This window comes from Callorhinus ursinus, unplaced genomic scaffold (assembly GCF_003265705.2).
Source record: "Callorhinus ursinus isolate GAN/ISIS: 27379988/994484 unplaced genomic scaffold, GSC_fseal_2.0 scaffold6, whole genome shotgun sequence".
Taxonomy (NCBI): Eukaryota; Metazoa; Chordata; class Mammalia; order Carnivora; family Otariidae; genus Callorhinus; species Callorhinus ursinus.
In genome coordinates, this window is record NW_027397068.1 from 25,123,328 (window position 1) to 25,411,685 (window position 288,358).

The following is a 288,358-nucleotide window of genomic DNA, read 5'->3' on the forward strand; positions in this document are numbered from 1 at the left end:
TCGCGCGCTCGGCGCGGGCAGCCAATGACGCGGCCGGGAGCGGCGGCGGGCAGGTGTGCGCGTGCCGCCGCCTGACGCAGGGCTCGAGCCGAGGAGCCTGCTGCCGCCGCCGCGCCCCGCGGCCCCCTTCCGCCCCCAACCCGGCCCCCTCCTCCCCGCGCCCAGCCACCCGCCGGGCTGCGGCGGCGGAGCGGCGGCGACAGCAGATTCCGCGCCCGGCAGCCGAGCGCCGCCCTCGCTCCCCGGCCCCTCCGCACCGCGTCCCCCCTCCGGCTCACAATGTGCTGACCCTCCCGGCCCCGCCGCGCGCATCCCGGGTCTCCGGCCGCCGCGCTCCCTCAGGAAGTGACAGGCCCCTTCCTCCGCCCCGTCCCCCCGGACTGAACGCCACACACGTACTCACACCCTCTCCCCCGCTCACACCCGGGCTAGCGACGCGACCATGAGGCCCCGGAGGTAAGCAGTCCGCCCCGCAGCCGGGCGAGTGCGAGTGGGGCGGGGTGCGCGCGCGGGTGCGGACGCCGCTCGCGGCCCCGGGTCTGGCACGTGAGCAACGTCGAGGGGAGCTCGGTGCCGAGGAGCAGGAAGAAAGGCGGAGGCGCGAGCTCCAGGCAGGGGAAAGGACACGGCAAGGTGGGAAAGTGACAGGTCTCGCAGCAAGTTGTTGTGCGGGAGCCGGAGCTGCGTCCTTCCTTCGCCGGCCCTGATTTATTGCCCCCGTGTTACCACTGAGATGCGGGCGGTCGATGTACTTCCGGGTTCACACCTTTCACTCCCCGCTCCGTGCCGCTGGGTCGGCGCTCGGTGCCGCCGCTGCGGCGCCAGCGCGGTCGCCCAGTGTCTCCGCCGCGGTCGCCGCCCGGCGGTCGGAGCCAGCTGGAAGCGGGAAGGCCGGGCAGGGAGGGGGCGCGGGCGACTCGGGTCGCAATGGTACGGCGCCGGCTGGGGTCCTGGCGGCCGGTTCCCGCAGCGGGTGCTGGCGCCTCGGACACGCGGGGCCGCACCAGCAGAGGGCGTCCGCACCTGCCCTTCGCGCACTCCGCCAGCGGTGCTGCTTTGTAGCAGGCAGGCGTCGGGGATCCTTTCTGCTTCGGTAGCGGTGGTGTAAATTAATGAATTAAAACTAAGGATTTGAGGAGAACGGAGAAAAACCCACTTGGAGTTAGGTTGCTTCTGAAAAGAAAAAAACCCGATGCATTTGCAGGAGCATTAACTGACTACTGACTGGAACATCGGAAGCGGGTGCATTACGAGGATTTGTACTCCAAAACTTTTTTTTTTTAATTGCACGTTGGTAAATATTGAGTGTTTTCGAGTAACATCTTACAGTATGTATTTAGTGTCCTCATTGCGGAAATTTCTTAAATGTAAGTAATAGTCCGCCATTTTGAATTGTTTCATGTAACACAGACTGAAATCTTAGGTTCCTGTGTTTCTTTGAGTTCCTTTCTGCTCTTTCTGTGGATTTGTTTTCATCGATAGGTTTTTAAGGTTACCAGGTATGATTACTGTTCATAGAACTAAATTCTCCAGTGAAGATTTTTATATCTACAATTGTTAATGCAAGGGAAAAATAAATTATAATTGTGTTTTATTGTTTTTATTTCTTAGTCACAAATATTGTGGAAGTTAAAATTATACATGACAACTAATGTTAGAATGAATTTAAAACATTTTATAATATCGTTGGATTTTTGTGATTTTTACTCCGATAAAAAAAAATTCTCATGTTTCCTTTTTTGTCCAGATTATTACCATAGTTGGCTAGGTGATAATGTAAAAATGCTTTCTGAAATGCATTTGTTGGTATAGCAAATTTTTAAGTCCAACAATAAGTTATGAAACATCACAATTTAATTTTATAAAAGATTTAAAATTTAAAATTAAATTCTTGGAAATTTATGACAGCTTATGTGATTTTTCAAAATATAAATTTGCAATAAAATTTATGCCATTTTTTTTCCTGCTACGGCTGTGCACACATCTGAGAGAGGAGTCATACTATAAATTAACAACAGAACATGTAATAATCAGTATTCCATTTAGATTAATAATTAGACACTTGTCCATTTGGGGGAGAATTCTTGCTTCCCAAATTCTTTATCTCTGAATGTATGAAATAGGACAATACAGCATGCCTAAATTTACTAAACAGCTTCAGGAATTAAACTCACACAGGCCTCTTTCTAGTACTTGGTAGGGAGGGGAAGATAATACAAATGAACAAAATGCTTTATTTGAGTTATCTATTTTACAAATAGGATCCACTAATCATTGCTTGATAATAAAATGTCAAGAATTTAAGTATCTGGATCAATTTGTAATGCATATTGGTTATAAGACCTGTTTATAGGTGCTTCTCTGCTAACAGATCTGGAACCAAATGACTCAAGGATCAGTTCTCATTAATTCTTGTCCAGTTGTAGTATCTTATTATCTGTCTGTGCCAAACTTCTCTCAGAAACAATGAAAAATTTGTTGTGAAATTAATGAGGATTTAAATTAAAAATCTGTGTTATGGGGAAATACACTATACTTTGTAAGTGAAGCAAATTGAGTATTAATGTGGTAGTGCTCAAAGTCAGTCTTCAGAATGATTTAAAATGTGTTGCACATGTAAATTCCAAAAAACACCAGGATTTTAGTAAATATAGTGGTTTTAAAGTTTTTTTTAACCCTATTCACTCTGAAGAAAAAGATTAAGCAGATCTTACCTCTCTGATAGTTTGCTACTATTTGCTATCTGATCATGTATAACTTTTTTTGGTATTTGTAACATGCTGCTATCATAATTTACAAACTGATTAAAGGAAAATAAGTTATTTAATAAAACATATATGCAAAATATATGCTCGGGTTTAGAACTGATGTCTCTTTAAAATAAAATGCTATTAAACAATATTGGGGACTATATTAGAAGGCTCCAGTCAGAAAATGACCTTTTAATGTTTATCTTAATCCATAGTTGAGTTGATTTTAAAGAAAGGAAAGTGGAGATTCATAGATGAAACAAGTTAGAAGTAATTAAAACTGTTGATTATGAAAGGGGCAAAATTTTGGTCAGCTAAAGAGTTTTCTTATTTGATAATTTTTAAATCTCAATTCCTTTTGAAATTCTGTAAGTCCACAAATGCCCAAAGTTTTAATGTTTAAATGCTTAGAACCTGTACCTAATCTTCTTGCCTTCTAAAGGAACTGTATTATCTTTTCAAATAAGTACTGTTTTTTTTGTAAGTACTGTTTTTGTTGAACCACAAGAAAAAAAGAATTTCTAGCTTGCTACTCAGAACAATGAAAATTCCTTACATTAAAAAATTAAGATTGATTCATATGAACATATCTAGGAATATATGAAATATAGATTCACATTGGTTTGCCCACTGTGTACATGTATACTGTGTTGTAGTTCTCGCACAGAATGACTCTATAAAGTCGCTGACCATAGTGCTGAACCAAGACAGCCATATTGGTCACTGCTAAATCTGACTGAAAACTGTACACAGAAATTGTATAGAGGTTCAATTGCATCATCACTGTAGGAAATATATACATTATATTTCATACATACTTTTTTATGTATTCTTTTTATCCAACTGTATTGAAATGAACCAGAAATTGTGATAGAGAAATTTTATTTCTTAAGTATATTAATTTACTGTATAAAATTGATTTTGAATAATGTCAGTAAAATCAATGGGATCAATGCTAGAGGTTTTTCCTTTCTTTGAAAGCTGCCACTTAGATGAAGACAAGATTTTTAAAACCAATTTAAGCAACCAGTGAATTCTCTCAAAAACTACACTTTCAGTTGATACCACTATAAGTTTGAGTAGGAACTTGATATTTGCATTTTTATTCAGGTTTATATTCTGGCACTATCAAAATCAACATGACAACATGTGATTATTGAAATTGATAAAGTTGGAAATCACTCAACTAAATTCTACTTAGAAACAATAATATAAGCAATTTCTAGAGAAAGAGAAAAATATAAATTTTGAAATTATAATGATCTTGATCTAGCACTTTGAGGAAATTTTCTATTGTCTGAAACAGGATAAACACCAGGCTGTCGTTGCCTACAATATTACTGAGTTCTACATTCTGTGAAATGAACACTGGTGTGAAACCTTTGTAGAAATTACCTGAAAAGGAATGTTGTAATACGTTTAATATTTCAGTAAAAAGTACTATTTTAGGCATAGAACTTTGACATTATTTTCCTAAAAATAGAATGGATTGATATGCAGGATCATCAAATTAAGGGTCAAAGGTGACAAACCAGGACAAAGGGCATGCAGCTCATTTTCAAGCAATCAGTTTCTAGTTTTTTCATGGCTGAACAAAAGCTTAATTATATAGAAAAAAGGACTTAGTGTTGAATGACCAGTTCTAGTGGTGGAAAAACATGTTTTAAATTTGCTACATATTTCAAATCACTATTTTTTATTTGGGGATGCAAGAACCAAAATGCTACTTTTATATTTTTCAAACATTCTTTTATGTAACATTTTTTTCAGACTCTACAAAAACATTTCAATGAAAATATTCTATGCTGTAAAGGCTAAAAGCAGATTTTACTTTTTTTGTAGTTTTAAATTTTTGAAAAAAATCTGTAAATTAGGTTTTATCTTTTTGCATTAGTCTTTTAGTATATAATTTCTGCTAGTTAAAATCCTATTATTTTTATTTAGTATTACATTTATTACACCATTAGATCATTGGCAGTGATGTAAGAGTGAGCAGCCTCTAAAACATTTCTTGATCTTTGTTAAATGTTTATTGAAAGTATTTTAAATGCACTGAAAGTTCTCATTTAGTTGTTAATCTCTTGTGATATAAATTTTTAACCACTAATGTTGTTTATTAAAACTTAAAATGTATTATCAAATAAAATTGTTTTGTTAATACTGTAACTAACTAGAAGTGTTTAGGTTTATTTAGAGTCATTTTTGCTTACTATATCAAGAAGCTTCTCTAAAGTTTTCATCTTACAGTTATGGTGGGCCTTCCAAGTATATGTGATTAGCTTCATTAAGACAGGAATTTTGCCATTATTTTGAGCTTTATTACATAAAACTATTGTTTCTTATGGTGAAAAATAGAGTTTTCATTAGCAGAACCAGCTGCTGTGCCTTAATTGTGTTACAACATTCACATTCAAGTTAAAGAATTGTTTACCAATTAACATTTAACATTTGTGCCATAGTGCCTTTAAACAGTATTGACAGTTTGCCAGTTGAATTAAATTATTATTTATTGAAGTTTTTTATTTTCCAGAATAAATTTTTTTTTACTATAGTGTTTGAAGAGAATGCTAGAGCTGCTTATATTTTATGTGAAACCAATAAAATTTGTTTGTAAAATGGTTGAGAAAGTTAAATTCATCTCTGTATTTCAGCTGTATTACAAATATTAGCCTCTAAGGTTAAATGTTTACATAATGTATTATAAATAATAAAAAGTAATGTATTATAATTTACTTCATAAATATAAAAATGCAATTTTAAAATGTTTTCTTAAAGTTATATAAATTCATTCTCTCAAGATAATGTTCTAAATATTTTAGTAAATGTGAATTTTCCTGTGTTAACATTCTAATACCAATGGTTTTTCAACTGTATAAAGAAGTCACATGTAAATATTTGTTTTACTTTAGTTCAAAGTAGGTTATTTTCTTTAATTTTTCTGTATCTATGTGTAGGTGAGAATATAGCATTTTCAATTTTATCTAAAATTGCAGTAGGATGTTCAGTTAAATTACAAAATGATTTATCCTGATTTTACTTAGGCAGCATTTGAATTTATCTATTGACTCAATTTGCAAAAAATAATTACAGTGAAGTGTTTTAATACATATTACCATTCTTTAGAGGACAGAGTAAGAAAACATTTTCATAAAGCACATACATTGACTTTAATATTGAATTTCTGCATCTAATATTTTATTTCAAATGTATATATGTTATATTTAAGTTACAACAAATATAATAATTATTGTGCTTTAGGCTTTACTCTGGTGTTTGTGTAGAATGTTTGCTATATGATCTAAAGTAGTCATTTTTTAAAAACCTTTTCTCCTAAATATTCTAAGAAGAAAAAATCACATTGTTGCCTATTTTGCTTTCCAAAGAATGTATTTAGTTCAATGATAATTGAGATATATTGTAAATAGATTAATTTCTGTTATAAGCCATAAAGTGAATATTTTATTTAGTAAACTATAATGTACTTTACACTTAGATTATTTTGAAAAATACTGATAATAGAAACAAAATTTGTTATTTTAGATATCCTTTTAAATGTTGAGAAATTGTAGTGATGAGAATAAGTAATGAAATAATTTTCCTTTTGTTATAGTGAATATTTTTTATTGCTAAATGTTTTTTGCCAACTTAAAGTAACTGTTTTTTTTAGAAGTAAAAACTAACATGATGTAAATTGAATTGAAATAAAGTTCTGAGTAATATGTAATAGCATTTTATTTTTATTTGTTACTACTCAATTCTTTGGGCTTAAGAACTTGGCAGTTTTTAAATAAGTTACTGTGTATAGTACAGTAGTAACCATTTTCTTTTACATTGAATAGTTGCAGTAGTGGATTAATAATATGTAAAATACTTGAGAAGAATATTGTTACATATTTTAATAGGAATTGTGAAATCTAAGAATGTAGTGAATAGTGTTAATAAGTTAAGCAATTTTATGATAGTGTATATTTAAAGTAAAATATTGAAATCACTTCACATGTATATATTTCACATTTGCAGTAGTCAAGTGATTAATTGCCGATTACATTCTCTTTTATTAAAAGGTGGTTTTAAGAAAATTTTGTATACAAGTCCATTTAATTCATAAAAGCCATCCTAGGAATAGTCAGCGGGGGTTCAGAAATTCATTAAGTCATTGATTCATTACAAAATATGTATCGAACACTAAAGAATGCTAGGATTACAATGATGAGCTAAATATACACAATTTCCTCCACCCCTCACCACCACAAAGCATAGCGTCAAGTTGGGACAGGGAACATTTTCATGGACTCTTACAGCCAATTACAGTACAGTATTACATGGTAGAGGCATTGTACTCAGTATGGAACAATAAGAAAAAGAGATCTAAGTGGAGATTTAAATGATTAAAAGATTATTCCAGTGAAGGAGCAGAGAAAGGTATTTTAGGATATTACAGTTTTAATTAGATTTTTGTTTTCTAAAATTTACCAAAAACTATAGTATCAAATGAAAATACCCATGTATGAAATTACAGAAAGCTGTTTTTGGAGTATTCATGCATTTAAAGGCTTATTTTTTATTCTTTATCATTACTTCATGTTAAAAAATAGTCACCTATAGTAAAGATAGGAACATTTAATATTTATCTCATTCCTAAAATAGTTTTTCAGTAAACACTGGGTGGATGGATTTTAATATCTATCTTTAAATTTAATTCTTTTTTTAACCTACTCTTGTTTTTGAAAAGTTTTAAACCATTACTTAACATCAATGAAATATATTAATGTCAAAATAATTCCATCTTACTTTTTCTTTTGAAAGGGATGATAATATTAAAACTGTCAATAACCAAAAAAATACCATATGTCAGGTTTGGATAGTGAAAAATCTGAATATCTTTATCACTCAAATCTGTAGTAGTATTTAGCTAACTTTCTTACACCATTTGATTTTCTCTTTATTAAACCTACCATTTATAATTAAATGAATTATTTGAAAAAATTTTTAGACAAATCCCTATTGACTGTTTTTACACAGTTTTCAAATATGTTGGTTTGAACTTTTCTGTAACTATAAGCACATAGAGAAGATTTAGCATAGGCTCTGTGCTATTGGAATAGGAAAACATGAGCTAGGGTTTTTGCTGAAATTTATGTACAATATTTAAATATACCCCCACTTAAACGAAATGTACAAAATAAAACTATAGGTTCAATATAAAGGAAAACTTTCGATAAGTTTTAATAATGAATTTTGTTAACTTTAGGGTCTGTCATTGTCTTCTGTCTTTTGGTTGTAAACACAGGATAACTGAAGGATTTAATGTGCAGAGGTTCACGTGCCTTTTGTTCACATTCTTCCTCTATTCTTTTCAAATCTTACTCATTGGGATTGTCATCCTTTGTAAGAAGAATCTTGGGTCAACATTCAGTAGAACTCTGCACTTGGAAAAGCTTCCATTTCGTTTTGAGAAGAAAATTAGATTGCAACTTAAAGAATTTACACATAATGGTTTATTTTTCGTGAGTTGATACAGTAGGTATAGTGTGTAAAACTTAGTTAAGGGAAGAAAGACAACCCTGGGTGGTAGTAGGTGAGTGGATGCATGTTCAAACCAAGCTATTTTCCAAACCTCAATAACTCTAAACCCAGGCAAAAAATAATTCAGTGGTCAGCAAGAGTTTCTCTTCCAATTGCTATACTTCATTACTGGATAACTTCTTTATTTCAAGTTTTACTGTGTCATGACATCTGCCAGTAGATATATTAGAAACATCAGTACTTACATTTTTGAAACGAGCTATTTTTGCTTTTTAAAATGTAGGTTCATATATCTTAGATACTTTTAATTAAATATACTTAATGATTAAGTGTATTACTATTAATTTTTTTCTCACAAAGTATGTGAATGTAATGGACCCAAACTGAATAGTACAGTACCACAATTATATTCTCATGATTTATCTTCTAAAATATATCTGAAGAGAATAGCCAAATAAGTTCATCAATAAAATGTTGTAAGTTAGGTTGATTTTTTAATGGAGGCTTAAAAAAATTGGATTTTTGAATTACAGTGTAAAACATTAAAAAAAATTAAAACTATTCTTCGTGAAAATGGGTCATGAACAATTAAGAGTAATCTTAATGATCTTGCTTAAGATGTTTTTTTAAACCAATGTCCTTTAATAGGAATGAAAGGCAAGTTTATGCCAATTGGTTATGTGATTTTGCTGGGTGAGTCTTAAATTGTTAAAAAAAAGTTTACAGGTCATGTCACAGAGTCAAACACCTAGGCATTTTATTGCTTTCTAATAAACCATTAAACTGAATAAGAGGCAATTAAATAGGCAATTAATGTAGTACTGACTTGAGCTCTCTGATTTTAGGTTCTTCAGAAGACGATGAGGTCATTCAACCAGGTTTCATCAGCCCCAGGTTAGTCTTTACTTTTTTTTTCCAATTAAATATTTAACTTGACTAAGGTTTTAAAAAGGTTATTCGAGGCATATAAGAAAACTTGACAGCCCTCAGGAATTCTCCACTTTGGCAAGATGGGTACCATATCCTACTGTACTCCAGATGATTTCATCTATAAACTGATACTCCCACCAGAATTGCATGGATGAAATATTCTAATTAACTCCTTTTTCTTCTGATTTTAGCAGTGTTGGATTTTGTGATTTCCTTTTCCATTTGTCATGCAAGATAAATAATAGATATTTAAATGCTTGTGGAGATTTGTGGCTTGTTGATTTTGTAACTCCCATATCAAAATAGGAACTGACAGATACCTGCTTGAATTAATTTAAAGATGACACTTGGTGCTATTTCCTGATAACTTACCATAACATAAATAGCACATTATATTAAACATTTTTCAGGAATTCAGGAAATTTTCTTAATCTAGGAAGCTCCATTTAGTTTGCTTTTCATTAGCATGTATGAAATTTGTTCCTCATTATACTGTAAAAATAAATCATTCGAACTTTTAACAATTTAAACCTAGACTTTTAAAAATATATATCCTTTTATTTATTTAGGTGTGCTATAAAACCTAGACTTTTGATACATAAATATTTACTTTTATTACTGAAATTAACTGAAAACTTATAACACTTTTCAATAACAATTCTATTTGATAATAGTGTAGTATTTTGGCTTCTGCTCTGCTGAATTTAGTGTCTTGGGTCTACTTTTGATTAATACTATTTTGAAAACACACTTAGCTGTAATATGACAAAGTTTATGAGCATTAATAAGTACAAATAAAAAGCTGTTATTTTATTATTAAGCTTATTAAATATAAGATTGTAGGTAGCAAGAGGAAGTAGTAGGGATCAAATCTTTAATGAAGAAGCCACTGATAGGCTCTGCCATTTGACAAACACTTGACTTTTCTCTAGAGTGAATCCTTTGACATGGAGATGATGCTTTTAATGAGTATCATGAAAAAGAAGATTCTGAAAAGTTGGTACAATATTTTCATTACCAACGAGTTGCCCCTTACTACTGATTATATTTTTTCTCTGGTGGCAGATTGGAGGCAGTCCAGAGGCCTTTTTCTTTTCTGTTGGGAAATAATGTTAACGCCAATGTGTTAAGTGACTGCAATAAAGTTTCATGTCTGTGTTTCCTTGTGATTAAAAAAGGGTTGGCCAGGGAGAGGTTCCACTTTGACCACAAGAAAGTTTATTTCCAGAGATTACATTTAAGCTGAAAGACTTGAACATTGACTGGTTCAGTCTCCTCACTTTGCAGATGAGGAAACTGAGGCTGAGAGTAGCTCAATGATTAGCCTAAGGTCATAAGGTTATTAAATGGGACCAGAGGGGCGCCTGGGTGGCTCAGTTGGTTAAGCGACTGCCTTCGGCTCAGGTCATGATCCCAGGGTCCTGGGATCGAGCCCCGCATCGGGCTCCCTGCTCGGCGGGGAGCCTGCTTCTCCCTCTGCCTCTGCCTGCCTGCCTGCCTACTTGTGCTCTTTCTCTCTCTCTGTCAAATAAATAAATAAAATCTTAAAAAAAAAATAAATAAATGGGACCAGAACTCTGGCCTCTAGTTTCTTTCTTTCTTTTCTTTTTTTTTTTTTAAATTTTATTTATTTTAAGTAATCTCTACACCCAACATGGGGCTCGAACTCACAACCCCCGAGATCACGGGTCCCATGCTCTACCAAACTGAGCCAGCCAGGCACCCCTGGTCTCCAGTATATAGTTAGATCTTTTTTCTCCACAGATTTGCTTCTTATATAGGTATCTTTAAAGCCTGAAGATTTCTTCTCACTTGCCTAATCTTTCACTCCTGCTTTCTTTCCATTTTCCCTCTACCTCTCCCTTTCCCCCAAATAAACTTAAAGTGAAGATATTAAAAGAAGTAACTTGGAAGCAGTCCACACTCTTATTTCAGCTTATTATTTCTTTTGATGAGATTAAGTTTTAAAGAATAAACTTTCATTCATTACTTTGGGAGACAGGGAAAGACTTGTATGTTTACATTATTTAGTGTAATTTCTACAGACTGAAAATATTCACTGCAAAAATATCTTTAAATTATGAAGAATACATGTTCAAGTAGTACAGGTGAAAAATATGACTCATCTTTCAAATAAATCATGAAGCTTCTTTTTGTGCTATTTTGGGCAAAGTAATGTAATGCTTATTACTAAATGATTTTTCAAATCTATTGCTGTTCCAATTAAAATCATTTAAGGAAGTATTGAGCACAATTCAGAAAATATTTGGGGGGAGCAATAATAAAATTATATTCCTCCTTTTCATTGGGGGAGAAGTATGTTAATAGGATTTTTTTCTATTCCATTTTTTTTGAAAGTTTCTACAAAATGGTGGTCTTAAAATAATGCCCCTTTTCTGAATTAATTGTGTTACTTTAGATACTTTGCTGAAACATAACTGACCAAAAGGAAAGAAGGTTATTTTTGAAATATGAAGGCAATTTGTGTGGAAAACTTAAACTTTATGCTAATCGGTTCCTGTTTTTCCATAATTTAATTATACCTGGGGAAATGTGTAAAGATATTTAAGGAAGAATTTTAAGAGATTTTTACAGCTGTGTAAAAATTCTCAAATTGGAACAACTGTGTTTAAGCCAGAGCATTTTGCTTCCAGATAAGGAAATTAAATGAGAACGGAATTTTGCTTTTTGGAAACAAAAACAAAATACCCCCCCAATTCTGAAGTGCCTCTACTATAAGACCAGCGCACCCAGGCGAGTACTCTTTCATTTGACTCCGTATTGTAAGAATTTCAAGAAAAGTTATTTGCCAGTAGTTTGCTGAAACACAGTGAGTGGGAGGGATCGGGAACAGTTTGCCCGACGTGTGGGTCTGCTGCTTTTGGGCGGGAAACCTCACCCGGGGCTCCAGAGCTGGTTCCCTAAAATCATCCCCAGCCGCCCCTCCACCCCCTTCCCCGCATAAGTCTTTTCCTGATCCTCCAAAGGCGCATTGCCACGTTTTCCTGGCTTCCCGAAAGGACGGCGCCAGGGTTCTGTCTGAAGACAGCTCCATTTTAGGTTTAGCCTGGTGGGGGAGTGGGGGTGGGGGTGGTGGTCAGTCTCTGGGGTTCTGATTCAGCGTCCCCCTTGACTTCTCTTAGAAAGCGGAGACTGACATCTCACAGATAAAGGGACCAAATTATAAGTGCTATACATCTGGAAATGCAGTAAAAGTAGTAGATTGTGCCAAGTGTTGCCTTCATAATAGTGAAGGCAAGGGTTTCTTTTGTTTGGTGTTCTTGGGTACAAAACGACAAATTTAAAAGCCCCTTATTAGTGAGAAATCACCAGCCTTCTTTGGAACGGTTTGACTTCTGGAGAGGCTGTGGTGATGTGATGAATAAAGGGAAAGGTGACTGGGGAGAGAAAGGGGAGAGGACGTTGCTGGGGCGGGAGGTGGAGGGAAAGGGCGGATCTGCTGGCCTGGGGGTCCTGGCGACCCTGGGGCGCAAGCTGCGCGGGAAGACTCGCGGCTGCGAAGGCAGCGCTGGGGCTGCAGACCCCGGCCTTATTTGCCGGGAGGGGAGAGCGCGGGTGGAGTCGCTCGCCACAGTGCCACGGCCCCTCCTCCTAGTTTTAAGAAGAACCGAAGCATTGTTTCTGCTGTAATAGAAGTCATTCATTGCTTATAGTTGACAACCACTTCGGTGGCTCTGGCACCTTTTTCGGTTCCTTGCATTGTACTCTTGGAGTTTTTGAAAAAAAGAAAGAAAGAGAGAGTAAAAGAAAGAAAGAAAGAGAGAAAGAAAGAAAACGACCAGTAAAATGTGTACTTCGTTTTTTTAAATGAAGAAATCTTAGATTGTGATGAGCAACAGGCATATGATAGGTTAATTCCTTAATTTTTCTCCCCAGTGTGTTGATGATTCTTTGTAACTACTTGAACTCATTTTTGAAACATTTTGAAAGAACTATGATAAATTAAGCTACTAAAACATTTGGCTTTCACAAAACATGCGTTTTGAGTCAAGCACAGGTCTTTCTGGCACTGAAAACAAGTAGGAAATGAGAAAAAAATTAAAACCAGAAGACTTCAGGAAGGTGACAAATTGGAAAGCATTCTAGGAGATTCATAGGACTATTTTATGTGAAAGAAGCACTCTAAGAGCTTAAAGAGATTATGGTCAGTTTTATAAAAGGCTCTAAGTCTCAAAAGATTGTGGGGGAGGTAGGCAGAAAAGACGAATCTATTTAAACGACAGCACCCTATCCCTGAAAGAGTGATATTTTCTGTCTCACTGTGTCTCCTTCCTTCACTGCTCTCCCTTCCCAATTTCCTCCCCTCCTCCTCTTTTTTCTTCCCTTCTCTCCCTCTGTCTTTCCCCCACCCCCAGGTATGTACACGGATTTGCCTTAAATTCTTTGTGAATGAATGTTAGAGGATTTCTCAGAGTTCCCAGTTGGAAAAAGCCTTCTACACAACTTGAAAGGCTGATGTCCCTCTCAGGAAATGAATGAGTCGATAACCTCTGACACCAGTGACCAGTCCAGTGAACCCTACCTTAATTCCACTAATACTGGAGGCCCCCAATCAGGCAAGGCTGTGACTCTCATAACCATACCATTCAATGTGATTCAGTTACGGTATTTCACACTTTTCATATATAGATTGATAGGTTTGAATCTCATCAAATTTAATAATCAGCAAGGGTTTCAGAATCCACCTACATATTGTTTCTGATTTTATGATCATTAAACTATTTTCTAATTAAAAATAAACTTACAGATAAAATATTGTTTACCATAAATGTGTGTTGGTGACAACACTAGACTATACTGGTCTGTGAATTTTATGATAATTACTTTCATATAAATAGTAGCACTTACCCTCAATTTCCATGAATACTTTTCAGATTATTTTTCTGTTACCAGATGTTGATTTTTTTCAGATGTTAATTTTTTTTATCAGAAGTTGATTTTTAAAAGTAATTCATTTAAGATATAAAAAACATATAACTTATTTTAAATTAGTTTTTTTCTATTTCATATTATGTGAAATGTTTCACCTGAAATGCCATCTTAAAGTTACTTCATTATAGGTCAGTGTAATCAGTTGATTTCTACTATTAAAACAATGCCTAAAACTGTTTTGTTAGCAAATAATTTTTTTGAGCGCTTTTGTTGTTACTCTTGCAAAATCCTTTGGATTTTTACACTTTTGCTTTCCTCCCTACCAGCTGGAATATGGTTATTCTCCCCAAAGTAAATAAAATGAGAAAGCTTTGCCTCCTTTCCTGAGAAACAACAAAAGAAATAAACATGAAAAATCTTTCCAAATTGATCAGTCTTGATTGATGCCTTTTACCACAAACAGCTGAAAAGAACATATTTACACACACCCATTTATTTCAGTTCTGAACCAATTAGTATGAATTTATATTTAGTTATTTAATATGGGGACGAGGTGTAAATAGGTGCATTCTGTGGGTTTTCGAAAGCTTTTAGATCCAGAATCCCCACCCTTTAGTTTGTGAGAAACAGTGTTAAGAGTTAGGAGTGTAGACATGTTTCAAGAGCCGGGGAGGGGGATTGCGGGTACGGTGGGGGAGGGTCAACTCGGTAGCTTTGCCGAAGGGAAGTGGTATCTGTACAGTTTCTCCGTAAACTGCTTGTTTAAGAAAATGGGGGGTGGGGTGGGGGAAGGAGTGGTGGGGCGTTCTAATGTTTCAAAGACGGGTTATATTTTATATTTTAAAGGAAGTAAAGCATTTCTAGTTGATCCACAATATTTATTGTAGTAGTCAATGAGGGCGGTAATATTGGCGTGAGCATCTAGTAATCAACAATCCTTTGAATCAATTTGAAAGGTAAAGGGTAAGCATTTTGAAACTGGGGCCAGGCCAGAGAAGGGACGGTAGGAGCCTAATCCGTTATTAAATTTTCGTTTATTTGACTCTTCTATCCATTGGTAGTGGACTTTTTAAATGTCAGGGTCCAATCAATGTGATATGAATTTACCTTTTTTCTCCCACTTGTCCTCTTTCTTTTCCCCTCCCCCCACCCCTCCCCCCTCCCGCGACCGCTTTTTTTTTTTCTTTTTTTTCTCCCCCACCTCTTTCTCTGGCTCTGCAGCCGCCTGTGCTGGCGGCTCCTCTTCACCTCCCCTGCCTGGCGCTCCCCTCCCCCTCCCTGCCCTACGTCGTCTTGCTCTTGGGGAACAATCGCCACTGATTGAGGTTCACTCTATGTTAGGCTGGAAAACTGGGCTGTTATTTAGGAAGTCATTAATCACATCTCCTCCCCCGGAAAGAGATGGCGGAGAAACCTGTGAAGTACAATTCCCCCTTCAAAATGTTCCGAAATGATAAACCTAAACATAATTTGAGTGCATGAAGGTGCTAGCGATTTTTCCGGTAGGATCTTATTTTAAATTTGAAAAAATTTCGGGGCACGATCAGGAAATTGTGTGCTTTCGTCTTATTGTAGGTGTATGCTACTATTATCTAAAGTTTCATGGAGATGTAATTAGGTTTAATTAGATCGTTTGTAAATTATATATTTTCCTCTAAGAACTGAATTAAATATGAAATTTTCACCCCAAGCAGATTTACTACTATGGAGCAGCTGACTTCCTGGGGGGGGGAGCGTAACATCGGTTGCTTTATTTAAATGGCTTTTTCCCCCTAAATGAGATTATTTAGACAGGCTTGTGTGTAAGGCACGCGTGGGCACATATATGACTACCGTTTTTCTAAATAGACGATTCACACTCCCTCCATTGTGTTTAAGTAAAAGCACGAAATCAGCATTCTGATTTATCCTAAAGAAGCGTCCCAAATTGTCTTTAAGATAACATGTTTGAGTTTTTCATGTTCATTCATAAATTATTTTGATGTCAGCATAGATGAAATGGCGATTGGTTATCTCTTCCTCTTGCCAGCCCCTTAAGGATCCGAGGTGAAATTAGTAGCAAGAAAGCATGTAATTGACAAAGTCACGTGGCTCAGGGGGCCAGAAACTGGAGAGAGAAGAGAAAAAAATCAAAAGAGGGAAAGCACATTAGACCATGCGAGCTAAATTTGTGATCGCACAAAATCAAGATGTTAGATTGATGCAGAAGATCACTCCGTTCCAAAGGGAAAGTTTTCATCTCACGAGTTTGGAGCAGAGGGCCCGTGGGGCAACATGGCCGAAGGTTAATTTTCTTTTCTATTGTTTTACTGTGATTTTCTCTCTTCCTTTCTCTCCCCCCTCCCCCTTTCCCAACCTTCTTTCCCGGTCCCCCCTTCCCCTTTTACCCCAATACGGGGCATTACCCCCACTCCCCATCGCGCAATGGGGCTTTCTGCAACCTATTGTTATAGATCTCCAAAAATGTTTTGTACCGCCCACACTGATTCACAACTTGAAAAGCTTTCAGTGGGCTATTGTTTGAATTGTTTGAGTGTGATTAAGCGCAGTTTCAGTTAGTGAGCCCAAGAAAACTTTTATACACCTGCCCCCTCCCCCATTCCACCCCAACTTTAATTGAAAGTTATTGGGGGGGAGGGGTATGCACATTGCAAATAACCCTGGATTCACTGCTGCCGCATGTGCATTAACTAGTTCTAACCATCTTCACGATTTCTCTTTCCTCCTCGTGCCCTCAGGAGAGAATAGTTCCGCTGAAAATTTCTCTTTGTAAATGGGATCAGTGTTAAATCAGCAATATGCAAGTAAAGTATCGCATGCTGTATTGTAATATGTGGCTGGAAAATGGAGTTAAATGGAAAAGTACACGTATGTACAGAAAAGTGGAAGTTGATGTGATCAATAGAACAGTGTGGCTCCCTCCTCCCCACGCTTCCCCCTTTTAACCCTTTCTTTTTAAATATTTTCCGTACAAGAAAAGAATCAACCATTTATTCGAGTTTCTTTCTATTTCCTACCCCCACGCCCCAATCAGTTTTTTTCTCTTTCAACGAACAGTTTGGGAATCCAGACTAACTTACTCTTTTTGTCCTATTCTACTCAGGCGGGGCAAGCAAAGGTGGTGGAGAAGAGCCCGGGAAGCTGCCGGAGCAGGCAGAGGAGGAATCCCAGGTTTTGCACGGAACTGGCCACTGTAAGTGGTTCAATGTGCGAATGGGATTTGGATTCATCTCCATGATAAACCGAGAGGGAAGCCCCTTGGATATTCCAGTCGATGTGTTTGTACACCAAGTAAGCCAAACTTCTATCCCCCCTCTTCTTTTTTTCCATGTGCAGGAGTTGGTCAGTAGGTTTGTCAATGGACGAACACTGAAAGAGAAAATCTTCCTTACCATCCTGAGTTAATCCGGTTTTTAGGGTATGTGTATGGGCCCCTTACTGGGTATCTTTTCCTAAACAGAAAATGAAGTCTTTGAAATTTCACTGCTTGGGTGCTGGTTGGTGACTTTATTAGCAAGTTCCCCTCTTCATTCGACAGCGAAATTGCTGTAGTGTAGCTTCCGGTGTTATGGGTTACAATATACTCTGTTGCCTTTGCTGAGTGAATGAGTGGGGAAATGAATGAAGAAACAGTGATCATTTTAAGTTTAAAAAAATTTGCTATTATAGGAAATCCTTACTTGAGATATCTTAAGTCACAGTAGCTTCCCCTATTATTTCGTTTCTGCCTCCCTGATAGTTATTTGGAGATTCAAATAAAAATAATTTGATTTTACAGTAAAATAAAATAGAACACTGTTGGCCAACTGTGGATTTGAAGAAATGCCAAGAGAAGATGTTTGGTAATCGAACGTTGTAGAAATGTGCTCCCTTGTAGGGCATAGGTCCAAGGATACTGTCTCTTTAAGAAACTGAACTCAAAAAACATGTGGCCAGCTGTGGCTCTAGTTTGTGTTTAAAATGTTCTAGTCGGCTATTTTGGGTAAATTTCCACCATTCCTTATATTGTGTTGTAATTTTTAAGGTGCTTAAATACCACACAGAATGTCATTGCTTACTATTTTCAAAATTTTAACCTGGAAACAAGTGAACTAATACTACTCTTCCATTTTCACTCCTCTATTGCTTAATCTATAGCAAAAAAAAAAAAAAAAATTACAGTTTGTGAGCTTGATTATTTCATTGAAAGAAGTTAATTATCTGTAAGGAATTCTTGGGAGTAAAGGGATTTAAGACCAAAGAGGTTTATTTTGGCCTGACATTTAAGTTTAAAAAATTGAATGAATGGCTCTCAATACTACAGATTGACACATACATGCAAGAAATACTTAGTATATTTGCAAGAAAAGTGTGTATTTTATTTGATACTGTGTTGCATGTTCCTGGTAATATTTACAACGCCCTTTACTCCCCAAGGAATATCATCTTCAAATTAAGTATATAAACAATAGAAACATATGAAACCATTCTGTTTTGATCTGTTGTCCTGTGGTGGTTGGTAGCTTCCTGACCTTGCTGTGTGGTGTGTGTTTTCCTTTCCTAAGGGCCTGGCCATCATTATTGGCTGTTTACATGTGGAAGGATCCGCATAATCTGTGAATTGAAACAGGGTTTAAATATATAAATAGAAGTCCATAGACAGGCTACTGGATTTTATGCCTCTTACTTTATATTGCAAAATGAACTTACATTTTCTGCCTTTTTCCTCCCTATACTGAATGACTGAAATCATTGACAAATCCATTTTCTCTCAGGCTCTGGCTTTCCCCACTTTGAACCTTCTTTAGGTTGTTAAATTGTTCTTTATGATCTCATAAATTTGTTTTATAGATGAATGAAAAAAAATAGCCCTTTTCTTCTTTGATCACACCTTGTTATAATTTGTTTTCCTGTGTTTACCTTTTAATACATTCAAATATTAGACATTTTATTAACCAGTATTAATATTTAGAACCACAAGACATCCAAATTTAAGCTATTTAATGGTTATATGTTGGTAAACTTAAGTATATCCACTGAATTATGAAATACTATATTGCTGGAAAAGTTTTATTTATAGGTAGTGAACAGTTTCTAGAGTACAAATGTTGATTATTACTATTAAGTTTGCTTTAATCTTCTGTTACAAATCATGTATTTACTAATAAAACAGTATTAAAATGATGTATGAGAAAAATTCTCATAAAATGTATATATTTGTGTTCTTACACTTTTAGGAAGAAGTATGTAAAAAAGTTGATAAAACTTAAGTATTAGCATTTTTGTGATGTAACAAACCAGGGCAGTGATATTCTTTAAATTAAAATTAGAAAGTGATACTTCAGGGAATTTTTTTGATGGCTACAGTATTCATTTTTTGAAATATATCTCACTTTTTTCGTAGGGAAAAATTACGTAGATTTCAGTTGTTTTTTTTTTCTTCTTGATTTTGATGCCTTGGTGGAGGAGTTTCTCTTATATTGGGACTCACATAAATTGCATATAAATCATATGAATAATTGTTTTGAACAAGGCAGGAATCCTACAGATTTTAGCCAAGCATTTGCAGGTAATAATAAATAGTCATAAATGATGTGTGCAGGTATCATGTCAGCATCACTTACACAATCAGGTTACAATTCAGGACCATTTAACAAAAGTTTTAAAAATACTTTTAAACTTATTATTTTACTGGCATTTTTACTGTATGAGAATTTTTGAAAGCATACTATGTTTAATATATGACTCAAATTAGATTTTTCCCACATTATCTATATACTATTATGTTATGAAAGAATAAGCATGGTAGGTAATTAGGAATTTTAAATGTTCAACTGGACTGATATCTACTCATTATTTTAAGTACATGGAATAGTTTTGGGTTTTTTTTTTTTTTTTTGAGTCTTCAGAAGTACATGTGTCACTAGATATTTTTTAAGTACTATGAAACATATTTAGTAGTATGTATTCGGGGAAATAAAAAAATCATTTTAGTTTAATGTAATGTTTAAAAATTCATGCTGTGGCTTCCAGGATTTTTTTTTCTTTAAAAAATATTGACTATGTATACTTCAACAAAAAATAAATAAATAAAATACATAAAATAAACAGGAATAGCAAAAAATAGCTCTACTGCAAAGAATTGCACATCAAGAACAATTTAGTTGTTATGAAATGAAGAGAATATATGCATGTGTAATTTTAAAATAGAGCTGTACATTAATAGTTAACATAATTCTATTTAAAATTTGTTGGCAAGAGTACAGTCACACTTTCTTCTGATCTCTGTAGTGTCACCAATTTCTCAAAAAATAAACATGCCTTAGGTGCTGTACCCTTCTTATCTTTAGACTTGTTGATAAATGCAGTGAGATTCTGCTATTTGAGGATGGTATGTGACCATTGGTGGTTTAAAAATGACAGTCTTCGTTTGACTTCCTAATATTAAATTGTGATTTAAATGATCATATGATTATGGATTGGTAATAAATATATGTATTCTGACACACGTTAATATGGAAACGATAGCATTTAATAATATTTTTAAAAACTTACAAGAATATATAAATACTGTATTTTTGAATTTTGTTACAGCTTATTGTTTTTGAGTTGTTCCTTAAAATATTTAATAATTAAAATTGGACAATTTTGATGATGATTTAGTTTGTAAATAGGATACATTTGTAGGAATTTCTTACTTGAGGATCCAGTGCAAAGCAGAGATTTGTCTCTCAATTGAAGTAAGAACATACATACATGGTTAATGCAGATTTGTAAGTCTAGGTTGCTTTTGCTTCTAAGGCGATTTCATCAGTTTGAGTATAATTATTTTGTTAAGTGCTAATAATTAATACTTCTTTTAGTTTATTGTTACTGATAAGTTAAAAAAATTGCATTCACAGTTAGATTGTGGGATAACATACTTAAATTACCTGGATAGGTCTCTTGCAACCTTTTGAAATATTATAAACTTTCACAGAACTTAAATATTTAATGATAGTTTAGATGAGTCACATGGTTTTAAAGTTAGATCTTTTTGGAGAAGGGCAATGTTCCCTAATAACTACTTATTGATGTTTATTATCATTTAAGTCTTTCTTTACATAAATTTTGGTATTTATTTCCAAAGTCATTTTCTCACCTAATGAGAAAAAATAAACTTTATTTTGTTGGGGCGGGGGTATAGAATCCATTCTCATTATTTTCCTCTCTTCAGCCCATTTGCATAATAATATTTTCTTTGCTTTTTGGGTTACATATCTAGAATTCTTTGCCATCAACTATGGTATAAAGAATTTTTAATATAAATGTATTTCATTTATTTCACTATTTATGTAAGAATTTTTTTTTCCAGAAAGAATAGTGTCAAAATGACTGTAATTTAGCTACCATTACTTAATAGGCTTAAATATTTATTAATAATTTGGTTTTGAATTCTTAATTTACTTTTCAAGTATTGATGTTTTCTTCTTATGCTCTTTATTTCTGGTTTATACTTTGATCTTAATGGAAAACACAAATGTCCATATTACAACGATTTAATATATTTTTTATGTTCCTTTTTTTAGTTTGCTCAGAAAACATCTCAAAGCAATGGAAACAGAAATAAGAACAATTCTGTAACTGAGATAAATTTAAGGCATTTTTATTAACAGTATATGATATGAAAACATTTGGAGATGAATAGTTTCTAAATACATGAAAATTTTATGTATTATACACAGTTCAGTTGATGTAGCAGAGAGTTCTTGTCTCAGTGATTATTAACTATGCAATTCATGAAAACAGATTTACTCCAGTATGTTCATGTTTGAAGATTTTTTTCATATTCCATCACCAATTGATTAGCCATCTTTATTTTTATCATAGTTTAGCATGAATACATTTTTCACAGAATGGTTGTGATTATTACCATTTTTGGGGCTGTTGAAAATATCAGTGTCAAAAATTATTTAGACATAGCAAAATCTTAGAAATTAAAAAAATATGATCATTAATAGTTATAGCTCATTTGTTAGTGAAATATACATTTTAATATTTTGAAAATTATTCCTAAAGCTACCAAGTTTTCAAGATGATTTGCCCAGTTGACCAATTTGGAAGAATCCTGAATGAAATGCTTTAAAGCTATTTAATCATAAAATCACATGTAAAGGCATTTACATCAAAATTTTATGACTTATTGTCTTGAAAGATATTAATTTTCCTTCTGATTTTCAAATGCTGGTCCATTTTCAAGACCTTTTTGTTTTTGTTTACTTCTAAAAAGATATTTTTATTCTAATTCAGTTTAAATTGAATGTGGCCAATATGTGAATTGGCCATATATTTAAGATAGTCTTCCTCATGTTAAATACTATTGATGCATATCGACTATACTTCAATAAAAATGAATAAAGATTATTGTTGTAAGTTTTAAATATTTTCCTCTTATTTATTTTGTATTTTTTTGAAGACTATTCACAAAAAATGAAGGCAATAAATCAAAGAATTGTTTTTTAAACAAATATGTGAGAAACCACTTACCAGTATTTAGCATAACAACTTTAACCTACCTTTAACTGAATCTTAGAGTTCTTGGGTTTCATAACAAGTTAAAAACTTCTTTTGTTACCTACATTCAACATGGTAGATAAAAAGTGAGATCATTGTAAATTTTGTTGCTTTGGGGCAGCAAGGAAGCCTTATTATTTAAACTTGCCAGAATTCTTTCTGTTCAGAAATTACATAGATAATTGCAGATAGTTTTGTATATCTTAACTGAGTAGTTCTTTTGGTATTGTGATTAACCTAAAAGTTACTAGTTAAAAATATGGTGTGCTGTGTTTTTATTTCTAATCCAAGTATAACCTAAACAAATAAAGTGAGTGATTAATTAAACTGGAAATGTATTACTTTAAATATGATATTCTTTTGACTTAATTTGGAACTACATATGAACTGTAGTTATTTTATTATTATCAATTCTTTATATCTTGAGATATTTCTCACTGAATTTTAAGTAACAAGAAATTCAGCTTATTCAACATATAGTTACCATAGGTTATGGCATTGTAATATACACAGTCCATAAGAAACTTAAATGGTTTATAGTCTTTCCTAAAATAATTTGATTACAACATCTTCTAATATTGAAAAGTTAACAGTAACATATTCAGGAAAATACATTGTAGTTCAGTGGGGTATATTTAGAAATTATCTTTTAATGAGTACTTCTATTGAATGAGTAACAAAAAAGTATTTGTTATATTGCATTTTGATATATCAGGATTGATTTTATTTTCCATCTAGCAACAAATTGGAAAATTATCTGAAAATTACAGCCCCCCACCCAGTGTCTAAATATTTGACAATTTGGAAATGCTGTCTAACCTAAGATTTATAGATAATTGATAGGCTTAGTCTTCCCTTTCTTTTTAAAACCAGCAGCAAATTGGAGTAATTAATACCTAACTTTTTGGGGTGTTATATAAATTGTGTAGCAAGTGTGTATTTAATAAATAAACTAAAATGTAACCTAGTCCTTATCACAATAAAATCACACGTAAGTTATTTTCAGTGGAATACATTCATAGTAGAAAATTAAATTGGTATCTTCTTTTATGTGTTCTCTTTAAAATTGGGCACAATGTGTTGTATAATGTTAATAGCTTAATTTCCATTACAGTGAACTACAAAGCATTTTATTATAATTTTATGGCATATAATACTGTTTGTTTAAAATATCAGGATATAAATGGGGTCTTGGAAATGAATTAGTTATACAGATTGTCTTAATAGTTTGTTTTATCATGAGTTTTACCTGAGTATTCAGTTGTACATAGCCAGTTTGTATATTCTTAAGTATAAGCTAAAGTATTATTTTAAATAGACCTGCTGTGATATATAATACCTTTTGCTCTGTAACTAATTATTTAATCTTTGTGAGGTAGTATACAGTGGAGTACCTTCTGGTCACATAGATCAGTATTCAAATCCGAGTTCATTGTTTGTAGAGGGAGTTACCTTGTCAGTGTCTCAGGGTCCCATAAAGGGAGGGGACAAAACAGTAACCACTTTTGTATAGGGTTATTATGAGGATTAAATGTTATTACACATGTAAAGCATTTAATACTGAGCCTGGGAGATAGTAAGGGCTCAGTAATGTTTGTTGTACCTAGTTAATATTACTAAGAAGTGGTAATGTGGTAGACTAAGGAATAAAAAAGGATCAGAAATGAAGGAAAATTTGGATTTGGCTCTGCCACTTGGTGGTTTTCTTAGTTTTGGCTAGTCACTTCCTTCAAGCTTCAGTGTTCCCATAGGTGAAATGTGTTCAATAATCTTTCCTCCCCATTTTTCAAGGTTAAGGTAAGCTCATTGAGGTAGTATATGTGAAAATAATTTAAGAATGTAACAGTACCAGATTTTAGTTTTAATTTTTATTTTGAGCACTGTATTTTTATTGATATTCTCACCGTGTAAATCATCAAAATTTTTAAAATTTAAATTTTTAAAATTTAATTTTTAAAATTTAAAAGATAGTAAACTCATGTCATTTATTTTTTGGCATTCTCTGCTTTTTTAAGGTATAATTTATATAGAGTAAAATTCACCAACTTAAAGTTACAATTAGATGAGTTTTGACAAATTATGTAACCACCACCACAGTCATGATATGGAACTTTCATCACCCCAAGATTTTCCTTGTATCCATTTGTAGTCAGTCACCCTTGAAGACAGGAGGTTTAGTTGTTCTATATGATTATTGATATGTCATTGTAACTGGTTAAATGACCTGGCTCTTTTTAACTTTGTCACCTTAGAGATAAGCTACAATTCAGTATCCTTTATCAAATACAGCCCACACTTACTTTAATGTTTTTTGTTTCTCTTTAGAGTTATTTCTACTTGCTTTTTCACTAGTAGTTTCTATGTTTATGAAAATAAGATTAATTAGTATGCATTTCACTGATCTTCTGTCTTAATTTCATTTATCCTATGGTACTTTTTCATGCAATGTAAATCATTGCCTACCTAAAGGACATAATTAGGCTTATTGATATTCATATTTCTTGTTAGAAATTTAATGAATTTCTTTTTTTTTAGAAATATAATGAATTTCTATCTCAACTGAGTAAACATTCTTAGAGGTATAAATTGGCAAGATGGTCTATTGTGTAAAAGTACTAACTTGTAAGAAAATGGTTACTCTAGAAGCATTTCTGGTTCAATATTTATTCATGTATTTTTTTATTGATCACATAGTAGGTGTAAATCACTCTTGGATGATAGACTTAAGAGTTATGCTCTACAGTTTGCTACATATTATTTTATTCTTTTTAGCAAAATTTTTAATAAGATTTTTCCAATTCTCATTCTTTTAATACAATGTGTAAAAGCAGTGGATCATTTTTTTCCCATAAACCATTCACTTTTTTATGAAACCTAGTTATGTAGCTTCTACCCATTTAAATTGGGGGAAACTATGATAAAATAATAAATGTTAGTTTTCAAATTTTGAGCTAAATACAGTGATTTCTTATCAGTCTTAAAATACATAGTTTTCAGATTTCTTTTTTTTTTAAGATTTACTTATTTATTCATAAGAGACAGTGAGAGAGAGGCGGGACTCGATCCCAGAACCCTGGGATCATGACCTGAGCTGAAGGCAGATGCTTAACCATCTGAGCCACCCAGGCACCCAGTTTTCAGATTTCTTGTGTAGAAACTATCTTTACCAATGTTTAGAATCATTTTACTGTGCTATTAATAACACACTTAACTTTTACTGGCTGTTTTAACCTTTTGTTATAACAGTCCACTTTTTAAAATCAAAACCCACTTTAATTTATTACTTTGTTGGGGAAGAATGAAGGGGGGGACATCGGAGGGGGAGCCGAACCATGAGAGACTATGGACTCTGAGAAAAAAACTGAGGGTTTGGGGGGGATGGGTATTAAAGAGGACACGTTCTGCATGGAGCACTGGGTGTTATAAGCAAACAATGAATCATGGAACACTACATCAAAAACTAATGATGTAATGTATGGTGATTAACATAATATAATAATAAAAAAATTTATTACTTTGTTAATCTTAAAGTTGACATTTATTTCAAAGTCTTTTAAGTTTGCTAATAACTTTAAGGTTTTTGTTCAATTTTATTGTGCTGTATTATCTAAAGACTCTATGTAAAATTCAAATTAACTTTACTCTGGCCATGATTTCTTCATGACCATTTATTCCCTTAGGCTTTGTAAGCAGTTGCCTAGGCCATTACTGATAGTAGCTAGAATGTGCCCAGATACTATAATGCCTAAATTCTTTTATCTTAACATTTTCTTCATTCAGATGAATTCTTTATCCTTAGTTCAGTTTGTAACAGAAGTCTGACAACACAGGTTCTATCTCTTGCTTTAAAAACTTCATGGATCCTCGATATATTGTGGAGCTTGGAATGAATTTTTTCAACTGTTTTTCCAAAGTATGACTTTAATAATACATCATTTTGCTTACAATATTGGAACACTGGTACTTGGAGACTAATTCCACTTTCAACAACTTCCTTAAATCAATTAAATGATATTAGAGACACATAACCTAACACAGTTCTGTGTAAGTCATACATTTAAGATAAATGAATAAATTTTTTTTCAATTTTAACAAGTAAAAAAAGCTTTTTTTTTTTAGGATTGGTTAAACTATGAATCTGAAATTTAATCACAGTAATGAGCTCATTTATTTAGCTCTCTAATTAAAATTTTTAGTTGAATACTAAATCTAAGGACAGTTGGATTTGCACGTTTGCCCCTTTCACTGTTTCCTCCCCCATGCCATTGAAGAATTTTGAATGGTGAGGAATTTGCGCCCTTTGGCTCAGGTTGCAGACCCACTTGATCAAACCAGAGAAGCTGGGGTCAGAACTATTCATTGCTTATCTTTTCCTTGGGCCACTTGTAAATCCTGCCTTTCTGCTCTGTAAAAAATCTCTTTCTGTTAGACTTAAAATAAAGCCTGGAGTATAAAAATGGGCATAATAGTTGATGCTTGATTGTGACTCTGCATGGGTTAATTTCACTAATTTAGAAGTTTTTCATTGCATTGCAATTTATTTGGTGTATATAATTTCATTTAAATACATGTTATTTCATAAGCTATTATAAAAGCACCCTGTTGGTAGTGAAAGTGTAATGATATTCTATCTTAGGTTGAGATTTTACAGCTTGGAAATGTCGTGATTACTTTAAAGTAAATTGAATTAGTTAATTTCAATCAGAACTATAAAAAGGCTCAAAGTATTTATTTTGTTTTGATATATTTAATTTCCAGTATTTATACTGACAGTTAAAATTTGCTTAAATCAATTATAGTACAAGTTTATGAACTGTTATCAATAATGGTGTGAAGACTTTAAATACAGAGCCAGGTTTAAAACAAACACAAAACACTTTGTTCTTATCTCAGCATCCCTTAAAAGTATACAGCTCTGGTTCAGGACCTCAGGACCACCCATCACCCTGGACATTGGATACTCCTATTTATTCAAGAAGCTTGTGAAGTATCTGTGTGCCAGTGGGGGATGGTGTGTGTATCTGCTAGGGAATCACAGTTAGGTGATTTTACCCCAACAAAAGCAGCAACATTGTTTAGAAACTGAATTAGGTTCCTATAGAATTTTCCAGTTACGAAAACTAACTTACATTAAATGCTTCTTATTTTCTGTAAGCTTTGGTTGCCGTTTTCACATTTTTGATGCTTTCAGAAGGTTTGAGTGGGCCCCCATTAAGATTTTAACCTCAATCCATTACAGCTTTTTGGCTTGCAGGCCCCACCCATTGGCCTTGGAGAGCTAATACCGAGCTTTTGTTTCTTCCTGTAGAAAGGAAAGAAAACTGTTCTTTCTCTTTCATTGTGTAAGTCATGTGACTTCCCTTTTGGTTAGCTACAGATAGAATGGAAGTGAATCTCAAAATGAGTAAGATATCAAAGTTTTATGTTTATATGAAATATTCATGAAAATATTTATTGAATTCATGTGTTTTATGCATTAAAATATTTGTTTTTCAACAACTATACCTCAGTTTACATACATGCTGTTGTTTTTCTTAGGAAGCCAAAAAAGGTCACTTAAATAGATTTTTCAAATACTACTCCTCTTGTTATCTACATTGTGGTACCTTCATAGTGTACTTATTTTTCTATTTTCTTTTAGCATCATTTGGGGTTTCTGAATTGTAGCTTATTTCTCAGAACTCACAGTGTAAAGAAAGTAGGAGTGGTGGTTGGGATGATTTAGCAAGGAAAAACTGCTGGTAGAAAAAAGAAAGAAATGTGTTACAGGACTGCATGTAAATATAAGAAGAAATTAATTGGTTACATTTTCTCCTGTTCCTCTTCCGTCTAACCTTTCAGTAATAATAAGCATTGTAGGTAGTTGTTTGAGAGAAAATGCTATGCAGCTCTTAGGCTATTAAGATCAATAGACAAATATTTTATTATGAAGTTAGATAATGTGAGGAAAATGTTGATATTTGGTTCTAATTTGGTGGTTTAGTCATTATGTTATGATTTAGTATGAATCATTAAATATTTAATCTTTAAGGTTGTTTGAACTTGCTCTTAAGCTATTTTTTCAAATGTTTAAATTCTATGTTAGTGAACAATATAGTTGTCACTAAATAATAAGTAAAATATTTGAAATAATGGTAATTTTAAAAGAATATCTTCTCAAAGATTTTTAAAATATAGTGTTCTTTGGCACATGATATTTCCAAACACGTAAATCCTTTTAAAAGACTTTTGAGAACAATACTCTTTTAAAATCTAGGATGCGTTTTTATTTAAAATATTATATTTCAATAAAATGTTCCAGACTTTTGTTCCATAGAAAAGCATTGTTTCATTTTTATAGTCTTATGGATCATAAAGAGCAATGATATTTAATGCTATGATTTTGTTATCAATCCCAGATACTTGGTTAATCAGATTTCAAAATATGAAAAATTTATTGATATATAGAAAGTTTCTTAAGTTTCTATTAATAAAAGTGGATGTATCAGCTTTTCAATAACTAGGATCTGGTATGAAGTCTGTAATTAATATGCTGGTCCATGCTTTATTGATATTAAAATTTATAGCAAGTGATTTATTTTACATGTGCTTTGCAGTTGGATATTTCCTTTTCTGTTTAATTAATCAATTAATGTAAATATTTGTTGACACTTTATTTAATGTTTAAATTGTCACTAAAATTTTGCTTTTGGGAAAGGCTTAGGGTACCAGATCTTTCATTTCTGTGATCTTACTTCATATACATTTGGGTAGCAAGCTATTCATAAAACACCAAGGCTGTTCTCAAGTATTTAAATCTAGTATTGATATTTATTGTTGAAATAATCTATTTAGTATCTTAGTCTCACTGTAAGTTTAAAATAAAAATATTAACAAACAAAAGCCTACTTTAAAAAAATTGCTACTGAGTTTTTTTTGTATGTGTACTATGTGCTTTTTTTCCCCGCCTCAAACAAAATTTAATATTAGAAGGTGAAAGTTGAATGTTTTCCTTTTATAACTCTGTGTTTTTTCCTGCAAAATTTTTTTTAACTTGCGCACAGAAAAGTAATTTTTACAATGAATTTATATGGCTTTAAGTGACTTCATATTTGTTCGAAAGTATAAGGCTCATTTGTGGGAGTAATACCATTTGGGGTATTGCTACTTGTTTTCATGTGGATTATTGTGACTATACAGTTCATGAATGATTTGATTTCTGGATTTTCTTTCTCCTAAAATAAACTTCATAATAAATGGGAAATAATTTTTAAGTAGTTGAAGTACATGAAAGACCAAGTAAATATGGACATTTGTTTCAGTACATATTCTTTATCTTAGGGTTGCGTGTTTATTTTTGTAAAGACATTCTGATTTTTAAAAATGTTAACAGATAATGTTTGGGAAACTGCCTTGTTAGATGTTGACCACTCTTCCATTCTTTCTGCTTTTACTTTTAAAAAATATCTGGTCACTATTAAACCATTAATATGTGTATAGGTAATCCAGAATTTCCTATGAGATTCAATGTTTGACATATATTCAGTTACCCAAATTTACAAAATCTGAATGATTTTTGGAAAATCTCACAAAACATAGGAAAATGTTTTCACAAACTGAGGGTTGTGGAAAGGATGGTGGGTGGGGGGGATAGGGTAACTGGGTGATGGGCATTAAGGAGGGCACGTGATGTGATGAGCACTGGGTGTTATATGCAACTAGTGAATCATTGAACATTACATCAAAAACTAAAAAAAAAATGTTTTCAGAGTAAGATTTTAATACAATAGAGTTAATTATTTTGACTTACATTTAAAAAAATTTTAGCTGTAAATTGAAAAAAGAAATTACTCAAATTATTAAAGCACTATGATGGTCCCAAAGTATTCCCTGCCAAAACATTATCATTTGATCTGCCACTAGGAATTATGAAGGCCCTAAGTGGACTCTGGTTAGTCTCCTTCTTCCCTTGTTTTCCCCCTCCCCCTCCTCTTGCCCCTTCGGAAGGAAGCCTGAGGCCCTAGCTCTAGAGATACCAGGAAAAAGCAATCACTCAGCACAAATTGTCTGTCTTTAGCATAGCAGAAGTATCATCCCTTAGAGAAGAGTATGGGTGAGAAAATGTTAATAATAGATAATAGGAGTTTTTCAAATATATTCTAAGTTAATATAAAATTTGTTTTTGGTGCACTGGATATTACTGTTGTTATGAAAAAGAAGTCTACTTTTTCTGTTCAGACATTAGCAAAGTCCAGCCTAGTCCTTTACCACTTTTCCTCTCTTTACTTAGCTTCAGTTAAATCTTTTATACCTTATTTAAAGGTTGCTGCCAGTGATTTTCCTAACATTGAGGAGGAGGACATAAACAAAAGCAGTGGATGGTTAGGTAATTTTAACATTTCTAAACACTAACTGATATTTGTAGCATTTACCTAAATTTCCAAAGAAAGTGTATATGAAATGTTTTACTCTGTGTCAGATGCTTAACTGACTGAGCCACGCAGGCGCCCCTAAGGATAATATTTTTGTGTGTAACATATTTTTGCCTAGAGGAGGACTTTTGAATCCACAAACTGAATCATAAAATAGGCCAACAGTGAAAATAAATTGATATTGATAGATCTAGAAATGTTGTAATTATTTACTTCCTTAGAGAGATTGTTCACAAAATCTCTTTTTTTCCCAAGATGAGTAAAAAATGCAGATCCAGTGGGGTAAACACTATAAACTATAGTATAAGATTGCTGAAGGGCCCAAATTTCTTCCATTGTATTAGAGATATTTCTGCTAGCATTTCCTCATCTTAAAGGGCAATCCCTTCCTTAGCTGCACATGCATTTTTTAAATCTCTTCTACTTGTTGACCCTGGTTTGAAAAACTTAAGCAGAATGGTCTGGAATCTCACAATTAGCTTAATGAGGATTTTAGAAGTCTCAGTTTATATCTGACAGATGATAAATGTAATAGTAAATGACAAATGTAAAAGTATTACATAATACTTAGGTTTTTAAGGAATGAACCAAAGATATTTTGAAAATTTTAAATATTATGTACTTAAAGGGCAAATACAAAAATACAATAGTGAGCATGTTTCAGGTAATATAAAAATGGTAAGTGTAAGCAATCTTTCAACAGAATAACTTTAACAATATAGGTAGAATGCAATCATATATTTCTATCTACTGGTCCAGGCCTCCTCCAGATAAACAAACATTTATGTTTGTTTTGTTTTGTTTTGTTTTGTTTTTGGCTGCTTGCTAATACTAAGTTCCCACTAATGCATGCCCCTGGATAGACTCCAGTTTGCTACCATTTGATCCTATGTGCCATTCATCCAAAGCCATTGGTGTAACTCCCCTCAACCAATGCTTCTGTTCTGCCAACACAAGAGAGCCCTTCAGCTATAGCCAAGCAGTATTGTAGCAACATTGGTAATCATGACATCAGTAACAATGACACAGAATGTTAACATTAGTTATCATGTAACTTTTATAGAGTGCTTGCATGTGCCAAGTACTACTAAGCATTCTACATCCATTAAATTTTTACAACTCTGAAAGAGTTACTATTATTGTCTCATTTTTACAGATGAAGAAATAATCTTAGAATGCCTACTTGCATAATTTCATGCAGTTGAGCCAGCAGTATGATTCCAGAGCTGTGTTCTTAAATCTCTGGGTTTCAGCAACATTTTTAGTTGTTTAAATTATATATTAATGTGCTTATCTTATGCTAAGTGCTGGAGATTGAATTGTGAGCAAAAAGACAGGGATTCTGATTTCGGGTTGCTTAACGAACAGTAGGGGAGACAGATCACTCAAATGAAAATAAAATAAAAACTGCTGTGAGTGCTATGAAGAAAATGTTCATGGTGCTATACGTCTATAACTCTGAGGAACCTGACCTAGTCCTTGGGTCAGGAAGCTTCTTTGGAGCAGTAAACTTGTGATGAGGGATAAAGAATGAGTAGACAAAGAACAAGGAAAAGAATATTCTAATAGAGGAAGGGGGTTATACACAGGCAGGAGGGAAAATGGAACTTTATTGAACATTATAGGATTATAAAGATCATTAATATCCAGTCTCTTTCACTTTTGGAAATCTTTGCCATCTTTCAGATTGCAGCCCCAGATTCAGGTCCTTCTTTCCTGAGGATTTATTCTAGCTAGAATTGCTTAGTTCCTTCTTACAAACTCCAAAACTCTTTATAAATAATGGGTCACTTGTCAGAGATTGTTTTCTGTTATATTTTGTTTTGTTTCTCCTACTAAATTGTAAACTTGGGACACCTGGGTGGCTCAGTCGGTTAAGTATCTGACTCTTTGTTTTGGCTCAGGTCATCCCACGGTGGTGAGACTGAGCCCCGCATTGGGCTCTGCACTGGGCATGGGACCTACTTAAAATTCTCTCTCTCCTTCTCCCTCCCATCCCCACCCCCCGCTTGCAACACACTCTCTCCCTCAAAAAAAAAAAAGATTGTAAACTCTAAGTGGAATTGTTTTACCAAAGTTTGTATTCTCTACAGTACATAGGTGCATGCTTTTCATATAATTCTTACTCAAAAACATTTCTGAAAGCACATTAAGAATATTTTTCCCTCTCTTCCATTAGATAAAAAGATATGGCTTATTTAAACAAAGATATATAGGGAACTAACAGAATTCATATTGACTGAGAGAGCATATGTGAACTCGTGTTGTTTAGAAAAGCTAGTGTTCAACTTACTTTCAATTCCCCTTTTTTTTTAAGATTTATTTATTTATTTATTTGACAGAGAGAGAACACAAGCAGAGGGGAGCAGCAGGCAGAGGGGGAGGGAGAAGCAGACTCCCCATGGAGCAGGGAGCCCGATGTGGGGCTCCATCCCAGGACCCCTGAGATCATGACCTGAGCCGATGCATCAGGCAGATGCTCAACCAACTGAGCCACCCAGGCACCCCTCAATTCCCTTTTTATGTCACTCTTACATGTTCATTATATGTCGAGTTATGTCTGGTAAACTCTGCACTTGTGGGCCCAGAACACTTTTGAGTTTCTGTACCCCAACCCTTAGCAGAAAAGACGGTGGCTTCTGTGCTATATTTATTACTATAGTTTATTGCTAAGTCTAAAGTGTCTACAGTTTATTGGAGGGGAAGGGCTTACCTGTCTAATTCTTTTCTTAAATCCAGAGAAAACACATGGATGTTCAATGAATGCTTCAAGTGGCAATATCATTAGGGAGATGAGATGATATTAAATGTGAATGGTGGACACCTTGTAGTGAGATAGACCTGGGTTTGAATCCCAGCTCCAGTGCTTACTAGCTATTTGAATTTTGTTACATTTCCTTACCTCAGATTTCCTGTCTATAGAAATCAGGTAGCAATACTAATTTTAGAGGGTTGCGAGGATTTGAGTTAATGTACTTTAAGTGTCTAGCCTCATGCCTGAAAGGGGAGTACCAAGTATCCTGACTGTCCTCCTCTTTTGGTTTCTTTGTTTTTTAACTTAAAAAAATGCAGATATGCTATAATTGATATAATGCAGAAAAGGATATCTGGTATAAGGGGGATGGCAGAGCCCAAACTTAGCAGATGAGTGAGACTACCCACACACTATAAAATGTAATGTAGAAAAATAGTTATCTACATCTTTGTTCGTAACAGAAGTAAAGAGCATAATGAATGCAAGTCCGTTCCTCAAGTATAGTAGAATGGGGCTGGTCTGTCTTGATATCTGCTTGTGTAAAAAAGATCTAAGGTTTTTGTTGTGGAAGCTTTTGGTTGCATACCCAGCATCCATTTCTTCCTTTCATCCTGATCAGAACCCCAGTTCTTTGGTTCATGTATTCACCTCTATCTTTCTGTGTCCCTGGGAAAGATGACTTCACCTCTAAGGTAAGGGGTAGCTCAATCTGTCTAAGTACATGGTATTTTCTTTTTTTTTTTCCAAAGATTTTATTTATTTATTTAATTGACACAGAAAGAGAGACAGCGTGAGAGGGAACACAAGCAGGGGGAGTGGGAAGGGGAGAAGCACGCTTCTGGCCGAGCAGGGAGCCCAATGCTGGGCTCAATCCCAGGACCCTGGGATCCTGACCTGAGCCAAAGGCAGTCGCCTAACCAACTGAGCCACCCAAGCGCCCCATACATGGCATTTTCTTATAAACTGTTTTAAATCCAGGAGCAGGGATAAGACTTAAGTTGGCTTATTCAGTCATGAGGGAGCAGTTATTTACATTTTACTATTGAAAGACTTACTGTTCTTTTACTTCTGTGACTCTTATGTTCTCTCTCCCTTTATTCTATTTTCTATTTCCTTGGGTAGAACTTGCACCAGTAACAATCCTTTGATATGTACTGAGTTCCAGTTTGGAGGGCACGCCTCTCACCCTCTCCAATCTCAGGTTTTCCTCCAAATTGGGTTACTTGGATATGAGAAAATTTAGTGTCAGGGCGCCTGGGTGGCTCAGTCGGTTAAGCATCTGCCTTTGGCTCAGGTCATGATCCCAGGGTCCTGACATCGAGCCCTGTATCGGGCTCCTTGCTCGGTGATGAGCCTGCTTCTCCCTCTGCCTCTGCTGCTCTCCCTGCTTGTGCTCTTTCTCTCTCTCTGTCGAATAAATAAAATCTTAAAAAAAAAGAAAAGAAAATTTAGTGTCATTTCTAACTCATGACTCTTCTTTATACCCCATGTCCAATCAGTAGTTTAAAAAATCTTAAAATGCCATACAACTTCCTGTCATCTATACTTGAGATTCTCATCAGAGCAGAGTCTTGATTAAGCTGATCTTGTGTTAGTACCTAGAAGAACATGCACCTGAAAGTTAGGCATGTCAGATAAAAAAGCTTTGGTATATGATATGACTTGATATTAGGGTCTTCCACTGGTGAGCTTCTGCAGGTAGATCACTCCTCAAAGGGAATCTAGTGGTAAGCAGTCTAATCAAGACTTAGCTTCCATCAGTTTATTCAACAAAAATTATTGAACACCTAATATGTGAGCTACAGCAATGAGCAAAACAAAATGAGTGAAAATACCTGCTCTCAGGCACCAACTCTCACTACCCCCATCTCTTTCTGTTTTCCATCTCCACTGTGAAAAATAGGAACATAGACTAACCATATCAAGTACAAAATACAGCATCTTTAATTTTTTAAAAATCTCACAATAATATTTGAACTCTGGAAATCAATTTCAGGAAAATTGGAACATAAGGAACAAAGTAAAAGAAGGTGTTTTATTTGGGGGGGAACAGAAAAAAATAATACTAATGAGATAACTCTAAGTCTGAATTCTAGAGCATTCTAAAAATTAAACTCTGAGGTACCTGTATTGTTAAGGAGTAGTATAGGTTAATGATCCACAGCAGAATTTCTCAACCTTGGCACTGGGTCAGGTTGGACCTTTTGGCCCAGATAATTCTTTGCTGTGAGGGGCTATCCTTTGCTTTATAGGATGTGTAGCAATATCACTGACCTCTACCCACTAGATGCCACCATTACACTTCCCCAGTTGTGACAACCAGAAATGTCTCCAACATTACTAAATGTCCCCTGGAGGGCAAAATTGCCACCATTTAAGAAGTTCTGATTTAATGACTTTGGTAAGTGCTTTACCAAATATATTATTGCTTCATAATTAATATCTTATCATCTTTTCTTTAGACAGAAATATAGTCTAAAATGACTTTAGAAGGCCTGGACATTTGGGATAAGAAATTACCATTAAGTTCATATTTAAGTAACATAATGGACTGAAAGCTACATATGGAATATTTTAACATTTTAAATTTTAGAATGTTATGTATTCTGACTACAGATGTAGTACATGTTGAGTATAGGAAATTTAGACAAAGAAGAATATAAAGATGCTATAAAATAAAAATCACTTCTTATCCCATCACCCAGAGAAAATTACTGCTTATTAACTTTTACTGTATTTTGTTTTACTGTTTTTCTTCTCTTTGTAACTTAAATTCTAGTTTTGAGTCATTTACTTTTTTTATGTGCTTTGTCTAAAAGTTTTTTTAAAAACAGGGAAAATAATTTTCAATTCCCTTTGTCATATTATTGCCAGTTATAAATTAGAGGAATTTAAAACTAATTAAATTATAATAGGAAAAAATAGCGTTTTACAAATTAATTTAGAAGCTGAGAAAAGGAAGGTATAGAGAAACACATATACTATGCATTTGAGTGATAGATTCTAAATAATATTTGTTGATGAAGTGTAAATTTTTTGAAATAAGAATAAACCTAACAACTTATATTATTTCTTCCTTTAATCCACTCATAATTTCACAACTCTGAATATGTGAGACATTTATTTTTAAAATTTAAATCCTTTAGGAAATTTTGTCATTTGGGAAAAAGAGTAACAGAATTATATTAATATGTTTTTATTTTCATATGCAAAGTATTGAAAAGGTTGTTTTTATTTTGTATAAAAATTTAAATTAAGTCATCATGAAATCTTCAGCTAGTTTTTCAGTTTTATAGACAAGTTAATATTTTTTCTCCTGATAATGGAATTCAGTTCTGCTAACTACATTTAGGGATGACCTTCATTTCTAAAATATATTACTTAAAATTTTGTAATATAGTTGTCGTAGGTTTAATAAAATGCCATGAAATAATTGTTACTATAATTTATAGATTTATGCAAGTTTTGATGAATCTGTATATATAACCAAAGCATATTAAATATCTTGTCCGTGTCATTTGCAGTTCTGAAAAGGTGAATTTTTATTTCTTTCAAAAAGGAAGATGTTTGGCTGCATAGCAGGAAGGGAAAGCATTCTGGGCATGGAAAATGATGCAGGTGTTAAATGGTAGAAGCAGTCCTTTGAGTTTGAAAATTTTCTATGACAGGGAGTTCCCAGGAGCTCTTCTTAACTTAAATTCCCAAATTGGTTTCAGAGATGCACAAATGTGTATATTCCTTTTTATGTACAGGTCATATGCTGACCTAAATTTAAGTGGCAAATACACTGCAGGTTCCATCTTACATAATAGAAATTAAAAACTTTTGTTAAAGGTAAAATTTTCATTTAATATGAAAGGAAGCAGCCTTTATACCCTCTTTAAATACACCTTTCTCAAGAATGATTGACTCATTTTCTAGTCATCCACATATTTATTAGTTGTCACCCATATATGTCCTCCATACACTGAGATTTCCCCTCTGTACTGAGACTGAATTAACCTTTTAATATCATGTCCACTTAAATTGTTGGCCATCCTACTCATCTTCTCAACACAACCACAAGGAACAGCCCATCCCTAATCTGTTATTAATTGTATTCCTGCCATATATTAAAAGGTAGGCCTATTGCTATCATTTTCTGTTATATATTCCATGCTATAAATTTTCTCTTGCCTCCTGAGTGCTTGGCCCATTCTTAAGATAATGCTAATTAGAATTGAGGTTGGACACCACAATAGGTTCTGAAACGTCTTATTTTAGCTAGCAAAAATAGAGTATCACAAAGGATGCAGGACATATCCTCCCACACTATAAATTCACCTTAGCTTTTGTGTCCTTTGTGCTATTAGTTCCCATCTTTTCTAAAACACCGCTATTTTAAAATCTTCCACTCATTTTGCTCCTCTCACCACTCTGTGTGTATGTGTTTTTCTCCTCTTTCTCAACTTCCACCCCCACTCCCTCTTCCTGGTGTAAAGAGCTTCTGTAGGAAATTGACAATTGGTGTCTTTCTGCTTCAAAGTCTTTAACAAGTGGAGCTGGCTGTTAAGAGAAATTGACCAGGTTCCTGTGATCTTTGTCAGTTTCTCTGATTAATCAATTTTTCTCTACTGGAGACGCTGCTTTTAACAAAAGAAAACTAGCTTGAAATTTCAATCATTTGCCCATTGCTGCCTCGCTCTTCTTTCTCTATCATTTTACGTTTTTATTATAAACTTTTAATTCTTGGTTTCTCATTACCTCGTTTGTAATGGAGAGTGAAGAGCCATTTTCCTGTAATTCATATATCCTCAATGGTTCTTACTAATTCTGATACTTGCATAATTTAATTTATAAAGCTGGCTCCTATTCAAAAGACAGTGCCTACAAAGCAAAATGAGTGCATTTCTTTCCTAGTTCTTGTTGACTTTCCTGCAAAAACGAAGGCCAAGCCATTCCAGAGCACTTAATAAAAGGAAATCATGCTATCATAGAAACTAATACAATGAAATCAAGAAAAACCAGGGAGAGTTACTATATTGCTCTTTATTAATAGGGATATTTCTTTAAACATGTCAAATACTGTTATATTTAGAAACAGAATTAAAAGAATATGTCTTTAGGTCATGGATAAGTTTGAACAGCCAAGTTAGCCTGAAAATTAGGTTATAAGATCTGAAGAAAAAATTGACAAAATAGGCAAAATGTATTTGGAATATCTCTTGGGCTTTACGTAAAGGTGTTTGCACAAAGTGATATTAGATAATAGAATTATCATAGGAAGGAGTTCATTTGAATGGCCTTAGGTTCAGTGATGAGACTGAATGATGACTAATACTCCAAAGCATATTTTACAAATAAGTTATTTCATAGTATATTATTAAGTGTTCCTTGAACAGAAAAAAAAGTCTATCTTCAGTAAGTTTGGGACATTCTTGGTTATACAAATTCAGCCTGTTTCTTCATTTAATATATGATTTCTTAATGCCGTATCATAAGATACTGTTCTATCAGTCTCATGGGACATGATTCCATGGAAGCAAGCACTGAGAAACTCTTGGCTGATGGCTGGCAATCTGCATTAATCAATATTAACATCTTTACTCTTCAGCTTATAATTTATCAGTAAGTTAGAAAAAATTAAGATCTTTTAAGTATTTGCTGAACATTTTTAGTGATATATTTTTATTTTACAAAATCAGAGACCTAAATAATATTTAAGATATCCAGAAAAGCTGGGGGCACATAGTGGTTCATAATATGAAAATAGCTTAACAGATGAGATAAAATCAGGTAAGTATTAGAAAACATCAACCATGCGTCTGGGCAACTTAAAAGGAGAGTGAGGATGGCTCAAGATTGGTAAATGGTGGTTGTGGTAGTATAGGGAAGCTGAAATTTGGCCAGGGTAGATTCCGTGTCAGATGGAAAATAAAACAAAAGCAAGTGATACACAGTCGTACACAGTCGCCTTTTAACTAGCAGCTTCTGGGAATAGCCTCTGGCCTATAGTACGGGGCTTTTTTTTTTTTTTTTTAAATTTCTGATCTGTTACAGATCAAATACTTGTGCACAAATGCTTTCCTCAGGTTACATACTTGTTGTGGTCCAGTAATGAACAGTTTACTGGCAGTACCGATCCTCCGACCACACCAACACTGTGACTGGATTATCACCACTTCTCCCATGCTCTCAGCTAGAAAATGTCTCACTGCTTACAACTGCCTACAATTTTTCCCACTGAGGACTAACAATTCTACAAGTAGAGAAAAAAATTATTTAAAAATATAAATGCTGTTTCTATATCAGTGATTGTAATTTTGGTAATTTATGGACCAGCAAACATTTCAAAAAATGTGGATGATTTGGTAAATTTTTACTAATTGGCTTTCCAAAAATCATCTTGTGTGTATTGTGCATTTTACTGACGTATAGAATATAGAACACAATTTACAAATAATAATACATATACAATATTCTTTATTATAAATTCCACGTAGCCAATTGTTTCTCACAGAATGCCTTTGTTGATTTTTTTTTTCTGGAACTCTTGTGTCTGTAGCTAAACTATGTTTGCAATTGATGAACAAGTGTAGTTTTATGTGAATGTTAAATGAGTAACAACACAAAAGTTAAATAACAAAGACAAAGATGTATGTCAGAGCTTTATTCAGCTTTGCTGAATTGGAAAACAGTTTTTCCAGTAAGAACAGTAGAATATTTCTTCTATTTTTATAATATTTACAGTGTAACAGCTATAGACATAATACACTGTTATATTTCATTTGCATTTATTAACAATTTTTCCATCACTTTCCTGAGTGTCTAGACAATCAATTTTTTAAAAAGCCCTGATTTGTAGCATTTGCCCGTTAGTTTCAAGCTATCAGTGTGATATCTGTAGAGTTGGGAAGAAAGGCACAGTGATACACCATTTTCTAGTAATTCCACTGTACAGATTGAATAAATGTAAATAACCTCAAGATGATAGTAAAATGTAGCAAAATAATTTGGAAGTAATGAGTTTTAAGTATTTTTTATTCTTTTGTTCATATAATTGTGTATTTTTACAGTTTAATTTTTAATAATGGCTTTTTTTTTAAGATTTATTTGAGAGACAGAGAAAGCATGAGAGGGGAGAATGTCAGAGGGAGAAGCAGACTCCCCGCTGAGCTGGGAGCCTGATGCGGGACTCGATCCTGGGACTCCAGGATCATGACCTGAGCTGAAGGCAGTCGCTTAACCAACTGAGCCACCCAGGCACCCTAATAATGGCTGTTTTTAACAACGATCTCGTGGAGTTCCTACAGATGTAACAGCCAGTTCCTTGAGCTGGCACAAGCCAGCTCTAGCCCACTCTTCCAGTGCCTATTTTGCCATGGAAGGACATTTATTTGTAATTACTGTCATTTCATGAGAGGGATATCATCTCTGAATAAAAGAAAAACCCTAAGGAAGACAACTGACAAGCATAACCATTGTTCTTATTTTTTACATTTCTTTAAAACAGTGTTAAAAATGTCACTTGAGTTCCTACATAGCTGTTTAGACACCCCTGTCCTCTGAGTAGTATACTAACATGCAAATGAAGCTATTTTTCATTTAGTCTAGTGAATAAGTACCAGTGATCACCCAGATACTTTTCTGTTTTGTAGTTAGTAGGTTACTGTTAGTCTTCAGGACTTTATAATCTGAAGGGGTGAGGAGAGTCACTCATAGGTAAGAATGTTAGAAAACAAGACTCGAAGACTTAAAATTTGGTGCAGGCCTTCTTTTAAATCTTCTACACTGCATCAATAGGCAGATGCTATGTAAGAGATACTACCCTGGGACTGTTATCTTTCAGCTGTTGGGTAGGCCTTGAGCACTACTTTGTGCACTACCCCCTGCAGTTTATGATGTATATACATTTTTTTAAACACTCCTCTTGCCCCTCTTTTCCTTCCACCCACTTTGATACCGAATTAAGTTTCCTATTACCACAAACTTAGTGGCTTAAAACAGCACATATTTATTAGCTCACAGTCTATAGATCAGGAGCCCAACACAGTGTGAATGGGATCTCTGCTCAGAATATCTCAAGGCTGAAGTCCAGGTGTTGGCCAGCTGTGTTCTCATCTCTCACTCAGAGTTCTCTTTCTGACTCATTCCTGGCGATGGTACAAATCAGTTCCTTGTGGCTATAGGACTGGTCTTCCATGTTTTTATCAGATGTTGGCCAGGTACCACTCCCAGCTCCCAGAGGCCAAACTCACATTCTTGCTTTGTGGACCCTCCCATCTGTCTTCTTGCCAGCAAGGGTGGGTCAAATCCTTCTTCAAGTCTCTGACGTTTCCTTCTCCCAACACCCAGAGAAAAATTTCTTCTTTTAAAGTATGACTACATAGAGTTCAAGAAACATACTTCATAATCTCCTCTTTGATTAACTTAAAGTCACCTGGTTAGTAACTTTAATTATATCTATGATCATGATCATAGGAATGATATCCGGTCATCTTGACAAAGGAGGGAGTTTTGAAAGGTTAGGGTAATTGGGAGTCCTAGAATTCTATCCACCACAAATACTAGATATATCATTTAATCATAATGATGGCTATGTGGAAAGTTTCAATTTAGTGATAAAACTTTAAAAATCATATCTGGAAATAAAGTCTGAAAAAATATAAAAATAGAACAAAAATAAAAATAAAAATTTATCTGGATCCAATAACTATTTCCTTCAGAATAGAAATTAATTTTTGGTAATGAAAATTTGATCTTTTGAATTAGCATGGATCTAATGGAGCAAAGGTGATAACATTTAGAAAATAATAAAATAGTGAAGACAAGATTGTATTTAATTCTTTTTTTTTTTTAAAGATTTTATTCATTTAAGAGAGAGGGCACAAGCCTGGGGTAGGGGTAGAGGGCTAGGGAAAAGCAGACTCCCCACTGAGCAGGGAGCCCAACTCGACTCCAGGTTCCATTCCAGAACCTGGAGATCATGACCTGAGCTGACGACAGATGCTTAACCATCTGAGCCACCCAGGCACCCCAAGATTATATTCTTAAGTCTAAGTAATTAGTAGAATAAATTAAAGACACAACTTATTTTGAACACTACCTAAATGTTGGTTAAGAAAATAAGTTCAAAGATATCTAAACATTACCTAAAAATGATATATCTAATACAAATGTATAAAATACAGAGCTTTGGGGCACTTGGGTGGCTCAGATGGTTGAGCATCTGCCTTCGGCTCGCGTCATGATCTCCAGGTCCTGGGATCGAGTCCCATGTCGGGCTTTCGGCTCAGCGGGGAGTCTCCTTCTCCCTCTCTGCCTCTGCCTCTCCTCCTGTTTGTGCTCTCTGTCTCTCTTTCTCTCTCTCTCAAATAAATAAATAGATCTTAAAAAAAAAAATACAGAGCCTTGTTCCACAAAAGCTCAACTAATATGTTTACTCAAGAAGAGGGAGTTTCACCAAGGTTGAGGGAAAAGGTTGAAACTCGTAGTAAATAAAAATTCTTTATTGAAAAACCTGGCTTATGGAAACAGTTAAGCAAAAATTTATGGCAAAATTTATTGCGTTCTTGATAATGCAAATATTGACATGAACAAAAATGTAGGAAAATCACCCTATGGTTGAATTACGGTATGTCCGTACAATGGAAAAACTTGGAACCATTCATCTAACAGTTATTGAACATCTCCTATGTGACAGACATTTTGAATAGAATGAATAGAATAATTTAATTAATGTGCTCATGTTAATAACCATTAATAACATGTGCTCATGTGCTCTGAATAGAATGTTAGCCATCAAAAAAAATCCTTTGAAGCATAACTAATAACTTAAGAATGTTCATTATGTAGTGTTAAGTGCTGTAAAAATTTATTAAATATGATCCTAGTTTTATTGATATGGATAGAAAAAATTGAAGGCCAGAAAAGCATTTTAAAAAGATAAATTTTGATTGGTTCTTTCTATTTTTTCTTAATCATAATTATAAAGAGGCTGAACACCTTCCTTTCTTAGCTACTCCCAATATTTACACTCTAGTGATCTAGAAAACATTGCTGAGTTCATTTTATAATGTGTTACATGTCTGTATGACTTTTTGACATATTACTTATAAGATATTTGACAAAATGTTTTTAAATATGTTAAACTGCTATATGTTATAATGGTATAAACTATAGCATTAAATATTTTTCTGATGCTCAGAGTACATAATATGTTTTTTCTAAGTTATTCAGAGGACAAATTTCTGAATAAAAACATGAAGAAAAGAGGAAAATGTCCTTTTACTCAGAAATTAGAGAAAAATAACATGGTGTGTTTGTTATGGAGAAAGCAAAGGCCTTTTATTTAGGTAGAAGGGGAAAGGGGTAGGAAAGGTACATCACATTTAGTAAGTATCTAATAAGGGTCAGACACTGTATAATGCAAGTTTATTATTTTATCTCACTTAATCTTTATGTTCATCTAGGTTAGATATTATTTCATTTAAAATGACAAAATTGAAGCTCAGAAGGTTAAACTTGAATGAAGTTAGAATTAGTAAGTGCCAGAGCTAGTATTCTCATCCGTGAGAACAGAGCCTCTTCTATTGTATTTTTAGTGGGTGAATGGAAATTTAATTGTACGCTTTTTAGTAGTTACATAGTTTCAATGGAGATTTTAGGTGTAAAAAGACCTAGAGTAATACTTAAAATGTCTCTTTTATAACCAAATCACCTATACATCCAACATCTGAAGTTTGATTTAATGGTGAGAGTAGAAAAGGAAAAGAACTTTATAAATGAACAGACTTTTATTAAAGAAAATCAACAACTTATTAAGGTGCTAAAACTAGATATTTTAGAGTGGGTATTGTATAACTATTCTTCTAGGTTATGTTTCTACAAAGAAATATTTAGTGCTATGTTGTCCATAACAACCACTCATAAAATATAGCTCTTTAAATTACTTAAAATTAAAAATGTTTCTCTACTACAGTAGCCACATTTCAAGTGCTCAGTAGCTACATGTGGTTAGTAGCTGTCTTACTGGACAGTATAGATATAGAACATTTCAGTCATCATGGAAATGATGTGCTGACTTTGTTTCTTTCTATAGGAAATAATTTCAGTTTGGTAGTTGTGAGCTTAATTTTTCACTTTAAGCAATTTTTACCTAGGGGTGCCTGGCTGACTCAGTTGGAAGAGCATACAGCTCTTGATCTCAGGATCGTGAGTTTGAGCTCTACTTTGGATGTAGGAATTACTAAAAAATAAACTTTAAAAGATGTAAAAAATTCTTATCTGTTTAATAAGGTAGTCACACTATAGTTTCCCCATTTAAATGGATTAAAAGTAAATTAGAAATTAAAACATTATTAGGATTTTTACTATTTCAAAATTGATTTTTGTACTTAATATTTTAAGATTATATTATTGAATATAGTTATAATTAGTCCATATTCATATATGGATATTCATATATCCATAATTAGTGTCATGTGGTATGCCATCATATGAATATGCTATATTCTATTGATTTTTAAATGTTTTTGCTATTGTAAACACTACTACACTGAACATTCTCTTATAAGACTCCAGGTACACATATGCAAAAATATTTCTATAGTATATAACCTAGAAATAGAATTTTTGGGTTGTAACATGTATTTTCAATTTGATTAAGAAATGCTAAATTATTTTCTACATTGGTTATATCAGTTTGTACTCTGAGATTGTAAAGTTGTCTTCCCTTGTTTTATTTTTAAAGCTTTAAAATAAGCTTTAAAATATTCTTTCACTTTTAAGTCCCTGATTTCACATATTTATATTAACATTATTAAGATTACTTTTACTATTGAATAGCCATTGTTTAGTTTGTTTAAACAAACTAAAAGGTAGGATTTAAAAGGTAGGATCTTAAATCTTCTTTCTTTTTTTCTTTTTTTTTTTTAAAGATTTTATTTATTTATTTGACAGAGAGAGACACAGCGAGAGAGGGAACACAAGCAGGGGGAGTGGGAGAGGGAGAAGCAGGCTTCCAGCGGAGCAGGGAGCCTGATGCAGGGCTCAATCCCAGGACCCTGGGATCATGACCTGAGCCGAAGGCAGTTGCTTAACCAACTGAGCCATCCAGGGCCCTAAAAAGAGACTTTTTAGATATGTTTTTTTGAATAAGATTAAAATAAATAAAAATGAAAACCATTATAAAAACTAATAGTATTGGGGCACCTGGGTGGTACAGTCATTTTAGCTTTTGACTCTTGGTTTTGGCTCAGGTTGTGATCTCAGGGTGGTGAGTTTGAGCCCTGCGTCAGGCTCCGTACTCAGCATGGACTGTGTTTAAGACTCTCCCTCCCTCTCCCTCTCCCCTCTGCTCTCTCTCTCTCTAAAAATAAATAAATCTTTTTTTTAAGAAGCTAATAGTATTATTGATAATGAACATATGTAAAAAAATGCCATCAGGAACACACCTTAAACAAAATTGGATTTATTAACTTGTGGCACTGAGGAACATGGCACATCATATGGAACTTGGAAGTATCTCAGTGAGAAGGTGTTCGGACTTCTAGGATTTGGGTTTATGATTTGGGGGAAAGCAAGGGTTTGATGCTGTCAAAAAGCAGAGGTAATTTTGTTATTGGGGATCCTAATAATTCTTTTTTTTTAAAGATTTCATATATTTGAGAGAGCACAAGAACAGGGTGAGGAGCAGAGGGAGAAGCAGACTCCCCACTAAACAGGGAGTCCAATGCAGGACTCGATCCTGGGGCTCTGGGATCATGATCTGAGCGGAAGGCAGCCACTTAACTGACTGAGCCACCCAGGAGCCCCAGGGATCCTAATAATTCTTACCTAGAAGGCAAGAAGAACATAGTGGTGCTAAAACTAGAATTGGTAAGGAAGCAGACATATTAGCATAAAAGGGGAGTGTTTGACCATTTCTTGGTTTGGACAGTGTTGTTTTTGTCTCTGTTCAGATAAAGTCAGAGTGCCTTGTCTAATTTGGGGTGTTCTCCGAAATTGTTTATGTTCAAATAAAATGTTATGAACACCTTGGCATAGCTCTAAGTGCCACACCAATTCTCAGCAACACAAGACCTGAGTGATAGTGACAGACCAAACCCTGGCTGTCTGGAGCTCCTTTTGTCTTTCTTAGTCTCTAACAGTGATAAGAAAATTCATCAAAGGCTTGGTGGCAAAGACAAATGTTAGGTGTTGTTAGAAGTGCTCTATGCTCTAGTAAGTTTGTAGTTGGGATACAGTAAGGATGATAAGAGAATTTTGGAAGGATGGAAAGGTAAGGAGAGGAGAGACCAACTGGTGAATGTTGTTGTTGTTTTTTTTTTTAAGATTTTGTTTATTTTAGAGAGAGAGGGAGGGGAGGGGCAGAGGGAGATTCAGGCAGACTCCCTGCAGAGTGTGGAGCCTGATGTGGGGCTCCATCCCACAGCCCATGAGATCATGACCTGAGCCTAAATGAAGAGTTGGATGCCCAACTGACTGAGCCACCCAGGTACCCCAGGTGAATGGTTTTTAAATGATCAACTTTGAATATAGTTTAGGTAGATTTCTGAACCAGATTATGGTATGATGAAATTAGTGTTTGTGGACAATACAATTGCCTTTTAAAACTGTTAAATATCGGGCACCTGGATAGCTCAGTTGGTTAAGCGACTGCCTTCGGCTCAGGTCATGATCCTGGAGTCCTGGGATCGAGTCCCACATCGGGCTCCCTGCTCAGCAGGGAGTCTGCTTCTCCCTCTGACCCTCTTCCCTCTCGTGCTCTCTATCTCTCATTCTCTCTCTCTCAAATAAATAAGTAAAATTTTTTTAAAAAGCTTCTTTAAAGAAATAAAAATAAAATAAAATCATTACATATCTAAAAATGATTTTAATGAACATTTTACCTTGTCTATATAACTCAAAATATTTTCTTTAAAAGTATTCATATACTTTTTTACATTGTTACAATTACTATTTTGTATTCTGAACTTTAAAAAATATTTGCTTAATGTACCATCATACACTTTATTCTGTGCTTTTATCTTGTTTGAAGAGGATCATTTCAGTAGTTGTCTCTGAGGCTGTTTTCTCAGAAAGGGAAAAGCAGTAATACGAAGGCTATAACAGACATTTGGGAGGAAGAATTAACAAGCATCTATTACTGATGAGATGGAGTAAGGGAAGAGAAGAATAAAAAATTTTGAATCCTTGAAACTGACAAAGTTGAACTTTTATCTATATACATAGTTTCTCAGTTGGATGATGTGTTATAATACAGTATCAACAAGAGTTTGTAACACCCACCAGCACTATTTCTTCAAGATATCTTGAAAGCTGCAAAATATACCTGATTGTTAAAATGATAAAGTATTTTTAGGTTGAAGTTTTGACATTTGGTGACAGTGGTAGAAAATAATGATAAGGGACACCTGGCTGGCTCAGTTGGTAGAGCATGCACCTCTTATTGTCGGGGTTGTAAGTTGAAGCTCACCACATTGGATGTAGAGATTACTTAAAAATAAAATTAAAAAAAGAAAAATGTTATTAGAAAATAATGATGAGGGTAGAGTTTAGAAATGGTAAGATGTTCATACTCATATTGAAATCAGAATTTGTAATCTGCGTGTGGCTGGGTTCACATCCTATAAAAATTAGTCTGAGAACATTAGTGAAGGCTGATACTTCCGGGTTAAAATGCATGGCATCCCCATTGGTATTGGTGGTGCTCATTGGAAGGAACACTAGCCTTTCATCCTTAATTTATTCCCTTGTGCCTATTTGATAAGGTTGTCTTCTTTAGATGACTTTGAAAAAAAAATGTCTTATTTATACACCATGACAAACTAAGGAGAAAAAGGTTCCATCATTGGAGAAGCCTGAATGGTTGAAAGATTATCTTAAACCTTTTTATACTGTAAAAGTTAAAAGGTATACTATACCTAATTTGTTTTAACCATATATAAAATAATTTTAGATTTGATGTGTAATACAGATCAAACCACAATATAACAGAATATTAAAATTAACATATCTAATTCATAGCCTGTAATTTTAAGAAGTGTGTCACATTGTAAAACTCTATAAGGGAAAAACCTAGAAATGATTGAAGTTCATTGAAGTGGACTTCAAACCTATCATATAATTGAAATCCTGAGACTACATTTCATTCTTAAAGCATAAAGTGAAGCTAAAAGAGGGATGTAAAATTCATTAATATTTTATCATTTTATTTAGATTTTTCAGTTTTACCTGGGAACGTACTTAACAATGAACATATACCCAAATAATTTAGGGTTAGATGATTTACTTCATCTAATTTTGCTGTTAGCATAATAGTTTATTTAATTAATTGTTAAAGTCTAGATAATAATAAAGCTATTATTTGTGAATTAAAAATTTTTTTGACCTTCACCATTTATATTTAACTGCTTTTTCTCTTCAAACTTCACAGCTGTGTCATGTTACAGCTGCATGTATGAAAAATTAATTTATTCTTGTTCGTTCATTTCCTCTTAGAATCCAGTATCATTCATCATTCACTGATGTTGACACTTAAAGTCAAATTTATATATAGATTACCTATTATAAAAGTAATGATGGCTGTTTATATAATGAATGAAATCTCTTATTCCAAATATATTTTTATTTTATAAAGTACAATTTATTTACACATCAGTGTCTCAGAGATTTAAGTAAAGTGAGTACATTATGTATAAATTAAATATGTGTGGATCTTTTTCATATTAACTGTATCATTAACTAGACGTCAGTCACTTGGAGAAACTTGTTGGGAAATTGAAAGGCAGAGTACGAAGTAAGAAAATTATTTACAACACATAGACAAAGGGTTAATGTCCTTGCAGTATAAAGAAGTCTTGTGTATTAGTAAGGAAAAACAAGCATCTTTGTCAAAAACAGGCAAAGGACAGGGACGTAGAAATTCAGAAAAGTATAAATACAGAAACTAAAGAAATATAAGTTTAAAGCAACATTTAACAGATGAGAGTTCGGCAAGTTATTATTAATGTTATTTTAATGATAATACCTGATGTGGAAATTGGAGAGAAATAGTCTCCTATACCTCTGGCAGAGATATATACTGATGCAAGTTTCTACAGTATAATTTGGCAATACACATCAAAAGCCTGTGAATAGGGATGGATGTACACAAAGATTTTTGTCAAAGCACTTTTTATAAAAACAATTGGAAACAACTAAATGTTTATTATTAGATGATTGGTTAAATTATAAACCTCCATGTAATGTAGCCAGTTTTTTTTAAATGATGTTTTTAAAGTTAGATTGCTAAACTGTATTCAGAACTGTCTTTGATTTCCTTCAGGGTACTTTGGGGACCACTGGGAGGGGGGAGGCCGAACTCCATTCTGCTCAACCAGAGAAGCTTTGTCCCTGTTTTTTTTTTTTTTTTTAAAGATTTTATTTATTTGACAGAGAGAGACACAGCGAGGGGCAACACAAGCAGGGGGAGTGGGAGAGGGAGAAGCAGGCTTCCCGCTGAGCAGGGAGCCCGATGCGGGGCTCGATTCCAGGACCTGGGATCATGACCTGAGCCAAAGGCAGACGCTTAACGACTGAGCCACTCAGGTGCCCCGTTCCTGTTTTTTAATATACAAGTTTCGAAAAATGAGAATATGCCTGGAAAAAGGGTGGGAGGGGGGAGCATTTGGCATTCGAAGTGTTCAGTGCAAAGGAAAGATATTTAGTTACCTTGTCAAATGAAAAGTAGTAGAGTATAAAATATTGGGTATAGGGGTTCCTGGGTTGTGTACACGGGATCACCGTGTACCTTCTCCCGCCTTCACAACACTGGGAGAAGGATGGAGGACAGAGGAGAGGTGGAGTAGACCCACTTCAGAGCTTGCCAGGAAGTGTGCCTTCTGCTTGGTGGTCATCTAGGTTGACACCCAGAATATGGGGCAGAGGGACTTGTACACACACTGGTACCATTGACATGTGGAGACACCACTGCCTTTATCGGTCATCCTCTTCTCACAGCGGTGTAGGTCCAGGTGGTCCTGCCAGCATTTCTTGGTCTGTTCTGGTTGGGGAAGTGGCTCTCAGAAGGGGCAGTCCCAGTAGTTCTTGATTTTGGTCTTGGTGTCTTTTTCCATGGTGCTGACTCCAAAAGACACCCTGGAAGAGCTCACAGCTCAGTGTCTACCCTCTGTTTTTCTTACCTATAATTTATAAAATGAACAGGTGCTATGTATGATGAGGTGGAAAAAAGCAATAGCAATTACTTATAAATACTTTTAAAATGCTATCACATTTCCATGCAACATCCCCTTTAAATATTGGTGTGGTCAAGTGTAAGATTTACTACATTTAAAGTAAGTAAGATTTAAATTTTTAAATTAAAGATTTGTAAGATTTAAAACAGCTACTGTTTTAAGCAGTTGACATACATTAACTCATCTAATCATTATAACAACCCCAGTTAGGTATTATTAATATACACAAAATGTAAATAATTTGACCAAAGTCATGCTGCTGATTAGGTCTACCTTGATACAGTACCTCTTGTTTACAAAGAATTCCATCTTATTAAACTCCAGCTCATATTACCAATTCCCATAAATTTCAAAAATAGTTTATAAGTGCTAGATGTGAAAACATATATAGATATATTGACGTGTTTGTATATATTTTGTATTTTCTTTGTAATCTCATCCTGTTAGAAGCCTTTGACTTGCTGTAACTTCACTCATTGCCACCATCATTTGCAGATAGGAAAGAAGATCTTCTGAGTTGATCAGATGCTCATCCTTATCAAAACATTTTAGGGGCACCTGGGTGGCTCAGTCGGTTAAGTGTCAACTCTTTTTTTTTTTTTAAAGATTTTATTTATTTATTTGACAGAGAGAGACAGTGAGAGAGGGAACACAAGCAGGGGGAGCGGGAGAGGGAGAAGCAGGCTTCCTGCCGAGCAGGGAGCCCGATGTGGGGCTCGATCCCAGGACCCTGGGATCGTGACCTGAGCCGAAGGCAGACTCTTAACGACTGAGCCACCCAGGCGCCCCGGTTAAGTGTCAACTCTTGATTTATCAGGCTCAGGTCATGATCTCAGGGTTGTGAGATCGAGTCCCATGTGGGGCTCAGCCCTGGGCATGGAGCCTGCTTAGTATTCTCTCTCTCCCCCTCCTTCTGGCCCTCCCCCGCTCCCTCTCTCTCTAAAAAAAGAAAAATAAACACCTTAAAAAAAAACACACACAACCTTTTAAAAACCATGTTTATGATAGTGCTGGCCCTGAGTTACTGTTTGTTTTTAAGCAAGCTGAGCACCACACACATACAGATATGCACAGTGTCTACATGCTGGGCCTCTGGAACACGTGCAAATCGTTTGCCCTTGGAACGTACACAAATCACGGGTTTTTATACTTGAAGATGGCATTTCTTTTGGTATTATTTCCTGGTTCAGACTTCCCACTGTCAGCAAGATTTATGCTTGACTTATTTATGGTAGTAACTGATTGTGTTGAGCCATCCACATATTCTCTTATCTGTGACCCTTTGGGCCTTCACAGAGCTAGGTGAAGAAGCTAGGAGGGAACTGAGTGCATTCAGAAACCAATAATCCCTATGTAATGTGCTTTTATCAACAGCAGATAGTTCATTTACAAAATACTGTTTAGGTTTGATGAGGGTTAGAAAGATTCTAAGGGAAAAGGGTCATGTAAGAGAAAGGAAGAATTATTGACAAGGCTAATAAAGTATGCTGAACAAATGAATGGAGAATACAGGAGAAAATGAGTATAGGGAAGTATGCTAATGAAAATATGGAAATTAAAAACAGTATTACTAAAAGGTGATGACCTAATCAGGGAAATATTATGATATCCTCATGAGTAAAATGAGACCTTCTCCACATTTTTCTTCATGTTAAAAAATCCATATCCCTAGCTGAAAGATAATTTTTAGATAAGTATTTAAGTATTAGAAAATCCATATATAGCACATAAATTCATATGTAGTCATAAATTAATGAAACCCTTGCCTAAAACTATGTGTTTCTTTTCTCTTGTTGTATATGTTCTCTTGGTTGTATAATTTGTAGTAATGTAAAAATTGTTATTTGGTGTAGCTGGGACCTTGCCTTACGTGTATCCAGTGATTCATCCAGTGAAAGAATTAGAGCTGAGTTGTGAAACTTGTTTCATGCCTGGAAAGATCCCCTGGGGCTTTGTGACCCTTCTGTGATCATTGGAGCAGGCTGGGCACTTGAAGAGATTCTCTGATTTTTTTTAGAGGAGAGGGTTTGTTCATTCTTTGCCCAACCTTGCACCCGCCATAAAGGTTTTCTCCCATGGCATATAATATCCTGCTCTCTGATACATAGATTGGAAGATGTGAAGGTAGTCATGGAGTTAAAAACATTTCAAAATAATTTAATATCTCATAGTCATTACTCTATGTTAATTATTTTACATTAATAGGACTGAACAGTATGGGGATGTAATCTATTTCCAAACCTTTGCAAAGTACCTCTCAGATCTTTATGACTTAACTCTAAGACTGTGTATCCAAGATGGTAGTCACTAGTGTGTGTGGCTATTGAAATTTAAATTAATAAAAATTAAACAAAATATTTGGGCCCTCAGTTGCACTAACAGTGTCTTAAGTGCTCATTAGTTACACATGGTTACTTATTAGCTGCCACCATGGACAGTGCAAATGTAGAACGTTTCTTTCCATTGCATAAAATTTTACTGGTCTGTACTCCTGTAGAGGAGATATATATACATATGTATATGTGTCTTTTGAGCAGGTCACTGATGTTGCCTCACCTATGTCTTTTAAAGTATAAGTTTATTGAAGAGAAATAACCGTATTTTTTTCAAGTTGATCAGAGGTTGTTCTTACAGCTTTGACAGTATATTTTGATGACAGATTTGCAAGTTAGCTAACTTTACTATGAGGAAAGCTTCATTCAAGTTAATCAGTTATAGAGATTTACTGTGTTAATCTGTAAAATATTTTAAAGTTGGGCTTCTGGGAAATAGCATTATATAGGTAGTGAAAAAGAACACTTATTTTCAATACAGGAAAGTTGATCTTGTCCCAGCTTTGCCACTAACTAGTTATAAGACGTTGGGCATTTTCCCTCCATGACTTACTCATTTTATAACTGGAAATATAACTTATAACTGGAAATTTATAATTGGAAATACTTTCTTTTAAGATTTATTTATTTATTTATTTTAGAGAGAGAACATGGGGGTTGGGGAGGGGCAGAGGGAGAGGGAGGGAGAGAGAATCCCAAGCAGACTCCCCACTGTATGTGGAACCCAATGTAGGGATCAGTCTCACAACCCTGGAGATCACAACCTTGAGCCAAAACCAAGAGTTGGACACTTAACAACTGAGCCACCCAGATGCCCCTGGAAATACTTTCTGACCTCCTTCACTCATTTCACCCATCCCCACCCGGACTCTGGCAACTACTAGTCTCTTCTCTGTATCTGTGAGCTTGGGGTTTTGTTTGTTTGTTTGCTTTTTAAGATCCCACATGTGAGATCACCACATTTATCTTTTATTATCTGACTTATTTTACTTAGCATAATGCCCTCAAAGTCCACCCATGTTTTTGCAAATGGCAAGATTTTATTCTTTTTTTATGGCTCAAAAATATTCATATATAGTAGGTGTCCCGTTTTCTTTATACATTCATTTGTTGGTGGACACTTAGGTTGTTTCCTTATCTTTGCTATTGTAAATAATGTTGCAGTAAACATGAGGGTGTGTATATCTTTTTGAATTAGTGTTTTCATTTTTTTCTGATAAATACTCAGAAGTAGAATTTCTGGATCATATGGTAGGTGTATTTAAACATTTTTGAGGGGCGCCTGGGTGGCTCAGTCAGTTAAGCGGCTGCCTTCGGCTCAGGTCATGATCCCGGGGTCCTGGGACCGAGCCCTGCATTGGACTCCCTGCTCCGCGGGGAGCCTGCTTCTTCTTCTCCGGAGCTCTGCCTGCAGCTCTGCCTACTTGTGCTCTCTCTCTATCTCTCTGTCAAATAAATAAATAAATAAAAAACAAACATTTTTGAGGAACCTCCATACTATTTTCCATAGTGGTTGCACCTATTTACATACTCTCCAACAATGCACATAAGTTCCCTTTTGGGGCGCCTGGGTGGCTCAGTCGTTAAGCGTCTGCCTTCGGCTCAGGTCATGATCCCAGGGTCCTGGGATCGGGCCCCACATCGGGCTCCCTGCTCGGAGGGAGGCCTGCTTCTCCCTCTCCTACTCCCCCTGCTTGTGTTCCCTTTCTCGCTGTGTCTCTCTCTGCCAAATAAATAAATAAAAATCTTTAAAAATAAGTTCCCTTTTTTCCATACCCTCTCCAACACTTGTTATTTCTTCTTTTTGATATAGCCATTCTAACAGGTATGAGGTGATATGTCATTGTTGTATTGATTTGCACTCCCCTGATGATGAGTGATGTTAAACATCTTTCCATTTATCTGTTGGCCATCTGTATGTCTTCTTGGAAAAATGTCTATTCAGATCCTCTGTCCATTTTCAATTGGATTGTTTTCTGCAGCTGACTTGTATGAATTCCTTGTATATGTTGGATATTAGCCCCTTATCAGATAAATGATTTACAAATATTTTCTCCCCCTCAGTAGGTTGCCATTTCATTTTGTTGATTTTTTTGTTTTTGTTGTGTGTGTGTGTGTGTGTGTGTGTGTGTGTGTGTGTATTGGTATGCAGAAGCTTTTTAGTTTGATATAGTCTCATTTGTTTATTTTTACTTTTTTTAAAAAAGATTTTATTTGACTGAGAGAGGGAACACAAGCAGGGGGAGTGGGAGAGGGAGAAGCAGGCTTCCTGCCGAGCAGGGAGCCTGATGCCGGGCTTGATCCCAGGACCCCGGGATCATGACCTGAGCCGAAGGCAGACGCTTAACCACTGAGCTACCCAGGCGCCCCTGTTTATTTTTACTTTTGTTGCCTTAGACTTTGGGCATTTAATTTCCCAAAGTTAATTTTGGATTTAATTTCTTCATCTCTAAATTGTAGGTTTAAATAAAATATTTTTTAAAGTCTCTTTGTTTGTAACAGTTACTTGCTATTACTTTGTTTTCTGATACAACTTTTATAAAAGACCTATAGTTTTGAATGGAAGAGATAATATAAAAAGAAAGAGAAGGTGTGATGACGCTGCTAAGAGAAGTCTCCCCTTATACACAATTATTTTAAGACAGCATTTAGCTGTACAAATCAGTAAATGGCTACCAAGGAATATGAGGATTCTGTTGGTCTTATGTTGTAGTGGCTTATAAAATACTGCTTTCATCATGTTCATTCCTTCTGTATAAAGACCTTGATTAGCTTTGGAGTCATGCAGATCTGAATTTAGATATCATTTCCTCTGATCACTAGCTCTGTGGCATTGAATGAGTTACATAACCTGTCTGCCTCAGTTTCCTGTTGGATGGATGAAATGATGTGTTATCATGATCTTCTAGAGCTTGCAGCCAATTCTGAGGGATAGACACATTACAGTAATGGGTGGGAAAGTTTCTTGTAGATGTGGACCACATATTATAAAAACAGAAAAGAAGGTTATTTAACTGAGACCTGGTCATGGTAGAGAAGGAAGAGAAGGGTGTAGTGGAAGGGTGTCTTCCAGGGAGGATAAGACCCTGGTATGTGAGGTCTACAGCTAAAACATTCAGAAGGAGTAGAAGAGTATGGTACAAATTAAGCCTGGGAATATAGGCAAAGGCTAGGAAATAAGGGACTCAGAGTTTAAACTTCATGCTGAGTGCTGTGGGATCACATTGAAAACTTTAAAGCCTGTATTTATGAGTAGAGTAATGTAAACATACGGGAGAGAAGGAGCAAATCTTTGCTCCAGGACGTTCACTCTAGCAGCAATGTAGAGAATGGGTTAAAAGCAAAGAGACCATAGGAAGCTATTTTTTTCCAGTTTAAGTGAGAAATAATGAAGAATTTTTTTAGGAAAATGGAAGGAAGGGAGCAGATTCTATACATGTTAAGGAAGTAAAATCAGTATTAATTGGTGGTTCATGTGGGGTTGAGGAAGATGGAGATTTCTGTCTCAAGTAACAGAATGGATGATGGTGACTTTTCACTTGGTAAGGAATACATTAAGAAGAACTGACTAGTGAGGCAATATAGTGTATTTAGGAGGCCACGCTTTGAAGCCATACTGCCTGGTTTAAAATCCTGGCTTTCCCCTTGACTAGCTTTGTGGCCACGGGTGTGTTACTTAGTCTCTTGTGCCTTAATTTCCTTCATTAGCTTCATTAAAAAAATTTGCTATTGAAGTATAGTTGACATGCAGTATTATATTTTAAGTGTACAATATAGTGATTTGACAATTCTATACATTATTCAGTGCTCACCATATTAAGTATAGTCACCATACAACATTATTACAATACTATTGACTGTTTTCCCCATGCTGCACTTTTCATCTCTGTGACTTATTTATTTTACAGCTGGAAGTTGGTACTTTAATCCTCTTCACCTATTTCATTAGCTTCATTTACACGTGAGTTAATGTGTGTGAAATGCTTAGAGTAATTTCTGGCATGTAAGCACTGTATGTGTTTACCAGTAGTAGTAGAGGATATGGGCTAGTTCACTTTTAGACATGAGGGTGAGTGCTATGGAAATATGTAATATGCAGTTAGACACAGAGACTAGAGTCCAGTAGAGAAGTCTGGGCTGGAAATACCATAATGGAAGTTATATAAGTAGTAGTTGAAAAGGGAATATGGAAAATATCCCGAGGAAGGGCGCCTGGCTGGCTCAGTTGGTTAAGCGTTTGCCTTTGGCTCAGGTCGTGATCCCAGGGTCCTGGGATCAAGCCCTGCATTAGGCTCCCTGCTCAGTGGGGGTCTGTTTCTTCCTCTCCCCCTGCCCCTGTTCATATGCTCTCTCTCTCTCTCAAATAAAATCTTAAAAAAAAATCCCAAGGAAAGCAGATAGAGTGAGAAGGCCAAGATGGAACATTAGGGAACAATGATAATTTAAAAGTCAAGGAAGACGAGCTTGTAAATGTAACTGAGAGGGGACTAAGTAGAGGCATAAGAAAGAAAATTAGGCCTTAGGGTCCCAGATGCCAAGAGCAGTGAAAGAGTGATTAATGTCAAGCTCTATTAAGCTGACTAATATGGTATGACTGAAGAGTCCTCTGGCTTTGCACCAAAGAAGCCAAAGTTTGACCTTAGTGAGAGCATTTCTTTAGAGTTTGGTATAGAAGTCACTTTACCAAGGACTGAGGAATAAATGGATCAGGAGGCAATAGAAATGGTGTGTTTAGATCTCTATCTCTCATTTTGTTTTTTATTTTTTTATTTTTTAAAGATTTTATTTATTTGACAGAGAGAGACACAGCGAGGGAGGGAACACAAGCAGGGGGAGTGGGAGAGGGAAAAGCAGGCTTGCTGCCGAGCAGGGAGCCCAACGAGGGGCTCGATCCCAGGACCCTGGGATCATGACCTGAGCTGAAGGCAGACGCTTAATGACTGAGCCACCCAGGCGCCCCTCTCATTTTGTTTTTTAAATTTAATTTTATCGAAGTACTAGTTAAAAAACAAATAGTTAAAAAAAAAATCAAATAATTCTATAAGGCTTAGAAGGAAAAAAGGAAAAGCAAACCAATATCCCTTTCCTCTCCATCTCTACTTTTTATACAGGAAGCCAAAGTAAAATTGTCTAGCTGTGTCTTCTGGTATTTACTGCCATATTTCATACACTACTAGGTATTTATCCAGAGAATACAAAAATACTAATTCAAAGAGATACATGCACCCCAATGTTTATAGCAGCATTATCTACAATAGCTAAATTATGGAAACAGACCAAGTCTCCATCAGCTGATGAATGGATAAAGAACATGTGGTTTATATATACAATGGAACATTACTCAGCCATAAAAGAGAATGAAATCTTGCTTTGCAATAATATGGATGGAGCTAGAGAATACAGTGCTAAGCAAAATAAGTCCGTCAAAGAAAGACAGATACCATATGATTTCACTCATATGTTGAATTTCAGAAACAAAGCAAACAAGCAAAGGAAATAAAGAAGATAGAGAGGCAAACCAAGTAACAGATTCTTGACTATAGAGGACAATGGTTACAGAGGGGAGGTGGATGGGAGGATAGGTTAAATAGGAGACGGGGTTTAAGGAGTGGGCTTGTTGTGATGGGCACAGGGTGATGTATGGAAGTGTTAAATTACTAAAGTGTAGACCTGAAACTAATATAATACTGTATGTTAACTAACTGGACTTCAAATAAAAACTTTAAAAAAAAAAGAAAAAGAAAATGAAGATTTACATCTTTTATACTACCTCTTCCCTTATTCTTAAAAAAAAGTTCACAATTTTTGTTTAAATTAATATTTAGTACTTTATTATAGCTACATGTATGTTTACAGAGAAATCACAGTATACTGTGATTGCTTTTCTTTTTTTATTTTTTCTTTTATTATTTTTTAAAGATTTTATTTATTTATTTGACAGAAAGAGACACAGCGAGAGAGGGAACACAAGCAGAGGGAGTGGGAGAGGGAGAAGCAGGCTGGATGCGGGGCTCAGTCCCAGGACCTGGGATCATGACCTGAGCTGAAGGCAGATGCTTAATGACTGAGACACCCAGGTGCCCCAGCTTTTCCTTTTTTAAAAAACAGCTTTTAGGGTGCCTCCACAGCTCATTTGGTTGGGCATCCGACTATAGGTTTTGTCTCAGGTGTTATGGTCTCTGGGTGGTGGGATCGAGCTCCAGGTCAAGGCTCAGTGCTCAGTGTGGGGTCTGCTTTGGCATTCTCTCCCTTTCCTTCTCCCTGTCCCTATGCCCTCCCCCACCCTGCATATGCACATGCTCTCTCTTAAATAATAAAAAAATATTTAAAAATAATAAAAAATAAAACAACTTTTAGAGTTGATAATTGCTGTTTATTTATTTTTGCTTGATTTTCTATGTATGTATCATCAGCATGTTTCCAAAATTTCAACAGAACTGGAAAGCTGTTCAGTAGCTTCAAACTTCTCAGATCATCTGCCAATTTCTTTTTTTCTTTTTTTCCCTTGTTACATCTCTCCTAGAGCTTACTACATTCTTGCTCCAGTCTAAACTTCGTTGTTCTTTGCAGGTCTGCTGGATAGCTGTTGTACCCATGCTTTCCTTTACTCTCATTTTGGGAATTTCCTTTGCTTCTTTACTATTTTTGGATCTCATGTCTTCATCTTTCTTGGTTTTTCTCCATGTCTTGATGGAGCACCTCCTGAAACTGTTTCTAAAGAAAAGGAGTACTAAGGAGGTAAAGTTTTTAAGACTCTGTGATAGTTTGGCTAGGTATGCAATTCAAATAGAAATGCTTTTTCATCAGATTTGAAAATATGTTTCTATTATCTCCTAATGTTCATTGTTGCTTTGAGAAGTCAGATTTTATCCTGGTTCTTACTCCTTTTCATAAGAGCCCCCCCTTTTTTCATTCTCCTTAGAAGCTTTTAGGTCCCCTTTTCCCCACAAAACCTTAGTTGTTCTGAGGTTTTACAGTGATGTGCAGGCTTTTTAAATTGATTTTTTAAATGACTTGATCTTTTCAATGTGAAAACTTGCATCCTTCTCTTTTTAGAACTGTTTTCACTAAAGCCTTCTCCTTCCTTAATTCTTTCTTTAACTCCTACTGGTGGATGCTGTTTTTTATTTTAAGCCTTTCACTCTTACTGTTATCATTTTTGCTTTGTGCTCTTTTTGGAATGTGCAATTTTCTAACACTTTCGTTGAATTTTTTCTAATCATATATTAAATTTTCAAGAGCTCGTTTTTGTTTTCAGAAGAATCCCGAATGCTTTCATGAATGCAATATAATCTTATCTGTCTGAAGATGTTAATTGCTGTTTCTGAGATTTCTTCTTTTTACATTGTTTTATTTCTTCCGGGCTCTTTTTTCTGTTTGCTTGTTTTTCCTCTTTTCTTCAGTTTGAAGTGTCTGGTGATTCTTGGCTGTCTAATTTTAAGAGTGACTGAGATATTTTATTATGTGACAGTTTTACTAGAATGCATAGCCACCATATCGCGTGGATTGCCATGCAGCATAATTTTCCTTCCACTTACCAACCTGGAAGATAATGCCAGATATTTTAAGTTTTGGGTACAGCCACAACTCACTTCTAGATTCTTTTAGGTTATGTTTGACAATAAGCAATCTCAAATTTTCAGTAGCATACACAGTGAAAGTTTTCTCTCTCTCAAACTACATACACAATATGGTCTGCAGTACATACTGCTCATGGTTCTCATTTCAGGACTCAGAAAAATGGAGGCTCCATTATGAAACTTGCTTCTAGAATTGTTGAGGCAGGAAAGGGGACTATGGCAGATTGTGAACTACCTCCAAAAGCTTCTACACAAAAGTGTCCACACCATTTATACTTACATTTCATTAGCTAAAGCAAGTCACATGGCCATGCCTAATTTAAAATGCAGTAGTGAAGTGCAAGCCTACCATTTGCCTTGAAGGAGAAGGCAACCAGAATATTTGTAACACCTATAATGGCTACCACAATGGCATTCCACTGATGCATGTTCTATAATTTCTTTATGCTCTTTTTATTTAAATGAATTTTATAATATTTGTATCTTCCAAGAATAGGAAGTCTAAGTTCCCTTCCAGCTTCAACACTCTGGCTATATGAGTTAAAAACTGCCACTCACCCCTCACAACTTGTTGAAAATTACTGTGTTCAATAAATATAGTAAAAATAAAAACATTAATATTCCTTAAAAGATGGGAGCTATTTTTATCAATAGTGGTTTCTTTTAAACAAAAAAAGATTCACTAGCTTGACAAACTTGTAAGACATTTTTTTTTTCTGTGTTGAATCACTGGCAATATTGAACAAATACTTGCATCCTTAAATTATAAATGTCTACTTGGGAGGTTTTAAATGACCAGATACCTCAGCTATCTTAAATGGTATTTCTTGGTTGAAAATGAACATGTATATTTTTAAATATATTTTTAAAAAATTATAAGTTATTCTGTGTTGTCACTAAAAAAATACTTCAAATATGTCAGTACCTTTTTGTCAGATAAAATTTCAAGTGCATTTATTTTCAAGTGCATTTATGTTCAAACTTTGTTTTAATTTTATTGGTGACATTTTTTAAGATTTATTTATTCATTTTATTTATTTTTTAAAATTTTATTATGTTAATCACCATACATTACATCATTAGTGTTTGATGTAGTGTTCCATGATTCATTGTTTGTAGTGACATTATCTTTGTAAGCCTAGTAACACTGTAAAACCACATTGCTAAATTAGTAAGCTTTTTCCCCATCCATACTTCTTTTCCCTCAGATTCAATTTAGTAGGTTATTTTAAATCATATAATTTTATATTCTAAATCATGGAGTTGTTCAGTTTACACTAAAAATAATTTTTATTTTCATTCTTTGTATTTAGAAATGACATTGTCTCTTGTCAGCAGTCATATGAACACCTTGCTGAAACACATGTATGAAACATGTTTGAAACACATGTATGAAACATTTTTATTTTCAAAAAGAAGAACCATAATATCAAATAATGTCATATTTGCTTGTTCTTCCATGATGATCGTATAGGAAAGTTTTGGGCACTGTCCATATAGTAGAAACAAGTCAAGAATTCATTGTTGTTATTGTAATGGAACTTGTTTTACCCTGAGTTTAATGACTCAACATATTTTTTAAAATGTCCTGCTTTTCGTCAAGAAATAGAATACTCTAGCTTTAAAGGTAGTTATTTTCATTTCACACAGACACACTGATAATTCAGCTAAGAACTCTCAAAGTATTATAACAAAGCATGTTATGGGTTCACTTGTTCTTAAAGAGCTGACAACTATATTATGGGCCTGGGTCTTGCCACATTTGTGTATGTCACATGTGCCCTAATAGTAACTGCACTTGTGTGATTTTTTTTGTAAGTAGCCATGAATAAGCTGAAAGCTTTAATGAAAGAGCAATACAGAACTGTACTATTGTCCTATAAATCAAAAGCACAAGTTTTAATACACTCACTGAAAGATACCAGTAGAAGCTTCTGAAATCTGCACACACACACACACACACACACACACACACACAAAATTTGTAAACCTCGTGGTGCCAAGTAACATTATGGTTTCTACTGACTTACTTAAGAGCGTAATATGACTGTGTTTTATGTTACAAATTTTAAGGCACTTTAAAAATCTATTTAAAAGTAAAAATTCAGATAAATTTTAGAATCACTGAAGCATTTCTCTGAACTCCAGAATTGTTTACATTTGTAAAAAAAAAAAATGAATTTAGGAGCACCTGGGTGGCTTAGTCAGTTAAGCGTCCAACTCTTGATCTTGGCTCAGGTCTTGATCTTAGTGTTGTGAGTTCAAGCCTTATACTGGGCTCCATGCTGGGTGTGGAGCCTACTTAAAAAAAAAGAGAGAAAGATTTAGTTTAAAAAAATCACTCTTTCAGGGGTACCTGGGTGGCTCAGTCAGTTAAGCATCTGCCTTCGGCTCAGGTCATGATCCCAGGGTCCTGGAATTGAGCCCCACATCAGGCTCCCTGCTTAGCAGGGAGCCTGCTTCTCCCTCTCCCTCTGCCTGCCGCTCCCCCTGCTTGTGCTCTCTGTCAAATAAATAAATAAAAATCTTAAAAAAAAAAAAATCGCTCTTTCATAGGGCTTCACATGGGCAAACAGCATTAGTTGTGGATAGCTGATTTGGTGTTTTGTTTTGTTTTTGCTTTTGTTTTTCCATTGGATAAAACCAAAAAGATAAGTTTGGAATCTTTAGTATTATATGTGCCGTTTGAGAGGTTCCTAATTTTTTGGCAGCTCTAAAGGGAAAGTAGACCCACTTCTCATTGATTCATCTTCTCTATACTTATCCCCATCACCAATCATTGTAATAAAGAGTGATATCATACTGTTCTCAAAGCCAAATCAGCCCCCAGCAGAAGGCAGACATTATCTGGGAGGAAGGGATCAAGTATAATTCCTCAGAAAATATGCTTTGTCTCTGTTTCCTCCCACCCCACCATTTACCTTCTCCCCTTTTCCAATTGTATAAGTAATATAAAATATCAGACTGTAAGTCACCAGAATATTTGATTTTCTGAAATTTGTTGGTAATGTCCAATACAGTACCATGTACACATTGGTCTTACTAGGTACTTTGTAAATATAATAATGATAACTTCAATTTCAGTTAATTACTTTTTTAAAAAATCAAGTATGCCAAGATATTTCTCACCCATAAAATATCTCTGTCAAAGATGTATTTTTACAATATATATATATTTTAAAGATTGTATTTATTTATTTGACAGAGAGAGACACAGCGAGAGAGGGAACACAAGCAGGGGGAGTGGGAGAGGGAGAAGCAGGCCTCCTGCCAAGCAGGGAGCCCGATGAGGGGCTCGATCCCAGGACCCTGGGATCATGACCTGAGCCGAAGGCAGATGCTCAACGACTGAGCCACCCAGGTACCCCGTAATTTTACAATATTTTAAATAAAAAATTAGAAACAAAGAAGTTGATAGAATTTTAACAGTGAACACCATTATATCCAACATCTAGATTGTATAATTAATGTTTTCTTATACTTGTTTTTTCATATAACTCTACACCTGTTATGTCTCTGTGGATCCATTAATCTGTCTTTTTGATGCATTTCAAAAGAAGTTACACACATCAGTATACTCCCCCCTAAATCTTTCATCATGCATATCATTAACTAGAGTTCACTATCTTTTTTGAGGTAAAATTGATATATGATGAAATGCACAATTTTATGTGTACCTTTCAATAACTTTGACAAATGTCTATACTTTTATAACCTGAACCACTCTCAAGACCTTGAATATTATCACTCTAGAAAGATCCTGTGTGTCCCTCCTCAGTCAGTCCACACACCCACCCACAGGCAACAACTATTCTAAATGTTTTTCCTACATAGGTTAGATTTGTGTGTTCTAGAAATTCGAAGAAATGGAATATGCAGTCTGTACTCTTTTTGTATAAAGCTGCTTTCACTCAGTATTATTGGAAGACAATTTTCCCTAGTGCTCTCAGATTGCTGCATGGCTTGTGAGTGAGGCAATGGCTCTCTTTGTTCCGGGCTTCAAGGATGTTTATATAGCAAACTGCCTTGGAACATAGAGATAGTGTTTCCTTCCAGAGTAAAGGGCAAGCGTGCTTACTGCCCATTATGAAAAATTCAGCTTCCCTAAGCTCAGTGTTCCTCTCTTGTAATGCAACACACTGTGTGTAGGTTTCATTTGACCTTCTTCCTATCACCCTGTGGGAATAAGGACTTGTAGAATCATCACAAAAATGCTGATTACTTGTTACTGTTATTGCTCTGAATAATAAACTGTCCTTTGTCTCTGACTCCGTAGTACTGTGCTTTCTATCAGCATCTGTGAAATTCTAGCAGGCTAAGTTTTCACCTTGCATTTGAGGTAAAAATCAAAGACCTTTTACAGTTTTTGAGAAGTATTGTGATGTGTATACTAGTAATTCATTCCTTTTTTTACTCAGTAGTATTCTATTGTATGTACATAGCACAATTTATTTATCTGTTTTATTACTGAAGGCTAACCTGTTTTTAGTTTTTAGCTACTATGGATGAACCTGTTAGAAATGTTTGCCTACAAGTCTTTGAGTGGACATGTGTTTTCATTCCTCTTGGATAAATAATTAGGAATGAAATACTGGGTTTTGGACAGGTATATATTTAATTCTGTTAGAAATTGTAGAAATTGAAGTTAATCCAAAGTAGATCTACCATTTTATATTCCTACCAGCAATGTATGAGAGTTCTAGTTGCTCTGTAAAATACTGACTCCAATTCAAATTTGTGAATTTTTTCCCCACATGACCAAGGAAATTCTCTGATATCAACTGGATGTTCTATAAGCTACAATTCAACTCAATTCTGTCACTATCAGCCAGGGGTTATTATCAAGTCCCACAGAGTAAGGGATCTTAGTGCCAGACTGCCCCCCAACCCCACTTTAGACAGCAGTCCCAAGTCCACTTTGTCACCTGTGCTTCACCTAAAGCTATAGATTAGACGTTCCAATAACCTCCTCCTTGAGTTTGATTAATTTGCTAGAGCAAAATAATAATTTTTAATTTTTTTAAAAAAATTATGTAGCCTTAAATATCTCTTATTTTCAAAGAGAGGCAGTAAAATAAGATATCTTACAACAAGAATTAATTTCCTACACTGAATGTATCAGCTAAGAAGTTTTACAGAAAAATTTTTAAGAAGAATTAAAACAAAGAATAAAAGATGAACATACATTGAGGATACCTATAGCTTCAGTGTTCTAAATCCTCATATTGTGATTATGGTATCGAGGGAACAATGAAACATTCTGGAGAATGCTGCACTAAGCATCACGCTATTTTTAAGGGCTTTTGGTGTCAAACATCTGGTTCTGAGTCCTGGCTCTGCCATTCGTCAGATTTGACCTTGGGTCTCTCAGTGTCCTCATCTGAAAGAGAGAAGGTTACAGTTACTTTCCCCTCCGCCCTTCCTCTTTCCTTTACTCCCCACCACCCTGATTCTCCTCACTGGCCTCAAATATATTTTGAGCACCTGCTGTGTTTCCAGGATGGTTTTAGGCATGAGGATTGAAATGAAAAATTTTAATATTTCCTCTCAGGATGTTTGTAGCCTTATAAGAAAATAGACACATAATAATGCAATATAATAAGTGTTATAATGGTGATATATACCCTGTATAATTGGAGCACTGGAAAAGCATGCCTGTATTTGCTCAAGAATGTCATGAAGGGTTTGAAGATGAGATAATTTTTAACCAACTCAGTAATAGGCAGACATTTGCCAAGTGGGTGTTAGAGGTAGCGTTAAGTTGGATTCAGTGGGACAACAGGTGAAAGCATTCAGCACAGTGCCTGTTTGTGAATAGGTTCTTAAACCTGTTTGTTTTCTCCTACCTCTCGCGTACTTGTGTCAGAAGGTAGAGGCACAGACCGGATACTTATGAAAATAGTAGAAACTATTTATTGAAATGCTATTCAGTATGCCAAGCACTGTTTTAGGCATTTTACACTAATTACTTGGAATCTAACAATAATGGTAGTAGATTTTTTTTTCGTAGAAGATATCATCATGGGTTGATAGATAAACTGGGGCACAAGTTTTTTTTTAATATGTTTATGGTCACGCAGCTTGAGGTTGTAAGTAGTAGGAATAGGATTCAAACCCAATATTCAAATCCAGCCTTAATCCCTGTATGCTTTCCATGATGCCTTTTTAAATGCCATCCCAGTAGCGTTGCTAGTTTTTAGTGCTGCCCTTTTCGATTTTGAAGGACAGGCCAGATGGAGGGACTTTCCAAAGGCTTCCTTTCACATTCAAGAAAAGTAGAAAAATCCCAATTTTTACTCTATGTGAAATTTAGTGATTTGACTGGGGTTCAATGAGATTTGATCTATTTAGGTAAAGGTCGGTAAACATCAAGTTCTAGAGTGCCAGCATATGTCTTTCTTTCTTTCTTTTTTTTTTAAATTCTCTTATTTGGGTATACTTGACACTACTACCATATTTCTTTTAGTTTTTGTTTTCTTAAGGAATTTGATTTAAGTAAGAACTAAAATCTTGCTATTCTTCAGTAAATTAAGAAATAATACATAAAAGGAAATTTCAACATCGGCTAAAATACAGTTAATTTCCATTTATGTCTACAAAGACAGTGAAGTCACAGATTTTTTTTTCAGCAGTGTTATAACGAAGGATAGAGATCTGTATCTATAACAAAAAGAAGAGGGGAGAGACTCACCCAATGGTAAGCAGTTTGTCTGTTAGATCCCCACTTGGTCTAGTGATCTTTCTGATGTGTTCTTGTGGGTGCAGGCTTAATTATCTTGGAGTATCTTGGCATGTAGATCAAAAGCATATAATCTTTAGGAGTCCCAGAATTGCTCATGCATGTTGTATAATACCTCTACAACTGTATATTGTGTAATAATTAATTGCCCTTAACAAATGGTATATTTTTCCACTACTACCTTAGAGAAAAACAGTCTTTGCCTCATAAAAATATTGAAAAGAAACAATATATTTGAATCTTCATGAAGTTTTTCAGCTCCTTAACCTACTAATATTAACTTAGTTATTCAGGAATATATTTTTTAACATAACTCTATCACCCAGCTTTATGACTGGAATTCTTCTAATTTGATTTTTTAAAAGATTTATTTATTTTATTTTAGAGAGAGAGAACGTGAGCATGGGGGAAGGGCAGAAGGAGAGAGAGGGAATAGACTCTCAAGACTCCCTGCTGAGCAGGAGCCAGACACGGGGCTTGATTCCAGGATCCTGAGATCACGACCCAAGCCAAAAACCAAGAGTCTGACACTTAACCAACTGAGCCATCCAGGCACCCCTACGATTTAATTTTTAATTATATTCTCATTATGCTGTCTTAAAAATGCAGCAAATCATTTAAAATTGTTATTATAGTTAGAGAAAGCCAACTATCAAGATATTGATTGACGTGTTCAAGGAATGGTAGTAAAAGAAGGGAAAAAGCCCGATTTTGATTTTTTGAGTTGTCTCCCAAGTGACTGAGTTAGATGATCCTTTCTTGGTGAAGCTCTTGGACCAGTGTTATAAAGATGTTTATATTACAGTTACAACATCACTATCCATTTTAACAGTGAATTGTTATATGGGGCAAGTAATAATTTAGAGCAGGTGATATGTATGACTCCTGAAGTGTTTTTTTGCAAAATCAATTCCTTCTTTCATCTTTCAGGTTTGTTTTAAGAATCTCTTGCTAAGACTGTAATAGTTACCTTGTAACAGGCACCCCCACATAGATTGCTCATATCCCCCACACATCCACAGTATTGCCAAAGAAGTTAAATTTTTTAAACCATACATTTGATCTTGCTACTTCTAAAAGCCAGGGGAAAACAATCAAGCAGATTTTTATTTCAGACACAATAAAATGCTTGGGATGGCAATTAAAATTTTCCATTATCTGGCTTTAACTAGCATTTTCCACCTCATTTTTGGTCACCCCCTTAATAATACCCTTAAATTAAACCTCTGGTTATCACAGATATGTATTAACTATACTGCAGCACAAGCATGTGGTTGAACTGTTAGCTCAGTTTGTATAACTATCTTCTATCCCCATTAAAATCTCTCTTCACGCACTCAAAAATGTACATCTTGTGTAAAAGTTTCAATAATGCCTCCACCCAATATAGGCCTCTCTTTGGTATTTCCCTTAGCTCTGGGTAATTTTCTTATATTTCATTTTTCTTCCTTCATCTTCTTTGTTATCTCTCCCTTTTAGATTAATCCTCTGTACTTCTGAAATATTCTCTCATGTATTTCATTTTGGGGGGTCCATTTATTCTATGCCCTGAGTGATTTTCTAACCTTTTACTTCCAACCCATTTGATTTCAACTATCATTTTTGACTTTATGAGAGTGCTTTTTTAATTCTCTGGTTGTGGTTTTTTGTTTTATTGGTGTTACATTGTTTCAGATATCTCTGGAGATACTAATTACATGGTGCATGAAATTTCTTTTGTTTCCTCATTTATCTTGACCTTTTTTTACTATGCTGCATGTTTTGTGATTCTTGGTTGACCCTGCAGATATATGAATGAAGGATAAGAATGAGAGATAGGAATGATTGAAGGTTGAGTGGGAAGGGGACAGCACTTGTACCACAAACTCTGATTTGCCAGAATAAATAAGAATCTGTGTAGGATCCATTATTTCACCAGTTGCCCAGATATTTCCTTCAGTGTCTTAAGAGAACAGCCTTATAATATTTGCATTGGGTTAATGTTTGGCTGTTTTCATGTGTGTAGGTGGGTATAGGGAGGGGAGGATAAAATGGGCATCTAGTCCATTTCCGAACCTTCCATTAATCCCCTTGGTTTCAAACCCACCTCATTCTCTTGCTCTTCATTGTACATGTTGAGACTCAACAGTCCCTCTGGGTTCTGTTAGGAATATTGGTTTCTACTTCTGCTGTAGCCTCTTTTATTAGTTTTTCTAGGGTGTGGCTCCTTCAGTTTAATTAATCAGCCAGCTCTCTCTCTTTTTCTTTTTTTTTAGTAATGTCTACACCCAACGTGGGGTTCGAATTCACAACCCCAAGATCAAGAGTCGCATACTCTTCCGACAGCCAGCCTGGCACCCCACTCAGCTCTCTAACTTCCAGAAATTTCTTGAATTCTGCTTTCTGTTGATGGCACCCCTCTTTTTTGGGGGGGCAGAGGGAGAGGCTCTTTCTTTTTTTAAGGTGGGGGCAGAGGGAGAGAGAATCTTAAGCAGGCTCCATACCCAGCATGGAGCCCAACACAGGGCTTGATCTCACAGCCTTGAGTTCATGACCTGAGCTGAAATCAAGAGTCAGACACTTAACCGACAGAGCCACCTAGGCGCCCTGATGGCACCTCTCTTATTTCTCTTCTTTCTTGTGAATCTATTTCTTTTTATTATTTTACTGTCATTTTGATGGCTTTTATTATTATTTTTTTAAGATTTTATTTATTTATTTTACAGGGAGAGACACAGCGAGAGAGGGAACACAAGCAGGGGAGTGGGAGAGGGAGAAGCAGGCTCCCCACTGAGCAGGGAGCCCGATGTGGGGCTTGATCCCAGGACCCTGGGATCATGACCTGAGCCGAAGGCAGATGCTTAACGACTGAGCCACCCAGGCGCCCTTGATGGCTTTTAAAGAATACCATGAGGCATGTGTTTGATCACCCTGCCATCTTGAACTGGAAGTCAGCTTAAGCTTCCTAAGGAGAAACAAAGACAAAACTGTAGCAACACTTCAGAGCCTTCCCAGTCTAGTTGCAAAGAAATAGCATGTGCCAAGAGAGATAAGTAATCCTATTACTAACTGGAAGGTGGGATAGAAGTAGTTGACAAATGGACCTTTCTCATTTGTCTCCATATTACTGCCATTCTTTGCAAGTCATTTAAAAATGATTGGGAGGAGGAAAGGGAGTATAGCGAGGAAATCGAAAGCCAGTATTTTTCTAATTCTGAAATAAATTTGAGCAACAATGCATTTAAAAATTTGGAATAAAGGGAAGTGGGAGAAAAGGGAGCCTTATTTGATTGGAGGAAGAAGAACATGAATAAAAAGTGTCAGATGAATTAACTTAATATGAACACGTTCAAAATTGGCCTGTTCTTATTGTAAGTGCCTGATATCTTAGTAGGCATGTCAGCAGCTTCTTCTAAATGCTTCTTCTTTCCTTTGTGCATTTATTCATTCAATAACGATGATTCTGTCCTATAGAGAATAACCTTCTGTTTTGTCCAGACAAATGTCACAGATGACATATAAGCCCAAACACCAAAGTCTTGCCTTATGAAAGTCTTATATGTAGGTCAAGGAAAAATCTACATAAATCTGCATTCTTGGTTCACCATGGGCAGAATTTGATGGACTGTTTGGCATCTAAATGAGGAGGATTAGAGAATATGGGTAGAAGGAAGAACAAGGAATGGAGTTAGAAAATAATGCTATTACCCTGAAACATAATAATCCTATAAGTATTTTCTTTATTCCACATGTACTATATACAGTGTCACCTTGACACTAAAAATATGAGAATTTATTTTATGTAGTAGAGGTGGAAGCCTAAAAATTTGACTTTGCATGAGTAATTCACTTAACTCCTTCAAGTTCAGTTCACCTTTTTTTTTTTTTCAAGTGGGAGTTGGATTAAATAACCCTTAAGGATCTTACTCTTGCTAAGTCCAGAATTCTTTTAAGTACGTACTGAATGATATCTATTTGCAGCCATTTTGCTAAATAAGCCCTTTGGGAAATACTAAGATATATATCAAAATCCCTGGCCTTCGGGAGAAGATAAAGCCAAAAGAGCAAATAAAAAGTAAGGCATACACAAGTATCTGCATTACACAGCAGTATATTGTGAAAATTATACAGAAGAATCAATTAAGTGAAAGAGGAGAGAATTTACAACTTGCAGCAATTGAGGATGATTACATAAAGGATCATTTGAACTGGGTCTGGAATCTTTAGTAAGATTCTGATAGAGCTCTGACTAGGAGCGTGCATCCCCACCAGCATAAGCTGGAGTGCAGAGATGACAAAACATAAAGTGTGTTCAAGGAAGTACAAGTCAGCCAGCTTTATTAATTGGAGGAATTGTGATTTACAGTAATGGGAAAAGAAATGGAAAGTATAACTAGAAGATTATGAATGGTCTCAACCTACAGTCTAGGAGAGATCCTGTAGAAATGTTGAGACAGGAGACTAGTAGGGTAAGATTTATTCTGAGAGAATGTGTAGATATGGAAGATACTATGGAATAGGGAGGAGACTTGGTGCTGAAATACCAATAAGGAAACCATATGGTTAACCAGGTAGGAGATAGTTAGGGCCTGAAGTAGGGCAGTGGCAATCCAATGAAATGGTTGGAGCAGATAATAGAGATTGTGAAGTACGAATGCACAAGATTCAGTGAACGGTTTGGGTATAACTAAGGATTGGAATCAGTGTGACTAGAAAAATGGAGGCACCTTTAATAAAAATTGTTGAGTCAAGGGGAGAAGTTGATTTTTGTGAAGAAACAATAGAGAATTCCCCATCTTTCAACAAATCTTTCCCACCTGTGTAGCAGCAATTTTGATATAGGAACAAAGATAACAGTATTCTCTGTGAATCCTTATCTGTTTCTTGCAAAGCCATTAGAATTTCTTAGGGGTATTGGTTCTTGTCAATAATTCTTGTCATTTAGTATGAATCTAAATTGCCTTCTGTACTAATTTGGGGAAGGAGCAATACAAGATAGAATTTTTTAAAAAATATTCTTTAAGAATACCATGAGAAATAGCCAGAACTTAGTGGTCCATAAGAGTAGAATTTAACTTTAGATTTGGAGAAGCAATTCACTTATAAATGATACCTGTCAAAAATTGTAATAATAGAAAATGAAGTACACCCATATACCAGGAACTGTGAGGACATAGGTGATAGAATTTTTATTACAGAAACAAAACATATGAACATGTGATAGCTCTAGTTAAAACTGCTATCCCTTCATTCTCTTTATTGCTATAACTGACTTGTGTATGCTCCACTTCATCTGATTTGATAATCTGCATTTTCTTGAGTAGGAAGTGAGAAATGAAAGCAAAAGAACTATTTCTAATTAGTGAGGAGAAAGCTTTGGAGGAAAAAAAAAGATTTAAAAATATTAAATAAAGCTTTAAAAACAATTTTTTGTTTAATTTTAAAGAGTATAGGCAGTTGTGATCCCCCCCGCCCCGACTTCTGCATAGCATCAAACAGCAAAAAAGGTGCTGCCAAATTGCAGACTTCCACATGAAGGATTTTGAAGCATCAGTTGACTGGTTAAAAACCCTGTTTCCATGTGTCATATTACTTTCACCATGAATAGTCTCCTTTAGTCTTGAATTTTGAAGTGTTTTTATTTGTTCCATATAATTGTTTGGTTGTATGTAGTTATTCAGCTGCCTTTAGAGTCATGGACTTGGAAGGAGTAAAGACTTTGTGGTCCAGTATTTCCCTAAGTATGCTTGACAACTGTAGTCATAAAGAAAGGGCTCTGGGATCAATTTGGCCAGGAAATTGCTGGGTTAAATAAACACAGTCAAACAAGATTTTTATTTAGGTGGCAGAGGTGAGGGGTATAGAATCTCAGAGACTTTAATATGCTAATGTGACTCAACTAAGGAGAAACAAACAAGATAGAGCATTTCACAAACTTATTTGAGCACAAAATCCTTTGTTCATAGAGTCTTTCTCAGAATCATTGTGCCATAGAACACATGTGGGGAAACTCAAATCCCTTAAATTTATGGATAAACAGAAGAGATGGAATGGTTGTTTACTTAAAGAAATGGACTTGACCTAAGGGTTCCCATCATATTTAGTTTTGCTTCCTTTTGCCCCCAAATTCATAAAAGTCTTTGAAAACTACATGATATTCCAAATTAGACCCATAAAATACACAAAGGTGTTTTAAGAAATAAAACTAATGATTTAATGATTTAATTACTTTTAGTATATTTTGAATTGGCATATTGACTTTGATGAAAAGAGTTAGATCAAAAGAGCCAATTAATATTTTAATCAAGGTTATACTTTTGCAATCAGGAAACTTTTTTTCCCACAAAAATCAGCCATCTTTCAAATTAGAAAATCTGTTTCACAAACAATGAATCATGGAACACTACATCAAAAACTAATGAGGTATGGTGATTAACATACTAAAATTAAATTAAAAAAAAGAAAAAATCTGTTTCCTTTCAAATTATAATAATCTATATACCAACAAGCTTCACCACTTTCCAAAAAAAAAGGACTGAAGAAAATGACTTTATGATTTGCTCTCTGCTGTGTCAAACCCCATCTCTATATAAATACACATGTATCTTTTAAAAAACTTATTTATAGGGGTGCCTGGGTGTCATCTTCCTTCTGCTCAGGTCACGATCCTGGGGTCCTGGGATCAAGCCCCACATGGAGCTCCCTGCTCCATGAGGAGCCCGCTTCTCCTTCTCCCTTTGCCTGCTACTCCCCCTGCTTGTGCTCGCATGCTCTCTCTCTCTCTGTGTCAAATAAATAAATAAAATCTTAAAAAAAAACAAACCTTATTTATATAGATGGCATTATGGTAGATAGGCTGTTCTTTGCCCTATATGTTTTTACTCAACGGTATTATGTGTTTATTTTTTCACATTAATACCTGTAAATCTTTTTAAAAATTATTTTTTTTAATTGACGTATGGTTGACCCACAATGTTACATTAGCTTCAGGTATACAGCGTAGTGATTGGCCAAGTTTATACATTATGCTGTGTTCACAAGTGTAGTGCCCGTTGTTCCCATACAGTGCTATTACACTTTCATTGGCTATATTCCTTATGACTTTTCATCCTTGTGGTTTATTCTTTCCATAACTGGAAGTGTGTACCTCCCACTGCCTTTCATCCATTTTGCCCCGACCATCAGTTTTGTTCTCTGTATTTATGGATCTATTTCTGCTTCGTTTGTTTTGTTTTTTAGATTCCACATATAAGTGAAATCATAGTTTTGTCTTTCTCTGACTCATTTCACTTAGGATAGTACTCTCTAGTTCTGTCCATGTCACAAATGGCAAGACATGTAGATCTTCCTTTAATGGCTCAATAATATTACATTATATAGCTGTACTGTAATTTGTGTAATCAGTTTTCCATTGATAGGGTAGTTGTAGTTTTTTTTTAACAGACAGTGCTGTAGTGAATTTTGATATAGGTCTTCTTTTGCTTTTGTTTTTGAACCTTTGTGTGTGAGTATGTCTGTAGGAGAGTCCTTGGCGTGGAATTGCTGGGTCAAATAATATGCACATTAAAATTTTTTAAGTATTGTCAAATTGCTTTTAAAATGGTATTAGTTTATCTTCCATTGCAGCACTGTAACAGGAATTTGAAAATGGTATAAGTTTTACTGAACTTAAAAGAGACTTTATACCTCATAATGGATAGTAGTGAATATCTTGCTATATTAATTTTTAAATCATAGAGAAAACTTTAAAGTATTCATAATCATGATTTCTCTTTCTCTCTGTCCCTCCCCTGTTCTTTACAGAGCAAATTATTCATGGAAGGATTTAGAAGCCTAAAAGAAGGAGAACCAGTGGAATTCACATTTAAAAAATCTTCCAAAGGCCTTGAATCAATACGGGTAACTGGACCTGGTGGGAACCCTTGTTTAGGAAGTGAAAGAAGACCCAAAGGGAAGACACTACAAAAAAGAAAACCAAAGGGAGATAGGTAATCATTTTACTTTGTTAGTTTATGAGTTTATTGTATTTGGGAAAAAATTCTGAAAATCTTTTTCATTTTTATTATATTGGACTTAATACAATTTAACCAAAGTAAATAAAATGCCACCATTGTGTAGTTGAATAAACTTTATCAGGAATATAGGCTATCAGGATGCCTGGGTGGCTCAGTCGATTAAGTGGCTGCCTTCTGCTCAGTCATGATCCCAGGGTCCTGGGATCCAGTCCCACAGTGGGCTCCCTTTTCAGCGGGGAGCCTGCTTCTCCCTCTGCCTGCCACTCCCCCTGCTTGTGCTCTCTCTCTTTCTCTCTCTGACAAATAAATAAATAAAATCTTTAAAGCAAAAAAGAATATAGGCTTCTTGCAATTTGAACTCTGCACTATTTCCACCAGATTGTTCTGAGATCACAAATGAGGTGTCAGGATTCCCAACAGACAGTGCTATCCCTCTGTACATCTTAACACCTCACCTGTTTTTTTCAAATGAAAATACCTTCATTGTTTTGTCTGTTTTTAAAAGATGACTCATGTATAAAAAATTCAAACAATATAAAAATTATAAAGTCAGGAAAAAAAACCACTTGAAATCCTAAGGTGGGACTCATAATGTATATGCAGTATTTTAGAAACCTGAATTTTTTTTCATTTAACAGTATATCAAGGAACATTTCATATCAATCATTAGCACCTGCATAAGTTCCCACTGTGTGAATATACCAGAATTTATTTACTTATTTTTTTAAAGATTTTATTTATTTATTTGATAGAGAGATACACAGCGAGAGCGGAAACACAAGCAGGGGGAGTGGGAGAGGGAGAAGCAGGCTTCCTGCGGAGCAGGGAGCCCGATGTGAGGCTCGATCCCAGGACCCTGGGATCATGACCTGAGCCGAAGGCAGATGCTTAACGACTGAGCCACCTAGGTGCCCCCAGAATTTATTTTTTGAATGCACCAGAATTTAAACAGTGCTAAAGTAATTTGTTAAATTTAAGCTATTTTGAATATTTTGACCTTTTCAGTAGTACCACAGTGGGAATCTGTATATGTACGTTTTTGAAAAATTGTCTGATTATATCCTTGGGATAAATATTGAAAAATGTGGATCAAAAACAAGGCATTTAAAAATTTTTGGTATCTATTTCCAAACTGTTCTCAAGAAATGATTAGGGCCAATATACAACCCCTTCAAAAAGGAGACTGTTCATAGAATGAGGTCATTTTATTTTTAAGATTTTTATTATTTTTTTAAGTAATCTCTGCACCCATCATAGGGTTCGAATTTACAATCCCAAGATCAAGAGTCACATGCTCTACCAACTGAGCCAGCCAGGCTCCCCTTAAACATAAATTTTTTTTTCCATAAGTTTATTTTTTAAAAGGCATATAGACAATAAACAAAGTAAGCAATCAGATCTTCACTTCTACCCAGCATTATCTGTCCTAGAACTTTCCATTAAGTTCCAGTCTCTAAACATCTTAAATTTCAATAATCGTCCTCTTCATCAGAGTCCATGACTCTTCTTCTGTTGAATTTAACTGTGGTTTTCTTTTCTGTTTGTTGGCTTACTTTTTCAAGGGTTTCTATTAAACCTTGTTCTGATACCTTCCCACTTGTCCATATCTTGCCATCTGTATGAGGTAATTCTCTACTGCTTTAGTTTTTTCGGGCTTTACAAGTGCTAAGTTACTGAATGGGGCCCGGGCTGACAGATCCAGGACTTGAGCTAAGATGCTGTTTCTCATTTCTGCTTCCCTGTGCTTTGCCTCCGTTGTGCTGCGTCACCAGGATCCCGGTGCGTCGCCTGCAGTCCGGCCGGCCTCTCCTTCCTCAGAGCCTCCAGCCCCTCCTCTGCCGTGCTGCGGCGGTCCGGGGTTGAGCAGCCGTGGCCATGCTCCGAGGGCTCTCGCTTAAATATACGTTTTTGAATGTTTTTTCAATTTATATTATTTTTTAAGATTTTATTTATTTATTTGAGAGACAGAGACAGAGATATGAGGGAGAGAGCACAAGTGGGGAGGAGAGGGAGAAAGAAGCAGGCTGCCCGTGAGCAGGAAACCTGATGTGGAGCTCGATCCCAGGACCCTGAGATCATGACCTGAGCCAAAGGCAGATGCTTAACTGACTGAGCCACCCAGTCACCCCTGATTTTTTTTTTAAAAGTGGGCTCCATACCCATATGGGGCTTGAACTCAGAACCCTGAGATCAAGAGTCACATGCTCTACCAGCTGAGCTAGCCAGGCAACCCTGAATGATGTCATTTTAAAAATCTTTTCCAGGGCACTTGGGTGGCTCAGTTGATTGGGTGTCCAATTCTTGATTTTGGTTCAGGGTCATGGGATTGAGCCCCGCATCAGGCTCTGTGCTCAGTAGGGAGTCTGCTGGAGATTCTTTCTTTCCCTTTCCCTCTGCCTTTCCCCCTGCTCATGCATGCGTTTTCTCTCTCTCAAATAAATAAATATAAATAAATAAATCTTTAAAAAAATCTTTTCCAATGATATAGGTTAAGAGATACAGCTCATTTTTTTCTTTTGCATCCTTTGATTAGATTAGAGGTCAAATATATTTTTATGTCAATTTTCATTTTTTTCTTCCATGAATTGTATGTTTCTTGTCCTTTGCTCATTTTTCTATCAAGGTGTTCATTTGCTATTATTGATTTGGAAGTTCGCTGTTTAGGAAAGAACTGTTTTCTTTTTTCCCACTATGAAAAACCCAGTTCTTCCCTACTGTGTATCTGCTTTACTTTTACACAGCACTTGCTTTCTGACACCAAAAGTGTGGAGATTTTTACCCCCACACCAAACTGTTCTCCACAACACCAGCTGGATGTCCTACAGTCCCTCTCTCAATTCTGAGGCAGTTTCATTAATGCAAAGAGATAATGGTAGTTCAGATTGGGATGGTAGCAGTAGAGGTGAGGAACAAAAATCCTGACATTGTGAATGTAGAGACAACAGGATTTACTATTGGATCAGATGTGGGCTGTGAGAGAAAGTGAATATTCAGGATGACTCCAAGGTTTGTTTGGCCTGACCAGCTAGAAGGATGGAGGGATCATTTACCAAGAGGGAGAAGACTAGGGAAGGAGCAGGAAATCGGAAGTATGGTCTCAGATATATATAAGCTGGAGATTTATAGTAGACATCCAAATGGGAAAATAGATATGGCAGATGGATACATGAGTATGGAGTTCCAGGACTATAGACAAAAACTTGGCAATAGTCAACAGAAAGATATTTACAGCCTTAAGACTGAATGAAATCACTGTCAGAGTGAGTACACATGGAAAAGAGAAGACAGCCCAGCCCTGGGGCACTCCAGCACTTAGGGAGCAGGAAGAGTAGGAGGAATAGCAAAAGGCATTAGGTTAGAAGGAGGGAAATGGGAAAATCAAGAGGATTTTGTCTCAGAAGTCAAGGAAAGAAGTATTTCAAGAAGGAAGGGGTCTCTGGTGTTGGAAATGGTGCTGATGGTGAAATGATTAAGATGACCACCAAGCCTTGAGCATTTAGCAACAAGGAAGTCACTGGTGAAGTTGACAAGCTCGGATTCAGTGGACTGTTGGGAGTGAAAGTCTAAGCGGGTTGTGTTCAACAGAAGGAAAGGAGAGGAAGTGGAGACAGCAAGTATAGACAATTTTTTGAGTTTTCCTATAAATGAGAGCAGAAAAATGAAGCAGCAGCTGAGGCAAAGAACGTATAGCCTGCTAATGTGTCAGTGGGAATGGTCCCGTAGAAAAGGAAGATTGAGCATGCAGGAAAGAGGAGGACAATTGCTGGAGTGATTTCCTTGCTTGGGAGAGGAGGTTTGGAGATTTAAAAAGAAAGAAGGTATGAAATAGGAAATTAAGGGGTGCCCGTGTGGCTCAGTAGGTTAAGTGTCTGACTCTTGGTTTTGGCTCAGGTCATGATCTCATGGGTTGTGAGATCAAGCCCCATGTTAGGCTCCACGCTCAGCGCGCTCTGCTTAAAGATTCTCTTCCTCTGCCTCTCCCCCAACTCAGGTGTGTACACTGTCCCCACCCCCCTGTCTCAATAAATACATAAGTCTTTTAAAAATTTTTGAAATAGGAAATTAAAAGAGGGCATTATGGAGAAAAGGTAGAATTCCAGACTATACCAAAAACCCACTGACGATTAGTGGACATGAATTTAAAGTAGTGTCAGTCAGTATGATTGTTTTTTCTCCAGCCACTGGTGACTTCATGGCTACAACTGTGAAATAGAAAGATGGATTTAATTAGAGTTGGGGCTTTCCTAGTTGAGAATAACAAAGGGAGAGAAGCGAGGGCACTGACGATGTATGCAAGGGAGCAGTTGTAATGATGGATTATGCAGTATAAACTAGGTAAGGAGTGAAGACACTGAAAAAGTGGCAGGCTTGTGTTGTGTGGGTTACAGATGGGGTTCTAGAATTGCTGCAGATGGGGTGTTAGAAAGAATGAGAGGGTAGAAGTTGGTGGTGATCAGAGGGTGAATAACTCCTTCAAGATCTCCTGTTGTGTGTCTTACTGCGATGAAAGCTTTTACACAATTTGGTATCTAATGATTTCCAACTGCATAGTTCAGGACGTTTATAATTTTTGTCATAGGATTAGCAATTCCAGTTTTCTGTGTGCCACCGTTTTTGTAAAGTGACAGAGGCAAACTGCAATAAAATAATCAAATAAGCAGCGCAGAGGCTCCTGTATAGAAACTGAAACAGAGAGAGAGCAGGATGTGGCAGTGTTAACTGACGTTCGGAAGAGTCTCCAAGGCACTGATTTGCTTCCTAAATAAAGACCTCAGAGATCTTTGGTAACTTTCTTGGTTTCTTCTATGATTATTAACTATGTCTACTTCTGGAGAAAGCCTTAATAATGAGAATAAAATTGTGCTTTGATCCAGATTTTCATGTTTATTAGCTTAGTTATGTAAAATATCCTCAAAAATCTTAAAATATTCTGGATTTTCTAGTCACTTCCCATTATCTATTTTTGTTGCATTTTTTTCCTTAAGAATTTTTTTATTTCAAAGAACCAGCTCTTGGATTAATTTCTCTTACATTGTTTTCTCTTAACGTTTTGTGTGATTCTTCTTACTGTTTCCTTCCATTTTAAGTTTTTAATTTTTAAAAAATTTTAAGTAGGCTCTAAGCCCAACGTGGGGCTTGAGCTCATGACCCTGAGAACAAGGGTCACATGCTCTGCTCACTGACCCAGCCAGTCACCCACCCCCCGCCTTTTACTTTTTATTATGAAAATTTTCAGAATACAAAAAAGTTGAAAAAAATGGTATGGTCATCACCCATATATACCCATATCTATATTTCAATAATTGTAAACATTGTGGAAATTTTTTAAAATTTTAAAGTATACTATAGGGCACCTGGGTGGCTTAGTCGTTAAGTGTCTGCCTTCGGCTCAGGTCATGGTTGCAGGGTCCTGGGATTGAGTCCTGCATCGGGCTCCCTGCTCAGCGGGAAGCCTGCTTCTCCTCTCCAGCCTGCTTCTCCCCCTGCTTGTACTCCCTCTCTCTGTCAAATAAATAAATAAAATATTTTTTAAAAAAATGAAGTATACTATAGATGCATAACAGTGTAATATCATGCCTCATCATCCCTATCAAAATAGTACTTCCTTAATAACATCTAATACCTGATCCATTCTAAAATTTCCCCAGTTGTCCAAAATTTATCTTCTGCGGCTGCTTTTTTCAAATCAGAATGCAATTAAGGAACATGGCTTTCAGTTAGTTATATATGTCTTTTATTAAAATATTTTATTTATTTATTTTAGATGGGGGAGGGGCAGTAGGAAAGGCAGAATCTCAAGTAGACTCCCTGCCGAGCGCGGAGCCCAACATGGGGCACGATTCCATGACCCCGAGATCATGACCTGAGCCAAAACCAAGAGTCAATTGCTCAACCAACTGAGCCACCCAGGCACCCCTAGTTTTATATGTTTTAAATCTCTTGTAGTCTAGAACAGCCCTTCCCTACACAAACACACATGCTTTTTAGGAAGGAATTCTATGACATTAACTTGTTAAAGAGACTAAGCCAACTGTCTTGTAGAAGGTGCCATAATTGGGATTCATGCTAGTGTTTTTATTTTTTTTATTTTATTTTTTTAAAGATTTATTTATTTGAGGGAGCGAGAATGAGAGATAGCACGAGAGGGAAGAGGGTCACAGGGAGAAGCAGGCTCCTCACCGAGCAGGGAGCCCGATGCAGGACTCGATCCCGGGACTCCAGGATCATGACCTGAGCCGAAGGCAGTCGCTTAACCGACTGAGCCACCCAGGCGCCCCATGCTAGTGTTTTTAAACTTGTTTCTCCAACACTTATGTTTCCTTTAAATTGGAAGTATTACAAAAATGTGTATCTTGAACCTAACAAAATCCTTTCAATCTAACTTTCGGTTTACAGACAATATAAGGGTGAGAGGGACAAGTGGAAAAACACCAGGATGAATCCAGATCATAGCCTGAGTCTATCTAATAGTTCTTTATGATTAGATTGAGCTTGTTCATCTTTGACAAGAATGTCGTGGAAGTGATGCTGTGTTCTTCTCCTTGTATTGTATCAGATGGCAGAAGATTTTTATTTTTCCCACTACTTTTTCTTTTCATAATTAATTAGCAACTTGTGATGAGATGCTTTGAGGCTATGTAAATAACCCATTCTTTCAGACTTTCCATTTTTCATTTATTTATTGTCTCAATACAGATCATGAGTTTCTGTTTCTTTCAGTAAATTATATTATTTATTTTAATGCTCAGATTTTTCAGATTCTGTCCCTAGGAGACCCTTCCAGCTGGTTTCTGTGTCCTTTATTTATTTATTTTTTAATTTTTAATTTTTTTTATTATGTTCAGTTAGCCAGCATATACTACATCATTAGTTTTTGATGTAGTGTTCAATGATTCATCAGTTGCGTATAACACCCAGTGCTCATCACAACATGCACCCTCCTTAATACCCATCACCCGGCTACCCCATCCCCCTACCCCCGCTCCCTTCTGCGTCCTTTTGACATGTCCTCATAATTTTTTGAGTACTTCTTACTTACTGGCATATGATACTTTCAAACTCATAGCCTATAAAATATTTAAAATAACAATATTAAATAATTGCTGTGGTTTGCTAAGTATTGGAAAGCTAGAATTCCAGTTAATTTCTATTTTAAAAAGTAAGCATTTCTGTTTATCTTGTTTGCTTAGAGAGTTGTTTTTATTTTATTTTTTAAATTGTGATATAGTAAAATTGACTTTTTTCTTTTGGTGCACAGTTCTATAAATTTTTACAGATGTGTTCTTGTAGTTACCATCATAATCTGGATTCAGAACAATCACCCCCCTAATTTCCCTTTTTTGCTTTAAAGTAGGCTCCATGCCTAGTGTGGAGCCCAGCACAGGGCTTGAGCTCACGACCCTGATATTGATATCAAGAGTCAGACGCTTAACTGACTGAGCCACCCAGGTGTCCTGACCCTCTGTCTTTTTGTTTTTCCCTCTGTTTTTTGTAGTTACTACTCCTCCACATAAAACCCTTGGCCACCAATGACCTATTCTCTATCACTGTAATTTTGTGTTTTCATAAGTAGAAGTGGAATTGTACCTTTTTTCCCCTCAATTTTCTTAGATAAATAGGTGTTCAACGTAATGATTTCATATATGTGTATATTGGGAAATGATTATCACAATAAGTTTAGTTAACACCCATCACTTCACAGTTACAGTTTGTATCTTATGATGAGAACTTTGAAGATTTACAATAGCAACTTTCAAATACACTATATAGTAGTATTGTTAACTTTAGTCACCATGCACTACTGTACATTAAACCTCAGAACTTATTTGTCTTATGACTACAGGTTTGTATCTTTTGATCACCTTCATCTGTTTTACCCAGTCCCCAGCTCCACCTCTGGCAACCACCAATCTGTTCTGTTTCTATGAGTTTGGTTCCTTTAGATTCCGATATAAGTAAGGTGATACAGTATTTATCTTACTCTGTCTGACGTCTTTCACCCAGGATAATGCTTTCAAAATCCATACAAATTGTCCCAAATGACAGAATTTCCTTCCTTTTTTATGGCTGATTAATATTCATGTGTGTGTATGTGTGTGTATCTCACATTTTCATCATCCATTCATTTGTCGGTAGGCTCTTTAGTTTGTTTCTGTGTCTTAGCTATTGTAAATAATGCTGCAGAGGTCGTGCGTGGAGCAGGGCAGAAATCTCTTTGAGATAATGATTTCATTTCCTTTGAATATATACCCAGAAGTGAAATTGCTGGATCATATGGTAGTTCTATCTTTAATTTTTTGAAAAACCTCCACATTGTTTTCCATTTTGACTGAACTAATTTATATTCCCACCAACAGTGGGACAGTTGGGTGCAGAGAACCAGGAGTGGGGAGGATGGCAATATACACTTCCCAGATACTTAAAAAGCTGTTCAAGGGGTGCCTGGGTGGCTCAGTCGTTAAGCGTCTGCCTTCGGCTCAGGTCATGATCCCAGGGTCCTGGGATCGAGCCCCTCATCGGGCTCCCTGCTCAGCGGGAAGCCTGCTTCTCCCTTTTGCACTCCCCCTGCTTGTGTTCCCTCTCTCACTGTGTCTCTATCAAATAAATAAATAAAATATTTTTTTTAAAAAGCTGTTCAAAAGAAACTGTGATGTAGGAAAATGCAATACAAGTGAAAATAAGGAGCAGCAGTGATGAGTCTGCTGTACATGTAGCCTCCCTTCCCTTCCATCGACAGTGCACAAGCGTTCCCTTTTCTCCACATCCTCACCAACATTTGTTATTTCTTGTCTTTTTGTTAATAGCCAGGTGTGAGGTGATGTCTTATTGTGCTTTTGATTTGACTTTACCTGATGATTAGTGATATTGAGCACCTTTTCATGTACCTGTTGGCCATTTGTATGTTTTCCTTGGAAAAATATCTATTAAGTTCCTCTCTCCACTTTTAATCAGATTGTTTGTTTGTTTGCTAATGAGTTGTATGAGTTCTTTATATATTTTGAATATTAACCCTTCATCAGATATATGATTTGCAAATATTTTCTCCCATTCTATAGGTTGCCTTTGCATTTTGTTAATCGTTTCTTTTGTTGTATAGAAATTTTTTAGTTTTATTTAGTTGATTTATTTTTGCTTTTGTTGTCAAATCCAAAAAGTCATTGCCAAGACTGATGTCGGAGAGCTTAAACCTTATGTTTTCTTCTAGGAGTTTGTGGTTTCACATCTATCTTCAAGTCTTGAATCTATTTTGAGTTGGTTTTTGTGCATGTTGTAAGTTAGTGGTCCAGTTTCATTTTTGGCATGTGACTGCCCAGTTTTCCCAACACAATTCATTGAGGAGACTGTCCTTTCCCCATTGTATATTCTTGGTTCCTTTGTCATTAATTAATTGGCCATATATGTGTGAGTTTATTTCTGATCTTTCTGTTCTGTTTCATTGATCTGTGAGTCTGATTTTATGCCAGTACCATACTGTTTGATAACTATTCTTTTATAATACAGTTTGAAATCAGAGAGTGCAATGCCACCAACTTTGTTCTTCCTCAAGGTCTCTCTGGCTATTCAGTGTTTTTGTGGTTCCATCCAAATTTTAGGTGTGCTATTTCTGTGAAAACTGCCTCTGAGGGGCACCTGGGCAGGCTCAGTCGTTAAGCGTCTGCCTTCGACTCAGGTCATGATCCCAGGGTCCTGAGATCGAGCCCCGCATCAGGCTCCCTGCTCCGCGGGAAGCCTGCTTCTCCCTCTCCCAATCCCCCTGCTTGTGTTCCCTCTCTCGCTATGTCTCTCTCTGTCAAATAAATAAATAAAATCTTAAAAAAAAAAAGAAAAGAAAACTGCCTCTGGAATTTTGATAGGAATTCCATTGAATCTGTAGATCACTTTGGGTGATATGGACATTTTAACAATATTAATTCTTCCAGTCCGTGAGCACAGAATAGCTTTTCACTTATTTGTAAATGTTTTCTTCAATTTTTTTCATTAATGTCTTGTAGTTTTCAGTGTATAGATCTTTCACCTCCTTTGTTGAATTTATTCCTAGGTATTTTATTCTTTCTGATGCAATTGTATATGAGACTGTTTTCTTAACTTCTCCTTCTGATAGTTCATTATTAGTGTATAGGAACCAAATGATTTCTGTATATTGATTTTATATTCTGCAACTTTACTGAGTTTGTCTATTAGTTCTAACAATGTTTTGGTGGGATCTTTTGAGGCTTCTATATCATGTCATCTGCAATTGGAGACAATTTTACACCTTCCTTTCCAACTTCGAAGACTTTTTTTTTTCTTGTTTAACTGCTTTGGTTAGGGCTTCTAGTACTATGTTGAATAAAAGTGGCATGAGTGGGCATCCTTGTCTTGTTCCTGATCTTGAAAGAAAAACTTTCAGCTTTTTACCATTGTATAATGTTAAGCTGTGGGCTTGTCATATATGGCTCTTATCATGTTGGGGTGTGTTTCCTCTATACCCACTTTATTATGAATGGATGTTGAATTGTGTCCGATGTTTCTTCTGCATCTATTGAGATGATCATATGACTCTTATTCTCCTTTTTGCTCATATGATGTATTACATTTATTGATTTGTAGATGTTAAACCATCCTTGTAATTCAGGAATAAATCCCACCTGATAACAATGTATGATCCTTTTAATGTATTGTTGAATTCAATTTTTTAATATTTTGTTGAGGATTTTGCATTTATATTCATCAGGGATACTGACCTGTGATTTTCTTTTCTTATAGTATCCTTGTATGGTTTTGGTATCAGGGTAATGCTAGCCTGATAAAATGGGTTTGGAAGTGTTCCCTTCTCTTCTTTATTTTTAAAGTGTTCCATTTGAAGTGGATTGGTATTAAGTCTTCTTTAAATGTTTCATATAATTTACCAGTGGAGCGATGCAGTCCTGGACTTTTCCTTGTTAGGAAATTTTTTATTACTCCTTAGTAGTAATTGGTGTACTCAGATTTTTTATTTCTTCATAATTCAGTCTTGGTAGGTTGCATGTTTCTAGGAATTTATCCATTTCTTCTAGGTTGTCCAATTTGTTGGTGTATAATTCTTCATAGTCTGTTTTGAGCCTTTTTATTTCTGTTATCAGTTATAATTTCTCCTCTTTTATTTCTAATTTCATTTATTTGAATCCTCTCTCCTTTTTTCTTGGTAAGTGTAGCTAAAGACTTTTCTGTTTTATTTTATTTTATTTTATTTTATTTTATTTTATTTAAGATTTTATTTATTTATTTGACAGAGAGAGACAGTGAGAGAGGGACTACAAGTAGGGGGAGTGGGAGAGGGGGAAGCAGGCTTCCTGCAGAGTAGGGAGCCTGATGCAGGGCTCAATCCCAGGACCCTGGGATCATGACCTGAGCTGAAGGTAGATGCTTAACGACTGAGCCACCCAGGCGCCCTCTATTTTATTTTATATTTTAAACATTTTATTTATTTATTTGTCAGAGAGAGAGAGAACACAAGCAGGGAGAGCGGTAGGCAGAGGGAGAAACAGGCTCCCCAAGGTGGGACTTGATCCCAGGATCCCGGATCATGACCTGAGCCGGAGACAGACATTTAACCGACCTAGCCACCCAGGCATCCCAGGCTTTTCTGTTTTATCTTTTCAAAGAACTGGCTCTTAGTTTCACTGATTTTTCTTTTGTCTTTTTAGTTTCTATTTCATTTATTTCCACTCTGGTCTTTGTTATTTCCTTCCCTCTACTAATTTGGGCTTAAGTTTGTTTGTAACCTTTTGAAGTTGGTTTTTTTCACTCAGCATAATGACTTTGAAATTCATCCAAGTTGTTGAGTGTATCAATAGCTCATGCCTTTTTATTGCTTAGTAGTATTCCATTGAATGTATGTAACACTGTATATCCATTCATCTATGGGAGGACATTTGACTTGTTTCCAGTTTGATGATTATGAACAAAGCTGTTACAAGCATTTGTATACAGGTTTTCTTGAGAACTAAGTTTTCATTTATCTAGGAGTGGATTGCTGGATAATATGGTCATAGGTGTGTATTTAGTTTTATAAGAAAATGCCATTTTTTTTTCAGAGTGTTGGTACTATTTTGAATTCCCATCAACAGTATATGAATTCCAGCTGCTCTATATCTTTGTCAGCATTTGATATTATCAGAATTTTTAAAAATTTTAACCATTCTAATTGATGTATAGTGATATCTCATCATGGTTTTAATTTTCATTTCCCTTATGGCTACCGATATTGACATTTTTAAATGTTTTTGTGTCATCCTTATATCTTTGGTGAAGTGTCTGTTCGTACATTTTGCCCATTTTTACTGGATTGTTTGTTATAGTTGCATTTTGAGAGCTCATTGTATAAAACTTGTGGATACTCGTCCTTTGTCAGACATATGACTCACAGATTTTTTTTTTTCCTGAGTTTGTGGCTTATTTTTCCACTGTCTTAAATATCTGTCACAGAGCTAAAGTTTTACAGTTTGATAAGGACCCTTATCAATCTCTTATTTTATGTCATGTTTATTTGGTGTTATGTTTAAGAAATTATTGCTTATGTCAGGACACAGAGATTTTTTCCCCATGTTTTCTTATTGTAGTTTTATAGTTTTATGTTTTACATTTACATAACAATCTGTTTAGAGTTAATTTTTGTATGGGATTGAGGTTTAGGCTCATATTTTGTTTATGAATAGTATGAATTGCTCAAACACCATCTGTCCAAAAGAATATCTCTTTTTTCTTGGAATGTTTTAAATTACAAAGTTTAATCTGATTTCTGTCATTTCAGGTTAAAAAATTAAAACTCTATAAAATTTTTATTACATGGAATTAACATATTTAACAAACTTGAAATTTGGTTCCATCACTGAAAAGAAAGTATTTGTTCAATTCTAAATATCATATATATTATATATATATGTAGAACCATATTTTGTGAAGATTTATGTCTTTGTGGCAAGAATTATAAAATAATTTTAAGGATTCTATCTTAATTTTACATAAACTATCTACAAAAGAAAGTGGGATTATTTTTTTTCTTTGTCTTAAAATTCTGCTGAATTTAGTGTACAGTTACCAGTGTCCAGTTATTCAGTAGCAGTGTTATTTTCTCTTATTTTAAATCCTCCACATTTAAAATGTTTTAGAAAAATTTCAAATGAAATAATTTCAGATTTATTTTTGCCATTTATTTTTTTATGTACATTATCAAAAGAGTAGAGATTTAATGACCCCTATAAAGCTCTCTTTATAATAAAATGAAGGTTGTAGTTAATTTAAAACTTTTTTTTTCCCCTCAAAATCTGGCCTATACTTGATAACTTTTATTTTTTATAAAGTCACAATTTACTGTGAAGTAAAAGAAGAAACTTCTAACAGAATGAAATTGTGGGGAAAGACGGTAAAATGATTCTTTTATTTGCCACTGTTAATTTTTAGAATTTATGTGGAATTATCATATCAGGCTATAATAAAGAATTAAATGTTTCATGTAATAAAATTTTAGTTTATATTAACAAATGTATTATATTAGTAAAAATGATGTGGACTGAAACAGATTGTCTGGAAATCTTTCAATGAAGGTTAAATGATTTTAACCACTAATGATTAAGGAATAAAAAATACATGTAAGCTTTAAAAACATTTGAAGCGCATATATATGTGGTAAATGTATATATTGGTTGTATACATGTAAGCTTCATTTTTTTTTTTTTGGTTTATGGTTTCTTTTATTACCTCCTTTTTTATTCTAAATTTTTTCTAGGGTAGGGACTATTTTCTTTGTTCTCCTTAACCTTCCACATCTTTTGACCCAACCACACAGTCCAAGAACTGCTGTTCATTACAATGCAGTTCCTTTCAACAATGTTGACCTGAGATTTTTAAAATAACAAAATATAATACCAATGTTCTGCTTTCATTTCATTTCAAGCAATATTTCATTTGCATCACCGCATTAGCACGTGATTAAGCTTTTTGATTTTTCTTCATGAGTTGAAGTTTTAATATATTTTGTTTAGAAAGGAGGTCAGTTGTTATGATGTTCCGTATTACTGCTTTTCACGTTGAAGTGTAAGAAATTCCTTTCATTTGATCATATTAAAAAGATTTGTTTGTCATTTTTAAGATGTTCTTCATGTAGACTTAAAAACTAATTAAGAAATTTGACATTCCTTATAGTCCAGTATTAAAGTGGTATTAAATGGCACATTTGTGGTCAAAAAGACCAAGGTGAATATAAACAGAATCTCATTATATATGTCTAATTTATTCTCAGCTTGGAAGAACTAACTTGCCTTTTGTTTAAAAATGAAAGTGAAGATATATGATGGTAAAGTTATTTTTACATGGCCATAATTTTTTTATTTCAAATTCCTTAAATTTGCAAAAAGGTTTTGGAAGCCATAAAATTTTTTTAAATCTGCTTAGGATTTTCTCATTGAAAGACTGTATATTTTCATTTGTTTATTAAAAAGAAAAAATATTTATTTAATGCCCTTCTTTACCTTTAGAGCAAGTGAGCTCAAAACTAACTAGTGGTCACCCTCTTCTACCCCCTCCCCCACCTACCTCAGCAGTATAACATCTTTCTCTCATTATTTTTGTGGTATAACTTGAAGTTTTTCAGGTACTTTATAGGTAGGAATTATAGTGCTATCTTTTTTTTCATTTTGAAATCTACATACATAGCATCACTAAAAATAATAAATCTACTTAACTTTATGGTACCATTTTATTAAGGATATCTGTTTCATATTAAAAGTTCTTCAGTGATTTTATTTTCATATTTATTATATCCTAGAACCTGCTCCCAAAAGAAAAAGAAAAATGCTCTTTAGATGCTGGAGATATTTGAGAACTGTAAATCAACAAATTCCAATAAATAACTGTTTCACCCTGATACTTGTGTGATTAGATTTAGGAATTTGCTGTTTAGTAGGTTCCTATTGTGGAAGAGAAATCTCTCAGGCATGAATTGATAGTCCAGATCCTTTGAGGTCTGTCTATTCTGACCTATGACCCCTATTCTTACAAGGTCAACATCTGAGGGCAGGAGATTAAGGCAGTTTAAAGACCGGAATGGTAAATGGAATGGAAAAATTAGCCAGCACATTTTGGGTGCAAAACATCAAAGTCATCAAATAGTTTGCTTATTTTAAACCTGGCTTATGGGTGTAACAAGCTAATTTTACTGTTTTTGTTGGAATCAGAAAAATTTAGTGGCCATAATTGAAGATTCTATTTAATAATAAATTTTAACTGTATAGTACAAATTAAGTTCACCAAGCTTAACCTCAAAATATCAGAAAATACAAAAATAGCTTGTCAGTTTCAACACATTTTAGTCTTGTGTCCAGTTTGGATATTTAATTTAAACTTAAACTGGAATAACATTTGCTTTAGCTTTTACTACAAAATAATTTTAGTTTATCAACAATGTTGAATAAAATGTATGTGCACCTATATTGGCTGATAATTGGAAAGTGACAGGATTTAGTTGTAATTATATACTATTGACTTTTAAGAAAAATGTATTTTTGAGTGGTAGTGGTAGAAAATAGAAGAAAGTAAATTGGTCAAGCAGAGACAATTTCTCCTTTGTCTTTCTTAGACTTTGGTCTTTTATCTTTTACTTTTCCCTCTTAAAATGTTCCTTTAATTGTGTTTCATTGTAATTGCACAATATAGACTTTAAATCTTAGTTAGTATGTTTTGGTCCCTTGTAAACAATTCCCCACCATCCTTTATTTCACATTTGTTTGTATCCTGGACAGCTGTGGATTTGCATCTTCTGCTTCCTACTAATGACTGGCAAGAGCTGAAGTTGAATAACTGAACTGTTGCATCAAAGTTTCCATTCATCTATATAGTGACTAAGGGCATTAGTAAAACCAATGGAATACCCACATTCCCTTAATTCTTAAGCATTTTTTATTCTACCCCAAATTTTCCTTATTGTAGACTTAATTTTAGGGTGGTTTCCCAAGTCCTTTCTTCTTGTGATTATTTTGCCAGAGATCTCTTAATGAGGCAATTATAGTTGTTTCCTTCATTCACATTATCTTAGCAGATGCTCTCCCTGCTGTGACCTCTGTTCAGACTGGGCAGACAATGTGCCATTCTCATCACCCTGCACAAGACATTGTGTGGGGCTGAGCTTCCTTTGGCGCTGCATAGGTCTCCCCAGATGCATGATGAGAATGGGCAGAAGCCAAGTGGCAAATCATCACAAATTTTAGGTTGATTTTCTGATTGCTGTTTTATTCTAAGCATAATAAATAGTAAAGTAATGCAGAAAAAAATGTTCCAGAAACAACTTTAATGATATTTCAAGTAGAAATTGTGGGTTTAACAAATAACTTTATATGATTTTTCTTCCTTTAGACTGTGGTCTTGGTGAAAGTGAGATCAAATATTCATAGTATGGTTTCAATATAAGAGTTTATGAGAATTGCCTAATAGTTCAAAATTTGGAGATCCTTTCAAAAAAGGAAATTAATTTAGCCTCTAATACTAAGGATGTATATTTTTAATGACGATATGACATTCTTCAGAGTATCACTTTTAAATTTATAAAACAAATCATCATGTTTATATCCGCTATGGTATCCACTGTGTTTCTGTGTGAACTCAATAAGGACTGATTAAGATGAAGACTAATCAACCAAAAATTTCCATTCTTTACACTGCTAAATCCCTCCAGTGAAATACTAGTCCTAAGCCCCAAGCCCAAGTAACAATCCAGGGAATTACAAAGTTGTTAGCAGCTTTGAGCTAGCCTTTCTTTATTCTCCATTAATAAGGAAGTACAAGTCAAATTTTGTTCTGATGAATCTGAAGAGCCTATGCAAAGGTTCTTTCAAATTTATACTGGAATTTTAATTTTTTGAAATTTGGTTAAAATAAACAGATTGAGAGTTATGACTTGAACTGTATTCATACTATAATGAAATTTTCTTTTACTGGTATAAATAGGATTACCTTATTTTTATTATTATTTATAATGTATAAATTTTAATCTGCTTGCACTTACCAGTAAAAAGTAGTAATTTAGTAAATCAGGTTCTATTTTAGTAAAATCAGATTCATAATAAGTTTTAACATAAAGTAATGTTTTTAACTTATACATTTTCACGTAATGAAGGACTGTTTTTAAAGTGTAAGTCCTTTACATATAAGCAGAGAATAAGTATTTAATTTAGAAAACGTTTTGTAAAGGGAAAATTTTCTTGCCATCATCTTAAAAGAAAATCTCAAGTCAAACAAGAATTCAAGAATTTTGGCCTCTAAAATTTTTAAGCGTAGTCTTGCTGTTGTATGATTATTTTAAATATATGAGTTAATAAAGAACAAAACCGAGGTCTTGTTTTCCTTCCTTTTGGGAGGGAGTTAGCGTTGACTCTTAGTGGCTATGGAAAATGTTAAGAATCCCTAGAAATGCTAAAAATTTTACTTAGCCTTTCCATGAAGGCTAAAAAGATTTGTCTATAATATTTATAATTATTTGTAAAGCTCTGTCTTTCAAAAATCATATACTAAGGACAACTGAATTTTATAGCTCCTTTCATTAATTGGGAAAGCAGGATATGGTCATAATAAGAGGAGCTCAGTTGCTGTATGCTAAATTTGAACCTGGGCTCTTTATACCGAGCCTGCCTCCTCATTAGCCATTCTGCACTGTCACAAACAAAAGCTTTTTTTTTTTTTTAGCAATTTTTTAACAGGACCATTGTATGAAACTGCTATTAAGTCAGTTTCCTGCTTTTTCCTATTTGGCTGACTCAAGACTATGTTCCCCGATTTAAGCATTTGCTTTTAGTCCCCTCAGTTTTAGTAGCCCATTTAGAGTCCCTTCTTGGGTTTATTATTGATAATACTGGAGGTACTACCAATGCTATAAGAAAAGAAAACAAAATTGAAAATCTGGGGATGGAAAAGAAGAAATGAAATCCTTTGTTATACACAGCAGTAGGATTTTATATCCATAGTTATTTATAGAAAAATTAGTGGAATAGTTGGAATGAATTAATTTAACAACATTGCTAGTTACAAGTTCAGTACAAGAAAATCAAACTAAGAACAACTGAATATCAGAAAAAGAAACAATTGAGTATCAGGAATGTCAAAACAATGTAATCTGTCTGTCTGTTAACCATGTCTGACCATGGTGACCCTCCAAGAATAATGGCTTCTGCCTCATTTTTGCCTTCCAAATCTTATGCAAGTTTCTCTTTTGGCTAACTCCAACCCAGAGCCATCCATAAAAAGAGATTCTGAGAAACATAGTTACCAGTTATAAACAAATTGACATACAACAGTCCAGCATCAGCAATATGAACAAATTAGAAAATAGAGTGGGAAAAGATATTTGCAATGTATGTAGTTGATAAAGAATTTAATATCCAAAATATATAAAGGACTACAAATAAAAAAGAAGTAAAAACCCAATAGGAAATGAGCCAATAAACAATGATTTATGAAAGAGGAAAATATTCAATAGACAAAAAGACACTTAACATTACTAATTTAAATGGGATACTACTTTGCTCCCATTAAATTAGCAGAAATTTCCATCTGACAATATTGTGAAGAATGTTATACAATCCTGGTGGGACTCTTACTTGATACAACACTTTATTTATTTTAATATTTTATTTATTTATTTGAGAGAGAGAGGTGGGGGTGGGGGAAGGGGAAGAAGCAGACCTCTCCACCAAGCAGCAGACTCCCCCCCCCCCCATCGCATACTGAGCCCAAGGCAGACGCTCAACCATCTGAGCCACCCAGGTGCCCTGATACAATACTCTAGAGAGCAAACTGACAATATCTGGTAGAATCAAAATTGTTTATATATCCTTTGATTCCACTTTTAGGTGGATTTCCTAGGGCATTGTTTTCAAACTGTGGGTTGGGGCCTATTAGTTCTTTATATTAACTTGGTGGGTTATAGCATTATTATTTTTTAATGAAATATTACAGAATAAAAATCATCATAATACATTATATGTAGTAAAAGTAATTGTTTCATAAGCTTTTTGGGTCGTGCTGTGTGTGTGTGTGTGTGTGTGTGTGTGTGTGTGTGTGTGTACTGAATCATAATGCAAAATGTTTTCTCAGTGTGGGTCATGGTCACATGTACACAAAGAAAATTTTACAAAAATGTTTATTGCAACATCAATTGTAATAGCAAAAAAAATGGAAACAACCTAAATGTCTATTAACAAAAGAATGGTTAAATTATAGCATATTCTTAGGTGATACAGAGTTAAAGTGAACAAATTCAAACTACCTTTATCAATCTGAATAACTTTTTTTAAAAAGCCTGCTATAATGTTGAATAATAAAGCAAGTTGCAGAGTGATTCATGCAATATTATTTCATCTTTACTAATTTTTAAAAAACTACCAATGATATTGTCTAAGAATCTTCTATGTGTGGTAAAAGTATAAAAACATGATAAACCCTAGTTCACAACAGTGCTTACTCTAGGGAGGCAGAGAAGAAAATAGGATTGGAGGAGCATATAAGCTGTGTTGAACCATTTTTTTCGTTGTTTTGTGTCCTTCAGTACCATTCCATACTTTCCTTTTGATGTTTATTCTTAGGTATTATAATTTTGGACACTATTGTGAATAAAATTTTTCCTTTAGTTTTACTAGTTCTTGCTACTATAAAGAAGAGTTATGGGTATGGGGGATAGATAGCTTTGACTCTTTTAAAATACTTATATCTTAAAAAAATAAAAAAATACTTATATCTTTCATTTTCTTTTCTTATGGAATGGACTAGAATTTCCTAAACAATGTTGAATAATGCCAATGTCAGCAAGCATCCCTCTTCTAACTTAATGAAAATGGCTTTAACATTTCAAGTTTAATCTGTTTGCTATTGCTTTTCAGTAAATAATCATCATGTTTAATTGCTTCCTTTTTCTTTTGCTCAGAGTTACTGTAGATGGCTGCTGGACTATATCAAAAGTCTTAAGCATCTGTTGACATAATTTGTATTTTTCTACTTTATTGATAAAATGAATTACATCTGTAGATGTTATGAAGTTGAACCATTCTCATATACCTGGGGGGGGGCAAAACCCTTTTTAGTCAAGATGTGCTCTGATGTATTTAGTTTGATAATTTTATTGGCCATACACATACTTGGACTTTTTAATGTGTTTTCTGCATCATGCTTTATTAGTAGGGTTATTCTAGCTTTATATATTAGGTAGTTTTCTGTCTCTATGTTGTGGAGTAATGTAATAAACATAACAATTAAAATAATAAACTCCAAAGTGGAAAATCTACACTCCAAGGATGGACAAGATAACAGATTCAATTTCTTTATATGTGAAAAAAAATCACAACTTGTTTTTATATTTATTTACTTTATACTTGTTTTATAATGTATACTAGAGCATATCTAATTAATAAATACAAACAAATAAACATATATTGGGATGATTGTTCAAAAATGTTTTACTGAGGGGCTCCTGGGTGGCTCAGTTGGTTAAGTGTCTGCCTTTGCTCAGGTCATGATCCCAGGATCCTGGGTCCCTCTCCCTCTGCCCCCGACTTGTGTTTGCTCTCTCTCAAATAAACAAATAAAATCTTTAAAAAAGTGTTTTACTGATAAGTATGCATGGTCAAAATAATTTGGAACCCACAGCTTTGAAAGGGGATGATAGAACTAAGCTGCAGAACATCTAAGCCCTTTGCCTTTTGTATATTTCCAGAGCCTTATCTCATCTATTAGGTTTTTCTTCTTCCTGTTAGGTCATATATGGTATGTTTTGCTGCGAAATCATTTACTTCCTTTAGATTTCTTGTTTCTTGCCATAAAGTGGCAAAGAGATTCTTATATTCTTTCAGTTTCTTCCATATATGTAAGTGAACTTTAATAATCCCTAGCATTTTACATTTCTGTTTTCTCTTGTTCTTCCTATTTAGGTTCCTCATGGATTATTAGCCTTTTCAAATAATTACCTTTTATCTTATGTATGTTTTCTGCTGCTTTTGTTTGTTTTCTTTTTCTTTTTTTACTTTCAGATCTTAGCTGTATAAAGTCCTCTTTGTTAATTTGGTTATATTTTTCTATTTTCCTAAGTTGAATACTTAGCATATTTCAGTCTTTATTTTCATAAGTAATAAGGATTTTTTAGACCTTTTCCTTTAAGAAAAACTTTATTGTTACACAGGTTTTGGTATGAATTTCTACTTATTTTCATTATTTTCTAGATAATTTAAAATTTCAGTTTAAATTTTCACTTTGCTTCAAGGGTTATTGTTTTTCATCTGACTGGAGATAATGTGGTCCCTAATCTTTCAGGTGTAAGTAATATGAGCCAACTCATAATGGCTTAAGGCAATTATTCTCAAGCATGGTCCCTGGAGCAGTGTCAGCATCACATGGGATCTTGTTAGGAATGCAGATTCTCAGGCCTCATCCAGACTTATCCCAGGATATGGATCCCAGCAATCTGTTTTGTTTTATTTTGTTTTTAACAAACCCACCAGGTAACTTTGTTGTACTCTGAAGTCTGAGAACCACTGGCATAAGGAGGAAAAAAGGAAATGTATTGACTCACATAATTTATAATTCCAGGAATTAGAATAGTTTCCCATACATATAGATTTGAGTGCTCAATCCAAATGCCAAGGGGGATAGAATTAGGAACAATTCCAACAAAGGTTTATGATTGGTTTTATCGATCTAAACTATAATGTAACCTTTAATTTGCTAGACTTGAGTCGTTTGCCCAGTCCTTGAGCTGAGGGGTGAGGTGAGCCCTATCCAAATGACAAGGATTACAAGTAGGGGAAGGAGGGCTTTTGAAAGCAAATTAAGGTATTATTATGAAAAGATGTATTTGATGAGGTCAGGCAAATTAACTTTTGTTCATAAAACAGAACTACACTGAAGAAGCCAGTATGCACTCTTTCTGCTTTCCAACAACACAAGGAATTTGTGCCATTATGTAAATGAATGTGTTACTTCCTTCACTGACAAAGTCTTGCTACAAAAACAATGTCACCTATACTAAATATTCATTTCTTAGAAATTTAGAAATTATCTTTTGTTACTTGTTTACGTGTTTCTTCTTTGTTTCCTTTTCTCCTTCTGGAACTTCTGTTATTCAGCTGTTAGTGCTTTTAAACTGATCTTTATTTCATTTTTCTTTCAGCTGTTCCATTTCCTTTTTGCTTTTTGTTATAAGATTTTTCTTGAACTTCCAGAATATTGAGTTCTCAGGTGTGACTATCTCTTGTTACTATTTTTTTCTATTCAATTTTAAAATTTGAAATCATGTTTTTAGTTCCAGAGAACTTTTTTTGTTTCCTGTTAGAATCTAATTCGTTTACATTAAAATTCTCTTCAGAGAATTTCAGTAGGAGCCACATTTTCTAAAAGTGTATCTTTCTTCCCTAGGTTACATTGTCCCTATGAGTTATTGTTGTTTTCTCCAGTCATGGTTTTTCTTCACTTAACAAGAATATAGACCTGGCTTTTAGTGTTTCTTGGGCAGAGGCAAATCTCTGAACTGTCGAAGGTATAGTTTCTGCTCTTCTGAGCTGGCTGTAAACAAACTTATCAAACCATGACCCTTCTGCTAAGGGAGATAGGAGGATGGAGGGATGGATGGCCAAGGAAAGAACCTCTCTGTATCTTCCTCTGTTCACTGAAGAATATATTCCATTTACCAAAGGTACAAAAAAAAATGAAAGCACTTAGGAATAAAGCTTAATAAGAAATATGCAGGACCTAAGTGGAGAAAACAAAAACTATACATTGTTAGCATAAAAGAAAATTTGCTTATATCTAAACACATATATAAAGTCTATCTTGGGTTATGTTATCTTTGTGTGTGTGTGATTGTTGTTGAAAACGGGATTTATTTTGTCTTATTTCTATAATCTTTTTTTTGAAATAGGATTGATTTTATATAATTTTGTAACTAGTCACCTTACTAACATCTTTTATTAATTTCAATAATTTTTATGTATTTGTGGTTTCCAAGGTATAAAATATTTCAACTACAAATAATAATTTTGCCTCATCTCTGATAATTTTAGGCATGTCCAATGTTATTGCTTTTTCATTTGGTGAGTTCTTTCATTTTGTTTCTGCCTTTGTTTTTATCCATCTGGTGATCTTATAAACATTGATCTATATTTTTTCTGGTTTATTTCTTTTAACTCTTAAATCCATCTGAAATTTAATTCATAACTTTATGTAATATGAAGCTTTATTCTGAGTTTTCTTATACTCTGTGTCTTGTTTGAGCTCTTTCCGTGATTTGTGAAATCCTTTTTGTTATATAATGATTTCTTCTATATAATACTTATAGTATGTATGCTTTAGGACTCTCTAATTTTGCATACTTTGTCCTATTTTTTCTTCCACCAATAGTTTTAATTTTTATATATTTGTAATACATTTTAGTACCTGGAAGGCAAATCTCCCTTTATTACATTCTAAAATATTTTTGTAGTGATTCTCACTTATTTTTCTGAATGAATTTAAAAATCACTTTGTGAAGTCTTCCCATCAGTGCCAAAAGAATTCCTTTGGTATTTTGATAGAGTTCAAGTTATTTTACTTATGGAATTCCTGTGGTACAGGAATCCCAGTTTTGTAGTTCGTAAATCTGAGTACACTACTATAAATAGAAATTTTAATTTTTATAATGAAGCCATAAATCTAATCATATCTGTAAACTATTACTTCATATAGTTTGATCTGTTTTTTTCATACTCTTAAGAGTTGAATTAATGTAGTCATTGCAGATTATTTTAACAGCAACAGTTTAGTATCTATTCATATTTGTTAAAAAATTTACCTCTGATATTTAATATTTTATAACTGGGTAATAAGCAAAATTTAGATCTTTGATGTATTAGAAAGGTATTGTCAAGGAAGAGGAAAATAATGCTACAGGTATATATATTTTGAATAGTCTAAAAGACTGTTAAAAGTAGTAATAGAAAAAGCAGATAAATAATCTCATCACAAACTAAGAAGAAATATAAGAATACCTGAAGGAACTCTTTGTTCATTCTACATATATTTTATATCGATGGGTCTGTTTAATTAAATTCTGGGTAACCATAAATCTACTTTTTAAAAATTATATTTTCTTTAAAAATTAAAAAACTGTCATGTCTGCACATACTTGGACAAGGGTAAAAAAAGTACTTATTTTTTGGCTCAGGAAGGAAGTGTTTGATGTCCTGTAGTGTATGGCCAAGCTGCTTTTGAAAGTCCAATAGGTAGGATGCTGAGCAAAAACTGGCCAGAATTCAGAACTGTGAACTTGACCATGTCTCTCTCCTAATGAGCAATACATGATGTGCTATCTAATACCACTTAAAAAATATATATATTTGAAGCTTAGATATTCTTTTTTCCATGTACTGTTTTCATTCTGTTTCCTGAAATGGCATTTTTCATAATTAGTAATTTTAATTGGTACTAAATGATTTTAAAATGTTTTAAAATCACTTTGTATTTTATATATTCAGGCCAATTATAGGCTTCATTAATTTTCTTAAGATTTTTTTCTTGTTTAAGTCAGACAGATCACCAAAATATCTGAGAAATGTTGAATTTGGTACTTTGTTTTATTAGGAAATTAAAGGCATGGTATAAAATACTTAAGACTCTTTTACAAATGATGTTTTAAAAGGTATATGAGGCTTACCTAGGCTAAGTAAGTATATCTAAAAGAAAACAAATATAGTTGTATTGGAAAGTTGTTGAGGGGGTAAAGCTTAAAAGTTCTTAGCACAAAAAAAAAAGTTCTGTAACTATATTGTGATGAATGTTAACTAGACTTATTAGTGATCATTCACAATATATACAAATATTGAATCATTATTTTGTACACTTGAAGGCAATATAATGTATGTGAATTATATCTCAATTTTTTTTAAAGATTTTATTTATCTGACAGAGAGAGACAGCGAGAGAGGGAACACAAGCAGGGGGAGTGGGAGAGGGAGAAGCAGGCTTCCTGCGGAGCAGAGAGCCTGACGTGGGGCTTGATCCCAGGACCCTGGGATCATGACCTGAGCTGAAGACAGATGCTTAACGACTGAGCCACCCAGGTACCTCCGACTGTATCTCAATTTTTAAAAAAGGAAAAAATGCAGTTATTAACAAATAAAAGAAATAGGCATCCAGGGGACACCGGTTATAATTGAATTGCTAAGGAATGTTGTATTCTAGCTTTGTTCGGTTCTCCCAAAGGACTTTTTTTAAAGTTTCAAAGAAGTGTTTGTACTAAAAAAAACAGTAGGCCATTAGACCTATGATCTGAGTTTTTTTGACATGTTAAATCCATGAGGACAGGATCTGATCTTCCTTATCAATATGTTTGTCTAGGTCCAAGCACCTAGTGTGGTATATAAGTCCTCAGTAAATGTTTCTTGAATGAAGTAGCTCTGACCTTGGGCAATTAACTTTCCCTAAGCCTCAGTTCCCTCATCTCTAAAATCATTAATTCCACCAACTTTTGTTGTTTATCCACTGTGGGTCAAACACTGTTCTAGGTACTGAGCATATAGCAGAAAATGAGACATATAAGGGTTTTGCCATTCTGGAGCAAACATTTTAGAGTTTGAGGCAGATAGACGAACAGATATACAAATAAATGCATAATGTAAAGTCAGGTAGTAGTAATTGCTGTGAAGAAAAATACAGCAGGGTAGGATGCCAGAGGGCAACAATAGGACTGGTTTAGGTCAAGTGGTCAGGAAATGCCTTGTGGAGATGATATCTGAGCAGATACCTGAATGAAGAGATAGAACAAGCCTTGTATAGCTCTGGGGAAGGTGATTTCTATTCAAAAGGCAAGACCTATGCAAAGATTCTGAGGCAGTAATGAATTTAGCATGTTTGAGGGGCTGCAGGCTGACTGGTAGGACATAAAGCAACTGATGGGAGAAGTGCCAGATGAGGGCTGAGAAATTAGCAGGGGCTGCATAGTATAGGGCCCTGCAGGCCATGTTGTTTACGAAATTTGACAGACAGGCCTTGGTGAGGCAGGAACAGAAGCAGAAAGACTTGTTTGGAGGCTGTTACAATAATGTAGGCAGGTAAGAGGTGATGATGACTTGTACTGGGATGTGGACTTGGAAAGAAGATGCCACTTCTGGATATAATTTGACTGAGCCAACAAGAACTTTTGTTCAACTGGATATGAAGCATGAGAGAAAGAGAGACATTAGGGTGACTCCTATTTGCTGGTGTGAGCAGTTGGGTGGAGGATGGTATAGTTTACTGAGATGAGGATGGGGACAGGCAGAATTGGAGAGTCAGGAGTACTGTTTTGGACATACTAATTTTGACCTGACTCTAGAGCAGAGATATCAAAGTGGATATTTGGGTGATTCTTTCTGAAGTTCGAAGTAATAGTAGAGACTAGAAATCTAAATTTGGGAGCCATCAGTGTAGTGAAGGTATTGAAAGCCATGGGGATGGATGACAGCACTTTGAGGACAGAAAAATTTAGAAGTTGAGATTAGAAGGTACAGCTACAGGCACCTGGGTGGCTCAGTTGGTTGAGGATCCAACTCTTAGTTTTGGCTCAGGTTGTGATCTCAGGGTTGTGAGATCCAGCCCCATGTCAGGCTCCATGCTCAGTGCGGAGTCAGCTTGTACCTTTCCCTCTACTCCTCCCCCACTTATGCTCTCCTTTCTCTCTCAAATAAATAAATAAAATCTTTTTTAAAAAAAGAAGGTACAGCTAAGAAAGAGTGGGCATTAAAAAAAAAGGAAGAGTGGGCAGAGGGGAGGAAAATGAGGAGAGTGGTTTGTCAGAAGCCTTGTCTCAGAGACAGTGCCTAACTGTTGATAATCCTGCTGAGAAAGTCAGATGGAAAGCAGCTATTCAGTTTGGCAGGATGGGGGTCTGTGGTGACTTTAACAAAGGGGTGTTTCTAGTGCTTTTAGGTAAGAGAGTTAGATTAGATGACTACTTCTTTAGTATCCAGCAAGAAAAGTCTCTTCACTATTCATTTTTCTGTATATGCTATATAGTCTTTTATTCTTAAATTGGGGTGGGGGGAGAAATCAAAATCAAAACAAAGTATTATCATTTAAAAGGTCATTGGATTAGAAGATTTTTCCCATATCCTGCATCTTTCAGATTTCTGGTGTTGATATTTAAATTTTCTCAAATCATATATGTATATACATAATGTTTCATTTAAAAATAGTAGCTCTATTTTATATACTCACAGTAACCAACTATCCTTAAGATAGCATGTATTCCTATTTAGCACATATTCCTATATATAAACACATTCCTTTCTCCAACCCCCTAGTTTATATACAACTGATAACAAGTGTATATTCTTTTTTCTTGAAGGATGGCATACTATAACATACTCTTTTTCCCCTTGCTTCTTTCTCAATTTGTTTATTTTTTTTAGATTTATTTGCCCCTGCAAATGAAGGAGGGGAAGAGGGAGAGGGAGCAAAGCAGACTCCCTACTGAGCTGGGAGGCTTCTGGGGGCTCCATCTCAGGACCCTGAGATCATGACCAGAATGGAAATCAAGAGTGGACGCCCAACTGACTGAGCCACCCAGGCACCCCCAGTTTGTTTATTTTTAAACAGACTTTTCTTATAGGGGCAATACATGAACATTATTAAAACTTAAAAATATACCACAAGCCAAAAAAGGGAAAGGATCATAGTACCAATGTGAAAACTTTAGTATGTAGTTTTTTGGATCTTTTTTCTATCCATGTGTGTGGGTTTGCGTAAGTATATATTTGCCAAAATGTACAGTTCTTTTATAATCTGCTATTTTTTTAGTCAATAATACCCAGTAGTCCAGAGGTAATACAGTCTATTTATTTCTTGTCTTTTAGTGCTTCCCCTGAAATCGTACCATGCTTACATAAATTAACAAAATGTTCAGTTAGTCCACAACTTAACTAAGACCAGTATTGAACACACAAGTATACCCATACCGTTTATTTTACTGACCATTCCATTTGGTTGGTACTCATGGTGTAATAGTTGTTAAGTATTTTTAGTATTACTTCATTAGTTCTGTTGATTTATTTCCATCAAACAATAATACATAGAATATTTGAAGGCCTAGGAACCTCCTTCTCCAAGCATATAGGCTATGCTTCACTTTATGCTTTTTAACTTTATAAATAATTAGTAGTAGTAGTAGTGCTAGTAGTAGTATCAGTCATTGTTACTTACATGCTTACCAAACTGTATACTCACTATTCTTGCATGTCTGAATTTCATTCTGCAATCATTTTCCTTTTTCCCAGTATATTTCTTTTTAAATTTTCTATAGAAACATCTGTTTGTGGTAAATTCTATTGTTTTTATCTGAATCAATCTTTATTCTACTCTTGTTCCTAAAAGCTAGTTTCACAGGATATGCATTTCTAATTAACAGGTATTTTCTCTTAGTATTTCAAGGTATTATTATGATTCCTGGTTTCCATTATTGCAGGTTAAGGTGTCTGCCATCACCTTACTTGCTATTTTTTCTTTTGCAAGTGATCTTTTCTCTCTAGCTCCTTGTAAGATCTTTTTGTCCATTTTTACTTATCCTCCTTGGCATATGTAATCCTCCCTCTTTATATATATATTCAAATCTTTTATCCCTTCTGGAAAATTTTCAGCCATCATCTCTGCAAATAATGCCTCTCTCTCTATTCTCTGTCTCTTTCTCTCACACATGCACACACACACACGATGTATGTTAGACATTCTTACTTTATTACTGATGTTTCCTAACTTTAACATTTTTAATCTTCTTATCTGTCTATGCTGTTTCATGTAATTTCTTTAGATATATTTTCCCGTTCACTAATCCTACCTCTAGCTGTGTCTAAGTTGCTATTTAGTAATTCCACTGAATTTTAAATCTCAGTATCATTTTAATATTGAATACTCCTGTTGAATTTCATATTTTCAAGTGTGTGTGGGTATTTTTGCTGGTCTCTTATTGATTGTTATTCATTTATGTGACATCTTTTATTTCTTTAAAAACTTTGTCTCTAGCTATTTTATAGTTTGTTTTGACAATTCCAGTAATGGTTTTGGAAGTCTAAATCTCTAGTTTGTTGTTTCTGCTGACCCTCACCTCATAGTAGTTTATTTCTTAGTATCTCACGATCTTTGATTATGAGCTCATACATATTTGATTATAATTTATGGAAATAGTGCTGGCCTAAGTTGAGAAGACTTTTCTTTTGAAGGAATTGCGTTTGCTTGTGCCTGGAAATAGGAGTTTCCATAGCCTTGACCACTGTAACTCATTTCAAGGATCCCTGCCTTGGTGTGGAAGTGAGTTTAGATGTTGCTGGCCCCATGACTCAGTCTAGTCACCTGTTATAATACTAATATTATCATTCACCATTAGGGTACCCCTGCCTCTCCTTCCTCTAACTTTGCCTTTAGGTTTATTTGAGGGGGCTAATGCTGTTATTTTCTATAAGCCCAGCAGTGCATGAAAATGTGTGTTTTAGGTACCTGGTGTTTTTTAGGTACCTAGTTGGTCATACTGATGGAAACAGTTCTTAATGTTCTCTTCAGCTGTTTCTGATCTTTTTAAGTTATTCATTAAGCTGTTATTTTTTATTTTTTAAAAGATTTTATTTATTGGGGTGCCTGGGTGGCTCAGTCATTAAGCGTCTACCTTTGGCTTGGGTCATGATCCCAGAGTCCTGGGATCGAGCCCCGCGTCAGGCTCCTTGCTCAGCTGAAGCCTGCTTCTCCCTCTCCCATTCCCACTGCTTGTGTTCCCTCTCTTGCTGTGTCTCTCTCTGCCAAATAAATAAATAAAATCTTTAAAAAAGAGAGATTTTATTTATTTGAGTGAGAGAGAGAGTGCATGAGCACAAGTGGGGGTGAGGAGGGCCAGAGGGAGAGGGAGAAGCAGACTCCCCACTGAACGGGGAGCCTGACATAGGACTCTATCACAGGATCCCAAGATCATGACCTGAGCTGAAGGCAGATGCTTAACTGACTGAGCCACCCAGGTGCCCCTTGTTGAGTTTTTAGTTTCAATTACTTATTTTTTCTATTTCTAGGCATTTTATTTATTTATTATTGTTTTTAATCTGCTTGGTGATGTCTTAGAGTCTTTGCTCCTGACCATATTTCCATATCCTTATTATTTAAATTAATGGCTCTCAACCAGCATGGTACCATCACAAAGAAGGTATTTGGAAATTGGAGGGGGGAGATTTTGGTCATTTCCCCTACAAATGATGATCAGTGATAGGAAAGGATAGTTACAGTTGTGTAGGAATGCTAGATAATATCGGTGTATGAGACAGTATCACAAAAATCACACATTGTCCTACCTACATTATGACTTTTCAATATTCATGCCAACACTCATATTCGGAAAAACCTGTTTAGAAATATCAGAGCCTCAAACTAAATTCAGTTTTACATCTAAGTACAAATACTTTGTGGTCTATTATAACATATATCAAATTTTATTGAAATAAAACTACAGTATAAATTGAGGGAAGGTTATACTTTGTTTTGGATTTTTTTTTTAATACTTCGTTTAAAATGCCACTGTTAGTATTTGAGTGACCAATAAAGGACATCAATATCAGTGTGCATTTGTAGTTGGCATATGTAAATATGTTGCAGAGCAGAGTTGAGACTTATTTTAACAGGTTTAAATTCAAATATTATCAAGTTAGCATATACACATGAGTAAGGTTTATTTTTAAATACTTCATATTACTAAAATTTTTTCCATTTTTTTATAATTGAGGTTATTTATATATAAAGAAATGCACATCTGAAATGTATAATTTGGTGAGTTTGGATAAAATATACATCCATATAACAAATACAATCATCAAAACACAGAATATTTTTATCATTCCAGGAAGTACCCTGTGCCTCTTTCCAGCCAGTCTCTGCTTCCTATATGTAACTACTCTTGATTTCTGTCCCCATAGATTGCCTGAACTTAACATAAATGGAATTAATCATGCAGTATACAGTTTTACATCTAGTTTATTTTTTTTAAAGATTTTATTTATTTATTTGACAGAGAGAGGGAATACAAGCAAGGGGAGTAGGAGAGGGAGAAGCAGGCTTCCTGTGGAGCAGGGAGCCCGATGCAAGGCTCGAGCCCAGGACCCTGGGATCATGACCTGAGCCCAAGGCAGACACTAAATGACTGAGCCACCCAGGTGCCCCGCATCTAGTTTATTTTACTAAACATTTGATTATGAGATTAATGTTGTGTGTATTATTAGGTCATTTTAATTTTAGTTAGAGTGTAGTTTTTAATATGAATCTACCACAATTTATATATCCATTTACCTATTGATAGACATTTCGTCAGTAGTATGTTGTTATCATGAAGAAAGGGGCCATAAACATTCTTATCAAAGTCTTTTTGTAGACATGTATTTTTATTTCTCTTAAGGAATTGCATAAAAGTGGAATTACTGAATTATAGAGTAGCTTTCCAAACTTTATAAGAAACCACCAGTTTTTCTACACCAGCAATGTTTAGTAGGAGTTCAAGTTGTTCCATATCCTCCTCAGTATTTAAAATTTCAGTGTTTTTAGTTTTAGACTTCTTACTGATTGTATAGTGAGTGCTATCACCTTTTGGTTTTAATTTTCATTCCCATAATGATGAGTGAGCATCTTTTTATGTACTTTAAGCCATTTGTATTTCTCTTTTGCTTGTTTTTTAAATTGAGGAGCCATTTTATTACTGAATTATGAGAATTCTTTAGAATACTGGATACAATTTCCTTGACAGATAATGTACTGAGAATATTTTCTCTGTTTTATCTTTTTCCTCTTCATACCAGTCTTTTGATGAGCAAAAGCTTTTTAATTTTAGTAGTCTAATTTATCAATTTTTTAATGATTGGTGATTGCTGTATTCTCTCTAAGAAATGTTTGCCTACCTCAAGGTTATGAAGGCATTCTCTCATATTGTTTTTAAAAGTTCTGTAGTTTTACCTTTTATGTTTAGGTTTTTAACTCAAGTTAATTTATTTTGATATGTGGTCTTAAGTAGAGGATGAGGTTCATTTTCTCCTCATAAGTTTATCTAATTTTTCCAATGCCTTTTTGATGAAGATTTTCTTTGTTTCATTGATTTACCTTGGCATCAGTTGGCCATATAAGGTGACATGTTTATGGGTTCTGTTCTCTTATATTTAACCAACTTTTCTCTCCTAACACCAATACCACACTGTCTTTTTTTAATTCCCTACACTGTCTTATTTATTGTATCTCATCTGGGGGTGATAGTGCATTGTAGGGGATATTTGGCAATGTCTGGAGGAGACATCTTTGGTTGTTACAACTGAAGAGTGGTGATGCTACTGGCATCTAATGAGCAGAGGCTAGAGATATTGCTAAAAATCTTATAATCTCATGGCAGCCTCCATAAGAATTATCCATCCTAAAATGTTACAGTGCTGAGATTGAAAAACCCTACTGTACCTTTACATTAAGTCTTGAAATCATGTAATATCAGTCCAACTTTGTTTATCTTTTTCAAAATTGCTTTGGATATTCAAGGTGCTTTGCATTTTTATAGATTACAAATGAACTTGTCAACTAGAAATTTAATTGGGGTTCCATTTAATATATAGAATAACAGTGAGAATTTACATGTCAAGAATGTTGAGTCTTGGGGCACCTGGGTGGCTCAGTAGTTAAGCGTCTGCCTTCGGCTCAGGCCTTGGGATTGAGTCCCACATCGGGCTCCCTGCTCCGCGGGAAGCCTGCTTCTCCCTCTCCCGCTCCCCCTGTTTGTGTTCCCTCTCTCTCTGTCTCTTTCTCTGTCAAATAAATAAAATCTTTAAAAAGAAAGAATGTTGAGTCTTCAGATTCATTAACCTAATACATAACCATTTATTTAGGTTTTCTTTTTCTTTCTCTCAGTAATGTTTTGTCATTTTTAGTGTAAAAAGTCTTCCATATCTTTTTAAACTTTATTCTTGAGTATTTTATGCTATTATATATAACCTTTTAAAATTCTTTTTTCTATTTGTTGCTAGTGTGTAAAATACAATTGATCTCTTGACTACTATATTTAGCTATTAAATCTATTATCTTTTGTAGATATTTTATGATTTTACATGTTAACAATTATGTCTGCAAATGATTTTCCTTTTCTTCTTCCATCTTTATGCCTTTTATTTCTTTCCTTTATTTATTTTTTTGGCCTACAGCACTGGCTAGGGAACCTCAGTAACATATTTAGAAATGGTGAGAGTCCTTGCCTTCACAGTCTTTAGGGGAAAATATTGAGTATTTTACTATTAATTTTGATGGTAGTCCTTTGTTAGGTTAAGGAAGTTTTCTTCTGAGAGTTTTTAATCATGAATGAATGTTCATTTGTCATGCTTTTCCCTGGAGGTACTGAAATGACCAGATGTTCTTATCTCCTTTATTCTGTTAATATGGTGAATTTCTAAAATACTTTGTTTTCCTGGAAGTATCTCTTATTTATTTCTAAATGTAATTACATTGTGATCAGAAAATGTATTTTTTTTAAAGATTTTATTTATTTATTCATGAGAGACAGAGAGAGAGAGAGAGAGAGAGAGAGAGAGAGGCAGAGGGAGAAGCAGGCTCCCAAGGAGCAGGGAGCCCGATGCGGGACTCGATCCCAGGACCCTGGGCTCATGACCTGAGCCGAAGGCAGACGCTTAACCATCTGAGCCACCCAGGCGCCCCAGAAAATGTATTTTGTAGGATTTCAATATTTGAAATTCATGGAGATTTCTTTTCTGTCCAAAGCCATTATTCTATTCTGGACAATGTTCCATGTGCACAGGAAAACATTGCATGTTCTGCATATATTGAGTGCATTGTTCTGTGATGTCTTTTAGTAATAGTGTTGCTGAAATTGTCTGTATTTTTACTGATGTGTGTGTCTACTTGTTTTATCAATTACTGAGAAAGAGTTGTTAAAATCCAACTGTAATTGTGGGTTTCTCTCTTTTTGGGGGGTTCTGACAGTATTTGCTTCCTGTTTTGAAACTCTGTTGGTAGCATATTAGTTGCATTCACAGTGGGATTATTATGCTTCCTGATGGATTGACCCTCTGTGTTTACAAAATTTCCCACTTCTTCTATAATATATCTCATGTTGAAGTATCTTTTGTCTGATACTAATATAGTCGCACCAACTTTTTGGGGATTATTGTGTGCATGGGTACTTTATGTTTCCTTTTAATTCCAATGTATCTATGACTCTCTCTATATTTAGTGTGTCTCCTATAGTCAGGATATTGTTAGATCTTTTTAAAAAAGATTTTATTTTTATTTATTTATTTGAGAGAAAGAGAGAGGGAGAGAGTGAGCATGAGCAGGGTGAGAGGCAGAGGGAGAAGCAGACTTCCCCGCTGAGCTTAGAGGTATGTGGGGCTGCATCCCAGGACCCTGGGATCATGACCTGAGTTGAAGGTAGATGCTTAACAACTGAGCCACCCAGGCGCCCCAGGTCTTTTTTTTTTTTAATCAAACCTGACAATTTCTGCTTTTTAATTTGAGAATTGAGTCTGTTTGTATTTAATTATTGGCATATTTAGATACAAACCTACCAGTTTGCTATTTGTTTTCTATTTTTCTCGTTTTTCCCCTCTGTTCTTCATTTTGTGCCTTCTTCTTGGTTAATGATGTTTCATGTGCTGTAAAATGTGTTAAGAACCTTACAAAAGTATAATTTCATTCACCCCATGTCATCTTTTGTGCTATTGCATCATATACTTATTTCAACATTAACTTATATATCCCACAATTTAGCGTTGTTACTTTTGTTTTAATATTTAAAAGTACTTAAGAGTGGAGAATAGATAACTTTTTATGTTTAGGTACATATCACCCATTTCTAGTTCTCTTTACTTCTTTTTGTAGATGGAAGTTTCCATGTGGTACCATTTGCCTTGAGCCTGAAGAAATTTTTTTTATAGCATTTCTTCTTGTGGAAGTTGGCTGGCCGCAGATTCTCTCCAGTCTTTATTCCTCCCACCCCCCCATTTCTGGAAGGCAGCTGCGCTCACCACTGTACTACCAATGCACCATCTGACCCACGCATATTTTTGATAGGTTCAGAATTTTCAAACGAAAGGTTTTTTTTTTTTGCTTTTCCTACTTCAAAGATGTTGTCCATTTATCACCTGGCCTCTGTTATTTCTGAGAAGACACTAAATGTCATTGATTTCTTTATTCCGTGGTGTATTTTTTTTTACCCCATGGTAGGTCTCTTCTCTTTCTGAAACTCTAATTATATTTATAACACAACCATTTCATATCACCCCCACAGGTCACAGAGGCTCTGTTCATATTTTTTTTTAAAGATTTTATTTATTTATTTAACAGAGAGAGAGACAGCGAGAGAGGGAACACAAGCAGGGGGAGTGGGAAAGGGAGAAGCAGGCTTCCCACTGAGCAGGGAGGGAGCCTTATGCGGAACTCGATCCCAGGACCCTGGGATCATGACCTGAGCCAAAGGCAGACACTTAACAACTGAGCCACCCAGGCCCCCGCTGTTCATATTTTTTAGTGCTTTATTTTCTCTGTAATCCATTTGTATTATTTCTTTTGGTGATCTGTCTTTAAATTTACAGATTTTTTCTGCAGTTTCCATGGTGCTGTTATCTAATCAGTGAATTTTTCATTTTAGTGTTATCTAATCAGTGAATTTTTCATTTTAGATAAGGCTTTCTGTTCTAGAATTTCCAGTTAGCTTATTTTTTATAGTTTTTAGTTTTTCTGCCAAGATTCCCCATTTTTTTCATTCATCATGTCCTTCTTTTCCTTTATATAGTTGAACGTACTTATCATAGCTGTTTTGAGCTCTAAACATTTGGGTCTTTTCAGGGTCTTGTCTATTGGCTACTTTTTCCCTTGAATGTGGGTTGATTTTTTCTGTTTCTTTACATGTTATTAATTTTTTTATTGTATGCAGAATGTTGTGGCTGATAAGTTGTAGAGAGTCTGGGTTTTTACCTTCTTTCTTGAGTGTTGTTCTGGCCCGCAGTTGAATTACTGGTAGATTTTTATTCTGCCAGCCTTGTTTTTATTCTAGGTTAGCGTAAACCTATTTTGGTTTCGGATGCAGCCCTTCCTCTAGGGTATGGTCCCTACATATTCTACATATTCATATTTTTTAATAACACAGAGATGAAACATCTATATTGAAAATTACATGTAGAAGTTATTTATTTGGAGGTTGCAAGTTGTTTTTTCAGCCTTACTGTGATACTGTTTCCAGAAACAATTGTTTTATGTCTTGTATTATATTTTGTTTTCCAGTCCATCAGCTATTTCTCATCACCTATTAAAAGATACAGTCTCCAAGGTCTTTTTTATATGCTTGATGCTGCATGTGTGTCTCACTTGGCATGTTTTTTACTGTACTTCATCATTATCTACCATGTTATAACATGAAGAATTAATTAGGCACTACACTTACAAGTGAGGTCTAGAATATTGTATTTTCTCATTTTTTATGTGTTAAGTGCTTTTTAATTTATTTTGAAATGTTATGCTTTTTTTTTTAAAGATTTTATTTATTTGACAGAGAGAGACACAGCGAGAGAGGGAACACAAGCAGGGGGAGTGGGAGAGGGAGAAGCAGGCTTCCCGCGGAGCAGGGAGCCCGATGTGGGGTTCGATCCCAGGACCCTGGGATCATGACCTGAGCTGAAGGCAGACGCTTAACGACTGAGCCACCCAGGTGCCCTGAAATGTTATACTTCTTTAATTAAGATGATCCCCCCCTTTTTAAGAGTAGGGGGTGGGGCAGAGGGAGAGGAAGAGAGAATCTTAAGCAAGCTCCACTCTCAGCGTGGAGCCTGACATGGGGCTGGATCTCACAACCCTGAGATCAGGACCTGAGCTGAAATCAAGAGTTGGATGCTTAACCAGCTGAGCCACCCAGGTGCCCCATTTTCCTTTTTCTGATTGTATATTGGTGTAGTCACAGAATTTTTATTCTGGTATTTCTCTGTACCTCTTCTTTTTTTTATTTTCCTGTACTTGTGTGGAATGGCTTCACTTAAATCCAAATTTATTTACTATAGACAAGTATTCTGTCTTCTAGCATGGGTTGGTTTGTGCAAATTTTATTAAATATGTATTCTTTTACTATAAATTACTTTTTTCTTCTATATATTATAGTTAAGGAATATATATTATATATAGCATGCATGATGTGTGTATATAGATTATATTATTTTACATTTCTTTCAGGCTAGGACTAAGGGCATTAAAAATACTTACTATAAAAGGTAGACATTGGCCTGATAATGTTAAGAACCATTGCTTTAAACATATCAAAACTTACTTATTTTATAGTTTGAATCTGATCAACCCAAAGTCTGAAGTCTTTGCGTCTGAATCTACTGTCTGTAGTTCATGGTGCTCTATTTTCCTTTGTCTTTTACGATTTTTTTTAACCAGTCATATTTCTTGGACTTTTATCTATAAGAATTCTTTCACTCCTGCCTTGAAAGGTGCATTTTTTTTCCAGAGACTTTTTGTGTTTGCTTCCTCATGTGCCTGGAGGCACTGAACCAACTAGGAACAATTTTATAATGAATTCTCAGTGTATGCCATATGCCCACTTGAGCTGCAATACCATACACAGTCTGGGTTATAGTTATCAGTTCTCAGGGGAGATTTCTTTTCTCTGCCTCCCAACATTGTGTTGGGGGGTAGAAAAGTTTCCATGCCATCCTCTTCTTCTGGGCAAGTTTATTTGCATTTATCTTTACACTGTGAGTGCAATTTTGGGGGGGTTCCAGTTTTGTGGGACAGGATCTCCAGTAAGACTCCCAACTTCCGGACAGGACCTGGACTTTGTTTCCTGACCCCTCTGCTCCCTCTGACCCCCCCTCACAAGGTCAAAGCTTAAGGTTGGCAGTGTTCTCTGGTGCCTCCAGGGTGAGAGTCTGTTTCAATGCTCCACTTACTTCCCTAGTTTCCTGCTTTCACTTCGTTTTTTACTTCTAAGCATTCCTTATTTTCTTGCCTGATCAGTAATGCATTTCAAAAGATGTTTTAAAAATATTTTATCTAGTATTTTTCGTTGTTTTCATTGATATGGTCAGAATATTTTTATATACTACTTTGAAAGGTATATAATTTATTGGTTTTTTTGTATGATTGATTTTTTAAAATTTTTTGTTTTTGCTATTGTACTTAAAACTGTCATTTTTCTTTCTTTATCTGTGAATTTCCTGTTTGTGTCTTTTGAATGTCTTTCTTTTGGACTCTGGTGATTTTTAAAAGAATATGGAATGTACAGCTTTGGAAAGGGCTTTCTGAGGAAGTGAATCCCCTCAGAAGAGCTGTTTTTCCTAAGATATGCATGTTGGACTTTGAGGAAGTTAATACTGGCACTGCAGTTCAGTTATAGTTCCTTAATTCTTTTGTATTCACTGTATGTTCTACCTGAGGCTTCTTCCTACCTCTGGCTTGCAAATCCATCAACCTATTTTAATACTTCATCTTATTTGATCACTGTCAGCCACTTTCTCCAATATAAAACTGCTTCTTTTTTAACTAGGGAAATGTCTCTTTTCTTGCCTTCCTACTATTTCTCTGACTTCTCCTTCTTGGATGCCTAACTGGTTCTAACATTTGAACATTATTAAATAGAAGAATTTCTGAGAACTTTGTCTGCAGTCTTCTTCTCACTCTTCACACTTGGCTGGTTGACCTTCATTTCATGGCTTTAAGATTGTCTGTCCTTTCAGTGATATTTCCCAAATCTGTGACTTCAAGTTTCAGACTGGTGTCTCCAGAGGTGCGCCTCAGCATATAATTAACTTTTGCCATTACTACTTCTTTGAAAACACCGTAAATAGTGACTATTCAAACTTAGTCAAAAAGTCAAGAGGACTTGTCAAAAGATGACTAGATAAAGGGAAATTGACCTGACTTTGGTGGTTTTTGCCCCAGATGTGGCTTCTGCCATAGGGTTACATGACAGCTCAGTGAGTACCTGTTACTCTGTAATATTGACTAGAGTCCATGACCGTAATATTCAGTACAAAAAGTATGGTAGGTAGGAATTCATGCTTTTATATCTTTTTTACATTAGTCACTCAACACCTCTCTCACTTTAATGATCCTGCCCTTTTGGTAGTAAATACTCTCCTTTTCACCTTCAGGTTCCAACAGCTTATAATAGTTTTCCTTTTCACTTTTTTATTCTTCTGTTACACTATTTTTCAAAAGTAATAACTGATAATTAAAAATTTTTCTTTGTTTCATTTATATTAACTGAGGTAACACTAATATGGTCATCAGTGGTTGGTGATTGAGTGGGCCAAATGGGCTGATAGATGTACCTGAAATATCAGTTGGTATGATTGATCTTTGGCATGGTGTAAAGACAGGAGAGGGGGGATCTATCCCCAAATGGACAAGAAGTTGAGGAAACTGGTCATAGGTTTAAGAGTTGACCTAAGAGTAAGCTTTATGTTTCCATTTTTCTTTTAAAGGACAAAAGACAGTGAAGATTTTAATATCTTTTCCTTTTCTTTGAGCCAACCAAGTAACTTAATAATAAATACTATGAATGCATTGATGAATGATGGAACTATTTATAGGAAAATCAACCAATATTGGAAGAGATCTGGAAACTAGGGCTCAAAATGGCCTCGAAGAGATGAGTTTGAGATTACAGGAAGACATCAAAGTGGGAATAATTTGTGAGTGATCAGCATAAAGAAAATAATTTGTTAAGGGAAATGGATCAATTTTTTGAAGGAGAGATGATAGACAAGCATAAGTGTAGATCTTGGTGAATCCAGAAATGTACTAAGCATAAGATAGGAAAATAATGTCAAAAAGATAGGGAAAAACCCAATAAAATAAAGTATCCTGAAAGCCAGATAAAAGAAGAGTTTATAAAAATAGGAATAGTAAGGGGCGCCTGGGTGGCTCAGTCGTTGAGCGTCTGCCTTCGGCTCGGGTCATTATCCCAGGGTCCTGGGATTGAGCCCCGCATCGGGCTCCCTACTCCGCGGGAAGCCTGCTTCTCCCTCTCCCACTCCCCCTGCTGTGTTCCCTGTCTCGCTGTGTCTCTCTCTGTCAAATAAATAAATAAAATCTTAAAAAAAAAAAAAAAAAGAAATAGGAATAGTGAGCAAATTCTCCGTACATAAAACTGTATGATACACAGATTAACATCTTTATAATTTTCTTTATCTACAAAGTCTTCTGATACAGTTTATTTAAACAAAGTTATTCTGAGATTTGATTTTTAGGGACTCCAAAATATAAATCAGAAAAATAGTGACCACTTTAACAGTGACTTCCATACACTAAATGTGTTGCATCTGCAACAAAGTAAATGAATTTACTAGTATTTCATCAAAATGCAAGAGTAGGAGATGGTAAAGAAAATCATAGTGAAATAAGGAATGTTAAATGCAAATTAATTATAGAGCATATATAAATATGCTGAATATCAAGCAAAAAATACTTTAAGCTTTTCCTGTTACTTATTTTTGGTCTTCCCCCTGCCTCTCTTAATTCATAAGAACTTTAGCTCTTCTACCATTAATTATTTTATTATGAGTGGGGTGAAAGTGCTTTGGGAATATAATATCCAAGATTAGGGAAAGAGATTGTATCTACTATTTATATAGAATTTTGTAGTTTGCAAAGCATCTTAAAATATTTATCTCATTCAAGACCAGAAGAAACCACATAAAGTAAGTGGGAATTATCATCTTTAAAAAAGGATTCCTGGATGATGAAACTTATTTATAGGAAAGGAAACTCAGAGAAATTAAGTGATTTATCATGGATCATTGGAGTTGTAGGCTCAAATCTTGGGCTCTCCATTACTAGGTTTGTGGTCATGAGCAATGTATGTATCAGGTTCGAAACTCAATTTTTTCAACTATAAGATGAAAAGTTTTTAAAATAGTAAATTATAAAATATATTTAATATTCTGCTCAGTAATCTTGGTTTCCATTTTATTTTCCAAGCTACCCAACCTTCCTAAACATATCCTCTAGTTTTCCCATGCCATATATTCTGGTATATTTTTCTTCCATCTATATAAACCTCGTTCATTTTTTAAAAGATTTATTTGTTTATTTTATTTTTTTAAAGATTTTATTTATTTATTTGACAGAGAGAGACACAGTGAGAGAGGGAACACAAGCCAGGGGGAGTGGGAGAGGGAGAAGCAGGCTTCCCGCTGAGCAGGGAGCCCGATGTGGTGCTCGATCCCAGGACCCTGGGATCATGACCTGAGCCGAAGGCAGACGCCCAATGACTAAGCCACCCAGGCACCCCTTATTTGTTTATTTTAGAGAGAGAGAGAAAGAGTAAGGGGTAGGGAGGAGCAGAGGGAGAGGAAGAAACAGAATCTCAATCAGACTCCCTGCTGAGTGCGGAGCCCAACAGAGGGCTCCATCCTCACAACCCTGAGATCATGACCTGAGCTGAAATCAAGAGTCAGACACTTAACTGGCTGAGCCACCCAGGCACCCCAAACCTCACTGATTTTTAATGAATTTTACCTAGCTTGTTGTAGCCAGGCCAACTCCTTTACAAAATCATTCCTGTTCGCAATGACTGTGATTATGTCTTCTCTTGAAAAGGTGCAACACTTTCTTTTACACCATTTATCAAATTCTGTATGTTATTAGCCAGCAGTACACCAGGAAGAATAGTCATTACCATTTACCATCTGAATCCAAGGAACCCTTTTTAAAACACATTTTGAAAGTCATTTTACAAATAATTTACAGATATAAAAATAAAGGGATGTTGTAAAAAATAGCTATATTGGAAATTAGTAAGAATTTAAATGTAACCAAGAAAACTTTATTTCATATTTTTCTGGTGTGAAGATACATGTGTCCAAAATGGGCCAATATCCTTTAAATGCAAGTAATCACTCATGGATGGCCTGGAACATACTCATCTTATAAATACTGATCCATATTTCAAATATATTTCTAAGAGATTACAGCTTTTTATTACCTCTGGTTCTTACACTTTTATCCACAAAATGCAGTGCTTTGAAAAGTTTCATGGCTCATAGTTTTGTTGAAGATAGAATGGTTGATTTCTTCAGTCTGTAACAGCAAAATACCTTCATAATATTGATTAGAATGATCAATTCAATGAACTTCTTCATTTCTATGCTATTTATCTCCTTTCAGTAGTACCTTCAGCATCTGCCCACTTCTGAACCATAGCAAGTAAATTTCCTAGAACAGACTTGACAAAAGGTGAAAGAATTCATGTCTTTTTCTCAAAAATTTCTGGTCAAAAAAATATTGCATGATGACATCCTCCTCCCTGTAGAATGAATAACTGGGTAACAAATTTCATTGTTGTCCATAGAAACATGTTCACTCATCTGTTTTTCAATTTGAGAAAATATATTTAGGATATTATTCTTGTATAATGACTCATAATCTGAGATTTAGTTTATACAGTTAGTTTTACCATCACCATTAGTCTGGAGTACTGCTGTCTATTCTTTTTGTATTTGTGTTCTTACTTCTCTAACAATTGTAAAACATCTTCTGTCAATTTTCTTCTCTTTGCCATTACGGACAGGAAATGAAAAATTCTGAATTCTCAGTGGTATTTAATGAAAGGTTAAAAAGAAAAAGACTACAAAAATTCTGTCTCCTGAGTTTGGGCAATGCAATAAGAAAGCTGAAGGATGATGAAATAGTAATGATTTATTTCACTATTTTATCACCCTTCTGGATGATTACATTATTAAAAAATTTTTTTCCATGAAAACCTTATGTTCAACATGGTTATTTCCCAGTTATCAGAAAATTATTTAATTATATAATTAATAGAATATTATGGAGGCAGTTACACTGATTAAGTTCTTTGCCAATAATTTTGGACTCCAGGATTGCATGAGGCAGTTGAGTGATGATTTAGATAATCTTGATTCCAGATGAACATATAGTGTTACTGATATCAGGGTTATGAAAGTAGAAAAGATTGAGCTGTTGAGTGTAGGTATTGGAGAGCCTCTCTCCCTTTTTTTTCATCATCTGAGTTCCTTCTGGTCTCAGTTGCCTCTCCTCTCAGCTTGGACTGCTCATTTCAATAATGCTTTTATGAGTGAACTGAGTCCCCCTCACGCTCCTGTCTTTTCCCAACATCCACCTTGCCCACGGCAACTCTAGATAAATTTGGGTCTCTTCTGCCTCCCATTGCCCTGCCCACTACTGGGCTGGTGAATATTTCTTGGAGAAAGTTAAAAACCAGGCTGAGTTCCTCATTACAAGGGTACAGGGATACCAAGATCATAGTTGGGAGAGAATCAAGAGAATTCAATCCTAGCACCATCTTACAAGCGATATGGAAAGTATGTATTAGAGCTAAAAAGTAGAGCCAAAGATTCCTGACCTTTGTTGCAGTGTTTTCCATCATAGTGAGTTGAAAAGTTGGCAAGCTGAAGGGAAAATTCTATAAAATGTGAAATAAGAGAAAAAACCATTAAGGTGTCCTATAGGCCTGTATGGGAAATATTCTTTCTTCTCCCACCCCAGCTTTATTGTAGTCTAAATGACAGATAAAATTGTAAAATATTTATGGTGTACTTGTGATGACATGATATATGTGTACATTGTGAAATGATTCCACCTATCTAGTTAACTAACACATTTGGCACTTCACATATTTATCTTTCTTTTTGGGGGGGACAAGAAGATTTAAGTTCTACTCTCTTAGGGAAATTTCAATTATGCAATACAGTGATCTCAACTACAGTCACCATGTTATACATGAGATCCTCAGAATCTTATTCATCTTATAGGTAAAAATTTGTATACTTTTACCAACCTCTCCCCACTTCTCCCTCCCCCCAAGACTATCAATCACTTTTCTATTCTCTGTTTCTATGACTTTGACTTTTTTTAGATTCCACATATGTAAGATGATACAGTATTTGTCTTTCTGCATCTTACTTATTTCATTCAGCATAATGCCTTAAGATCCATCCATGTAGTCACAAATGGCAAGATTTCCATTTTTATGGCTGAATAATATTCCATTATGTGTATGTATACCACATTTTCTTTACCATTCATTCATCAGTGGACTTTTAGGTCATTCCTATGTCTTGGCTATTGTGAATAATGCTTCAGGGAACATGGGAGTGCAGATATCTCTTTGAGGTAGTGATTTCATTTCAGTTGGATATATGCCCAAAGTGGAATTGCTTTATCATATGGTATTTCTATTTTTAATTTTTTGAGAAGCCTCCATACTGTTTTACACAGTGGCTCTACCATTTACAATCCCACCAGCAGTGCACAGGATTTCCTTTTTTCCACATCCTTGCTGATACTTGCTATCCCTTATCTTTTTGATACAGCCATTCTAACAGGTGTGTGGTGATATCTCACTGTGGTTTTGAATTGCATTTCCCTGATAATTAGCAATGTTGAGCACCTTTTCAGGAGCCTGTTGGCTATTTACATGTCTTCTTTGGAAAAATTTAAATTTTTGTATTATTTTAAGCTCCTTTTAGTGAAGTTGGAAGTAATTCCCAGGATTATGAAAAAGCAAAATGTTTCAAGGTATAGGAAAAATAAGATCACTAAGAATAAACAGAGAAACTAATACTGGGTTCAATAACCCTGGGGATTAAAGTTAGTTTTGTATTTATTTTATCTCTATTCTAGATTCTAGGTACTTAAAGAGCAAGATCCTAATGGTGTCATAATGACATAGTGGCTTCTATGGTTGGATATTTACTGTATGAGAATTAAAGGATAATTTTCAAAAACGGTAACATCTTGACTCTGATACAGATACAGAATGAGCAAGTATTAAAGATTTTTATTTAATTCAATTAAATGAGGAAAACAGGCACCTCTGATAACCTGTTCAAAGGACAATCCAAAGAACAGACACAGTTGTAGATCAGGAATATTGTAATTAATATCCAATGGGTGCAAAACATGCTCCTTTCAGGGTGGTAAAGGGAAGTCAGTTGAATGTGACAGGACAGAATTTGCCTCTATGTGGGCAAGTATAACTTTGCATTGCTATCAGTTATTGGCAATTTAAAGAGCCATAAAATTACTCTCCTAAATCAGAATCAGGTAATCCATAAGTGTGAGCTTGAGATCTAGACAAATGCAGTTTTCCACTGAAGCACAGCTTTTTCCCTATACATGTGCTGTATTCAATTAAGTTATAAAAATAAACCTTCTAAAGAGAACTTCACATTCAGTGTAAATAAATAGCATTTTGCCATTTGCAGTTATATTTTTAAATTTTTACTTTTCTGAAATATGTACATTTTTAAAGTAAAAAGATCAAGTATTATGCAAACAAATTTACCTCCTTTCACTACATCTGCCATACTTTTCGAGATTTTTTTTGTTAGAAAAACATTGAAAAATTATTCAGTGGCTTTGTTTCTTTTGCTCACTAAAGGAATTAACCAAATTCTTCATATAAACTTCTACCAATCAAATTCAAAGGATGACCAGAGGAGATGAAAATTCCATTGCTCAGATACTCAAGAGCTTATCTTCAAGACAAGCCACTTTTTGGCTTCTAGAGTATGCACAAACAAATCTGTTAATGTGTAGAATCTAGCCCTAATGTTAGCACTTATTAAGAGTATTTGGACATGTGTAAACGATCCTGGCTCTGACAAGGACCTGTCTGCTCTTCTCAGGCCTACCTTCAGTTTTTACTTCCATCCTTGGCTTGACAGCCATTTCTTCTATAACTGTGACCATGTGTTCACAGGGTCACAGCTTTAAAATGTTCAAACAGGGAAACAAGATTCCTTACAGGATCAGTGACCAGAGGAAAGATCTGCAGGGATGCCTTAGCAGCTTGACCATTAGGCTTTATTCATATAAACAGCTCGATAACATGAAGAGCAGCTGCAACCAGTAAGGAGGAGAATAAAAGAAGTAGCCATGAAGCCGAGAGTACCGTACAATACCTTAAGCTTTAATTTCCCAGATCAGACTTATACAGAGAGGACATAATATCACCGTTTATGGAGGTTATCTAGACAGTCACAATTTTCTGCATTCAGTTTTCACCTACCTACCTACATGATGAACAATTTAAGAACAACTGCTGATTCTTGGCAAAAGACAACAGATAGTCGACAGAAAGACCAATTGGGCTAGAGGGGTAGTGGACAGAGGTCATTTACTTCTTATCTGTATTTCATCATTTCCCTCAGCACTAGCTGGTGCTGGAACAGGAGATCAAACTTATTGATCCTTAGAAGCCTTTCATTGGTGATTTCAGCAGAATAGTTTTAACTCCTGATTCCTGAGTAGCCATAGAGACGGGGATGGTTTGGCATGGTCTTCTTTTGCCTCCTGCACATGAATTCATCCTGAGGGTATATTTTGGATAGATTGTACCAAGGAACATGCTCTAGAACAAGCCCTCTACAGATATGTTTAATGCTACTCATATAAACACTGTCAAAATGGAAAGTTTACACATACTTTTTACTAATTCAGTAATAAGTGGTAATTCAGTGTTAATTTAGTAATACAACAATTGGAAGGTGTTTAAACCCTCTATCTTCATAGAAACTCAAATACTACCAACATTGACACTTGCACCAAAAGTAGCTTAGTCATAGTAACGTCAAAGCTTTCAATAACCCATTTGGCTAAATAATAACTCACTTGGCTAAAATCTTCTAATCTAGCCCTCTTGTTGCTTCCAGCTTGGAAACAACCAGTAAAAATCTGGAACTATTATCTAACCTTCTCCTGTGCGGGTCGTCAGTCATGCCAGTGAAATTGATCCTTGACCTCTGTACATGCTGTCTCTTCCTTCTCCATTTTAATAGCAAGTTGTGATAAAATGTGAGCCACTTTTATTCTGTAGTCTTTGTTTATTTACCTAAGGGGTTTTTATTGTGTATTTAAGTTATTTCATGCATTGTTTTGACGTTTACATCCATTTGTCTGGATGACAAATTATTGCTTCACACGTCAAGTAATCATGATGAAACTACTCTTTGAAGATTGCTTGTGCTTTAATAGTTAAAAAAAAAATTCAGTGTACACCTAAAGAGAAAGGTATCACTTAAGAATGACTTGTAAAATAACATAAAAATAGGGCTGGTTTACAGAGCCAGAAAAAGAAATCGTATGATGACCAAGGAAAAAAAAATTTATAAAAGTTGACGCAAAAGCAGTAGTGGAATTGTATTTCTTCCGGCTGAACCAATGCTTATTTACGACCAGTGTCACATCTCTGACGCTGGCAATGTGAAATGGTCTAGTGAAAAGCAAGCAGCCCTGGGGGTTTTAAATTTTCAGCAAGACTGCTATAATAGATAAATGAACTAACATTTTCAGGTTGCATATTATTATCTGATTCTCCCATCTAAGCAGACACCCAATTTTAACCATTTCTAGTTAAATATTGAATGTTTTTCCTTTCCTTTGTATTTGAGACCAGGAGTTAACCTAAAAATACTGTCTTAGCTAAAAGTCACTGTGACCAAATATGGTAGATAAACTGAACTTGGTTCCAACAAGGATATATTTAAATCCACAGTTTGGATGGTTACACGCCTCCACTATAGGACTGCTTATGGCACGCATGTGTGTGCATGTGCGTGTGTATGAGAGAGAGAGAGACATCCTGAGCTGGACACTCCTCCTTAGTTGTATTGGATCATAAAAGCAGTGTTGGCAGAATGTCCAGCCTGTGAGATTGGGTCCAATTTCATAACAAACTGCTTTTACTTCTAAGACATTGGAAAGCATTAAGTTATCTGTGTTTAAGTACATCTTTCTCCTTGTTTTTCAACTTTTCCATTAGCCAGAACAGATTACCTCTCTGGAATGTTGTTTGTTACCTACAAGAGAGATACCATTTGTATCTCAAATACAGATTTAACTTATGACCTAGAATTCATTATTATGCTCCTTCTCAAGCTATGGTACAAAATAGCAGACTCTGAACAAATGAGTATTGTTCTGTGGGATTGCCGCAAAATCCACCAAGTACTTCTAGCCATAATGGAATGAAATACCAAAATGTCTGGCTTATAATTATACCTGATTGAAGTGCCCTTACATGAAAAAGGCTCCCTTTGTCCCCATTTCTCCAATGATTTCTCTCCCCTTCCGTGTCCTCTTCTCTTTTAAACCTGCTATCTGTTCCATCCCTGCTTTGCTTGAGACCCTGCACTGCCATTCATCACATGCCTGCCCCCCACATTTTCCATCATACTGTTTTGTTTTCATAAGATGATGAAAGGTTTGCAAATAGAGCTATTACTATATTTTAGCTGGTTTTCAAGATGCTTTGGTGCATTTTTGGCTGGCATTACGATACAGATGACAGACCATGGCATTTATCAGAGAGAATGTCCCAAAACTAATAAACATAAGATGGTTCAGAAAGCAGTCAGAAGACATTAAACAACGTAAAATATGTAAATATGTAAATCTTACCTTTCAGCTATTTACCTACATTCCATTACTATCTAGTGCAAAGTTGTACTTGCAGTATATATTTTTTTCTATGTTGGAAATGATTTCCCCCAAAATGCTAAGGGCACTTCTTGATTTTCTTCTTGTTTCCAGTTTTAGTCTTGAGACATCTGAAGATCATTGAATGTTCATTACTGTTGATATAATTTTCTTTTTCTGAAAAATTTTTGTAATCTTATCCCTAGTGCTCTGAAATATAAAATATTTCTTATGTTGATTTTTTTTAAATTAATCGGTTGCCCTGGGAAATTGATCTCCTTTTCATTCTGGAAACTTATATCCTTTAGTATGGATTATCTTTTTATATTATTTCTCAGATAATGTTCTCCCTGCACATAGTAGATATTCTTAAGTGTTTTTTTATTTCAATTTATGAAAATGATTACATGGGTATTAGAAGCAGTTGAATTCACTAATAGACAGGATAAAAGAGGATAGAACAATAGTTAGTAGGTAAAAAATACCCTCTGAACTCAGTGCATACCCCAGATCAGTTTAGTTAAATGGTCTGAAAACTGAAGTTTGGAGGAGACCTAAAGTATTTATTTCCACTGTCAACAGTTTTTTAAGTTTATTTATTTTTTTGTACTCTACTTTTTTGTAATCCCTACTCCCAACTTGGGGCTCGAACTCACAACCTCGAGATCAAGAGTCACATGCTCTTCTGACTGAGCCAGCCAGGCGCCCCTCCACTGCCAGCAATTTTAGAATTTAGAATTAGTTCTAAGCCACAATAGACTGACCCTTACTCTGACTAGCACTAGACAATACAGAGCCCTCCAGACAGCTCCCATTTATTATGCACCAGAAAGAGCTGAATGGCAATTATACTGATTAAATTTTGCTTTAAAAAAATATTGAAAACCTATCCTTAAGATGGTCTAAGCCAGGTTTCTTTCAACCATTTATCTTGTACTTTCTTTTTCTCTAAGTGCAGAAGACAGAGTGAGAAATAGTTACTTTATCAATAGCACTCTTTCAGGTGAAATGCAGTTTAAATATTTGAGTTTTTTAAAATGCCATGGCTAATAGATTTTTATAAAAAGCAGAGATCTTGGTATTATATTTATATTCATAAGGAAGTAATTTTTATGTAATAGCCAACAGAACTTGGTCATTAGAAATGTTTGCAGGAGTCTATCTATACTAAAGTTTATATCTTTTTGAGGGTTATTTTAGATGCAAACAACAGAAAATGGAGACTTGAATTATTATGGGAAATCAATAAATGTTAATTGGTAATGATGGTGAAGTTAAGAGAAAGTAGCAATTGATTAAGAGCTGTAAATTATCACCCATTTTGATGACATGGGTTCCTGCACATTGAACCCATCCTTGATTGATGAACTCAGAATTGAATGATGGTCTCAGAAGCAGAGAAACTATGCCTAAAGCTAAACTCAGTAGTTTTTTGCACTGGTTTGCTTCCGCAATTAGCAAGGATCAGTGATGGTAAAAGGTGATGCTCTCACAGCCTGAAATTTTAGGGAATCCTTGTTCATTCCCAGTAAGGAAATAAGATACACACACACTTTTTTCTTCCTTCCTTTCCTTCCTTCTTCCTTTCTGAGGCATCAATGACATGTTGAAACAGGGTTTGGAGAGATTTATTCTGTTTTAAACCACATTCCTTATGGCTGGGATTATGCGTGATCTCTTGGTAAGGTTGTCAGTGCTAACTCGGGTTTGCATACAGCTGCAGTTCTCGAGAAGTGGCTCACTCTCACCTGGGAAGCTTTCAAAAAGTATTGAGGCCTGGAACTCCAACCTCAGAGATTCTAATTTAATTGGTGTGGAGTAGCATCTAGGTGTGGTAAGTATTTTTTTAAAAGCTTCCAAGATGATTCTAGAACTGCTGGTATACACGTTCACTGTCCAGTGACGAACAATAATAATGGTGGAATTACAAAATGGAGGTGGAGCTATGGAGCTATATAATTGCTCTTTTTCTAATTACACAAACAACATATAAATTCTTTCTTGTTATTTAAAAAAACTCGGGGATGCACCTGGGTGTCTCAGTTGTTAAGTGTCTGCTTTGGGCTCACGTCATGATCCCAGGGTCCTGGGATCGAGCCTCGCATGGGGCTCCCTGCTCAGCGGGAAGCCTGCTTCTCCCTCTCCCACTCCCCCTGCTTGTGTTCCTGCTCTCACTGGGTCTCTCTCTGTCAAATAAATAAAGTCTTAAAAATAAAGAAAGAAAAAAGAAACTCGGGGCACGTGGGTGGCTCAGTCAGTTAAGCATCAGACTTTTGCTATGGGCTCACGTCATGATCTCAGGGTTGTGAGATCCAGCCCCAGGTCAGGCTCCCCACTGGGCATGGAGCCTGTTTAAGATTCTCTCTCCCTCTGTCCCTCCCCACCACTCACACTCCCTTTCTCTCTAAAAAATAAAAAATGAATAAATAATAAAAAAGAACTATACAAAAATTATGGAGTAAGCATGAAAGTCCTCCTTCATATTACATCTCTCTCCTCAGATGTAACCCCTGTGAATTTACTGTTTATCCTTCCAGTGTTTTTTCCATGCATTTGAAAAAATGCATACAATTACCTATAACCATATAGTGTTTTTGAAACATAAGTAATATTATACTATATTTATGTGTTATCCTGTGGTTTTTTGTTTTGTTTTTTTTTTTTGCTAAATTTGTCTTGGAGATCTTTCCATTTGAATACATACAGATCTACCTCATTTAAAAAAATATTCTTTTACTTCATTTCTTTTAATATCTGCAGTGTTTCTCAATATATGTGGGCTCTAATTTCCTTTCCATTTTCACATGTTTGTAGCTCAGTGGTAAAGAGCTTCAACTCTAGTTTTGATTATAAGCATTTATTATTACAAGCATTTTTTATTTTGATTTTAAGCATTTTGATTAATGCTTTTTTTGATTATACTGGTTTTGATTATAAGCATTTATTGTTATTGTTAGTATTACTATTATCATTTAATTTTTCTATTTTTTACCAATACGGACAACACTATATTAGAATACATTTCTAATATAGTAAAATATTTCTATAGGCAAATTTTTAGAGTTGGCGTTATTGGGTGAGAGGGTATGTACATTAATATTTTGAAATAACGCTGTCAAATTGCCCTCCAAAAGAGGCTGTCTCAGTTTACATTCACTCCAACCAGTAGAATCTCATTGTAGTATTTATTTCAAGGCCTAAATAAATCATTCACATCATAATACGACTTCATGGGCTAACTAAAATGTCAGGGTTCTTTATTTTGGCTGGAATTTTATTGAGTTGGTTTGATAGCTCTGAATATAACATGTCATCCTGAAGTTCTGACTTACAGTCTTTAAACATATATGATTAAGGAAAATGGAAAAGTTATTTACTAATTTTTTAGACAAAAATTTTCAACCTATGAAGTACAAGAGGAGTAGAAATAAAACTGGGCATTGGCATTGAAAACTCTGGACTAAATTAGTTCCAACCTTCATTGTATAAATGGGATCATTCAATGAGAGACACTCATATCCCCCTATCATAGTGATAGAGCAGTAAGCCAAATCTCGGGAAATAATCTATTTCAAATCTATGTTTGTGTGTGTGTGTGTGTGTGTGTGTTGCTGTTTTAAATTCAGGACTCAATTTTTTAGACTTACATGTAATAAAATTTACATCATTTTCATATAATGAAAATGCAAAGAAAATTTATTTTCAATTAAAATTTCCTTCTTTGTAAACTCAAGTTTTAGTTTTTTCATCAACACAAAGGAGATGTTGTAGTACCTACTTTATAGGGCTTGGGGGAGGATTAAATTTTCTGCACAGTGTCTGGAACATCATAAGCTTTTTATGAATTAAACCTCTTATTATTTCTATTATTATTTTAAATCTGTTAACAGCATGTTCAGCCCTACTCTGTATAGCTCATTTTATTTTTCACAGGAATTAAGGTAATTTAGGGAGATACTGGCTTCTGTATTTCAAAAGATACAAATATTTTTTTTGGGGTGTTAAATATGTATTTGTTCCATAAGAAACATTTTTAAAATCATAAATCACTACTAGCCAGTATTTTTAAAAACTCAATGTTTTTACCAGTGTACTTAAGAAAAATATATAAAAATTAACCTTACTAAAATATTTTGCTGAATTCGCTTACAGTCTTAAGAGTCGATTTAAGAAGAATGAAATACAGGAAACAGATCCATATAAAGAATAGGTTGCTTTGATAGAGATCTGACAATGTGTGCACTATAGAAAGGCTTTTCCAACTCTGTGATTCATCCAAGTTTTCTAACTCTCCTCTTGGTATGTTGGGGCAGATCCTGTGAAGTGAATAAACTATACCCAGGTGTAAATTTAGAATGTGTGGGCACTATCAAAACAAAATGGGGCCTTCTGGAAGAATCTATGACCCTCAGGAGGTACAGGGTGGGAGATTGCTCTCATCAAAAGCTACTCTGGATCTGTTCCTTTTCTTTCACTCTCTTGGGGTTCTTTGACAGCATTTCTGCCATCCACCTCCCTTCCATGCCCACACTGGCTGACACTCCCAGGTGTTGGATTGATTGGCAGACGATTGGATTAGATAACCAGCGTCAGTCATATTAAAATCGAAAACTATACTGGGGCTCCTGGGTGACTCAGTCAGTTAAGCATCTGACTCTTGGTTTTGGCTCAGGTGATGATCTCAGGGTTATGAGATTGAGCCCCCCTTGCAGGGAGACTGCTTGAGGATTCTCTCTCCCTCTTCCTCTGCCCCTCTCCCTACTCACACTCTCTTTCTAAAATAAATAAATCTTTAAAAATAAAATAAAAAGCTATAGACTTGAATGTCAGTATCATTTCTGGATTTTAGTTGGACTGTATCAGGATTAATAAACAATCTCTTCAAAGAGTCAGTTATCCTTTCTCCAAATTGGTTTCTGGAATTCTTTCCAATCTTTGACTTTTCTGTTCTCCCATTTGGAAACTTGATTGTTTTTCACATCTTTCTTTTCCATGGATTTTTATGTCTTCTTTTCTGTTTTCACCCCTTCTTCCTGCCCATATAGCTTGCACTTCTTTTTCCTATTTTCTAGGTACTACATACTTTGATACTTGATACTACTTGACTCACTGTTGTCTCAGTATTTGCTCTTGAGAAGCTTACAGATCTCTGTACACTTATCCTTAATGCGCCTTCAACCTCCCCAGAATGTAGATTTAATTTTCCATATAAATTCTTACAAAGTTAACACTTTCAAATGCTTAGAAGTGCTTAACTTCTATTTTTTCCATTACACTTTTAGATAGGCAAAGCTGGCTTTCCATGAAGTATCACCCCTCTCCCCAACTTATTATCACTTTTGGGATCTAGGTGGAACATACAATTGATTAATTCATTCATCTAAATCATTGAGGTATCATTAAAAAATTAACGTCCATATTCTAATCTAGTGGTTTTCAACTGAGCTCAGTTCTAACCATTGTTACTACTATCATTTGAAAATATAATTTAGTTATTCTGCGACTTGGACTTCAAAATGAGAATTTTTCGAAGGGTCTTAGCAGATCTAAAATCTGATTTCAGAATGAGAATTTTCCTTTTTGTTTTGGAATCCTCAGAACTTTGTATATGTTTGATTAATTTAACTAATGTCATTGTTTGGGCTTAGTTTATTAAGACCCCCTAATTACTTATTTCATTACATAATTACATAGTTCTAAAGCCCTAAATTTAGGATTTGCTTTTATTTATTTTGCCATTTTAGGTGCTTCTATCCTACTATATCTATCATTGGCATTCTCGTTTCATTTAAAAATGTTCATCTTATTTTTTTTTAAATGTTCATCTTATTTTGATAATCTTTTAAAAAATTGGTTCCAGTTTAATTCTTATTTTCCATCTTCAAAAGCATCTTAATTAATTATCTGTAGAATGTGCTAATTCATTAGATTTAAAGTATAATCTTACAAAGAACTTGATAAAGTTCTGAGACTAATCTGAACATTTTTTTTTTACTTTAATAGGTAAGAAAATATCCTTTGTGCCATTGGTTCATCATTTTATAAAATACTTATGAACGATTTTACTTTTTATGGTTGGCTATAGGAATGTATAATGAAGTATGATTATAGTTTTTTTTCATGTGTAGTCTTTTGCCTGTGAGTCTGGGTCCTTATATTTCTTAAGCATGTAAGTATACAAGGGCACACATGCCATTTTTATGCTCACATCAAATGTAAAATTCATTCAAACTAACAAAAGCTAGCTGATTGGAAGAGGTGTGGACACTGAACAAAGGAGACAAGTACCACATAGAGCTTGTACGGAGTGTGTGGTGTGGTATCATTTGTGGGCTGAAAGGTAGCTGAGCATTTCCATTTTGGTGTCAGTCCCTGGGGAAGGACAGGGTTTCATAATGGGGTGTGATCTGCACTCTTAGTAAGCGTGATTGACACTGAATGATTAAATAGAAGAGGAGAATAAATACCACTCCTCCCCTTTTAAGACTAAGCACATATCCACTGAATGCAAATCTTTTCAGTGTGGAAGACAGTCTGGCCTAATGATAGCACATATCTGAAAAGCTAGGAGAGTGAATTAAAGGAGTAGATCAAAATGCAAGGAAACAAAATATTATACAGTATCCTTAAAAATAACGTTTAAAACCAAATGTAATGGTAAGTACACGTACAGAATATGATGGAAGATCCCATTTGTAAAAGTGGAATCCTGACATGAGGCCCTTGGTAAATGAGTGGGCAAAATGGATCCCTGAATTGGATAACACAGCGCATACCACAGTGACGGATGAAATTGATGTGTCCGCAGGAGAGCTTGTTCTATTACTGTAGGCTTTAACCTATTTTCTCCTCTTTGACAATGAGCTCCTGAGTGGATGTTATCCTCAAGGAAGTGAATTTAATTCAAAAGGAGATATTTTATAGATGTGCAAATTTAATTTAAGAATTCACTTAATCCATTGTAGAAGAGAACTATGGGAAAACATTATCATAAGTAATACGGTTATTTTTTTCAAAGATGCCATTTTTGAGTGTGTTATTTGGGGGACCCGAATTTCAATCATTCGTTGGTAATTTGTATTCTTTAATTTTGCATTATCTCTTAGAACACATGGCTGAAACAGTATTGAATCTGGATTGTAATATTATTTCATTAATTTATTATATTAAAGTATGTAATTGCACGATAATCAGAAAAAGTGGTTTCTTCGTTCTTCCCTTAAATTTTTGAAAATACGATACATTCCTTTTCCCTGGGATAAATACTTGTTAATTATTGCAAAGAATAAAAGCCCATTTTGTGAATCCATTTAATTCTAAAATCTATGAGGTAATATTGGTAACTGTAGAAATAGGCCATAGTTACCCTAGTTTCTGCCAGGAAAAACAAAACTAAACAAAACACAACAACAAAACACTCTTCATACCTTGACCCAGAAAATAGAATACTAATTATCCTACATACACTGCTCAGTAAGTTAGTAGTAGCTTAGTCGTTTGTCTTTGAAATATATGGTAGTATAAGTTGTTAAGCTTGCTGTTCTCTCTCCCTCTTTCACACACACACACACAAATGTAATTAATTATAATTATTTTTTGTCATTATAGTCTTAAGTTGATGCTCACTGTTACCACTTATTTGCTATCTTTTTAAAAAATGTTATGACCTATTATCTGAGTTTCATATTAAGAATTATGGAGTCATAAATGTATTTTTAAAAATAGAAAGCTCTTAAAACATTTCATTTGGAGACAAAACAAGCAAATTCTATACTCAACAAGTAGATTAAAAACCTGTGTAAGTATATACAATATTATTTTCTCCACTTGTTTTGAATGTAAAATTTTCAAAGAAAATCTGACTGAAATTGAGCAAATATATCTCCTAAATAATTTACTTGTTCAGCTTTTAGAAACTAAGTCAGATTTTCAGACATCTCATACAAAGCCAGCCCTCAGTGTGTATTCAAATATTAAAGGTAGATTTATGTTTATTTCAATTTAGAAGAATTTACCCGAAAGGAAAACTAATTTCTTACAGAGGGAAAAGAAAGTAAATTCTTCCCACCATTGAACTTGATGCTGCCTTTATTAACCCAATCGAAGTATTTAGAAACTTTCTTTTATAGTTTATTCTGATTCAGATACTTACTGTATTGCTCTAAAATTACTTGGTAATTTGCCAGATATCACTCACCGTAGACATTTGACTTCTTATATATCAAATTTCACTTCATTACTTAATTTGTAGAAAGGAAAAAAATTTTTCCAGTTCAGCTGGTTTCCACAGTCAACATAATTAACACGCAAAGAGATGTTAAAGAAATGAAATTTTATTTGGTCTATAATTTTCTCAATTGCGGAGTGCATTGCCAGTGCCTACTATGTGTCAACAGCTTTATTTTTTAACTTTTTTTTAAAGCTAGCTGGTTGTTTTTTGTTGGACACCGGCTGCCCTCTAGTGGACTACACTGTTCTCTTAAAAGAACCTGTCAAGTCTGAAAAAAATCATTTCTATATGGAAGTGATTAGTGTTTCGTGTTTTAGTACTCTTGTTTTTCATTTACTGTTGTGTTTAGCACAACTAGCATTATCACTTTGTTAGAGTATTTTGGTGAAGATGGGCTTAGAAGCAACTTTGATTAAAAATAGCATTACAGGGGCCCCTGGGTGGCTCAGTCGGTTCAGCGTCTGCCTTCCGCTCAGCTCATGATCCCTGGGTCCTGGAATCGAGTCCCGCATCGCGCTCTCTCCTCTGTGGGGAGCCTGCTTCTCCCTCTGCCTGCCGCTCCCCCTGCTTGTGCTCGCTCTCTCTCTCTTGACAAATAAATGAATAAAATCTTTAAAAAAATAGCATTACATACTTAAGAAGACACATTAAAATAGGCTGATCTCATTGGCAGTTTGTATATATATTTTTTATTTAGAACGCATTTTATGACACATGCTCCCCGCTCCTGAGACGTTTCCATTATTCTTGTTGCAGATGCTACAATTGTGGTGGACTTGATCATCATGCTAAGGAATGTAGTCTACCTCCTCAGCCAAAGAAGTGCCATTACTGTCAGAGCATCGCGCACATGGTGGCAAACTGCCCACACAAGACTGTGGCGCAGCCGCCCGCCAGTTCTCAGGGAAGACAGGAAGCGGAAGCCCCGCCATGCACTTCGGCTTTTCCTCGAGAGCTGGGCGGAGGGCATGGCTGCACGTCACCGCCGTTTCCTCAGGAGGCGAGGTTCGAGATCTCAGAATGGCCAGGCAGGTCATCTCAAGAAGCTTCCTCGGCGAAGTCCTCCGCGGCGCCGGAAGAACCAAGCAAAAAGGGGCCTTCTGTTCAAAAAAGGAAAAAGACATAACGCTTCTTCCTAATGTATCGTTTTCTTTCCCCGGTTGGGAAGTCTACCTCATGCAAGTACAGGGGAGCAGTATTTCACAGCAGCAGCTGACTGGGGATTTTTAACTACTGTTGAGGAACTGTGAATTTTTTTTAAACAGACAAATCACTCTAAGCAAATTACATTTGAGCAGGGTGTCATGTTTTATGTTATTCAGAGAATGAAATACTATGTGTATCTGTATGTGCACGTGTGAGAGGGAGAGAGCCTGAGTCTGTGTGTGTGTCGGCGGAGTCGATATAGGAATGTAGACACATCTCTAACGCGGATTTGTCTTTCTGTGTGTGTGTCTATAGATGCAAGCACACACCCTCCCTCACGGAATTGGACGTCCCCAAGAATTGAAAACCCATAGAACGCAATTTAGATGGTTTCAAAGATAACCCCTGGAGTCTTTTTTTTTCTTGAAATACCACTCCCTTTATATTACATAAAAATAAAAACGTGACTGTTACCTTTTGTGTGAACCAAAGGCTACTTCAGATCTCAGAGCTGCCAATTATATGGTACTAAAGGTTTTAAGTCATCAGTTCTCCCAAGTTTGGGATTGCCTCTTTTTCTTGATATCTGTAGAGTGTTTCCCCCTTATCCCAACCCCCTTTGAAGGCAGTACCTTAACTCCACATGCCTCTGACTGCTATAAGCTTTTTTGAATCTGGGATACATAACTCCAGAAGAGACAATGAATGTGTAATTTCTGTGCCGATATTTCCATGTTTTTAATTCATAAGTTTTGATTGTAAATTAGATGCCTATTCAGAAAAGTGAAGGGGGAGGGCAATGTATAAATGTAGTGACTTGATTGTTTTCAGTGGTATTTTGATACCAGCTCATTATAATCTTTTACATGTTGTGAAGCTTTGAAGGGATTGTGGCGACCGCAGCTTCCCTTGACGAAGTCAGTCCAAACCATCCCTTCGAGCAGGGGCCCTCCGTGTTTGCTACTGAAGACTTTGGAGGAAAGCTCCAGTCATTTGGTGTATTTTTTTGGTGGCTGTTTTCTTTTCCCCGCTAGAGAGTTATCTGACTTGTTTCTAAAACAGAACAGCACAGGTAAGAATAAAATACTGGGGTTGAGAATGAAAATTAAGTGCATGTTCATAATCGCCCAATACGTTTGCCCTGTGAAGGATATTGAAAAGTGCAGCGTTTGGTGGCAGTGGTGGCAGGCAGCTGGAGTGATGGGCCTGGGGCGGAGGTGCCCAGCCTCTCCCACCAGAGAGCGACAGGAATTTCATACATTAAGATTAATTTGACGGAGGTTCCCTTCATTACTCATGCTGAAGTAACCGACATGGTGGATTCAGGACGGACATTCAGTAATGGGGATAGAGATGCTTTTCAGGTTGGTCCTCAGTTATGTGAGTAAACCTGGGACCCGTCCTCATATTGGTCCCTTTAGGTTTCAGTCATTTAAAAAAAAAGTTGGTGTCTTTCTGGTTTCTAGATGTTATGGGTAAATTTCTGAAACATCTCCAAGAAGGTACCAATTAGTTATAATGCTTAACATTGGCAATAAGCAATGTTTCGTATGAGCCTGTTGGTGTAAGCTCAGATAATCAAAAGAAGAGAAGAGCATGAGTCAAATGAGACCTATTCTGCTGGGCAGCTTCTGCTCCCTCCCCAACTTGTCCTGCCTTGGGGGGTATTAGACAGTTCCTGCTGTTTGAGCAAAGCCCACATCAGGAGGAAATGCTTCAGGCTGGGCCGCCAGTCCTTTACCGCTCAGCTTGAATTCCGGGACAGTGTTTGTGAGACTCTCCATGGTGTATTCTGAAATATCCGCGTGCTGTGATGCAAAGCTTACCTTTGACGATATTGAATGTGATATATAGCTGTAGAGAAGTACTTCCTTGCCTTATGTGAGGATTGTAAGCTTATTTAAATTATGTAGACAAATCAAAGTGGCATTGCTTAATTTTTAGCAGGCAAAATAAGCAGGTTAACAGTAAAAATGCAAAACGTAATAAGTCACTTTGAAAATTCAAACCAAAGTTCCTTGACCTTATAGACATAGGAAATTATGGACTTGAGAATTGGACATTCACTGTTTACATATAAAAAGTTCAGAGCTAAGATCATGGTAAAAAAAGAAAAGCATTTTATAACTGGACCTTATGGGTGCAATTTAAAATCATTTTAAGCATCTTACCAGACTGAACTAAGAGCACATACCAAACCTATCTTATGATTAAAAGCTGGGTTTATTTTTTATATAAAAATATTATCACTATTACATAACATACTCAGGACAAAGAACTTTGCTCAGGGAACATACCATATAATGTTGTTGTTGTTTCTTTACAGAATAGTCTACAGTCCTGCTTACTCAAAACAAACCAAATAACTTAGACCTTTATATGAGTATTATGTACTGATGTTAGTCATAACTACCTCTGAGTTTGATCAAAGTTTCCAAATATCAGATATCAGTTTTCCTATTTTTATTTCCCGTGAAAAGTACGCTAAAGCAAAATTCCCAAACTCCTTGCATATGTGAATATCACTGATGTGAGCACATGTCCATTTACATGGGTGAAATATTCTGTTTACAGCAAAAGGCTACCTCATAGTTGATGCATAGCACACCTTTATGCTGCTCCAGCCTTACAGTGGCTGATAATTCTCTGGTACAGAACCTTTTAATCTATATTATAGATAGCAATTCACAACTATATGTTTCTAACAAACACTTGTGAATAATGATGCATCTCACTTAGTTAGCAAAGTCTCCAAGCATTTCTTTAAAGTTATCATGTATTTAATTTAAAGACTTATGGGCACCCTTCCACTTACGCAAAGCAAAACACAGAGGCGATCTTGGAAATAGCTGCTTTGCCCAGAGGTCAAGGGCAGGAAGGGGTAGCAGGAGAAGAGGTTGGTGTATGAGTGTATTTATGCTGGGCAAAAGTATAAAGGATGCCAATCTCCATTTTTGTGTCTGTGCTGCCCGGAGGCCAAGCATAGTTCAGCATTATTGCCGTAGGCACATAACTAACTAGCGCTGGCTTGCCAAGGAGTGAACATAGAGTAAACGTGCAATGCCATTTCTAGCTACTGAGGAGAAGGGTCTGTGTGAAGCATCAGTTTACAGGCATTACTAATGGGTTGGGCAGGAGGTCTGTAAATTAGTTGCCCCTTGATCTCACCCCCATGTCAACACAAATGTAATTCCTAAGAAAGATGCGCTACCAGTCTCTTAGCCCTGGGAGCTATTTATTACTACATGGCAGATTATAGTAGAAACCTTTTTATACCTATATGAATAATTGCATTTCCAGTCTTTACTAGAAGACTTTGGATGTATTTTTTACAACTGAAACATTTTAAAAGATTTTTACCTGCTTATAACTTGGAAGTTTGGCATACAATGTAGGGAAAAAGATCAAGAAACACCATGTTATTAACATCGATCCATCTATAAACATAGGATGTTTTAATGCCAATTTTTAAAATATTCTGGCCCAGTTTTATTTTGCACCAGAGTGGCCCCAAATTACTGCTAGTTGTATTTAGTTTGTGAATAGAAGCCCATAAGTGTTAATAGACTTTGTAACATTCACTGTAAGATGAATTATACAGGACATGGGAAATCTCATTAAGTCTTAAAGTTAATTTAAATTAATTTATCTGTTTTCTCTAAGAAATGTTTATCATAAAATATATATGTGTGTTTCCCCTTTGGTTATAAAATTTGGGAAAGTGTGTACAAGTGCAGCTGCACTAACTTTAATTTTCTAGATGTCTTAATGAGATTTGTTTTAGAAAAGAACAACTCGTGAAGAGCATCAAGTTCTGTCTTACATGGCTGTCAGCAGCCTCTTTAAGATGTGGTGGTTGTGTGATCTGTGTCATAGTTGTTCAGTTAGAGTGAGAGGTGGACCTGTGAATCGTTCTTAAATTTTATGTGTGGAACAAAGCTGCGAAGTTATGGTAAAGTACTGTACCGTGAGAAACTATTACAATATTTAATACATCTGTGGCTTAACACTTGTGTTACCAGCTTGAAAATGTTGGTGTTGACTACCTCTTGAATTACTTAGTATCTGTCAACCACTGGCACCCACCACCAAGCTGGCTTTAATTAGTACGTGTTGCTTTTTGGTATTAACAACTCTAACCATACTAGAGACCAAAGTGAACACTGATTTCTGTATGTCTTTAATATGGTGTTTTATCTAGTGTTTTTAAATTATCCTGTGTAGTAATTAGATTACCTCATTGTCCATTTTGGCTCATGTTGTTTACAAGTGAAAATAAAAAACACTTGAACTATATGTTTTTAAAGGACAAAAAAGGAGTAGATGTTCCGAATGGCATTTCACTCATGTACAGTCATCTGGGTGGACTAGAGTACTGTTTGCCTTTCTGCAGACCATGGATTTTATATTCCCATTTCATGCCTAGTGTCTTATCCTGTCAATTATGGATATTTTGAGGTTTAAAAAACTACTTGATTAAAAAATAAAACATATAACATTGGCATTTATGATGACTTTTCGAGATTTTTCATGATTTGTATGATCATTCAATTAAAAGAATGGCTAAAAGGCCATTTAGGCAGTATCTACACCTATCTGAACATAAGTAGTTTTAACTTACCTTCAGATATCGGTGATTATAAATATGGAACTTAAGACAATACAGATGGTGAATAAAGTCAGTCTAAGTATTAATGAGGAAAGGTGAGTCCTCTCCTCATAAGGAATCATCCTGCATTAGCTAACATGGAGTGTGCAAGCGTGTGAGTCAAGACACATACTTCATGTGGTCCATGAAAAGTGGCCTGAAAACAAAAATGTTCAAACCCTTTTGGAAAAACCATTTTAGAATTTTCCTACAGTATTTTCCTAATCATTTTAGAGTATCTGAAAAGGACAATCAAAGCCAGGTTATACAAGTACCAAATATCTAAAATGTGAATGTAGATTTATCAAACTATGTATACAGTATTAGCATACTATGAAAACAATTTGATAAAACTGTTGTGTTCTATAAATTGACCAGTCTGACAATTAAACTCATTTTCATTTCCGCTCTACACCTGGATGATTCACTTTTCCTTTCTTTTTCTTTTTCTTTGGGTGTATGTGTGTGTGTGTGTGGTGTCTACTATGATTCCTGATGCTTTTTCTTTTTTATTATGGTAAGAAACACACAATTTACCATCTTAACCATTTTTAAATGTCCAATTCAGTAGTATTAAGTATTCCCCCTTGCGCAGCAGTGATTGTAGGATGTGAAGATCTCATGAATGCTCATGAGAGTGATTGCATAAATGTTTTACTGATAATTATTACTTAAAAGAGTATCTTTGTTACATAAGTAGCATTGTACTTTACTGTAAAGAATATGGAGAGCCTTGAAAGAAAATTAAAATAGTACATAATCTCATCACCTGGAAATAACCAATCACATTTTTTATCAATTTCAAATATGGGAAACCTTTTGAAAAATATATAATCCCATCACCTAGAAATAACCTTTAATATTTTTTCTTAATTTTCTTCTAATTTCTTTCCAATAAATTAATATATAGATTTAAAGTAAAATTAGGTTTTATTAAATAGGATTAGGAACTTTACACTTTCCCATTAACATCATTAAATGTGTCCTATCAGTAAAAATTCTTCAAAAACAACGTCTTTGATAATTGCATGTGCGGTTTGAGGAAATGAGATTCAGGTGGAGCAGGAGGGACGGCTTGGTCTTGGTGGTGAAGGAAGAGAGTCCGAGACAGAAGAAACAGCATAAACAAAAGACGAGAGTCAAGACTAAGCAGGTCATGTTAAGTCAACCAGTGAATAGATGAATTTGGTGGTATAAATTATGAACAAACTTTATGAATGCATTGGAGGTCAACCAATGTATCCGAGAACTTGAGGGGCCACCAACTTCGAAAGAAAGGAGAAGCATAGGAGGTGGGCACCCCATTTACCCCAGCTTTTCCCCTAAGGCCACTTTCCAGTTCCCTGAGGCACTACAGAATAATAAAACCCCAAAGGGAAGTGGCATTCTTCCTGAGTCGGGGAAACAAATTCAGGACCGCCAAAACAACATAAAATTGAGAGACCAATCCCAGAGAGGAGGGGTCACAGAGAAGGGATTCCCTGAAATCTTTATACAGATTCCTTTCAAGTCATTGAATAAAAAAAAACTCAGCAGAAAACTGCAGCTGATGAGCTCAGGGCCACAACTAGGAGGCAAGAGGTGCCTAGAGTGTAAAATTTAAAGAAGTGTTCATGTTCAGGGTGGTACCTTGCCCTAAGCACCTCCTTTGTCTCACCTTGGTCCAACCCCTGGCTGGGAGGCGAACAGAGTGAATGGTGCTCTCCTCATCATCCAGTGCTGGAAGCATAGAGATTGAATTTCAAGCCTCGGTGTTAAATGGGCTTTGGTAAACACCTAGGCTTGGTATCTGGATTTCAGAAAGGCTAAACCCTAGGAATAATGGTCATGCTCTAAGAGTACAGATCCTACACTAGGAAAAGGGCAAAGTTGAACTAGACCAGCCCTAACAAAGCCTAAAATGAACCCTGGATGGGACTAAGGTGATAGCTGGTATACTACCTACTTACCAAAAGAAAACAACCCTCCTTGGAAGAAGATATTATCCAGAGCCTTTACAAATTTTCATCGACAATGTCCAACATCCAATTAAAAAGTATGAAGCATGCAAATAAATAGGACCAACTGGAAGCAAGGAAAAACAACAGACACCAAAACAAAGGTGACTCAGCTAGTGCAAATATTATACAAAGACTTTAAAAATAACTATGGTAAATAGAGAAGATATAAAAGTCAAATTTTAGAACCAAAAATTAAGAGTAACTGAAAATAAGAATTCAATAGTTGGGTGTATGACAGCAGGTTAAAAGCAACAGAACAAACGATTGAAGACAAGTTGATAGTATCCAGATTGATGGAAAGAAAAATTTTAATGGAGCAACATAGAGGAAATCAAATTATAGAGGTTTTAAAAAAAATCAACACACTCAATTCCACTTCTTTGAAATGGGAATGAAGAGGAGAATAATCACAATTCGGCAAGTAGGAAAGGTAAGAATTAAAAATTTTTCAAGATGAAAAAAAATTGGCTTTTTTTGTTTACTGTTTTGTTTTATAATAGCAGAAATAATATGGAAAAGCTATAAGTGTTAACAAAAATATTAAAATTATTATAAAGTTGCTTCCTTAACAAAATTACTACATTACTCTAGTCTTGCTTCCCAACTTTCTTGCTAAAATGGTAGCTAGAAACCCTGTTGGACTTCTGCTCTTTGCTTTTATCCTTGAAGGTGGATATCTTTCCCAATACCTCATTGTGGGTTTGAAACCTAGTGAATCTGACAGTAAAACAGACAGGCAGGCAGAAAGACAAGATTGATTGTAATACTAGGGAAAAGCAACCCTTTGCTTTAATACCTTAGTAGCATCTTCTCATGACTTTGTTATCTACTCTTAAGGATAGCAAGTACACACTTGAATGCAGAAGGAATCCAGTGGGGAGAGAGATGGAAAGTTCTAGAAGACTGCCTAAGAATGGAACTATTTTGATGAAAGAGCATGGGGGAAAGGACCTCTCACCACTTTTTTTGGTTGCCATTTTGGAGGACTCTAAGTGGCCATTTGGGGGGAGGGGCACAAAGATAATTTTGGTATGATAATAGACCTCCCTAGAGCATCATTGAGAAGCTGTGGCTTCAGGTGATCTGAACATTTTTAAATCTTCAGAAATACATATTTTATGCTGGTGTACCCAAGTGCTGATTTGGAGAAGCATGGTTCACTGCATTTGTCCTCTCCAGGGAGTTACACTGGGGAAAAGAATGAAGTTATAGTGCTTAAATGATAGATAGGAGACTGACAACTGAAATATAGGGAGTCCAGGATGCTTCTGTAATTAATATTTCTTTTCCTTTTTTGTAATAAAGAACAAGCAGAATAATAGAAATCCCCAGAATCCTAGGCTTTCCTTATGTGTACACAGAATGCTACATTTGTACTACCTACCCCTGTTTTCCCCTCTTACATAAGCTTTTTGTAAGAACCTTTATATGAAGCTTTTGCTTGGTAGGCTACTAAATTAAAAAATTGCTTATGTTACAATCTATCATTTTGTGATAAATTCTGCTCCTGTTTTCTCATTATTTTCATGAAATTGATTTTTTTTTCCTCTCAAAAACTATGGGTTCTCTTGTTTGCTTTACTTTCTAGAAACAATTGAAATTTAAAAGAAAAGCTTTTACTGCTACTCAAATCATCCTCAATTTAGAAATCGGCATGTTACCTTTTATAATCCATCCCCCCCCCGCAACCCCCCATCCCGCCTGTGCACGCACACACACACATACACTTTCTGAAGTGGTTTTAGGTATCTGGAAAACGGTCAATGTTTCTGAGGCTGCATGTTTCTTAAAACAAAATTTCGGGGCGCCTGGGTGGCTCAGTCGTTAAGCGTCTGCCTTCGGCTCAGGTCATGATCTCAGGGTCCTGGAATGGAGCCTCGAGTCAGGCTCCCTGCTCAGCAGGGAGTCTGCTTCTCCCTCTCCCTCTGCCCGTAGCCCATCCCCCCACTTGTGTTCATGCACGCACGCGCTCTCTCTCTCAAATAAATAAAATCTTTAAAAACAAAACAAAATTTCACTTTAAAAAGTTTCCTATCTAAGATACATGTGTGTACTTTGTTTCTAAGATTAATAAAAGTTTCTTGAAGATGCTAGCTATTTTCTGAAGGACAAGGACCTCCATTTCTATTTAATTTCTAAGCTGCTTAGCCTCTGTAGTTATTTGCCTGCTCCAGTTTTAAAATTTCTTTAAAGTACCAACTCCAATCTTGAGGTTTTTGCTTATACCCCAAATGACATGGTTAGTTTTGCTCTTTTGTCAAGAAAACTGGACTCACATGTACGTGCTATCATAACAGCAATGCTGCAAAGTCAGAATACAAGGAAAGACAACTTAAGAGTCAAACCATATTTACATTTGAATTGGTTCAAATAGATGTATTATTGATATGTGGTCCTTTCTTATTGCTTTTCCGTGTTTTCTTCTAGAAGTGTGGCCTCACTACTAGCATGTCAGATATCTCAAGTTCTATTCATCGCTTATTTCATTTAGATCATCATGTCACATATTCAGGCCATTACGGTTATCTCTACACCGGCTCTTCAAATTCCCCTTTTTCTTTGTGAAATTAATTCTGTACAATTAATTTTCATTAGCTAGTCCAGATTTTAGTTTAGCTAGTCTTGTGTTAAAGTTGCTTTGGCCACTTACCCAAAATAATCCGTTAAAAACAACAGTAGAACCTAATCATGACCATAATTGACTTTCTCAAGGTGGAAAATTTGGAAACTACAAAGGAGGGGGTGAAATGTAAGGAGCTATTGTTGAAGCAGTCTGGAGGTGTGCCACTGCCCACTCTATTTCCCTAGGTCGGTATTTTCTTTTTGTGTATAAATACTGTACGACATTTATAAACTGGTGAGACACATCAGTTGCTAGGGAAAATTTAACATAGAACTGAGTGGTTGGAAGGGATCCTGGAATATCACTTGGCCCAATATCCTGTGTTCATCTAGAATCACACCAGATTATCTCAGGTGGTTATTTCCCAAACCTGCCAAAGATTCAACATGTTCCATTAGAACCCCATCACAATGGCTAAATGTTTCAACGCAAACCCCAGGCCCAACCAAAAACAAAACAAAAACGAGCAATAACTAACTGTGGGCCGAGATCTAATTATTTAAGAGATCTAATTTGGAAGTGCCATATTAACAACCTCTAGTGCTTCTTTTTAATTAAAAATTATTTCTTAATAGAGCACTGTCCCAACTAAAATTTTCCCTAGGGCTTCTGTAAAAGATAACCTACATGACATAACACAACACAATATAAACAGCATGTCATAATGTAGCCCATTGTACAATGGATCGCCGAAAGCGTCAAAATTTCTTATGGTTAGGATGAAAGTCTGACTGTAGAACTATAGTTTAACAATTCTGATTAAAGACCGAGCATTGACGCATGTCAGTTGCTGCATGACACCACCCACCAGAGGGCACTCTTCACTCGCTTTCTGAAACACTTTCACCTTGCCTCATAGCTACTATTGGATTTCTCAATATTTCATATGATTGATAAATGTACCTAGGAAAATCCCCCCCAGAAAAAATATGTAATTATGAGTGATGAATTTATGGGCTCTTATGCAGAAAACACAGGCTGTCAGAGTTCGTGATGCTGAACGGGTACTGACAGTTGGTAACTTGTCTAGGACAAAGTATTTTATCTAAGCATTTCTAGGTCCTCTTGCCATAAGACACTCCCAAACTGTAAACACCCACACTGCATTAAATATATGCACTGCATTATGGACCCATAAGTTCCTCATCCACCTCTCAAGCTATAAGAAATACAAGACTTCTAAAATTTTTAGTTGGGATTTTATTCCTTAAAACTTGGATGTTGTTCTCAGACATCTTTAAAAAGGTCTGTTTTCCCATTATTTGAGAAGAAACTTATCTTGTTAAAATGCTCACACGATCATACACTCAGGTGTTCTGGGTTTTGGATTTGAATAGATGTACCCAGAAGCAAGGACAAATTAGATACAAGTTCCAAGAGAATTTCCAGGTCTGATTTAGTCAAGAGATATTTCTTTCACCTTAAGCTTCCGTGTGTGTGTCAGTGGTTAATAAAATAATAGCTTTCATTTTTACAGTGCTTTATAGTTTCCACAGTGCTTTAAATTGTGTTCCCACAAAATCCTTCCAAGGTAAAGATGGCAGATATTAATATTCCTATATTACAAAAGAATTATAGATGGGCTTAGGAAGAAGACATTGACTGCTCAGATCTCATAATGAGTCTTGGAGCTATAGAAGAGGCACCTCAGAAGTCAAAGTCAAAGCATTCTCTCATTCTACACACCAGAAGCAGGCAGTAAGCTTCTTTCTGACTCTGGTATTATGAAGGAAGCTACAGGGAGCCAAGGAAGGTGACTAAGGGAGTTTAAAGGATCAAAATCACACACCAATAGTAGTCAAAAAGATATAAACCTACAGTTATAAAATAAGTAAGTCCTGGGGATATAATGTATAGCATGGTGACTATAGTTAATGATATGTTATAGTTAATGATATATTTGTAATTTGCTAAGAGGGTCAATCTTAAAAGGTCTCATCATCACAAGTCAGAAAAACTGTGTGGTTGCTGTTGTTCATTAGACTTAACTGTGGGGATCACTTTGCAATATATGCATATATCGAATCATTATGTTGTATGCCTGAAACTAAATATAATGTCATATGTCAATTTTGTCTCAATAAAAAAGAATAAATATTTTAAAAATAAATGTTGACATACATAGGAAAAAAAAAAAGATCACACACCACCCAGACTGCCTACATTTGCTTTGGTTTGAGCTTCTCCATCAATGCCGCCCACTTCTACCATTCGCTCCTCAAACCCCAAACTAGCACAACTGCTGCTCCTTTATGGTTCCTAAAGCAGGAGGCAAGACCAGGAAAGCATTTACCTACAAAATCTGGACCAACCCGCAGCTGTACCCAAATCACCTGGGATGCCCAGACCTTCCTCCAGACCTGGGCTTCTCCCATTTACTACCCATGGAATGATCTGCAGAGCTTTTGAGAATCCTGACACCTAGATGAATGACATTAGAATTTCTTTTTTTAAATTACATATAATGTATTATTTGTTTCAGGGGTACAGGTCTGTGGACATCAGAATTTTTTTAAAAAAGATTTTATTTATTTGACAGAAAGACACAGCGAGAGAGGGAACACAAGCAGGGGGAGTGGGAGAGGGAGAAGCAGGCTTCCCGCGGAGCAGGGAGCCCGATGCGGGGCTCAATCCCAGGACCCTGATGTCATGACCTGAGCCGAAGGCAGATGCTTAACGACTGAGCCACCTAGGTGCCCCGACACCAGAATTTCTAATGCTGATGTGCAGCAGGTGAAGAACTGCTGTCCCAGGTATATTGAGTCAGTATCTAACTGTTCTTGGAGTATTTAAACTGGTGCCCTAAGTGATTTTTTTTTTTTTATCGAAAGCTTGAAAACTATTGGTCTACAGCCAAAAAAAAAAAAAAGTTGCTTTTGACTGAAAGCCATTGGGTAGTGAATGAGAGTACTTGGATTTTAGTTTTTCTTGGGTTCGATTTTCCCAACCATAGTCTCCTTGTCTGCTAATAAGGGAGCTGGACTAGTTAAGGGGACCCAAAGTGTGGTCATGTTAATGGCAGCGTCAACACCATCTGGGAACTTATTAGAAATGCAGCCTTCTGGGCCCTTCCCTAGATACACTAAGTCAAACACTTCTGTTAGGCCCAGCAAGCTGGGTTTTAAGGAGACTCCAGGTGATTCTGATGCCTGCTCAAGTTTGAGAACTCGTTGAAATTTACATACTCTATCTGCTCTGAAATTTTATAGTTCTGTCCCCTTTGGAGGAAAACCTCAGACACCACCATTTGAGAAGGGCTAAGAAAGGGTTTTTCAGCAAGCTACCTGCTTTGATAAGAACTCTCAAGAACCCCTTTCAATGGTAGAAAAGGAAACATTGAATGCTTGCCGATGAAAGGACCCAACACAGTCCTGGGTATTGATAATGCTCCCATGATTTCAAACCAACACGGCATTTGTGAAGGATAGGGCAAGGATGGGACTGCCCTGGGTAGGAAGGACAGCCAGAGGTGAGACAGCTGCTGAGAGCTTGCCTAACCCCCCAAATCATCCTCAACCAGGGGAAAGAAAAGCCCTGACTCAGCTGGATAATGAAGGACATGTGAAGCAAGGATAGGCCATGTCAGCCTTTAAGAAGGGCACATGCTTGGAATTATGGACAACGGAGCCAGAAGAGTCCTCACCTGGTGTAACCTCATCTTACAGAGAAAACTGAGATCCAAATAGGTAATGTGACCTACCGGATGTACTAGCAATCAAACTGTCTTTAGCAATCAAACTGTATCAGGAATAAAAGTCTCCTGAGTCTTTGAGAACTCTTCCTTCTCCCACACTCTGTGGGGTCGCAATAAACTCTTCATCCTTCCTAGTGTCAGAACTTGCCCATAATGTGTTCCATGCATGTCCATCCCACCTGTTCACAGTTCAGTGGTCACCATGGAGAGTTAAGAAAGGTTGTTAGTTCAAATAATTTATTAAATGTTGACCAGCGCTTAAGGTTCTTGGAGAAGAACCTCATGGAAAGCATCGTTTAACCTAACGCTAGTGTTTTCCACCCACTAGCCACCATAGAGAGGTGTCTACAGCCTTCTTCCCCTGCCTACTGCTTTCTGGGGCCACTTGCTGAGGTCAGGATGGGCTCTTCTCTCTGCCCAGCCCAACGTGTCTCGGGACACCGAGTGCTGGGGCTCCCGGGCCTTCAGTCGTTTCTGCTGTAAGCAGAAGGGGCCGTGGTAGCAGTTCCCTGCTCTGCCTTTCCCTCAGGTCCTGCTGGCACTGGCCCCCTGGCTCCTTACAAGGACTGTGGTTGCCAAGATTCCAGAAGCCTTAAGGATTCAACTTGATAACTAAAGGAAGGAGGGAAAAGGGATGAGAACATTTCCCGAGTGCCAGCTCTGTGTGGGGAAAATTTCTAGTGTACGCATGAGGACGCAGCAGCTTTAGAAGGCTTAACACCTTGCCTAAGATCCCGTGGTCGGAGGCATTGTTCAGAATTGCATGTGTCTGACTCAAAGCCCCATCCAAGGAGAAGGGCAAGACTCAGTCCAGTGCTTTCAAGCTGCCGTGAGCTAAGAGGGAAGTTGAGGTGAACAACAGAGATAAGAAATCTGTTTGGCACAACATGTAACTAAGACCCACATTTCCACATAAAGGATAGATGATTTTGAAGGTCAATATCCGGTTTTTCTTTTTAGAAGATTTTATTTATTTATTTGACAGAGAGAGCACAAGCAGGGAGAGTGGCAGGCAGGGGGAGAAGCTGACTCCCTGCTGAACAAGGAGCCGATGTGGGACTCGATCCCAAGAGCTGGGATCATGACCTGAGCTGAAGGCAGACGTTTAACCGGTGACTGAGCCACCCAGGCACCCCTCAAAATCAGTTTTTAATTTTTCTTTTTCTAAAAAAAAATGCCTCTCTATATAATACATGTACAAAAAAATGTAAAGTATAATTATTTTTACGAGCAAAACATTTCAATACCAATGAGCATTAAAAGAGATCAGATAAGAATAACAAAAATAGTGAGAAGCACACTGAAAAAGTTTAGCTAGGTTCCCAAGGTAACAGATGATTTTTTAAGAGAAATTAATTCAGAACAGATGAATATTGGGTCATTTTGTCTCACGTGTAGTGTCGTCGGCCCTTTGGAGAGTTGGGCCTGAGGTTTGTCTCCTGTCTGAGCTCCTTCGCAGGGACTACGTGTTCACGTCAGTCAGTCTCTGCAAAAATGGCATAATTATATGTAACCACCAACAGGCACGAGCCGGTCTGTAAGTTTTCATCGCCTGCAGGGGGCTACCAAGAAGTAAGTGGCTATAATCATTTTCCCCTCAAGGCTGTCTTCCTTACAAGAGCCGTTGTATAACTGTGGGACTTCCCTTTATCAGGTGTGAGGTAGTTTAGCTTTGTTCAAATCACATTTTATTCTGTGGGCCCATCACACAAGGAGTCTGAGCCTCAAATCTCCCCAGCTGCGCTTCACTCTCTGCTCTCCAGGGGCAGGGGCGGGCCCGGCCCCGTGCAGTCCTACAGTGGAACCTGCAGCTATGACCAGCAGCTAGGGGAAGAAGCATAGAAAACCTTTGCTAAAAACTGAAGGAGGAGGGGCGCCTGGGTGGCTCAGTTGGTTAAGCGACTGCCTTCGGCTCAGGTCATGATCCCAGGGTCCTGGGATCAAGTCCCACATCAGGCTCCCGGCTCGGCGGGGAGCCTGCTTCTCCCTCTGACCTTCTCCCCTCTCATGCTGTTTCTCTCTCTCTCTCAAATAAAAAAAAACAAAAACAAAACTGAAGGAGGAGAATTTTCTCCTGACAGGATGAAGGAGGAGGCTGGGAGAGCTTCAAAGTCATTGGGGATATCTCTGTCCCTGGTAAACAGCAAGGAAATATTAATATAGTGTCTGACACCCAGGAACCCGCAGGAAGCTGGTATAAGCAACACTGGGACTGTGAACATGGTACCAAAGTGGAATGAGAACAAGGCCTAGGAGTAGAGGAAGAGCATCGCTGGAAAGAAAATTATTTTTCAGAGTTGTAAGGTGGAACTAGGAACATGCTCCGAGCAAGCACGTGTCCTTGGGTCCTGTGTGCTCACATGTCAGCCTTGGGACCTTGGGCCATCACTTCTCCTCTCTGCACTCCCCTCCCATGTAAAATGGGAAAGCTAATGCCTGTCCTGTCACCTGTCACCTGTCTCAGCAGCACGGCGGAGGGTTCAGATACTGAGTGTCTAAGGAAAGGGCTTGGTCAAATTCGACAACGATCAGAAAGGACTTTGAGAATCTGAATGAAAGTCTCTGCCGTGGCCAGGATACAGCACACAACAGGTGCACATGGCAGAAGGTGGGAAGTGGGAAGGACCAGCTGGGCAGAGGGTGCCACATTTCAGCTGGGAGGGGCACTTTATCCTGAGGGCACTGCCCCAGCAAGAAAATCAGGCATTTCAGGCAGATGGGCGAGTGTGTGATGAGCTCAGAGAGGGGCGAAGAGTCATGGCCCTGGCTAGGGTGCAGAGGGAGAGGGAGTGGACATGGAAGGGCTTAGTGGTCCCACCCGGAATGCAGGCTTTTCTCTGTAGGTCCTCGTTTCTGTTTGCCAATGTTCAGATTACTCTGGTGGCAGCACAAAGATTGACAGGCAAACGTGAGGTTAGAGGCAAAGAAAGACACTGCAGCTCTAATGCAGGAGCCGGGGGCAGCCCCCGAGGCCAGGAGTGGAGGCACTTAGAGGATGGTGATGCTTATCATTTCATTTAGAAATAGTAATAACAACTCCATTACATGTTATTATAAAGAACATTTTTTTCTTGAAAAACAGCTATTTTATAAAACAAAGCAAAATCAAAAAAGCAAGAAGAGTGGCATTGTTTTACGCTTCTGCAAATCTCTTAGAAGTTTGACTTAGTAGAAGACAGAGCTGGATTCTCACATCTGCTTTTGCATCATTCTGGAGGAAGGATATGAAGACAATCCAGCCTCACACAGATATGTAGTTGGACAATGGAGGGGTATTTTAGTATCTTTTAGAGGTAATTATGGATATTCTCGATATTACAAGGAAACTCAACAAATGATAGTTTCTTAAAGGTTAGTTGCAGTGTGGAACCTGAAACCCTATCAATAACCCCTTTGCACTTGGAACAGATCTTATACCCACAATACTGGCTCACTGGGGCGCCTGGGTGAATCAGTCAGTTGAGCAGGGCCTCTTGATTTTGGCTTGTAGGATCGAGCCCGGCGTGGGGCTCTGGGATCCACTTGGGGTCTGCTTGAGGTTCTCTCCCTCTGCCCCTCCCCGACTTGTGTGACTGCTCTCTCTCTCTTTAAATAAAATCTTTTTTTAAAAAAAGGAAAAAAGAGGGGCACCTGGTAGCTCAGTTGGTTAAGTGTCTGCCTTCAGCTCAAGTCCTAATCCCAGGGTCCTGGGATCGAGCCCCACGTCGGGTTCCCTGCTCAGTGGAGAGCCTGCTTCTCCCTCTCTCCCTCTGCTTGTGCTCTCTCTATCTCTCTCTCAAATAAATAAAATCTTTTAAAATTTTTTTAACAAGGAAAAAAGAAAATACCAGCTCACTGAGTTATAGATTTCCAAATGTTAATATACCTTTTCAAAATGGGAGAGTAAAAAGTCCCACTCGCCAAACACACACACACACATCTTATCAGAAAAATCTTTATGTATTGGGAAACTGTCAAGCTCACCGCTGCTATCTTTAATTCAGAAGTCTGTATCTCCAGCCCAGACCCCTCCACGGAGTTCCAGACTTACTTATCCAACTATCTACTTGACACCTCTCTGCTCTCTCAAAGGCCTCTCAAACTCAGCATGACAAAAGTGTACTTGGTCTTTCTGCTCAAACCTGGTCCTGTGCCATGTCCCTAGACAGAGAATCACCAGTAGGAACTGGAGGCAGAGATCTCTGAGATGCTCTCTCCCTCACTACATCTGCTCCCACAAACCCATGCCTGAGTCCTGTCACGGCTAAGTCCTATTATGATGTGCTAATGGCCACATCTGTGCACAGGAAACCCCCAGCTGGACATAGACGGAAACTCTTAGGTCACACGTCACAGGCTTAGGAAAGGGAAAGCTGGGGGCGCCTGGCTGGCTCACTTGGTGGAGCATATGACTCTTGATCTCAGGGTTGTGAGTTCGAGCCCCATATTAGGTGTATAGATTACTTAAAAATAAAAAATAAAGAGCGTCTGGGTGGCTCGATCAATTAAGCGTCTGCCTTTGGCTCGGGTCATGATCCCAGGCACTGGAATCAAACCCCACGTCGGGCTCCCTGCTCGGTGGGGAGTCTGCTTCTCCCTCTTCCTCTGCCGCTCTCCCCACTCGTGTGCTCTCTCTTTCAAATAAATAAGTATCTTAGCAAAAGATAAAAATAAAAAAGGAAAGGGAAAACTGCTCCACAGTTAGCTCAGCAAGAAGTTCAGGGCTCAACACCCGTCTCTAGGTTTCGGTGACATGGCTTCTTAAGCGACAGAATTAATTCTTTTTATGGCAGTATAAGATGCCCCTTCCATTTGGGTCTGGTCCTGGGGCCGATCAGGACAAGTTTGTTGGGTGCCAAGGACCTGCTGCCGAGGGGCAAGAGATGTGCTCTCAAACTCCCATTCCGCTTCCTAGGCCAGATGACGGAAGAATGGGAAGACGGCCCCTCTTTCCCACCACAGAATAAATCAGGGGACATATTCTGACTCCTTATGTTGTTAAACCTTGTGAAACTAGAAGGGACTGTTCAAATGAGGAGGGATAAAAAGTTGAAATCTACATAGCCCCATAGTGAAACTCGGAAGGCTTCTCCATTGCTGCATCCAGTCAACACTGTCTTGCTGCCTCTTGTCAGGGCCGAAGGCGGCCAAGATGGCAGAGCTTTGAAATTAAGTGGAACTGACCCAAGACCATCCCCTTTGTAAACCAGAGCAATTCCCACAACCTGAGGGTAAATGAACCAACCCCCACCTTTAGGCATGGAGTCAGAGCAAATCAGCTAGCTATATGTAAGAGGAATAAAAGGAAGATGTGCATAGTTTCTAAGAAATTTATTTGATCAAATGACAGTATATGAAGATATTTTCAACTATAAGGCTCTATTCGGACACAATGTCAATTGATTATGAAGTAAATGGTATCAATGTCAATGGCACCTAAAAACAGAAAGAATGAGTTTCCTATAAATGTGTCTGTATAAAGCATTCATAAAATCCTCATGTACTTTAAAACTAGGTTGCAAGTGTAACAGATTAACCTATAAATAGTATTTAAAAGCAGGTTTCTGAAATGACACAATATGTCATTACACACAAGGTATCCGGGGCTCCCGGGAGAAGCAAAGAAAGGCTGTCCGTGAGGAAATGTGTCATCCCTGGAGCAAAACTGAAGCGTGTTTACACTGCAGCCTTGAGTTCCCTACACACTAGTCTGTCCTTTCAATTCCTTGGGAATTGGAATTGAACAGGTGGGAATTTCTATTCACTCTCATTGGAAATAGTTAAAAAACGAGGCTGGAAAACCAGGGTTGGAAAAAAGGGAGGGGAAAGAGAGGCATGGCCAGGTCTGAGGTTTCTGCAAAGCAGCTTTAGAAACGTCCAAAGAAATGGACACAAGAAATAACTGTGAATCCTCAGAGCTGCTCCCTGGGGTCCGCAGGGAGGAGGGCACCACACAGCCCCCCGGTGGGCGTGCACAGGCTGACCCGCACTCCCAAGCGCTTGCTGGGGGGTGCCACCCACACACTGGCGGGACGATTTTCCCTGGAGGCTGGAGTCATTCCCCGGGTGCGCCAGGAACAGGGCAGAATGTGTAGGTTACATCAACTTTCCCCACAGATTTTTTTCCAGCATCCAAGAGGGCTCTGCCTTTGGGGCCAGGATCGGACCTGGGAGGCAGGAATTGGCAGTTCCAAGTTATAAAACCAGAAAAGCTTCAGACACGTGGAAGGAGAACGAGATAGGAAGGCCGTATCTCCCAGGGTGCAGACTATTGGCGGCGAAGCACAAAGGTGTCCAACGGTGAAAGGGCAACTGAACCGTAGGGAGCAGTGAAGGAGATCCCAGAAAGCAACGGGTGGTAACTGACAATTATATAGCACCCATTATTACTAATTTAAGATATACAAACATCATTGGGTTTCTGTCTAGTATCTGTGCTATTATTTTATAAATATGAGGGCTTTCAAAATATTACAAATGACACATTCTGGTATAAATGTTACAATCCTGATTCATACAACAGACTTGATGTACATTTAAACCTAGTAGATGTGGGGTTATATATAGAATAATTTTTGCAGATCATTTTCTGAACCTTGGTCACACAGCTAAGTGAACACCAAAAAGCACAGGAAGCATCTTATTGGTGGCTTTGGCAGCAAACATGTTTTTTTGTTGTTGTTGTTTATGTATTTATGCCTCACACAAAGATACACTTGTTCACTTGTATAAATGAATTCAGAGCCATCCACAGGAGATCTTACACTTAAAACTCTTTTCTGTTTTCTCATCTGCTTCTTGGATATCAAGTCTATGTGGGAGGGCTACTCAGTGGCTTACATCTCCTTTTCTCTGAGCCTCATTGTCTTGCTTAGACGTGTGTATTTAAAAATAGTTTCACGTTTCCCATTCAGGCTAAGTGGCTCTTTTAAGATTCCTAAGCTTGAGATTACAATCTTCATTGTGAATGACACTGACGTGCGCGCACAAGCACACACAGGTTTTGATAAAAACAGTAAATGCATTCCGATCATCTAGTTTTAGCAGCGTGCCTTTAAAAATGTTTCTTCCCAGTGCTGCAGAAAATAACCTCTAAACACATGCATGTGGATCGTTAGAGATGACCCTTCCCACTGTCTCATCATGGCAAAGTGAGACACACCTGAAGATGGGTCAGGCTAAGAAACCCCAAGCTTCTGTGGATCCACAGAACATTAAAGATGTGGCCTCAGCAGAATCTAAAATTACTTTCTCTTCAGGGAAGGGTGTCGTATCTAATTACTCTATAGAGTGATTTTGTAAATTAGTCTTCTGCATGTGGAAACTAAATGGTCTACGTGATCTTACCCCGACAGTTAGAGGAACGCAGGACCAGAGTCATTACGTTACAGTCACCTCACGTGGGAGCTCAGGCACAGCAAGGGACCGAATGAATCTTTACAGTCTTAAAGCCAAGGTTAAGTCCATTCACCTGTGCTTCATTTCCCCCAAATAAATTTATAATTTAGGAAACTGAAGCGGCCATGCTAATCGTGAAGTGAAATCAGCCTTCCCACTGTGGTGTTAATAAGGCAACATCTGATCAAGATGTTAGGAGCTGGATTCCCAGTCTGTGGAAATTTTCTTAGGAGTGACCGAGCATGTAAATTTAACTCAAGTGAAATTACTAAAATAATTAGCCTAAAAAAATGGATTTAGGAAAGTGAGGTGACCCTCGAGTGGCTTATCTAACTTCTCTGACAGAAATCACCTTTGGACAAGACAGGCCGCTTTGGGCTCAGCTTACCTGAAAGTAACTTCATTGGGAACTTCTCTTAGCCATTTACTATAACAGGGGGCTGACTCAAGTTGGTTCTAGTGGGTCAAATAAAATCAGCATGATGTATGATATAGCATAGTCGATCAATGGGCTTCACCCGATTGAGTGCCCCGGTCACCCTGACCAGTCTGACCGATGGTTTCTGCGAACTTCTCACTTGCCACCAGCCGAATAACACTGTTTCCTGAAACATGATTCCAGTAGGAAAGAGAGATTTACGATCAAAGCCGTCACAGCAACATCTAGGTTGGGTGCCCATGGCACGGCCTATGGGAAACTGTCTGCCCCCAAAGCTGTGTTCACATTTGCGAACCTGGCCCTGGGTATTTGGTACACATTTCAAGGAGACATCTATGGCTCTGGAGGAACCTCCTGAAACTTCAGACCACAGAGTGAAAATGCTCTTTCCAGCTTTGGTTTCCAGACCTGATTATACACAGCATAATATAAGGGTAATGTGAGCAAAGGTTGACGAGTTTTGCTCATTATCCGGCTCTCTACACAATGCCCAAATAAGTAAGGTGATCTAGTGGAGTAATGTGTTTGGCCTGGGAGAAAAAATAAACACCAGCCAAATCGCATCTTTCTTTACAATCTTCTAGCTTCAAAATTCAGTTGAACAAGGCCTGAGACTCCCTGCTTTTTTAATGATACCTCAACCTCAATTTCAAATGTACCCTGTTTGTTAAAACTATCAAGTGGACGACCCCATTGCCACAGTGGAGAAAAAACTATTTGTGAGAAAATGAACCACAACTCAGAAAAAATAAGTGAAAAGGCATTTGCATTGACAGAGTGCTAAGTTAAAACAATAATATATCTAGAAAACACTGTGAAAATATGTATCTCAAAATAGAACTAGGTTTAGTCAGAAGGCTCAGTAAAATAATTGCTTAAAAAGCTGATCAATAAAAAGGAGAGCTCAAATAACCTTCCCATTTTTTGACCGTCCTCACTTTCCTGCCCTCAGACTATCAGTGCTATAGCAGACTAATCAATAAGCCATGAAGAAGTGCTGGTATTTTTCAGGATCTCTTCAAGACAATCTCCATCTTGGTCACTTGACCTCTCTCTCTGATCAAGGCAACTGATGGACTTTCAGTGCGTTTGGAGACACAGGCTCAAAGACCTCATCGTCATCTTCCACCCCTTCTTCGATTGGTTTCATCTTGGTGGAGCCCCGCTGGTGTGGGGATGGCACATCTGTCAAAGACACAGAGAGGAAAACCACTTAATGTCCAGCCTGCCCTGATGTTGGTATGATGTATCAATGAGAAACTCCAACCGGAAAGTAAAACTCTCTGGGACTCTATTGCTAGCACTAGGAATGCAATTTCCCTAAATACTGTATTTTCAATTCAGCATTTCAAGAAAACAAAGAAGTCAAGAAATGATTCTCAGTCATGAGAACAGACATGGAATGGATTCCAGCGCATGTGTTTGGATGATAGAAGCTTCTCAAACATACGCAGTTTCCAGTGGGTTGCATTGCCCTAAAGTCTGATTAGGACTCAGAATGCACGTTCCTGCCTTAATAGCATACATGGTGACCCTAGTTCCTCAAAAGCTGATTTAACTCCTAATTTCCCTAAAGAAGAGTTCCATCCTAAAGCTATGGAAGCTAACACCATCTGTAGCACCACCTAAAACAGCAGTTCTTGCCACCACCTGTCCAGTCACTGCCAGGACTGATATGGGAGCGGGAGGGATGGGAGAGAGGGAGGAGGAGAGGTAGAGGGGGATGGGGGAGGGGAGGGGGGAGAGTTCAGGCACACAGGAAGGAAAAGCCAGGTGAAGAAAATACAATCCCAAGTAGCAGAGGGGGCAGGAACATCCCTAAAGTTTTTATATCCAAGGAGTCAAGTGATAAAGGACTCGGTCAGTCCCTCCTTTGTTTGTGCGTTCTTCCACAGAAGGGACACCATGATTGATAAAGAAAAAAAAACGTGGTTTTAAAGTAAGAGTAGAAGTTACTATAAATGGGTGCATAGACTTCTCAAGTGCTTGATGAGCGGCTCCCAGGACAGCATAAACACCCCTCCACAACGTTCCCACATTCAGTGTCAGGATTCATTCTGTCAGGGTCCCTGTCTGCCCCACCCACAGCCGCGTGGTGCCCTGGCTGCCCTCCAACAGGGCGGAATGGTATTCCGTCAATCAGTCAATCAGCAAATACGGACCTCAGGCTGGGCGTAAGGTTGATAATGGAAGAAGGATGGGTGAAACCCAACTCTTCAAATACTTGGTATAGAGCACAGGAGGGTAGTGGGACCCTACTAAGACACATAGCAGAACTGCTACAAGAACTTTATCAAGATCACCTGTTAGTCCCTGCTGACAGGAGATGCTGTGGGTGAACAGCACGGGCAGGGGACCGGCAGAGCCACACAGCCCCAGGGGAGGCAGCACGCACCGAGCTCAAGGCCCCAGGCTCCAAACACAGCTCCCGGGTTCAAAACCCTGCTCTGCTGCTCCCTAGCTGTGTGATCGGCACTCCATCACTAAGCCTCAGTTTCCATATTTGTAGAAGGAAGGGAGATAATCCCAGGGCCCACCTAGTGCCGCTGTTGGGGGATAAAACACAATAACCAGGTCATGGACTCAGCAGGGTGCTGGGCACACAGAAAATGCCGCTCCACGTTTATTACGAACTGCATCGTCCCAGTCACACTTTGGGCAGATGCCACTCCCAACAGCCACAGCTTCCGACATTAAAAAGACTTGATTTAGACTGGCCTGGGCTTTGGTATAGTTGATGTGTTTGCTGTGCCAACATGGAAATTGTTCACTTTCAAGCATTTACAGTCAGTCAAAATACTGAGTTTCTTGAAAGACAACTACAGACATCAACTGTAGAGAATGAGCCTCTATTAAAAGGATCCAGGAACACAATTCTGTCACGAAGCATGGCACGGCAGAATCATCCAGGCAAGTCTTTTGAGCCTTTTCTTGAAGGTGAGAGCACAACCACTAACCACAACCTCCAATTTGCATGTCTACTCAAGTGGCAATGAATACAATCCGTGTGAGCTTGGGCAAGTTACTTCACTTCTCCCTCCCTCAATTTCCCTATCTGTAAAATAGGAAGCATGCTCTCATCTACTTCATAATGGTTGTTAAAAGGACTAAGTGGCTGACTATTTGTATAGTTCTTACCTCAGTGCCTGGGATGCAATAGTCATTTTGTCAGTTTGTAAGTTAATGAAATGAGTTATTAATACGGTCTTTGGAGGGCAATGGACTAAGTAACTAGAAAATTTGTTAAAATTCATGATCACCGGTAGGAATGGCGAATAAAAACAAGCGGGACTTGTACTTGAATGGGGGTTTGTGTTTCTCAATCGAAACGGTCCCATGTGCAGCAAAATTGTCTTTAAAAAATAGCCATGGCTTCTGTCATATGTCTAGCCTCCAGTTATTACTGAGCCTCATAAAACATTAACTCAGGCTGAGTATTTGCAATCAGATAAAAACTCTCTGAACAAACAACAAGATGGCATGTCTAAGAGCATTAAACCGAATCAATAAGGTAGAGCATTCAGACGTGATTGTATAACACCCGTAAAAGAAACACACCCAGTTTATTTTGACTGGGGAAGTGGGACTCATTGCTCTGGGTTTTAGCCCATCTATCAAAGCATAGGATCCTACGGCTGCCATCTACATCCGGGTCAAAAGTTCTCTGCCTTCTCAGCTCCATCACCAATTGGTACATTTTCCCACTGAGAGAGAATGAAGAGAGGACCCAAGACAACTGGAAATGACCTGGTGAAAACCTTCCAAGCACTTTCAACTTCTCCGTGAAAGAATTTGTCTGTTCCCCAGTACATTTGCCAGGGCCAAGGAAGAGCTGTGGTGCTTCCTACATAGCATTAAAAAAGACAGTGGTGCGGGAGTCATTCACAGTCCTGGGGTGATACCCAGGGGTCTCCAAGTCGGGCCTCCTTCCCCTTCCAGTCCAACCTCTGGCAAACTCACTGCTCCCCAAATCCAACTCATCCTTTCCCTCTTCTCTTGCTTTTCTCCCCACCTGGAGTGGCCTCTCCACTCCCATCCCTACCCATCACATTCCTATCCATTCCTCAAGGTCAAGGTCAAACCTCACCTCCTTCATCTGGAGTCTTCCCTAATTCCTTATGTGGAGAGATTCTATTCCCTAGAGACCGACAACCCTTCCAAATTCTGTAGTTCATTGTGATCACAATGAACTTACTTAGGGGGCGCCTGGGTGGCTCAGTTGGTTGGGCGGATGCCTTTGGTTCAGGTCATGATCCCAGGGTCCTGGGATTGAGCCCCGCATCGGGCTCTCTGCTCCACGGGAAGCCTGCTTCTCCCTCTCCTACTCCCCCTGCCTGTGTTCCTTCTCTCACTGTCTCTCTCTGTCAAATAAATGAACAAAATCTTAAAAAAAAAAGAAAAGAAAAGAATTACTTAGTATATGAAACTCCACATGAGGCCTTCAGAAGGCTGAGCCTGAGGACGAGGGAAAGACACACGGCCATCCCCTCTAATCTTGGATGGGTCAATTCCCCACCTGTATTTCTCATGTGCAGGCGGTCTCAGGTTACAGTAAAACCTCACTCTGAAAAGGGACTGTTATTACTATATGCTGTGTCATGTTCCCTGGGGAAATCACTGTCATAAAGTTGACTTCAGCAGTGCTTACAGCATGGGCCTATAGCACGGTTTATAGGAGTGCGTATAGCACAGGCAAGAGCGCCGTCCCCTCAAGTAAACATCAGTAGGCTCGGCGTACGGTCACCGGCCATGACGTTTTCATCCAATCAGCAAACAGTGCCCCTGAGTGATGACAAGGCATTAGAGGCTGGGTTAAATGTTGGGGAACTAAAAGTCTCTGACTCGATCTTACTTTGTTTCTCAGGAACTCAATGCACTTTTCAGAGCAACTCGTGCTCACCACATCCATACAATTTTTCTGCTTTATACTCAGAAGCTAAAGCAAAGACAACCTGGAGAGCCTGTGAAGGAAAAGCGAGTGGGGGAGCTGTGGTGTTCAAATGCCTTCTTCACCAGGAAGGGGGCCACCTCGGCAGGATCACGTTCTGGCAGGATAGACTGCTGGCCCTGACAGCCCGGCAAGATTGCATATTCCTGCTAACGTTCTTTGCACAGGATACTAGATTCACTCTCATTTCAGGCTTCGTGGCGGGGTTAGAGTGCACAGACCCCTCTGGTCCCAGTTCCCACAGCAGCGCCTTGCTGTCCTTCCTTCCCTCCGCCCCACCCCCCCCCCACCCCCAGCAGATGCACTGGAAGGCAACAGGAACTGGATCTCCCTGGTAACCACTGGAAGCTACCTGGTGCCGGCTGGCTGCCTGACCCCTCCATAGGAGTCAAGGTTGCAGAGAGTGCCCACACTTTGTCCCAACCTCAGTTGGCCTGGGCCTCCTGTACCCCTGAAGGCCAAGGGTGATGGTCACCTGGTCTACCTGCGGATCTGTCACTGTTGTGGCCAGGAGAAAGTCAGATTCTGAGGAGCAGGAACTCACTTGCCCTAGATCTGATGCTCTCCAACTTTGACCAGACACCTGCTGGTTCAGTGGAAAGACTGTCACCATCACTATGCTGCCAGAAATAATTTCTTTGTCCACTAATAAATCTAAGCCCAATTTGGAGTGTGAACAACAAAAACCCCCAAAACTATAAAAAAGAAGAGAGCATATTCTGCTTCAAAGGAACTATCTTACATTTCCCAAGTTGAACATTAATAAATTCTTTCTACAAGTTTGCCTGGTTTTTCATTAATTTTATGCACTGATGCATCATCAGAAATTTGCCCAGAAGGCCCAAACCTACCTAGATATAAGAGCACGAGGAGAGGAGAGAGGAAGAAATTGAGCTTATCTTTAGTTAAGTGCTTTTTCAAATTACTTTTGTCCCTCAAGGTCATTACTATGGGGTACATGACCTCCGTAGGATGCTTTACTTTTCATTTATTCCAAATTCTAGGCAGGCAAATAATTCCATATCCATAAATTTTCCAGAAAGCTGATTTCTATCCTTCCTCTATTAAAACCACTTTTATAGTTGGGAAACAGAAGTGGTTAACTATATCCTTTGGTACTTATTATAATTAAGAAGAAATAATTAGCATTATTTTTTGCTATCAGCTATAATTATCTTCTTCTTGGCTCTGGGTGCCAATTAACACAGTTTTTTATAAAAGTATGTAAAACAAATAGTCTCAGACTGAACAGCAATCCAGATTTATCAGGTGTGAAATTGTTAAGCAGTTATATCAAGAGTTACTGTTGCTGGGGGATGTTTCATATTACACCAAGTGGCAAAAAGATCTTCTGTCAGAAAGACTTCTACATCCCTTCCATAGATACCAAATGCACCGAGAAGGCACAGTCAGCAGCGCAGAACTTCCTCTGAGCTGGATACCACGTTCGGTGTGTTCAGCGGAGAGAAAGAACAGTAATCCTGACAGGAAGAAAGCAAAACTCAAACTCAAAAATAGGAGCCTTGAGCACATGTAGAAGACAGAGGCTTAGCAGTAAGAGCCCTGAACCAAACAGTGGACCCTTCCACTCCTGTCAGATCATAGAGGGTGACAACACCGTGGACACCCACTGGAAGATTTAGACCTGGGAAGTCGAGTCTCTCCTCAGCAGACCTGTTCAGACAGCAGCTGGGGCTGGCTCCTCGCTGAGGAGGAGTCTGTATGGAGGCCCACTGTGCATCCTGCAGGTTGTTGCCTGCCAGTGCAAGCAAGTCGTGGACCTCTGTGAGGACAGGCTTAGCCTGCCCCACCAGACCCTTTCCTGTCTTCCTAAGGTCCCGAGTCAAAGAACCACAGGAAGCATTTTTACATGCAGACCAGTGGAGCTCTTACCTAACGGTCAAAATTCTAGTATCCAGAGTGGTGAAAAATTAGCTAAGAGAAATTCCCTTGGACAGAATTCTGTCCTTATTAAGCTTATTCTATTTCAGTGGGCTTTTAATTACATGAGGGCCCCAGGGCGTCTGTTAGAAGTCAAAGAAAACAGACATATTTGTTGGGCTTAAATCCAGTGTGAAGGTCACACCTGTTCCAGAGAATGAATAAGCAACCTCAGGTTTGATCTCCAAATAAATAGAATATCACAATATGAAATTTGTCAAGTGACTTTTCTCTCTGCTTAAGATACGCATTTTTTATAAAGGGGGAACACTTTGGTAAACTATCTAATATAATGTTATATGATTTTTCCCCCTTTATTCTGTTAACTTTGATGACATTTCCCTCATTCCTTTCAAAGTGTTCTTATTTTTATTATGTTTAACCATCTGGCCAAATGCTTTAGCAAGTAATTAAAAACCTTACAAAGGGTTTAGAATTTTAATTAGATTATACAATTTTTGATGAATGGGGATAGGGAAGGATTTAATGGCTTCGTTGTTAGAGAGGATTATCATCCCTTTTCCTGTCTTGCTTATGTATATTATAAGATTTTTTTAAATTGAGGAGACTGAGTTTGAATTGAAACTTTCTGAAAAATAATGATGAAGGGTAGATACAGCTTTTATCCTTAATTTCCCTTAGAGAAACTAAGGCACCAGCATTGAGGGACTCAACCAAAGAAATGTACAAATTGTGGCAATAGAGAGGTTGGAGGTGAGTGGTTCCCACGAGGAGGTTTTCTCTAGCCCAACAGGTCATTTCCAGATCAATTGCTAACTACTCACATGGGTGGTCGGGGTGCTGAGCTGCCTGGCAATAGGTGTGAGCAGCCGAGGAACAGTGGAAGTCCTGCAGCCCCTTCCTGCCCACGAGGAGAAACCTGTACCATCGTGGGGATGGCAAATAAACTCAGAGGAATGGGAAAGGCAGTTCCAGGATTGCAGCTGTGCGTGCACAGACCCAGACGACAACTAGCCCAGGATGAGAAAGGAGAATGGAAGATTCTGTGAGGAATGTCTCTGAGATAAAGGGGACACAGAACTGATGTGCTGAGAGAGTACAGATATAAGAAAAAAATGCAAGGATGAAGAGAAAAAAAGGCAACTAGAAATATCGATAAAGACAAAAAGCAGTATGAGAAGGCATGGTTCAAATAAGAAACAACTGCTCCAAGACTTTAAGAAGAAACAAATTGGATTTCAATTAAAAGACAATCAGTAAGAAACTACAAGATACTAGGGACATGGTGAATAAAATGGCTCCCAAAGCAAGACAATAAAAAACCTCCAGGGAAAAAAAGTAAAGTCCAGTATGAAGTAAACTGTGGCATGATTTTTGTGTTGTATATGAAAGGAGAATCCATTTTTACTTGATATTAGAAACAGTCTTCTTTGAACAGAACAGGAATCATGACTTTATAACTAAAAAGAAAGAAATGTAGTCACAGTCCACTATTTGGTTCTGAATAAAGCAAAATAACGTCAACATTGTTTATCTGCTTAAACTTTGCAAAACAAATCATAGAGAAATCAAGGATGGTTGTTACAAAAAAAGAACAGAGTACTTAATACCACTGAATTGTACACTTAGATATGGTTAAGATGATAAATTTGATGTTATGTGTATTTTATGACAATAAAAATATTTTGAAAAAAAAGAGATAACAGAATATACTCGTTATCAATCTTGATTGTTTAAAAGTTAAGGAAGAGACCTACAACAATGTAAAGGTAGAAGGGGAAAGAATAAGAAAGGGTAGAGAGGCTAATGTCCTCACCTTTAACACTGCTGCAGACAGAAAACAAAATGGAGGTTTAAGTATATTATTTAATGTTATAAAGGTAAATAATAAAAGAATAAAAACTAGCGATATCACCAAATTGATTAGAAGGGGGAAGGGAAGTTAAAAGTGAGCTAAGTTAGGTTAGTGGATAAACGTTAAGTGGATAAATCAATAAATAATAGGACATTATTTAGCATTTTGGACACAAATTGTTCCAAAGTGATTGCTCATAGTGAGCAATTGGGTTGGAGGGGTTTAGTTCTTTTCATTGAAATTTTTTTTTTTTTTTACTCTTTGTTATCTGTGTGTATATTAACTTGTTAATTTTTTTAAAAGTATTATTTATTTTTGAGAGAGAGAGATAGAAAATGAGCGGGGGGTGGGGCAGAGAGAGAAGCAAGCTCCCTCATGAGCAGGGAGCCTGACACGGGACTCGATCCCAGGACCCTGGGATCGGGCCCCGCGTCGGGCTCCCTGCTCGGCGGGAGGCCTGCTTCTCCCTCTGTCCCTCCCCCTGACTTGTGGGCTCTCTCCCTCTCTCTCAAGTAAACAAATAAAATCTTTAAAAAATGTATAACTGTATAAAGTCCCTTTACCATCATTTTACAGAGAAAGCACTTTGAGGATAGAGAGCAGTGAACAGATTGTTGATGACAGGAGTTCTGGAGACAGAGAGCACAGTCCCTACTGGCTGGGGGACCAGGGACTCAGAGGAAATAAATGTCCTATTTCTCAACCCTAAAAGGGGAAAACACCACACCAACCTGACTGGGTGGGTGTGAAGATTAAATGAGAACATGTATGCACGTGGTCAGGATGTGTCAGCAGCGATAGCAGGGGCTGAACATCCCTAACCAAATTTACATTCCCAAATGGATATGGATATCCATCCACAGGGTAAAAATCAAAACAAGAACTTATAACAAATTCAACACTTCTTTGTTTCAGAGCTAGCCCAGTGGCCTTGACCCCGTTACTTAGCCTCCCTAAGCTGCTCCTTACTTTACATACGAGGTGGGGGCACTGCTTTTCTCTAGCCGCCTTGGTGGGTCTGAGAACTGTTCCCTCAGTATTCCTGCTGCCTGACCCCATCTCCTCTCTACTTCTCCAGATAACTCATGTAAAGCTTGTTGTTTGTTTGTCTATTGCTGTTCGTAGGGCTAATGGAATACAAATTGAGTTGAACAGGTTATTTCATGAAAGCAGCCTTGAAACTGAGACTGCTGTCTTCGCTTGTTGTATCTGTCCAGGTAAATAAATGGGTAAGAAAGCTGAGAGAAACTCCTCATGTCAGATATGCTGCTTGTCTTTGCAGATTAGAATACTAACCAGATGTAAGCTCACTTAAAGCATATTTGTGCAACTAGGTCACATGAAATTAGGAGATCATCCAGAATGCCATCTTGACATTAATAACAAAAAACATTTGAAAAGATTTTTTTTTCTCAGTAAAAAAACCTCACTCTAAATATTTCATAGTATCTTTAAAAATCGCACACTTTAATTATAATTTCTGAAAAAGATACACGGTTTAAACTAACAAAAGCTTTCAAAGACGAGTTCCAACAGAATGCATTGCCTATAAAACCTCAGGATTTAAAAAAACAAACAACCACATCAATAGGTTATTTAACCCCAATTAACTAAAATAAGGTTCTACAACTTTTAAGGAAACAGAATATGGCCTCCCGTTGCCATGACGACGCCTGTGCCCGGCACTGCTTGTCAGTGATGCACCTGCCAAGACCGATCAATCTGTATGCGTGTGTGTTTTCTACAGCACACGTGGGAGCTAAACCTCATAAGGCGGAGGATATGGCAAGGCAGTCTGATGAGCACCTCGGGGCAGGAGCAGAGAGGAGAGCTTATAGCCACAGAAGGGCATGCAATCCTTCCCACATGCCCAACACTGCCCGTCCTTTCTGGTCCGTCTGCCTGACAATCACGCTTCCAAACACGAAACAAGTAAATGAAGCCACAGGGAAGTGAAAAGGAGCTAAGTGGATTATGGGCTACTGAATAAATAGGAAGGAAGCAATTTTTCTCGGACTATCTCATTAGTTTACTTTCCTGTCTTCAGATGATAATTTGACATGGAATACAGAGTCTGCGCAGAAAAGAGTAGAGATCTTGCTCTGGACTTAGCATCATGTGATATACGTAAAAAATAGAGCACAGCGTAAGAAATGGGATCAGCAGCAATCTTTTTTCGTGCCTTCACCAGAATCTAGGCAAGCCTGGAGATCTACCTACCAGTAAATGGGAAATACAAGCAACCACCATGGGGCTGCACTCAGCAAAATTCCAGACCGTAGGGAGGGACGCCTACTCCTCACTATTCAGAATGTGGTTCAGGGGCCAGGCACATCAGCACCCCTGGGGCACTTGTTAATCAGGGCGCTGCCAGGGCCCACCCCAGTCTTCTGCATCAGAATCTGTAATAAAATCTCCAAGTGATTCATATTCACAATTACATTTAAGAATCAAGGTCCTACAGGACAAACAAAACAAGACAAAACAAAACAAAAATGCAAAAACACAGAGAGAGAGAGAAAGAGAAGATGGAAGGGGAGCCCAGAGATTCAGAGACTTTTCAACCAAATGGAATGGGCACATGCTGATCCTGATTTGAAAAATAATTATGGGAAATGTTGATATGGATTTTAATATTTAAATCTACTTCTATATTTGAGTTGATGACTAGAATGATGTAAAATTTGTTTAATTAGGAAAATATATAAAATAAATATAATTCTTACAGAGCAGCATTGCTTGTAATTCTGGAAGGACATATGAGGCGAAGTGAAAGCTAACCAAATGCTAAATGACCAGAGGACATTACTGGATAATTTAAATGTTCCTATGTAGAAACACCCCCCCCCCCATAAAATGAATAAGGCAAAAAATTTCATTGAAATGGAAATCAACAGGTCTGTGAAAACCTATTTGCTGCACTGCTTGGTCATAATGGAGGAATGGGGGGGGGTGGTAAGTTTCTCCAGTGACGTAGGTTGTAGGAGAAAGAAGTGATTTGTGTACTGAGTACAGGTGGACTCATCCGCAATGGGGTAAATAATAATAATAGTGAAGGTGCCTTGCTGACAGACTTGTCAGGTGTAAATGCAGGAATGGGTGTGAAAGTAACTTGTAAACTATAAAGTACTAGTCAAATGTTATATACATTTTTTTGTCTTTTCTTTTTAAAACCAAGAGGCAATATGGTCAAACAGCATGGATCGGACAGGACACCTAGCTCTGTATCCCAGAGCCTCTCCCTGTGCAACTGGAACAAGTGAATAAGCATCCATATTCCTAATTTTCTCAAGTGTAAAATAAAGTAATACTCACTAAGGTAGATCCATGTTATTGTCAAAATATTTGCTTTCCCTCCTTCCTCAGGCCCCTTCCTGCTCAGCCCCTGCAGGAGGATTAAAGATCCACATGCTGATGGTGGTTCTGGCCAAGTGACCCCTCTGATCCAGTGGGCGTGAGAGGAAGTGGCACGGGCTACTTCTTTATTTTTTAAGTTTTTGTTTATTTATTTGACAGAGCGAGAGGGCACAAGTGGGAGGGGGCAGGGCAGAGGCAGAGGGAGAAACAGGCTCCCCGCCAAGCAGGGAGCCCAACACAACTTGATCCCAGGACCCTGGGATCATGACCTGAGCCCAAGGCAGACACTTAACTGAGCCACCCAGGCGCCCTGCATGCACTACTTCTAAGTGGGAGCTTTCAGAGCCGTCACATAATTCTGCTATCACTGTCTTTTCCTCTGCCCCGAATGGCAGCCACCCAAATAAGGGCTGCTCTTTGGCATCCCAGACTGAGGGGAACATGGGCCTGGAGTAGCACGCAGTGTGCACATGCGCGAGAAAGCAGCCTCTTTGTCACAGCCAGAGATCCGGGAGGCTGTTGGTGCTGTGTCATCTAGCAAAAACCAGCATACCTCTCCATGCAGGATTAAAGACTACATGTGATTATGTCCACAGTTCCTGAAAAATAATAGCTACTACTGTCCATAAATGTTTGTCCCCTTCTCTCCTTAGCATTCATGAAGCTGCCTCCGCTGCTGAGAGGAACTGCCATAGTGGCCCCCTGGGCCGGTCAGAAACCCAGAATGATAAGAGCTCACTTGTTTGAGGGACCTCACATTTACTAAGACTTCCCACATGCTCCAAAAGTGGTAAGTTTTGTTATTTCAGCCTAATAGTCTTACGAGACTGGTTCTGTATTTTCTATTTTACAAGAAATGTCATCTGTACTATGGGAAAGTAGACGGCATATTGATGGCTCTGGCAAACAAAACAAAACAAACAAAAACCCCAGACTTCAGTTCTGAGCGAAAACCTAAGAACTAACTAGTCTTTGATGAATCACATGCTAGGATGAATTAAACAATTCATAATTAGTATCAGTGCGGTACTCAAGGACCAATGTTTTTCATTAAATGGCAGGAAGTGAAGCCAAGAAACTCAGAACAGGGATTAGTCAAAGGGAATTAGGAATGAGCAGGGCTTTGTTGCACAATTCACACATACCCACACTCAAACCCACACTTACTAGTTCCACAACTAATAATCATTAGTGCAAGATTTGAATCCAGGCCTGTATGTACAACATGGGTGATCAATCCACCTGGTAATATAGGTTTCTGGTGGCACAAACAGTACAAATGTTAATCTAGAAAATGTGTTTTTATTCTATTTAAACAACATACTCTAAACTTTTTTTTCTAAAATGTTATTTTACTCCCCAAAGACTTAGCTTACACAATAAAATACTATAGAAAAACAAAAACTTATTGTTTAATTCCCTTTCTGCTGACCTTTCTTAGTATAGTAATTACAATACATGCAATTAAGATGGGCCCACTTGAAAATGCTTTTTAACCACCAAACTGTTTCAACAAGATAATGCATTTGATATGTTAGCAGACTGCAGAGTTTGGTCAGCCTCAGTCTGTACTTTCAAAAGTTATGTTAGAATAAGATACAGCCATCTCTCATTTCTCATTTGTGTTACTCCTGAAATCTCCTTTGGGTCCACAACACATTTCTATGCCTAGACTTTGCTTTGGAAGTTTACGCCCATTATATGGCTTTGCCAATTCCAACCTCTACACTATGTAATACTTAACATCCTTAATCCAATTTATCTAAAGCATCCAAAGTTACAAGATCATTTACATAAACATTTAGGATTGTTGAATGTGTATCTGTATTTCCTTAAAAGTTACTTCGGATTAACATACAATTGGAAACATTAATAGTTTTTTATTTTATGCAATGGGAGAATTTGACTGACTTTTTGCTACTTCAAATGAATTTGTTCAAAGTTCTTATACTATTGTTCTTGGAATAATTCTTAAAATAATTTAGTTTCTCTCATTTCACTTACTAATCTTCAAATTTCTGTGTCTTAAAATGTTCCTTACTTAAAATGTTTTAAAATGATCTAACCCATAGATAATCTTGGAAAACTTGCCTCTCAGTGGGTGTGTGTGTGTGAATGAGGTAACTCACAGGGGTGTTGGGTGGTCTCCTTCATCTTCAGGACCATTCCATCACCCAGTCATCTGTTAACTCTTGGGGCTCACACTGAGATAACCAGTCAGCAGTAAAACACCCAGCAGTTATTTCCCATCATTCCTTTTTTACCAAAAATTTACTTACCAGTTTTATTTCCGATGGATATTTAGGTTTGTCCCAGAATTTTACAATTGTGGAAAAATGCGGGAATGAACAGCACTTAATGCGGTATCATTTGCCAAAGAGCATATACATAGGGTAAAACTCTAGCAGGGAGATTTTTGTGTCAAAAGGTGTGTGCATTAAATTTTAAATAGACAGGTCATATTTCCAATAGAGGTTGTACACGTATCATCTCCAGAGAGCAACAGTCAAGAATTCCTACTTCCTGCCTGCTTTACCACCACAGTGTGCCAATAAAATCTTCACCAATGGTTATTTTGTGTTATTTATTTACTCATTCTTTCATTCCCATTGCTGGGTCTAGGCTTTCACTTGAACTAAAATCATGAAAGTAACAAAGCCAAATACCCAGCAGACCATACGGACTCTTTCACATTATCCCAGTGAACCAGTATTTAAGAAGAGTACGCGGCAAAACAAGCCAACAATTTCTGCGATTTGGACTGAGGGATAAGAGCTCTCATGTTGGATTTTTAGCTGAGGGGCAACATGGACAAAGAAAAGCGAGAAAAAATTGTTACTTTTGCTGATACCTTGGGGTTGCCCAATTGTTCCTTGCCAAGCTATTTTTCTGATCACGGTTGTCATTTGTCTATTTCCAATGACATCCGGCGGAATCCTGGAGGACTCTCAGCCCGGGATAACTTACGGAGAGAGGACATGCTGGAGGTGCCCCGAAGAAACTGGTGTAAACCATCATCACTGTCACTGGAGCTGGCGATACTGTTCCTCATTTCCAGCATGGAGATCTGTGTGCACAGGCTGAGCTGGTGTTCCAACTTTTTGGCCTTCTACAAAGCAAAGGTTTAAGATTTCTGAGATCTATGGGACTTAGGTCATATATTCCCTGTAAACAGCATTTAGTTTTTCCTTGAAATAAAAAACTACCAGGTACAGAGTAAGTGGCCGATAAATGTTAGCTATAACTTTTATTATAAGCTATCACTACACATGTTACAAAAATTTAATACACTCAGTAGCTTATTTATTAAGCTGAAAAATAATAAGCACCACCCTGATTTGACAAACAGCCTAGACAAGAGGACTTTGAGAGAGCACACACCCATGTGCACAGTTCCTGGAGAACAGTACTTATCACAGAAACAATGGTCTGCAATTTCTCTTCTGTCATCATTTTAATTTCCTTCTATGCACATGTGGGGAAATGAAGATCACATTGCAAACTGGAGAAGATCCATACAGCTCTGAAATTCCTGACTGAATCGCCACAGGCTCCCTCCCCTCTCTCTCTCTCGTCACTTACGGGCTTTCTGGAAGGGGTTTTGACAAGAAGGATGTCCCAAACTGGAGGACACCAGCGCTAAAATGCCAACTTCCTGCTCACTGGAGTTTGCCAGTGCTTTTCAGTCTGCAGCCTCCCGGCTACCCTACCTTTCTGACCTCCTCGTCTCCCATCTCTCCCTGCGTACCATCTTCCTTACATTGATTAAAAGACTCTTTATCAGAGATCAGCACCACATCACCACAAATGGAGGTCCCTGACATTTAGAGACACCTCACTAGGTAATGACAAATATAATAATTACAAAATAGTTCCATGCTCTTGAGAAACGATTCCCTCGGAGGGTCTCTAAATTACAAGCATCCCCACCTTACTTAACATATGATGCATAAATGAAAATTCAGAAAAATATGTATTGCATAAAGTGAGGTATACTTCACTATACAGAATTGTTTAGCAAAATAAACACACTCAGAAAAAGCACTTACTTTATCATTTAAGGTGGGATCATTCAATGAGTAGAGCTTATTTGTAATGTCTTTTCCTATAAGATACCTGAATATTTCATATAGAAATGGTTCTGATTCCAGAAAGTAAGTTAATCTTTCTCTTGACCAGCATAAAAATCTGCAGTTATCATCTGCAATGATGGTGACCTGCCCGAGAAACAGACATAGAAAGAAAAAAGTATATCTATGTTTATGAATTATGACTACAATAATTTTGGGGAAAGGAAGAGTAGAGTAATTTAGTGGATATTATTACAGCAATGATTTGTCATATTAGTTAAATTAAAGCAAGATCTATACACACAAGCTTCTATAGCTATTGTAAAATCATATTTAAAATCATTTTAAAACCAAGAAATCTGCAGACCAAAAGCAACTTCTCCAAGTTTTGTTGTTGTTCTGTTTTGTGAGGTCTGGTGTGAGGTCTGGTGCTATAGAGTGTACTAGACCAATGTTCCAATTAGACATATAATTGATGGTTAAATATTTGTGTACACCCTGACGATTACAACAGAGGTTTAAGAATATGGCTTCAGGAAAAAGAACTGAGGTAAGATCCCTGAGGTGAGTTATAGATGAAAGACCTTCTGCCTAGCCAGCATATTAGAGAAGGAGAAAACAGACTCATGTGAACTGGTTTTAGAATCCAGGCTGTTAACTGAGGAATATGGCTAGTGAGGGTCCTCCTCTGGGTCCTTTTGTCACAGGTATTTCTTGAATGTGACCTTTCAGGATTAGCTCCAGGGTACTGGGGATTCACACAGAGATCCCCCAGTTAGCTCAGAATTGGGAAACCATACATTTTCCCTGAGCACTGTTCCACAGGAAAGTGGAAAACCCTGTAATTGCACTGCACAGAACTCAAGATTCTTCAAATAAATCCTTTCTCCAGAGTGAGGAGTTATGCCCTCACAACTCAGTGTCAGGAAGCCCTTCCTCCCATGCAGGTCCCCTGTCATCAGTGAGTACTCCTCCCGCTGAGCTCCATGTGGCACTCAAATCACTGACCCCACACTCATCTGGGGATACATCTATCTCCACCGGGCACTCTGAGGGCAGGGACTGTGCATCTTCATGTCTGCATGCCCAGCTTCCAACACAGAGTGGTGCTCAGTGTCCATTTATTATACAAAGGAATTAACAAATGAACACAAATACTGTTGAAGGAAAAAATCCATGTTTATATCCTCAAAGTTAAACCCAATGCCTGCTCAAGTAAGTTCATAAAGGGTTTTTTAATTAACATGAAATCGTTATCTGAGCCTCAGAGCAAATATTTCCAAAGGCACCATTTCCCCTTGGCTTGTCACAAAATTAAACCTAGTTTTGATGCTGAGGGGCTATTTATGTCTACTAAAAGAGAAAATGGAAAACCCAGGTTTGCAACTAATATCAATAGCTGAAAATTGACCTTTAGCAAATTACAGGGTTTGGCTACTTTAAAAAGTGGGTCAGTATTCCTGGAAAAAAAATTTTGCACTTATTTATTATATTAAGAGTAGGAATCTACAAAACAAAACACATTTGGATTCAAGAAAGGCATCACCTGCTCTATGACTCCATAAAAAACTAATTTCCACTCATTCTTTCAACATACATTGTACACTTATTTCATGCTAGACACTCTCAAAGGCACTGACATTATAATGTGAACAAGGAAGACAAGAGCTTTGCCCTGGGAAGTTTACATTCTAGTGAAGGAAGCCGATAATAAATAAAAAAATACGATACCCTCAGGTGGCAATAAGTGTTTGGACAAATATAGAACAGGGGCATGTGGTAGAGAATCTCCAGGGAATGACAGTTACACATAATACCCACTCACTTTATATATGTATTGCACTTTTAAACATTTAGGTGTTTTTACATCTGTAAGTAAGTGCCTCAAAATTGCCTTTCAGATAAGGCAAGTAATATTCTTCCTCATTTTTCAGATGCCAAATGACAAGAACCAAAAACTTATTCATGAACACATGTTGATTAGTGGTGGAGTGAGTACTTCTGACTTCCAGCCCAGACATATTTTCCCACCAAGCCAAACCCTACCCAATGTGTCCAATATTCAGCAACACGATCACATTGAAAGTAATTTGGCTAAATGACCACAAGGTCGGCTCAGAGTCCATCAAGAGTCCCTCATACAAAGAACTGCAGAACACAATGTCATGAAGCCTACATTCTAGAGGAGGAAGCTGGTCTTTACTTATTAGTAAAGACATCTAGCCCTCCCTCCCCCCCCTCAATTTTTTTTTTTTTTAAGAAGAGAAGTATAAGGTCAAGTCAGCACTGAGGAGTTACCAGAAATACTGAGATGGGTAAATAAATGCAAGACAGCTGAATAATATTCTACAAGAGTAATACGAGAAAGGTGAGCACTGGTACTCACTATAGCACAGCCCTGTAACCAAGCACTGAAGAACGGGTTAGGGGTTGGAGGTGCCTTCATTTGGCAAAGAGGTCATCCGTGCACATATAAGCCATGTGCAAAGGGGGAAGAAGTTAAAAGAGGAGTTGGAAGTCATCCAGGAGAAGAAAAAGGAATTGTACCTAGGTGACATATAATGCATTTAACTTCTTTTCAACCATTCCAGTAACCTCAGGTTTCCACAGAGGCAATGACACTTCTGATACTATCATTTGCTTAGCAAATACATTTCTTATTGATGGTTGAAAAATACTTTAAACCTGTTTAAATTATTATTAAATTTAGATTTAACAACAGTATTCAAATGATAAGCTATACCTACAGTATGTACGAGGAATTTGCAAGTCCCTAAGTGCAGGCATTTAATTGGAATGACAGCATATTGACTGAGGTCATTTTACATGATGGCTAATGCTTCATTTCTGCCAAATAGACATTTGTGTTTAATGATTTCCTGTCACAACAGCCAAGTAAAACACATTTTAATGAGGAATTTCTATAAAGCAATATAAGAATTTTTAAAGCTTCTGTAAAATAAATTTGCTTCTTAAGTCATTAGGGTATCTCAGCAGCGCCATGCTTCAGTTCTGGAGAAGAATTTCACTGAGGAAATAAAAGCAAACATGGCACTGGGAGATACAAAAGGATTTCTTTCAGTGAGAGAACTGGACTGAGTGTTTGTGATCAGGTTTGCCTTGATTACGTCAAAGCACTAGGCCTGCCCCTCTCTTTAGATTCTACACCTTCACAGAATGGGAAGACATTACACAAGAACAAGACATCAGAGAGAATTGCCAAATGTGTCAGGACTGGCAAGAGCAGCTCAACAGTATGACTGGTTGACTGTCCGCAGGGGAGAATTTGTTATTTTCTTCATGTATCGTACAACATTTCGCACATCAGGAACACAAAAATGTCCCAGGACTGCTCTATTCAACCAATGCTTAGAGTTCTCCTGAGCACTAATATACAGTAGTGTCAAAGTTGGCCGATTAAAGTGCTTCACAGCTTAACCAAAAGATTTACTTAACACCAAGATCAGGTTTGGTTTAAGTACAGGCGGAAATTTAGTGTTCATTTATTTCACGAGGGCTGGGATCTCCAAGACATTCTTCTTCCCTTAAAGTCAATAAAGCTTTGGGTTTCAGGCTTCACAGCACAGGACATGCAACCAACCAGGGGCAAGCAATAGTGGGAGATAGAATAGAAAAGATAAATGGGAAAACGGTAAAGCTCACTTGACATAAAACAACGGCACAAAGAAAAAGAAAGCAAACACGAAAGACTACTTCCACCTTTTGTAACAAAGATACCCAAGGTTCTATCAAGAGTTCTAAGCAGCAACTTTGGTGGGTAAGTACCAAGATGGCTGTAAGCGCCTCTCAGGCATCTGGGAGTTCAAGTTCAGAATCGGTTTCTCAGCCCCGTCACTGCGCCTGTTATAATCGTCACACATATACCCAAACCACATTTGCTGTGCAATCTTGAGAGACGGTCACTGAGCCCACTTGCCTTTCTTTTCTCCTTCCACCTTATTCTATAATTCATTAGCACCCCTACCAAAGATGAATTTAAAGAAATAAAAATTTGAAGGAAGGAGCTCCTTGTCAGAACACTTTTAATTGTTCAGAATTAAAGAAAAATGAGACTAGCAGTTGAAAAGCATGGAGGTGGGGAAGTCTGACCACTGACACTTTCAAATGTCCTCTACTATGGGCACAGGTAGTGAGACGTTAGAGCAGGTAGCATGTTTCATTTGGGGACCTGCTTCAGAAAGAGGCACTATGTACTCCTACACAGATGTGCAATGGCTATTTTTACTCTTGAGTATGTGTCAATGGGAGCATTTTGTAAACAATCAAAACACAATCTCTTCCAAGGGTTTGCTCTGATGGAGCCTGCTCCACCTGTGCAGGACCCAGGTTCCACGATGCTCAAGCAGTTTTTATCCATTGACCAATCAGAAGATGCCACACCACACTCTGCGCAGACAAAAGGTGACTGGTGTTGGAAAGGCTGAATAAATATCCTTTCCCGGCTATGATACCTCGATCTGGGCCATGATTTTGGAATAGCCACAGCAATTTTCAGGAACATTTCTCAACTACCAAATCCCAACCCCTAGTCCCCAAGAAGAAACTGCAGCTCATAGTAGGAATTCCTTTTTAACTTAAAATATAATTTGAAGTCCACTGGAAAAGACAGTACCAGTTCATATCCCAGGCCTCTCAGGGAGCACTTGCTTCTAGAAACGAAGGGGGTTCAGTTTCCACCCCCTCTCCAAATTCCAGTCTCTTTGGGGTTCTAATGAGACTGAGTTATTGTGCAATGCCTCTTGCTACTCTAGACAGAGAAACGGATCAAAAGATAAATGGCTTTGGAAGAAGAAATTGTAAGGAGGACAGAGGAAAGAAGGAGAGAGGAAAGAAGTGGCTTTGTACCAGTTTGTAGATGGTGGTACAGTAAGAACATAAGTCTCAGTGCACAGCTTACCCTCACAAACACAAGGTGAGAGTGTAAATTCGAGAAGCCACGAGACAGCATTAACTTTCCGCTTGTGTATCTTAAGCTCAGCCTGCTTGGGAACAGTACTACACCCAGTTAATGAACTTACATGAGACCTTGTAGTAAATACACATAACTTTCACAGGTTGTGCGGTTATTCAGACCTGCTACTCAGGCAGAATAGGAGTGGGGTAGGGCTCCAACCATCATATCTAAACTCAACTCAACTCAACCGTATGTCTGTAAATTTTCCCTTTTATCTCCATGTGGCCTCTCAAATTGTATGGTGCCTCAAAATGGGACTCAAAAATAAGATGTGTCATCAAGAAACACTGACATTTCCTCCCTAAGGTGATAACATCCCTCCTACTCCATTTCCTACCTACACATTTACACTCTTGCTCAGGATCTTCTCAGGATATTTCCTTACTGCTGTTCATCTAGAGGCTGAGAGCAAAGGAAACTCTCACCCATTTTCTTGGTTACTTTCCTATCAGTCAAGTGGGGAAGAATATAGGAGGGCTGGACACTTACAGAAAGAATCAAAACAAAGTGCCCCATGATGGAGCGAATTTTAGCTATGAAGAACTTCATTCTTTGCCCTTAAAGTATTCATTAAAAACAAAAGAGTAAAGTGATTAATTTTTTCATAAGGATTAACAAAAGAAGATCTCTAAGGTAAAGCCAGCTTCTGTTTTTTTCCCAACAAAAGTAACCAATGACATGTTTTAGGAACTCTGATTATCCACAACTGACATTTTCCTTTCTTCTCATAATCAAAGCACTAGATGTTTTCTACAGAAAAATTATAAAAATTCCAATAAACCAAAAGGAAGAAAATAAAAAAACAGTCGAACTCACAACCCAGAAATAACAGTGTTAACACTACGGCCAAAGTAGGATATGTCTTTCTAGACCTCTTTTTATGCATGCATAGGTCCTATTTTGTTTAAGTTTTATGAAAATGGGATCATGCTATATGTACCATATGGTAATCTCTTTTTTCAATAAATCACTTTTCTATTAATATCTTCTGCATATCAAATGAGACATGAACTAGTTCCAATCTTCTGAAAATCATGATGAAACATACCTGGAATTTTTCACCTTTGTGCATCTGAGTTGATCTAAATTCAGGAGAATCTATAAAGGCACAGGGGTAAATGTTATGCAGAAAATGTCCTCGATAGGAAACCTTCATTCTGATAACAGAAATTAATGTTAATAAATACATAATATTTCCACAAATAACATGACGATCCTTAATCTAATGGGTTGGTATTTTGTACTAAAGTTTTAAAGACTCCACAGAGGACAAACATAATTCAAAGCATAAATATTTACTTCAGTATAAATTTCACCAACAAGAAAAAAAAAAGACAGGTTCCACTATTGAGGAGACATGTGCCTTCCAATGGTTATCACTGCTCATATAGCTAGAGTGACCATAAATTTATTGCTCAAAATCAGATACTTTTGAGAAGGAAAGGGCTGGTATTAAAAATTATGTCAGAACAGTATATACTGGCTCTCTCCTCAGAAGGCTAATATTCCTAGAAGTTATGTTTTTGTGATATTCAAAAATAAATCACCTGTGAAACATGCACAAGCTTCTGGAAGTTTAATGCCTAACTTAAACCTACTTCAATGTTGACTCATTAACTTTAAAAAAAGGGTCAATAAAGGTTCAAAATGTTCACAGGTGGAAATCCTAACATCCACAAGATTCAGAGTAGTCAATTCTATGTAACTCTAACCTGTTAACTTGGTAGTATTCGAAAATACAGTTGGAACATGGGATTTCATCACCTCAACAAACTCTGTGACCTGATGATCTGTATCATTCTCTTCTAGTCATTCCCTACCCAGGGCACGTGAGAAGATTCAAGGCGAACGGGGAATTTCAATTTCCAGAGAGCACTTACTTCCCCTTCAGGAGGATACTCAGACGGTCGTCAACTGAGGTTTTATCCTCTGCAGCATACGTCTGGCCCCTTTTTAAGGTTTGGATCATACAAAACTGGCCGGTTAATCTTCTGAACAGATCTGGAGGCACACGGAGTGGTTCAAACAATCGGCGGTAGATGCCACTGAGCTCCTTCTCAATCTTTACCTGAAATGCAGCAATGACCAGATGCTGCCATAACACAGCAACAGCGAAACACTGGCTTCTGCCATCTCAATACGGGTTTGAGAAGAAACAAATCTGCAAGACGCACCATGGCCCTTCTGCATTTCAGTCAATGGACTCGTACCCAGACAGGAAGTGGGGACAGAAGTTTAGATGCTCAAAGGGCACTTTTGCAGTTAAACAACTCCAAGAGCATATGGAAAAGATTTGCACTATTGATCACATCTCTTCCCATGCGCTGCAGAACAGCTGTGGAGATTTTGAACGTTAACCACAACATAGACCTTTCCAATCTTAGCATTTCCTATCAATAACACGGAACATTTTTGTCTGCATAACAATTTTGTTTCACAGAAAGAAATTACGTGACCTTTTCAATGTTATCGCAAAACAATAAATACATAAAGTCGGAATCAACTTGGGAAAAATTTGCCTATTTTAAGTGTTATTTATTGTATCAATTTAGGAACACAAACATCCACAGCTGCAATCATTGCTTCTGATTTATTTATTCTGAAGCCAAGTGAAGAGGGTAAAAGGGTTTCTGCAGCAATTTCATCTTAAAGTGAAATACTCTGTAGAATGAGAACCCACAGAATTAAGTCTGGCTACTGGAGGAATGGAAAAGCAAAATGGCTGAATCACCTCTGCTGTCAGACAAGACCAAGATCACACGCCGTATTTGCGCCCAGCATTAGTCTGGGAAAACTGGATAGCAGGTGAATGAACTTTGGGGTTCAAATGATCATCCATCCCAATGAAATCCCTGACAGTCACACCATAAAGCTTGTAGACCCAGATAATGATGACCACTCAGACGTCACCATAGCCTTTGCAATGCTCTTGCTGTCTTTCATTTTAACAAAGAACCAGCATTTATATTTTTCAAAAAAGTAGGCTTATAATGTGAGAAGAAACAAAAGCACAGATACTGTGTGGGTGTTTTACTTGATGCTACTACCATCATCACAGCAGCAACTTCTGAACCTTATGTTCAGAACTTGGGGTTCCAGCAAGTTCTGATATTCAGAAATTATAATCCTCATTATTACTACCATCTACCTCTTCTACTTCAGAGTGCTAGTAACGAGTGTTTAAAAGAGTTTATTCACAAATATGTCCCACTTTCAAGATACACACTAGCCAATGTGGCCTGGTAATGAACACAGGAACTGAAAGATCTATTGACTCAAATTCATAATCTGCTCATTCTGCAAGTCTTAGCTCAAGTCCCAATTCCTTCATGAAGCCTTCTTAATTCTTCTTGTGAAAGCAGTCACTCATCAAATATTTTTTTGAGCACTTGTTATATGACAATCACGGTTGACAGGAACGCAGAGCACAACTGTAAGGTGGAAGATGATATTATCATTCCCAACTATTTGTTGCTACCATCCCCTGTAAAAGGATTATCCATCCCCTTACCCCAGCCTATTCCCACACTATCACGCTTGACCATGTCATTTGCTTTAGCCAATGGAATGTGAGCAAAAGTGACGTATGCTCCTTCTGTGCAGAAGTTTTAAGAGACACCAGGTCTTTCTCTTTTGTTCTCTTGTACTTTTTTCTCTGCCATGAGAATGCATGTCTAACCAGAACCTGCTGCTTCAGCAGAGACCCTGAAATGAAGACACAGCACAGAATCACAGTTGACACACAGTTGCTAGAGCCCACCTATAAGGTGGGTGAGAAAAAGGGCCTGTCACTGTTATTTGTCACTGAGATTTTCAGGTTGTTTATTACACGGGGTAACCTAGAGAAAACTAATACAGTAAGCAAAACAGACTGGGTGGCAACGTTTGAGGACGTTACAGTCTAGTAGAATGCCTATTACGTGTATCATTTATATCATTCAAATTATCGTTTCCTGTGAAATGTCTTGTTTTCTCATAGTTTTCTGTGCACATGTCTGGCTTTGAATATAAGATGAGGACAAGTGCTGTATCTTTTACCTTATTGAATAATTGTGTGTACTTTGAACCATTAGTAAACAATGTGGGGAAGGATTTCTAGAAGTCACACTGCTTTCTTATCCTATTTACATCTTTTTGGTCTTAGAATGACCAGAAACACAAAAAGATAAATCAGAGTTGAAAAAAAAAGTTAAATACTAATGTTTTGGCAACACCCTCCCAAAATGACGATTTCCTTAAATGAATATTTTGGGCATAATGAGAAAAAAATAAAGTCATTACATTTACAAAACAGCAGGAACTATTTGTAAATCATTAGTATGTTCAAGGAAGTTGCCTGTGAGTAATTAATTTTACTGCTGGGCAAAGATATTTCCAAGTGACGTTTAAATATCAATAGACAAAAGAAATAATGAAGTTCTACGACGAAAAATGTCCTCATGTCTAAATTGCCTTAATGATGTAAAAAGTTTAAAAAACTCATTTGTAGGGGGTTCTGGGTGGCACAGTCGGTTGAACGCCCGACTCTTGGATTCGGCTCATGTCTTGCTCTCAGGGTTGTGGGATGGAGTCCTGCGTGGGCTCTGTGCTGAGTGTGGAGTCCGCCTAAGACTCACTCTCCCTCTCCCTCTGCCCCTCCCGCCTGCACTCTCTCTCTAAAATAAATAAATGCATCTTTAAAAAAGACTTATTTGTAGAACAAAGGTCATGGTGTTCAAATATTTCGCTTTTAGACATATGTAAACAAAATTAGAGAAATGAAATTAAAGGGACTAAAGATGTTAGATGTTCATTCTCAAGTCTGAACAAAGCACTTTAAAAGTTTTTTTTGACTTTAAAATCTCTTCCTTATTAATGAATTTTAGTAATTACCGGTCTTTTCTTGTACAAAAGATATGACAGATGCAAAATGTTGACACCCAGGAACACAGAGTTCCAGATCATGATATCCAAGGCACATCGGTAGAGAGTGGCCCAGACAATATAAAAGGTGCATCCTGTTGAATAACAAAGTCAACGTGTTAGATGTCTGGAATAGCGTCAGCATGTAGCTTAATAAATTTGTTATTCTCTGTATATATATAAAAAAAACAAACAAACCCCAAACACATTTTAGAAATACTTAAGCCAGGGGCACCTATGTGGCTCAGTTGATTAAGCATCAGACTCTTGATTTTGGCTCTGGCCCCAAACCCCCCACTCCCCTCCCCGACTCCTGCACTTCCCCTCTCCCACCCCCGCACCCCATAGAACTCGAGTGGGATTCTCTCTATCTCTCCCTCTGCCTCTCCCCCTGCTTGTGCAAGTGCACACTCCCTTTCTCTCTCTCTCTCTTAAAAAAAAGAAAAAAAGAAATACCTAAGCCAAACATCACAGTAAGTTCCATTTTGTTTTTTGTCTCATTACCACAAAAGAAAAATGTGCTTTGTTGCAGAAAATTTACATAGAAAATATTTTTTAAAGGGGAAAAAAAAAACCCATAATTCTACCACTTAACGAAAACCACTGTTGATATTTAATACTTCCTTACTGTCTTGATGTATTTTTACCTGATGGCAAATCTACAGTATATAAAACTTTTAAAACCCACTTTTACTTATTTTACTTATTGTGGTAATTTCCCCATATTGTTAAAATTCTTCATATACATAGTTTTTAATGACTGTAACTGATTAAGCCCTAATTTATCTAACCATTTCCCAACTGGTAAACAGATGAGATTTTTTGGGTGTAAATTTCTGATACATCGCCAAAACATCTTTATACATTAAGAATTAATGTTTTTCTGACTATTTCCTTAGGGTGGATTACCTGACAGTAAGTCAAGGAAATGAACTTTATAGCTTTGATGAGACTGAAGAATTGTTTCCCAAAGGTATATAGATTATTTGTAATCCTACTAGTTGGGAATGCCACTATCAAGTTGTTAATATTACAAAATTTGAAAACTCTTAATTTGATACTGAGGAATTATGTGTTTTATTTTATTTTGCATTTCCATGATTATTGGTGAACCCGAATATTTTACCAAAGTTTTCTAAGCCATCTGAATTTTTCATTTGATGATTTTCCACCCACCTATGGAAATCTTGCTTTTTATCAATTCTCTCACTTTAGGAAAAATATCCCAGTTCTTTTTGATACATTTTTGGTGGGAGAGTCAATATACACTTTTAATTTAAAATAAAATGATCAATATGATACAAATATATCAACAGCATACTTGCACATAAAAGCTAACCTCCCACATTAAAAAGTTATCCATTTGCAATTTTTATTTCATCAGAATGATCTGGGGCATCTGAGCAGACCAAAATCTAAAACTTTATTATAAGTTTTTAAAATAATATTTCATAGCAAATTCTTTTGAATTTTAAAATAGTATTACTTAAAGAAGACAGGGGAAAAATAATGCTTCAACTGACTGGGAACATGAGGACATGAATTATAGTCCTGGTTTGGCCACATTCTCTCCATCTTAATTTTGGATGAGTCATTTAACTTCTCCAGGTTTCTTCTTGGTCGGATTAGATGAGCTCTTTGGTCTGTCCTGCCTCTAAAACTGTGTCTTAAAATTTATAATTAGCAGCGGGCCTGGGTGGCTCAGTCGGTTAGGCCGTCTGCCTTTGGCTCAGGTCATGATCCTGGCACCCGGGATCAAGCCCTGCCTTGAGCTCCCTGCTCAATGGGGAGTCTGCTTCTCCCTCTGTCTCTGCCCCTCCCCCTCCCCTGCTCCTGTGTATGCCCCCACTCTCTCTCTTTCAAATAAATAAATAAAATCTTGAAAAATTTATAATTAGCCTTTGCCTTTTTATAGGGTGTAGGTTTGTTTTGTTTTTCATTCTACACTGTAATGCCTGCTGCAATCCCTACCTGACTCAGAGGTAACACAGAAGTCCCACAAGCTGCCTTGTATCTTCCCTTCCAGCCCCTTCCTAGTCTATCTATCTATCTACCTATCTATCTACTGTTTATTCATTTTGAGTATAGTTGATGCATAATGTTACATTAGTTTCAGGTGGACAACATAGTGATTCAATATCTCAATACATTATGCTCTGCTCACCACAAACGTAGCTACCGTAGCTACCGTCTGTCACCATACACTATTACAGTATCATTGACTATATTCCCTACGCTGTGCCTTTTATTCCCATAACTTATTCATTCCATAACTGGAAGCCTGTCTCTCACTTCCAGGCTTCACTTTGAACATTCCTTGTCATTTTTCATGTGTTCCAGACATAATGGGCCACTCTTCATTCTCCCTCAATGTGCTGAATTTCCCTCTCCTCTGTGCCTTTTACCTGGATACCACACACACTCACATGCAGAGAAATCCTGTTCAGCTTCCAAAAGCCAGCTCCAATGTCATCTCCTCAGTGTGACCTTGTTCTGCCTTCCTGCTGAGCCTATTACCCTCTCTATTTCTCTCTGGCCCTGGGTGCACACCTGCATCACAGCATCCAACACCTCACGTGTGACTGCCCATCTGTTTCTCTCCAGCCCCCCCAAAAGTATCTTTTTCAAAGATGGACACTGCCTTCTTCAGTCTTTGCCTGACAAATTATAGGTGCTCAAAAATGCACCTGAATAAATAAATCACCAAAGAAACAATCACATAGAGCGTAATTTGTCAAGAATCAGTGGCTAAAATAATTCATTCAATTGTTTTGGCATTTTGATGTGAATCAATTTAACCTGCTTCATCAGGATTACTGGAGCCCTCAAAAAAGTTTTATTTGAACTATGCTGTCTGGGAAATTGCTTTTGTTCCCAGTGTCGCATTATAGGCCATAAGAAATGCCTATTCAAATAATAGTGGTTAAGACTGGATAGTACTTACTATGTGCCAGGCACTATTAGAAGTCAAATATCATACATACACATGTGCATACACACACACACACACACTCTCATTTAATTCTTACAACAACCCTAGGAGGTGGTATTATCTTAACCCTTATTTGACACGTGGGAAAACTAAGGGGTAGAAAGGTTCGATCCCCTGCCCCAGGTACACAGTTAGCAAGTGGTGGAACCAGGATTTGGATCACACACTCCTACATACAAATGGAGTTTTTGATATCTGGAAAATCTAAACAATATAGAAAACACACACAATCATGGGGCGCCTGGTTGGCTCAGTCGTTAAGCGTCTGTCTTCGGCTCAGGTCATGATCCCAGGGTCCTGGGATTGAGCCCCGCATCGGGCTCCCTGCTCGGTGGGAAGCCTGCTTCTCTCTCTCCCACTTACCCTGCTTGTGTTCCCTCTCTGGCTGTCTCTCTCTGTCAAATAAATAAATAAAATCTTAAAAAAAAAAAAAAGAAAACACACACAGTCTTATCTAAAATAAATAAGGGCATGTAAAGGCCTACGTTGCAAGTTACCTGATACACGTACTGCTAATTTGCCAACAGAGACCTATATTTTTGGTATGCTATAGACCTGCCCTATAGAAATGCCCTGAAGCCCCCAACACAAGCCCATCTGGTGCCAGTACCAGAGAAGTTACAAACGTCTTGATTAGGTAGGTATTCTTACCTATAGTTAACATTCCCCTAAGGAGTATCATATGAAGGTGAAGAGTAGTTGGAATAACCAACCCAATTGTGAAAAAAATATTTGCTACATGAAAAACTAGGTGATGTATCTCTCTCCAGTTTTGACATGTGGTCTCATTGGAAGGCACAGGTATGATACTTTCTAACTCAGGTGTAAAATCTATTGCAGTTGATTCTGTCAATGGGCTGGACTCGGTATAATTCATCTTGAAAATCCCTGTAAAAACAAAGAAACAAGAGAACAATCATAAAAATGGTAGCTGTATCTTACTACCCCTATAGGTATTGTATCAAAATGACTTCTTTGAACTAAATTTTGGTAGATAGACTTTTCTGGTGCTCATGAATTAGACCCAGGTTTGAACCCTACCAGTCACATATTAAGTTGTTATTACTTTATCTGTTAAATGATGATAGTAATACCTCATTTGACTTTCTAATGAAATGAAATGAAATATATAAAATATTTAGCATAGTGCACAACTATTCGCTGATACATATATCTGTAAATAAACATCCATGGTGGGGGAAAGAGGAACGAGAAATTAACTAGTCTAAACGACAATCACCAATGTTCATAAACCACAGCAATTACAAAGTCTTCCATCACATTCTCACTATGACACTGAATGCAAACACAGAAAAAAGGATTGGAGAAACTGATTTTTTAAGTACTTTCAAAAAAATTAACCCTCTCATATTTACTATTTGAAGGCTTAGGATATTTAGAAGGCTTTATTTATATACTGTCATTAAATCATTGTATCATATATATACATTTTATATTATCATATATACACATAATAAATGCATTACTAATCATTTATATATACACAGAGATACAAAATTTACTCTTCCTTCCATTGTCCGATTTAAATCTCTACTTTCTTTCCCATAAAAACTCTACTAGGTAGCATGTTACGAATTAAAAAGTAGTAAACTTGTGGTTTACTTATATGTAGGAGAGGTAATGAATATACATTCAACTATGTAATATTAAAATCTATAGCAAATACATTTCAAAGAGTACACATTTTGCACATGCTTACCTAAACCTTAACACAAAGTGGCACCATTTCCTAACGAAATTACCTGTCCTCTATCTCTGGTTCTTAAAAAACTCTTTCTATTATTAATTATACAAATTGGTCTCTGACCAAAAAAAACCATGTAGGTTTACAGATTATATGAATTATTCCATTTCAGAAAAAAAATTCCACATGGGGACCAAAAAAATCTTTAAATTTAATCTAATAATATGTCTTTCCATCAAAAGGTCACACAATTAACCTTATTTTTCCATTCATTTTTTTTTTAATCACATCAAAGTAAAGGTTTTAGGTGGTAGAATAGTTGGTACAGATTGGGCATTTTGAAAGGATGTTATTTTTTTTTAAAGATTTTATTTATTTATTTGAGACAGAGAGAATGAGAGAGAGAGAGCACATGAGAGGGGGGAGGGTCAGAGGGAGAAGCAGACTCCCCGCTGAGCGGGGAGCCCGATGCGGGACTCGATCCACGGACTCCAGGATCATGACCTGAGCCGAAGGCAGTCGCTTAACCAACTGAGCCACCCAGGCGCCCTGAAAGGATGTTATTAGACAAATCTGAAAGAATTCTACATCTCTTAAGATGATAAAAAAAGTCCATGCATTACAAACTTGATGAAATGATTGAGTCAATTAAAGATCTCTTCATATAATTCTGAAATAGTTCAAAGATAGTTGACTTAGATATTGATTTTCTGCAAAAAGGAAAGAAACTACATAAATCCAACTACTTTCCAAATGTTTAAATCAATAAAAATATAAGCCTATTGGGGTGAGAGGTATCATTATTTGAATAATTCCATTTATAAAGTTTGCTTTCAAGGACCAAATGAGAGTTAATCCTATCATTTCTGCAGGAGGGAGAATGATATTCAAGGTCCTCTATCACTCACAAACTAGTGTCAATGTCAGCTTATGCATTAGCATTACCTAAACTAATGATAACTACATTTCTATGGCACTTTAGAATGTGCTTCTACTTCCATTGTCCTATTTGCTTTTCTAACTATCCTGTGTTCTCTATGAGGCAGAGGCGATGTCATATTCATCTATGTATACCCAAGGCCTAGACTCTGCAGAGAATGCCAGAGGTGAAAGCCATACAGAAGGGACACAGACATGACAAACATTTTTAGAAATCACTTTCAGTCTCCCCAAACCTCAGTAGTAAAGACAGGAAAGCGCCCAGCGTTGCTCGGACTAAGAAAGTCAAGTTCTATACCAAAAGCCCTGGGGAGCCACATAAGTTAAGGAAAGTCACTTCCGCTCCTTGGGTCGGCTTCTTCCTGGGAATAGAGGTAGCTGGACTAGATGGTCTTTGAAACCCCTTCAAGTTTTAATAGCCTGAGGCTCTAATACACATTTATATAATAAGTTAGTCAATACATATTCCCCTTCATATCCACCCAGTTACACCTGTATTACCAACTAATCCACTCTAGCTCAGTTTCAGGCTCTTAAAAGTTCTTCAAGTGGCACTAAAGGTACCAACTTCTGCTCCAAGAGAAATGATAGGAAAACTATGATCTACTGACACAAGAACCAGGGAAATAGCAATAGGAATTTTTTTTTTAAGATTTTATTTATTTATTTGACAGAGAAACACAGCGAGAGAGGGAACACAAGCAGGGGGAGTGGGAGAGGGAGAAGCAGGTCTCCCTTGGAGCAGGGAGACCGATGCAGGGCTGAATCCCAGGACCGTGGGATCATGACCTGAGCCGAAGGCAGACGCTTAACGACTGAGCCACCCAGGCGCCCCAGCAATAGGAATTTTTAAAAGGTAGGATCATCCTACAACATATTGATGCACCACACCTTATTAAAGATATAGATATTTATATACATATTTATTTTATTTTCTATATGTATTATAGCTTGTAGAATAGCTAACATTGTATAATACATTTATTACATAATTTATTATTTATTTGTATATCTATTATTTATCTATGTGTATTTATCTCTATGTCAGTTTTGAAATGCCGTTCCCTATTGTCAATAATATTGACTGGATTTTACTAGTTTCGGCTCCCTTTGATCACTTTTAATGGATTTAAGTCGTTTACACTGAACTATCCTTATACCCACAATGAATCTAAGGAGGAAGGCTAGACTGAAAAACTGCTAAACTTTCAGGTTAATTTTGACTGAATCAAGAGAAATTTTCTTTCTCCTATTAGTTCTTCAGAGTCTAATTCTTTTAATTACCTGCTCTGGTAAAGTCCTGTTTTATCTATCGCTTTCCAAATAGGTGTCTGTAGGATTAAATAGCTACATGGTGAAACTAACATTAACCCTTCATCAAACTACAAAAATGAAAAGGCAGCAATGAGCAAAAGTCGTGCTGGCAGACTTGATTCATTCTGTAAATCGAACTGAACCTTTGTACATCCGTGGAATGGCAAAGGGTATTACGTTGCCAAGAGTCTTTTCGCACTTATTCTTGCTTCAAAGCAAGCAGTTTCTGGGACGTGTCTGGCCTACAACACGTTTCCAATGCCTCAGAAACCAGGGCGCGGGCGGGTGGTGAGGTTCACGGGTTCCCCAGCCATCGGTTCTCCCCAGGGAACCCGTTCACCTCGCTCTTTAAAGGAGAATCAGTGTCTACTGTTCCTCTTGACTCCAACGTTCGGGCCACGAGGGGTGTGCAGTAAGCGCCGTGCCCCACCTGGCCATCCCAGCGCCCGGCCGGGGCAGGCCACACAGCCTCCGCAGGAGACCCGGCGGCCCTACAACGGGCGAGGAGGAGCCTATAGTAGGTTAGGAGCCGGGAACCCCGGGCGTCCAGCCAGAGGAGGAGATGCCGAGCTCACCAATGGCTTGCCCGAGGCAGAGCGCGGGAATCGGCACCCGAGGGGGCTGGAGCGCCCGGGGGGGCTGGCGCAGCCAGACCCGTGTTGCAACAGCTGACACCTGAGGGTAAGTGGCGATGGACCCCAGACGCGGGAGAAAGGCGGCTTCCAAGAACAGGGAACCCCGCGAGGGCTCGACCAGGGAGGAGAGGGCACGGCTCCTGGCGGCCCGGGAGCGGAGAACCCGCAGCAGCCTCGGGGGCTGACAAAGTTGTTCCCAGCGGAGCAGCGGTCCAACTTTGCTTCCCGATTTAGCCCCGGGAGCCCGAGGCTGCAAATAGACGGGCGCGCGGGGGGAGCCGCCGGCAGCTACGCCTCCCGCTCCTTACCTGGCTTGTCCCTGGCACCGAACCTGGGCGGTGCTGGCCAAAGTTTGGGGCGACAGTGGCAGGGCGCGGGGACAGCGACGCGGCAGCTCGACGGGCGCCCGAGGCGAAAACCTCAGCGGATCGCGGTTCGGGAGCCTCCTTGGGTGGTGCCGGGTCCCCGAGCCGGCAGCGGCTTTGACTAAAATAGGCATCGCGACGGTGGCTGCCCGGGCTGGGGCCGCACCGCGCAGGCGCCCGCCGCCCGGGCGCCCCCCGGCGGGCGGAGCCCGGGGCCTGGGCCCGACTCCCCGCCCGGCTGCTCCAGCTCCACCGCCGCGTCTGCACCACCGCGACCAGTTTGAAACACCCGCTTTTTTCTTTCCCCGTTTCCTCTCTACTTCTCGATTCTGTCCTTGTTTGGGCATCCGTGGGGGGGCGGGCAACATCGTAGGACCAGCGGCGTTGGTGGCTCATCTCCAAGGGGATAACTCCAGCAGTAGGATCCCAGCAGGGAGATAAAGCAGGATAAAAATGAGAACTGGAATTTCATTCCCCTCAAAGTCGAACGACCCACTCGAATAACTCCTTTCTGGGACACTCGCTCGCATCTCAGCACCAGCAGGAAGGGCCGGGAGAGCGCGCAACTCAGCTTCCGAGCCTTGCGGCGGAGGCTGGCGGGTTGGCTCATACCGACGCAGGACACCGCCCTCGGGAACCTGGCTAGGGGTCGGAACAAGCCACCCAAGCCCGCCCTGTTGCTGCGGGGGCCATGCGGGAGAGACTTTTGACACGAGCCACTGTTTTCAAAGAAGGAGGGTACTTACCCGAAATTTGCATTCCCGTGGCGGTTCAGGGCCCTCCACTTTAAGCGAAGCTCCACCCGAAACTGCCAAGTGAAATTGCTAGATTTGGGACCATAAGTTGGAGAACAAGATATGAAAGTATGCTCCAATCAATCTTTACTGTTCTTTGAGGACACCTATTTTGGGTAAGGAATGCAGGGCAAATTAATGAAGAGTTGGCATGGGGGGAAGGGTTGGAGGACAAAAGAGGAAGGAGGTTAGATGGACATTCAGTTTCCCCTCGAAATGTCCCATTGTGGGATACAATCTGTGCCGAATATTAGAGTATGAGGTCGATTGTGAGTGCCAAACATGATCTAAACATGAAAAAGACAACAGGTACATTTATCAGGTAGGTACCTGGAAGTGCACACTCGCCAAATCCCTCCAGGGAAGGGGCAGGACCACACAGTGTTCAAGAACATGGGGCCTAGTGCTGGACAGGCTGGGTTCGACACCAGGCTCTGCCACCAGCTATCTGTGTGACCTTGGAAAGTTACTTAGCTTTTCTGTGCTTCGGTTTCCTCTTTGGTACCAGGGGGATGATGATGATAACGGTCATGATTGCACCTATGTCTCATAGCAGTGTTTTGAGGACTAAATGATTTAATATATGTAAAAGGCTTAGAATGGGGTGTGGTACATAGTAAGTTCTATGTATATGAATATACATTATACTGATAAGCTCATTCTCTAACGTGTTTGAAATTTGTTAAAACTAAACAAGGTTAATTTTCAGGGCTACTTCTTCAGAGTCTGTTTCTTTCTAGGTGCTCTGCCAGCCAATTGGTAGCTACCACCAAATACATTTTTAAGATGTAGATACGATAATAAATGTGCACAAATATTATGCATGGATATGCATTGGAGAATGGCTTATAATAAAGAACACTGGAAATAAGCTAAATTCTAACCATAGGGGACTAAGTAAACTATAGAACATCCAAACAATCTTGTTCTAAGCAGCCAAAAAAAAAAAAAAAAAAAAAAGCGTTAGAGGGGGGCTCCTGGCTGGCTCAGTCAGCAGAGCCTGCCATTCTAAATCTTGGGATCAGGAGTTAGAGCCCCATGTTGAGCCTGGAGTCTACTTACAAAAATGTTTTGTAGAAATATTAGAAATATAATAATGTGAATTCATTATATAGAACAGAGGTTGGTAAACTGTGGTATAAAGGCCCAGCCCACTGTCCATTTTTGTACAGCCCAAGAGCTAATATGACTTTTACATTTTTTGTCAGTCGGAAAAAATCAAAAGAAGAAGAATATGTCATGACGTGTGAAAATTATATGAAATTCAAACTCAGTGTCCATTGAGTTTAATCGGAACCCAGCCATACTCATTCTTTTATGGCTGCTTTTGTGCTACAAAGGCAGTGTTGAGGAGTTCTGCCAGAAACCATAAGCCCAGTAAAGCCTAAAATACTTACTTTCTGGTTCTTTACTATTGTCCCCTGATATAAAGTATACTTTTGTGCTAGGCACTGTTATAAGTGGTTTAGATATATTAAGCCATTGAATCCTCATAATGGACCCTATGAAGAAATGGTTACTACTGTCATCACCATTTTACAGATGGGAAACTGAGGACACAGAGAGATGGCGTGGTCTGCTCCAGGTCACACAGCCACAGAGCTGATCCAGGACGCGAACCAGGCAATTCTAGTTCCAGAGCTTGCACCTCTGTCCACTAGCTGCAAGTTTCTGCTACCTTCTCTTTCTAGCTACACTGCTTCCCACAGAAAGATGTTAAGTAGAAAAAGGCAAGTTACAAGAGTGTGTAGAATATTAGAAACCATCATGATGATAAGCTCTAAAATGCGTACCTTCCTTACCCCAGAGTGGTGAGGTTGTAAATGATTTTTCTTTTTTTTTTCCTTCCCTTCCTTCCTTCCTCTCCCCTTCTTCCAACTCCTTCCACTCCTCCTCCTGCTTCTCCTTCTGTTAAATTTTCTACAATGATTATATGTTACTTTTATAGTAATTTAAAAACATATTTATTAAAACAGTAGAGCCCAGGCTCTGGCTTTTGCAGGTGGGCGGGCCAGACTCCAGAGGTACGGCTGCGGAGTCAGTGGTTATAGGACACACCATTCCTTACCTAGCAGAATAAGATGCCTGTAAGGCCTATAAATCATATAAAGATTGTATATTTTTATGAAAAGAGTAGTGGAGTCAAAATCCTAAGACTTGAGAACTGGCATTTGATAGAGTCTGTGTTTTCTCTGAGTCTGCATTTCATAGAAAGAGGAGACTAAACTAAACCCAAAAGCCTTATTATACTGCATCTTAGGATTAAAACATAATTTTATATGTAAGTTTCTTATCACTGACGTATGAATAATAGCTCTATAAAATTTAAAATGAGAATTCTAGGAGCGCCTGGGTGGCTCAGTCGTTAAGCGTCTGCCTTCGGCTCAGGTCATGATCCCAGAGTCCTGGGATCGAGCCCTGCATCCGGCTCCCTGCTCCGCGGGGAGCCTGCTTCTCCCTCTCCCACTCCCCCTGCTTGTGTTCCCTCTCTCGCTGTCTCTCTCTCTGTCAAAAAAATAAATAAAATCTTTTAAAAAAATTAAAAATAAAATTAAAAAAAACCTCTGGCTCACGTAGCTTAAATTGACATAATTATTTCTACCTTTCTCTATGGGCACCCTAGACTGCTTTTACTCTTTGGACAAAGCCTCAATGAGATTTCAAAGTTCAGATAGAGTAAGTTTTGTGAAAATGAAACAAGACCTCAGGGATTCACTGGTTTTAAAAGTATGTAGCATTATCTTTCATATCTATATCTGCCCATGGTTGACATCAGTGTAGACATTCTTATTTTATGGAGACGATAACTGTTTCTGATATGGTCTCAAGGCAGACAGTTCTGATCAAACATGGATTGTTAAACAATGATTTACTTAGATTTTTTTATACCTAAGTTCCTCTCATTAAATGTTTCATCAAATTTTTCACTGACCAGTTTCACAACCAACCTCATTGACTTTTTAAATTTCTTTTCCTTTTTTAAAAAAATTAATAAAAGGGGCCACCTGGTGGCTCAGTTGGTTAAGCATCCAACCCTTGGCTTCAGCTCAGGTCATGATCTCAGGGTGGTGAGATCCAGCCCCCCGTCGAGCTCTGCACTGAGCATGGGGTCCGCTTGAGGATTCTTTCCCCCTCCTTCTCCCTCACCTTCCACTCTTCTCCCCACTGGCACGCACATGTTCTCTCTCTCTCAAATAAATAAATAAATAAAATCTTTTAAAAATTTTTAAAAGATTAAATATTAATAAAAAATAAAAAATTAATGGGTTTTGTTTTGTTAGAGCAGTTTTAGGTTTGCCGATGATTGAACAGATGGTATAGAAAGTTTCTATATACCCCTCTCTCCCTGGCTCACAGTTTCTCCTGTATTAAGATCTTGCATTAGTGTGATACATTTGTCACAATGGAGAACCAATTGATACATTATTATTAACAAATTTACATTAGGGTTCAGCATTGTATTGTATAGTCCTGTGGGTTTTGCCAAATGTGTAATGTTGTATATCCTCCTGTGACACAATAAGAAATATGTATTTGGTGTTTTTTTCCTAGTTCCTGACACACAGCTTCTGAAACCTTTATAATTTCCTGAGTGATAGGGTGCTAGGGGCATCTTTTTTTCTAATACTTAGTGTTTGACTCTCAATTCCTGACATGGCACTCCTAAAGCCTTTGTGATTTCCTGTGTGATGGGGATGATAGGAGCATCGTACACAGAGCTCCTAGTCCCCTTGGAATTTCCTGGGTGAGAAGAACATTTTTTGCTCTAATGAGATGACTCTGGGTGGGCTCCTGGATAGTTTCTGGATGGGGCCTGGTCACCAGACAGACCCAAGCCATGATTAGAAACTTGGAACTTCCAGCCCCACCCTCCATCTACTGGGGAGGGGAGAGGGGCTGGAGACTGAATGAGTAATTGATCTTGCCTACATGATGAAGTCTCCATAAAAATCCCTAAACTAAGGGGTTCTGAGAGCTTCCAGGTTGGTGAGCACATCCATGTACTGGGAAGGTGGCACACCCCAATTCCACATGGACAGAAGCTCCTGCATTCAGGAATCTTCTGGACCTTACCTTGTGTACCTCCTTATCTGGCTGTTCATTTGTATCCTTCATTATATCCTTTATAACATACCAGTAAAATGTGTTTCCCTGTGTTCCGTGAGTCATTATAGCAAATTATCAAACCTGAGGCCAAGGTGGGGGAACCCCAATTTATAGCCAAGTCAGACAGAAGAAGTGTGACCCTGAGGGCCCACTACTTGTGATTGGCCTCTGAAGTAAAGAGGTACTCTTGTGGAACTGAGACCTAACCTGCAGGGTCTGCACGAACTCTGGGTAGTTAGTGTCAGAATGGAATTGTAGGACACCCATTTGGTGTCTGGAGAGTTGGAGAACTGGTTACTGTGGGAACTCCCCCCCGCCCACTCCATTTGGTGTCTAGTGTAGTGAGGAGAGGAAATGGAGTTTTCCTTTAGTAATGTCATGTACACACTATTACAGTATCATACCAAATAGTTCAACTGCCCTAAAAAATCCCTTGTGCTCCATCTATTCATCTCTCTCTTTCCTCTCCTCCCTAACTCCTGGCAACCATGGATATTTTTTACTGTCTCCATATTTTGCCTTTTCCAAACTTGTCATATAATTGGCATCATATAGAATATTGACTTTTCAGACTGGCTTCTTTCACTAAGATATATGCATTTAAGTTTCCTCAATTTTTTTTTGAGTCTTAATAGCTCACTTTTAAAGTCACTGAATAATATTCCATAAGATGGATGTACCGCAGTTTGTTTATCCATTCACCATTTTATGAACATCTTGGTTTTTTCCAGTGTGTGGCAATTATGAATAAATCTGCTATAAACATTTGTATGCAGGTTGGGAAAATACCAAGGACTGCAAATGTTAGATTGCGTAGTAAGACTATGCTAGTTTGGTAAGAAACTGCCAAACTGCCTTCCAAAATGGCTGTACCATTTTCCATTCCCACAAACAATGAGAGTTCCTATTATTTCACATTCTTGCTAGCATTTGGTATTATCAAAATTTTTTTTAGTCATTTTAATGGGTATTTTGCTTTTTAAACTGACTCAGTTGATTAATTTATTCAAAATAACTAAACAGGTTATACACTGAACAGGTATTTACATCTTGGCTAAATAAAAAATGAGAAACATCTCAAAGCAAAGGGATGTGATCTTTCATATTACTGTTGCATCCCAAAGCCCACGGTCTTAAAAAAAAATAGTTAAAACAGTGTCTATCTAAACAATATCTATTTCTAAATTCATGGAGAAGCTCCATAAAAAATGTTGGATTACCATTGATTCATTTAAAAATGAGCTTTTACCAAAGGGTAAAACTCCTAAATGAAAAGTGACCCAGAACTTTAAGAGGACAGTGAATTAGGAAGGCAGTCAAAGGAGTTGGGGGAGGGTTTAGAATTAGCAGATCGATTTGAACCATGGTTTTATATTAAAAAGCTGGGTGAATTCCAATCATTTATTAAACTTTTCTGAGCTTCAATTACTTGTCTATAAAACCAGGATAATAATTCGTAGTTGACAGGATTATCTTAACGTTTAGAGACCATGTTTTTAAAAAATGTCTGCCATCAACTTTTTGGTACGTTAATTGGACATTTTCTCTATCTCCCTTACAGTGCTCTGCCCATGGTACATAATCAATAAAAATTATTAGAATTTCAATCATTAAAATTCCCTAGTCTGTTGAACTATCCTATGAACACATGAAATAGCTAAGAGGTAGTTTTATTTTTTTTATGTATTTGCCCATTTTAAATAGATGGACTCTAGCAGACACAAGACTGATGTTTCAAACAAAATTTGTAAATTGTAAGACGTTGGCACATGCTAAAATTTCCAGTGGTTTGGGGTTTCCCTGGAGTAGCCAGAAATGAGATATTGGCTTCAAAAGCAAACTCATGAAATATGCAGTAGTATAGATTATAAAAACCGGGCACTTGGCAGAGCTAAGTTACAGTAATTTACCATCTTGGGGTTGGCAGAAGCATGCATACAGTGACTATTATGTCAAAAAACTGATAGAGGCCTGATATTCCTTCTGTCTATTCTTCCGCATATAGCTTTCATTCTAAAACAGAAGAGTTGCATTTGTGAATTATTTGTTTTAAATATTGACAACAACAAACAAAGACCCTAGATGAAGCATGTAATAGGATTTCCTCATCTTTTAGGAAGTAATTTCAAAGAGAATGAATTTATTATAAGGAGCTAAGCATAACAGAATTATGATTTTTTAAAAAATGTGAAAAGATGCGGCGCCTGGGTTGCTCAGTTGGTTAAGCGACTGCCTTCGGCTCAGGTCATGATCCTGGAGTCCCGGGATCGAGTCCCACATCGGGCTCCCTGCTCAGCGGGGAGTCTGCTTCTCCCTCTGACCCTCCTCCCTCTCATGCTCTCTGTCTCTCATTCTCTCTCTCTCAAATAAATAAATAAAATATTTAAAAAATTTTTTAAAAATGTGAAAAGATGATCAGAGAAGTAACTCTGAATTCACAATCAATTCCCTAAGACCCCTCAAACTGGGGCCCCGGTTGGCTCCTCAAAACAAAACTGGATCCTAGGCCCAAGCAGGTACCCCCAGAAAAGCAGGTTCAAAAGTCTGGCTCCAACCACTGTGATGACCTCTCTTGTGTTTTGTCCTTTCCCTTTTGGGACTTTCTAGAAATTCATAGACCCTCAAACCCTGTCTACGAATCCCCAGTTAAGCACCTCTACTTTTAGAGAAGAGAAATGCAACAACCCGGAGGAAGACAATTTCAAAGGTACTATTTTTTTTTTTGTAGTGTGTAAATAACTTCTTTATATGAGGCATTTGGTCGTTATAAAGGAAAAGTTGTGAATGATAGAAAAATAACTTTTGGCAATTCTTGGTAACATGTCGTCTATGGTATAGATAAGATTTTGATGGACAGTGAAGCCATGGGGTGATTTGTAATCTGTATCTGGTGAAAGCAGAACTTTATAGAGTTTCTACTGAGCAGAATCATTCTGTTATGTAATTAATCCTCAGAAAGGGCTGGTCTTGGAGGTAAATGTGAGGTCTGATAATAGCCAGCCTGGTAATTGACATCAGCTAGAAACAAAAACCCAGAGCAACACATTATAAAGATGGAATAATAAAATAAACTTGGGAATAATGACACTGCCATAAGGCATTAATTGATGTGCAAAAGCACTCAGAGTTCTCGGGAGAAAAGAATTATTTAAATGCAAATTATTATTACTACTACTTAAATTGTTATAATAAATTCATGAAAATAAGACACCTCCTGAGCTTAATGCATATATAAATCCTAATAAAATATGTATGAGCCTACCACCAGCAGTTTTATCATTTGGCATAAAAACTGGTAAACAAGATGAATTTTTTTTTAGTCCAAATCAAAGGTATTCGGTACAATCTAGAACCACACAAAATGGTTGATGGTATTTGGTTTGAAAACCACCGAGACTGTCACACACTTTTCTAGGAGAACAAGGTCGTGCTTTGACAAGGTATGGATTTTAGAGTCGAGTCTCTAAAGTCTGGGAAGAATAGAAATACTTTGGGAAAGCGTATGTTCGGACAGAACACCAGCTTGGCTTCCATGCCATGTATAAAACTCTTCGCACTCAGTTGTACTGCCCGCCACAACTTAGGGATTTCTTAGTATTTTTACATCAACTACATCAAGTTATCTGAAGAGAAGTGTAATGAATATATTATAAGCTCAGAAAATGGCATCTAAAAGCAACAAAGCGTTCCAAAGTGAGCCGGGAAATCTCGCAGATGACTTTATGTGACTGTTTTAATGAATAAATAAAACTTCAGTACCCAGAAAATGTATGTTGAATAGCAAAAAAATGTAGTAGAAAATATTGCTATTAATGACCATCATAAGATGAAATCATTAAAAATGCCTTGGCATTTAGTACTTACATTATTAATGGTTTATGTATTGGTGTGTGATTCCCACATGTTTCAAACTGGGGTCCCGGTTGGCTCCTCAAAACAAAACTGGATCCTAGGCCCAAGCAGGTACCCCCAGAAAAGCAGGTTCAAAAGTCTGGCTCCAACCACTGTGATGACCTCTCTTGTGTTTTGTCCTTTCCCTTTTGGGACTTTCTAGAAATTCATAGACCCTCAAACCCTGTCTACGAATGCCCAGTTAAGCACCTCTACTTTTCTCAAATTACAGAAATGTGATTCTCTCGAGCAGTTAGTCTCTAACTCTGTTATGGCTTTTATCACTTGCTAGCTTTTGCATATTTATGTACAAGTCTATTTCTCCTTTTAGGTGGTAAGTTTCTGGGGGGTAGGAAGTGTGTTTGAATTATCTTTCATATCTCCATGGTACTTAGCATGTGATTTGCATATATTTGGAACTCAGTAAATATTAGTTGATGGAATAATCAAGTGCATTTGTTTCAAGTACTATTATTCCCCAATAGAAGAAATGCTAAATATTTTAAAATTTGTTTTACAGCTTAAGTTATTCTGAATGGGCAAAATAACAAAAGAAATATATACCAACATATTAATAGAAGTCTGGTTGGAGTAGTGGAATTATTGTCTTTATTATTTACTTTATTCCAGCTTACCTATAATATGATCACATTATTTTTCTAATAAGAGGAATAAATAACAACAAAATGACACTTAATGTTCTACTAGATTGGATCACTATTAGAATTATGGTGACCTCTCCATCATAACAGTGACACCTCCCTCCCCTGTCCAGCCTCATCCCCTCCCACCTACCTCTCCTCCCCCTTCCCATCTCGCTGATTTGTGATGAACAGGAACAAGGTGGAAAAGATAGGTTTGGAAGGAGGAGAAGAGACGATGGTTTAAGCCTGAGATGTATTCATTCATTCATTTAGAAACATTGAGTGGTCTGATGGTGAGAAATGCCTGGGGTCAGGGTGCAAGGGAGGAAGAAGGCAGAGACCTCAATGTCAGAGGCATGGGCAGGACCAGCCACACTCTTGGGGCCATCAGCCCAGCACCCCAGAGACCAAGGGGCCAAGCAACATTGCAGTCCATCCAGAGAGGACTCAAGGGACAGAGAGAGGCCAAAACACCACTCCTGCTCTTCCATGAGGCCTTGTAAACTTGCCTCTGCTCCTAGAGCAAGGAGAGAAGCAGGAAGACTGACAGAATTATTTTAAATGACTGTTTAAAAGGGGAAGAAACTACTTTAAGTCAGGATCAAGTATTTTCTGCCATCACAGGGAAGAGGGTATAAGAACGGGATGAGATCAATAACAGGTTCTAAAAAGGTGTGTTTTGCACATGTCTGACCACTGTTTTCCCATTTCATATCTCCTGCACGTTTTACTCCTTTTCCTCAAAAATAAATTTAATGAGTACTTAATGGTTTTTGCACAGTAAAAATATAATTAGAATAAAAGTATGGAATCTGGCTTTCGGTGAGGTTAGACACTCTACAAACTATATTTCTGAGAAACATGAAATACAAAAACTGTTACATTATTTATCATTTAAAATAGAATTAGTCTCAGGGGACACAATAATCTATCGCAAGTTTCCAACACAAAGAGGCTCTAAGCTAAATCAGCTTGCAGATTTTCAAACCCAGAGAATGATCTTGGAACCCGAAAACTAATAACTGTGCATTCTGGACAAATGTTTAAACTCAGTTCAACAATATCAGCAAGAAGAATGTGGCTTTGAAGTCACTTAAAGTTAGACATGCAGAAAAAAAATGATATGTAGAAAAAAATGATATTATTACAGGTCTTTAATTTTATTCCATGAGAAAACTACTGATGGCACTGCACGGTCGAAGTCCAATTGGGAGGGGGAATCAGTGTTAAAATTCAGATATGGATTCAAGAATAGATGCAATTACTTTCCTTAGATTCAACAAATATTTACAAAGCAGCTACCATGTACCAGGCACTGTTCCCAAACAGATATAGACTAGTAGGGGAGTTTGAAAAGAAATTCCTTTTCTCAGAAAAATAGATATTGTGCTCATATATTGGCTAAACTTTGATCTCAGATGAACCAATTTCTATCCCATAGTAATACCCTGTTCTTCACAAATGTCCACTTACACTGCACCAAAAGATCCTTTTGTACCTTGGAGACCTCGCTGGCTACTATTTGAGGATGTTTCCAGTTACAAAATTTCACCGTGCATATAGTTTTATTCCATCTTTGAAAAGAGAGAAACAGCACTACAAGGGGACACTAAGTTAATTTACCTATAAGTGGGGGGGGTGGCACATAAAGATTGGAAGTCTTCTCAGTAAAATTTCTGGAGAGATCACAAATAAGACATGGAAATATCTGGGGGTGGTGCCTGGGTGGCTCAGATGGTTAAGTGTCTGCCTTCGGCTCAGGTCATGATCCCGGGGTCGTGGGATCGAGCCCCACGTCGGGCTCCTGGCTCAGCGGGGAGCCTGCTTTTCCTTCTCCCTCTGCCTCTCTCCCTGCTCAGGCTCTCTCCTCTCTCTCTCTCTCTCTCTCTCTCTCTGTATCTCTGTGTCTCAGATGAATAAATAAAATCTTTAAAAAAAAAAAGACATGGAAATATCTGAAATGATAGGGGACAGAACCAAAATTTAAAGAATTATTTAAACTGCCTCCAAGAAGTTGGGTCGTGCTCTTTCTTTATGTAAACATGTAGCCATTTGAAGAGGATTACATTTAATTACACATTTTATTTGTAAACCACATTTGAACTTGAGCAAGTTGCTGATGGTTCTGAAGAAGAAAGGTTCATGTTTAGATAGTTTTCCCCGTGCTGTCACCAACAAATTCAGCAGACATGTAACCAGCATTTTGACTTTGACTTTTCTTTCAGTTCAGATTGGGGGCGTTGTTTTTTTTTTAATTTTTATTTATTTATTTTTTTAAATTTTATTATGTTATGTTAGTCACCATACAATACATCATTAGTTTTTGATGTGGTGATTCATGATCCATTGTTTGCGTGTAACACCCAGGGCTCCATGCAGTACGTGCCCTCCTTAATACCCATCACCGGGCTAACCCATCCCCCCTCCCCGCCAAACCCTGTTTGCTTCTCGGAGTCCATAGTCTCTCATGGTTCGTCTCTCCCTCCAATTTTCCCCCTTCATTTTTCCCTTCCTTCTCCTAATGTCCTCCATGTTACTCCTTATGTTCCACAAATAAGTGAAACCATCTGATAATTGGCTTTCTCTGCTTGACTTATTTCCCTTGGCATAACCTCCCCCAGTCCCATCCACGTAAACATCAACATGGATGGGACTGGGGGAGATTATGCCAAGGGAAATAAGATTGGGGCGTTTTAGTTCCCTTCAAGTCACTCAGCAGCATGGTCTGTGTAGCGGGCAAAATGCAAGCACACTGGCTGATTTGGAAGAACTGGCTCAAGTTGAGTGTCACCACTTACTGAGATTCAGCCTCTCTAAACTTTATCCATAAAGTGGGATTCTTTCAAGAAACAAGTAAATGAAATAATATGTGGGCATGCTTTTTAAACTATAAAGTATTAAATAGATGTAAGATACTGTTTTGTAATTCTATAATTTGGAAGATAATTTTATATTTAGTAAGAGTGGTAATCACAAGTTAGATGACTCGAAGCATCTCATGTTATATCAAGTGGGGCTACAATCCTACTATAAAAGTATGTAAAAACAAATAGTTTTGGAATCCTATAAAGAAAATAAAATTATATTTATAAGATTACTAAGGCTTGAATTGAAACAGAATAAAGGGAAAAATGATAGTTCAAGACACAAATGATCAGTTCTTCAGGGGGAAAAAAGTTCCCTGTCAATCTTTAATAGCTAGCAGGTTTTAAAACTAGTCAAATTTAGCATAATAATAAAACTTCAAATTATGTTGAAACCATGCTGATGTTACATGCAAATGTACAATCCAGCATTAAAATGATGGTAACACTCATAGTGAGATGACCAAGTGCTAAAGTAATATTTCAGTCTTGCAACATCTTTTCATTATTGTAAGATTTTTGAACTTGAAATAATACACAGTTCTATCAAATTGAACTTGTATTTTATTATAAGAAGTCTATATGATACTGCTATTTGTATTTTTTTATTGATATGGGGGTATTAAATTTTGGTAGAAGGAAGAAAAGTAAAGGAATTGGCTCACTGATGGCCCACAGTTTAGTAAGCTGTCATGTGCTAAAAAATGATATTAATTTGGGAACACCATTTCTGAAGGTTAATTTCTTCTATAACCATGTGTCATATAGCAATGTGGAACCCAGTTAGTGCAATCCGATGCCACATGTATATTTATGTCCTTGGTTAAACCAGGAGTCTTAAGTACATGATGTATAACGTATTGCTCTTATAATTTGTATTGTCTGCTTAGTATGTTTCTCTTACGGCTCTTGCCAGCTAGGTTGGGGGATTTCACTTAGTAACTGCTCTGTCAAATCAATTCTGTCCTTCTCCTTCCGTGCAATGTAACAAAATGACATCCAAAGCTTATCCAGATGAGCAGAGAGCAACTGAATTGCCTTCTGCTCCTTTGTTGAAGGGGAGAGAAAATTCCTCAACCCGTAAGTGCTGAGAGAGCATCATGCTATTCTTTATGGTGGATTAATTTCAGCACCATGAGTTCCTAGAGGTGCAGAGTCCAGGGCAAATCATACTGGTGCTTTGTATGGAGGTCAAATCAAGTTCAAAAGACGAGCTCCTGAGGGGAACGGGAAGCCTCCAGATATCCAATTGCAGTGAAGGCTGTGCAAATGGGGCCGGCAGCCTCTAGGAACTTGCCTAGGTGACTGGGGTGAGTGTTTATGGGCTCGTTTTAAGCCACTTCTTTTCCCCCTCAGGCTGCTTCTCAGGGTTGTTCCTGACCACAGAATTTAGGACAAAATTACAATCACCCCAATTACTTTAAGTCACAGGGATAACTCTTGACTAGGATCAGCTTCGCAGGCATGCAAAGGGCCTCAGGCTTACAAAAGCCGTGCATTTGGTTCAGTGCTCTACTTCCTCGGTCTTAAAATTCTTTATACTTTCTGAACAAGGCACTTCATTTATTTTTGCATATACAGATCTTGTGTACAAAGCCATAGAGCATTTTTAACACAAGAAAACAACCCGTTCCTCATCTTATTGCCCTTTGACCAGTGATAAATGAATCAAAGGGATTTAGGGCTGGAAACAATTAGGCTGAGATGAAAATGAGCCCAATTTTTAATAGAAATTAAATTTAAGATATTGTGCTTCAGGGGTACTTTTTATTTGGATATCTGTGGTTTCCTCTTTCTATCTCGACTAATCAGAGTATTTTGAGAGAACAAAATGTGGTTTGTTAGACATTTCAAACCAAACATACAGGGCATATACATAGAGATTAGTAGAGGGATTTTGGTATTTTGTATTGTTGTTGAAGTGAGAACACCTGGGTGCAAACCAAGGTGTTGGATAATCGTGCATCCGTTCTACTGAGGAGGGCTGGTGCTAGCCCTACCCACATGTGTGAAGATGGTGAGGTTCAACTCCGTACCTCCTCTTTCAATATCCCGTTAGCCTGTTCTGTTTGTACTCCTTCCTCTTCAGCATAAGAATGGTTAGATTTCTGGAAAAATTGTACGTAAATTCTTTTGCTCCCTCTGCCAACGTGATTTAAACTAAAAATCTACATCCCATTTCTATGTGGTTTGTTCTCAGTTGATTTTCATGGTTAGAAGCTCTCCGATAAATAACACCTGTGAAATTATTAGCTGGTACCAACTTAAGGTGTGGATTCTCCTTAGGATGGTGTGTGCTTTAATACTGGAAGGCCTTCAGTTGTACTGAGCAGAGAGCTGCCATTGTGTCTGCTTGTGTCATGGATGCCCATGATAGCCATGTGGGGCTGGGAGATAACCCCTCCAACTATTCCTCTAGTTCCCGCTGAACTTGATGAGTTCAATAGCTCATCCAGACTAATGATTCAGACCTTGTCACACTGTCCCACTTACAGCACATGCTAATGAACAGAAAGATAATGTACCTTCCATAACCCCAAAACTTCTTCCCCCACCCTTCTTGCTCACTTGGTTTCCTGGTCACCGAGAAAACAAGTAATTATGAGAGAACGTCCACGAGCTCCCGGGACATCTCTCATTTGCCAGCAACTGTGCTCCCACGTGCTTTCTGCCTGCTCTCCTTCCTAATGACTGACTGTCCATGTTCCTGCTTAAGGTCACTGGATGCCATCATCACTCACCTGCTCAAGGGCAACCCTCCAGCAATTCACCCCTCTCTCCTGGCTCATTCCCATCAGCATACAAATATGCCATTCTTTCTCTTACCTTATATACAATGATGAAAAACATCTTCTCTCTTGACCCCACTTCCTGCTCAGGCTACTGTTCATTTCTGTTTCCCTTCACATCAAAACTCCTTGAAAAGCTTACTTGTACTTGCTTTTCCAATTTCTTGCCTTTCATTTCCCCTCAACCTACTTTAGTCAAGTGTTTGTTCCCAATTACTGCACTAAAACTGTTCCTGTCATGTTCACCAGTGACCTCCATGCTGCTCAACCCCATGGTTTATTCTCAGACTTCACAGCACCTGACCTGTCGGCCACATTTGAGACAGTCCATCGCTCCCTTCTTCTCGAACACTTTCTTCACTCGGCCTCCAGGACATGACGCTTCTGGTTTTCTTCCTACCTCCCTAGCTGCTCCTTCTCTTGTCCTTTGCTGACTCTTCCCCATCTCCCTGTCCCCTTAACAATGGAGTGCTCCAAGGAAAGGTCCTCCCAACAATTTTCCTTCTGAATCTACACTTACTGTGTGTAGTTAAGTCTCATGGCTTTAAGTATTATCCGTAGGCGACGTACTCTCAAATCTCTCTCTAGCCCAGACCTTTCTCTTGAACTCTAGACTCATCCAACCATTTATTCTACTTCGGTGTCTGGTAGGCATCTCACACTTAACCCTGACCTTGCATTCCAAGTCCGCTCTTGCTCCCCTCCCCCACCAGTCCATTCTCACCGGGCTGGCCAATGTGATTCTATTGAATTTATTAAATAAGGTAGATCACACCACCCTTCTATTTAAAACTCCCCGGTGGCTTCTGGTCACTCTCAGAATAAAAGTCAGAGTTCTCACCATGACTTATTAGGCCCCACCCAATCTGCCCCAAATTCTCTGCCTTCTCTCTCTAGTGCTCATTCTTTTGTAGCCGTGCTGCCTTCTCTCTGTTCCTGTCCATGCCGACAGGCCTTCTCATTTGCCTTTCTCTCTACTCCCCCAGATTCCTCATTCCCCAAGTGTCTGCATGGATTGTTCCTTTGCTTCCCTCAGTCTCTGTTCAAACATTATCTTCTCATTCAGGCCTTCTTTGACCATCCTATTAAAATGACAATGCCCCATCCTACCCACTGTCCCTAATCCCTCTCTCTCCATGGTGACACTCTTTCGAACTCTAGGTTTTTGTTTTATTATCGGTCTCTCTCACCCCAGAATGTAAGTTCCATGAGGGATGGAATCTGTTACCTGGTGTATCACTAGTGCTCAGGTCAGCACCTGGAGCCATAGTAGGAGCTCAATGCATATTTGTTAAATGCATGATGATTTATCTTTCTACCAAAGAACATGGTCAGCTGGTGATCTCCAGAGAAAGAACCCGTTTTCTGAACATAGGGATCAGACGGAGGATCTGTTAGCTCTTCTTTACAATGTCGAAGGGACTCCCGCGTTTGTGTGGTGGGTAGAGCTTTGGCTATGAGTCCCTTGCTGTCCAGTCAGACCATTCACACTTGCACTTTTGGCTAACCATGTGAGACTGAAATACTGTGCAACGCTTTTACTATTTGTTCCTGGGTATTCTTTTTACTCTGTAATTAGTATGCATGTCTTCCATGAAATGCCTCTTTTCCAAATGTTAATGACAGACTGAGCTGATAAATTATTTGTTGCAATAAACTAGCCTTCAAGATGGACATATTTTCATCTCTTGCATGTATTTTACTTTCTAGTCATATTAAATAACTTCACATTTAAAATAAATAATCGCTGCCCATCACAATAATCCACCTTGCTTTCATCAGAGGTTGTGGCAAAAAGTGAATTCTGGGAACACTGATGTGGACAGTCACAGCCCACTCTCATGCTGAGAGTACTTTCTGGCTGCTTCTTGAGAAGCAAAGCCTAACTCAATAGGGCAAGATAGCAGATTTGAATAAATCTGAGGAAATATTTGAGAACACAAAATTTCATTCTCCCAGTTCTGACATAGAAAAGGAGAAATTGCCCACAGTTGTTCATTCTCCACCTCCCACCTTATTCCAATAAGAAATACAGAGAAATTTGTAAACTTTATTCATGATGCAGAAGTTGAGATGAGTAAAACAGCCGACGGTGGCATCTTGCCTCTGTGTTTGATTTGTAAAAATGTTAGTGAGCACGATTTTCTGTGTTTCATTTGGGGAATGATGAAGAGGGTCTTTTCTATAATTATAAAACTTCCAACTTCGATGTCATTTATCACAATACTGCCTGGAATTCCGGAAATGTTCTGTCAGGGGTGATTTGCGTATTTTTGGACTTGACATTTGATAGAAGTTGGGTAACCGAATATCGTAGTGGTATGTTTTTCCTGTATATACCCTGTCATTCAAGGCATAGAGTTTATCTGCAATGTCACTGCCAATTAAAACTGAAAACAGGCGGGAGATGTAACGATGCTGAGCGAAGAGCAAATACAATTTCTTTCTCCTCCAAGACACATATCGACAATCAGTTTCTGCTGTGAGGGTTACCTAAAAAAAAAAAAAAAGTAAGGCCACATAAAAAAACAAAGATTAGGAAGCAAGAAAAATTCTGCCTTTTTTATTGGCCCCAATTTTAAATGAATTTTACTTGCTACTCTCTTAGGTTAAAAAAGCTCACTGACTCACAATATATTTTAAAAACGGGGAGAAACTACAAAATGTCTTGCTACATATATAATTTATAACATGAACAATCACAATATTGTGCCCATTTCCAATTTCCCTCTTTTCAAAATCTGGGTGTCTATATTTTGCCTTTTACTGACGTGAGAACTACTTGATACTAAAAAATAATAAAGTTGGCTAATGTTAGAGAAGTAGTTCCAAGTCAGTCCCGAAGACTGCAGACATTTAACTCTGTTTCTGTGGCACGAAATAGAATTTATTGACCTATTCTGCATATGTATATGAATTTGTATTTGCATACACACATGAATGTTACATGTATGAATTGTAGGAAAACAAAATACCATAATAGAATCCACTGAAGTGATTATCTTTCGAAATTATCAGACACAGCAGCAGAGCAGTGACAGGAAGTTTAGCATTTTTTTTTTTTTTGCTAGAAAACAACTAAAATCTATTAGCATTTTAAATTTTAAGAATCCCTCATTTTGTAATAAGGGCAGACTTTTAAATTCTTGGTGTTTTTCTCCACCTTGTCAGTGGCAGTGTTTAGTTTATAGTCAAATCTCAATTAATTATATTTTAATCTCCATATATGCAGCTAAGCAAAGGACAATTTAAGAGCATCTATCATGGACTCCTTTCTGTCATATACAAGGCCCATCCCTTTTCTTGTTGCTGGACCTATACAGTGACAGTAATCAGCAAGAGTCAAACAGGGCTGGGAAGTCACACATGCTGCAAAGTGCATTCCAAAGTTGAATATAAATTATTGCTCTGTCATCTGCTGTTTTGTTTGCTTATTTTTATTTTTTATTATAATATATATTTTTAATTAACATAAAATGTATTATTTGTTTCAGGAGTACAGGTCTATGATTCATCAGTCTTACACAATTCACAAGCGCTCACCATAGCCTGTTTTTAAACAAATGTCTATCTGTTTGGAATAGGTGGTGTTCACTCTGTGGTCTAGTTACCCCTCACCTGAAAAATGCCTTCTTCTGTGGGTCTCAATGAGTCCCATTCCGGAGAGTCCAGGAACTGGAAGGGGAAAATGTAATGCAGAAATTCGCCATCAACCGTCACTCTGATCCTACCCAAACACAAAGAACATCATTCATGAGAGAAGGAGAAAGCAAGCCCATAATTGGAGGCAAGGGGGAGGGAACAGTATTTCATATCTCCAGTGGTCTTTATGGCTTTTAAAATTTTGTAGGATGAAATATTAAATTCACACATTACAGTAAGTGACAAAATCTCCTGTAAGATTCATGTACTGATGTTCCTCACACAGTTAGGATTCTGGAATATTGGGTGAAATTCATCAGACGATGCATCAAGGTATACATTGATGGTATGTGCCCATTTGTGTGTATATATTATACTTGAAGACAAAGTTCCAATGCACACAGTTGGATTTTAAATTAAGTAGGAAAACACTGAAGAACATAAAGGAGTGGCACTGTAAATACCTCTGTAGACTAATATTTAAACTTTTTAAAGGCATGGAATAATCACATTATTGTTTCCATTAAAGTTTCCCCAAACTTTCTGTTTTCAAAGTTTATATGCATAGAAATATAGATATAAAAATTATATATGGTGAACCCCCTGCTTCTAGCAAGTGGGCAATTCTAGAATTTACTGAAGAAAATTGATCATTACAAAACTTAAATGTTCTCTATTCCTTAAAAGAATGCCCTATCACAGTCTATTTAAAGTACTTTGCATGCCAACATAAGTATTCTATTAATTCAAGCTGGCATCATCCTCTTCTTGACTCTCAGTGATTAGCTTGGAAACAAATAGCATATCCAGACAAACCCATTTGTACATTTGATTTCTAAGAAGAAATATTAAGGCTCTCAATTATATCCTGCTTCAGGTAAATAACAGCATGTACTCTAAATGCCTATGTCCATGACTCATGTATGTGTCGAGGGGTTTCTCATGCCTCACGGTGCTAAAAACCACCCAGGACTGTGCTATGCTGAGATGGAAAAGTGTAGCAGAAAGAAACACCAGCTAGTAACTAATACAAAGGAAATAACTAATATAGAGCAAGCACCAAGAGTACAAACCTTCCCGAAACAAGCAGGGAGAGTTTATCAATGGAGGTTTTCCCCTGCATGGCATAACAGTGTTCCTTTTCCAAAGTAACCACTTCAGAGCTCAGAGCAATTGTTCTGAAGACGGGCAAAGACGTCCCCAGAGGCTGAAAAAGGGAGCTGTACAATAGCTGGAATTCTCGGGAAAAAGTTATGCTGCGAACTTGATATGCAATGTGAACAAATTGCATGAAGCAGATGACAAACAGTACAAAATTCCAGGAATATATGTCAGCTGCACAGACATCTACCCAAGCCCAGACAGCAGAGCAGAGAAAACCCAACCCCAGCAAACTGAAGACGTAAAGGAGCCCGAAGAATCCACTGCCGCCCATGAAACCTACTACAAATAAAATACTGGCAAGATGATAAATGGCTCCTTCGGCCTCTTGCTTCCAGGTGGTGCAGACTGGGTGTTCATCTATCAGGTTCTTCCATAGACTTGAATTTCTCTCCATGGCTGTACTTCTGTCTGGTTCACTTTTCAGTTGACATTTGATGATATTGAAGCAAGTAATTAAGTCCTTTGCTTTTCCATCCTCAGAGTTTCACTACGTCTTTATAAAACCAGAGACAGCCTGGACACTGGGGTTGTAGTGATTAAGGGTTTTGTGTGTATGGATCTTGAAAACCTAAAAATCCCATGCTAGCTTCTTTAAGTACATCTGGGCTCCTGATTCAGATCTAGTCCACAAATATTTTGTGGTTTCCTGGACAAGAAAAAAAAGAAGCATCTAATTAAAGAAGGAAAATTGAGAGGTATATTTAAGTGAATCACCAGCATTCCTATTCAAGTTGATATGCTATTTTCTACGAAGTTAGAATTTTTTTTAATTTTATTTTGACATAATTATGTATTTGCATTAGTTATAAGGAATAATACAGAGAGGGCACAGATGCTGTTAAGTTTCTAGGATAGAAGATGTATATTTTTAGGGTTATGCTTAATAATAATGATAAATTATTTACTGAAATTTTAGCATTTGTTAGAATTAGCTAACTACATATTCTGCTAGAAAGCTAGGTGCTATCATCAACTCATCTTCGTAACAATGCCTTGGTGTACCTCAGAATCTCTTGGGACAGTGACTAAAAATGCAGATTCAGAAGCGGTGTGCAGGCGTACGGAGTCAGAATCTCTGAGGGCGGGGTCGGGCCTATGTGCCGGCCTCTTGACAATCTCCCCCACGATTCTGAGGCATCAGTCCATGGCCTTTCATGGCCCACCCTCTGAGAGATACTGTTTGACAATGTTATTCACTCTTCACAGATGAAAAATTCGACACTTAGAGAGGCCAACTAATTTATCCCAGGTCACACAGTGGTCGGGGTAGAGCAGAACTTCTGTAGGGAAGCCTCTACGCTGGCTCCAATCATGTGGCTTCTCATGAAAGAGATTTTAAATTAGGCACTCTAAAGAGCCCTAAGGAAACAATAAACATGAGAAACACATACTTAGGAGTCAGATTTTAAAAGCACAGAGTAGACTATGAGTATGTTTCATGAATTAGATCAAAATTATTTGAGAAATATAAATTCAGATCTACCTTACTGTATTAGAGACTATTTCAAGTTAAATCTGTACCCATATAACTAAATAAATAATATTAAAATTCCTGCTACTTACACATTTATTTACCAGATGGTCAAAAAATGTTACCGATTTGTTCCTCTGCACATATATTCTCTACCCTTTGAGCCATATGGTAAAAATGCTAATGTGTGATCTGAGTCAGGAGAGATTTAACCAGGATGATAGAGCTGTAGGATATGTATCATTTATCCCCAGGTTTCTTAACAAGAAATAGTTTCAATGTGAAGCATTCATTAGATTGGATTTTTAAACCACAACATTCAGAAGCCTTGCACTTACATGCTATATTTAGTGTTTTTATTTTTGAGATAGATCATTTCCAGAACACCTGTTAATAAAATATCGGGTATCACAGATCTTGTCTCATAGAAAAAAAAAATACACACAGAGAGGTGAAAATGACTTAGCTGAAGTAAAAAAAGGGAAGAGTATAATCACCAACAGAACCAGAAATGGAAATAAAGGAGCCACTGTTGTTGGAGTTCCTGGTTCTTCATCCTGGATAGTGATTCTTTCCTCAGCAAGTAAGGACTTTAAGAGCATCACCAGGTGAATCATTAAAAAAAGAAGGAAAAAAAAAAAAAACCACAGACCTATAACTTATATTGCTATTTGTACTTAAGCTACTTTCAAATGTACTTTAAACATCCCATGCCCCCTAAATCCTGCCTCCCCCCATCACTCATGTGAGATGATGTGATTCGGGGCAGACCAGCACCCCGAACGTGTTTACTTTCTCCTCTTTAAATGCAACACAAAATTATATACTACCGGATAGTCACAACAAAGAAAAAAAATTTTTTTAAATACAATGAGTAGTGAGAACTGCAGAATACCAGACTGCAAATGTCAGTCTCCCTGCTGTTTTACTTTTAAAACTAGGGTATTTTAAATTAATCGGTTCCTCAGGATACCTAACACAGCCACTAAAGCCAATATTAAAAAGCACTGCTGCCAGAGCTCTGAACTTTGGTTTGACCTTCCTTAAAAATTTATAATCCTCAACAAAATGTTAAAATGATGCTAACAGAGAAAGGCCATGTAAAACCTCTGTGGCAATGCAGAAGGGAGCTTCTGGGAATCTTGTCCCCTGACGATCCGGACTTGGGGGATAGGCTGGGCCACATCGTTCCAGGAGGGTGACCCATTATGATCATCAGAAGAACTGCGCTTCCGGCCCTTTCCAGCGGCTTCTGTTTCAAGAAGCTGCTACCAAATCATCTTCCTATCCTTGATACCGTAGCACTCAACACAGCAACACAGAGTGCTGACTTGCCCTGATTAAATTACTCCACACCCAGCCTTTCTCCCCTCGGTGTGTTTTTATTCAGTCACCAAAACAGATGTATTTTATTAGAAGAGAAAGAACTGACAGGGGCAGGTGACGGGCATGAGTGTTCCTCTGATATGGGCCAGCAACACTCCATGACTGAACATGATTCATCAACCAGCTGCCTGCTGGAAAGGCCTGAAGGCCTTAAGTCATGTTTTTGGGTAAATAAATGTTGAGATGCCAAAGTGGCACGATGGATTTCTCCGGCAGGAAAGCCCATCTTCCCCGCAAGAGAAATTAGCACATGGAGATACAAATGATGGAGACAAAATTAAGTGCAAATAAACACAATAATTCCCAGTTCCCCCCTTTTTACTCCTGAGGCTGTGAGCCCCTGAGTTATAGAGGAATGAGGACATTTAAAGACAGGTACACGGATGCTCCATGAAATAGGATGGAGACTTGGGACCAACTGATTAAGACTAGCTCAGAAATGGCGTTTATCTGTTCACAACCTGAGCATTTATTATCTCATCGCGTCACACTTGTTGCCACGAGGGAGGCAGAATCTAAATCATCATGCTCTGCTTACCAATGAGAAAAGCAGGGCACAAGATTGGCTAAGTAGCTGGCTTGAGGTAAGAGAGGCAGGAAGTCCCGGGTAGGAGTCCCTGTCCGCTCAGCGCCATGCCCTCACCAGCAGGCAGGGCCACGTCTCAGGCTCTGAATCGGATATGAACGTGTTGGGAGACAGCGGGATATTCTGTCAGGACTGGTTTGCCAGGAAAACAATAGTCCTAACACTGAATATTTAAGAGCTGCCATAGCCACATGTACCGCTCAATCCGTAATGCTTACCATCGAGCTAGGGAAACAGACCTAGAAAGCCACTGATGACATAATTGGCTGTATTATTATTCAACACTGACTGACTTCCTCTCTTAGCTTCTGAAACTCCTATGGGGCAAAGACAACTGTTTCTGTATTTCTGGCACTCAGGGAACGTTGATTGGACACACTGGTATCCAGGTACAAGCACTCTGCCTTCTCCAGGCCTACTCTCTATCCGATTTAATGGATGTTCTAACATCTTCCGTCACCCAGGAGAAAAGAAGTAGGGAATATCCCAACATCCAAGGCATTTCGGCACAAAATCACTAAAGAGGTGGGACACTGCTTATTTAAATGTCTGGCACAGCTCCAAATTCATAGGGGAATCCTTTTGTCTTCATAGAAATTGAGCTCCTTAAGAGCAGTTGAATTTTAATCTGATTAAAAAACAACAACTCTTGTAGCTTGTGGCATTGCATTAGTTTTGGTTGCTAGGCAACCCAGGAGATAAAAATTCCATCAATATTCTACTCATTAATTGGAATAGGTCCTAACTTTGGTATGTGTTCCATATGCAAAATAATCATTTACTTAAAGCTGGTTTCTCTACTTATCCTCAAGGAGGTACACTTACTCAGGACCTACATGCCAGGCGTATTCAAGAATTATGTCACTTAACCTTCACAACAACCCCACTGAGAAGGTACTATATCTCCATCTTACAGTTGAGAAAATCGAAACCCAGAGAAGGTAAGTAAATTGTTCAAGGTCGCATTGCTAATCTTGGGACTAACATTCCACCCAGTCCTGCCTGATTCTGAAGCTCAGACTAAATCACTTTTATTATTCTGCTTCCACAGTACCAGGATTTAGAAAATGTAGGCATTCATTTCCTCCTTGCTACTTAGATGAACTCAGGCATGTTTATTCATCAGTCAAGCGGAGGTAATATCACCTGTTCTGTCCACTCTAAAGGGTGCTACAAGACTCAAATGAGGAAATCTATATTAAAACTTCTTGGCAAATTTAAAAATAATATAGAGATGGCATCGCTGTACTTGTTGCTTGTATTTTACAGAGCGGAGCCTTTTGGAGAATTTAGTTTTTAAAAGCTTTCTTTCACCCAGAGGATTACAATTGAATACAGAAATGCAAATATTACTTTTGGTGGCTACCCAACTTTAAATTTTAAATTCTAAATTTACTCATTCCTGCAGGGGTGATCTCTGTTGTTCTTCCCTGTGTCCTGACCTCCTATGGCTGACTGGGGTACCCCCATAACCAACCCACCCTTGAGTCTTTACTTTCCAATGGCCAAGAAGCCAGTCTCTGGAAGACAACTACAGTCTTCTGCCTCAGATAAGTGTTTAGAGCTTCTCAGCAGGGATCCTCAAATCACTGATGTTAAGTGTCACCTGGGTGGCTTGTTAGAATGTCCCTTCCCTGGGCCCATCCCAGAATTACTGAGCCAGGAAGGAACCCAGGAAGATGCCCTTCTGATAAGCTCTCAGTTGATTCGTACGCACATTAAAGTTTGAGGGCCATTATTTTATGCTGTTCCTGCATGATTATTGAATTATCCTTGTTTGTTTGCAGGACCTCAGCTTTGTTTCTTCCTGGCTGACCACTGGCTGTCCTTCTATGCAGATTACTCTTGTGCTTTTGATCTCTCACTGTCTGCCCAGGACGGTAGTGCTGGTGCTAACGCTCCATTCTGTGTCTATTGGCTCAGTTCACACTGTTAAAAGAAAGGTTCTAGTCTTAGCCGTGCCCCTAAATAGCTTATTAGACCTGTTTCCTCACTGGTAAAATGGAAGTGTTGGACAAAACAGTGTGAGGTCCTTTTGGCTCTAAAATAACATGACCCTATGTGATAAGGAACAGAAGATTTTTCCTAGCATGGGTTAAAATATAGAGCTGAAGAGTGGAACTGAATTACTGCAGGTCTTAACACCAATTTTATGATTGAGGACCCACTCTAGAGACCACTTATTTAATTACCTATGGACTGTGGCGGGGCCCAGGCACTGGAATGTTCTAACATGCAACCAGGGTTAAGAACTATTAGGGGGTGAGGTGGAGAGACACCAGAACTGTCTGTAGGGTAAAGGACCTAATTTTAATTCTTACTTTGAAGGAGCTGGAAAGGCACATTTTGGCCTTGTGTGTTCTCATTCCCATGCTTTGCTCAGGTGGGGAGGCATTTTCCTTCCTTGCCACTCATCATTCCAAGAGGGTTCAAGGCTTGTGGATATTCTGCAGCAGCCTTTCCTCAACAGGGTGGCCTGAATTTGCACCTTCTAGCTCTGAATTTTTATGGCCTTTATTATCTGTCAACATGGCTTCCATCACATGTTATATTGACCATAAATAATACACATGTAATATGTAATATGTATTATATATGGTCATTGGTCATATATATTTGGTCATACAAATGTCAGCTTTATTGGTTGGTTATTTTACGTATGTGTGTATGGAAACATATATGGAATTTCCCTCTGTCTAGAGCACAGTGAGTCTTCAATAAATGTTCAATGACTGATAAGGATAACAATGCTCAGGTATAAATGCAGTGTTCAGATTAGTTTTGGAACAAGTAAGAAGCCCAAGTGAGATCTGACTAATACCTGAATCAATGATTTAGATGTTGGACTAAAAGAAAGGAAAACATATATTATACTATGAGGAAGAAGTGAAAGGAAGAAGTGTCTCTATTGAGACAGAGGAACAAAGAAGGGTTAAAGACCCTTTGGAATTTTAAGAGATCCCAAAGTTTGGAAAGAAATCAGAGGAAAGGGGAACACGGTTTTATCCTCAATTAACCTGATACTCTCGGTCTAGCAACAGAGTTCACAGCAGAAGATAAGGGGCAGGACAGAGAGATCTTTAATAGTTACTATTACACAGGACAATACTGAAGAAAGCCTGGGATTGGCAAGATTAGCTAGAAAGCGAGTGCAGAGAGAATGAGAGTTGAAGTTAAATGCCCATGATCCAAGGCCTTAGATAGAACTCTAGAGTTGTGCTGTCCAATATGGTAGCCATTAGCCACATGTGCCTGGTCTGAATTGAGATGTGTTATACACATGGATTTCAAAAAGACTGAGCACAAAGATAGAGTATGTCATTAATAACTTTTATGTTGACTATATGTTGAAATGATTATGTTTCAGAAATACTGGGTTAAATAAGACATTAAAGTTAATTTTGCCCATGTCTTATTTTTTTAATGTTGCTACTAAAAAATTTAAAATTATGTATGTGGCTTGCATTATATTTCTCTTGGACAGTGCTGGTCTAGAGCCTCTCAAGTAACAGAGAAAGGAAATGAAAAAGACTTGGCATGACACTGTGCAAACAGTGCATATGTATAATGTATAAGTGTATAAATATGGGAGAATTATCTAAGATTAAGAACAGAGAGTTGATATAAATGTAAATGATATTGGCTACAATATTCATATGCTACAATCATCAGATGTTATCTGTGGCATAGATGTCGCCATCTGGTTTCTGCCTACATAGGTGGCCAGCCCCACTATAGTTCTTGGCCTCTTTATCCTACCAAGGAAGTCACTACTTTGTCCTTTTTCCTTAGGAGAATTACACTTTCCCAAGCAACTATATCACGTTGTTTCATTTTCTCATTTCATCTTCTCATGATACCTCATGGAATACACTGGAAATCCCAGACAGATAATCTCATAAATTTTGTAGTGGAGATTGATTTATGGCCTTCTGGGTTCCAGAGGGTCTGTACCAGCCTTTGTTTTCATGTAACATATGAGTTTCTTCATGCACCATTAGGCTTCTGGGCTGGAATATGCCTTTGACTTTCCATACCAATGAGAGCTTGGCTTCTCTTGAGACTCGAGAAAATTAGAGAACATGCCTACACCCCATGCTGGACTTCTCTGATTCTCTTGTCTTCGCTAAAGTCCATTTGATTACCTGCAGCTGTGTCTGATTTCTCACTTTATCGCATAAGCAGAATTGTAAGATGGTCCCCAAGATTCCTGTCTCATTGGTGCACACATGCAATAATTCTCTCTCCTTGAGTGTGGCAGACCTGTGAATGGGATGGGACAGATACTCTCTTGATTAGGTAACATTATATGGCAAATGGTGCTGGAATAATCACCTGTGATTATTAAGCTATATAAGGTTGTAGGACTGGAGAGGGATTGAAAATTGGAGAGTCATGTTCCTCCTGGCCTGGAAGAAAGCAAACGCCATGTTGTGAACTGCTTATGGGGGCCACAAGCCAAGGAATGGCCAGCAGTCTCTGGGAGTTGAAAGAAGTCCCCAACTAACAGTTACCAAGATAATGGGAATGTCAGTCCTACAACCGCAAGGAGCTGAATTCCTCCAACCACCTGAAAATCTTGGAAGAGGTCCCTGGACTCCAAATGGGGAATGCAGTGAGGCTGACACCTGGATAGCAGGCTCTCAACACTCAAGGCAAAGGATCCAGTTCAGCTGTGTCTGGACTCCTGACCCACAAAAACTGTGCGATGATGGATTTGTGGTGTTTTCAGCCACTAGTCTGTGGTACTGTTACAAAGCAGCAGGAAACTAATACACACAATTATGAGTACTTACTATACATGAGACTTTTCATTAATAATCTACATTTTATGATGGAGTTGGAAAACAGATGTATGGAGAAGAAGACACTCAATCTTTGCTAGATTTAAATCAGGAAAACCGGTTAAGAAAGTAATACTTTTGAAGAATAGTATCTGGAAAACAAGACACTAAGAAGAGGCCCTGGGAATTACATGTAAATTCACTATGGTTACCAGCAACATAGTACAGGTTCTCCTTCAGTGGAGTCACAGACAGCCCCAACACTGTTAAGCATTTGGACACATGGGCAATTTCCAGAATAATTATGTCATTCATATACAATCTCCAAAATGCCTGGAATACCAAGTTTCCTTGGGTGGGCCTTCCAGCTTGGTTCTTTGTAAAATTGAGCCATACGTATAGGGCAAATACTTGATCTCTCAGACACCTCTAGAGATTAACACTCAAAAGACAGACTACAGAAACTCAAATAGCTCTGTAAATCTTCTAGTTGTGTGACTCCACCACGTTCAGATGAGTTGAGCAATGGGAAATTAATGCAATATCTAGTTGCCATCTTCTTGAACTTCATTGACTACTATTACTGCTACCACCATTGCTACTACCATTTACTGAGCACTTACTGTATGCCAGGCATGTTTCTAAGAATCTTAAAATATTACGTCATTTAATCCTCACAACTTTTTGAAATATATAGTTCTATTGTCCCTATTTTACAGATGGGAAAACTGAGGTATAGGGAAGTTAGGTTGCCTAAGGATACACAAATGATAGAGCCTAGAATCACTCCCAGGCAGACAGATGCAAATAATAACATACTGCTTCATATACAGTTTGAATCTAAATATCTGGACTTACTGGAACAAATCAACAACATTCTTGTTTTCTCCCTTCAGTTCTAGATTCAATGAATTTAAATGTCTTCTTAAGAAATTACAACTTTCTGAGCAACACAGGGATAGGAAGGTCAGTCCCGTGTTGAATCACTCAGTGTCCTATAATTCTTCATTTGATGAAACAGCAGTAAACCTCTCCTTCTCAACCATGTCATTTGATTGCTTTTAATAAACAATCCCCATGCTCTGCTCCAAGTTCCTCTGACTTCTCCTTAAACTGGAAATGGTTAAAGGCACAAGCAGGCTTTTGAGCAGTTGCTCTCATGTCATGCCATAAGTCCACCAAAGATTCATGCTGAAAAATGCAAGACAAGCTGGATCCATGGATCCATTAAACAGTCTTTTCTTGATATGAATCAAAGGTAGACACCTTCACTTCCTTTTCCTCCAAGTGACTTATATGCAGCAAGTGAACTCACCTTTCTATGTTATTTAGTTCAGGTTCTCATGTTTCTTCCTGACAAACATGCGTAACAAGCTCATGTGATCTAGCTAACTGGTTAGAGTCTCTCTTTTTCATTTTTTTCTGGCTAAATAACCAGGTGGACCACACACCAGGGTCAGGGATGTTTGAAACCACCAAACCAGCCACTACTAGTGCTAAAAGGAACACTTCTGCAGGGTATGGAGATTTCCTTTCAAGGTGTTTGCACAGATATAGGAGCTTTCTCTTTGATTGTGGGAGACCATTTTCTGTTTGGTTCTCAACCCACATGTTCTACAATCTTTCCATTTCTTCTATTTCTTTTGGCCTTGTTTTTCTTGACTTTGTTATACTTGAGGGTATTCCAACCATAGATGTTCCTCTTATTTTGGCAGCGCTGCCTGTGGATAAGCAATGTAAATTATTCCCTTGTTTCTGCTGGAAATACACATATTCTCCTGATTCTTTTGAAATGTTTGATTATTTCAAGTTTCTCTTCAATATTGAAGCCTTCCTTTTGCGTGCACTATTTGACATGTTGAATCAAGAGGCTTAGACATTCTTGGGATGCTGAAGGGGTGTGTTTTTATAGAGAAAAGTTCATCACTGCAAAAGAATAGCAGAACACAATCTTGCAGGATAACCTGTGGTGAACCAAGGTAGCCGGCAGATGTTTCAGGTGTATGTGTATTTGTGTTTTGTGTATTCCTACATGGCTTAACTCAGCTGGTTATAGTTTAACGTGTTCACATGGTGTCCTGGCTGAGTAAATGATGCACGAGCAAGCAAAAAATCTCTGCTATGCTCAAATTGTTCCCTAAGATTTCCATTGCATTGACATGATGCTTAATTTCAAAACAAACATTATAAGATAATTGACTGTGTCATCAACTTTCAAATGGCCAGGAAAATATTAATTAATATGCAATAATTTGATAAATCCCTGCCCTCCTGGAGCTTGCGTTTTAGTGAAATTCAAATGTTGATACAATTTAAGCTTACTTTCAAATTATGAGATCTATTTTAAATAGCTAAAAATATCTTATATGCAAATAAACCTAAGCTACTTAAAACTCATTTAAAGTCAGTTATTGCATAAAGTTTTAAATAAACACTACATTTTAAGAGACTGTCTAAAGTCTCATAAAGCAAAATGCAAATAAGCTTGTTTTCTAGAATGTCCGTCAAAGATTGAAAACAAACATTAGACAAACCCTAGAACATTATTTGTGTCCCCGGAGTAGCATGTTACATATTAATACATACGAATTAGTTAATACGTGATCTATAGCCATCTATACACTTAATGTTAAAGATGATTTCTGGATAGTGGGATACTTTTGTCTTTGTTTGCATTCTTTATAACAATTTTATAAAATAAGGTGATTTTATATTAATTTGAAAATTTTTAAATACAAAAATTTCAAAGAATTAAAGTCCATGAACCCAATGACTAGAATTAACAAACATCACTGCCATTGTAAAAATCTTTTTTAGAATAAAAAAAATTCCACAAAAATTGAAGATCTCCATGGATGGTTCTCAAGTACTATTTCCCACCCACTCACTCCTTATATATAATTGTGTTTATCCTTCCAGGCCGTATAGAACAATTTTTAAATTGCAATTTAAAATGCAGTGTAAGATTAGAAATGTATCTTATGTGTTTTTTCCAGATCCATGCTTAGTTTTTTTTTCTGATTAATAAACATATACAAAGACAGAGAAAATACTAGATATTAAATCTCCACATACCTATTATCCAGATTCAACAATTATCAAGATTTTGCTACATAGAGTTTTTGAATTTGAAAGCAAAAACTGTAACTAATGTTCATCCTATAGTTTGTTCAGTTAGTAAGCAAACACCTGTTAAGGGAGACAGGGAAAATTACAACTAGTTGTGTTCTTACTATGTCCCAGGCACCAGGTCTTCCATTTACTGACCCATTTAGGAGTCACAACACCTCTGCAACCTCAGTAGTTTTATCAGCATTGTTTGGAGTGAAAAACGAGGCTCAGAACAATGAAGATTCTTGCCTAGGCTCAGCCAGTTGATTGTCTTTCTAGAACCAATTTCAGACTGTGTGTAAGAGCCACCAAAGGTTATTATTCTGTTGAAGAATATAAATGAAGAAGAACAAAATGAGAAGGTCTCACTTTGGGTCTGTGTGAATCAATCCCTGTATTCTTTGGGTTGGAGGGCGATCCAGCATTGTTATAGGGGCTTCAAGTCAGCAACTTTCAGTTATTTAATTTTTTAAAATGTCTATTATGGGACGCCTGGGTGGCTCAGTTGGTTAAGTGTCTGCCTTTGGCTCGAGTCATGATCCCAGGGTCCTGGGATCAAGCCCCGCATCGGGCTCCCTGCTCAGCGGGGAGCCTGCTTCTCCCTCTGCCTGTTGCTTCCCCCTGCTTGTGCTCTCTCTCTCTCTGACAAATAAATAAAATCTCAAAAAGAATAAAAATACCTGTTATAACTTTTACTTTAAGACATTCTCCTGTAACTACTTGGATAACATAGAGAAACATTTTCCCTTTTCCTCAAAAAAAAAAAATCTAAATGATTTAATATACTCTTGTCAACTCTTACTTACTCTCTATAGCTCCTAATCCTAGTTGACCAACAACCGTAATTACAAAAGCCAATTTCAACTGCAATTTGCAGGCTTGCAGATCAATCTATTATGGATATTTTCCAAAGCAGTTTTGAAACTTCTTGCCTGCCATGTTGCTTACATGTTGTTACACTCATACACTACAACCAACACTTCATAACCATTCTTGATCTTGACTATTTCAAAATAAGCAGACGTGAATGCTCTAGTGTGTCAATGCTCTTAGGCAGCTTGTGGTTAAGAAGCATGGGAGTTTGGTTTTCCAGGACACATTTTGATTTAATAAGCATAGAATGTCACCATTTAGAAGCACAGGATGCACAATGATTCAGCTATTTTGAGACACGGTTGAGATTAAAGAAACTCAACTCTCCAGTGTCTCCCAGTTTACAGGTTTAAATTTTAGGACAGAAAATGTCTTACTCTACATTTCAATTTGTATTTGTATCCTAAATTCTCCAGTCTTCAGGGAACGAAAAGAGCCTTAAAATCATCAGGGATCAGCCAGACCTCTTCATTCTGCAAATGTGGAAGGAGGTCCAATTTTGGTTTTGTTTGTATTTTGTTTCATGTAGTTCTCGTTTGGTTTTCTTTTGCCGCAAAGAACAATGCCAAGTTACTGTACTGTCACACAAGGGATATGACCATGCAACACTCCCTGATATTAAAAATAACAGAAAAGAGCCACCACTAAACCTTAGTATGAACCAAGACCAAAAATTTCTTAAGACTGCCATAAAATGAGATTGCTGTGTCCAAGCTTGCAAATTCAAAATACCTAACTAGAAGAGTTAGAATAAAAAGTCAGGAAGGAGGAAAGATTGTCCCATTCTAGATGTTTACTAAATCAAGTTAGATTATGTTCAAAAGTGGGCTTCTAATTCTACTTTTCCATTTATTATTAGTAGAACATTATAATGTTTTGCAAATGTCTCTTTGGCTAAAACAGTTTTTTGTTGTTGTTGTTTTGCCATAGCCCTATTATTGTATTTTGATTCTGTGCCTTTAATCTTTTCCTTAATACAGACCCTCAAAATGTATTATACCTCTGTAACCGACCTTGGTGATGAGGTAATTTAGTGGTTTTGTTTCTTTCCTTACTTCTTTTTTTTTTTTTTAAAGGTGGATCCCCAAATAGAAAAAACAGGTCAGCGTGACCTTTGATGAGACAGCTTTCGCGTGTCCCCAACTCAGTATGAAACACTGACCCTAGTCATGCCCTTAGCAGAGAGGGAAAGGAACTCCCAACCGCTGCACTTCCCCATGAAACCTAAGACCGTCAGGGCCCCTTGGACCAGCTTTTCTCCCTCGAAAATCTGGCCTCTTTCTTTGGGCTCCAAGGTGCCTGGGCAAGAGTGGGGCTAACAGAAGATCTGGGGGAAAGATTCGCCTGTAGGGCGAACGACTCGAGTTCCCAGGGGCCGATGCGCGCGGAGCCCTCAGCAGCGGACCCCCAGCGGGCGGAGCTGCGAGCGGCGCCACCCGGCCTCCGGGGCTCGAATTGGCCAGAGCGGAGCCGGGAGCGGAGCTGCGGTGCGGCCAGCGCGGCCAGCGCGGAGCACAGGGCGGCGAAGCAAAGGCGCTCCCGGGGGGTCGGCGGCCTCGCAGCCCCCACCCTGGGGCGGGGCCCGGATAGAAGCGGCGCCGGCAAAGTTGCAGCAAAGCGCGCGTGGTGCAAGGGTGCGGACAGTTGTTGGGAGGTGGCCGCCGAGGCGCCCCCGGGCTCCCCTCCTTACCTTTCCTTCCCCGACCCTGCGCAGAGCTCCGGCCTTGCGCCCACATTAGTTTCCCAGCCGAACGCGCTGGGCCGGGCTGGCCGGCGCCGAAACCCCCGGCGTCCCGCTGGCGCACTCCTCGCCGCCCACCCGGCCGGTGTCGGCCCCGCGCCGGGACGCGCAGTGACCGCAGCCCACTCCGGAGCTCGCGCGGCGGCGCGGGCGGGGGCCGGGCACGGGCGCGCGCCCCGGGGCGCAGCGGGGAGAGCAGGGAGGGAGGGGGCGGCGGAGGCCGCCGCGCCGGGGACCCGGCAGTCGCAGCCTCCCGGGAGCAAGCGGCGCGGCCACCAGCTTCTAGGACTGCCCATAAATCTAGCGGCCGCTGCGAACCAAACTTTGCCAAGAAGGGTTTCCCGAAGTCAACACTGATCACGGTTAGAAAACAAACGTGGTATTCCCTGTTGTGGGAGAGCGATGGAACTGACTACTGAAATGAAAAGCAACTGTATGTGTGCCCTCTCACTCCCGCACCTCGCCCCCCACCCCAACACACCACAAACAAAATGAGGAGATAAATGACCAGAGTGGGGATGAGAATATTTGGGTGCATGGGACAAAGAAAAGTCAAATCAATGGATATCTCAAAAAAAAAAAAAAAAAAAGAAAAAAACCAACACAAATGGGTGAAGAGCAGAAACAACCATGGAAGGAAAAAATTAAAAATACAAATGATAGAAAATGTTCAAATCAATACTAAGCCAAATGCATTTTTCCTCCTATGAAATTAGTGAAGTTTTGTTTTGTTTTGGTGATCAAACCATAGGGTAGTCGGTGAGGGACCAGTGAAACACACACCTTACTCAAGGATTTCGTCTCCCTTCTCTTAACACCCTCACTTTTACTTCCTATACGCATGTTGGTGACATTGATTCCAGAAGCAAACATTTATTGAATAATCAATGTCTCTTTTCATCCCCAGAATAATTGCAAAAGTAATTCATACAACTGCCTCCTGGTGTTGACACCTTTGGGGGATCCCCTCCCTTTGCAGCAGTTGGGACCAGTGACTTGCTTATAAACAATAAGTATAGCACAGGTGATGGATGTCACTCCTGTGACTACCTTACATTACAAAAGACTCTGTCTTGCTAGCAGACTCTTTGGAGACTTTCATCTCCGGCTTGATGAAAGAAGTGGCCATGTTGTTCCCAACATGGCAGGAACTGTATGTGGCCTCTAGGAGCTGAAAGCAGCCTCCAGCCAACAGCCAGCAAGAAGCCAGGTCCCTCTGTTCCACAAACACAAGGACATGAATTCTGTCCATCATTGAAGTAAGCTTGGAAACAGATTCTTCCCCAGTCAAACTTCCAGATGTGAATGCGGACCAAAGAACACCTTAATTGTGGCTTTGTGAAACCCTAAGCTGAGGACCCAGTTAAGTCGTGCCTGACTTCTGACCCACCAAAATTGTGAGTTAATAAATGTATACTATTTTAAGCCATTTAGTTTGTGATAACTAATGCAGCTTTTATGTGTTGTTTAGATATTCAGCCTATTAGTACATACAGTGTTGTCCCTTCTTTGGTAAAATTTTATGTTAAATATTGCTGCCCTTTTGCATTATGATTTTTCTCTTTCTTAATCCTTCCCATATGTGTCCCTGCCTTGATCTTCATTGCAGAGGCTCTATGAAACAAAAACTCCAATGAAATGGTACCCTATAGATCCCCTGGGATTTCTGGCTGCATTTCTACTTCAGAGATCACATGTCCATGATCCACAGCCTCCCTCCCTTCAGGTCCTTTGGGACATTCTCTTGACTAAATCTCTGAGGCTGGGCAGAAACACAGTCAACTCAGCTCACACAACTCAAGCTGCAACTGCAGTGTGAGGAATACCAGGGTGAGAACTAGGAGCAGATTAAGCGTGAAACCAGGGTTCATTCAATCCACTTATCTTGGGAAAGCTTTAATTTGAGGCTTCTAGAGTCTTCCTTTTTTCCTTCTCCTTGACATCAACGTGTTCCTCCTCTAAGCCTCCATCCCTGAGATATATGCGTTTACTTGTTAATTGCCCCTACTTCCAGATGTGAATCCAGCCTGGCTTGGTCACTAGCCCTGTTCCTTCCTCCTTCCTTCATTCCTTTCATCCTTCCTACCTTCTTTCTTCCATAGTTCTTTCATTTTTTAATCCCTGTATAATTCTCCGTAGTTCTCTTTCTCTACATCCCTCATTTGCTTTTCATTATTATAAATTTTTCTTATACAAGTAATACATTATTGTCATATACAAATGTATATTGTGTGGCATCAAACTATATTTGTCAGCTATCTTTTTCAGACAACAAAATAACTTGGAGCTTGTTTCTCTTTTCATACATATGTAATCATTCTTTAAAACTACTGTATGATTTTATTGTATTATTATTAGTATATCACAGTGTGTCTATCCCCTTAACTATTTAGATTGTTTCTGATATTTTGCTATTATAAGCAAATGCTGTGTGCATTATTGCTTGGCTGCATAGGTTAAAAGCAGTTCTTAAAGAGGAAATGTCCTTTTTAAATTTTTATTTATTTATTTATTTTTAAAGATTTTATTTATTTATTTAGGGAGAGAGCACGAGTTGGGGGAGGGAAAGGGAGAGAGAGAGGATCTTCAGCAGACTCTGTGGTGAGCCCGTTGCCAGGCTTGATCCCACAACCCCCAGATCATGACCCCAGCTGAAATCAAGAGTCAGCCACTTAACCATCTGAGCCACCAAGGCACCCCTCCTTTTTTTATTTTATAAAAATAATTAATTATTGAAATATAGTTGACATAAAATGTATTAGTTTTGGTTGTACAATACAGTGATTCAATAATTTTATATATTATGCAGTGCTCACCACAATTAAGTGTAGTTACCACCTGTCACCATACAACATTATTACAATATTACTGACTATATTCCCTATGCTGTATGTACCTTTCATCTCCATGACTTATTTATTTTATAATTGGAAGTTGGTACCTCTTAATCCCCTTCACCTATTTTGCCCATCCCCACTCCCTCCCCTCTGACAACCACCAGTTTGTTCTCTGTATTTATGAGTCTATTTCTGATTTTTGTTTATTTGTTCCTTGTTTTGTTTTTTAGATTCCACACATAAGTGAAATAATATGGTATTTGTCTTCCTCTGATTTATTTCACTTAGCATATTACCATAAATCCAACTATGTTGTTGCAAATAGCAAGATCTCATTCTTTTTTATGTCTGAGTAACATTCCATTATATGGAAATATATATATATATATTTATACACATCTTCTTTACCCATTCATCTATTGATGGACATTTGGGTTGCTTCCATGTCTTGGCTATTGTAAATAATACTGCAATAAACATAGGGGTGCATGTATCTTTTTGAATTAGTGTATTTGTTTTCTCTGGGTAAATACCTAGTAGTAGAATTACTGGATCATATGGTATTTGTGTTTTTAATTTCTTGAGGAACCTCCATACTGTTTTCCACAGTGACTGCACAAATTGACATTCCCACCAACAGCATATGAAGTTTCCCTTTCCCCCACATCTTCACCAACACTTGTTATTTCTTATCTTTTTTTTTGTCTAGCTATTCTGACTGGTGTGACATGATATCTCATTGTGGTTTTGATTTGCATTTCCCTGATATTGAGCATCTTTGCATGTGAATGTTGGCCATTTGTGTGTCTTCCTTGGAAAAATATCTATTCAGGTCCTCTGCCCATTTTTTAATCAGATTATTTGTGTGTTGTTGTTGGTTTTTGTTTTGTTTTGTTTTGTTTTTTGGTGTTGAGTTGTAGAAGTTCTTTATATTTTGGATATTAACCCCTTATCGGGTATATCATTTGCAAATATCTTTTCCCATTCAGTAGGTTGCCTTTTCATTTTGTTGATGGTTTCCTTTGCTGTGTAAAAGCTTTTTATTTTGGTGTGGTATTGCCATCTTAACAACACTAAGTCTTACAGTACATGAACATGGGTTATCTTTCATTTATTTAGGTCTTCTTTATTTTCTTTCAGCAATGTTTCCTAGTTTTTAGTGTACAGATCTTGTACTTCCTTGGTTAAACTTATTCCTGACTCTTTTGTTCTCACTCACTCTCTCCGTCTATCCTTTCCTTTTCCCTTGTTTATTTTGTCTCTGAAGCTGAACGTTTCTCCCATTTAAATACCAACTTCATTACATAGCTTTAGATCAAAGCACTTCTTAAGTGCTCTAGAATTCACCTTCTTACTCGTCCTGTGCTCTCCTGATAAAAAGTTCTTGAGCTTCTCTTCTTTGTGCACATGTCAAAGTCAAGGCTGTCAGAGCTGCTCCCAGAATTCAAAGTAGCAGCGTGTGTAGGTGGGTAGGAGCCCAGCAGGCCTTAGGGCAGTGGCGCTGCGCAGGGGATTTGGCCAAGGGAAGAGGAAACTGTTTTGACCTAAGTGAAGCAGAGTAAGTCACCCTAAGTCGATCTCCATCTGTACCCAGGAAAGACCTCAGTCATTTCTGAGTGTCTAGGTTGCTCTTTAGTTTGTTGCTGGCCTTTTTTTCTTTGTTTTCCCAAAGCTTCATGAGTCATCTCTGTTTGAACAGGCTCCTGGAGTCATTCCTATGAGAGTTTTGAGGACTCCCAGCTTTTAGGTGAAGTGTCACATCTTGTTGAAGAAGTCTGGACGTTTATCCACCCAGAAGCCCTTAGTCTCTATGTTTAATAGCAGGAATACCTGCTTGGAATACATTGGGGGATCTTTGAGGCTTTCAAGATTCTTATGAGTTTAGTGAAACACTGGTATCTGGAGAGGCTCTGGTTAGTTTAGAATATCCATCTTGAGATATTTCCTGAGTCGTGAACAATGAACTTCTGTGTGTCCCAGTGAGGCCCAGGCAATTTTCAAAGTTTCATTCCTCAGCTCAAGATATATCTTTCTGTAGTGCAGAAGGCAAAAGATTTAAGTTAGGATAGAATATTAAATTTGGGGGGAAATAATATGTAAATTTTTACGTCTTTAAGAGTATGCCTTCATTATCTTTATATAAATTTTTTTCCTGAAAAAGACCTAAATTCAAGAAATTCAAGATATAAATGAACAAGAGTTACTTTTTAAACAGTAAGTAAAACCGCTTCCCATAAAAATTACAGTCAGGCCTAGACTATCAGTATGGAGCTGATTAAAGAAACATAAACACTGATCTATGAATGAATGATCGAGAACTGTGTGTGAAATATTCCTATTCCAATTGACCAAATAAAAAATTAATTGTAGTCAATTATATCTTTTTTTAAACTTTTTATTGTTGTGTTAGTCACCATACATCATTAGTAGTCAATTATATCTTAATAAAAAAATTGTAAAGTGAATAAAAAGGGAGAAAATGGCAATAGTCAATATATGAAGAGTAAACAGTAACAAAGAAATTTATTTAAATGTTCCCTTCTCGGGCGCCTGGGTGGCTCAGTCGGTTAAGTGTCTGCCTTCAGCTCAGGTCATGATCCCAGGGTCCTGGGATCGAGCCCCGCATCGGGCTCCTTGCTCTGCAGGGAGCCTGCTTCTCCCTCTCCTCCCCACTTGTGCCCTTTCTCACTATCTCTGTCTCTCTCTCTCAAATAAATAAATAAAATCTGAAAAAAAAAAGTTCCCTTCTCATATGAATTGGTTCAATTATATGCAAGTGCCAAATAAATAAAGTATTATAATCATTCGAAAAGAATCTTCTATGCATCCTGTAAAAATGATGAGTAGCTGTAACTGGAACACAAATCTCAATGTCTAGGTCATATAAGTAATTGTTCTTTCCCAGAAAATTGGATAGCTAACTATTATCTAACCTCTATTTCTCTACTTTGTGTCAGAGAGTTTCTTAAAAAAAAAAAATGAGGTCAGCAGTTAAGGTCCAGGTCAACATTTGTGAAGAGACTTCATGCTGCTCCATAGCAAAAACCCAACCACAGCCGGTCTTTGTGGCCAAGACCAAATGACTGGGGTGACCCTGCCATTATGTGGGACCTGGGAAGAACTGAGGTTTTCTTGGCTTGGTTCACAGTAGGGGGTGGAGACCAGAGTTGCCCTTTTCTGTTTGTGCTCCTCATATCACTGTATCAGTTGCAAATTCATTCCTTCAGCAAATATTTATAAGGTACCACCATGTGCCAGGCACTGGTCTGGGCACAAACAGTTGTTACCCAAATCCCCCACTATGGCTCTAGGATCCATTGTTATGGCCTGGCCACAGTTTGAGGTTGGCAGCTCATTCCAGAACCCACATTCCGAGGAAAATATACTCAGGAAAGAAGGCAAATTCGCCTTTAAATATATTCTGCTTACAACTCATATTTTCAAACCTGATTTGAGTGACTTGATATAGTTGCTTTAATGTATGGGAACAGTGAATGGGACGTGTCTGATTTTCTGCCTTATAGGTAGTGGTTGGAATTGAGGCACAATGCAAAGAGGAAAATTTGTCCTATAAAAGTGTCTCACAATAGTAAGCCCTCTGTTCAGGCTTGGTTTTTTGCTACGATTTTAATTAAAAAAGCACATTTTAAAATTCAGTAGCCTTAAAGGATTTTAAATTACAAATTATCTCTGAGTTCCAGAGGAGAGAGTTAACATTCAGAGCCAGTAGAGAAATGGAAAAACACTGAAACAGATAAATACAAACCAACTAAAGTGAAAACAAGATGATGGAAATGTGGATTCCTCGGTAAGGACTTTAAACTTTTATTCGATTATTTTTTCAGTATTAGTCTACGTTCCATACACAATTCTATTTAGAAATGATAGGTGAAAACTTGATTGTTTAGATGTGTTGGTCTTTTTTTATTATACCTTACATAAAGTTTAGTGAAATGTTTATATCAGCATCATCTTTAACAAAAATTACATGACTGAAAATTGCAGAACTAAAACGAATAGTAGACCTTTACAGAAGGTCATCAAAATAAAGTGGGGCTAAAGCATAGACTCCAAACAAGTTCTGAAATTAGACTGACAAATTTACCATTGGCCTGGTGATTAAGTGTGTGGGGCCATTGTGGAATTTCCAGATTAACAGAGCCCAGACGGGCCTTCTGATCCAGGGCTTCTCATTCATGTTAATTTTTGTTTGTTCTTCTTAGGTTTTAATATTAACCATACCTCCGGAGCTATAATTAAGATGATAAACTAATCTAGCTCATTTTGATGTTCTGTATCATTGGGTTTCTTTTTTAGCTTTTTTTTTTCTTTCAATGAAAGGGAAAAAAAATTATCTGACTCCTTAAGAGTTCCATACTGGATTGGACCTGGAAGAAGTGTCAAATATTTCCTGTCCAGGATTGCTTTCATTAAGTGAGATGTTGTAAATTAAGTGCATGGCACAGCCTCTGAAACATAGACTATTTCATCATTATTATTGTTACTATTATATATCTAAGTTTTGTAAGGAAAAATACATTAGTGAATATATGATCTTCTTTACATTGTTTATCTTATTTTGTATACTTTTCTGTTTTTTTCTTTTGTATATTAACTATATTGTATGTATAATCAGAAAACACAATGAAAAGGAGAAGAACCCTTTAGAAAGAGTATGACCACAAGAAAGGATCCTGCCTTTATTGTGAACCAGCAATTTGAGTAATTGGTCTCAGGAGATGGGCTGCTCTGGCGGCCATAGGTAGACTGGGACCAACCATGGGGAACATTCTCCTCCTTGTGCCCTGATAACCTCCCCCAGGGAAGGTAGGCTTTGTGCACTCCCTCCAAGCCTGGAGGGTAGGTGTGGCCACTCTCACTGATGTCCTTGGAGCCCTGCACTGGAAACCCATGCGGCAAGCCGATACCCTTGGGGCCGCCCGTTGAATAGTCACTTTCCCTGTGAATTGAATGTCTGGGTCTCATTTCTCCATCATTAAAGGAGAGGAAGACAGTCATGTCTGGTTTCCCTTCAGAAAGGCATTCCAGGAATCAGCTGAGTGATATCTGTAACTAGCCTCGGCGAAAACCCTCTCCAACTTTGCTACAGTTATCAGTGATGCCCAGGGGTGATTCCTAGAACCAGGAGGTGGACCAGGAGGCCCCCATCCAACCCTGTGTTTGAGGACGTCTGCCGCCAAGCCCCACAGCCCTCCAGGCTGATGCTTCCTCAGGTGCCCTGCATCACTTATTTATGTCTCTAAAACCCAGTGGAGTCAGTAATGGCCTTTCTGTCCCTCTCTGAGTCTTTCCACTCTTAAACCGAAACCTCCTGGGACTTCTTTCAAACCAGTTCCTTAGTCTTCATTGTACTTCCTCCAACTTCTTTGTATTCAAGTCCAGTTGAGGAGGTCTAAATTCAGTGTTTCCTCTAATAGATGCTAAGCAGTCTTCAGCAGAGTAAAGGATGGTTTGTCTCCTTCAAGGCCATAGAGGAGTGATCCTAGGAAGAGGGAGCATCTAGAGGGAAAATAGGGCTTCCATGTCCAGGAGAATTGAGGTCAAAATTCCGCTTCCCAGTCTACCTGCTGGTGACCTAGGCAACTCATTTACTTTGCTTTGTCTCAGTCCTTCACAGGTAAAAAAGGGATTCCTAATACTTCATAAGCTAACTGTGGGGAGTAAATGAGAGAGTATACATAGAAGTGCTTGGTTCAGGTTGTCCATGTTTTTCATACAAATTGGCTTAAGTACAAGCCAATTATTTCATCTGGTGTTCAACAGAAGAAATGTGATCTGTTCTAAAGCTGGAGAAAAAAGTATCTAGAGTGGATTTACTAAAAACAAAAACAAAAACAGAACTGTTGTCCTGTACTCTTAAGACATGTTCTGGAATACTTTCTAGCTATCTTTATCTTTTTGCCTTAAATGCTGACTTTATTTTTTATTATGTTATGTTAATCACCATACATTACATCATTAGTTTTTGATGTAGTGTTCCATGATTCATTGTTTGGGTATAACACCCAGTGCTCCACGCAGTACGTGCCCTCTTTAATACCCATCACCAGGCTAACCCATCCCCCCACCCCACCTCCCCTCTAGAACCCTCGGTTTGTTTCTCAAGAGTCCATCGTCTCTCATGGTTTGTCTCCTCCTCTTATTTCCCCCGCTTCATATTATGCAGCCATCAAAAGGAATGAAATCCTGCCATTTGCAACGACGTGGATGGAACTGGAGGGTATCATGCTGAGTGAAAGAAGTCAATCAGAGAAAGACATGTATCATATGATCTCACTGATATGAGGAATTCTTAATCTCAGGAAACAAACTGAGGGTTGCTGGAGTGGTGGGGGGTGGGAGGGATGGGTTGACTGGGTGACAGGCTTTGGGGAGGGTATGTGCTATGGTGAGCGCTGTGAATTATTTAAGACTGTTGAATCACAGACCTGTACCTCTGAAACAAATAATACATTATATGTTAAAAAAAAAAAAAGGGATAAATGCTGACTTTAAAGCCAAGTTCCATGATAAGATCCAACTTCCCTAGGTAAGAGCTTACCTTACAATTCCACAGTTCTCAGCAGTTTACAGAAAGTTCCAATGACACATTTTTTTTAAGCTTAGTGATTTTGGAACCTTTGCCCCAAAGATAAATGCCACTTACAGTCCTCAAGGAGGGATAACTTGATTTAGAAATATCTCCTTTAATCCCCAGAAATCCCTGTGAAATAGGAAGGAAAAAAAACAAGATATGAGCAGTGTTTGAAGTAGTGTGAGTGCATAAGAGATAAAAAGCATATCCCCAGATTTTTAGGACAAAGTAAAAAATTTGTTGCAAATGAGTCAACCTCCCTCAGATCTAATAACAAATAAATGAAGGAAAAAGCAAAACCTTAGGATCTTTCCCATATGTCCATCAAGATAAATAACAGGTAGCAATTGCTTATTATAGGTCAGGTGCTGTTCTGAGCAGATTGCATATATTAAGGTGTTTAATCCTCCTATGAATTTATGGGCAGGAATTGTTTCCATCCTCACTTTCCAGAGAAGAAAGCTTAGGTACAGAAATGAATAATTTTCCCAAGGTTTCATAGCCCATGCAGCAGAGCTGAATTCAAACTCAGGCCATGGGTTCTAGGGGACCACACTTCTCACCCCTGCACCACGTTGCTTCTCTCAAGTGTGGCTGCTTGGAATTTCTGGCACAGCCTGGTCTTTATCCCTCACTTGGGAAGCCGTAGAGTACAGTAGTGAAATGCACATACTTGGGTGTCGAAAAGATTCATCTTTTAATCCCAGCTACCCCACTTAGTGGAGAAGCAGGAAGCGGCAAGCGATTGCCTTCCCTGCTCCCTCCATCTGAAACCGTGGCTGGGGAAGAAACTGAGGTTTAAGGGATTAAGATATTTAAAATAGAAATCATGTTCTGTACCCAAACCCTGAGTTGCTTTGCCACTCTCTGAGTCAGCGTGCTGTAGTCCAATCATCATGCATTCAGAAATCTTCCTGAACATCACCTGTCTCGGATGTGCTAAACGGTGTTTTATTTTTTTTTAAACAATCTAAGTATACATGGATAAAGCAGTGTGAATTATGGAGAAAATTAGTGTATTAACACTTTGAGTTAATGCTAATTCAGGTAAGATAAATTCTTACTATTTCTTCCAATTTGCTGCATAATCTTATCACCTACAGCATAATTATTATGGGCATGTAATAGTTAAGCAGCCAGTAGGAAAACTACCCCTCGTTGAGTACTTACTTTGTGCTAGGTGCTTTACTTAAATTCTCATTCAGGTTCTCAGTGAGGTTGGTAGGTATCTTTACCCGTCTTTGTTGATGGGAATTTGGAGCAGAGAGCACTCTCCGGCAGTTTGCTTTAGTTCCCACTGTAGCCCAAAGTGACGGAGGCATTGTTAAGACCTTGGCTCATTCTGATGCCCATGTGTGTATTTTGCAGCAATCCTCTACTTCTTCCCAAAGAATAGATCAAGGCGAGGCTATGTTTATAGCTTCTGACCTGATACGCTATAACTTTAAAGGTCAGTGTCTATCTAATATATATCTAATAACTATTTTTTAAGATTTATTTTTTTCAGAGAAAGGGAGAACACGTGTGCGTGCGTGTAGGGGGGGAGGGGTAGAGGGAGAGACTCTCAAACAGACTCCTGGCTGAGCTCGGATCCCAATCTCACGACCCATGAGATCATGACCTGAGCCAAAACCAACAGTCAGATGTTCAACCAACTGAGCCACCCGGGAGCCCCTAATAACTATTTTGTTAAAAAATTTGCATATTGTTGATCCCCCCTAAGTATCCTGCATCTCCAAATTAATTTCTAATCTGGCAGATTCTATTGTGTAATTCTCACTAACAAATATCTTCAAACTGAAAAAAACCAAGAGGCTTATTTATGGTTCTCTCAAAAGCGATTATGCAGAAAGGAAAATCAAGTGACACCTTTCTTCAAGTGTGGACAAAAGATTAGCTTTGATTAACTCAACCTCTGGCTCCGAGTTATTTCACAGTTGCAGGGACAAAAATTATTGGCTGTGCTAATCGCATTTGGATGAAACATCGAGTTTTATAGAAATCATTCCCAGATTGTTGTTTTTTCTGGCCTGTTCATACAGCTAATTCATTAGCAGAATGACCAAGCCATTCTTGTAACAGAGCAGGGCTTCTTTTGATGAAACAGAGCCCCACTGCAAGCTTTTCTCCAGAATCTGGGAAAGTGGTGCATTAGTCTGTGTTATGCATATTTTCCTTTTGAATTCCGTTGGCCACCAACAAGTATGTGATTGTAAGAGACATTTAACGCAACAGGAAACTTAGTTAGAGGACATCAGTTCCAGGTTCTTACTGGTTTATCCTTCAAATACATTTTTTCCTAAATTACCTAAATAGCACATAGACAGAGACACACACACATTGACACACCATTTCAGGCCATATGAAATTTCTTCATACGTTCAGTAACCAAAATAGATGTTTGAGAGGGGAAAACACAAGTGAACAAATCCACAGTGGAAATGGGAACCAGAGCAAATGATCTGAGCTCTAGTGGCTCCTATTTCCCCTCCGTCTCAAAGGCACACATGGAGATGGATCAGATCTAGTGGTCAAGTGTGTACATGGATGGTAGCAATTCTCTACCAGTACTGAGCTGACACAGGAGACCTAGAGAACAAAGATGGTTGGTAAGGGTGGTAAGAGAGGTCATTCCTCCCTCCAGTCTTTCAAGAAATGCCAGTTCTCTCTTGAGCAAAAGAAAACAGAACTCATCAACATGTACATGGCCCTCTGACACTTTCTTATAAAATAACTCATACGTCGAGTATATATGTACATGATTCTCCTGATGAATTGGGATTCTTGGTTTAAAGAGTAAGTTGATCTTTGGGACTAAGGTGGGGAGGTCCTCTCTGGAAGCTATAATAACATTTTTTTCAGCTATAAGGGTGCATTATTGGTTCCTGTAGAATAAGGTTGACTAAATTGTACACTTACGTCTCTGGAGAACTGGACCAGAGTCACGACAGGAGGGTACGAAAGGGGGAGCTTGTCCCACCTGCAGGAAGGAAAGAGGTGGACTAGGCACTCAAAAAGATACTCAAATATAAAATTGTCCCTCAGCTGGTCCTGGGTGTGAAACACTTGAGTTAATGTAGAAAAACAAGTATCTATCAGACAAAGGAAAAGTCAGGAAAATTCATCTCAACAGCTAAAAAATAGGATTATGTAGACTACCTCTCAATTACAGCTTTTTAAAAAAATCCACACACAATGGCTGGTTATTCAGCTCGCTTGGGATTCATCCCAGAACGCTCTTTTATTTCTTGATTTGCACAGAGAAATGAATTTAAAATGATAAACTGACATGTTAAACACCAATCTCAAATTTAACTGAAATTATTCCATGCTCCCGTGAAGCCCATTATTTTGTTTTGTCTTGACTATGGAAGGGCAAAAGAAGCAGAAATTAAAAAAAAAAAAAAAAGCTTCTCTCAAATCCCCCCCCCCTTTTTTTAGAGAGAGTGAGAGAGGGGAGAGGGGAGAGGCAGAGGGAGAGAGAGAGAATCTTAAGCTCGGAGCCCAACTCAGGGCTTGATCTCACAACCCTTTCAAATTCCTTTTACCTTGTCAAGAGCAAAGGGATGAAGGAAGTGGAGATTTGTGGTATTTCTGGTTATCATTTAAGCTACTTAAGAAGATACCTTAAGTTGGGGGAGGCCACACAGGAAAATTCCTTATATTTTGTGCCCCTTAGACATGATGTGGCTCCCTCCCAGGAGCTCACTGTGCCCCTTCTGAATTAACTGAAGTGACTGAGTTTATGCCAAAATGTGTTCTGAGGAACATATGTGTCCCTGCGGAGACAGCCATGGTAAGACTGTCAGCAAACGAGGGCTTTGCCCTCCTTTGGCTTTAGCCTCTCCTCACCCTGCTGCAAGCCCAACTGATGAGTGTGGGAACAAAGAAGTACTCCATTTGCTTGTGGTAGTGGAGTGAGTGAGGGAAGAAGCTGCCTCCTTCCCTCAAAGAAGCCTCTTTTAAAAGGGCAGAGCTGCCTGCTTTCTACCTGGAGCAGAAGATCTGGATCAATTAGACATTCAACTTATAAGGCTTTTATTTTCATCTGTTTTAAGCCTCACCATAAGCCAGCGAGGGAGGTGGAAGCTGGCAAGAGGTAGTACATAACCCTGCTATTTATTGAGCATGAACCACAGGCTGGGTAATCTGCTAGGACCACGCACACAAGGTAGATATAGTGAGGTACCTGTTCTGAAGGGAGTGACATGCATTCTAGGGGGATATGGCAGGGAAATTGAGACAGGAAGTTGTACAAGAAATTGCGCTTAGTGTTGGTATCCTAGAAAGAGGCTGAGTTTGGATGTAAGGATTCAGGTCTGGGCAAGAAGATGAGGGGTTTTGGTGTTTTTCGTACAAGGAAAATGGTTTGTTAGAGATGTTTTAGTCTAAAAAGTATTTGAAGTGCGTTCAAAACTAAAACTACCATGTATTTTCCCTAAAATAGATAGGAGAGGTATCCAAATTATCTAAGAAGTTGTATCAAATTTATGTTGGCAATGTCGACTTAAAATTTGTTAATTAACTATTGAATCAATCAAAATCATCTTTACAAAATATACGTAAGTTATGGTTTAATCCCTGGGAACTTAAAAAACAATCTGTTATGAAAAATGTGAAACACAGATAAAAATGAAGAGAATGATGTGATGAGCCCCTGAACCTACCATCGACCTCCATCAACTATCAGCACATGGTCAGTCTTGTGTCGTGTGACCCTTACCCACTTCATTACTTTAAAGGAAATTCCAATTTCATATCACTTCATCCATAAATATCAAAAAATGTACCTCTAAAATATAAGGAATTATTTTTTAAACATAATATCAGAATCATATCTAAAATTATTCATAATGTCTTAATATCAGTAAGTGTCTAGTTTGTGTTGAAATTTACTCAGAGACCTTTATCACAAATATGGATAATGTTGTGGTATTCTAATGCTGTGTGACAAACTACTCCAAAATATGGAGGCATTAAAAAAGAACCTATTATTATCTCTCATATAGGAAGGTATTTGGTCATCAAGTCAGTTTCTTTAGATACTTCATTTACTCTGAGTCAGTCTTGGTAAGTTTTCATTTTCTAGGAATCTATCCTATCTAAGTTTTTAAAAATTTATTAGCATGGGGCGCCTTGGGTGGCTCAGTCAGTTAAGTGTCTGCCTTTGGCTCAGGTCATGATCCTGGAGTCCTGGGATTGAGCCCCGTATAGGGCTCCTTGCTCAGCAGGGAGCCTGCCTCCCTCTCTCTCTGCTGCTCCCCCTGCTTGGACTCTTTTTTTTCCTCTCTCTGTCAAATAAATAAATAAATAAAATCTTTAAAAAATTTATTAGTATAAAGTCATTCATAATAGCCTTTTAGAATGTCTATAGCATCTGTAGTTATGTTTCCTTTTTCATTCCTATCATTGCTTATTTTTGCCCCTTCTCTTTTTTTCTTTATCAGTCTTACCAGAAGTTTGTCAATTTTATTAATCATTCCAAAGAACCAACTTCTGGATTTGCTAATTTTCACTATTGTACCTTTGTTTTCTGATGTCTAATTTCTGATTGTATCATTATTATTTCTTACCTCCACCTTTTTTTTGGATTTATTTTGTTCTTTCATTAATTTCTTAAGTTGAATTCTTTATTCACTAATGTGTAGCCTTTTTTCATTCCTAATGATGCAGCAAAGGTTATGTATCTCTCAATTATTATTTTAGCTGCATGCCAAAGGTTTTGATATATAGAATTTGCATTATTGTTTAGTTCTAAATGTTGCCTGATTTCTGTTATGACTTCTTCCTTGAATAATTGATTACTTAGAAGTGTATTTCTTTGTTTTCAAATATGGGATATTTCTGGTCATTATTTTGTTGCTGGTTTTGAAGCTGTGTGGTCTGTCTGATACCATTCCTTTGAAACTTGTTGAGACTTTATGGACTAGTATGGAGTTATTTTTTTTTTACCGATTTTCTTCTTCTTCCACTCATTGGCAGTTATCTTTGCAATTTGCTGGGAGATGGGGGTTATTTCTAGTTCATCCTTCCACTGGGAGTGTCTTTGGGTCCTAGCTTTACTGTCTGTTCAAGCCCTGGGTTTTATCTCCTCTTCCCCAGCCCCAGGAGACTGTGCATATTAAAGCTCCTATTGCCTCCAGTACAGGCCTGTGACATAAAAGGCCCAGCAGTGTTCTCTCTCTGCACTCTCCCCTTTAGTTTTTGACCTGGTGTTCCTTACAGTCTACTCTAGCCAGTTCATCAATGCATTTAAGAAGGCTTTTAAAAGATAAATATTATCCAGCACTTCTCATTGGTTGTGAACCTCCTCTGCCATACATCCACTAACAGAAGTCTATACTGGCATCTTATTTGATTACTGTTGAGTTTCTGTAACATGCAGGAACATGTTCAAGGAGCTTAAGGCTTTGCTATTTCTTAAGGCAATCCCTAGAAACACTGTTAGGGAAAAATTTAACATAAAACATACAGAGAGGATGTTCTCAAGAGTTAAGGAATACACACTGAAAAGAGAGAAAAGATATAGTTTTAAGTTCCATTCAAAATTACTAACAATATAGCCCGTACATCTAAATGATTCCAAAATGAACCCCCATGTTCCCCAAAAAGATATATATAGAAGTATTCATAGCAGTGTTTTCCCATCAAAAATTGAAGAAAAAAAACCCAACGTGTATCTATCAATGATAGGGTAGATATATAAATTATAGAATACTGCCTAGCAATGAGAATGATCAAACTAAAACCACATGCAACTATATAAATGAATCGCACAATACTGAATGAGAGAAGCTCAATACAATAATATATAAATCTGTGTGATTCCATTTCTATGAAGTCCAAAACCAGACAAAACTAATTTATTGTGTTACAATTCAAAATGATTGCTACCCTTGAGAGAAGGTGAGTGGCGGGGACAGGCACTAAAGGATCTCTGTGGGTGTGGTCATGCTCTTTATCTGAAAGCTTGTTTCATAGGGGTGTTCATTTTTGTGAAAATTAATTGGACCATACACTTTTTATGGGTGCACTCTCTGCATATATATTTCAATAAAATTTCACATTACAAAAAGACCAAAATGAAATCTAAAAAGCCACGAATCAGTACCTGATACTGCTCTTGGCTTAAAAGGAAAATAGGGCTGTGCTAACCAACTGTTACCATAATGAAATTTTAGCTGTTTAATGACGTCTTCCAGAAAACTTGGGGCCTTGATCTTGGAAAGTGAGAGTAGGAGAATGGACATACTTTTCCTTCTAAGTGAGGGAAAACACTGTTTTCCCCCATGTAGGTTATACTGTAGAATTCTGGAGCCGTCTTCCGATTAAGACATCAGAGGTCGGAGCTTAATCTTTGACATTGTCCTCCTTCCACTGGAAGCCTGCTTCTTCATCTGCAGAAGGAAAATGCATCCCTATCACCTTGTCTGCCACCTGGCAACTGATTTTTATTTTGATTATGAATACTCTCAGAATACTGTCGAATTCTGAGTTTGGTTCTAGGTTGTCTTTATTTGATTTCTGCAATGACTCATCATCCGAGTGCAACTATTTCTCTGGGAACCTCAATTATTCCCCTGCACCCACCACAAAGAAAAATCCAAGCGGCTTCCCTGTCCTGCCCTGGCCCCTCTGTAATATCTCTGCCACCAATAAAATGTCATCATCTTATTAAGAAAGGCAGTGGGTCATGTCATTCTAGATCTATGGTTCTGTCTTGGGCTAGAGAAAAATCCCAAGTTCTCTAAAGAAAAATCCCTACTCCATTTACTCGCCAACACTTGTCAGTAGATTCCTAGATTCTTTACAAGAATTTTGGTTCTTCATTTTAATTTATGCCCTTCTTTTAAACATAGATTATCTCTTGTTCTCTTGTTTGTCAAGATTCCTACATTTTTCATTTTAACCTCATTTTCTGCATCATAGGTTTCCATTCTGAGATGGAGATAAATCACGCTGTCCCAACCTGTTTGCAGTGTATTAATCATCCAGTTCTCCTCAATGGGCTTTTCATCTGGCTGCCTGTTTTACATCTGTTCATTGTTTCCTCATACAAGATGCACAGACTACTCCTATTTTCTACGGCTTTTTGAAATCTGGTATAAAATAGTGTATTTTTCCCCATGACATTTCCATTGATTGAAGACATCGGAAACTATTTGAATTACGAGGACTCCATCATTTCTATTTACATTATTTCTTTGCATTTTATGGTATTTCATCTCTTCCCAAACCCCTCAAGGAAAGCAGTACCTGCAGTGACCTCTCGAGCTGATTCTCTCAAGCCTTCCTTCTCTGAGAGTACGCAGGCCTCAAATTTCCTCGGGACAGAGATTACCTGATTTCATTTATCAGCTAATCCATAGGTAAACCGAGGGATTCTGTTATGGTAGGATGACATAGACAGGAATTTATATGCAAGGCAAACAACAACAACAATACAACAAAAAACCCCCACAAAACTTGTATAGTCTTAAGACAGGATGTTAGGGGAAGCTTATTGTTCAAAACTGTATCTTTTCTCAAGACTCAGTTATTTCTGAAGTGAACATATTTTTACTTTAAAATTAGAGTGAAGACAGAAACTATTATTAAAGTCTCGTATAGACATCCTGCCACTTCCAGCTACATCCCTGTAGTCATATCATAATAACCATGACATCATCGATATAACCTAATATTCCTTTGCATTTGGGTTATGTTCTGACAGTGGCTTTTATTTGTGTTTTCTAATACGTAAGAGATTGTTGTGGTTTTTTTCCCCCCAGGCAAACATTTGAAGGCTATTACTGGTATGTTTCAAGACTAGGGTTTCTATTGTCATTGACATAAACAATAAAATTATAAGACATACTTGTGTCTTTCAAACTGTGTGTCTGCAATTCATATGTCTGGGATTTCTTGGGGAGCCTAATTTTCTCTGTTCTTTCTCGAGAGCTTGTTTGGAGGTTCTAGCAGGGGAGCGCAGCTACTCGTATACCCTTGACCGAAGAACGGTCCTCTCCTCTATCGGGGAAGGTCGTCCTCTTCGACCGAGCGCGCAGCTTCGGGAGGGACGCACATGGAGCGGTGAGGGAGGAAGGGGACACCCGCCTAGCCAGCCAGATCAGCCGAATCAACCCTGGCGATCAATGGGGTGACAGATGTCGCAGCCAGATCGCCCTCACATCCTCTCTGTTCTTTCTCTTTCCCTGGTTCTGTCTTTTCTTTTAAATATCAGTGTTCCCAGGGTTCCATCCTTGATCCTTTCTCTTCTCATGTCACACACTGTCCTTGTGCCTACAGTTATCACCACCACCCACAGCCCCCGACTCCCATACCTCCCTTTCCATCATGGGCCTCACTTACAAACCCCCTTTCCTCCATATCCAACTGATTCTTAGTCCCCGAAGATGTTGCCCCTCAGATCTCAGTAGGCATCAGTGGTTCTCTGAAGCCACTGACTTGCTTTTAACTGAGGGTCTCAATGAAACATGTACTTGATTGTTCTTCCCTCTGCTTTGCAACTGGGAAGTTCAGGGCAAATCTGGTGACCTATCTGTAGTTGTTGTTTAAAGTCTATGTGTTAACCTCACCTCTAGCTCAATTCTCTTCACCTCAGTTTTTCATCCATTTATTTATTTTTATCCTGCTTTCATGTATGTATTTATATAGCCTCGCTTTGGAATAGTCAGGGTATGAATCTAAGTAATATGATGTATCACACATAGGTTTATATCATATATCATATATGATATATATATATGTATATATATATATACATATATATATACACCCCTTCTGAATAACTCTATCCTGATGATCCATGTGGTTATACCTTAATTTCAATATGGTGGAAATGTATCCTCCTCCTAAAATTCTCTGTCATGAACTAATCTGACTAGTCTCCCAAACTAGTAGTCATCTTAACTTAGTCTTTAACTCCTTTCTCCCTTTCCCACCATCACATCTAATTAGTCATCATATCCTCCCAATTTATTGTGGGCTTTCCTCTCCATCCCCACTGTCACTGTCCCGAGTGGATATGGCAACAGTTTTCCAACAAGTCTCCACTTAATCCTGTGGTCTGCTTCCAGAACAACCTTCCCAAATATATATCAGATCTTGTTAGTGTCCCAGTTAAAACTTTCCCTGTCCCCGCATTGCCTAGGAGATAAGTTCCAAACAACTTTGTGTGATGAGCAAGGCTCTTTGTGATTTGGACAGTGAACTCGTTCCTCTCATGGGAGCTTATTCTCCCTTCTAGGGGCCGACTACTTTCCTGAGTTGCCGTTTGTTTCAAGGTTGGATTTCCTCGGAAGCAGACTCTGAGACGGACAGAAATTGGAGTCCGAGAGTTTGATCAGGGCATGGTTTGGGCATCACCACCTGTAGATAAGAAGGAAAGAAAACAGAAAGGGGCTGAGAGAGAAGTTGGGCTGTGACAAGTGGTATGTTGAACTAGTGTGCACAGAAATTGGCAAATGTTATAAATCATGGTTTCCCCCCTTCCCTGGAGAGCCCAGTGTACCAGTTAACCTCTGGCTGCAGTGCAGTCTCAGTGAAGACCTTATTCACAAAGTGTTCGAGAGTTGGATGGCCCTTCGGAGCTGTCCCTGAATTTGACGTGAGGGAGCCAGTCATCTATAGCCCTGTGTCATCCGTCATTGGATGTAGACTTCCCCTGGAAGGGGCCATGACCTTGGGCAAACTCTCTTCAGCTGAGGCAATCCCAAAAGAGGGCTGACAGCCGAATGCTGTCTGTGGGCTCCCCCCTATCCCCAGCCCCAGAAGCTGGGGCAGCAAGTCCTTCAGGAGAAGCTTGCCTCAAGTTCTATATGGCTTCTGATTTATAGCATTCTGAGCACCACTGTCTCTGCTGCGTTGGGAGTCACATGGTAGAGTGAGGCTCAAGTTTGAGATTGACCTTTGGCTCTCGTAGCCTGGCAGCTGTAACTGGGAAAGGAGTCTTGGCAAAGTCAGACGGAGTCCTTGGTCCTTCTCTCCATCCCTTGAACTAAGAATTTAAGAATTATGGATTGTCATTCTCCTTTATCAAACTATCCACCCCAGATTCCCTTAATTCGTCAGCTTCATCATGCTCTTTTATGAGAGTGGCTCTCAACTGGGGATGATTTTGTCCCCGAGCCCTGAGGGGACATTTGGCAATGCCAGGAGACATTTTTGTTTGTGGAAGGGGGTACTACTGGCATCTTGTGGGCAGAACCAGGGATGCTAAACATCCTATGGTGCACACATAGGACAGCCCTCACAACAAAGAATGATCCAGCCCAGAATGTCAATAATGCTGAAGCTGAGAAACTGATCTATGGCAATAACCACTCACTGGGTGCTTCGTTCCTGATAACCATGGGGAAATAATGAAATGCATTGTTTCACCTCTCCAGGTGCTGAGAGAGTCAGAGTTGCTCCCCCTCCCCCCATCCTTCAATCATAGCTGAATTGTCATTGCCTTTTACCTTGACCAGGCCAGGTAATCAGTCTCAGATTCTGCCCTATTTCTCCAGGAATCTATTGCTTGCAGCCATCCCCATAGCAGTTAGGATGCTGTTGCAAGAAAAATAAACCAGCTCACCTTGACTTAAACAGAAAAGAAATGCATTGAGAGAATATGGGATAACTTACAGAAATATCACAGGGCTGGATTCTGATATCCCCACTGAAATCAGGTAGCCCAATTCATCTGTAGCTGGCCATCGAAAATGATACCACAAAGTCGGTCCAGTGAGGACATTGCCACAGGTGCTCTGAACAGCGACTTGTACAGACTGCGGATGGGACAGGATATTCCAGCCGTGGTGCCAGGCCACTGCAACCCCTCGGGACTCGGTGCCCCTGGTACTCCCGCTAGAGAAAATTCCCTGCTCTTCCTGTCTCTCTGTGTCCCCTGTCAAAATCTGCGACAGGTATATTGAGACGTTACCTGGAAATGATGCTGTGAGAGTGATGGTCTGGCAGTTTCAGCTTGCATGCTGGGAGGTGGCCTTTACCTGTGACCAGAACTCGTAAGGAGGGGAATCCCCCAGACATGGAAAGTGTTTCGATGGTAGGGGACAGGACAGTGATAACAGGTGAAAAGGTGTTAATTCCTTCGGACATTCGTGTACATTTCAGGCCATTTTATTGTAAACATCTCCAACACCGAAAGCTTGGACATATAGGTCTCTCTATTTGTCCAGTGTATCACCTCAGGTTAACTTATGGGTTTCTGATCCTATCATAACTTCTTTTTACTTTATCACACACACACACACACACACACACATTCATGCCTTGGTGTGATAGGTATGTCTCCTAAAGATCTTACCCTTTATTATTCAAATTGGTTTCAACATGTGTTAGCAGTGCCAAAATAAACAGCACTAGAAATAGTTTCCTAATGAAATAAAGCTAGACAGCACGACTTTTCATTTCTGTCTTTGATTAATTGCGTGCTTTTCCCCTTTATGAAAGATAAATCCACGTGTAGAGCTCCATCACGGCAAAAAAACAAAGAGACTCTTTTGAAAAGTTCTCAGTTTTAGTGTGACACTTTTATATTTTTTTTTCTTATTGTCACTTGATGAATCTTTCCACTCACCTTTTCTGACATCCGAGGTGAAACGTTTTGTGCTTCATAAATGAGCTGATGATACCCTGAGAGGGCTCTGCAAGAGTTTCTGGTTAGCCTGTCTTATAAAATACCAACATTGTCTGGGAGACTCAGAAATTGCCAGGATGGTAGGGCAGTTATTTTTTCTTTTCTAAGTGGATTTAATGAGGCAATCTGAAGGAAGGATCCACAGGCAGGTCCATTTTGACTTTCAGGTGAAGAGCAGGGACAGCCAACTTGCCCATCACTGTTGGTGATGTTTTGGTACATTGTTAAGAACCCAATGTTACGGGTGAACATACGCGAACAGAGGAGTGCTTTTTCCTTATTGCTCAAGGTGTCCTTCCCTACGGCTGTCCATCATCATTCCAGTTTTACAGATGGAGAAACTGACTTGTAGGAAAAGCAGACCACAGACTCAGAATTAAAAGTCAAATATTAAGAAACAAGTGATCAAGTAAAAACCCAATGCTTTTCCACTTATAAAGACTGTGGAGGATGGAAGAAGGGAAATCGTATCAGTCAGAAGCTGAAGATTGCAGCCCCCAGTTTAACTCATCAGAATGGCAAACTTTCTTCAACTTCTTTTTAAATAAACTTCTTTTTAGAATAGTTTTAGGTTTATAGAAAAGTTGCAAAGATGGTACAGAGAGTTCTTATATACCCCACACCTTGATGTTTTCCTTGGTCTTAACATCTTATGATAGTATGGTATACTTGGCACAATTAATGACCCGATATGGATATATTATTGTTAATGAATATCTGTATAGTTTATTCAGATTTCCTTAGTTTTTAAGAATTGAGATATAACCGACATGTAAGATTGTATTAAGTTCAGGTATATAGCATAATGATTTGATATTTGTATATATTGTGAAATGATTGCCATAATGAGTCGAGTTAACATCATTAACATACAGAGGTGCAAATTTTTTTCTTGTGATAAGAACTTTTAAGATCTACTCTCTTAGCAACTTTGACATGTACAATACAGTAGTATTAACTATAGTTTCCATGCTGCATAGTACATGCCCATGACATTTATTTTATAACGAGAAGTTTGTATATTTTGACCAACTTCACCCATGCCTCCCACCTCCCCCGCCAAAACCCCTGCCTCTGGCAATCGTCAATCTATTCTCTTATATCTATAAATTTGGGGGGGTTGTTTGTTTTTTGGGGTTTTTTTTTTAGATTCCACATTTAAGTGAGATCATATGGTATATGTTTTCCCTGTCTGATTTATTTCACTTAACATAAGGCCCTCCATCCATGTGGTCACAAATAGCAGGATTTTCTTCTGTATTAATGGCTGAATAATATCCCATTGTGTGTGTGTAGGTATGTATGTATATGTGTGCCTGTTTGCTTTTCTTATAAGTCGGTTTCTCCGTCCATAAAACCAGAGTGATGATAGATGGCAGTGTGGAAAGACACCTTGAATAATAACAAAAAACCAATCCTGTGTGTGTGTATGTATATATACACCACATTTTCTTTATTCATCCATCAGTGGATACTTAGGTCGCTCCCATGTCTTGGCTATTGTAAATAATGGTGCAATAAACACGGGGAGGGGCACGAGCATATATCTTTTAGTGTTTTTATTTCCTTCAGATAAATACCCAGAAGTGAAATTTCTGGATCGTATGGCTGTCCTATTTTTTAATTTTTTAGTTTGATTTAGTCCCACTGTTTTATTTTTGTTTTTGTTGCCTTTGCTTTTGGTTTCAAACCCAAAAAGTCATCACCAAGAATGTCATCAAGGAACTTACTGCCTATGTTTTCTTCTAGGGGTTTTATGGTTTCAGGTCTTAATTTTGTGTATGGTGTACAAAAGTGGTCCAGTTTCATTCTTTTGCATGTGGTGGTCCAGTTTTCCCAGCACCATTGTATATTCTTGGTCATAAATTAGGGGCGCCTGGGTGGCTCAGCCATTAAGCGTCTGCCTTTGTCAGGTCATGATCCCAGGGTTCTGGGATCAAGCCCTGCCTTGGGCTCCCTGCTCTGTGGGGAGCCTGCTTCTCCCTCTCCCACTCCCCCTGCTTGTGTTCCCTCTCTCACTGTCTCTCTTTCTTCAAATAAAAAAATCTGTAAAAAAATAAATTAATTGATTATATGTGTGTGGGCTTATTTTTGGGCTTTCTATTTTGTTTCACTGATCCACTTGTCTGTTTTTATGCCAGTACCATACTGTTTTTATTACCATAGCCTTATAATATAGTTTGAAATCCAAGAAGCCTGATGTCCCTAACTTTTTTCTTTTTCAAGATTGCTTTGGCTATGCAGGGTCTTTTATGGTTTCATACAAATTTTAGGATGGTATGTTCTATTTCTGTGAAAAATGCCATTGGAATTTTGATAGAAATTGCATTGAATCTGTACAAAGCTTTGGGTAGTATGGTATTAGTATTTTAACTATTAATTCTAATCCATGAGCATAGAATATCTTGTATTTATTTGTGTCTTCTTCAGTTTCTTTCATTAATGTCTTATAGTTTTCAGTGTATAGAGTTTCATCTCTTTGGTTAAATTTATACCTAGTTATTTTATTCATTTTGATACAGTTGTAAATGAGATTATTTCCTTAATTTCTCTAATAGTTTGTTATTAATGGCATAAATGCAACAGAGTTTTGCATATTGATTTTGTATCCTGCAACTTTACTGAATTCGTATGTTAGTTCTAATAGTTTTTTTGGTGGAGTCTCAGGTTTTTTTATATAGTATCACGTCATCTGTAAATAGTAACAGTTTTACTTCTTCCTTTATGATTTGGATGCCTTTTGTTTCATTTTCTTGCCTAACTGCTCTGGGCAGGACTTCCAACAGTATGTTGAATAAAAGTGGCAAGAGTAGGCATTCTTGTCTTGTTTCTTTCATTGTTAAGTATGATGTTAGGTGTGGGCTTGTCATGTACAGCCTTTTTTTTGTTGAGGTATGTTTCCTGTATACCCACTTTGCTGAGGGTTTTTTTTTTTTTATCATAAACAGATGTTGGATTTTGCGAAGTTCTTTTTCTGCATTTATGGACATGATTTTTATCCTTCATTTTGTTAACGTGGTGTATTACATTGGTTGATTTGCAAATGGTGAACCATCCTTATATCTCTGGAATAAATTCCACTTAATCATGGTGTATGATTCTTTTAATGTATTGTTGAATTTGGCTTGCTAATATTATGTTGAGGATTTTTACATCTATATGTTCATTGGGGATATGGCCTGTAATTTTATTTTGTTGTAGTGTCCTTGTTTGGTTTTGGTGTCAAGGTAATGCTGGCCTTGTACAATGAGTTTGGAAGTGCTCCCTCCTCTTTTGTTTTTTGGAAGAGTTTGAGAAGGAATGGTATTAATTCTTTTTTAAACGATAGGTAGAATTCACAGGGAAGCCGTCTGGTCCTGGACTTTTGTTTGTTGGGAGGTTTTTGATTACTGATTTAATCCCCTTACTAGTAACTGGTCTGTTCAGATTTCTCTTGTTTTTATCTAATGTTCTTTTTCTGCTCCAAGATCCCACCCGGGAAACCATATTACATTTAGTCATGTCTTCTTAGGCTCCTCTTGGTTGTGACTGTTTCTCCTTGTTTTTTCCCTTGTTTTTGATGACTTTGACACTTTTGAGGAGTACTAGTAGGTATTTTGCAGAATGTCCCTCAACTGGTAATTGTCTGATGGTGTACTCTCAGGAGTACATGCTAAGATCCCCTCCAAAATTTGACTTGGGTCAGTAGGGAGGAGGGGCTCCAGATGCTCAGGACAGGGAGAGGCTACCTCCCATCTTGATTCCCCAGTAGGGGAGGGGATGTATTAAGTTAGCAAACTCCAAAAAGATCATTTGAAAGGAAAACTGATAACCAACTTTGAGAGTTGACAGTGTTTGTAGATATTCATAATCTATAGGGGCAGTAGTACTTATCTTGGAATAATATTAAATGTCGCATTGTTGGTTAAGGTTTAGTTTTTAGAGCACATGATGAAGTTCTGTTGGTTGTGGGGGGCTGATTCCCTCATCAGCAGAGACTCAGAGCAAAGTAGTGACTTGTCACAGTCACACTTAAATATTAAAGCAAAGACTTTGTGACTCCCAAGGAAAATTTAATTAGAGACATGATCTGGAGATCTACAAAATGAGGCCAATATTCAGGAAGCATGAAACACACAGAGCAAATCCACAAGGATTTTCCATTTTGATGGGGGGGAAAAAAGAAGCAAATATCAGGGCTTTATCCAGCTACTAGCAAGGTGAGGTCTAGTGATAGAAAGAACAAAGGTAGAGATAAAAGGAAAATGTGGTCAGTATGAAAGGTATACGTCTTTCCCTCTATACAGTAAGAAACACCTTCTTAACATTGTTGATTCACTGTGCATTGCTATCTATTATATTACTCACGCAAGATATTTCCCCCAAAGCAACGTATATAACAATTTCTGTGCCAAAGTTCCCATATCACACTTAGAAAGAAAGAGACATTTTTAGCAAATACAAACTCAAGATGCAGCCTTTCTTTGAAGAAAAAAAGAGTCTTTTGCTATAAAGAAGGGATTTAAAAATGAAATTATGCATAGCTAAGTGGAGGATATTGAAGAATCTGATTAGACAGTATTTGTAGATAAATATCTATTTTTTTCTCTTTGTTGGTGTAGCCCTAGCCCTTTAGGTCTTTATAATTAAGGTACATAAGCATAATTTTGAATAAGAACTTGAAGCATCTTGCCATGATGAATATTAACAGTGCTCAGACAAAAACAAAACCAGCTTTCAGAAATGTTGGGGGGAAATGCTTTGCAAAGGGCTTGGTATGGATGGAGGTCTTAGTTAATTTACTACCACCTATTCCCTTTACTTCAAAGATTAAAAGAAAGCTCCTTGCACTGTCATTAACCCGATGATTTGACTAAATTTCTGGGTTCAGTATTATACTTCAAAAAATTTTCAGGAAATACCTGCACTAGAAGTTTAAAATTGTCTCCTTAACACAGACTATTCACAAAGCTTCATGGTGCTGACAATTGATAGCAGTGGGCATAGCTCAACGAGCACTCTAAGGAGGAAAGGGAACCCTTTTTTATGTGCCAGATACCGTACTAGGCATTTTACATAAGCAGTTTGTTGCATTTTCTCAACAACTGTGTGAAGTAACTATTACTCCATACATGAAGTAGCTGGGGCACAGAGAGGTAGCTTGCTTGCTCACCTGAGCTTAGATGGCTTATTGTTGGCACAGATGGGGTTTAAACCTAGTTTCTATCCGACTACATGTTCTTTCAAGAAATTTTCCTCTTGGTTTTTCTGCAGTGCCATTCCAATGTCTCTAGGTATGGGCTCTTAAAAAAAAGTCCGCTTGGACCTTGTCAGGCTCCTTGACTCTGTGGGTTAACGTTTTTAAAAAGTTCAGCCCCTGTTTCTCCCAATACCGCTCCACCCCTCTCCCCTTCCCTGTGACTCCAATCAAACGCAGGCTAAGTCTTCATGCATGGCCTCTGTGCTTCTTCCCTCTCTTTTTTATTTGCCACTTTTCTGTTTCTCTGTGCTTCACTCCAGACCGTTTCTTTGGAATTCTTTTGCATTTCACGGATAGTTTCTTCAGCTACCTACCTATTGTTTCCTCTATTTCAATTATTATATATACATTTTTTTTTTAGTTCTACACTTTCTACTTGGTTATTTCAAATCTGCAATCTCCCTTTTTAAATTCCCAGTTGCTTGCCAGGGTTTCCAAGGTTGGCCCTTGTCACCATTCGCGTGGTAAGCAAAGCCACGTGATTGTGTCCGGTAATCCCACTGTTGGGAGCTCCTTCCTGTGGGTCTCTTCGTGCCTTCCGTTGTGTCCATTATGTCTGGGGTTCATGTGGTTTTATCTCTTCATGTACCTTATTATTGTTTTATTTTTGCGTGGCATTGTATTTGAAAACCAATATTTATAGAAATTAATTTGGACCTAAGATGGTGTATTCCTCCAGAAAGCATTTTTTCTGCCAGCCCCTGGAGGATGTTAGTGGTCCGTGGACTGCAATCTGTAGCCTTACTTCCACGGTGTAGCCCTTTGGAGCCCCGGCCTGGGACTTGGGGGAGGAGGAGGTCAGCAGCTTCCAACCCTGGTAGGTACTAGACTATGGTTTTTTTATTCTCCTCCACACCACTTCCCTGCTCTCCCCAAATCATCTTTTGGCTGTTTCTTCCAGACTGAGGATAGAAGATTGAGGATAGAAAAGGTTCTTCTTTCCTCTTCCAAGTTTTGCTCTCTTAAATCTGTACCTTTTATCTCTATGATGTTTTTAAGATTAGAAAAAAGTTCGGGCGCCTGGGTGGCTCAGTTGGTTAAGCGACTGCCTTCGGCTCAGGTCATGATCCTGGAGTCCCAGGATCGAGTCCCGCATCGGGCTCCCTGCTCAGCAGGGAGTCTGCTTCTCCCTTGGACCCTCCCCCCTCTCATGCTCTCTCTTCTCTATCTCATTCTCTCTCTCAAATAAATAAATAAAATCTTAAAAAAAAAAAGATTAGAAAAAAGTTCATTCAGATTTTATTGTTGTCTTCAGTGGAAGAATTGGTCCAAATGACCTCAGGCGCTACTCTCAGCTGGAAGTAACCCTTCCCCTTTTCATGACAACCCTCTGCTTCCTGGGTCCACACCAGCAAACTAGCCTTCACTGACAAAGTTATGTTATTTTCAATTATCTGGAGAATCCATAGTCCAGATCTGATTGGACCATAGTTGCTAAGAATCATGTCTGCTACATTCAGAAATGAATTGCTTCTGCCCTTCCCTCTGTCCGCTCTTTTCTGTCCCAGGTCCTCACACAGCTCCTGCCTCGCTCTTCGGTCTATCCTCACAGAGCCCTCTCCTGGTCACCCCACCTGCAATGGCCCCTGCCATCCTCTATCCCCTGACCCTGCTTTATATTTCTTCATAACATTTATTCATTTATAACATTATTAAGTACATGTTTTTAAGATTTTAATTGTCTGCTGCTGCCTCCCTGACGCCTGAGCTAGAGCGTGAGCCCAGTGGGAGCCAGGAATCTATCTGCTGTGCTCACTGTCTTATCACCGAGTCTCTGCTTACTCAATTAAAATGTTTTGCCTCATTTTTGCAAAATATAACACCAGTGATTTGGTAGCACAAACTACTTTTCAACTTTATTTTCATGAGAAGAAATTCAAGAAGGCTTTATTCTAGCTCATGTTTTGTACTAATTTTTTTGTTTGAGAGTTCTTTTTATATCTAACTAGATATTAAGCATTGAACTAACTGACAAATACAGAAGACAAATACCTGAGTTTCTCAGAATTTGGGATTTGGAATTTCTTTTCTTCCTCATATTTTTTGCTTTATTTATTTTTTCTAAAGATTTTTTTATTTTTAAGTAATCTCTACATCCAACATGGGGCTTGAACTTATGACCCCAAGATCAAGAGTCACGTGCTCTACTGACGTGTGACTCTTGTCATGTCACATGACATGCCATCCAACAGGTGCCCCTGTTTTATTTCTTGTTTTGTTGTATGTTTCAAATATTTATTTAAACCCTCAAATATTGTAAACATCAAAAATATTCAAACTTTAAAGTACTTACATAAAAAATCCACTGTTCCCAAGGAACATGAAAGGACCATGCCAACTTGTGAAGGGCAGGGAATAAAAAGCCAGAAGGTGATATGAAGATGATTTCTTACTCACCATATACAAAAAGGAATGAAAATTGCTTAAATATAAAAGAAAGCTTATCTGATAGGGGAAATAAAGAATGACTTTCCCAAAAAGGAAAAATATTTAAACCATGTACCTACCATAATAGTGGAAATGTAATACTGACCCTGATAATAATACCATGTTCATTCTTTACTAAATTCTTTAACCTTTTAAATGTCATTATTTGTATTAGCTTAACCAAAATCATGGTCAGTCCAACCATCTGGACATTTTCATAGTGATGACACTTGGATGCATCTCATCAAAATTCAGCAACTAACTGTTAATAAAGTAAAAAATACCAAATTCACTACATTATATTACAAGTCTAAAACAACGGGTCAAACAAATTATGCCCAATGGGGAACAACTTGGCAATAAAAAGGAACTACTTTTTCATGCAAAAACATGGATGAATCTTGAAAACATTAAGCTAAGCAAAAAAAGGCAATCATATACTATGCCTATATATGGTGCCATTCATATGGAATCCAGAAAAGGCAAAAAAAAAAAAATCTATAGTGACAGAAATCAGATTATTAGTTACCTGGGGCCAGAAGAAAGGAGGATCTGAATGCAAAAGGGCACAAGGAATCTTTCTGGGTGCTGGCAATGTTTTATATCTCGATTATGGTGATGGCCATATGGGTGTATACATTTGTTAAACATTTATTGTGTATAAGTTAACAAAGGTGATTGAAAAAGATACTAAGGTCCATTTCCCCCCAAACTTTTACTCTATGTACTTTTCTCATCCAAACAATTCCAAGACTCATTTGATATAATGATTATTGCATTACCTATTAAAAATGTGTTCCTAATTTACTGTGTGTGTTAACACTCCCGATAATGATAATAATATTATTAGTCATGTTTTATTAAACTGCTGTTGATGTTATTTAGTAAACATCTTCCTTAGGATCTACCTGATATGAACATCCACGCCTAAACATGTGCTCCTGAAAGCCTTCCAGCAGAAATTTCTCATTGGTTTCTTCTTCTTCTTCTTTTTTTAAGTTTTTATTTTAATCACCCAGGGCTCATCATAAGTGCACTCCTTAATCCCCATCACCTATTTCACCTGTCCCCCTACTTACCTCCCTTCTGGTGACCATCAGTTTGTTCCCTATAGTTAAAAGTCTCTTTCTTGGTTTGTCTCCCTCTTTTTTTCCCTTTCCTCATTTGTTTTGTATCTTAATTTCCACATAGGAGTAAAATCATATGGTATATTTCTCTGATTGACTTATTTCACTTAACATTATACTCTCTAGCTCCATCCATGTTGTTGCAAATGGCAAGATTTCATTCTTTTTATGGCTGAATAATATTCCATTATATATATATATATAGATATATCTATATATATATATATGCACACACACACATCTTCTTTATCCATCATCAATCAATGGACTCTTGGGTTGCTTCCATATCTTGGCTATTGTAAATAATGCTGCTATAAACATAGGGGTATGTGTATCCCTTTGAATTAGTGTTTTTGTATTCTTTTGGTAAATACCCAGTAGTACGATTGCTGGATCATATGGTAGTCCCATTTTTAACTTTTTGAGGAACTCCATACTGTTTTCCACGGTGGCTGCACCAGTTTATGTTCTTACCCACAGTGCAAGAGGCTTCCTTTTTCTCCACATCCTCACCAACACCTATTGGTTTTTGTGTTTTTGATTTTAGCCATTCTGACAGGTATGAGGTGATATCTCATTGTAGTTTTGATTTGTATTTCCCTGATAATGAGTGATGTTGAGCATCTTTTCATGTGTCTCTTGGCCATCTGGATGTCTTCTTTGGAGAAACGTCAGTTAATGTCTTCTACCCATTTTTAATTGGATTATTTGTTTTTGGGTGTTTAGTTTTATGCGTTCTTTGTATATTTTGGATACTAACCTTTTATTGGGTATGTCGTTTGCAAATATCTTCTCCCATTCCGTAGGCTGCCTTTTAGTTTTGTTGATTGTTTCCTTTGCTGTGCAGAAGCCTTTTTTTTGATGTAGTCCCAATAGTTTATTTTTGCTTTTGTTTCCCTTGCCTCAGGGGGTCTCTCTAGAAAAAAGTTGCTATGGCCAATGTCAGAGAAATTATTGCCTGTGCTCTCTTCTAGGATTTTTATGGTATCATGTTTCACATTTAGGTCTTTAATCCATTTTGAGTTTATTTTTGTGTATGGTGTAAGGCAGTGGTCCAGTTTCATTCTTTTGCACGTAGCTGTCCAGTTTTCCCAGTACCATTTGTTGAAGAGACTGTCTTTTTCCCATTGGATAGTCTTTCCTGCTTTGTCGAAGATTAATTGACCATGTAAGTATGGGTTTATTTATGGATTTTCTATTCTGTTCCATTGAAGTATGTGTCTGTTTTTGTGCCAGTACCATACCGTTTTGATTACTATAGCTTTGTAATAAAACTTGAAGTCTGGAATTGTGATGCTTTCAGCTTTGCTTTTCTTTTTCAAGATCACTTTCGCTATTCTGGGTCTTTTGTGTTTCCATACAAATTTCAACATTTTTTAAAGGTTTTATTTTTAAGTAATCTCTACACCCAACATGGGGCTCAATCTCACAATCCTGAGATCAAGGGTCACATGTTGTACCAATTGAGCCATCCAGGTGCCCCCATGCAAATTTCAGGATTGTTCGTTCTAGTTCTGTGAAAAATGCTTTTGGTATTTTGATAGGGATTGTATTAAATGTGTAGATTGCTTTGGGGAGTATAAACATTTTAACAGTATTTGCTCTTCCAATCCATGAACATAGAATGTCTTTCCATTTCTTTGTGTCATCTTTAATTTCTTTCATCAGTGTTTTACAGTTTTCAGAGTACAGGTCCTTCACCTCCTTGGAAAGATTTATTTGGTATCTTTTTATTTTTGATGCAATTGTAAATGGGATTGTCTTCTTAATTTCTCTTACTGATGCTTCATGATTAGTGTATAGAAATGTAGCAGATGTCTGCACACTGATTTTGTATCCTGTGGCTTTACTGAATTCATTTATCAGTTCTAGCAGTTTTTTGATGGAGTCTTTCAGGTTTTCTCTATATATAGTATCGTATAATCTGCAAAGAGTGAGTTTTACTCCTTTGTTACTGATTTGCATACTATTTATTTATTTTTATTGTCTGATTTCTGCGGCTATGACTTTCAGTACTATGTTGACTAGAAGTGGTGAAAGTGGACATCCTTGTCTCGTTCCTGACCTTACGGGAAAGACTCTCCATTTTTCCCCATTGAGAATGATGTTAGCTGTGGATTTTTCATATTCCCTGGTTTATTCTTATCTGCTAAGAAATAATAGATGTGATGAGTTTCATAATTTTAATATAGTATGAAATCTACAATCTATATTTAAATGTGCACTAAAGGAGTATGCAGATTGGCAAATATCGATTTCCATTTAATCACTTATTGGGCATAAGTTATTTTTCTTCTTACAGCTAGGAATTGGAATTATATTAACAGAATAGGACTAACAAGGGAAAAAGTAGATAGAAAAAGCCCAAATGAGATTAATTTATACTGTGAATCTCATAGTAAGAGATAAAGAATAAAACAAACCGAGCACTTCTGAGAAGTCTTAGAAATCACAGTCCATGCGGGCTGGGTCTGTTGCTGCCTGTTAATAAGCTGGCCACTTTCTGCACTCTTATTGAGAAAGTCATTATTTTTCTTTGTTGGTTGTAATTCTGCTGATGCTGGTACTCTTATTACAGCAGTCCTGTAACTCAGTTGGCAAGGATTTATTTGTAGACTCTGGGTTCTTTACTGATAACCTTTACTGACCTTGTCAGATTCACAGATCCTCATTATGGCCAAAGTCCAAAGTGCTTCATGAAACAAAATGTTTTGGCATAAGCATGCAATTCTGTGAATGCTGGCCTGAAGAGGGGTTGCTTTGCAATGAGAGACCATTGCTCCCTAAACCAACAATTTTCCTTGAAAAGCCCAGTGTAAAATACGCACGTATGTGTGTTTGGTTTATTCTCCAGTAGGGCACCTCTAGCTCCCTATTCTTGCATCCTTTGTACTCCAAGGAAATTAGAACATGCCTTGAATTCCGATAATGCCTCCATCAACACACACACACACAAAACGCTAAATTGACAGAAAAAAAACCCGCTAAATTGTATCCATCTCTGTGTTGACATAGATTGAGGTCTTTTCCAGCTTTCACAGCAAAATTGAATTCCTGCATAAAAGAATTGTTTCATGCAGTAAGATGTAATCTCTTAAACCCTTTACCATTGGTTTCTTATCATTGAATTTGGAGATTTATGTTTTGGGAATATGAATGTGTTAGTGAAGAAAATGATGTCTTGAAACCCAGAGAAGCAGCTTTTTATTGGTATTCATAAAAACCAAATCCTCATTTCCTGGAAGAGCAAAGCAAACGATGACATACCCTGCAGTAACTTCCATCAGTTAGTTCATAAATTTCCTTGAGTGTCCACCCACAGTGTGTAGAAGCCTGCTTTGCATGCTCTGGAGCATTAGGAGAAAAATACTGGAAGAAGTGTTTTGCCCCTAAGGAATGTAATTTTAATTAATATTAAATGAGAGACGTGTAAGAATACAATGTGTGTGTATACATATGCCCACGTATCTACAGTATCTGTCTTCATCATCACCATCATTATTGATCTTCTGCAGCTAAATACAGAGATTAACTAGGGAGGGTGGTTGTGTTTAGGACAAAGGGGAAGTAAGTGGATTAGAAAGTGCAGTTAACATAATTCATAAAAACAATCTCTGCTAGTACTGTGAGAGTGCTCCACTTCTTCCTCTTCAAGTCAGTGCCTTAGTCTGACCATGTAATAGACTGAAGAGACATGGGTGACTCTCGTACAACAAAGGTATAGAATGAACTTGTACCATGAGAGTAACAAAGGACTCACTTGGACCTTCAATATTCCCCACCAACCTTTTCATTTTAGGAAGAACTGTAGTCTGGAGTGGACACTGGCAGAAGAAGTTATGATGTCTTTTAGTGTACCCATTTGTTTTTTCCAAGGCGCTTTACCGGTTGGGATCTGAAGGCCAAGCCACTGTCTCAAGGAGGACCTCTGACACTTGGTGCAGAAGCCACCGCTGTCTGTATAGGGCTGTCCTACTGGAGACTTGTAGCTCTTCCCTGACACCTAGCCTTTATGAGGAACATCCTAGTCTATGTGTACATGTTTCCAAAACAGGTACATCTTGAACCTTGAAAAAATAGGACTGAGGTCTCAATCTTTTCCTTCCAGAAGGCTTCTTGTCTTCTTATCAAGTAACCACCCATTTTCAAAAATCTTTAAGTTCTGTGTAATAATAACAGTGGAAGTGTGTGTGATGCCTTTAGACTCCCCAAGCCCTTACTAAACCAGAGGCATGTTCAACCTGCCCACCTACATCCTCTCCACCTCCCTCATACATGAAGTGTAACTCAGGGAAGTGTTGGATCAAATTTAAAGCAGCATGCTACACGTTTTACCTAAGAAAATTATGCAAGATATGCATTCTCATATATATATGTGTGTGTCTGTGTGTGCACACACACACACCTTTCACACCAAAACACTCTTTAAAGTTTTGTTTATCAGGGCGCCTGGGTGGCTCAGTTGGTTAAGCGACTGCCTTCGGCTCAGGTCATGATCCCGGAGTCCCGGGATCGAGTCCCGCATCGGGCTCCCGGCTCAGCGGGGAGCCTGCTTCTCCCTCTGACCTTCTCCCCTCTCATGCTGTTTCTCTCTCTCTCTCTCTCAAATAAATAAATAAAATCTTTAAAAAAAAATAAAGTTTTGTTTATCTCTCAAATACTTAAGTAAAATTGACAACTTAAGAAAGGTCTCATGTTTACCCTGTGGTTTTGCCTAAATCCTGTTCTATGGTCAATGTGGGTGTAAATACTTCAGTTCAAGAAATTTGGAGTATTCATTGACTTGCAAAAATTATAAAACAAGTGCTTTAGAGACTGCTAGGAGGAAAAAACATCACTTCTGTTTGGAAGATATTCAAGGAAAACTTGATGGAGGAAAGTTTATTTTCAATTATGGCATCACTGGCATAGACTTGAGCCACCCTTGTGCACAAATCTTTGATCTGTTCAGTGCTTCTCCCTTCCGAGTCCTTCTGCATACATTTCAAGATGGCAGTTTGCATGGAATTCTCAAAGAAAGTCAAAGAATGAATATGATGGTGTGATCTTGAAAAAGTGCAGCTTGTATTCATAGCATAAACTGTGTTGGCTGAAGTGTGTCAGGCTTATGGTGTCAGGTTAAAGGAGAGATGACACTCGCGTATGAAGGGCACAGGTGATGGGAACTCTCCAATCATACAAGTCTTTGTGAGAAGAAAGACCCTTTCTCCCACCAAAGAAATCAGAGTGCAGACTGCTTGCTTCCATTAGGGTTTTTATTTATTTATTTATTTATTTATTTAAAAAGATTTTATGTATTTGAGAGAGAGAAAGTGAAAGAGCATGGTGGGGAGGGGCAGAGAGAGAGAGGGAGAAGCAGACTCCCTGCTGAGCAGGGAGCCCAACACCAACACTGACACAGGGCTCCATCCCAGGACCCTGGGATCATGACCTGAGCTGAAGGCAGATGCTTTACCGACTGAGCCACCCAGGCGCCCCTCCATTAGGGTTTTTAATTTTGTTTTGTTTTTTAGGAGGGTAAGCATATCGTTACAAATCCGTGGATTTTAAAAAATCATAGTATAGCCATTGATAAGGTATAAAATATTTTATAAGAGATTGCAAAATGGTGATATTCTAATTGTATCATGCCTTTGTCATGTGTTAACTTACATAATGCCCATTTTGGTTTTTGCTCCTTCATCCGTTTGGTCACCCTGTGAATGAACTAAGTTCCCTAGAAACCAAAGTTTGCATGCTAAAGTTTTATTGGGAGATGTAACTCAAGGACAGCATGAGTGAAAGAAAAAGGGAAGCGAGGCAGGGAAGGAGGAAAAGCAAATGCAAAGAGGTATGTTACTGAGTTGGTATAGCCTCACAGAAATACCCAACTGGTTGTTTGGTCACATAGGACACCTTCCAGAGGTGTGCAACGCTACCTGTTGGAGCAGTCTGTAGGGAGGAGGGGAGGGAAATCTATCTGCTGATGATTTTCCATATCCTGTCTCTCATTGGTCAAAAATCAAAGTTCACTTCAGGAGCTGTCAACTCCTCTAACCTTCCGGATTGAACCAGCAGACCACCCAGGGCAGCGTTTGGAGAAGCCAGATCCCACACCCTAGTGTTTAACACTAAATCAGGGCCCAGAAGCACTTGGAGGAGGCAGCATGTTTATTCTCATGCTCTCAGGTTGGATCTGGGCACTAGAGCTCCTGGTGCCCCACAGCCCCAGGTATGGCCGCCGCATGGCAGAGGCCAGCTCTTCCCTCAGTGGAGGCTGAGACAGCTGCTTCGTTAGAGCAGACAACAATGGTATAGCAGTGGGACATCCACTGAAGTGGCAGCCAAGCCTCAGGGGCAGGTGAAGCTGTGCAGATACGGGAAGGTGCATAAACTCAGTTTTACATTCTCTGGAGTATACTTCATACAAAAAAAGGTAGGATAAATGCTTGGCTTTTCCCCTTTCAAACCATTTTTTAGAATAGTGAATTGGTTCCATAGACCCTGTTATTAGTGAGGTAATCAATGAGGGTTCTTAATTTTGTTTTGTTTTTCTTAAGGGTGGGCATGTCATTACAAATCCATGGATTTTTTAAAAAACAATTGATTTATTTCCATCCATTGAAATTTATATTATTACAAATGCGTATTTTATACATGTCCACATTGTCCCTTTTTGGCAAGTGAAAGCCAACTGTAAGTTGCTTCCTGATTCTGACTGACATGTCTCCAGAAGTCTTTGAGAGCTCTCTTGTTTTTTTGGTGTGATAAAGTATCTTATACATTGCCTGTCTCAGACACGGAATCAGCCATTTCTGTAGGAAGCCCTGGTTCATTGTGGTGGGAATGGTATTGAGAACGAAAATCTGGGCACTGAGGGTAAGGTAGGAGAATATCAAAGGTAAATCCAAGTGTTAGGAGGATTCTATTAAATAAAAAGTTTCAAAAACTCAAAAAACTAAATTCTCAACAGGAAAATTAAAATTTTGACAAAGGCATATAATGGAAATGTATATATATTTTAAATCTAGCAGAAAATTCAAATTTTTACTTGAGTGACTTGGCAGACTCCTATTTAAAAACTCCTTAAAGAAAAACTTTCATTCAGTTGACCAACCAACAGTATTTTGGTACCTTCTGTTTGCACATTTTTTAGGCTCTCCGAGTGCTTATAAGTTTTTTAAAAGTGTACATAGGTCCTGAGAATGGAAGTTTGCAAACAGCCAGGTATCTGTGTACATATAGTTTACAAAGGAAGCTCAATTAAGTATTACAGTTAAGTATAAATGGGCCCAGGGAGAATGGGGTGGAAGAGAAAATTTATTTAGCAAATAGCCGTTTACCTTCCATGTGGCTGGGCTCTGCCATGAAGAATCTATCTATTTATCTATCTATCTATCCATCCATCTATTTATTTATTTTTATCAACTTTTTATTTTAATCCAGTATAGTTAGCATACAGTGTTATATTAGTTTCAGGTGTACAGTATAGTGATTCCACACTTCCACACATCGCCCGGTGTGGTGCTCATCACAGCAAGTGCTCTCCTGAATCCCCATCACCTATTTCCCCCATTCCCCCGCACCTCCCCTCTGGTAACCATCTGTTTGTTCTCTATAGTTAAGAGTCTGTTTCTTGGTTTGTCTCCTTTTTTTTCCTTTGCTCATTTGTTTTGTTTCTCAAAAGTGAAGTTAAATACAAAGTTTATCCCTCTAGGTATTTCCAGATAATTTGAAAGTAAGAGAAGAAAACAAAAAAGAAGAGAAGAAAAATGTCTTTTGAGCTACTAACTGCTGCAGACAGAAGAGGGAGAGCCCTACAGCCAAGGTGGAGCCAGGGTAAGGCTTCTGGGAGAAAGAAGCATTACGTTTGGTCTTGAGGAATGACTCCCAGGTAGAGAAAGGCTGTTGTTCTGGAAACCAGAGTATTTAAGCTATAGGAAAAAGCGCATGTAAAGCCAAAGAGAAGGGAAAGGGAATGTCCCAATGGAATGGCAAAACGTTGTGTGTGGGCTATGTGGAGCAGGCCTGTGATGAGGAGGAGAGGAAGGGTAGGCAGGCTGGAGATGCATTCAAACAGAGGACGGGGTCACATGTGCCGAGCCATTCGAGAATTAAATGAGATTGAGTTCATGTGGGAAATACCATTTACGAATATAATTTTGTCATTTCCGTCATAGATAAGATGTTGACCTTAAGACAACTTGGGGGCTTAGAAGGATAGGGCAAAGACCACCATGTTCTGAACAAGCCAGTGGACAGTGGTTCAGGGCAGTGCGGGGAACACAGCTGGGCAGTCGCTGCTCCAGACATTGATGAGGGTCCCAGAGCTTTCTTTACTGTAGCTCTCATTTCACTTATTTCAGTTCCTCTCTTGACTTCCAGTCTTGACTCTATCGTGACTTTCCATTAAGAACTCTCTTTCCCAGTTCCTGACTTTGCTGATGATTTTTGAGTGGCTGAATCTTCTAGGGCAAGGATCTCTAGTGACTAGTGCAAGCTGTCTTTGGGTCTGGAACTCTCACTTGGTAGATCTTTAAGCTGATAAGTGTACAGAATTATGGCAGAATGTTAAGATTGCTCCATTTGGGGATAGGAGATCCCATGGGAAATTTAATTTAAGGTCTGACAAATAAAACCCTGTAGACTGTGTCACACTATTTGTATTAAGATAAATCTAAGCCTAATCATTAAAGACACTCCAAAATAGCATGACTTTAATAACAGCAATATCAATAATAATAATAGTTTTTTTTTTTAAGTTTCTTTCTCTCCCATGGTAGTTTCAAAGTGAGTGTGGCAGGGCAGTGTGGTAGCTTTGTTTATATGAGGACCCAGTTGACTCCAAGTCATGGCTCTGCCAACTCCTCGCTAGTGTGCCTTAAACTTCAATATGCATAGGAATTCTTCAGGGATTTTGTTAAAATGAAGATTCTATTTTAGAAAGTTTGGGGTAGGGGGTGCCTGGGTGGCTCAGTCAGTTAAGCGTCTGCCTTCGGCTCACGTCATGATTCCAGGGTCCTGGGACCGAGTCCCACATCGGGCTCCCTGCTCGGTGGGGAGTCTGCTTCTCTCTTTCCCCCTGCCCCTTCCCCCTCTGCTTGTGCTCTCTCTCAAATAAATAAATAAATAAATAAATAAATAAATAAATAAAATCTTAAAAAAAAAAGAAGGTCTCGGGTGGGACCTGAGATTCTGCATTTCTAACAGTTCCCTGATGAGGCAATGCTGCCATTCCTGACCTCACAGGGGTAGTAAGACCCTAGGGCTTCTTACTGCCTGCATTGTCAAAGCGGAGCTACTGAGGCATTCAGGGTCTGACCTCTGGGGAAGGGAAGGTGGGGTGGCAGAGGCTCCTTTGATGACTCCGAGGTGGCACATCTCACTTCTGGTCTCATTCCTTGGGTGAAATCTTCACTCCGTGGCCACATCTCACTGCAAGAACATCTGAGAAATGTAATCATGCTGGAGAGCCACGCACACAGCTACAATTCTGTTACTTTTGAACAGTGGGGAGGAGAGTTGGCAGACAACTCCCAGTCCCTGTCACATTATCTAAAGTTCCCTCATGCACCTCCCCGAAGCCTCTGGTGATCACCCAAGAAGGTGAGGTATCCCCAGAGAAGTGTCCAGGATGCTTTCCAGACCCACACATCACAGCATTCTTTCCTTCGACACCTTCTTGAAAAATTCCACGCCTGGAATTTCCTGAGTACAGAGGAGAGAATGCATGAGCAGACTTTCTACCTCCATGACTCTGAAAGTGAACAAAAGGACCAGATTATACCTCCTCAGGATCGACTTGTTTAATGCTTCCTGTTTGGGTGAGAATAAATTGATGCTTCAAGCCCAGTATCACATCATTTCAGCAGAAACAGTCTTGCTGGGCTGGAGCAACCGTGCTGCAGGTTTTCCCATCTAGTGAGTGAGATAAAATAATAAACAATCCAGGCCGTTGGCAAGATGCACAGGCAGCCTGAGAATGAATCATAATCACAGTGCATTTGCAATAAAGCCCCCGTTTATATGCAGACAGACAGCAACATTAGATGGTCAAATAGCTCAAGGATGAAAATGAAAATTGAATGAAAATCTTATTGTTCATGAGGGATGATGTGTGTCCTACTATTTTTATTTACCTGATGGAAAAGTGTCCGGCTTATTCACTGAAGGAAAATTTCATTTCCTGATACTCTTCTCAATACTCAAGCAAACGAAATAGAATTAACTAAAAATGGAATGATATAATCTGCTATAGCCAAAAGGCTAGAAGGGCAAGGAATAATTGAGTAGGCACTCCATGGCTGTTCTAATAGGTCCTGAATAAATGAATATGTAGGGAGAGATACTAAGCTGCTCTCTGAAAAAAAATTAAATATGTATTTTATCCCCTCAAACTACAGACCTAGGAAACAATGAGCCTGTAGTTGGATTTTGTCCCCAGCATGGTATTTCTATGCTGTCTTTCATTGAAATGAAAAATCTCAAAATAAGGAGAAACCCTGAAATACTACTTATGAAATCAAATAAGGCTACAGCGTTCTTCCATTAGCCCCAACAGTTGCTTCCAATTATTGTGACCAAATTTTCTCATCTGTGTTTTTTAGAGAAACAATATTTGTATTTCAGGAGGAAAGCTGAGAATTGAATCATTTTCTGTGGATGCTTGGAACTGCAGCAGCAGTCTTAGAAGAGAGGGACAAATTCTCCCTGGATTCTGAGTCAAAAGATACAGGTTCAAATAATCATGATAATGATGAAAATCGTGATGAAGAAGATGCTGATGACGATGGCAAGAGGCAGCGTCTGGGGAGCGCTGAGTGATGACATGGCGCTGTTCAGAAGCTTTCGTGTGTCAACCCATTTGTTCTCCTACAAGCTCTTTGAGGCAGGTGATATTAGAATCCCCACTTTATAGATGAGAGGAAATGAGGCCCAGAGATGCTAAGTAACTCTCCTGCGGTTGTACAGCTAGGATGGAAGACATTGTTCACCCAAAACCTGTTTCTTCATTCTGGACACAAAGCCAGCTGACACTGCCTGACCTTTTGAGCTAGGAGCGGCACTGGACTAAGTACCAGCCGATGGCATGTGAGAGGCGTGTGCCATTTCTAGAAGCTGAAGTGCCCCCTCCGTGCACCTTTTGCCGGCTAGATGAAGATGAGGATGAGGCACTGGGGGGTGCAGAGCCACACGTGGAAGGAGTCTGGGTCGCCAAATCACTCCCATCAATCAGGAACAGCCTCCTTGGAGTATCACGTAGATGAAAAACAGACCTCTGCTTTGTCTGAACTATTACACTTTTGGGGGCTTCTTGTTACCACAGGCTAGCCAGCACCCCAGGAAGTGGGGGAATCCAGGCAGTCTGGCTACAGAGTCCACCTTGGTTATAATCACTTAACCTGCTTCTTTATTTGAAAAATGGGAGTGATTGTTACAACCTGTCTCTCCAGGCTTCTAAGCTAACGTCCTGAGGTTTCCAGAAGAGTGCATTCTGTATAGTTTCTGAGACAATCTGGGACAGCATAAGAAGTACCCGGTGAGGTATTTTGCTTGGTTTTTGGCTACTATTTTACCCAGGGTCAGAGCCTTGCCATAGCCGCGGCCATGATACCTTCTCTCTCTGGGGACCGTAGTCATCTGCTGGGTTCTCCACAGGCTCCATGATGCTCTTTCTGCCATTCCCCATCCCCAGATGAGATGTCTTCTGGCCCAGGCCAGACACAGCCCATCCCTTCTCTGTAATGTGTGCCATGGTCTTCTCTCTAGGGGGTTTGCCTATAAGAGTGCCAATTCTCCTAACTCCAGTCCCTCCCACGATAGCTTTTTCCTTTCTCCCCCGTGTCTGCTGCTGAGATCCCAGTGTGACATAAGCCAGCTTGCCTGACTTTTCTCCCTCATAATATTTGTCCTGCCCACATGAAGGGGTTCTTGTAAGGATGATTTTACGTATATAAAAGTACGTTGCAGATGTACAGTATAAAATTAGTTATTAACATGTTTACATTTTTAAATCTCGAGTAAAAGAGGGAATTTTATTTTGTTCAAATAGATATTAGTTGAGGAAATGACCCAAATGTTTTTTAAATGATAGTTTTTAAAATTTTTTGCAGGTAAAATTAATCCAAATGTACTATGTATTACATAAGCATTTTAGAAAGAATTGAAGTGAGGGCTCCTGGGCGGCTCAGTCAGTTAAGCGTCCAACTCTTGATTTCTGCTCCGGTCATGATCTCAGGGTCGTGAGAAGGAGCCTGGTGATGGGCGTGGAGCCTGCTTAAGATTCTCTTCTCTCCCTCTGCCCCCCCTCCCCCCACTGTCTAAAAAAAAAAAAAGAAAAGAATTGAAGTGAAAACTGAAGATGATGTTGGAGTACAGAAGTAATTACCAAAGATCACAATTGGAAAGTGTTAATAACTGCAAATAATACTTTCACTGGCAATTCTTAATGGCAAAGACTGCTGGTTCCTTTGTGGTTTCTTTTATGCTGAATTACGGCACTGAAGCAAACTGTTAATTACAAAAGGCTGAGATGAAGCCTTCTTGACACAGACCTGTAACTCTTATTTGCTCATCTTTGGCAGATGCTGTCCCGGGGCATCATAGGCTCCACGCATGGGGTTAAAAGTACTTCTATATACTCATTTAGTTCGTGAGGAAAAAGCTCTTCTCTATATCCACACATTCTGGTTGATTTTAGGAAATCAGGTTTCAGCTTCCAGGCAAAGCAAATTCAGAATAAATAAAATAGAAACACCAGGATGGAGAAGATGCTTTTATGTGCTTGAGTCAGTGCCCAGTACGTAATATGTGGATTTGAATATATGTATTTATTAAGTGTATATTTATTAAATTTACTTATTATATAATAATTATATATTGTCCCATCAGAACTTTAAATAAGTTATTTATTATATAATGTTATAACAATTTATTCTATAATGAATATATTAAGTATATTAAATATATCTTTATGAAATAAATACTAAATATATAAATATGTTAAGTACACTTATTTATTCATTCATTTATAGTGAAAGCTTTTTTATTTTGGAGCAATTTTTGGTTTATAGAAAATTGCAAATATAGAACAAGGAGTTCCTATATACTCTTCATTAGCTTCCCCTAATGTTAACATCTTACAAAATCTATGATATATTTGTCAAACTAAGAAATTAACATTGGAATATTATCAACACAACTACAGACTTTATTCAGATTTAACCAGCTTTCCCACTACTATCCCTTTTCTGGTCCAGGTTCCTGTCCAAGATGGTCCCATTACATATAGTTGTCATGTCTCCCTAATCTCCTCTGTTCTGTGACAGTTTCCCAGTCCTTCTTTGTTTATCATGACCTCGATAGTTTTGAAGAGTACTGGTCAGGTATTTTATAGGTTGTCCCTCAAGTTTTTATTTGTCTGTGTTTTCTCGTAACTAGACTGGGGTTAGGGCTTCTGGGGATGAATACTAGAGAGGGAACGCGCCATTCTCACCACATTACATCAAAGAGTACACATGATGAATTTGGCTCATCATGGGTGATATTAACCTTGATCACCTGGCTATGGTAGTGTTTGCTAGATTGCTCCACTATAAACTTACTTCTCCCCCTTGCCATACTCTGTCTTTTGGAAGTAGTCATGGTGGGAGTAAGGGTTGGGGGAGAGGATTAAGCTTCACCTACTTGAGGGTAGAGCATTTACATACATTATCTTCCTTCCTCTGTAAGGAAGATTTGTCTGTTCTCTTACATTTATTTCTTCTATCATTTATTTCTATCAGTATGGACCCATGGATATTTATGTTATACTTTGGGTTATAATCCAATGCTGTTATTTATTTCATTGCTCAGATTGTTCCAGCTTTGTCCATTGGGAGCTCTTTCAGATTCACCCTTGAGTTCCTTCAACATGCCCTGTCTTTTAAATTTTTACTTATTTATTTTTGAGCACTTCCTTCCTTGCTGGCACTAAAAGATGCTTCCAGTTTATCTTGAATTTTCACGGCCTAAAATCAGCCATTATTTCAAGAAACCCTGGTTCCTTTTATTGGAGAATCACACCTTTTATTTAAAACTACTCCAGAAGCTTCAGCAGTGCCCTTTACAGAGAAAACTTTGGCCCACCTTGGGCCCAGACTGGGCATTAAAGCACAGTACTATCAAATGGCCCTCTAAGGGGCTTCTAGGCATGGATTTACAGGGTTTGTATTGTGTGTGAGGTATCAGGGACACCTCTTCTTGGCCTTTTAGGATTCGTGTAGAGAAATGCGAATCCTTTTGCCCAGGCTCTCAACAGGAATTGGGATGTCAAAGTTAAATATATCTAAGTCAAATATGCCTTTGTTGTTGTTATCTGTGATTGTTAGTCTTCCAGAATTAATGCTGCTATCCCAATAGTTGTTTCGGTTAGAAATCTCTCTTCTCAGACATAAATTGTTGTTGGAAGTTGTATGTGGACGTTATAAACAAAAAATAGACTGGAGATGTCCTGCCGAGACTATATATCAGAGAAAGGTTGAGTAATAGTGCATTGTCTGCTAGTAGCCGAGAGATGATATGGAAGAAAAATTGCTGACTGATACTAATAAGTAAATGACTTTGGACAGAATGTTCCTTAATAAAAGTCAAGTTTGCTATTTTTGCAGCAGGATAGCCTATTGATATATTATTTTTATGCTTTATTCACACTGTTGTAGAAGGTTCAAATATAAAGGATTAAGTCCCACTCACTCTCCCCTGATAAGAAATATGTACTTGGTCTTTGTCCCCAGTTCCTGGCACAGAACTCCTAAAGTCCTTGGAATTTCCTGAGTGACAGGGGTGAGAGGAGCGTCTTCGTTTTCATAATAATCCCCTTTGAGCCGTACCCGAGTTTACACGAGGAGATGACTGGGTGAGGATAAGGGCTGGTTGTGGGAGGAGCAGCGATGCTATTAGAGGGTTAGAACCTTCAGCCGCACCCCCGACCACCTCCTCTAGGAGGAGCTGGAGAGCAACTAATCACCAATAGTCAATGATTTCATCAAGTGTGTTTACATAATGAAGTCTCCATTAAAACTCTAAATGATGGGGTCTAGAGAGCTTCCAGGTCAGTGAACACATCCATGCGCCGAGAGGTGGACACATCCCAACTTCACAGGAATAGAAGTTGCTATGCCCAAAACCCTTCTGGACCTTGCTCTATGTACCTCTTCATTTGGCTGCTTATCTATATATCCTTTATAATAAACCAGTAATACCAGGAATACAGTAAACTCAGTAATACCAAATAAAATGTTTCCCTAATTTCTGTGAGCCACTGTATAGCAAATTATCTAATCTGAGGAGGAGATTGTATGAACCTCTGATTTGTAGCCAAGTCAGTCAGAAGTCTGGAGGCGTGGGATTTGTGAGTGGCATCTGAAGGGGTGGCACTCTTGTAGGACCGAGCCCTCAACATGGAGGGGCTGATGCTGAGTTTTGGCAGTCAGTGTCAGAATTGAATTACATCTTAGGACACCCAGTTAGTGTCCAGAGAGTTGAAAAATTGGTTGGTGGTAAACATCCCACACATTGGGTGTCAAATGTGTGATGAAGAGAGACTTTTTTTTTTACCCCCCCCTTTATTCTCCCTTTGCTTTCTTAACACACACACACACACACACACACATCCTCACCCCCATACATTAGCTATTAGATCTTTGCTCTGGTGCTCTGGGATCCATGGCCCCTGGAAGGAATGACGTTATTAGGAACTGGGGACCAAACTCTGAGGAACAAGGATTTCCGCTAATTGTCTGAAAGAAGGAGAAAGAAGGGACTGAGATGGGATCTCTGGGAAACTATATTATCCTGGAGTTGTCTGAACTGTGACACGGGATGTGAGGGGGTGGAGTGGAATGTCCATATCTCAGCTGTGGACAGCAGGAAACACCACTGAAAGGGACACCCCTGAAGAGTGCCTGAGCCACAGGGCAGGAAGCCAGAGGGAAAGAGCAGCAACAGACTGAGAGCTTCTTGCAGGGCTCCTCCATAATTCTAGGGAGAGCAAGGAACCTTGAAAATGATGACAGTATATGTCAGCCTTGGTGAATGATGGACGTGAGCCAGAATTGCTTTGATTAGAAAAGTAAGGACAGATTACAGCGTCTGAACTGGAAGAATGGCTATCATGACTCATAGGATTCAGCTCCTAGTTGTACTCATGACTATGATTTACTACAGTGAAAGCATACTAAACACAATCAGCAGAGGGGAAAATTGCATGGGGAAAATCCAAGGAGACCAGGTGCAAGATTTCTGGGGTCCTCTCCCAGTGGAGCCACATAGCATGGCCTTAATTCTCCCAACAGTGCGTTATAACAACAGTGTGGATGCTGCCAACTAGGAAGGCTCATTAGAGACTCAACATCCAGGGTTTTTACTGGGGACACCCTCTGCCTGGCAGATGCCCGAATCCACTCTCCCAGAAGGAAAATATGTGTTTATCATAAACCACATTGTTTGTACAAATAGTTCAGACAGGGTGAGACACTCTTATCAGCTAATGGTGGGAGTCCTTCTAAAATTGAATGTCCCAGACACCAGCTAAGGGCCAAATTAGTAAGCAGGCCTTTCAAAAATTAGCATTAAGCATAATATATTAACTTCTTTCTGCACAGCATGGTTTAGATTCTGTTTGGGCAGAACAGGTTGACAGAAGAATGTTTGCATAACTCTTCCTCCTCTGTGGATACCCACTGGTGGTTTTGACTGTATTTTTGTCTCAATTTTCCCCTCAGAACTTTTATTTAGGGAAGTCCCACAAAGAGGCTATTGCCATTGAAAGAATTTTTCCTCACAGTTCCTAAGAGAAGGGGATAGAAGGGCATGCCATGCTGCACAAGCCCACATGGGGAAGCACCAGATAGGGTTGGGAGGCAGAAGGAGTGAAAAGAAAGTGTGGCCCAGAGCCTTTTTTTGTACCCTGCAGGAAAGGCAAGGTAGGGTGGGAGGAACAGTTTAGAATTAGTTAGTGTGGATAATCTCAGTGGGCTCTGGGCTATAATAAGGGTGGTCTATAGTTTTCTGATACCTGGCCCTGGGTTATTTAGGGCAGGGGAATATTAGCTTGGTGTGTGAGTTAGATGAAGGGGGTGTTTAGGGATATGGACTTGTGATTGGTTGGTTTGTATATACAAAGCATGTTTAGAGGTGAGTTAATTATTATCTGTAGGAATTAACTAGCCCTAGGAGCAACATTCTCTCCCTAGCCAGCAAGGCCTTTAAGATTTCAAAACATCATAAAATAAAAAGACCAGGATTACTATACCCTTATTCCAAGTTCTTACTTGTATAATAACCATGTGGCCATTTAGAGTTAGCCCCATCTATCTCCACAAATAGGCAGATCCATTGACAAAGATCAAGAGCATTGTTGGTACAATTAGTGACAGTCAGGAATTGTCATAGACTCTTAAGGAAAATGATTTGTGAACATTCAATGAAATGTTCTAGTTATATTTGGGAAGATGGCTGGAAAGAGAGGAACAGAAGCATCCTAACAAGGTAGAAAAGATCTGTTTTATGGGAGTAAATAAGTCCTCTGTGAATACTGGCTAACTATTTGGGCTGAATGAACCAGAGTACAGACTGAAATAAATCCAGTTGAGTTTAGGGGAAAAGGAAGGAGAGTATGTCACTGGTTGTTCTTAGATGTGTGAATTGAGATGCAACTGGGAATTACCTTTTTTTGTTGGAAGATGAAGTGTTCAAAATGATGTGGGAGAAGGAGGAGTCTTGTATCTGGGAGCGAGAGAATGAGAATGATTAAACAACCCTAAGATAAGGTGTAGGTAGGAAGGTCAGTAATGAGGTTTGTAGAGAAATAAGCCAGGAACAAATAGGGGCTGAATGTTAAGAATAAAGGAAGGATAAAGGAAGGGAAGACAATCCTCCATCCTAGACAATATGAAGAATGCATGGCAAAAAGAAACAATCCAAATGTCCATCAACAGATGAAAGGATAAACAAAATGTGGTATGTACAAACAACGGAATATTATTCAGCCATTAAAAGGAGTGAAATTCTGGTAAATTCATGGATAAACCTTGAAGACATTATGCTAAGTGAAATTCTGACTAGATACAAAATGACAAATACTGTATGATGCACTTATATGAAGTACCTAGAACAGACAAATTTACAGAGACAGAAAGTAGAATAGTGATTACCATGGGTCTGATGGGGAGGAGGGAATAGGGAGTTATTTTTAATGGGTATAGAATTTCTGTTTGGGATGATTAAAAACTTCTGGACAGAGATAGTGGTGATAGTTACACAACATGTGAATATACTTGATGACACTAAATTATACTTAAAATGGTAAATTTAAATTATGTATATTTTACCACAATAAAAACAAAAGAAAGAAAAGATGCCCACAAACTGGACAACCTAGAAGAAATAGATAAATTCCTAGAAACATACAATCTTCCAAAACTGAATCAGAAAGAAATAGAAAATCTGAACAGACCAATTATTAGTAATGAAACTGAATTGGTAATCAAAAACTACCAAAAAATAAAAGTCTAGGGCCAGATGGATTCACAGGTGAATTCTACCAAACATTTAAAGGAGAGTTAATAACTATTCTCCTCAAACTATTCCGAAAAAATAGCAGAGGAAAGAAAGCTTCCAAAGTTGTTCCAAAAGGCCAGCATTACCCTGATGCTAAAACCAAAGACCCTACAAAAACAGAGAACTACAGGCCAGTATCCCTGATGAACATAGATGTGCAAATCCTCAACAAAGTATGAGCAAACCACATTCAACAATACATTAAAAGGATCATTCATCATAATCAAGTGGGATTTATTCTGGGGATACAAATCAATCAACATAATACACCACATTAATGAAACAAAGGCTAAGAATCATATGACCATCTCAGTAGATGCAGAAAAAGCATTTGACAAAATTCAACATCCAGTCCTGATGACAACTCTCAACAAAGTAGGTTTAGAGAAAATACACCTTAATATAGTAAAAGATCACATATGAAAAACCCACAGCTAACATCATGTTCAATGGTGAAAAACTGAGAATTTTTTTTCTAAGATCAGGAACACGACAAGGATGTCCATTCTCAAACTTATTCAACATAGTACTAGAAGTCCTAGTTTCTTTTTTTGGAAAAGAAAGAAAGAAAAGGAAAAAAAAAAAAAAAGAAACACAGTTGAATGAATGGCAGTTGAACATTGACTCTGAGATGATAGCGTGGAGAACAAGATGGGCAGTGGTGACTCAGAGATATGGGAATCTGATGGTTGGTAAAGCTGATACCAAGGTCATAGACTGTTATATGGACCTGTCAGCTTTCTTTAGGGCTTGGGCTTTCTCGGTGGAGTTAAGATGGTAGAGGAGTAAGGGGACCCTACGTTTGTCTGGTCCCTCCAATACAGCTAGATAGTTATCAAATCATTCTGAACACCTGTGAAATCAATCGGAGACCTGAGAAAAGAAATGCTGCAATTCTCCAGGTAGAAAAGCAACCACTTTTGGAAGGTAGGAAGTGCAGAGACTTGAATCTGGGGTCATACATCTGAGGATATGGCAGAGGGGAAGGAGCTTGCTTAAGGGGGCTCCTGCAAAATATTATAAGCAGTGGAGCACAAAATTGAAACTTTTAGAAGTCTACTACAGCGGGGTACGTCCCTGGCTTAAAGGTACTCCGATGACAAAGCGGGATGGAATCACAGATGGGACAGCATGGTCTCAGGATCCCCGGGGTCACAAGAAGAATAGGGGTGCTTGAGTGTGGCAGAGTTCCCAGGCATTGGAGCAGGGAAGCGAGCTGCAAACAGTGAGTCTAGGTGCTGGCTTTCTGCACGGTGTTGCCATAAACCATGAACCACTACACAATTGGGTGACCGCTCTCCAGGCAGGGGTCTAGCAAAAGGCAGAAGGGTGGTGAGACCCCCCTCCCTCCAGCATGGGTCCGTGCCGCAGGAGCCCATAAAGTTTGTAGACTCAAAACGGGGTCACATGCCTGAGATAAAAATGCTCGGTCACAGGCTGGGTAAACACAGAGTTGGGAGGGAAACTGGGGAGACAAGAGTGATTGACTGCTTTTCTGTGAGGCTCACTGAAGAGTGGAGGGCAAGAACTTTCCGCTCCAGGACTAGAGAGCAGGGTGCCACCATATTCACCCCACCCACTGGTGCTGAAAACCTTCAGGGAGCAAAACAGCACCACATAGTGCAATGTGGAGCCGCTTACACTGAGCCTGGACCCCTGGCAAGGGGGATGCAATACCGCCCAGGCAAAGACACCTGAGAATCAGTGCAACAGGTCCCTCCCCCAGAAGACCAGTGGGAGCAACTGGCTTGCACCAAATTTATGGATCATAGAGGGCTGCAAAGCTTCAACTCTTGGGGAAAATAATATATAGCAGTTGTTGTTTTTTTATGCTTTCGTTTTTCAGTATTATTTTTTCAGTTATTTTCTTATTTTTTCAACTCCTTTTTTATTCTTTTTAATTTTTACTTTTATATATACATTATATATATATTTTATTTTTGTTGCTTTTCATTGTATTTTATTTTTGTATATATATGTTTTTCTTTCTTATTTTGGGATCTAGTTTCTTTTTTTTAATTTTATTTTATTATGTTATGTTAATCACATTACATCATTAGTTTTCGATGTAGTGTTCCATGATTCATTGTTTGTGCATAACACCCAGTGCTCCACGCAGAACGTGCCCTCTTTAATACCCATCACCAGGCTAACCCATCCCCCACCCCCCTCCCCTCTAGAACCCTCAGTTTGTTTCTCAGAGTCCATAGTCTCCCATGGTTCGTCTCCCCCTCCGATTACCCCCCTCAAAAGAAGATAGTAGAAAGGGAAAAATGAAGGGGGTAGAATCGGAGGGGGATCTAGTTTCTTTTAACAGGCAGATCAAAACACACCCAGGATCTAGTTTTTTGTTTTGCTTTGTTTTGTTTCTTGTTTGTTTTTTTTTCTGTTGTCACTGTTGTTATTGCTGTTTTTTCTCTTTCTTTCAACTATTCTTTTCTAGGCAAAATAATGAGATGGAGAAATTCACTCCAAAAGAAAGAACAGGAGGTAGTACTCACTACTAGAGATTTAATCAATACGGATATAAGTAAGGTGTCTGAACTAGAATTTAAAACAACAGTTATAAAGATAATAGCAGGGGTTGAAAAAAGCATAGAATCCCTTACTGTAGAAATAAAAGAACTAAAATCTAGTCAGGCTGAAACAAAAATGCTATTACCAAGATGCAGTCCCAAATGGAGGCTATAAAACTGAGATGAACAAGGCAGAAGAGCAAGTCAGTGATATAGAAGACAAAATGATGGAAAATAAGGAAGCTGAATAGTGCTTTGGCACTGACTGTTTCATTACCCCTAGATAAGTACTGTGCGAATGTATAGTTTGGGTCTGCAGAAAATGGGAGGGAGTACTGATAGAATAATATAACTTCATCATTGCTTCTGAAATATAAAACAAATGCCTTGTGGTAATGAATCAGGAGATTGGGGTGTACGCATATGTGTATATGGGTGTGTGTGTGTGTGTGTGTGTGTGTGTGTGTTTGTGTTTGTGTAAGTAACATAGAAAGACTATTCAGTTAATGGTAGTAATGAAACCATTGGGAATAACTCTAAGAATAATAAATCAAAGGACTGGCTGTTTTTGTGGAAAGAGTTCTAGATTAGGCATCCAGATCTGTGAGTGCTAGTTTTCTCTTACCTGTTGACCTTCGACAAGTCACTTTGCCTCTGTGAGTCTGTTTCCTAAGTTGTCCTTTTTTTCAACCCAAAGTAAGGAAGTTACTCACTTTATTTCTATTTTTTTAGTAGTTATCCTTAAATTTAAAAATTCATGCCTATTAATTTTGTCCAAGATTAATCAGTTTTGGGGATGGTAGTGTTGATACCCAACCCAAAGGCTAATCTTCAGACTCTCCCACTAAGGTGTTAGAAATACCAGAGGCTCACTTTGCCAGATCTATCTACCATCAAGAACACAAACACATGACAGAATCCTCACCTAGGGGACTGAGAGGAAGCCTGCTGGGTGCGAAAGGGCTCCTGCCTGGAAACAAGAGACGTATGAGGAGCGATGCTGCTATTCCTCTTCTGTGCCACTCTTCTTCCACAAGATACTGTTATGTCTGGAGCAGCTATCTTGCAATCATGAGGGGACAAGTTGGAGAACCCAATCAATACCCTGAGGACTACAAATGGAAATCCAGTAAGAGCCTGGATCCTGGAGTCATTCCTGAGCTACTGAAAAAAACCTTGCATTGTCCTCCTTGGAATTTCTTATAATGATCCCATTATTTAAGCCACTTTTGGTTAGATAGTTTGCTTTTTCCAGCCAAAAATATTTTACATGATACAATCCACTTCCTGCAAAATATAAGAACTTTATAAAATAGAAACAATTCAAAAGTGACTTCAACATACCTCCATTATATCTACTAATCTGCTCATCTGTGTACCTACACCGTTTCCCTTCTGTTGCAGCGGATGACTGTCCGTGCTCCCGTATAAAGGCTACCCCTCCGTTTGGGCATAAATGCCATCAGTGTCTGCTTACTCAAGGACATTAGTCTATTTCCTCACTGTCGGTTTTTTCTTCACTTCTGATTATTCGGATCATCGTACAAATAGAGGGTAATATCTCCCATTCAAAACAGAGCAGAACAAAACAGTAAAAATCTGCTTGACTTCATCTCCCATTATAGACACTCATCCATTTCCTTACTTACCATTGCACCAAAATTCTTTAAATATCCATCTATGCCTCACATTCTCCGCTTACTTTCTCCTCTCCTGAGCCCCCTCCATTCACGCTTTTTTCTTGGCCACTCTTCAAAGATGCTTATCAAAGGTACCAATGACTTCTGTGTTACCAAATCCAATAGCTAATTCTTAACATTTTTTAACCCACCAGGAGCATTTGACACATCGTTACTTTCTCTTTGAAACATTTCTTCAGGTGACTAACTTTACCCATCTCTTCTGTCTTCCTACATACTAGGGCTCCCCCTTAATCTCCTTAGAGAGTTCCTTTCAACTTCCTGACCACTAAATGTTGGAGTGCCTCAGGGCTCAGTATTCAGGGTTCTTCTAGTCTCCATCTACATTACGCAGGTGAGTTTTTAAAATTATACTCCATTACTACAGTGATGGATCTCAAATATCTTGGCTCAGAATGACAGCTCAGTATATCCAACTGTCTAGTAGACGTCTAGGTTTGGTTGTCTAAATTTCCAATTTCCAATTTAACATTGTTTAAATCTATACTCTTTATTTTCCTCTTCTAACTGCTTTTTTCGTTCCTTGTCCTCAGTAAATGGTCTGGCCAAAACCTTAGAGTCATCCTTGATGCTTTTCTTCTTTTCAAAGTTTATTTTTTAGTTTTTTAGAAGATTTTATTTATTTATTTGAGAGAGAGAGAGCACCCATGAGCAGGGGGAGCGTCAGAAGGAGAAGGAGAAGAAGGCTCCCCGCTGAGCAGGGAGTGGGGCTCAATCCCAGGACCTCGGGATTATGACCTGAGCCAAAGGCAGATGCTCAACCGACTGAGCCACCCAGGCGCCCTGCGTTTTTTAAGCTTTTATTGAGAGAGAGAGAGAGAAATTGGGGGGGGAGCATAGGGAGAGAGAGAATCCCAAGCAGATTCCCCACCAAGCATGGAGCCTGACTCGAGCCTTTAAATGGGGCTCGATTCCACGACCCCGAGATCATGACCTGAGCTGAAATCAAGAGTCAGATGCTTAACTGACTGAGCCACCCAGGTGCCCCTGCTTTTTTTTTTTTTTTTAATTTATATTCTATATCAGATCAACTAGCAAATGCCTCTTGGTTCTACTTCTACTGCTATCATCCTTGTCCAAACCACTATCACCTCTCGCTCATTATTGCAACAGATTCTAAATCAGTTAAAGATTGAACCTGGCTATGAGTAAATTGTTCACAGAAGTACTTTTCTCTTGGACTAGAATTGTTCAGGTAGTAGAGGGTCCTTACTACCACAAATAAGTAATGGAGCCTGCTGGATGTAAGATCTCTTTCCTAGCATAGTCACAAGGATTTGTGATGGCTTCTCTTTCCTAACACTGTTGTTCTCTGTTTTTGTGAGTAAGGCCAATAAATGTGTGGCCTACACTTTGGTTCTCCTGAAGGATTGCTCCTAATTCTGAACACTGCTTCACTAGGACAGACATGTGCCCTCCCATTTTTCTTTCCACGTGTACAGCGCTACGAAGGACGCGCTGAAGATGGTCTTGGTTTGACCTTGAATTTCTCCCACTTTTAATAAACCCGAGGGAATCGGAAATTGCAGGGCGCAGGGGGGCAACCATAACCTGACCCTTGCCTGGCCCTTCACAGAGCAAAACCCTGTGGTGCTCATTAAATATGCAGCAATCTATTCCCGGTTTAAAACAAACAGAGGTGATCTTTTCAGACCATCTAGTGCGTCTGCATTGCAACTGAAGAACGACTTTCCTGCTTCATTAAATATTTAGGCTACTTCTTGGCTTGCTGCTGCTGCCTATAACCACAGCAGCATATTGACTGTGACAGTGTAGACTCTCTTTTTAATGCAAGGAAACTTCCATTATATTCTTACTGATGATCTGTGGCAAAGAAGACAGGAGGCGAGGAGGAAGCATCAGGAAGACAACTAAGTGCAGAAAACATCCCCCCAAATTGGCATGTGTTCTCAAGAAACAAGTGTTAGAGCTATCTGAAATGTGTAAGATCTTTGACAATAACATTATTACCATTTATTTGTTTTGAAATGCATTCTCTCTTGCTCGGTGGTCTGACGAAAGCACAAGAGATTTCTAAGAGCTTACCTAAAGCCATTCATAAACTTGTGCATATTCATGCTAAGGATGACCTAAGATACTAAAAATTTAAGCTCTTCTAGGACCTTCAACTTGCTCCTTTACATTTAGTGTCGTTTGGCCCTCCATCGATAAAGATTTTTATTTTGCCCTATTCGTTGTTTTAAGAGCCCATCTATGATGATGGCCGTCAACTCCTGCTTTTGTAGCATGCGTTGCAATGTCCCTCAGGGAGGTGCTGAGTGCACTGGGAGCCAGAGCACCTGTGTTCCCATGGAACTGGTTACATGATAAAAATAGGAATTACCGTGTATTTGTGAAGTGCTTTAAAGTTGGGCTTACAACTTTTTTTTTTTTAATTTCTGAGACAACTTTGCATTTCTTCTTCTCCCCTCCCCCTGCCAAACCAATGAAAATTTAGAAGATACTAAATGTGAACTCATTGTAAATATAAGGTATAAAATGTTTTGTTTTCCTTATACTTTCTCTCTCATCCATCAACCTTTTCTTGCCTTGGAAGCCTCTTCCTCATGCTGCCAGAGAACCAACTCCAAAAAGTCTTTGTTGCATAGACCCCACGTGGCTCCATGTTTTGCTCAAACTTGACCTCAGAGCAGGGGCTTTTTATTGGTTTTAATGTAGTTTGTCATAGAAGACATTTCATGGGCTAACTCTGGTTTGGTCTAATTCTTCTGCATTCGGCTGATCCCCACATATCATTTAGTAATGAAATTTCAAGCTGAATCTGATCTCAGAGATTGTCTAATCTAACTTACTTATTTTATAGATGTGAGTCTGAAGTCTAGACAGGCAACAAGCACAGCCTAAGGACTGTTTCAACTCCTCAGTTTTCTCCATCTATTTTTTACCCCATGGGATAAGATTTTCCTATTTGTTCTCAGACCCCTGGCCTTCATGATTCTTCACTTTGTTTCCTTAACATGACCTTTGTCAGGGCATGCCTCTCTGGATTGGACACATCTTTCTCCCATTCTGTGGTATCTCTCCAGCTCCATCATTATGTGTGTGTAGGAGATGGGGGTGGAGTTGGATCCTTGACACCCAGATCTTGTCATCTTCTGCTTTAAACACATTTATTAAACTGAGAAGAAACCATGTATAAATAATGCCCCACTTCCTCTGATGGTAGAGTCAAGAAATGTGTTGAGTCTTTTTGCTCTTATCATATGGCTGGCTACAAAGTTTTCTGTCCATCAGATCTCCATACTTTGCTTCTATGAGCCATATGTAACTAACACTCAGAAAGCTGATACCAAGAAACTGCTTAAGTTTTGTCCTGCTTCCTTACCTTCATGTCCAAATTTGCCATTTAGATTTTATTCTTTCTACTTAATTTTTGTGTCACAGATTTTTTTTCACATTCTATTTAAAGTATGTGGCAAAAAAATAAATAAAGTATGTGGCAAGAGTATTTATGGGCCCTGCTCCCATGCACACATCTTCAGTAAAGTCCCACTTTCTTTTGTGGTTTTGCATTTTGCTTTGTTGACTCTTGCTTCAGATCCTCTGGGTTAAGATCCAAATGGCAAGCCAGAACACCAATTTTTTCATTTACGTGGAGACATAAGATGGCCAGAATCAGCATCCCCTTCAGTGTACAGAGCCAGCTAACCCTCACACACCTGGCCCCTTGACTAAGTTTTTTTAGACTTTGGGCTGAGCAGCAATTTCCTAAGCATATTACTCCTGCTGTCAGATTATAGGACAATGGAGTAAAGTACATGAGCCACATTCCAGGCCCAGAGTTGTGTACCCTGGTCATCGTGGTAGGGCTTTGGCAGCTCTGGGCACATGATGTGAAGTGAGAGACCTTTAGGTGTTTATTTAAGTGGATCTATTTTAGTTTCTGAGTTCCTAGCAACATTTTCCCAATAAATATTTGGATTGCTTATTTATGTTTTGCTTGATTTCTTCCCCATTATATTTACTAGCTTCCCTCCAATGGTGTCTCTCCTGGTTCTTGACTCCCTTATCTCCTTCTTTAAAGTATTTATCCTGAATTTATCAAATACAGAGCAGTTCCCGGATACAGTATTTAGTAATGTCTGTTGTCTCCAGTTTTGAATATTCTCCCTATTCACCTTCATAGTGAACCCTTGTTTCATTGTGCTCTTCCTTCTGCTCTTTATAGACCTCTGTCTGCCTTCCACCTGGATGAAAACTCTGGGGCTAAAGACTATGGTCTCCAGTTTATGGCACAAAAGCAACCTCACCCTCCACTTACCTGGTTTCCAAAGCATCTGTCTGCTCTCAGTCAGCAGCTTAGAACATCACATAGAACTGCTGCCGATTTCTACACCAGGCACTGGAGTCTCCCATCCAGCTGAGAACAAAGCTCGCCGTAGAGATGTGCCAGCTAGTCTGAGGCCCTTGCTGGTGCTTCAGTCTCCTCCTCTTGATCAGAAGCCAATGGACTTGGGACGCCTGGGTGGCTCAGTCAGTTAAGCACCTGCCTCCGGCTCAGGTCATGATCCTGGGGTGCTGGGATCGAGTCCCGTGTTGGGCTCCTTGCTCAGCTGGGAGCTTGCTTCTCCCTCTGTCTGCCACTCCCCCTGCTTGTGTGCTCTCTCTCTCTCTCTCTGACAAATAGATAAATAAAATCTTAAAAAAAGAAGAAGAAGAAGAAGAAGAAGCCAATGGACTTGAACCATGATGGGTTGGCTCAAGGTGATTTTATTGGTGGTCATTAGGAGAACTTGGTGTCATGGAGGCTGCTTCTATCCTGGCTATAAAACAACCATCAGGGCATTTCCCAGCACATGACTCAGGTTTGCCTCTATGAGATGACATGTGAGAAGTGTCCTTTAGGATCCACTGTTAGCACTTCTGTTGCATTTTGTTTTCACATTGTTTCACAGCTAATTAGGGAGTTGCTCATCTCTCCTCTTGTGCCCTCACTAGGTTGTAAATTCCAGGCATGCAGGCCCTGACGTACTCATCTCCGCATGCCTCCCGCCTGCAGCATTGTGCCCTGGGAGAAGTGGAATAAAATGTCTGCAAAAGGAATTTCATAGAACCGTGTTTGAGAATGTACAGCATCTTTCAGGGCTGGTCATGAATCGTTGGGGTAGCAAAAGACCTTTCTGTAGCTGGGAGAGGTTTGAAAAATCTGTTCTCAAGTTCTTAGAGCAGGGGATGCATCATCTTTTGAAGAAGTATTTAGAGGAAAGGAGACGGCGGGTTTTGATGGAGTCGTCTGAGGATATACACATGACCAAAAGGCAAGAGTTGACGTGATAAAGCCAAAAGCCCCTGTCTTGCTTCATCCTCAACTATCCCCTCTCTCCATGTTGTCCCCCAAGTTCCCAGTCTAAGCTAATCTTTTTAGGTGAATTTTTAGCCCCGTTTAATCAGGAGAGAGGAAACGTGAGGTGGAGAGAGAAATTTACAGGGAGAGCTGTGACATTCTGAAAAATGTGTATTTTCTTTGAAATATATTCAAATACAGATTTGCATTTTCTGACCAGGAGTATCTGGATTGTGTTGAAGGAGGATTAGGAATGTCAGAGCAGGAATGCAAAGAGAAAGATTCAACATCCAGCCTTTGACATCTAGAGGAGGACTTCTGGGTCTGCAGAAAAGCATTTGCTTTGAAAGTCAAGCTTTTGGCGAGAGAGTTTCTTTAGCTCCTGTTGAGAGCCGTCCTGTGGGCTAGATCATAATAAAAGGCAGGGATGGAGAGAAGTCAGTGCATGACAGAGGGTAAGTGGCATGTGTGAGCGAGGAGAGAAAACAAGGGGAAGCAGGCAGTGAAACGCAGGTGTCCTAACCACCCCTCTTTGGGCCAATGTCCAGCAGCCAAGGTAAATTGGTGGAGGCAACAGCAAAGGGCTTTGTGCCCTGAACCCTCCGGGTCCCTGGGAGGTTGGCAACATCTGCTGGTTGGCACATGGACCAGGGCTCATCCCTAAAGGAGAAGTTGTCATTACAGATGGGCCCGAGGCAGCCCCCAGATCTCCACAGCCCTTAGCGAAGTCATTCACTCATTGAATCCATATGGTATGAATTAGTCCTTTGGGGTAAATGGTATTTTTATTTTGTGGCTGAAAAAACTGTGGCTCCAGAAGTTGAGAGTAATTTACCCAAATTCGTCCAAGGGCCAGTAGACTCAGGGTGAAATTCAACCCTCAACTCCAGCAGCTCATCCAGGTGCTTAGCATCACTTTCTCTGCTCTGTGGAAGCTTTTTATATTTTCTGGTTTCTACTCTGAGATATCTTGCTTAATTGTGAAAGATGCCCAGAATTCTTATAAGATACAGATAAAACGCAATGTGGCCTGGTACTGTAGCCGTTACCACTGTACTGGTACTGTGGTAACGACTCAATCAGTGACCTTTTAATAAAAAAACTGCAATGATCCCAAATGAGAAAGTCCACACAGGATGAAAGTGGCTTTTGGGGAAACCCCTGAGGAGTTCCCTCAGTTGATTTTATGACTCATTTATTTGGAGCTTATCGGATTTACATGTTATACTCCCAATTCAAGAAGAAATATTTCGTGAAACATAGCAGAATATTGAAAGTTCACACTTCATGCATTTTCCATTTTTCTCTGTTTTGCGTATGGTCACAGCCTGTGATAAAGATCTATCTCAGTACCTATGGTTTTCTCATTAACGAACTAAAGCAGAAAAGCCATTGCTTCATCAGAATTTTATCGCATTTACATTTCAAGTTTTTCTTGGGAGTTAAAAAATATATGTCACCAGACATAACCAACGAAGGAATAGGTGGCAATGGAGTTAACGCTTGGCCTGAACAGGAAGCGCACACGGTCTGACTGAGGTCAGAGAAGCTTAGGGAACCAGGTAGTTATAGCCCATCACGGGCCAGTATACTGACTGGCTGCTCCCCATCTCTTCGCTACCAGCATTTCCCCAGTAAGTTGAACTGCAAAACACGTAAGCCCAGAGGTGGAGGGAGGTGCATATTGATTGTAACTAGTCTGATTAAATGCCACTCCTTTTATTCTGTTGGGAGACAAAATGGCTGCCTGCATTACATGTTTATTTTGAACTTTAAATGTCATTGGTGTACTATGTATTTTGCTTTAAAATGAGGCTAAGGGTTACTATGGGGAATTATACCGAGGCTTACATTAAGTCAGAGATAGGGGTTTTGGAATGTCTTGACCCCTATACAAATATAATAAACTTGACATAAATAATTCCTCACTGGGGTTTTTGAAATTGCTTATCTTTTACTTAGGTTTGAAAATATTGGGAATGACTAAAACGACATATTTAGCACTGGACTGACTATGTTTGTCTCTGGGTGCCCACATGACGTGTAGCATTTCCTGCACTCCATGACCAGGCACAGTGCCCAGCCTGGGTTTTAAAAGATAAGGAGCAGAGCTTGGTAAATGCCTTTGCTGAATATTAGCAGTGGTTGGGATCTTTAAAATAGGACAGTAAGACTTCATATCATGATTCCCAAAAGGGTTGTATCCACACCCCGAGGGAATTAAATTTAATGAATCTTAGAAAATAAAATGATCACTTTTCTTAAGAAAAATCATAACATCCTTATATATGCAAATACCACAGAAGTTACAATATACCAGGACTTCTCATTTAGCTGATTTTCTATTTAATGTAATTTTATTTTATTTTATTTATTTATTTTTTAAAAGATTTTATTTATTTGACAAGACAAAGTGAGAGAGGGAACACAAGCAGGGGGAGTGGGAGAGGGAGAAGCAGGCTTCCCGCGGAGCAGGGAGCCCCATGCGGGGCTCTATCCCAGGACCCCGGGATCATGACCTGAGCCTAAGGCAGACGCTTAACGACTGAGCCACCCAGGTGCCCTAACATAATTTTAAATAAACTCAGGTGCACTTAATAATTACAGCAGGATTGCAACAGCTTTACAGAAATTGAGAATTATAGCATTGTGAATTAGGGGACTAGAAAAAAAATTCCTCAAAGTTCCCCCTCAGAGCTAATAGCATTTTGGGGTGTTAATCAGTGATTCCTCAGCTGACCCCCACATTGGAATCACCTGGGAGGCTTGTTACAGCGCAGCTCCCAGGGTCCTTCTCGGAGTCAGAGTCACTGCAGATCCCCGCAAACTTATATTTTGAACAAGCTCCCCAGTTGATTCTGATCTGCAACGGAAATTAGCTTATTCAGCTGCTCGGGGGATCATTTTATCACCAGTTCATCCGGAGGGCTCATTCCAGGCTCTGCTGCATAGATCACCTCTGCCTGAAGGCAGTGGGAAGCCACTAAAGGATCCAAGCGGGAGGTGACCCGATCTTTCTTGCTTTTTAAAGTTTATTCTGGACTTAGTTCATAGACTAGGAGGGGAACCAGACTTGGATTCAGGGGGATGGATTATGAAACATGGTGAGGCTGGAGCAAAGTGACCACAGCTGAAGCATAATTAGAAGGGGGATTTGGTAGAATCTGGGGTGACTGGATCTTACAAGGCAATAGCAAGACTTCTTCCAGGCTCAGGGAAGAGTATAGATGGTAAGGACTATTCATTGAGGTAGGACACACAAGAACTTTATTTGTATACATCTTTTATTATAATTTGTCTCTAGTACTTTTCCAAAAGGTGGTGTTTAAATAGCGTATCTGATTTAGGCAAAATATAACTATCATTAAATTGTAATGAAATCTTTAAGAGGGAAAAGTAACTTTACAGTGGCGAAATCAGGCTGACTTCACCTTAACCAAGTGATCCAAATTAATGTTACCGGGAATAAGGCGTATCTACATCGTGTACCCCTTGATATGCAATGAGAAGGGCACAACATCCCATCTGGGGTGTTCTTACCAGAAAAGCATAACCTCATTCGAGTAATGAGAAAACATCACAGAAACTAAAAATAAAGGACATTCTACAAAATAACAGGCCAGTCCTCTTCAAATGTGTCAAGGGCAATAAAAGACAAGAAAAAAGAGGCACCGTCATAGACAGAAGACTGAGACATGACAACCAAACAAAATGTGGGACCTGGGGCAGAAAAAGGACATTTAGTGGGAAAACTGGCAAAATCTGAATGGGGTGCATAGGTTATTTAATGGTACTACAGCCTGTGATGGTTTTTAGGTTTTGATAATTATACTACTATGGAAGATGTTACAATTAGGGAAATCTGAGGGAAGAGCCTATGGTTTCTCTGTACCGTTTAGCAACTTTTCTGTACATCTAAATCACAAAGTTAAAAAATTACAAACAACATTCATTTTTGCAACAACTAAAAAAGTAGTAAAAGACACCTTCTAAAGGATATACGGCTTCTGTGATAAAATCACTGGTGCTTGAGACAATGTGTGTGTAAGGTACAAAATATGTGAACTGGTTCTGGTTCCTGCGTGTCTAATAATTTTCCTTCTTGCCCAGTTTGGGCTGGTTTACGTTGCAAAACCTCTGTATTTGCACTATCACTGCTCTCAGCTGAAGCTCCTGATACTGTGGAATTGCTGGGGGTCAACTCCTCATGACAAGTAAGGCCAGGTAACAGCACTCTGGGGCTGAAATGCTGAGAGCAAGAGTGAGAGGCAAACGGTCTGCAATGTCTCTTCTCTACTTTCCCTTCTGGAATCATCTCTTCCCAGAACTACCTCCCAACCCCGACCATTCTCTCCCTTGCCAAGGAAACCTGAAACCCACTTTAACCCACTTGTTATCCCTTGCAGCTTTGCTATTCACCCGGAACCAGCAACATCAACTCAGAAGTTCAGGTGTTAACAAGAGATGAAGCCCCTCCTAGTATTTCCCCCCCCCCCACTCTGCTCTCAAAAGACATTTGCATTTAGCCACTATCTGAGACCAACCGGAGGAAATTTTATGCTCTGAGGTAAGAGCGGAGCAGTGCAGAGCTAGGGAGTTCCTGGTGTTTCTGGAGACATGCAGGTACGTGCAACTTCTGGGGGCTAAAGTTGCAGGGAACCTTGCGCTCTGGAACTGGCCGGTTGCAGGGCCAGCACCTGAGGGTCCCGGGAGAAGTCACATGATGTTACCTGTGTTCATTCACTTCCATTGTTTTCCTCAGAACTGAGGGTTGTTACGTCCTGACACACTTTGTTTTCAGGTTAACCTCAGTTTGACTCCTTCAAAATGGCTAGAAGCTCTTGCTTTGAGACCAACTCGGCCCCTGATATTTTGGAACCAGAGAACTGCTTTGTGTTTTCATTGCCAACTCAATTTAGATTTAGATCACCTTCTAAATCACATGGTACCATTAAGGTAGTTTGTTTACAATTCCTGGGGTTATTTGGCATTAATCACTCCCGCAAATGGCCACCAGGACATTCTCTCTTGACCGCTAGAGAAAATGATAGCTTTCTTAGTTGTTTGCCCAGCGTTGAAGGGAGCCTGCTTGCCTTTGTGTCTCCTGCCTGCCTTCAGCTGAGGCAGTGAAGAGTCTTTGGGAGGCCCTGAGCTTCTTAGCAGACAGAAGCCTGGGAAGTGGATTCAGGGGGTTACTGGCAGGACAAGGTTTCAGCAGTCTGAGCTATAGGAGCAGAGTCAGGAGAGGGAGAGCTGTGCCCCGAGAGGCGAACTCTGACTTAAGGATCACTGCTCAAAATAGTCCTCCTAGCCCTCGTCCTCCAAGCCCGAACCTGATAAACAAGCTTTAATCTCAACTGCTCCCAGTCACCTGCCTGTCATTCGACACTGCAATTGTCCAGGTGGCTATTCCTGGATGTTGCTTATCCGGAGATGCATTTGTTCCTTTTAATTTCACTGCCAGAGTTCATTTTGACTTTATTTTTTATTTATGTTTTAAAGATTTTATTATTTATTTGAGAGAGTGAACATAAGCGGGGTTGGGGGGGAGAGGGAGAAGCAGACGCGGGGCTCAATCCCAGGACCCTGAGATCATGACCTGAGCCGACTGAGCCACCCAGGCGCCACAATTTTGACTTTATTGAACTATAATTTACATACCATAAAACTCACCCATTTCAAGTGTGCAATTCAATGACTTTTCTTGTAAAAGTAAAAACTTTTTTACTGGGTTGTGCATCCATTACTGTAATCCAGTTGTAGAACATTTTCATTGTCCTAATAAAATCTTTTTATGCCGGTTAAGCCCCATATCCACCCCCAACTCCAGGCAACCTCTTATCTATGTCCTTCTATGTTAATATAGACTTTTTTTTTTCGCATTTCATATAAATGGAATCATACAGTATGTGGTCCTTTGTGTCTGCCTTCTCTGAATCCACCTCCCAGGCTTCTGTCTGCTAAGAAGCTCAGGGCCTCCCAAAGACTCTTCACTGCATCAGCTGAAGACAGGCAGGAGACACAAAGGCAAGCAGGCTCCCTTCAACGCTGGGTAAACAGCTAAGAAAGCATAATGTTTTTGAGGTTCGCTCATGAGGTAGCAGGTCAGTGTTATTTTTGTGATGGTGGGTTCCTACTATCCCAACCTCAAAATTCCTTAAAGGTGCTAAGACCACCTGCTCATTAAATGGTCCTTCTGCTTATTTTCCTCTTCTGCTGAAGTCAGTTTTCCACGTTACTGGGTCTGACCTTGTTCATCTCCCTGCTCAGCATGGACGTCCTCACCTAGGGGAGCTGCCCAGCCCTGCCCTTTCCAGTCCACCCCACCATGTTCAAGTCTTTGTTCAAATGATATTTCCTTAAAGGGGGTCCTCTCTGAACTCCTGGACTAAAATGCATCCTTTGTTCTGAACTATTCACTTGCCCTGCTCTCTTTCTTCATAGTTTATTAATTCCTGAAATTATATTTTCTGTTTATCTTTAAAAATATTTTTGAGGCATAATTGCCATATAACACTGAATTAATTTCAGGTGTACATGATTCAACATATGTATATATTGCAAAATTATTACAACAGTAAGTCTAGTTAACACCCATCATCCTATAAATGTATAATTTTTTTGTGTGATTAGAACTTAAAATCTCTCTTAGCAACTTTCAAATATATAATACAGTATTATTAACTGTAGTCTCTATGCATGTCCCTGATGATGAGTGATGTTGAGCCCCTTTTTATGAACTTCATGGCCATCTGTATGTCATCTTTGGAAAAAATGTCTATTCAGATCCTCTGCCCATTTTTAATTGGACTTGTCATTGAGTTAGGTGAGTTATCTGTTTTGGATACTAACCACTTACCAGATATATGATTGGTTATTGTATATAATGCTGCAGTAAACATAGGGATACATGTATCTTTTCAAATTAGTGTTTTTATTTGCTTTGGGTAAATACCTAGTAATGGAATTACTGTATCATACGGTAGTTCTATTTTTCATTTTTTGAGGAATCTCCATACTGTTTCCACAGTGGCTGCACTAGTTTGCATTCCCACCAACAGTGCACAGGGGTCCTTTTTCTCCATATTCTCACCGACACTTGTTTTTTTTCATTTTAGCCATCTGACAAGTGTGAGGTGATATCTTATTGTGGTTTTGATTTGCATTTCCCTGATGATGAGTGATATTGTGCATCTTTTCATGTGTCTGTTAGCCATCTGTGTATCTTCTTTGGAAAAATGTCTATTTAGGTCCTCTGCTGATTTTTAATTAGATTATTTGGGGTTTTATGGTGTTAGGT

At 38.0% G+C, this 288,358-nt stretch overlaps 3 protein-coding genes and 1 pseudogene across 5 annotated transcripts; 1 reads left to right on the plus strand and 3 right to left on the minus strand.

The window, feature by feature from the left end:
• The first annotated feature begins 9,136 nt into the window (after positions 1-9,136).
• LIN28B (lin-28 homolog B) lies at positions 9,137-133,899 on the plus strand. 2 transcript variants are annotated; one of them, XM_073893492.1, is made up of 4 exons: positions 9,137-9,170; positions 17,203-17,390; positions 75,451-75,635; positions 133,114-133,899. In XM_073893492.1, exons 1-4 carry the CDS (start codon positions 9,137-9,139, stop codon positions 133,481-133,483), a joined length of 777 nt encoding a protein of 258 aa, XP_073749593.1. In that variant the 3' UTR covers positions 133,484-133,899. The 2 variants fall into 2 exon arrangements, with proteins under 2 accessions (XP_073749593.1, XP_025716188.1); XM_025860403.2 differs by lacking the exon at positions 9,137-9,170 and adding an exon at positions 16,135-16,383.
• Positions 77,120-92,775, minus strand: LOC141372942 (programmed cell death protein 5 pseudogene; annotated as a pseudogene).
• A 20,775-nt stretch (positions 133,900-154,674) lies between the features above and the next one.
• POPDC1 (popeye domain cAMP effector 1) lies at positions 154,675-188,381 on the minus strand. Its single transcript, XM_025860422.2, has 8 exons — positions 188,187-188,381; positions 183,937-184,173; positions 180,264-180,388; positions 177,272-177,459; positions 176,440-176,548; positions 170,396-170,563; positions 169,314-169,455; positions 154,675-155,469 (listed from the first exon to the last, which is right to left on the minus strand). The coding sequence occupies exons 2-8, from the start codon at positions 184,160-184,162 to the stop codon at positions 155,345-155,347; spliced, it is 1,083 nt and encodes a 360-aa protein (XP_025716207.1). The 5' UTR covers positions 184,163-184,173; positions 188,187-188,381; the 3' UTR covers positions 154,675-155,344.
• Positions 188,382-205,368: 16,987 nt separating this feature from the next.
• POPDC3 (popeye domain cAMP effector 3) lies at positions 205,369-222,237 on the minus strand. Of its 2 annotated transcripts, XM_073893715.1 has the most exons (5): positions 222,040-222,237; positions 209,141-209,497; positions 208,048-208,784; positions 206,951-207,059; positions 205,369-205,825 (listed from the first exon to the last, which is right to left on the minus strand). In XM_073893715.1, the coding sequence occupies exons 3-5, from the start codon at positions 208,530-208,532 to the stop codon at positions 205,544-205,546; spliced, it is 876 nt and encodes a 291-aa protein (XP_073749816.1). In that variant the 5' UTR covers positions 208,533-208,784; positions 209,141-209,497; positions 222,040-222,237; the 3' UTR covers positions 205,369-205,543. The 2 variants fall into 2 exon arrangements, with proteins under 2 accessions (XP_073749816.1, XP_025716225.1); XM_025860440.2 differs by lacking the exon at positions 209,141-209,497.
• Positions 222,238-288,358: the final 66,121 nt, after the last annotated feature.

What these genes read in the sequence shown, in the direction of transcription:
- POPDC1 (XM_025860422.2), bottom strand. Translation starts at nt 184,162, where the DNA reads ATGAATTATACCGAGTCCAGCCCATTGACAGAATCAACTGCAATAGAT. An exon ending in TTTTGTACAAGAAAAGACCG is followed by an intron (nt 177,460 to 180,263) that starts GTAATTACTAAA and finishes GCTGCATTTCAG; the next exon opens with GTAAAGATTGAGAAGGAGCT. An exon ending in AGTATCCTCCTGAAGGGGAA is followed by an intron (nt 176,549 to 177,271) that starts GTAAGTGCTCTC and finishes TTCTGTTATCAG; the next exon opens with AATGAAGGTTTCCTATCGAG.
- LIN28B (XM_073893492.1), top strand. Translation starts at nt 9,137, where the DNA reads ATGAGGTCATTCAACCAGGTTTCATCAGCCCCAG. An exon ending in CCAGGTTTCATCAGCCCCAG is followed by an intron (nt 9,171 to 17,202) that starts GTTAGTCTTTAC and finishes TATTCTACTCAG; the next exon opens with GCGGGGCAAGCAAAGGTGGT. An exon ending in AGAAAACCAAAGGGAGATAG is followed by an intron (nt 75,636 to 133,113) that starts GTAATCATTTTA and finishes TTCTTGTTGCAG; the next exon opens with ATGCTACAATTGTGGTGGAC.
- POPDC3 (XM_025860440.2), bottom strand. Translation starts at nt 208,532, where the DNA reads ATGGAGAGAAATTCAAGTCTATGGAAGAACCTGATAGATGAACACCCA. An exon ending in TCCCTGCTTGTTTCGGGAAG is followed by an intron (nt 207,060 to 208,047) that starts GTTTGTACTCTT and finishes GTGTTTGGGTAG; the next exon opens with GATCAGAGTGACGGTTGATG. An exon ending in CAGAAGAAGGCATTTTTCAG is followed by an intron (nt 205,826 to 206,950) that starts GTGAGGGGTAAC and finishes TTTTTTTTTTAG; the next exon opens with GTAACCCTCACAGCAGAAAC.